Source organism: Leptidea sinapis, chromosome 33, assembly GCF_905404315.1.
Source record: "Leptidea sinapis chromosome 33, ilLepSina1.1, whole genome shotgun sequence".
Lineage (NCBI taxonomy): Eukaryota > Metazoa > Arthropoda > Insecta > Lepidoptera > Pieridae > Leptidea > Leptidea sinapis.
Window position 1 is genome coordinate 1,798,370 of NC_066297.1, and position 284,133 is coordinate 2,082,502.

At 35.0% G+C, this 284,133-nt stretch overlaps 5 protein-coding genes and 1 long non-coding RNA gene across 14 annotated transcripts; 4 read left to right on the plus strand and 2 right to left on the minus strand.

The window, feature by feature from the left end:
- Nucleotides 1-20,647: 20,647 nt before the first annotated feature.
- Nucleotides 20,648-30,041, plus strand: LOC126974794 (uncharacterized). 2 transcript variants are annotated; one of them, XR_007731581.1, is made up of 6 exons: nt 20,648-20,743; nt 21,989-22,092; nt 25,452-25,596; nt 26,397-26,525; nt 28,109-28,170; nt 28,433-30,041. It is a non-coding gene; the product is annotated as an uncharacterized LOC126974794 (long non-coding RNA). The 2 variants fall into 2 exon arrangements; XR_007731582.1 differs by lacking the exons at nt 20,648-20,743; nt 21,989-22,092 and adding an exon at nt 22,432-24,544.
- Nucleotides 30,042-43,075: 13,034 nt separating this feature from the next.
- On the plus strand, nt 43,076-64,420 carry LOC126974775 (zinc finger protein 260-like). 2 transcript variants are annotated; one of them, XR_007731579.1, is made up of 11 exons: nt 43,076-43,303; nt 43,413-43,516; nt 45,460-45,981; nt 47,643-47,727; nt 49,119-49,242; nt 50,522-50,618; nt 52,394-52,630; nt 53,928-54,062; nt 56,056-56,205; nt 58,998-59,078; nt 61,572-64,420. XR_007731579.1 is itself a non-coding variant. In XM_050822446.1 (10 exons), the coding sequence occupies exons 1-10, from the start codon at nt 43,199-43,201 to the stop codon at nt 61,603-61,605; spliced, it is 1,593 nt and encodes a 530-aa protein (XP_050678403.1). In that variant the 5' UTR covers nt 43,076-43,198; the 3' UTR covers nt 61,606-64,420. The 2 variants fall into 2 exon arrangements, 1 of the variants encoding a protein (XP_050678403.1); XM_050822446.1 differs by lacking the exon at nt 58,998-59,078.
- An 8,015-nt stretch (nt 64,421-72,435) lies between these two features.
- Nucleotides 72,436-133,077, plus strand: LOC126974776 (hexokinase HKDC1-like). The gene is made up of 11 exons (XM_050822447.1): nt 72,436-72,596; nt 112,865-113,087; nt 122,721-122,874; nt 124,418-124,529; nt 126,155-126,261; nt 127,225-127,445; nt 128,738-128,946; nt 129,064-129,201; nt 130,189-130,334; nt 131,419-131,552; nt 132,237-133,077. The coding sequence occupies exons 2-11, from the start codon at nt 112,872-112,874 to the stop codon at nt 132,324-132,326; spliced, it is 1,527 nt and encodes a 508-aa protein (XP_050678404.1). The 5' UTR covers nt 72,436-72,596; nt 112,865-112,871; the 3' UTR covers nt 132,327-133,077.
- Nucleotides 133,078-138,823: 5,746 nt separating this feature from the next.
- LOC126974773 (epidermal growth factor receptor kinase substrate 8-like) lies at nt 138,824-192,588 on the minus strand. 5 transcript variants are annotated; one of them, XM_050822444.1, is made up of 17 exons: nt 192,485-192,588; nt 171,037-171,146; nt 169,093-169,252; nt 167,769-167,839; nt 166,410-166,624; nt 161,341-161,440; nt 154,290-154,843; nt 152,983-153,075; nt 152,037-152,165; nt 151,401-151,486; nt 150,481-150,605; nt 149,690-149,833; nt 148,381-148,429; nt 144,003-144,092; nt 142,005-142,120; nt 140,209-140,397; nt 138,824-139,010 (listed from the first exon to the last, which is right to left on the minus strand). In XM_050822444.1, exons 2-17 carry the CDS (start codon nt 171,097-171,099, stop codon nt 138,939-138,941), a joined length of 2,256 nt encoding a protein of 751 aa, XP_050678401.1. In that variant the 5' UTR covers nt 171,100-171,146; nt 192,485-192,588; the 3' UTR covers nt 138,824-138,938. The 5 variants fall into 5 exon arrangements, with proteins under 5 accessions (XP_050678401.1, XP_050678399.1, XP_050678400.1 ...); XM_050822442.1 differs by having other exon boundaries at nt 148,342-148,429; XM_050822443.1 differs by having other exon boundaries at nt 148,381-148,432; nt 192,485-192,587.
- A 56-nt stretch (nt 192,589-192,644) lies between these two features.
- LOC126974792 (Na(+)/H(+) exchange regulatory cofactor NHE-RF2) lies at nt 192,645-194,111 on the plus strand. The gene has a single exon (XM_050822473.1). The coding sequence runs from the start codon at nt 192,700-192,702 to the stop codon at nt 193,234-193,236; it is 537 nt and encodes a 178-aa protein (XP_050678430.1). The 5' UTR covers nt 192,645-192,699; the 3' UTR covers nt 193,237-194,111.
- A 44,449-nt stretch (nt 194,112-238,560) lies between these two features.
- LOC126974779 (facilitated trehalose transporter Tret1-like) lies at nt 238,561-277,502 on the minus strand. Of its 3 annotated transcripts, none has more exons than XM_050822455.1 (4): nt 277,392-277,502; nt 244,600-244,648; nt 242,166-242,301; nt 238,561-240,430 (listed from the first exon to the last, which is right to left on the minus strand). In XM_050822455.1, the coding sequence occupies exons 2-4, from the start codon at nt 244,618-244,620 to the stop codon at nt 239,091-239,093; spliced, it is 1,497 nt and encodes a 498-aa protein (XP_050678412.1). In that variant the 5' UTR covers nt 244,621-244,648; nt 277,392-277,502; the 3' UTR covers nt 238,561-239,090. The 3 variants fall into 3 exon arrangements, with proteins under 3 accessions (XP_050678412.1, XP_050678414.1, XP_050678413.1); XM_050822457.1 differs by having other exon boundaries at nt 277,378-277,498; XM_050822456.1 differs by lacking the exon at nt 277,392-277,502 and adding an exon at nt 262,686-262,793.
- Nucleotides 277,503-284,133: the final 6,631 nt, after the last annotated feature.

Below are 284,133 nucleotides of genomic sequence, written 5' to 3' on the forward strand. Positions count from 1 at the left end.
TGTGATTTGTGTGGACAAATCGAATCGGGCATACTGAAATAAATAAAATTGATATAAGTTATCTTTACTTTATTAATATTAAATCAATGTACATATCAAATTAGATAAAATATGGTTACGTAATATACAATGCGCAAACACTTCATTTCATATCTACGGTTATTATCAAAATGTAAATAATGTAAATTCCACATTCGGCCGAGTCTTCACTAGATGATAGTGCGATTCAGGGTTAAGTTGGAGGAGTTGAATCTCACTTTAAACATAAAAAGTGAAGAGATCACACCTCCACTTAATCCTTCACGCGAATGGCATCTTCACTCTGCTGGTGCACCTTCAGGACCTGCGATGACGTAGGTGACTTATCGTGTGAGCTGGAAAGATAGATCTGGCAGCATTTAGCAAACTGTCAAGATCCGCTGTCCAACTCAGACGAATAGCCGTGGGTTTCAGTACCTGCAAATAGAAAAATAAAATTATTCGGACGCTCGTGCATGAACACCGTGTGATAATCGGAGTGTGTGCGCCCGTTATGAAACCGCGCGGCGCGCTATCACCACTTGAAAAGGCGAGGCACGCTCTCTGATAAGAACACTGCTTTTCCCCGTCACGTCAACTATTCTATGCCTCAATTTAAAACGCTCGTCATCATTAACTATAAACGAGGATAATTATATTATAAATTCGTTACTAGCTCAAAGACACTATCGTTACGCAACTTTGAAATATATTTACGCACGTTACGCATTTACTCGGAGCGGAGAAGCTCAAAACATAAAAGAGATACAAAAAAAACACAGACATTCGCAAGACCTGGTGGTTTGGTTACCCTTAAATCTTCTAACTGCAGGCAGACTTGTCGATTCCAATCACAACGCAACGCAAACTTCGATAGCGAGCCGATCGATTGATGGCCCCATATTTATACACTCGATGATATCTTCAGATATGGTATCAGGAACTGCCACGAGGTACAAACGTCCACCATGATCCTGATAAGATTTGACGGTACGCCGAATCGATTGGTCGATCCACATCGAATCGGGAACACAAACACAACTAAACCAATCACTAATATCGAGATAAGGAACCAATATTTGGAACGTTACGTGTACTTCTTGAGAACCTGGTACTTCTAAGCCGTGCGGGGCCGATGCCTTCAGGTCGCTATCTGCAAGCGCCTCCATCACTGACTAGTTGTTTACAGTGAACATACATTTATTACGTTATATCTCGTTGGCAATAGATAATTATTCTCGCTTATTTCCAGTGAATATATCATGGATGTAATATTTCAAATAATGAAGCCTATCTATCTATCTAGTTCACCTAGTTATACATACTTATATAACGTATAAAACTATCAAACATTCTCATTACTACAAGTTACAGAAAAGTTGGACGTTTATCAGCGGTAAGCCCTTGTCAGTAGGTAGGTAGATATTGTTGTTAATAATAAGTAAATAGGTCAAAAAATTATAGAATTTCCACATATATATCAATGAGTTATGCCAACAATTATATTTATCCTCCATATACTTTATCCTCCTCTAATCATTCTCGTTTACAAATAACTAGTTGCCAAGAGTACGAAGAAAATGGGAGCGTATTGCTAGAAGAAGACAGACAAGTATGCCAGGACTGTTGCAAATGGCGTGGAGACAGGGCAATGTTGAATTAATTTCACTTCATTGATGAATTAATGTCATTAGGTCAGTGGAGGACGAGTGTACCTTTGACATCAGATGGTAAGTGATGGCTCTTGCCGGTCCTTTACACACGCTGAAGGAGTTAATTTCATACCTTACCCCTATGTGGACAAACACCGGACATCCAAATGGATGAACTGTAGGAACGTACGTTGGTAATTTTATGCAGCCATGTTTAATAGTTTTTATTAAGTTGACCTTTGCAATTTATATTCAATAAGATATTTTTACACAGATATATTGCCAGGGTATAAATTTATTTTCAGGTTTTCGCGCTGCAAAGAGCCATTAGTAGGGGTCAATTGCCCAAATCTGTTGATCTACTCAAAGTTCAATTGGCGGTACCAAAGCGTAATGCTAGGTTACATATTATGAACAAACTAAGGTTGAGGCCTAGATTCGCTATATCGAATCTACGCAGATCCGCCCCCTTCTGTAGAATAGTTGTCACCTACAACAATTTGGCTAAACGAGCTGGCATAGATATTTTTCGGTACTCTGCCCCATGTTCCAAAGTTAAAAAATTTACGAAAGTACTGCAATATGGTTAGTCATTGTTCGTAGGTACTGTTTTTTTTCTTTTGTTTTTTTTTTGTTTATAATAAACATAATTATTATTTTTTATCAGCCTTTTTTACTTGTGGCTTTATTTTTGTTATATTTTTCAAAATTAACTATAGCCTTAAGATACACAAAGTAAAAAGTTTTAATTAAACAAAGAATATATATAATTATACCTATTAAGCGTAGTTAGCGTATATACATTATAAACGATTTTTTTAATGTGTCCCATATAATATTAAGATATTTGTTTGCACGTTGGCATCCTAATAAATAAATAAAATAATAATACCTTAATAATACTCTTAAATCCATTCAACACAGAAGTGTAAGTATATTGCGAATAGTAATTCAGCGATTATTTTGTTTCATGAAAGCTATAATGGAAATCCGACGTTAAGAGTAATAAATATATATATATATATATAGGTATATTACATAAAATTTGCCTTCATGGAATTTCATATTTACCTACTTAAATATCGAAGTCCATTGCCCGATCTGCATCTCTCAATCGTGACGTAAACACCTGGTACAAAAATAGGTTTCAATTTTTAGGCGTCCTTGCGACGGACAAATAGCTATATCATATCAGTCTACCTTGAAGTACTAATTTTAAACATTAGGTACTCAAAAATAAAACATATATTCAAACAAAAAAACTATATTTACAATACAATGATTACATTAAATTAACACTATCATTGGTACGCTTACCAAGAATACTAACAGCATATCCGCGTTGGATAGCAATGCTGATCCGTTGACCGAAATCGCTGCACAAATAAAAAAAATACGTACCTCATGTATGAAATTATGTCAGAGTGGAGGATAAAATAAATCCTTTTTTAATGGTTATAACGCGTAAAATTTAAACATTAATTCGGTACGCTTTAACAAGGAACCCAAAAAGAAATTGTCAGTTATTAATTTCTCATATATAGTTAACCTCAGTCACTCCTGAAAGCTTGGATCTGGAAAGGCTCCAAAATATGAGGATAAATTAAATAAGATAATTAAATAATTAACTGAAATTGAAAAAAAAAACTAACCGCACATTTCTGTTTGTAAATAATAATAATATGTTAGTTGATATTCATACAAACTATTTCTTCGTTATATTGCATCTATTATTATTAGTAATCTGCTTAAAATCCTTGTTAAATTTGTAGGTCGAAAAGGTCGGTAAATTAATGTCTTGCAATGAGAGTGGTGTATGCACCAGTAACAGGCATTCATACCAGATTATAAACTTATAAGACCATAATTATTTTTAATGTTTTGTATGTAATGCTGTTGGTGTGTCAATAAATAAATAAATTAATTAACATTAACAACATAACAGCTCGGATGGAAATTTCTTAACAACTTGATGATAGATAATATAAGCACAGATGCTTATGGCCATACACTGATCGCTTTCCATCCAGTATGTTTTTGGTGATTGGTCTACAAGCAATTACAACTGTCACAATTCCCAGATGGAGTTATACTAACAGCAAGAATAGAAATCGGTGACCAAATGTACATCACATAGTCTCACGACGTAACGCTTTTGCTGACGAACTTGCCAAAACAGACTCGCCTCTTAATGTTAGAGCTGAAGTATAGTTCAGCCAAAAATTTGTTCGGTCAGCTCTGTTTTCCTTGAACGTTATGAAGTCGATCGGGCCAGATTGCTGATCTCCCATCGTGCTGAGAACATGCGACCCTGAGTTGATTCATATTCAAATGCGTAGTTCCAGACCTATGGCAGTCAGCCGTTGACCATTCGGTCTCTAAAAAAGATTCAGATCTGGTTAATAATATATGCATGCTAACTGAGGGCTCACTGCTCTTCTTATTCATGGAGAGCATTATTTCCCGCCCGCTCTTAGTGTACCTACCTATGTGCCTTACACAAAGATGGGCGGCGGTCATTGAAAGCAAGGGAATATGGAGGCGTTACATTAGTCTGGATTTAGGCGCTGGGCGCTGCTTAGACGTCGTCGACAAATATTGATGGGATCCGAAGCCTGTGTATACCGGAGTTCTCCAAGGCTCTTTCTTCTCCATCAATGTTATTTTTAATGCCTCCAATTTGCATTTTTATGCAAATAACAGCACCGGAGGTTTCGTAAGTACCATGCAGGGCTCTCTTTGAAATGGGGTAACATGAATTTTATTCTAGTTTCGTGTATTCAGGTTTACCACTATTTGTCGTATCACCGCTCTATGGAAATGTTCGACGCTACCTTTAATGCCTCGTCTAGTATCGGAGTACTTACTGGGTCTCGAAATCCCGAGCGACATCCAATTTCATGGTAATCTACAAGGCAAACCCAATTTTACTTCGAAGAGAAGTTTCTTTGAAGCCCATATTGGCGAGTGGGTCATGATTAGATCGATATATTTTAGCACTCTATTTTAAACATAGGTCCGAATATATATTCTGAAGTATTTTTCACATCTCTCTTGCACCTGTCTAGGACACCCCAGCTCAAACCATTTGACCACGTGCTACGCAGCGTGAGATTGCATGCATTAAAAATAAAAAGTAAACTATTTAAAGCTTCATGCGATGCATTTAAAATACTAGAAATTTATATAAAATATTAGATGGCTTGATATGTATTGTGATGCCATGAGACGCGATTACGTCTATCGTCATCATTTCGTAACTACATAACGAAAAAACATATTAGAAGAAACATTTCTTTTAATTTGCACGGCAGCCATATTGATTTTATAGTAGTTCTACATACACTGTAACAATCTCATAATTCGAGCTATAGTGGGATGTGATATTTTTGTGTTAAACATAAGGTTTTAATTCACGTACAGATTGACTCAATTGATGAAGCAATGACCTTCCTCGCTCAGTGCGAATGTATGTACACACATGGTTATTCATATAGGTACCTAGATGATAGTACGTGGAAGAATTTCGACATGCAAGATAAGGTAGCAAAAGGCGCTATCAAACGGTGTCATTTGATAACAGCTTAGGTGTGTTTTCTGGAATAGTTATAGACAGGTGTATTATGACACTTACTTATTACTTGTAATAAACGCAAAGTTGAATACCTACCTTCTTACTTATTTTAGAAATTAGTTCTACGGTATAATTTTAGAGTCCCTTATCTTGATAAAAATATATTTGTATATTTCATGCTTTCTATCCCGCGTTGGATAGCTAGGCTGATCCGTTGACCGAAATAGCTGCCATTGCTTGGGTTTCCAGTGGCCTTATTTGGGTGCGAAGATCCGCGCCTCCATAGGCTAAGTGTCTCGATATCAAACGGCACAAAGATGTATGACTCACTGAGACTGATATATTTGCGACGCTTGCTGTCTTCAGCATTCGAAGCAGCAGCCTCAGCACCACTGACGTAAGTTGGACATTAGAAGGAGCTAGAGTGTCGACGCAAGTCACATCCCACACCAGCGCCCATCCCCGTGCCCAAGCTACGAGTATCATTCCATCAGGACGCTTGCATCGCGGCGGGCCATTTGGCTCTAAACGCCTGGTATATTAAGAGCGGCAAATGCCAAATCCAACGCGGAAATGCTGCCAGTATTCTTGGTATGCTTCCCCGTAATGATAGTATTAATGTAATGCAATCATAGTATTGTAGATATATTTATAAGATTTGTTTGAATGAATAGTATTTCTATACCGAATGTACAAGAATTACTATCTTTACTAAAATCGAGAGATATTGATTAGTATCGCTGATGCATTCAAAATATACCTTGTTGTCGTCTGCATACCGATGTATGCCTCTGATTTTCAGCACATTATTAATATTGCAATTACTATCGTCTCCTTGAGACATAAGATGTTAAGTCTCATTTGCAAAGTAATTTCACTAGCTACGGCGCCCTTCAGACCGAAACACAGTAATGTTTACACAATATTACTGCTTCACGGCAGAAATATGCGCCGTTGCGTTGTGGTACCCATAATCTAGCCGGCGTCCTGTGCAAAGGAGCTTCCCGCTAGTAAATCACCAAATGCCAATTGAAGTCCGACTACTTTCTTTTTGACTTAAGTCACGCTGATAATATTACATCCAGTTATCTTTCAGCATGCCTTACGTTTGTCGTCTTATACAGTCCTAGAGACGACCGTTTAGAATTAAGACTGTCACTCACAAGAATATTGGCAGAATTTCCACATTGGTTGGCTGATCCGTTGATCGAAAAAGCTGCGAGCGCTTGGGTTGCCATTAGGCCTATTGATATAGAAACATTCAAATTTTTTTTTCTATCTGCTGCCTATATTTTTTAGGATAGGTACCTCAATACCTCTAGGCATACTCTAAAACATTCCCCTTTCAATGGATCCCACTTTTAGTTTTGCAGTGTAAGAACGGTTTCATATTGTATAATTATAAAAAAAAAAATTAAAATGCAAATAAGGGACGAGACGAGCAGGACCTTCAGCCGATGGAAATTGATACGCCGTGCCCATTAGAATGCAGTGCCGATCAGGGTTCTTGAAAAACCCAAAAATAATGAGTGACACCACAATTGCGCTCGTCACCCTGATACATAAGATGTTAAGTCTCATTAGCCCAGTAATTTCACTACCTACGGCGCCCTTCAGACCGAAATACAAACAAACAAACATTAACAAGAACGACAAACATGCATTATTTGCTTTATCGGTGGTCCGTGATACGCTTGCAAATTTTGTAGAAGTAAAGTAAATAGTATTTCTTGGTGTAAGTAAAAATGGCATTCAAAGATATAATAAACATGTGCAAATATTAAACGTTACAGGCCTACATAAGTAAAGGCATAAAAGGCATTTATTTTCTCAAAATTGATTCCTTTAGAATTCTTTTTGATGTCATTTCTAATATATACAACTACCGCTTCGGAAACAAATGGTGCTCTGAGAGAAAAGAAGCGGCGCAAGAAACTCTCCCAGCATTCTTTCCAGTAGAAGTGGGAAGAGCCGAAGCGCGGGGGGCTAAATCTGCGCGAATGATCGTTAGTATGGAAGATGTACTACCTACTTATGTTATTATCATTGCTTTTCAAGTTTCAATCTCAAGTAATAATATATAGCGTACTGAAATATATTCATAGAAGAGATAACACAGGTTTAGAGATAGGCTTCGGATAAAACAGGGTCAACGGACCTTGTTCTAATCACTAGGGCGCAGCTTACTGATACAAATCAAAAGTTCTACTAAATCAGACTTCGCCCCTTTAAAATTGTTATAATGATTTGAAGAAGGGCATGATTTAATAAATCACTTAAAAAGTAGGTATGTAAGTATGAATGTGCTTTTTGATACATAATTAAAATTTTGAAATTCATCAATAACTTTTGTATTAATTTACATTTACTTTTTTGACTAACTCGTGTAAGACATTGACTATTTGACGTTTCAGTGTGTCTGTTGCATCATTTTACATTTTACATATTATATTGTAATTTGAAATGATTTATAAATCGATGTACTTAAATGTAAATCTTGATATAAAAGAGTAAATTGATTTTCTTGCTACTTCTTCTCACTAGTTCAACCCTTTACGAAGTAGCGGTAGATTCAATAAGAAAAATATTTTTTTTGACATTCATAAGTGTCATTTACGTGACCTACGTGAATAAACTGATTTTGATTTGATTTGACATTATGGTTGTCACAGTTTCTAGCAAACTCGCTACTGTGCTTATGTAATACATACCTAATAAAAATAGTTTGAAAACACTAAAAAACATGCTTGGGTTGAAAAGAAAATGGTTGAAATTTAATATCAACATCAATTCCTGCCTTATTGATGATAGATGAAAAATTATATAAATTAACAAAAATCTTATTTTGCATATTGAAAAATAGAATAGTATTGCCAAATTAATGTAATATCATTGGTCCTCGATTAATACACAAAGTTCGAAAATCTGGCCGTTTAAAGGAGGTCAAAATCACGCCCGAATGATTCGGTTACAAAGAAAACATACTTTTTATTAACTTAACCTGTTATATCTTGATAAGATCTTGTCATTAAACGGTGACAGCAATGTATGTATCCGTAAGTTAAACGAAGAGTAGATAGAAAGGGACAAAAACGGCCGTTAATGTCCCTTCTTTTTAACCACGTATGCTGCAGAACTAAGTTTATTAGCCGATCCTTAAATAAGGGGGCCCCATTATAATTTTATATGGTAAGAAACTAGCGACCGGACCTGGCTTCTCTGATACGACTCATGGACCTTCGAGCTTGGAGAATACTCTCACTTGGGACCAGCAACCTAATCATGAAATGTCGTGACCTCTGGAATTGCAAATGTTCTTTTTGGGCGATGTTTTCACGTCACCATTATAATAAAAGAAAGGGTGTGTGTATCGTGCACTTAAAAAATGTTTTAACCGAACAAGTTTTTGTCTTCTAGCGCATTTAACACGGGGAGTTTCCGAAGAGCTGTTCCACCTGATTCTTGTCGCCAAATTTGCATCGATATCTCTCCACCATCTGGATATGTGGTGGTCCTCCACATTGCTGCTTTCAAGGAGCTTTCTTCCACATACTACAAAGCTGTAGAATGAGCTTCCTTGTGCGGTGTTACCGGGACGATGCGACATGGGTACCTTCAAAAAAAAGCGCGAACATCTTCCTTAAAGACCGCCAACGCTCCCGTGATTCCACTGGTGTTGCAAGAGAATGTGGCGGTGATCACTTAACACGTGAGCTTGTTGCCGTTGTCCACTCTTATACAGGATGTAATATTTAAGTGTGAAAAGTTGATTCTTCCGTAACTATTACAGATATAAAAAAAAAACTACATTTAAAAAAACCGACTTTAAACTCTGAAAAGTATCAAATAACAAAAAATTTAATTTAATACACCTCTTATGCAAACCTTTACCTTTAATATTTATGAAAAACTATTATTTATATGTGCTGCCTATTGATAGGTTTTAAGTCAGTGCCAAGCCCTAAACAAAATAAAACTTAATATTATAAACAGCTTACTTGCTGTTATTATTTAGGTTGTCTGGCCACGCGTGTCTGTCCGCTTGGGTTGTTTTGTTCTAGACGAACCTATCCCGCTCAAAATCACGTGTGGCGAGTGTAGGTTACCTTTATTACATTTGGCTTGGCACCGACTTCAAAGCTATCAATATGTAGCACATATAATGTAACACAAATAATAATATTTTATTAATATTAAAGGTAAAGGTTTGCATAAGAGGTGTATTAAATTAATATTTAAGTTATTTGATACTTTTCAGTGTTTGAAGACGGTTTTAGTGTCAGTTAATCTTATATATAAAATTCTCGTGTCACAATGTTCGTTCCCGTACTCCTCCTCCGAAACGGCTTGACCGATTCTCATGAAATTTTGTGAGCATATTGAGTAGGTCTGAGAATCGGCTAACATCTATTTTTCATACCCCTAAATGTTAAGGGTGGTCCACACGTTTTTTGAATTTTTTTGACATTTTTTTTAAATTTGTTGGATTATGAGTCAGCATTAAAAAATACATACAACTTCAAATTTTCACCCATCTACGATCAACAGTTACTTTTGTATCGCGATTTTAATATCGGCAATACAACGTTTGCTGGGTCAGCTAGTAATAATATATAATCAACCTGAATGATAACTCCAAAAAAAAATCCGTAGACAGAAAACAATTATGTCATCCAGGAAGACGAAAATTTTCATATAAATGTTAGTTACCTTACTCCTCCGAAACGGCTTTACTGATTTTTACCAAATCTTATATGCATATTCAGTAGGTCTGAGAATCGGCTACTATCTATTTTTCATCCCCCTAAATGTTATAGGGTAGTCCACCACAAAAAAAAATTTAATTTTTTTATTTTTATTTTATTATGATTCAGCATTGAAAAATACATTTAAATTTAATATTTACGCCCTTCTACGATCTACAACTGTTTTTGTATCACGATTTTTATATTATTCTGTTCCATCCACCAAACCGATATAGGGTTGCAAGATGGCAATCGAATACAATAATTGTAGTACGATATATTTGGTAGGTCTGAGAATCGGTTGCATCAAAATTTTAATCATTGATTTTTTTTAATATGTTATATGGCAATACGACGTTTGCTGGGTGAGCTAGTATATTATAAATATATAAAACTATAAGGAAATATATTAAATAACTGACTTTATATTCAATATTTCACGTGTCTCTCGTCCCATCGTTTCGCTGTTTGAGTCAACAGCTCCTGAAAATTCCGCGTGACACATTCTAGACACGAATTGAAGAACATTTAAAAAAAAGTCAACATATTTTTAGGTTTATAAAATTACTTACTAGTTTTTATATTGGACAGCAAATTCATGAAGAGCCAAAACGCTTAGATACATATCCTTTTATATATCAACTAGCTGAACCAACAGACGTTGTTCTGTTCATAATAAAAAAAAACTCTTGCGGTTGGAATTTTGGAAAATCCCTTCTCAGCTGACCTCTACTCGGTGAAAAGAATATTCCTACCAAATATATAGATAATTAGTATAAAATAAACTGAATCTTGCCTGAAAATCTGTTTGGCAAAGACCTCCTCGAAACTTTTCGTATTTATGTAAATCGTCAAGGGTCACTCAATTCCACATCACTCCTGCCAATAATTGTCTGATGTGTATATTGACTTTGGTCTAATTTTTACATTTTGATTTTCTGGATTACTTACCCCCTTATTCATAATGGTCCGCTAACTTTAAACAGCCGCATAGGAGTGTTTTTTCTCATTCCGATTTAGGTCAATAGAAGAAGACAGAGTGAGAATTAGCAATGCTTTAAGTTAGCAGACTATTATGAATAAGGGGGTAATAGTTTTACAATTTTTATCCATTACCTTTCAAGTGTCCTATCTATAGCCATTTCTGATATTTCTTTAATAATGGAATAAAAACTTCCACGTGGAATATCGTCTAGATATCATCTTGAAACTACCGCGTCACAACATAATATCAGCTGAAAAATGGATTTGTAATATGAAATAAGCAGACTGCTCCAATTTGGTGGGGGGATGGGGAGGCGTTCCGGCCGTGAACTGAAACTTCGGAAACTCCAGTATTGTGTTTACATTGAACTTTGTTATGTGGGTTAAAGTTAAGCTAAAGTTCAGCGTGTGTGCCATTTCGCTGAATTACAAAGTTGACGCAAGTTTCTCGTATCGATTTTCATCTTATGTTTATCAAATGTTTCAAGGTTCTTTGCTTGTGTGGACGTGTGAATTTCTGGGTCATATTTGTGTTGTAATTCAGCTGATTTCGTCTTGTAAGTAGGATTTGTAGTGTATCAAACTTTTCCATCCGTAGCAAATATTATAATTGTGGTATTGAAAATGGATTCATATCGATGAGGCAGCTAGACTTATAGTGTGTCGTTTATTTTGTACAAATATGCGGGCAGAAAAATTGTATGTTAAATTGTTCCTGATGCGATTTAGCGGATAGAAAAAATGTATGAATCTATTTGTAACAAATCTATTTGTTTCCTCTGGTGTTGCAGGAGAATGCTTAAAATCAGGTGAATCCTTACGCTCCACCTCTTCATTAAAAATATTTAAAGGCTGTCAAAAACATTGCAAATTTACTTTTATTTTCCTGCTAGTGGTTGTTTAAAGTACTTTGTATTTCTCGGCATAAAGTCCACTTCTTGAGTGTATTAAGTATAGTTATTTAGCCAGTTACTATCACGAGTGGGAGTATACTATGCACAGGATGCCGGCTAGATTATGGGTACCATAACGGCGCCCATTTCTGCCGTGAAGCAGTAATGTGTAAGCATTACTGTGTTTAGATCTGAAGGGCACCGTCTCAAGGTGACGAGCGCAGTTGTAATTTTTGGATTTTTCAAGAATCTTGAGCGGCACTGCATTGTAATGGGCAGGACGTATCAATTAACATCAGCCGAACGTCCTGCTCGTCTCGCCCCTTATTGTCATTAAAAAAAAAGTTAATATTTGCTTTTTCATAAAAGGCATTTCCTTTAGGATACTACTTCAAGCAACATTGGGATGCTGTTGGATTTGAACTCAAGCTTTAAGATCGGCGTTAATTGACCCTGGGCATATCTACAACACTTCTGCATATTATATGTCCCTGCGGCGGACTTGTCCATAGCCTCAGTCAAAACATTGTAAAGTCAAATCATTGCGTGGAGATGCCACTTCATTGTGTGTGTTCTACCGCATTTATCACCGGGCGGAAGAGCTGTTTAACTTGATTCCTGTCACCGACTTCCACCTTCGCACGACACGCCACGAGTAAGGATACCATCCTCACCATCTGGATGTGTGGCGGTCCTCCACGGTGCGCTTTTCAAGGAGCTTTCTTCCACGTACTACAAACCTGTGGAATGAGCTTCCTTGTGCGGTATTTCCGGGACGATGCGACATGGGTACCTTATATAAAGCACGTTCACCTTCCTTAAAAGCCGGCAACGCTACTGTGATTCCTCTGGTGTTGCAAGAGAATGTGGGCGGCGGTGACCACTTAACACCAGGTGAGCCGTACGATTGCTTGTCCTCCTTTTTCCATAAAAAAAAACATAATATCTTGCCGCCGCAGTACAGGGCGTCTCTCTCGCTATGCTGCGATCTTAGTTGTAATATTATGTTATGTTAGAGTGAAGTTGTAATAGCGTAAGGCTACCTGTTTCATGTGCCAATAGTCATAATGTTATTGATTCCCTAGGGACACTGGTGTGAACTACAACAGACTTGGGGCCATCTTGAAAGCATGTCAAAGGTGTGGAAGCGGAAGCTGCTGAAGATCTAAAGCGGGGGAAATATTAATCCCTTGGAAAACAGTAACGTTCCACATAACTCCTTCCCCTTGTGTGTTATTATTATTAAAGAAATTTAAATTTTATTACAATTTAGATATATCATCATTATCATCAGCCGGAAGACGTCCACTGCTGGACAAAGGCCTCCTCCAAAGATTTCCACGACGATCGGTCCTGCGCTGCCCTCATCCAACGTATTCCGGCGATCTTGACCAGATCATCGGTCCATCTTGGGCCTACCAACACTGCGTTTTCCGTTACGTGGTTGCCATTCGAGGACTTTACTGCCCCATAGGCCATCTGTTCGTCGAACTGTTTGTTCTGTCCACTGCCACTTCAGTTTCGCAATCATTTTATTCTTATTTTGCGCCCGCTCTGGGGCATGGTTATAGGTGATAATTTCTGACATTCAATAAGTTTAAATATTTTATAGATGAAATAAGTTTTATTCTAACAAGATATTGTGTAGATAATGACACGTGAGCTAGAAACGCCCCCTTAGAAACGCTGATATACATATATACCTACTTAACGCATTATATGTAGTCAGTCGCTAACGTAGCAACTAATTTATTCAAAACAAAACAATATAACTGTGTTTACAATAAGTACCTTAAATGGTTCCAACGTAACAATGGTAAAAACTATCTCTACGAGGAAGTAAGATACAGGCAGCATTTCCGCATTGGATAACCAGGCTGATCCGTTGACCGAAATAGCTGTATCATACTATAGCGTACATAAAAGTAGCTAGTAGACATATTATTAAAAATTATTAGTAAAAATATTATGTACGCATTCCGTAATAAAGTCTTCTAAAGCCACCGCAAACAATTTTTCAATGTTAATGAGTTAAAATGAAACAAAAACGTATTTCTAAATTATTTTATCATATTATTTAGTTAGAAAATGATAAGGATTAACAGCTTTTACATTACCGCTTTATAATTGTCAATTTTTAAAGTATTAAAATTGATACAAAATGTTATTCTTAGAGATAGACATATGCCATTGCGGGATTTTCTGTAGACCTATTTAAGATACACAATTCCACCATATTATCTTATTTTGTTTTATCTCAAACGGCTTCAACAACGTTTTCGTTGAAAGCACCTAGACGGGTTATTTATTTCCGGCACATCCAGTGACCCAACAAATATCGTTAATGTATACATATTTGCATTAGAAACTTAACAATTTATACACTAAAACTTCCCTCGAGAACCATGCTATTCATTGGTAAAGCAGTTTTTGAGTTTATTGCGAACAGACAGACAGATGCGGTGTAGGACTTTGTTTTATAATATGTACTGACTACTAATGCCATGACACAAGTGACAAACGTTTTATAATAACAAACAAGTTGGGAATTTTTGTACTTTGTCTAGGATCCAGTTAAGAAAATTTATTGAAGTAGGCGTTACATTATACATTATATAAATGATTTGAGTTTTCTTTAGTGTTAATTCCGCCAATATTTGTCTTTAAACAATTCGACACGTGTTTCGCCTCTACACGAGGCATCCTCAGGACGTGTTGAGTCGCCAAATCTGGCACGAGACTGGCATAGAAAACTCAAATCATTTATATAGGATCCAATTGTAAAATCATATGTACATCGCCAGCAAAAGACTTAGGTACTCAAGTAATATGCATACCTAACAAGCCAATATTTATCCATGGTATAATTTATAATTTCAGTTTCTATAATATTCGCTATTCTGCCTGTCTATGTATATATAACATTTTTATTATATTGAGACTTAAGAGGCAACAGTCATAATTATGTTAATTTGAAAAAAAAAAAACAAATTCAATTCAATTCCCTACGTCACGGCCTCTTCCTTTGTGAACGAGGGATCGTTGCCCCCTTGTAATTGAACAATTTAATTCAGTATCACAAAAACTAAATTACATTACTAAAATTTTATTTAATTAATGAAAATATGACAATAATACATATAAATAGTTTAATAAAACAATATAATTTAAGATTTTCGTATAAACAAATAATTAACATGTAATTAACTCATATAATTATAACCATGTTCAGCTATCAACACATCTAATTAGATACTTAAAATAATTAAACTAGTTGCCAAATTATCTTTACTACAATAAACTTCAATTTTTATTTTTTTTGTCCATTTGTGGGCCCGTAAGTTCAAGATAGGTGAGAAAGTTAACATTGACTGTTACCGTCACAGGTTTCACCTGATTCATGCCGCCGAATTCGACCTTCGCACGACACGCCACAAATTAGGATATAATCCTCACCATCTGGACATGAGGTGGACATTCACAATGTGGTTTTCAAGGAACTTTCTTCCACGTACTACAAAGCTGTGGAATGAGCGACCTTGTGCGGTGTTTCCGGGACGATACGACATGGGTACCATTAAAAAAGCGCGAACACCTTCCTTAAAGGTCGGCAACGCTCCTGTGATTCCTCTGGTGTTGCAAGAGAATGTGATAAGGTGTACCCGTACGCTCCCTTGTCCTCCTTTTACATAAAATATACTGCAGGTTATATGAGTAGTCTTAACTACTAGTCTAAGTACCTACCACGAATTTCTAAAAGTAGTTCATTCTACTTTTTGGTTATAAGTGTAAGAAAGTTCCTTGAAAACCTCACCGAGGAAAAGCGCCACACTATCAGATGTTTGAGAATGGTTCATAACTGCTATCTTTTAAAGAAGAGGAGGCATCAACCGCCCATGGACATTCGCAACATCAGGGGGTAAGAGATGAGTTGCCGGACTTACTTGGTATTTTACCAATGGAAGCCTCGTTTACACCGGATGCCGGCTAGATTATGGGTACCACAACGGCGCCTATTTCTGCCTTGAAGTAGTAATGTGTTAACATTTCTGTGTTTCGGTCTGAAGGGCGCCGTAGCTAGTGAAATTGCTGGGCAAATGAGACCTAACATCTTATATCACAAGGTGACGAGCGCAGCAGATCCGCTCAGAGTATTTGGGGGTTTTCAATCATCTTGAGTGGCACTGCATTGTAATGGGCAAGGCGTATCAATTACCATCAGCAGAAAGTCCTGCTCATCTCATACCTTATTTTCATAAAAAAAATGCTTTTATCTTGAAGGTCACTAAGTGGTATTAGTTCGGAAAAACTGCAACCGATATAAATTATCGGTTCCATAAAGTGGTTGTGCCAGGCAAGAAATTACTTGCCAAACGCGCAGTCGTGAAATGGCAGACGTCAACATGATGCGGGTGGGATTTAGCATTTTAACTATTATCTGGTAGTGGAATTCTGCTAGTGAAAGATGAAACAGGTTTTACAGAAACCTCTATCGAAGTGACATTTCTATAGGAGTGACAGACAGTTTCATTTATCCTCAGCTTTCTTGCAGCTTTTATGAAGAAGGAAACAGCATTTGTATCTTTATACCAAGACTAATAATAAATTTATTTATTTGGAGAAAAACCAGTTACAGATAATGCTAAATAAAAGTAATTTAGTAAAATCTTCACAAACTTAACTGTAACATATGTATTTCTCACTAGAACATATTGTTATTATTTACGAAGAAAGTGTATAAGGCCAGTGTGAATGAAAGTGTTGGAAGGGGTTAGACCAAGGCGGACGTTTCGAGATCAAATCAAGGACGTCTTGAAAAAAGGCCAGGTCAAGAGTACCCTAAACCGAAGAGCATGTATGAAAGGAATAATGAAAGTGGACGAAGCGAAACAATTAGTATGTAAGGATCGTAGCAAGTGGAAAGAAGTGGTCTCTGCCTAGCCCTAAGGGAAAGAGGCGTGATTGTATGTATGTATGTACATTTTACTAAAAAATATAGCTATTAGCATAATCATTTAACAATAAGGAAAAATCTTACAAAAATGCAAACAAGAATATACAATTTTACAAAAAACTATCTAAATATAAAAAAATAATGTTAATTTAAACGAGTGGCAATGAGTTTCTTGCCAAGATTTTCCGAAGCCATTGTAAATATAAAAATAAAAGAAAGCTTTTGAAATACATAAGTGACATTTTCTTGGCCTATCTACATGAAAAAAATGATTTTGATTTGAATTGATTAACAGATTTCAACACTCGTAAATATTAAATATCATTTATATTTCATCAAATTTTGTCTCCTGAAATGTGTAATAATATGTTGGTTTAATAATTTCAATTGTTTACTGTAAGTTTAAGATTTTGAAGTGAAAAATTCTTTAGCAACGTTGTCATTTCTAAGTCGATGAAACGAAAAAGCGACAGTAAAAAGAGACAGACACATAAATTCATAAGATTTAACGTGGGAGAAAATGAGACAAGAAGTATTATACAATTTTTTGGTAACAGACGATCATAAATGAAGAAGGGATTGTCTTACGTATGATGCGAGTATACCTTAATATATACTGACGTCATACGCACGACGTATTACTACATAGACACCAGGAGAACGTTAATATGGTAGCGGTGATAATAATGTTGCATAGCGATTGAAATCATGTGTCATCCTAGCAAAATGTACCAGGACATCATATGCAGTTTAGAGGTTCATGCACAATGCAGGTTTAACTTCTGACATGTGTATTTTATACGCAAGCATTATTTTTATGATTAAATTAGTTAGCTTTATTCGTGTGTTTATTTAATACCGCCATTGAAGCTTCACGATGTTGAATAGACTAAAAGGCTGCCTGTGTCTTTTCTTTTCCTTTCCCTTGGATCATTCATATGTCTAGATACACTGTAACAGCTGTGTAAACGTCGAAAAAATATTGAGGTTGACAGTAATGGATCAATTTGGACATAAAAGTGAAAAAGATCCATCAATGGATTTTTTCAATGGATCTTAGTGGACAAAGGGGTTAACTTCTATTTTGAGCAATGCACGCACACTTAACACAAAGTGTCATACATATCGTGAGTGTAAGACCCAGCTTGTCACGCACACTAAAGTAATAAACCTGGCCTATTTTCATCGGATGTCTAGCAGCAAGAGACTCTATCTAGACGTATAAATTATCTGAGCTCTTTCCCTTTTAAATACAGTTAATTGGTGTCAAGGAACGGATATAACATCGGGTTCTATCGACTGACAGATAGTCACACCTGAATCTATTTTTCTTCTCTTATCAAATATATATTTGATAAAATTCACACGGAACTTACAAGTGTAAGTATGTTCTTATCAAGATTATCGCGTCACGTTCTCCAGAATATTACACGAGTAGTTTTTCATTGTAAATATGAGGCCAGCTTTTTTTTCTATTAGAAAACAAACAGATTCTTTTAAATTACTGGCTTGGAATACTGGTAGATGTAAACAATTCTTTTTTTTTATAAAAATAAGGGACGAGACGAACTGGACGTCCAGCTGATGGTAATTGTAACGTCCTGTCCATTATGCAGTGCCGCTCAGGATTCTTGCAAAATCCAAAAATTCTGTGTTAATGAAATTAAGATGTTAACTCTCATATAAACGGATGTTTATATGTATTTATGTATGTTTAAGTAAGTATATTATATTAAATATATGGTTGTCTTGTACCCATAGTACAGGCTATGCCTAGTTTGGGGCAAGATAATTTGTGTAAAAGTGTGTCAATATTATAAAAAATATGATGGTGTCTGTTCTGTATTAGATTGTGTTGTTACATATAGCAATAATCCAGTAGTAAGTTTATGAGTAAAACAATGTTTGCCGAGAAATTGTATTTTATAATACACTTTTCAAAAATCCTACCTATAATTATAATTAGATGTGGCGGGGTGCGAGTAGGGCGGACGGGGTGAGGAACAAGCGATTTATTAATAAAATTATGACTTCAACGATATATTTTGTCTATGATATCCGATTTTTTGTGAAACTTTTTTGATATTATTTTTTTTACTTTTTTCTTTATATGTAAACCTATTCTTTTTTTTAAATAACAGTATAAAGTAGATTCTACTGGTAGTGACATACTAAGTTAAATAAGAGAATATTTTAATATATTATAACAACTTAGTGATAAGAAATAAATTGGTCTTTGTTTAGCTAGATACAGCAGAACCTTTAATGAAAGCATTACATCTAACATAATATAAAAGAAAATTTTATAATAACGACGAAAGAAAATTAAATTAACCATACTGATAAAGTAGTTTTAAAAATTTTGAAAGTATTTAATAAGGCGTGCTGTGAACTACGTGAACTGATTAAATAAAAAATAATTTTAATTTAAAAGGAATAAATTAATGTTAAAATGCAGTTACGTTTAAATCAGGGTTTGCCGCCTTGGGCTTCCAATAGATTTCGCTGGAGGATAGAAGCTTTACATACGCAGAGGAGGTTTTTATTTTTTTAAACGGTTGTGAAGATATAATGTATAAGATACGAAGTACTTAAGGTACATTCATATATTTTTCTCCTCTCAAAAAATCTCCACCTATTGCTTTCAAGAGATATTAAACACAAGAAAATATTAATAAACAACTATATTAAATTTTATAATTACCTAATACATATTTCGATATGATTATTATCAGATAATAACCAAGGTATTTATATTATTCTTTCTGGATATTTTTATTATAGTATTTATAAAAATATCCAGAAAGAATAATATAAATGAAGCCTAGGCGTCGATTACAAAAATAAAAATGTTTCGATTAAGGATTTGTTATACAAAATCATAAATGGAGTCAGCTAAAAGTATCAATGAATAATAAGTATTTACAAAGCATATCTGAACTGAAAAAAAATTTCGTTACTAACTTAAGGGCATGTAGGATTGGAGAGACCTTAAACTGTAAATGGTATCAATCTAAACATGAGGCTTTGTTACTGAACTATAAAAACTTAAAAGGCATCTCTACTAAAAAAAAATCAATTATATATTCAAGATTCAGGCGCTAAATTATAAATATCGTTGTTATTAACATCATCTGACAATTAAAGTATTAAATTTACATGAAATTCCAACAAATATCTGTGTAGTCACGTCAGCCAGAAATACGTAAGTTACCTTTGCTTTATCTCGTTTTTTACACTTTATTTGTTGAAGGCGCACGATAAAGATAAGTGGCAGTCGTTGAGTTTATCGCAAAAATAATTCTAATTTCAGGAAGTTATTACGATTGCAATATTTTATTGAATTTATAGATAGTAATAGTAAAAGTGTATATAATATAGTATAATTATCATATCATAAAGACTATTTTTAAAGATTGATTTAGATTTAAGTGAGTTTTACTGGAAGTAATGATTTCACTTTTATAAATAACGTTGTTATCTATTATTGAAACAAACATTTTTATGTATTCTTGAACGTACGTCAAGTTTACAATGTTTTGAATATTTGCGGTAAACTTCCTAGCACAATATTCATTAATCAAAAGTTTGGCGCTGAAACTTGAACGCCTGCCCTCACCACCCACCCTCTTACTGATGCAACGCAAATACTATAATATTATTATACACATAGTTATATATCACGTGTTGGGTCTCGCTCAATGCACTTGTAATTTTTCATAGTGGCAACTTTGAATATTGTAGCAACAAGAGTTATGGTTTTTGGCGCTCTATTATCTATGGAAATTTGCTACAAAAAATGTCAATAGCTGGAATCTGTCATAATAAGCACCTACATTGTACTATAATTTTGTCAAATATTGCTTTTTGTTGTGTTTACTGTTCGCCGGTTTAATTTGTTATTAATTTGTTGTTGTCAATTGGTGTGTGTCTAAATTTTTTTATTTATAAGCTCAATCAAGTGAATTAAGACAAATCTAAAAATTGTATTTTATACTGATACAATACTTCATTCATTCATAACCTGTATTGTATAAATTCAGTTTTCGTTTTATCATAGCAAAAAAATATTTGTACCTGCTGTTCTAGTAAAACTAATACAATGGAAAATATGTGTAGTTTATGCAGCAGCGAAGAAAACTTGGACATTGACCTATTAAATGATAATAGTATATATTTAAAAATGAATTATCTTCCCATTCAGGTGTGCCAAACTTGCTTACAAAAGGGTTACTTAGGGATAAAACGGGTTAATGTTAATGAGGGTATATTCAATTTACATCACACTCATTTAATTTATACTTATAAGAATACTTGTTAAATTAAATAAATTTATTAAATTATTACTAAGTACTTACTATTTACTTAAATTACTATACAAAAATATTACAACTAACTCGGAAAAATATTAATTGCTTTGATAGAGCTAAGGTACATAACACCCTACCCTCATTACAAAAAATACCTAAACATTGCTATACCAAATAACATAAACATTTGCAAGCATTCTAATTGTTTAATTGTAATATTATGTTGTATTATAAATATATTTAACTAAATTAAACAACAATAGCCCCTATTTCTGCTGTGAAGCAGTAATCTGTTTCGGTTTGAAGGGTACCATAGCTAGTGAAATTACTGGGCAAATGAGACTAAACATCCGATGTCTGTCACCTTGAGACTCACTCACTCAGAATTTTTGTGTTTACCAAGAATTTTTCTCATGTTATTTGCTAATAAGTATAATATCAAAAATCAAGATGATTCAAATACATTTGTAATATATTACTAAGGCAGGCAACACATTCCTTGACACCTGTTGTTGAGGATGTTCATTGGTGGTCTCACCACTCCCCATCCCATGAGCCTCTTGCCTGTTTGCCCACACTCAGGGTGTAATTATTAAGTGTGAGCAGTCAATAAACCCTTAACTATTACAGATAGCAAAAAACTTGAAACTGATATCAAAATATATATAAAAAAAACCTTATTTCCTTTTCTTATGTAATCTATTGCAAGAGTGTGATATTAAATCGGTTTAAGATTCCCCTTCATGTCATTGATATACCTGCAAACCAATGACCACTTTCTATCGACCATAGGGTGGTGGCAGGTAGAACCTGCCGGTATACTCTTACAAATTTTATTATTGTTTCGAATGTTTTTAGATCAACATGTGGGATGATCTACCAAAAAAAATATGTTATGATTGCTGTATTAAAATAAATAAATATTATCAGTTCTGTGACAAGGCTATACAGGTTGAGAAGAGGTTAGTATTTTTGTTTTAATATGATAATTATTTATAGATAGAATAATAACATATTATTACCATTGGCTTCAATCTTTACAAACCTCATGTGTTTCCTCTACATTTATTACTCTTTTCATAAATGTTCGCCGGTTCCGGGTGCTTCGGACGTTTCCTTTTCTCAATATGTCCCCAAAATGGTCAACGAATGTTCTACAAGGTCTCCAGCTAGTATATTTAATCCTCTTCAATCTGTCAAGTCCATATTATAATGTAGTAGTTTGTACAGTACTGAACTGTACATAAAAAATATTTCGAGCTCGAGCGCTAAAATCGCGTCCATCTGAGGCATACCGCGCGATCAGTTTCCCGGAACGAAAAATCTACTCAACAGCAGAATAAATAAGCGATCGGACTAGATGACGATTTTTTTAAAAGAGTGCAAAAGGGAATAATCTACTGCTAGATTTATTTGCACTGTTTCTTTGCGTTTTTCGTTTCTGCTGTCGCTTTGATTTTTTCGTCACTTTGAGACATAATGATGTAAAGTCACATTTGCCCAGTAATTTCGCTAGCCACGACCCTTCAGACAGAAACACAATAATGTTTACACATTACTGCTTCACGTCAGAAATAGGCGCCGTTGTGGTACCCATAATCTAGCCGGCATCCTGTGTAAGGGAGCTTCCCACTGATGAATAAATGATCTAAGAATTTAAAGATCACATGACCCTAAATCATGGGAAATGCCATAGGTCCTACATGTGCGGGTAAGTCTATATAAGAATCAAGAGCGAACAGCACCGATTGAAAGCTAAAGGCAACAGACATTCAACCCCATTCATTACCTAATATATAAAATTCTCGTATCCCGGTGTTTGTTACCAAACTCCGAAACGGCTGAACCGATCTATTAGGTCTGAGAATCGGCCAACATTTATTTTTCATACCCCTGAATGATAAGGGTGTCCCACCCTAATTATATTATTTTTATTTTATTTGACAATTTTTTTTTATTTCTATTTTATTATGATTCAGCATCACATCATATTAGCATTCAGAACAATGTCTGTCGGGGTTAGCTAGTGCACATAATATAAAGCAAACAGATGGCATAGAAAATTTAATTACTCAGCAACCACAATAAATAAAGACCCCGCATATATCCTTGGAACGGTTTGATGAGAAAAGCTTAAAATATAAAAATTTAATTTGGGATTAATATCTATTCGGGGTCAAATATTTCCCAAGGAGTTGCATTGGAAATTAGGTTTCAATCGAGGGAGGAGCGGGTCGTCACTAGTATTTAATAAATCATTGTATTTGGTGGATGCGGTTACTATTATGACAGTAATCACGACCATCATGTTCATGAAGCATCATCACACAAACAATCGAATCAAGCTCTCAAGGTTGATGCATCGAATATACAATTATTTATATTTTTTACAACTTACTTTTTGAAGTGAAGTTCTTTTTAACCGTTGTGATTTGAAACTCGATGAAACGAAAAAGCGAGACGATAGAGAAACAAACAGGTAAATAGGATTCAGCCGGCGAGAAAATGAGACAAACACATAAATTCGTAAGATTTAACGCAGGACCGCGTGCAACATAGAGCAGCTCGAAATGTGGGGGACCCAGTGCTCTGTGAACGGCTGGATCACTTGGCGTTGCGTAGAGAAGTCGCTTCATTGTGTGTCTTCTACCGCATTTATCACGGGGAGTGTTCCGAAGAGCTGTTTAACCTGATTCCTGCCGCCGAATTCCACCTTCGCACGACACGCCACAAGTTAGAATATCATCCTCACCATCTGGATGTGTGGCGGTCCTCCACAGTGCGGTTTTCAAGGAGCTTTCTTCCACATACTACGAAGCTGTGGAATGAGCTTCCTTGTGCGGTGTTTCAGGGACGATACGACATGAGTACCTTCAAAAAAAGCGCGTACACCTTCCTTAAAGGCCGGCAACGCTCCTGTGATTCCTCTGGTGTTGCAAGAGATTGTGGGCGGCGGTGATCACTTAACAACAGGTGACCCGTACGCTCGTTTGTCCTCCTATTCCATAAAAAAAAGGATAAAACGAGATGGGAACCTGGCGATCACAGTTGAAGAAGAGTACGTATTACTACATAGACACCAGGGGAACACAAATATGGTAGCGGTGATAGTAATGTCTTTCATAGCGGTTGAAATCATGTGTCGTCCTAGCAACATATACCAGGACCTCATATGTAGTTTAGAGGTTCATGCGCAATGGACATCTTAAAATTATTGTTTTTCAAGTGCTGACCCGTTGATGGTGTTTGTGATTCTCTTTGTGGTCTGCTTCGTACCCCCTCCACTCGTATTTACCAAGGCAAAATCCCACAGTTTGCTCAGCGTTGTACGTGTGTTAATAGGTGTTTGTGCGCGCATGCGTAGTACAAAGCTTGAGAAAAGGCATCACAACAACCGTGGAGTATTGTATATGTGTACGTATTATACATTTGTAGAGATTTTTTATAGTAAAATTCATCATTTTTTAAGGTTTCACTTCTACCACGGTTGAACTGCACACGATATGTTTTTTATTTATGAAATATTAAGCTATTGCATAGCTTCTATCGCGGGCCTTGAGCGTGGAGACCGAATCCGTAACGAAAATAACCTAACACTTACTTACTAGATCTATATAGATATTTCGCCATGGTCATTTCAGTTGCCGTGGAACAGCGGTTATCACGTATGCTTTTTGTGCAGAAGGTCCCAGGTTCGAGCCTGGGGTACGTCTTGATTTTTATTTAATTTCTTTATTTTTATTATTATGACAAGCATTTTTATTAAGTTTCACCTGTCCCGTTGTCTGTTTGTAATCAAATATTGCAAGTTAAATTTTACTCACTTCCCGTTTGCTTTTTTTTTAATTAATTTAATAAAAAAAAAATACTGCATAAATAAAATAAATAAGTAAGCTTTACTGCGGCAGTCCCCGAGTGCCACACGTCTTTTTTCATATTTAAATCACTTTTTGACTTTGAATATATTGGATGCAACACTTTGACACAGCTTTTGTAAAATACTTACTGATTTAAAAGCGTGGCCGTTCAGTTTCTTGTATGTTCTTCTCACGAGAAGAACATATTGTAGATTTAGTAATTTAATTTAAACATTTGTTATGTAACTTCAAAAGAGCTTAGTTTTAGCCTATTTAACTTTAAAATGATATGTATTAGGACTCCAGGATTCGGAATAGCTCATTATAGTTCCGCAAATATTTTTTTATTTTTATTCTCTTTGTTCATTCTAGATGTCAGTGAGACACTTTGCACTATGTAGTAGGAACTTGTTACACACAAATACAGATAACCAATAGCAAACATGCATTTTTTTTTATTTTAGTAAAGGACGAGACGAGCAGGACGTTCAGCTAATAGTAATTGATACACCCTGCCAATTACAACGCAGTGCCGCTCGGGATTCATTGAAAAACCCAAAAATTCCGAGCAGCACTACTGTTGCGCTCGTGAGCTTGAGACATAATATGGTAAGTTTCATTTGCCCAGTCATTTCACTAGCTACGGCGCCCTTTAGACCGAAACACAGCAATGCTTACACATTACTGCTTCACGACAGAAAAAGGCGCCGTTATAATCGCACTGCATGTTCTCCAGGAACGCTCAGTCACTGAATAAAATAATGAAGGATTATTCTCAAATGATTTTGAACAGAAATTAAAAGAACAAGTAAACAAGTTGTTTACAAAGAAGCTGGTTATGTCATATTCGACCTTAGTACGTGAGACGTAAGTTCGACTATTCTTCGTAGTACTAATATTATAAAGCTTGGGGGTTTATGTATGTCACACCTCTCTAATAGTCCGGCAACTCTCCTGTAAATTCCTCTGGTATTGCAAGATAATGTTGGCGGTGGTGATCACTTCACCGAACGATACCGATATGAAAGGTCTGTTCGATTTCAGTCGTATTATCAGGCTATGGTAATTGTTTCTATGAAAATAAGGGACGAGAAGAGCAGGGCGTTCAGCAGATGGCAATTGATACGGCCTGCCCATTATAATGCAGTGTTGCCCGAGATTACTGAAAGGAAATTCTGAGCGGCACTACATCCGCGCTCGTCACCTTGAGACATAAGATGTCAATTCACATTTGCCCAGTAATTCCACTAGCTACGGTCCCCTTCAGACCGAAACTGTAATGCTCCCACATTACTGCTTCACGGCAGAAATAGGCGCCGTTGTGGTACCCATAATCTAGCCGGCATCCTGTGCAAAGGAGCTTCCACTGGTAAAGTCTATTGAAATGTTTGTTTTGTTCTTTGTTTTAGAAAGTATCCCTTATTGGGTCTTTTAAGGGCCCATGATAAGAAGGCATATACCTTACCGGAGGGAGAGAACAGAGAGCATGCTGAAGATGGGCCGGAAGTGAGAAAGAAGCCTAGACTCAGTGCTAACAAGTATGTTTATTTCGAAATAACAAAAAATGCATTTAATACTTTTTTTATGGAAGAAGAAGAGGATAAATGAGGGTACGGGTCACCTGTTGCTAAGTGATCAGAAGTGTGACTAATAAGAAGCAAGGGAATGCTATTTTGAAGGTATCCATCAGCCTAGCGAAACTAAGAAAAAAGCGATTCACTCGATTGTAAGAAACGTGCAGTCATTGATAGATTGATAGACAGATGGCGGTTATAATTTTGTAAAAAACGGAGATAGCCGCAATCCACTACGTTTTAAGCAATTACTGTTCGCTTTTAAACTTAGCCGGATTATACTTCGTCGCCAATCGCCATACTGTAATTACTACAACACCACACCGACTTAAGACCTGTCAATAGGTAGCACACTATTAATAAATATTAAAGGTTAAGGTTTGCACAAGAGGTGTATTAAATTAAATTTTTAGTTATTTGATACTTTTCAGTTTTTTTTATTACGTCGTAGCATCTAATATGCTTGTGTGCGTGGCATCTTGACGCTCAATGACCCAACTTTCAAATCTTGTAACATACGCTTGGTGTTATTTTACATTGAATTTAATAAAATACAAAATACTTGCAGATGATATGTGATCCCAGTGTCTTTCTTATTTCTTGCAGAATTATTTTTATAAAGTTTTGCCGCGCAACCACGGCATATAAGTTTAATTTTTATTAGCAAAGTTTACTAGAACATGTGGCACGTTAACGTCACACATTGTTCGAGACTGGCTTGGGCCCACTTGGGCGTGGTATTAGTTGCAATTTGCCATTACGCCTGCGGTGTCTAGTTGGACCGCTGCCGAGACCAATCCTTAATCTAAGTTTTGAATATTAAACTAGCTACTGTACTGTACTGTACTGCTAACATTAAAAAATCAAAATTGGGCACGCGTCAGGTCTTTCAGATCGTCTATGCTAGTAAAAACTACCACCCATTCCAAAATGAATGCCTCAGGCCTGAGAAGAATGGGCGCAACAAACTCAGCGGGCTTTTTTTTTCATCAGAAATATGTTTATATATTAATATATATATATATATATAAAATATGTAATATATTGTTAACTATTGATAGTCATTCTTTTAAATTTCCCTGAGAACCCTGTTGTAGAAGCAAAGTAATCCTTCGCCCAACAAAAGACTTCCTCACTCAACCTAGCCTACTATTTGTTAGACCTACTAGTAGGTAGGTACTTACCTAGTAGTAGGCATAACAACTATGTTTGTTGCTATTATTACCCCCTTATTCATAATAGTCTGCTAACTTAAAGCTGTCTTCTTCTATTGATCTATGTCAGAATGAGAAAAATCACTCCTTAGCGGCTGTTTTAAGTTAGCAGACCATTATGAATATGGGGGATAATATATATAAAAGAGAAATGCTGTAATAGCTATTTCGTACCCGTGCCTATATATTTTACAATTAGTAGGGCTTGCTGATGTCAATAGAATATATTTTTTTCTGACTTGTAGCTAGTAGGTGCTTGGTAAGGTAGCCAAGTCCACAGGTTTCGTAAACCCTTGGAAACAAGTCCTTTAATCTAGCATGTTTTTTTTACAGAACGAACGCTACAACCCAATTGTTTACTTGCATTACCTGTGGAAGATCTTTCGCGTCGAAGGGTACGCTCACACGTCATAAGAATCTGGAGCACAGTGGCCGGAAATCGTTTCTAGCTTTGTAAAAATGAAATCGCCTGGAAATGTAAAGACACGATCTTTCAGTTTTCTGTGGTGCAATTATTATTAAAATCATTGAGGCCATTAGCAGCGCCGGCCCTTAGGCCCAAGTTAGACCGACACTGTGCTTCGACGATCTTTCACACTATATTATAATTTCTTTCTTTTAAATTGTAGTCAATGTTAATCATCAACATCATTTCAGCCGGAAGACGTCGCCATGACGATCGCTTCTGTGGTCGCCATTGAAGGACTTTACTGCCCCAACGGCCAGCTGTCCGTCGAGCTATGTGCCCTGCCCACTGCCACTTCAGTTTCACAACCATACCAATGTTAATACCTACAATTTTTTTTTTGTTGCCATTAAAAATATGTTATGTGAGCTAAAAGGGGTAACCCCAAAAAAGTAAAACCTTTCTGCACCTTTCGCTCTACATTTGTAGCCGCTGGGTTTTTGAAACACTGTGTGGCCAATATGATATTTTTATTAAATATTTGAATAACGACTTCTGAGAAAAGTCATTTAAGCCAAATCTGTTGTAGTTTACGTATAATTATTAGACCACAGATAAAAGATAAAACTAAGGAGATGAATATTTCCAATCTAGCTATACTTATGTGTATGTAGGAACCGACTAGAATCTTTACTGTGTATATCACGTTTTGTAATTTTCTAGATCTGTATTTGCGCCTATTGCAATAATACTTTAGCGTGCTAAAATCAATATAATCTGCCATTTGAACTGTCAAAACAAAATGTTGTAATATAATTTTCAATGTGTCTTTCTGACGTAGACAGAAGATGGACACTAGATTCGCTGTCAGCGTATGTAAATGAGATAGCAATAGTCTGTGACGTGTGTTATGTTTTCAGGTTTTTGTTCTGGATGATTTGTATAACGTAATAGACAACAACGTCCCATGGTTTTATACTTAAACTGAATTCACACCAAATCACTCAATTACGTATTAAAAATTAGAATTTATTTAAATTAAATAGTACTGCACCATCTCAACCATTGTTAAAGGTGGAAGGCAAGAGGGCACACGGTCGATCGCCAACCCGCTGGATAGACGCCATCACAAAGGCTACTGAGTCCACTAATGAAGCTTCCCTTGAGGAGATATAAATCATTAAGAGAAGAGATAGATCGAAAGTAACAACACATTTAGATTCAGATAGATCTAATCTAGCCTTAATTATCTAGGCTAATTAGAAGTTTCTGTTGTAAGTAATTAAAAAGTACTCCACTAGGTGAAGGTTGACTTAAAAAAACTAATTCGCTGAAAATACGACGGAACACATTATGATTTATGTGTATGTGATGAAGCAAATCTAGAGCTAATTATTCATTGCATTCACATTAGCCCAGCGACGGGGGTACCTCTAGATAGAGATAGACACACTGAACAAAACTAAAAAGCATTGCTTCCGTAAAAAAAAACGTCGCGTCAAAAAACACGAATCGTCCTCGTGTGAATGGGCTCTTAGGTTTTATCGATTTCCATCCTTTAAATTCCAGTATAAATAACTTAAAAGTGGACAATAAACACTTTTATACCCTAAAACAAGATATTTACTTTATGTTACCTCGTTTTAAGTTAAAGAAAAAAGTAGGTACGTATGTTATGTTTGAAGTCTTGTGTTAAAAGTTTTTTCTTATTGTAAGTACATATTGCATTATGTGTAGGAGAGAGAAATAAAATAAGACATGTCTATTAAAAAGTATATATGTTATGAAATAATGATTTATAAACATGTGATATGAATTAATAATGGATTTGCAATTTGTAATAAAGATTTAAAATATTGACTTGGATGTTTTTTTTTTAGAAAAGTTTAAATGTTTAATATAAAAATGTAAGAAGGTAGGTGAATATTGGTTTAAGAATTTATTGACTTTTGCAACGAAAAGGGAAGGACGAGAATGGTTTTAGCCGCCATCCATAAATCATGTCACACGAATTTCATGTTTTTTTACCCCTCCCCGTCTATGTCACAGCTTGGCACATTTGTGAGACTACCCAGTGTGATGTCACATATTTTGCAAATTTACATTTATAAATATATGGAATTAAAACACCTGTGTTCCGAAATTATTTTTATTTCGGACATTGGTCCCTTACCTGTGTAGTAAAACAGATGTTTTATTTTTGAGAGTGGTATGTCGAAAGTGATGTGGGGTGAAGCAGTTGTGTTAACTGTTTATTAAAATATCATCATCTCTAAATACAACTCCAACAGATCTTCGCTACAGTTTTAAACCTAATTTGTCTAAAATCAAAGTTTTTGGGTGTCCAGCTTATTTTATATGCTTAAAGATAGGACTGGTAAGGTTGAATGTGAAAACGGAGAATTAATTGTTTATCATTAGGTACTGTGACAATAGTTATGAAATTCAGAGACACAAAATGTTAACACAGCGAGAAATTATATATTATATGAATATAACATAATAGAGCAACATGTTATTGAATGTTCTACTGATGATAATTCAATTAATTGTGATGAGCAAGTCAATAAATTACTAAAATTTTAAAAATATTTCTAGGGTGACGCTAAGGTTAGGGCAAAGAATATATTTTGTGCTTGGCTTGGACGAATGAACTACTGGACACTAAAAACAAATCACTCAATGCAAGAACCAAGAAAAATATAATGGAATCACGATTGACCAATTTTAAATTGTCGCGACGTGACGAGGACTACAAATACAATTGTCAAATAATGACTTGAGGATATCGATAGTTAGCTTATCGATATTTGTAGTAGTGGGTAGCTTTTTTTATTCAAATCTTTTCAAATAACTCTCCACCAGCATCTACAAAGTTTCATACGGATGAACCAATTTTCAAAACATTACGCATCAGACACCCTCGAACGCTGATTGACCATCTTCTGGCTTCGAAAACCGTATCTCTTTGAGCTGATTTTTCTTAGGACAACATAGTTTGGTCCCCTAATTCTCATTTTATGTGAATATTTTTGCTTACGTGGATGATGTAATTATAGTTTGTGTACGGTTTTTTTAGGAGTTTTCATTTAGGTCGATTACTTAAATATCATAATTAACCCGAGTCCCGATAAATGGGTCTACTATTTATCTAAATAGTAGACCCATATAAGCCACTATCATTTATATCTAACAAACGTTCTTTACGATATTGCAGTAAGAACGTGATGTAGCTACAACCAATGTAATGTAAACATGTACAACCAATAATATCAATTAATACAAATATCTAACTTGTACCTTCGAAGCATTATAGATCGTAGAAATAATAATCGTGCATATTAACTGTAATAAGCATTTGTCGAAAGATTCGTTCTGAAAAGAACATTTTATTTTATATAACGTAATATTAGCTCTGAAAAGAACCATTTCATAATGCTGTACATCAACTCATAGAATCATACAGATCACCAGTAGTCATCTCATCGAAGTACAAGCATCGTCACGTTCTCGCGACGACCGCAGATATACTCACGTGATCAGTCATATGCTCCGCGTTACACAACCGCACAGAAAGGCCGAGCGTACTCGCGTCAGTCGAGTCGGGGCGTCTATCACTATTCATGCAATTTTAATCAATGAGCGACAGAGTAGGTGCTAAATGCTCATTGACATCGAATGATCGAGGTTCGACGCGAGTTTACACAAGCCCGCGCTCGCTGGCCGGTTTTATGCGATAGCATTGTCTTAGAGCGAGATAGAACACATAATATCAATTCTTATTGAATGAAACGTTTTACTATTGGTCAAAATGAAAGCTTTAGTATTGGTGTTTATTTTCTGAACTTGTAAATATTTATATATTTATATATCATGTAATTTTCTAATAAATCATCTTCCACATATTCCTCACAGTCAAGCAGTTGCTTTATTTAATCGCCAAACGCTCAGTCCCTAAAGTGAAATAAAGTTTCGAACACCATTTTTTTGGAGTCAGTCCTTTTTTCCGTTCCCATTTCTTAGGATCTAAATTGTTAAAGGCGCGCGGCACCTTTCGTAGGTCTTCTTCGTAAAAAAAATACTTTTTAATATATGAAAGTAATAAGCAACGAAATGTTTACCTGGTGTAATCTAGAAAAATCCTACCGTAGTTTACAGAACAACCTATTACGGAGATGTGAGAAGTTGTATGTTTAGATGTTTGGAGAACTTGCATACCTACAAGCTTCAAATTGCTACTTTCATGTTTTCCTTATTTTGTTTATCTGATAGGAGTTAAGTTATACACGGAGAAGCATAAGAAAAGATAAAACAAACAAACGTAAAGATTACACCTGGGTAACTTATTAGTCAAAGTAAGTAGCTAATTCTTTGTCGTTGTAAGGGAATTTTGCCTTATCAGGGCCATGAAAACGGCGCCTATATATGTAAGAAGTCATATCTCTAAAAGGTGTAACCTAAGCGAGACTTCTTTTACTATTACTCTTTTATTCTTAAAATCAAATTACATGGATTCCTATTCTTCCGATATTAAAACAAAACGATGAGGTATTCGACTACACCAGCCCCTGTAGTCAAATTTCAAACTTTCGACTTGATTTTTTTTTGCATTCCGAAGCAAAATAGTACAGTAATATTTAACGTCAAGAGTAGTTGCGGTCACTGTTTTGTTGGTAGCGGGTGGAACGAATATTGATCATTAAACGTAACCCCTAGAATATTTTAAGGCTGGTCTAAGAGGAAACATTTATTTAAATATTTGGGCAACTAACAAATTAGGGCAATTAACATGTGCCTAGTCTTAAATTTGTAGCATTGTGTTACGAAATTTAAAAGAATTGTTAAAAAACGTTTGTGTGGGAAAGGTTATTATAGCATAAACGATTTTCTTAATGACACCACGGACTGGGAATAAAGCGAACACCCTCAGGCTCTTTAATTATAAATGTTTATTGTACGATATTACATTGTAATCCATATTTTATATTAAAAAAAAACCGCTGAGTTTCTTGCGCCCATTCTTCTCAGGTCTGAGGCAGTCTCTTTTGAATGGGTGGTAGATTTTGACGTTCAATAAGTGATTTTAAATCCTATTTTGAATAAAAATATTTGAATTTGAATAGCAACTTTAGCTATGAATGTTTCTTGCAAATAAAAAAATTTACGTTGAAAAATGGCCTGTATCCATCATGTATGTCCAGAAACTCCATGTGGAATCCCATTTTTATATGAATAGATTAAAAAAGACGTGCAGTTATGGACTGTCATTTTTTCCGCCAGTATTTCACACATTGTTAAAAAAAAATGATTTTATGATATTTTGTGCAGCGTTAGATATTTCATAAGGTAATTTTCGGGAGAACAAGATCATTGAAAAGGCCTTTAGTGCTTCCTTCCAGTGCTTACGCGAAATCCTAGGAATCCAGTGATCGATAAAAAATCAGAAAAAAAACAGAAATCGATAATACTGGTAAATACTTATTTTTGCTTTGTGCATCAAAATTAAAACTTGATCCACGAAAGACAAAATTAAAAAAAAAAATCAGCAGTCACGATGAAGTAAGGAATGTGTAGTTTATTTTCACAAAAATCTATTGTATCCTAATCCTATTGTACCTAGTATTTACCTACAAATGTATTTAGTTCTCAACATAAGTTTATAATTTAAAAAAATAATATAAATAATTGAAAAAAGAAAAAGTTAATGTTCTTGTAAATTGTGAATCTTCCAAATATTGCCATTTAATAAGCCGGTTTTCAGAATCTTGAAATGATCCATGTGCTTGAAATGCATTTATGATATTTTTCAGATAATAGTGTAAAAAACGCGAGTCGTGTTTCCATTAATTGGATGCGCAAAATAATTTCTCATATTCTAAGTTTCCAGAACACAAACCAATCTTCCTGCAGTATTTCTATTCTCCCTGTTGCCACCAAAGGTTACGTGTTTTATTACTCTGGTTTCCTGCACTAGACTAACAGTAATATTTATTAAAGTAGTAAAGTAAGTAATCGGGATTATTTGGGAATTATTAAGTGCCACTAAAAGAAATACCAAGACCTCTTTTGCCAGTCTATTGCCATCTGATTCGGCCGCAAATCCACAATCTTCGAAACCACGGGCGTCAAGTATTAGGAGGTTCTTCTTCTTAACTTCCATTTCTTCGATTATGAGGTTTCCGCAAACTCTTAGCTCCTTGCCTTGCCTTTTTGGCTTTTAATTCCTGGCTGGTAACTCCTTGTTTGCCTTCCTTGGTAGAAGTTTCTAGGTGACAGTAAGTATTTGAAATACTTTTCTTCTGTATTTGTAAGCCCTTATGTAAGAGTAAAAATGCAACATCAGCGCATATGTCTCTTTTGTTCCAGTTTTGGTGAGTATTCAACTCGTGGGATTTTTCCTGTGTCAATACTTGTTTTTAGTCTCTTTAATAAATCTTAATTCTTACCGCCAAATTACTCCAAAAAATGTTGTCTTCATGAGTTATTAAAAATAATTTTTTTATTTTTGTTAATATTTCTTCCAAGCTAGTCAATTTTTTAGACAGATATCGATTTTTGTATTGTAGACGTTTAATTATTTGTTTTTTTTCTCGCAACTTTTGCTTCAATCTTAGTGTTCTTGATGTGTCAATTATATGACTTTGGTCGGGATCGCAAGGAAGTCCCGGTTCCTGAAAAATACTAAATTTAAAGACAACGGTGCTGTTTTAAAAAACTAAAGCTAAACTTTAGCCTTAAACATTATTTACAACCAAGCACTTACATTTACTGGTAGGCTTGTCTTATTGTGTGTTCCTTCTATTGCAGTTGGCGTCTCGTTCAATTCATCATCGGTTATGTCTATATCATATTTAGTTTCATGTGACTGAAAATTATACTTTAAATTGGAATTTAATAATATAATTTAAACATAAGGTTTTGGTCGTACAGACATCTAGGAAATCACTTTACTTTTAGTATAATAATATATATTCTAGCTGATAACGCATATGTACTTACAAATTGAGGCAAATTCAATGTAGGAATAGAGTCTTTATGCAATTTTCTCTGTTTCGATGAATTTGTATTGTAGCGTTCTGGCTGAAAATGAATGCTGCAAATACGGTGGTGTTTCGTTGGAATCCATGTGACCTCCCTACGAACTGCTTCCACCCACTTTCTTTTTCTTGGTGGATCAACTGGAAATCTACAACATTAAAATCTAATTCGTTCGTTCATCTCTATACATCGACTATTTTTATCGATATTTTCACATACGACATAATAATGACAGGGGAATGAAAGTGATACATTATAATCTAACTGTAGCTGTACCTACAACCAATAATATCAATTAACACACATGTCTAATATCTAACTTGTAACGTAGCATTATAGATCGTAGAAATAGTAATCGTGCATATTCAAATTCAAAAACACTTTATTCATGTAGGTCACAAAAATGACACTTATGAATGTCAAAAAAAATATATAAATATTGTTTCTTATTGAATTTACCGCTACTTCGTAAAGGGTTGAGCTAATGAGAAGAAGTAGCAAGAAACTCATTGCCACTCTTTTAAGTCAAGATTTACATTTTAGTTGTTTTACAAATCATTTTAATTACAATATATGCAAAGTGACGCAACAAAAATACTCAAAAGTCAAAAACTGAAAGGCTTACATGAGTAAGTCAAAAAAAGAAAAAAAAGTAAATTAATACTTATAAACACAAGAGTTATTGAGTATAGTAGATGCATCAATCCACACATACCGTAAATAAATAGAGGCATTATGTGAGCATTTCATAAAATAAAATATATAATAACTTTAACTTTAAAGGAAATAATAATAATAAAAAAACACATCAAGCAGACCTCCCGGTAACAAGATCATCCAGCCCCCACGAGTAGCACCCGTTCACGAGCATGACGCATGGACCAGCCATCGCCTCCCTCGACCATATTTTAGGGAAGGGAACGACCCGCCCCACGTCGCCGCCACAAGCAGAGGCATTTAAGCGAGCATGATGATACCTGCCACGAGAAATCTACCGAATAACAAAACAATTCAAGTTCATCTACATATTATGCAATACTCACTAAATGCCTCTACTTACAATTTTGTTTCAAATTACATAACTCATGATAATGATTATTAAAATTGATTAAAAAACAGAAACAATATTAATATTTAAATTATATAACTATAATGACATTTATCAAACTAAGACAGACATGTAACAGCCCAGCAGCTCAGTCCCAAGGGTTCTTTAGATCCAGATATTCAGATATTTTATAGTACCCTTTTGTATACAACTTTTTCTTTAGCACTGATTTATATTCATTTAAAGGTAAGTTCTGAATGTCAATAGGGACCTTATTATAAAAACGTATACACAGACCTCTGAATGAAGTTGTTACTTTTTGGAGTCGACTTACATGAACAGCAAGCCTATCCCTATTTCTAGTATTGGCATTATGAGTGTCACTAATTGTTTTAAACGAATTTATATTTTTTTTACATAAACAAGGTTTTCATATATGGATTGCGATGTCAAAGTCAAAACTTTTATTTCCTTAAAAATTTCCCTTAGTGACACTCTCGGTCCTAATTTATAGATGGCACGAATAGCTCGCTTCTGCAGTGTGAAAATGGTGTTAACATCGGCAGCATGTCCCCAAAGTAAAATACCGTATGTCATCAGACTATGAAAATAGCTGAAGTAGACCAACCTCGCGCTATTTTCATCCGTAAGTTGCCGAATTTTTTTAACTGCGTATGCTGCAGAACTAAGCTTTTTCGCCAAATTCATAATATGAGGACCCCACTGAAGTTTGGTATCTAAGGTAATCCCTAAAAATACGGTTGTATCTACAGGTTGCAACTCATCGTCTTTTACTACAATATTTGTGTCAACCTGTCTAACATTAGGCAGGGAAAATTTAATATATTTTGTTTTTTTTCATTAAGAAGGAGATTATTCGTAGTGAACCATTCCACTACTTTCGAGATAATACATAATACATAATAACTGTAATAAGCGTATGCCGAAAGATTCGTTCTGAAAAGAACATTTTATTTTATATAACGTAATATTAGCTCTGATAAGAACATTTTATTTTATATAAAGTAATATTAGCTCTGATAAGAACCATTTCATAATGCTGTACATCAACTCATAGAATCATACAGATCACCAGTAATAATCTCATCAATGTACGAGCATCGTCACGCTCTCTCGACGATCGCAGATATACTCACGTGATCAGTCATATGCTTCGCGTTACACAACCGCACAGCAAGACCGAGCGAACTCGACTGAGGAGTGAAGCGTCGGGACTCGGGGGTCGATCGCTATTCATGCAATTTTAATCAATGAGCAACAGCGTAGGTGCTGAATGCTCATTGACATCGTATGATCGAGGTTCGATGCGAGTTTACACAAACTGCGATAGCATTAGTTTTAGAGCGAGATAGAACACATAATATTATTCTCAATTCTTATTGAATCAAACGTTTTACTATTGGTTGAAATGTAAGCTTTAGTATTGGTGTGTATTTTCTAAACTTGTAAATATTTTTTAAGTAACAATTGTAATTGGGTAACTAGTTTTAAGGATTTTGTATATATATCATGTAATTTTTTAATAAATCATATCTTCCACATATTCCTCACAGTCAAGCAGTTGTTTTATTTATCGCCAAACGCTCAGTCTCTAAAGTGGTGACCCCGAACAAGAACACCGACGGAAGGGACCCGAACAAGAACGCCGACGGAAGGAAGCCAGAACAGAATACACCGAACCTCTGCCCGGCTACACATCGAAGAACAGCTTCACCAGCTCGCCGAAACGACGATTTCCTGTTCGACGAATCTCTGCTCGAGGAATATCAACCCGACGAAGAAATGGAAGACACAAACCAGGCTCAGCCAACCCCAGCGCCAACCGCGACAGAAATCTCCACCATTTCACTGTCAATGCGCATACCACCATTTTGGCGGGAAAATCCGCGATTGTGGCATCACAGCTTCGAAGCCGCCACCGATGATCTCAAGAGGAGTCAAGCCCAGCTGACACAGATGGTCCGACATCCTATTTATCATACCGAGAGACAAACAATATTCAGCAATCAAGGAACGTCTCATATCGGTGTATGAAGAATCCAACAGCCGCAAGTTCCAGAAGCTACTCGCCGAGATGGAGCTTGGAGACCAGAAGTCTTTACAGCTACTGTGGCGCATGCGTAACCTTGCAAGGGACAAGGTTACCGACTCCACCCTCCGCATGATGTGGAGTAAGCTGCTGCCAGCCCACGTCCGCTCCGTGCTCGCCGTCAGCGAGTCATTCAGCGTGAAGTCCACGCTGGAGGAACTGGCGTTGTTTGCTGATACGATGATGGAGCAAATCCAGGAGGTAGCAGCCGTCTCCAGCCAACCACCAGCCCTCTCCAGCCAGCCACCGAACTCAAGTCAAGGCCATCTCAACACTATCATCGCCACCGATTTCGTTCGTCATCTCGCAATAGAACTTCGTCACAACACCGTTCCCGCACACTCAATAGCTCACCAACAATTTACTGCTATTACCATCGCCGATTTGGTAGTGAAGCACGACGTTGTACTACGCCCTGCAGCTTCAAGAAAGAGCCATCGGGAAACTAGAACGGACGTTAGCTGCGGCGGAACCCGGTCCTTCACACTTCATACCGCCTTTTTGTCACAGACAAGAAAACAAAGATGTCATTCGTAGTAGATACCGGTGCTAATATATCGTCCTACCTAGAAAACTAGGCCTGAAAGCAACGCCTCAACCATTTAAATTGTACGCTGCAAACAACACAACAATTTCAACTTATGGTGAGAAAACATTAGAACTCGATCTCAACCTCCGTCGACCATACAAGTGGAAGTTTATTAGCTGACGTCACGAAACCAATATTAGGTGCCGATTTTCTCAACCACCATCAACTTATCGTAGACTTAAAAAATCGAAGATTAATTGATGCCGTCACATGTCTTAAAATTAACACAACAATAATGTCAACGACCTCACCCACAATACGAAGTATACAGGCCCCGTACCACGCGATACTCGCCGAATTCCCCGGTACCACGAGATTAACATCGATGCAATTATCGCCAAAAATTAGCGTGGAACATTATATTGAAACACAAGGACCTCTATTACATTACCGTGCTCGTCCTATTCCACCTCATCGTTATGAAATAGTGAAGAAAGAATTCGAAAACATGATGCAACAAGGACTCTGCAAACCGAGTAAAAGTCCATGGTCTTCACCACTCCATATAGTACCTAAGAAGAATGGCGATATACGGGTATGCGGCGATTATAGACGATTGAACAGCATAACCAAACCCGATCGTTATCCAGTGCCGAGAGTCAAGGACTTCACCCATCATCTGTCTGGCAAAACAATATTCTCCACAATCGACCTCAACCACGCTTACCAACAATTGAAGACCAGGGAACAGGACATAGAGAAAACAGCTATCATCACACCAATGGGTCTATTCGAATTTCCTAGATTAGACAACGTTTTCCCTTTCATCGACGATTTGCTCAAAGCCTCAGCAAACTAGACTGAGCGTCGCGATCACCTAAGAACAGTTCTTAGAAGATTGGAAGAAAACGGTATCACTATCAACCCCGCGAAGTGTAACTTAGGCCAAACGGAAGTCAAATTTCTTGGATACATCGTATCAAAAAACGGTATACAGCCACCAGAAGAGAAGATTAAAGCCATTACCGAATATTCAAAACCGAAAACTATAGACCGACGAAGCATCACAATCATTCGAAGAGTGCAAGAATAGTATATCCAAAGCTACCTTACTCGCTCACCCATCACATGATGGGGCATCATCGCAATATTCTGCGATGCATCTGACAATGCAGTAGGTGCCGTCCTACAACAATACATCGAAAATAATTGGCAACCACTCGGTTACTTCTCAAAGAAATTCTCAGAGGCGGAGAAGAAATACTCAGCGTATGACAGAGAACTCTCAGCCGTCTATAAGTCAGTGAAACATTTCCGTAAGATGTTTGAAGGACGTGAATTAATTATATTCACAGACCACAAACCCCTCACATTCGCTATGAATAAAACACATACTGCAAACGAAACGCCACGCCGAACGCGCCAATTATTATCCATCAGTGAATTCACAACCGATATTCGACACATCAGTAGAAAAAACAATATTATTGCCAACGCATTAAGTCGAATAGAAACAATAACAGTGTCACCTACGATCGACTACAGCGAATTATCAAACGCACAAGAGCGAGACAACAGCATAACACAACTCATTCAACAACCAAACTTAACCTTCAAGAAAATAAAAGTACCTAACACGAACCTAGAATTATATTGCGAAACATCAACAAGTCATGTACGTCCTTACATACCTACAGAATTCCGCAAACAAATTTTTAATAGTGTACATAATATTACTCACCCAGGAATACGAACATCACTTAATTAATATCTCAAAAATTCTTTTGGCCATCAGTGAATATCGACATCGGGAAGTGGAGTAAAACTTGTATAAATTGTCAGAAAAGTAAAATACAACGCCACACAGTCAGCAAAATTCAATGTTTCAACGCAAGCGATCGTTTTCAGCATATACACATAGATATTGTTGGACCTCTACCTACCTCTGCTCAAGGACATCGTTATCTGATAACAATGATCGACAGACATACTGGTTGGCCTGAGGCAATCCCTTGCGACAATATTACAGCCGAGACAATTGCAGATATAATATACAATCACTGAATCTCAAGATTTAGATGCTCAGCGACACTAACAAGCGATCAAGGTCGAAAATTCGAAAGCTCTCTGTTTACCAACCTCATGAATACTATGGGAGTTAAACGGATACGAAGTACTAGCTATAACCCAAAGAGTAACGGAAAGGTAGAACGCTTTCATCGTTGCTTGAAGACAGCCCTTCGTTCAAGGTTAACGAACACCTGTGCATGGGTCAATGAACTACCAACCGTATTATTAGGCCTGCGCGCAGATCTACGATCTGACACAGGCGTTAGCGCCGCCGAACTAACATACGGCTATAACCTTCGTCTACCAAGTGATTTCTTCGACATAAACACACAAACATCATCTACCTCATTGGATCATACCTACGTTGATAAGTTACGTAGCCATATCGCAGCTAGTAAACCAAACTCACCTACTTCACATCGTAATAACAAACACATATTTGTTCATCAAGACTTACATACATGCAGTCATGTGTTTATTAGAATAGATTCAGTAAAACCACCATTACAAACACCATATGAAGGACCGTACCGTGTTATCAAACGAAGCGGTAAAGTTTATACCATTCAGTTACCAGGTCGACAAACAAACACATCGATCGACCATTTAAAACCTGCATATTTATTAAATGAAACTGAAGAAAACAATACATTATATACATTACCTTAACCTGTACAAGTTACCCAAAACCTTACCGATACCATACCTGAAAAACATACCACCAATATCCGAAATACCACATTACCAGACCCTACGAACAACTTGACGTCCCAGCCTATCAAAGTGTCAAGGACAGGCCGACTCATCAAGTTGCCGGTGCGTTTCACTTGAAGGGGACTCCTGTAGCTGTACCTACAACCAATAATATCAATTAACACAAATGTCTAATATCTAACTTGTAACGTAGCATTATAGATCGTAGAAATAGTAATCGTGTATAATAACTGTAATAAGCGTATGCCGAAAGATTCGTTCTGAAAAGAACATTTTATTTTATATAACGTAATATTAGCACTGATAAGAACATTTTTTTAATATAACGTAATATTAGCTCTGATAAGAACCATTTCATAATGCTGTAGATCAACTCATAGAATCATACAGATCACCAGTAATAATCTCATCAATGTACGAGCATCGTCACGTTCTCTCGACGATTGCAGATATACTCACGTGATCAGTCATATGCTCCGCGTTACACAACAGCACAGCAAGGACGAGCGGACTCGACTGACGAGTGAAGCGTCGGGACTCGGGGGGTCGATCGCTATTCATGCAATTTTAATCAATGAGCAACAGCGTAGGTGCTGAATGCTCATTGACATCGTATGATCGAGGTTCGACGCGAGTTTACACAAACTGCGATAGCATTAGTTTTAGAGCGAGATAAAACACATAATATTATTCTCAATTCTTATTGAATGAAACGTTTTACTATTGGTTGAAATGTAAGCTTTAGTATTGGTGTGTATTTTCTAAACTTGTAAATATTTTTTAAGTAACAATTGCAATTGGGTAACTAGTTTTAAGGTTTTTGTATATATATCATGTAACTTTTTAATAAATCATATCTTCCACATATTCCTCACAGTCAAGCAGTTGTTTTATTTAATCGCCAAACGCTCAGTCTCTAAATAACCAAACTACTAATGTACATTGAGTAAATGAGTACTTTTAAAATGACGTATTATATTTTGTTTACATGCCAAATTTTATTTATTTTACGAAAAACTACAGCTACTAACTACTAGCTACTTTCATAGGTTGAAATTGTACTTACGCGTGAAAAGACACATTATTTGACTAGTGCTTTTACAAAACAAAACAGCGCATTTTCCCATTTTTGTAATGAATTTTTACTTTAAGATCTCCGTCATACTGTTATTGACAATGCCACAAACACAATGCTTACTGACTTCTCACTTCAGCAAAGTTACTGAAGAAACACAGATGCTATTGGTAGCTCTTGGCTGTCATCTGTTACCATAGAGTACATTATAATACAAGGCTAGGTTGCGTTGTGTTCCAGGAAAGATGAATTCATGACATTTTGTCAGTTATGACTTATCAAATTATTATGTCATTTTGAAATATCAATATCAAATCAAACATGAAACAAATTACAAAATTAAGGCAAAATGCAAATTATGGATATTTATTCGAGTGTTTATCATGAAAATTAGTATTTATCGCGTTTTTTAATACAAAGTACAAAATTGAAAATGGATTCTCTTTGTCGTTTATGCTGTTCATCAAAATATGTAAATAATGATATTTTTGACGACGACAATGCTTTATATTTAAAAATGTCTCTTTTACCAGTAAAGGTAAGTTATTTGTAAATAAAATTGTCTATATCTATAATATCATTTAATAAAAAAGTATTATGAAAAGTGATAATATATTCTTTAAATAATTTATGAAATATTGTTATAGGTTTCGAAATATGATCAGTTACCGAAAAGGATTTGTAATAAGTGTAGTTGTAAAGTTAATGATTTATACCAATTTTGTAATGAGGCTATCCAAGCTGAAACCAGGTATGTTTAATTATTTAAGTATTACCTACTGCTTTCTAAAATATTTTAGTGTAGAAAAATTATTTCCAAACTTTTGTACAGCAGCAGCCTATGAAAATGCTACTGAAAGAGATTAGAATAATATAGCTTGAATTGAATTGTCCAACTGAAGTAGGTATATTGATTTTGTTCAAAAGTTCTTATTCAGCCATATTTATTGTAGTTGAAATAATAACATCAATCAATTTATAATTATTAACATTATTTCCTATATTTTTTTCCAATTTAGATTGCAATATCAAAGTGTATGTATAATATTCCTACAATATTGATTAAGGTGAAATGCTGATAAAAAGTTTGTTTTGAATATTATTAGCATATTATTAATATATTATGAAGATTGACATTTTTTTTGTAGTATATACATGTAATATTTTTTATTAACTCTGATTAAATACATACTCTAAGGCTGAGATTTATATGGCATACTTATACTTTACGAAGGTAAAACTCTGCTAAGTGCAAGCTAAGCACAGTTTTGATTTGGTATTTATAGTCATAGTCATAGAGCCCAGCTAATGGAAAGGTTAAGAGCTCATTTTATTATACACAGTACATTGTCAATTATTATTTAACAAACATTTAAAATAGAAAGTATACTAAATTATAAAACTATTCAAAACTTATTTGATTATTAGTTTTATTGAAATAAGTGGAAGTATATGAATGATTTATGTGATATGCTGTCTCATTAACTTATTTGGTATGTTCAAATTCAAATATTTTTATTCAAAATAGGATTTAAAATCACTCATTGAACGTCAAAATCTACCACCCATTCAAAAGAGACTGCCTCAGACCTGAGAAGAATGGGCGCAAGAAACTCAGCGGGTTTTTTTTTAATATAAAATATGGATTACAATGTAATATCATACAATAAACATTTATAATTAAAGAGCCTGAGGGTGTTCACTTTATTCCCAGTCCGTGGTGTCATTAAGAAAATCGTTTATGCTATAATAACCTTTCCCACACAAACATTTTTTAACATTCTTTTAAATTTCGTAACACATTTGTTTTGTACATTTTCTGGGATCATATTGTAGAAGCATATACATCGCCCAACAAAAGACTTACTAACTCGACCCAACCGAGTAGTAGGCATAACAAGTTCATGTTTGTTCATTGTGTTAACATTATGAATGTCACAGTTTCTAGAAAATTCTTCAATGTGCTTATGAATATACAAAACATTATCGAAAATGTATTGAGAAGCAACAGTCAAAATGTTTATTTCTTTAAATTTTTCTCTTAATGATTCTTTAGGACCTAGGTTATAATAGCCCTCTTACAAAGATAGTATTAATATCGGCCGCACTGCCCCATAACCATATACCATAGGACATAATACTATGAAAATAACTAAAGTATACTAATAAATATGAGAAACTAAACACATTTTTATACATGTGACAGCAAAATTGTACAAACACATACATTACAATGACAGGTAAGAAACACCTAACTACAATTTGATGTAACCTTCCCGAATTGGCAGTGCCCCAGGGCACTAGATTTTTCAGATACACCAAAACTGAGAGTGCAGTATGGCACCCTACTGCCTCATAAGTCTCTCTCTGACCCTTGTTTTGTTTATAAGATGGTTTATTTTGCATGGTCTCATAGCTTGTTTCCACAGCTCTCTGATACATTCCCTCAAATCATTCTAATTATTAGCAATCTATTGATATGCATAAAATAATACATATTGACAGAACAGAAGCGCCAAAATCCGATCTGAGGCATACCACTTGATCAGAGATTCTTGGAACGGAAAGGTTAAATAAGCAAGATGATTCCTGTGGGATTGTGGCAGTAACAATATTTAATTGTGATTATAATCAGGATTATTTGTTCTCATGCTCCTTTAAAAGGTAATATTTAAAAATATTTTTTACTTACAGATTACGTAACTTAAAAGCATCAGCAAGCATAGTTGATTTCGTTATTAAAGATGAAATCGATTGCCCAATACCAATTGTTACACATTTAGACCAAACTACACAGACTGACAGTGAAAATAATATATCTATAAAGAAAGAACCAAAATCACCAACACTATCAGGTACTATACAAGTCAAACTTGAAATTAACGATAATGGTGATGATAATTCTTGTTCGGCATCACCAGTTGCGCCAGATGATTGTGATAATCAGAGCCTTAGTGAGAAAAATGATAGGAGTGAAGTAGAAAATTCGGATGTGAAATTAAAGAAGAGAAATGTAAAGAGCCAACTTAAGTTTGAGGAAACCAATTCAATTGATGATGATGCTCATGATAGTGACGACTCAAGTGTTACTTTAGATTTGGTTAAGTCCGAGATTGAATGGGATAAGGAAACAAAGAGCAATGGAAAGCAGAATTTATATTGTTGTATATGTTTTGAGAAGTTCGATAAGACAATACCTCTTTTAAAACATTACAGGTATGGTTTTTATAGTTTAATAGAGTGTTACATATTCTTTCAGTGATTTTTTCAAGATATTTTCTAAAATTATCGTAAACATACTCAAAATAATTCCTCTTTATGCCAAGAAAAATTGTTTTGAATTGAAAAAGGGCGCCGCCTAGATTGGACGTCATAATAACAAACTTCAAAAAGGTGGTGCAATTCTTATTGATTTTTCTAAAAATAAAAACAACCTTTCATAGTTTGTATTGTGGCTGTGTTGCTTCTGTTATAGACATATTATAAATTGTTTCTGCTATAGTGACATCATAAACTTGTGGTTGGCGTTTTCAGTCACTTGACATGCAGATAATAAAACTATGATTTTCATTTTGAAAATATAAATAATTCTCATGTTTTTATAATATATTGATATTTTGATATGAAACAGACATATTATTGTCCACCCTAATTTTAAAATTTTTATTGTTTAGTTTTTGAGCTGATTGGAATGAAACAAATACTTACTGTGACAATATAATAGTGGAACCACATTCAAATTGATTAAGCTGTTTCCAGGATTATCAATCTTTACTGGAAAAGAGGACAAATAAAGGTTACCTGATGGCAAGTGATCACCGCCGCCCACAATGCTTTTCAACACCACATCGTCCACAGCAATCGGTTCTCCCTTCATCCAACATATTCAGGTGATCTTGACCAGATGGTCAACTTGTGTGCCTACCAACACTGCATCTTCCGGTGTGTGATCGCTTTTCGAGAACTTTACCGTCCCACCACCACCATCAAACTATGTGCTCTTCCCACTACCACTTCAGTTTCGCAATCATATGGGCTATGTCGGTGAATTTGGTTCTCCTACAGATCTCCTCATCTCTGTTTCAATCTCTCAAGGAAATCTCTCCACTGCCCTCTAAGCGACCGTGAGCTTTCTCATCATGCCCATATTTAGTGACCACACCTGCGACACACAGGGGCATAGTCTTTTTAATGTACCTATGAGCCTTTTTAATGCCGAATTATAGAAACAGGAGCCTATTTCTACTTTGAACTTCTATCTAAATATTGGAAAATTAATTTTTGAATATGGATGGATTTATTCAATAATTACACATTACACACTACAAACTTGCAAATTTTATATTACTATACTTACCTTACTTATCTCCTTGAGATGATAATGATAACTTTGATTGAACTGCCAATATTGATGAACTGCAACAAGTTTTACCATTGTCTTCCTCCATGCCTTCTCTCTTTGCTTCTACAACTCTCTAAATAATAATAAGCCTTTTATTCAGACTATTAATAAGCTAATATCATACAAACTAAAACTAAGTATTAAATATTACTTGACACCAGCTATCTACTAATTTACTTCTATATTTTTTTTAAACCTGTGTACCATTTGGCATAGGCATCCTTTAACTTCTTCAAAAATACTATGTCCTTTGATGTCCTAGTCTATAACTTTCCACCTGTCTTTTCTTCTCCCTGTCACACCATTTATCAATTCCTCTCTGCTCACTCACTAGTATTCAAATACAATTTTTATTCAAAATCTGATTTTGAAATCACTTAGTAAATGTTAGAATTTACCACCTACCCGGAAAGAATATTAAATTCATGCAATAAAAAAATTCTCTGTACAGTATTTTGTTTGGTTGACATTACAGACGCCATGCGAAGGCAGCTGAAAATCTGGAGACACTTCAACCGCCACCATTCAAAAGAGATCAGAGGTGTGGAAGATGTCGTAAGGTATACTTTGTGGAAGGATGATGGGCATTTATAGTATTTTATTAGATTTCAATGATCATGAACATGCAGGACATTTCACAACAACTGGTCATTAATTTCGTACGAATATGTGGGTAGAGAAATCTATTAATGTGGTTAAGTGGATAGAAAAATGTGCGTCAAAACAATACTGGCCAGTTATAAAGTCTGACCCAACATTAATAAATTAACTCAAACATGTGGCTACATTCTTTTTCTATTTTTATGAAAGGGGGTGACAATGATTGTACTGGTCGACTGACAGTACTCAGCGTAGTGATCACTGCCTCATACACTTTCGCAACATTAGAGGGATTATCTTTGACATGAAGCCTTACTCTTAGTACATTATATACAGGATAATGATGCATGCTTCGTGTCTGGCTCTGTGCAGGCCACCTAAAATTGTATTATATTATAATAAATAGGCTAAGTTGGTATATTATGATTTAAAAGATGGGCTGGGAGTTTCTTTTCAGTTCTCCTCTCCATATCAAAGTCCGTTTACGAACTGATCTAACTTCATGACGCTTTTATGTTATTGTCTCATCCTATGGTATATTTATTCCCCTGGCGCATACCCTATTTAGGGTCGGCCCTCCTGATACTAGATCGCCACTGTTTGCGATATTGGGTCATTGCTGGCGTTAGGCCAAGCATCATATATTTGTCAATGGTTCTAGACCAGCTAGTTGGCGGGTGGACTCTGTCTCTCTTGCTCTGGTCCATATCCATAACGAAATGAGTCATGATACTGTGCAAATTTTTGAAAGCTAGCAGCTTACTTACTGTCTTGAATTGCATGATGATATACTTGTCTCCTGAGTGAATATTATACTATTGGCTACAGTAAAGCCAAACAGACTAAATAAAGAATGTAAACAAAGTTTCAGGGGATCAAACATTTTCATCGATATCTTTGAAATTATATTTAATAAATTATTAAAAGAATTGATATATTTGAAGGGTTGTCTAGAGCTGCCAGATTGGGATTCCATAATTAAAATCAACAACTACTTACAATAATAGCAAAGATCAACAAAAAATTATATGTAACAGATAAGTAATAAAGAAAATCTAAGTAAATCTTGACTTAAAAAAGTGGCAATGAGTTTCTTGCTACTTCTTCTCATTAGCTCAACCCTTTACGAAGTAGCGATAAATTCAATAAGAAACAGTTTTTTTTGACATTCATAAGTGACATTTCCATGACCTACATGAATAAAGTGTTTTTGAATTTGAATTTGAAAACGGTCCGTTTGTGTACATTATTTATCTCCTCTCGATGGCCCTATTATACACAATGTTCTCATATCCTCTCCAAATACAACAATCAGATAAAAATTGTGTATTTTAATAGCTTTTTCTTCCAGCTACTAAATGATGAAATACTATGGAACGCACATTGGCTTAGCCACTTCAAGAGGGACCGACAACCATACAGGTGTTCTCTGTGTGAGAAGTCCTTCAAGAACCATCATACGATACTTAAGCATGGTAGGTCATACACGAAAATATTTTTGTTTTTTAATGGACTAATACTGTTTGTGTGTACGGGACATATACTGTCTCCGCCTCTTTCCCTCACTTCGCCACAAGCTTACTGTTTCGTTTATTAGGTTTCTGTCGCCATTGTTCGTTTTATCTGTATCTGGCCTAAACAGAAGGCTGAAACTTCGCGGTTTATATGTTTATGCTATAAACGAAAGGCCTTACAAATAAACTTGGTTTAAAGTTATATAGTTACTTTTTTTTTATGGAAAACGATGGCAAACGAGCGTACGGGTCACCCGGTGTTAAGTGATCACCGCCGCCCACGTTCTCTTGTAACACAGAAGGAATCACAAGAGTGTTGCCGGCCTTTAAGAAAGGTGAATGCCCTTTTTTGTATCGTCCGTTAAACACCGCACAAGCAAGCTTATTCACAGCTTTGTAGAACTTGGATGAAAGGTCCTTGAAAACCGCATTGTGGAGGCCCGCCACAGGTCCAGATGGTGGGGATGATATCCTGATTTGTGGCGAGTCGTGCGAAGGTGGAATTTGGCGGCATGAATCAGGTGAAACAGCTCATCGGAACACTAACCGTGATAAATGCGGTAGAAGACACACAATGAACCGATGTCTCTACGCAACGCCAAGTGATTCAGCCGTTCACAGAGCACTAGGTCCACGACAATTCGTCCTGCACTGCGTTGCACGCAGTCAAATGGATCGAGCTGATACTGGGGTGCGCCAGACCAGAGATGACAGCAATGCTCCATATGTGGGCGGATCTGCGCTTTGTAGAGCGCTAGAATGTGGTCTGGCTTGAAGTTGACGCCCAGCTGCTTTAAAGCCAATTTCACTTTGCCATCCAGATGACCACGGAACTGGCAATCGCTCGACATTTCAAGACTCAGTATTCCGATACTAGGCGAGGCTTTAACGGAGGTGTTGTCGAAGAGAGGTGATACGACAAATGGTTTTTTTTCGTGTTAAACGCGCAAACTTGAGTCTTCTGGGGGTTACATTGGACAAGGTTCCTTTTGCCCCATTCAGTGAGTTTCTTAAGAGAGGAATCGATAGTAGACACAAGTTTCTCCCGCCACTGTTCGACGATTTCCCGAGAGAGACCTGCATGGCCCGCGTATACGGCATCACCAGTGCTGTCGTCTGCATAGCAATGTATGTTGGTAGTGTCCAACGGCATGTAATAAAGATTTAAAAGGTGTGAGAATTTTTTATTCGTAATTTATATCTCGGTATCTTTTCTAAAAATGAGCTTATACAATTTTAGGAATGACACATAAACTTGAGCCCTCTCAGAAGATGATAGCAGTACCAGAAAAGAGGTTCGTCTGTGATATATGTCCTGAGGGATTCCATTATATGAGGTGTGTATATAGTAAAGGTTTGATTCCGTTGTATGTAATTGTGCCAAATAGACTACTAATAGCATTGACTTACAAGAAACGACTAGACTCCATATCGCCTATTAAAAGGTCGTCAAAAAATCTCCGAGCGGCGTTGACAGATAACATGAAAACATTCATTCAAATTAACTCCATATTTCGTGACAGTAATGTTAAAAGTCTATTGTATACGCTCATTAGAAGGTTTTCAGTGTACGCTTACCATAATCTTTGATTTTGTTTTTCACTCTGAAAACGAACACTCACAGATTTTTTTATGACAATAATGTACGAGACGAGCATCAGCTGATGGTAATTGAAACGCCCTGCACATTACAATGCAGTAACGCTCAGGATTCTTGAGGAAACAATCTGAGCAGCGCTAAAATTGCGTCCGTCGTTTACTGCCCGCGGAATGAAATTGCAGGCCTGTTGTCGATCCTGTCGAAATATCTTTTGTTTTGCTTATTTCAGACCTTTATAATTATCATTACCATCAAAACTAATCTGACAGATATTTTCGCTATTAGTCTAAAATTCTCTAGTTCTAGTTCGCTCCGGACATTAAAACTCATATCACTCAAAGCACTTAAGAGTGCTGCTTGACATAACTTTAAAAAAAAAACAAGTTCGCAACTCAGTTCTTCTACCATAAAAAGATGTGAGATCCGTGTAATACCAAGACAGTCAATTTATTTAGTCCCAGCTAAAGGGTTCTTCTGTCTTAAGTTATTATATAGCAAACTTAGCAACATCTCGTGACCATATCAATATTAAAATAAAAAAATCTGTTTAAATTAATGCCACGCTTCTAGTTTTATCTCCAACGAAGTTGTAGGGTGACGAATTTGGCCTGAACTGCTTCGAGGAAAGGGTGATATGGCGGTGCCGCTTGTTTTTGTTCGACTTGGCGGGGACACGTGTTTAATGCTACGACTAGTAGTAAAAATAAACTCAATCGAAGTGTACTCCAATAGTGAAAATCACTGTCTTGAACACATGTTTTTAGGAAGATGAGGGCAAACGACCATACGGGTAAAGCGATATTAAGTGATTACCGATGCACACAATCTCCTGCAACACCAGAGCACCTTTTTTTGAACTAACCCATGTCGTCTTCTTTGCCGCATTTTTCATATCTGAAGGTCGTGTCCGTACTTCAAGGTTTTGTGATGTTGGTCACTAAAGCTTTCCACTCCTCTCGATCCTCGCCAGTGAGTGTCTTGATCTGGTCCGCCAGCGGCTAGGTGATCGTCCGCGTGGTCTTTTACCATCCACCTTGCCTATGACTATCAGTTTGTTTAAATTACTGGGAAGGCGTCGTGCCCATGTTGTGTCGACCTGGAATCACTGTGCAAGCAATTTCATTCCATAAAGTTGGTTTGTTGTACGTAGGGAATAGTTCCCCACAACCAAAATTAATGCAACGCAGTGCAGCACGAATTGTCGGGGACCCAGTGCTCTGTGAACGGCTGGATCACTTGGCGTTGCGTAGAGACATCGCTTCATTGTGTGTCTTCTACCGCATTTATCACGGGGAGTGTTCCGAAGCGCTGTTTCACCTGATTCCTGCCGCCGAATTCCACCTTCGCACGCCGCAAGTTAGGATATTATCCCCACCATCTAAATGTGTCCGCTACAGTGCTATTTTCAAGGACCTATCTTCCACGTATCACGGTGATCACTTCACACCAGGCGACTTGTCCTCTTTTTCCATTAAAAAAACAGACTTCGAAAGAACATATATTTGTCCATAGGAGTCTTCTGTCACACCGCTACCGCGCACACCCTGATGCAGTATCCCGCGTGATGGTTCTCCGGTGCCCAGTGTGCGGGAGGGAGTTCTCCCAGATGGCGTCTCTGCGCAGACATCAGAAATCCCACACGGGGGAGAAGAACTATCTGTGCAATGTTTGCGGGAAGGCAGTCTCCACCCAGGAGCATCTCAAGTTCCATTTGAGGATACACGAGCAGTACAAGCCGTATGTTTGCAAGTAAGGAGGTGGCTTTTTAAAAATTATAATAGTAATTAGTAATATTAAATTAATTACACCGTTTTAGGAACAAATAGCGCTCGAAGATATAGATAATGCCACAATAAAAACTCCCAGTATTTTTTTATACCATTTACATGATATTTGTACATAAGTTGAGACTTAAGATGTTAAGAAATTAGAAGTTTATGAAAATGATCGTTATTCTAGGGTTTCTGATTAATATATCCCATTATACCAATATTGACCCTATAATCACAGATGGGTAAGACAGACGCCTTTAGATATCACATTTGGAGCTCATATCTGGTATAGATTTTACAAAATATGGTAGCTAGTAGCGATTGTTTACGATATGTATTTTTTTTTATACGAGGGGGCGAACGGTCTAGGGACTCACATGACGGAAAGTGGTGAGGAGACCGCCCATAGTCAGCAACACCACATGTGTTGCTAGACTTAAGGTTGGTGGTAGGCTCTATGCTTGATGGTCCCTAAGTCGTATCGGTTCGGAAAAACTGCACCCGGTAATTGATTTCACAAAGTGGCTATGCGAGTCAAGAATTTCCTTGCAAAACGCATTATTGTGGAATGCCAGACGTTAAGACTCAAACCATATTTTCAGTGTTAAGGGTAGACAATGTTGCTTATAAGCAAATAATATATAGTACACTTGGACAAGTCTGACGCCGTAAAATCAATTAAAGAAATGGGGACTTTTGCGCTTATACAATAATGTGAAATTCAGATCGCGCAGCGCTACTAACCTACATTTTTATTCACCTAGAAGTTGCCTCTCTTTTTATCGCATGACTCTTACCTATTCTGACAAAATTAGGGTTGACTTCTTTACCTAAAAGTGTGCCTACCCAGTGTAAAGTCATCTTATAAAAATAGCTCAGATTTTTCTAAAATATAAATAGGTATTGGGTATGCAATCGCAATTTTAAATCAATATTCTTTCCTCGTCAAACCTACATTAACTGCAGATGTATGTGTTGGAAGACCACGACATAGTTAAACCTACTTAGTATATAGGAAACAAATAGGTACCTATCAAGAATGATAATCATTATAATAATTATAATGATCACTTTAAATTACATAGTAATAGATAGCTTAATAAATTTAAATTTGGATCACAATGACTTTTAATATGCTTCGATTTTTTACGTTTCTCCATTTTTTGGCTGGCCTACTGTGTAGAGGCCGTCGCACGTACTTACGATTTCGATGCATATACGGGGAGTGAGACAGGCCTGCTCGTACCGTGACTTACTAAGAAAATTGTCCACAGAACATGCAATAAGGGCTTCGTGAAGAAGTGCAACCTAAAACTGCATGAGCGCGTGCATTCAGGCGAGAAACCGCACGTGTGCTCGTGTTGTGGGAAGGCGTTTGCGCAGCGCTCCAGCCTGGTTGTACACGAGAGGTTGTTTATTTGTTTTGTTTATATTATTGCACGTTGAAAGTAATAAACAATTTGTTATTTTTAAATAATTTATCTACACCCATACTTTTAGTCCTCTATTAAAGATTCTGAAACAGTTAGCTTATTGCCAACATTAAAACACCCAATGTTCTAATAACCATTACATCATCCAAACGAGTGTTGTAATGTTGTATTGAATTTCATAACAACACTCCTATGTTTTTTTTTTTCGATCCCTTCATGCGCAATGAGTTTCAACAGACAGCCACATTCTTAATGCTCGATGCGTGGTATCTGTATGAATTTCAAAAAAAGAACATTTTCGTTTACGCGCGTTCCACACTGCCAGAACGTCGCGCGCCGTAAAAAAAGGTTATTCGAATCCCCGCCATTTTTCTTCGATATTTTTATTGTTTTGTTTACAAAAAATGAGCGATTCATTTTAAACGCTGCAAAAGAACATTATATTCGAGTGAATTTTAATTATTGCACTATACAAAATGTAAATTACTACTAAAATAAATAATTGTTCCATTAATACTTAGTTTATTTGTATATAATCAATAATGAATGATATTAGGTTACTACTAGGACTGGCTGTCATTCTTATATGAATACTTATTATATTTTCTCATTTTCGCGCCAATATTTGTATAAAGGGAACCAAATTGATGTGATGGCATTACTCAAGTGGGTATAAAGCAAAATGAATATTTTTAACACTTTTTTTGTGCCAGGCTGTTGATAAATACAATCAATGACGTTCTATACATATAGAGAAATGACGCCATACAAAACAAACGCGAAATATGGAACATGACACAAATTGCACCATAACAAGCTCTGACTGATATATCGTTACATTGCCGTATTTACTCCAGTTGTTTAAAATATTCTTGGTCACTAAGCAGCAATGTAAAACGTTTGTTCAGTTTACATTTGATTCTGACAGTGATAGTTGACACACGACTAAGGAGAAATGTGTGCTTACATGCAAATAAATCTTGTCTGAAAGTAAAAGATTTTATCTCGGTGGATTAACGACCTGTATAGCCGAGTGGTTAGAGAACCTACCTACTAATCTAGAGGTCCCGGGTTCGAATCCCGGTAGGTGCAAGCATTTATATGATGAATGTGGATGTTTGTTTGCGAGTCATGACTGTTTAAATGTATTTATGTATGTTTAAGTAAGTATATTGTATTAAATATATCATTGTCTTGTAACCCATAACACAGGCTATATATGCTTAACTTGGGGCAAGATAATTTGTGTAAAAAGTGTGTCAATATTATTATTATAAAATGTACCACCCAGTATCAGTATTTAAAAACATGACGTAGGACTTGGAGCCAATAGCGTACTGGACATTATTTCAAGGATAATTTTAAAAATTATTGTTTGAGTAACTGTCCCAGAAAACGCTGTGTTAAAGCAATAAAAAACAATTCATAAATTAATATTTTTGGGGTATAGAGATGACGACCGATTCTCAGACATACCAAATATATCGTACATAAAATGTATCGCACTATCTTGCAACCCTATTGCGGATATGTGAGTTGAACAGAATAATATAAAAATCGTGATTAAAAAACGGGTTGATCGTAGAAGGGTAAAAATTTGAAGTTGTATACGTATTTTTGATGTAGTGCTGAATCATAATAAGATAAAAAAACATTTCAAATAATAAAAAAAAGGGTGGGGTCACACTTGTCATTTAGGGGTATGAACAATAGATGTTGGACCATTCTCAACCTATCCGCATATACATCGGTTTAGCCGTTTTAGAGTAGTTTGGTAACAAACACCGCGACATGAAGGTTTTATATATTAGGTAAAGGTAATATTATAAGCTACTAATAATATTCAATTAATTATTAAGGTACTCTTGATACCAAAAAAAAAATAGTTCAACAAATTTGTTACCAATTCACACAACTTCAAAGGTCAATTTTTTTAACTGTTTTGTCTAAACTCGTAAACATTATGCAGGTTACACACAGGCGAGCGACCGTACACTTGCCGAGTGTGTGGACGCGGATTCGTCGCTCGCGGTCTTCTGACGTCACACGAGAAGACCTCCTGCGTGGAGCTTGGTCCGCCCCGGCCTGTCTCTGCCAACCCTCCTATCAATCTCTCTATGTAAGTCGCCCTTAAATAATGTTACGTGCAATGTTGCTCTCGGGTGATTGAGTTGATTGACTGCAAAGGAACACATTAAATAGAATGTATACACTTATATAATAAAGTCCTAGTCGTTGTTCAGGCATTATCTATAAATAAATTTAAATGTTTTTATTAAAAAAATGGCTCTGTCTTAAATCCTACTACTGCACAGCTGAATATCTAAGTGATCGGACAGCCTGGGACAAGGTTATGTTTATTTTATAGTAGTAACAATGACAGAACAATATTGTATATTTTAGTAAAAAGAGCGCAAAATAATAATGTTGGGACAGTTTCTTGCGCCGTTTCTTCTCTCCCAGAACACCATTTGTTTCCGAAGCGTGGTAGTGTTTGAAGTGACATCAAAAAGAATTCTAAAATAATCAATTTTGAGAAAATAAATGTCTCATTATGCCTTTTAGAATACCCATTAAATTATGTGAATTTATGGATTATGTCGAATGACTTTATTTAATATAAATTTAAATCAAGGATCACTTGTTATGTATAATAACAGAGCAACAATTTGTTATTTTTAAAGTGATAACCCTCACTTCTGGGATTAATTATGCAAATTGAATTTGTAACCAACCGTTCGTTTGAGCCAACCGTTCGAGTAACGCATGATTCGTAAATCTTGGTATGTCTTGTTCAACTCTCGGGTTGTGGCTCCATCTACAGAATCTACTTTACGAATTGTTTGCACCATATTTTATTTGCTCATTTCGGAACGAACTTGTAACTGTTGGTGTTAACGTCAGTTGTCAAGTTCTCGTTTCCACTCCCCGTTTCTTCATCCCACCTTCCGCACCCTTCCCCGTTCCCTCTACCCTCGCCCTACACACTCTCTGGTCGGTAGATAACGCGCTCACACGCTTGCGGAGCGCTCCGCGACCCGCGTATTCTCGTAATTTTAATGGCGGACGCGCCACCTAACTAACCTCGTCAGTGACTAGGTTACCTTACCACCAAACACGAGCTAAATGAAGAAGAAAGGATTTATATAAAAGCCAATTGTCTTCCCCGGGGACTGAAGAGGCCTACCATCATTTCCCTCTATCCGTCCGTCGCTGTACATCTTCCCTCACTCGCACACCCACAGTAGATAACCTGCTCAATCCTAATAATTGCCACAACCTGAGAGTTGAACAAGACACCAAGATTTACAAATGCGTCACTCGAACGGTTGGCTCCGTTTGGTAAGAGCGCTCAGATGGAACCCGAGAGGTCGCGGATACAAAGTAGTTAGTTAGTTAGTTGTGTTTACTATGATTTTATTCAATGACTTCTACTGCTATTTTCCTTCTATGAACAAAAATTTAACGCTGATCAACTGCGGCGGATCTGATTTCTGGGTCGTCTTGCGTGCTATCGAAGTGTGTTATTAAAATGAGCTGTACGAATTGTGGGGGATACAGTGCACTGTGCGTTCCGTAGAGACGTCGCTTCGTTGTGTGTCTTCTACCGCATCTATCAAGTAGTGATATCTATCAAAATAACATAACAAATATAATGGAGATTATAGTAAAGTAAATAATGTAAAACTATATTATTATAATATAACTAGTTGACCCGACAGACGTTGTTCTGTGTATAATAAATAAAATAATGTTTTTTTATTAATTTGTCAATAATATATCATAACATCAAGAATTATTTCGTAAAATATGCTCCCTGTTGTTGTAATGAAATTGTTTCACAGCAGAACTGTCAAACGTGTGTCAATAAATTCTGTCATAGAAAATATGTTCATACAAAACAAATATCGGACGACGGGGGACACATCAAAGGAAAAACAAAATTGTTGTTTTTATTTGATTCCGGATACTTTCATATTTATTCACCTTTTAAACCTTCCCTGGACTTCCACAAATAATTTAAGACATAAAATTAGCCAAATCGGTCCAGTCGTTCTCGAGTTTTAGCGAGACTAATGAACAGCAATTCATTTTTATATATATAGATAACAAAACATTAATTGACCTCGGAATGTTCAGTTAAAACCTAAACGTTCGGTTAATATAATTTTTGTGTCCAAAAATTCAGAAAATAAAACTACATCGAGTGGTTGTCTGAATTTTTAAATTCATCAATTATTATAAATTATTATTTTTAAACCTTTAACTACAACCCGCCCTGGTCACCCGGCCTCGCTCTATGAGCAAGGTCACTGGCATGTACTAACGTCTTAAGCAACAATTTTTTAAACAACTACTGTTTCTATAAACGTTTCATACAAATGATTTAAGTTTTCTTTAGTGTTAATTCCGCCAATATTTGTTTTTAAAACAATTCGACACGTGTTTCGCCTCTACACGAGGCATCCTCAGGACGTGTTGTCTCGCCAAAATCTGGCACGAGACAGAGGATGACACGTGTAGAGGCGAAACACGTGTCGAATTGTTTTAAAAACAAATATTGGCGGAATTAACACTAAAGAAAACTTAAATCATTTGTATAATTATGGATTTCCGCAAAGTAACGCCTAATTCAATAAATTTTCACAAACGTTTCATTCAGACTAAAACATTATCGACGTCATAAAAATTTAATATTAAATTATTTTTTATTTATAACAGAACTTAATTTGGCCAGACTTATTGGTGTATCTCTACTAGCTACTGCACTGTTTTGATTTTTTTTTGAAGTCGAGAATCTGAGATCCAAGTTTTAATTTATACAGGTTCTCGGTTACATTACTATAGTTTTTTTTATATACTATATGCTTCCTATTGTTATTATTTAAGTTTACTTCGTATACATTCCAGATGATAAAATCGCCTTCCCAGAATGGCCACAGTAGATCAATTTAAACAATTTAAGAGATAAGAAAAGAGACACTTCCAAAGGTCAGTCAATTAATTTGTTAATTAATATAATATAGAGTAATAGAGCTTCTCGCGGTCGCCAAAGAATTGCAGTTGCGTTTGATTTTGAAGTTGAATTGAATTGTATAAGGAAAGAAAGCAAGAAAGAATGTTTATTGACGTCATTATACATTCTGATAATAGTTCTTAAAGTTATATTAATCTAATAATGGGACCCCAACTCAGCATAGTTGTGGTTTCGAAAGAATCCACAACGCTGGTCTTCCGTGGAAACCCAGAGAGCGCTACTAACTCACAGTCCTGTCACACGAAGGTGTACAAACTATTAATTCTCTATGAGCACAAAGCACAATAAATAGTGAAACTCGGATCTAAAATTAAAACTAACAACAAATAAAAACAATTAAACTTGATTTAAACTTGCCATTGCCTCATAAAACAAACAATTTTTTTTTAAACATTTTAAAATTGATTTTTGGACATTCCTTGTATTTTAATTTAAATAGCCCTAAACTAACGCAGTGGCGATACTAACTGCCAACGACCTTGAGCGATATGAGTTCATTAAACGGCCTCCCGCCCGCCATCTATGTTACAAAGTGGTAAAACGAAACAGACGCCTGGACCTAATATAGTTAGGTGAATAGTTATAAAAGCAACTGTTGTGTAATAAGGGTTATTAAAACACGAACGTGGGTTTTTCGTAATAGTAATAATAGTATCACATGAGTGTTATAATACCTAATTATCGACAGTTGCATACAAGTCTTTATCTACAACCATAATATGAATCATCTATAAAAGATTCTGAAACTGTTAGCTTACTGCACTGAAAAGCCAGTCCTACTAAACATAATATCATCCAAAGGAGTGTTATTATGAAAACAGATTATGTAATGTTGTACTGAATTGCATCACAACACTCGTTTGTATGATGTAATGGTTATTAGGACATTGGGTGTTTTAATGTTGGTAATAAGCAAACTGTTTTAGAATCTTTGATAGAGGATTTAAAGCATGGGTGTAGATAAAACTAATAAAACCACACGCATGCTATCAGGTGAAGGTAGGCATTTATGAAAATACGGGATACACATACAAAATTCTTTTGTGGAAAACGTAACATTTTAACAGGCGCAAACAGTTTATATGCTTACAATCCTTGTTATTAATTACTAATCTGAATAAATGTAACTACACAAAAAAAATATAAGCTTTGTAGAATAACTCTTCTGTGTTTCGTACTAAAGAAATGCGTCTTGCCAAATAGCTCTGGAGTATTGAAACCAACAGTAAGCATGCCAATGCATCACCTTGAAATAAGTCTTAAGGGTATGTGTAACACGATTAAGTAGTTTTCATAGATCCAAATGCTTTATTTTCACCATAAAACTTGTCCAAAACACCCTGTTTGCTCACCCTTCGCCTTAAATAGTTAATATATATATATAATAGAGAATAATATAATATTTAATATAATATAGACAATAGAGAAGTAATTATGGAAAACAGATAATAACCTTTCAGGGAGTTCAGATGTATATCAACCTGCCCTCAGAAATAAGAAATGCCAAAACATTGACTTCTTTTAAAGCGAGCCTTCAAAGGCACATACTCAATAATTATGAAATGTTTCAATAACACATGTTTTATGTCTTATCTGTTTGCCTAACAATTGTATTGCATTCTGTACCTACTTTAATTTCTCATGTAAGTGACAATAGGTGTTAATGAGAATAAAGTTATTTAAACCTAATGTAGACTTGCAGGACCTTTATCAGGACGAATGTAGTGGGTTTGCGATAATGTCACACTGCGGATTTGTACTCGCGGCTTGACAGGGCGGGGTGCGCGGGCGCTGATGACGAGCATGGTAGCAGTTCTGTTCATTCTTAACACATTTAGTCACAAATAACCACAAATTCGAATAATTTACCACATGGCAGAACGCGTACAAACTGACTGCGGATTGCAATTCTGTTCATTCTTAACATAATAATTATTTAGTTACCACTCTCAACAAATTAAAATTAATTTAACGTACATAGTAAAAACCCGTGTAATTGTTTTTACGTTAGATTTTTGCTTAAAAGTTAATTTTTTATTATTATTTTAGTTGACCCGACGTTTCAAGACCTTTCCAGATCTCGTGTTTAGGGGGACTTGACGTACCTACTGACTTGTCTCTATGTTTATGATATGTCGAAAATAATCATTCATAATCATCATTTTATATAATCCTTTTATTTGAAATTTTATTATTGTACTAACTGACCCGGCAAACGTTGTTTTGCCATATAAATTATTTTTAGAGTTAGACCGTTTCTTGGACATTGCAACATTACTTATTTTTCTAAAATAAACATGTTCATAGAAATATTTCTTGACAACTCAGAAATAATGTTACCAAGTTTGTTGTTGAAAAGTTTTCACCTCGTACATGCGACCTATGATTGACATTTTTTTTACTGACGAATCTTTCCTCATAACTTTTAATGATTTTTTATGTTTCAGGTTTTGGGACCAAAAGATCAAGTATAACGCATAGTATATAATAATTTTATTAGATTAAATATATTTTATTTTCAAAGATGATAAACGTTTGTTAATTATGGAACAAATAATGGTCGGCGCTAATGATGGCCTATTTTGAATATTTTCTATTTGGCATTATTAAAGATATATTATGTAATTTCAAAAAATCATTAGAATGGCACACAGAACAAAGAGGAGTGGTACAGAAGTTTGACATAGTCAACACCTTTGAAAGTAATAGCTACTTTAGGTTCTCGCCTTTAAGATTCATTTTTCGTTATTCTATATTTCATAATACATTGATAAATTAGTTTACGCACACTACGGTCTAATCGCACATACTTATTCAGGGCTGAGGCACAATACAGTGATAGAACAGAAGTGTAACTTAGTGGTCTCCTTGAAATTTATACCAAAGTCTGGGCGGGTGCGCTAGGGTTGGTTACGTGCACAAAGTAAAATTACGAATTGACGATGCACTCAATAGTTTTGTATTCCCAAGATTGCTTAGCGGCTGTGGAAATTGTATATGTGTGCGTGCGTCGATTTGGGCGCTTTTTTTATGAAAATAAGGTATGAGAAGAACATGACATTCAGCTGATGGTAATTGATACGCCATACCCAAAGCAGTGCCGCTCAGGATTCTTGAAAAACGCAAAAATTCTGAGCGGCACTACAACTGCGCTTGTCACCTTGAGACATAAGATGTTATGTCTCATTTGCCCAGTAATTTCACTAGCTACGGCGCCCTTCAGACCGAAACACAGTAATGTTTACACATTACTGCTTCGCGGCAGATATAGGTGCCGTTGTGGTACCCATAATCTAGCCGGCTTCCTGTGCAAAAGAGCCTCCCACTGGCTTTAGAATGAAGTTGAAGTACTGTTCTATTACTGTTTTGTAGCGTGATTGTGAGCTCATTCCTTAGTCTAAAAAAGTCCTTTAAAAAGTATTTTATTTAAATGTGTAACACTTGCGTTAATCAAAGAAGAAAATGAGGGTAATAATGAAAATAGTTTTAGATTGCGTGACTAAACTGCCAATTTTGTCAGTTTTGGAATTATTTAATATTCTTATATAAATATAATTATTAATAGCAGTAAGAAAGTATTGTTATTTTATTGCAATTATTTTAAATTACAGAGTTCGTATTAGCGAACCATCGTACGGAGTTATAATGTGATATCTTGAATTTTAATTGTTTTATCGATATGCTAAATCATATGTTGCCAAGATTTATGAACGGTTCAATATCGGACAGTTGATTCTAACCACAAACTTAATATACTACAGTAATAGACGAACCCTGTGTGAAAGTGAGATAATTATTATCCTTACATAAAAACCTAGGTGTGAGAAAGAGACGGAATAGGTAAAGACCATGAAACCGTTTTAATTTAGTGTCCATTAGTCTCCTGTCAAATTGGACCGCGTTTTAATTTTAGTATTTATATCGGCATTTTTCTGTGTTTTAACGGATTAAAAAATATAATGGTGTCGTGTTCTGTATTGGATTGTGTTGTTTAATATAGCAACAATCCAACGAAAGAAACATTTCACAGGTAAATACCGATTCCTCAATACTACTTCCGTGATGTTTATTTTCGTAGAACATATGCACTAAAATACTAAATATTACACATTATATACGCAGTAAACACTATTTTCTAAAGATTATATTAATTAAAAAACATGTGTTAGAAAATAAAATATTGTATACGTGAATATGACGCTGTTTATCAATATTTGTCATAGGGATTGACCAAAGGCAAAATACACACTTCACTCTCTCATTAACAAATCTGTAAAACTAGTACACATGAACAATTTAAATTTTGTCTCGTCGTTATGAGGAGAGTGTTTGTCTATTACCCTAGTAGGTATACTAAGTTTATTCCCATCTCAAGCTGGTTCGAATAGCATCGTCCATAAATATAAGTACGTATAAAAATCTGTACTTATATAAAGTTGTGTTCTATTTGTTTGTCAATTTTTTTCAGCTTTTTGTCACTTTTCAGTTTAAGCGGTGAGCACAAAGAAAGTTATCAACACGGACGAGTAAAAAAAAGAAGGACTCCGCACCGTGATATTAGCAAGTGAAGCACCGTTATGCTAGTGTGTGTGCGGTTACGTGGGATACTAGTTAGATAATTTTTTCTCCCTTAAATAATCATATATGGCAACAAATACTTATAAAGTATCGTTTTTACACTATTTCACAGCGCACGACGGCATTTTTGAAATATTTTATTGAGACGCAAACTGATCTGTCACAGACGATGACAATTCTCATAACGGCAGCCTATCGGCCTGTAGTAGTGTAAGTGTGTGCGTGGGGCTATGTATTTACACATTAATCGGCTTGTTTTGGTGCTACACTGTAATGTAAGGTGACACGGAGTCCTTATTTTTTTACTAGTCCGTGGTTAACAAATGAAATTTGAAAACTTTCTGAAAAAATTTTATGAACGATGCGGGTCTCGACAACTGACAACTCAGTTGGCAGAGCACTGGCACAGAACGCCGGAGGTCGTGGGTTCGAGTCCCGTATCGTTCATGATTTTTTTTTTCAACTTTATTTGTGTATTAATCCTAGAAGTGAGGGTTATCACTTTAAAAACATAAAAAGTTAGTTAAGTTAAATGTAACCACCAATTAATTGTAGTTTTAACTGTAAGTGTATTTGTTTCATCATAGAAAAATGGTACCTATGTGGTTGTATATTTTATATGTTGGCATTTATTTAGGAGTTGAACCAATTTTGTATGATGACAAAAGTCAAGTGCCTGTTAATGTAAGTACTTATGTGATTAAAAGTAAATAACGAAATATACTACTCATTGTGTTTTATTTGTAAATACTAATTTTAAGTACAATATTAATTTAATATTTCTCAAAGTTTTTTTTTTTTTAATTTTTATGAAGTAGGAGGATCTGCACTTTTAGGCTGATATTAAATAAATATAATAGCCATAAGCCAACTTTGCTTAAATTTTAATTTTATCTGTGACAGTCATTTTTTCCTTTTTTCTGTTCCGGCTAGCTAACAGCCGTTTTCAATAACCTATCTATTCTTAGTTTAACTTACGGATACATTGCTGTCACCGTTTAATGATAAGGTCTTATCTATCCATAGTTATGTCCAATACAGTTATAGTCCAATGCTATCTGTCAATAGGTTATTGAAATGTAAGTAAGCGTAAAAGGATAGATATTTTGTCTACATCTAGTAAGTTAAACTAAGGATAGATAGGTTAATGAAAACGGCCGTTAATCAATTCAGTAAAATCTGCTAGTATAACCTAAATTAGTTACGAAGATCACGGGAAAAACCTTGTTTAATAATAACGTGACAAGCTATTATCAATATAATTATTGTCAATAAGACTGACCCTTCACCCAAGACTTATCAGTTTAGTCTAGAATATTCCATAAGCATTCTCGAATTCTGGTTCGATCTCGTTTGAAAATGACGACGCCATGATTTGCATAAGGATATTAACGGCCTCGTCATTCTAACATAATATACTAGCTAATGCCCGCGACTTCGTCCGTGCAGATATAGGGTTTTTAAAAATAATAAGCTAGTTTGGAATTGAAGATTCTCTCATGTCCTATTTCAGTTCCGGGTCCCGTTTTCGCTCCCGTTCCCAACATATTATATGAATGTTATTTCGAAGAAAATTGCTGTGGCAAACTAAGCCTAATATTGATAGAGTTATTGCTCATCTACGTGAATTTAAATTTTTTAATCCCGCGGGAACCGGAGAGCGGAGCGATGACTGGTCCATGTATTATACTCGTGAACGTGGCTGGTCGAACCTTCCTCGCGATCTCTGCTCTAATTGGTAATTGTACTAAATCGTCACAGTTTTTGAAGTGAAAACTGCTTTAAAGCGCGACGAGCATTATTATGAGGTAATTGGATGAGACTGAGCTGTGACGCTCGTCTATGTAACGACTTTTCGGGTGAAGTCTGCTCGAGTCAACTAAGAAACCTTCGCTTGTTGAGCATGATTGTATTTCTTTTTATTAGCATCGCCTTAATGAAGTTTTCACTTCTGTATTTGAAGTGAAGCTCTGCGTGAGATTTAGGACCGTTAAGATTATCTATATATACAGGGTGTCCCAAAGTTAGTGGACATGAAGGGAAAGTACCTTAAATATCGAAGATAGGCTATTTTACTGAAAGAAGACTTTATGTTATTTTTAAAAGTTAGGATTCAAAGATTTTCAAAAAATTACTTGCCTCGTCTGGGAATCGAACAGACTTAAATGTAAAAAAAAACACCTCTACTCTTATGATGCCAATCGAAAGATTGGCCAAGAACTAATAACTCTTCTTAAGTAACATAGTATTTTCAAAGAAAGTAGTCAATTAAGTGGGCATTTTTTTTTGTAAATTAATTAATTAAATGCTCAAAATGTGATCCCTCTTGTCTTACGCAAATCGCCAATCTTTTAATGAGTCCGCTGCCTGTTGATTTTCTTATCATTTTATGGTGAATACTCGATATGATATGGCACAATTCTGTTTGTAACTCGCCCACGTTCGCGTATCGCTTTTTGTATAGCATATCTTTCACGTATCCCCAAAAGAAGAAATCTAATGGTGTAAGGTACGGGGATCTGGCCGGCCATCTAATCGGTCCATTCCAAGTAGGAAAACATTCATTTTACGATATTCCTTTTTTTTAAATACTATGTTACTTAAGAAGAGTTATTACTTTTTGGCCATTCTTTCGATTAGCATCATAAAAGTAGGGGTGTTTTTTTTACATTTCAGTCGGTTCGATTCCCAGACGAGGCAAGTATTATTTTAGAAAATCTTTGAATGCAGAAGTACTAACTTTTAAAAATAGCATAAAGTCTTCTTTCAGTAAAATAGCCTATCTTCAATATTTAAGGTACTTTCCCTTCATGTCCCATAAGTTTGGGACACCCTGTATATACGTACTAGCTGACCCAGCAAACTAAGTCCAATATTGGAATATAATGATCAGACACATATTCAAGCAATAGGCGTGGTGAGTGTAGGTGCTTACTTTGACATTTGGTTTGGCACCGACTTCAAAGCTATCAATATGTAGCACATACAAATAATAGTATTTTGTTAATATTAAAGGGTATTAAATTAAATTATAATTACGTAAAAAAAAATTACGTAAATCGGATCATAAGTCTCAGAGTTATCGGTGTACTGTATACATAAAAAAATACTGATCAAATTGATAACCATTAATCCTTTTTGAAGTCGGTTAAAAATTGAATTTGTACAATCCAACAAGATATAACACTTTGAAATATTAGTGTGAAAGAAAGGCTTATTTTTTTTTATGGAATAGGAGGACAAACGAGCGTACGGGTCACCTGGTGTTAAGTGATTACCGCCGCCCACATTCTCGTGCAACACCAGAGGAATCACAAGAGCGTTGCCGGCCTTTAAGGAAGGCGTACGCGCTTTTTTTTTTGGGATTCACTATCTTTTTTTTGTACATGGATGGACGGAAGTACAATGGAGTCTTTGTAACGAAGATAAAAGGTTCCCGTTTATCTTTGTACGATACCCTAAAATATTTCAATTACAAGAATTAAGGTTCATAAAACTCATCACAATTCATTACATCATTATTACTCAGGTCCAGATATGGAAATTATGGAAACTTTCTCACACAGGGATCGAAGTTCGATCAACGAACTCGGCAACCGTTGAGAGATAGGCCCGTCATCGTCTAGTTATGATTATTGTCATTTTTGGAATCGGTCTCAAAAAAACAAAAACGCAATCGCTCTACCGATGCAAAATTTACATTAAAACTCTAAACTGCATATAATGATGTCCTGGTACATTTAATTTCAAACGTTATGAAAGACATTATTATCAACGCTACTATATTTATGTTCTCCTGGTGTCTATGTAGTAATACGTCGAGCGCATGACGTCAGAATATATTATAGTATACTCGCGTCATACATATGACAATCTCTTCTTCAATTATGATCGCCTGTTACCAAAACTGTGTATAATGCTTCCTATCTCATTTTTCTACCACGTTAAATTTTATTAATTTATGTGTCTGTATCTTTTTACTGTCGCTTTTTCGTTTCATCGACTTTCAAATCTCAATGATGCTAAGGAAGTGTTCACTTCAATAATACCTTTATTCTTATATTAAATTACAGAATTAAATTAATTTTAATTATTGTTGGTAACCGTACCTTAACATTAAAATTATAAATGTATTTTACTAAGGGAAAAAGTTTTATGTCAGTTTAAGTCTATTTCTTAATAATTTATGTTTTAATTAGTAGCATGGGCCCCGCTTTGGGTGAAGGCCTCTTCCATTTTCTTCCATACTTTACGGCCTTTATCCAATATTAGCCAATCTTTTCCAGCGCGTTCCATTATATCATCAGCCCACATTTACATTTGCCCTGTACTTTCCCCGGGGCGTAAAAAGAATAGGGGAGTCCCAGGCCCATGGGTGTCGTAAGAGGCGACTAAGGGCTTTTTAGAAGTGGGAGAGTCACGCTGCCGTCTTATGACGTCAGCACAATCGGGCCAGACTCGTCCGGGTTAATTACCACACTCGCACAGAATATCGGCGTGAAGTAGCGGCCTAGTGCCGCTATGTTACGCATAGGTTAGTGTCGAGGACCGGAGTGCACCCTCCCCCCCCCCCCTTCCACAAAATATGAGAGCGGTCCGTAAAAAGATATTACCCCAGGAGGGTACCAGAGCCGGAGAATCCCTCCCCGAGCACTCTCGCTCGGGCCGCCCTTCGTATTCTGGGGTGGGCACAGAACCGCGCATGACCGAGGACAAACGAGGCAGTAACACCACGGCACCCCGCTCCACGCTCAACGTGGACTTTTGCAATATCAGGGGAATTCACTCCAATTTAAACGCCGTCCACCACCACCTTGAGACGGCGCAGCCGGCCTTGTGTTTCCTTACGGAGACGCAGATATCTCGATATAGTGATACGTCATATTTAACGTACCCCGGGTACAAAATGGAGCACAACTTTTTGCCTCATGCCGGGGTATGTGTGTACGTTAGGGAGGATATCTGCTGTCGCCGTCTCGGCAATTTTGAGGGTAGGGACCTGTCTACTCTCTGGCTCCGCGTAGATTTAGATGACTGCGTCCGTATCTATGCGTGTGTCTACAGGTTCCATAGTGGTAACGCAGAAACCGATCATCTCATGGGATGCGTTCAAGCGGCAATTGGCGTCGCGCTTGCACAGATCCCCTCCGCTAAAATCGTAGTCTTGGGTGATTTCAACGGGCACAATGCCGAATGGCTTGGATCACGTACCACAGACTACGCAGGGCGATCTGTGCATAATTTTGCATTGGCGTATGGTCTGTCCCAATTGGTTGAGTCGCCAACGCGGCTCCCGGATGTGGATAGCCACATGCCGTCCTTATTAGATCTTCTGCTGACTACACATCCCGATGGTTACCAGGTCTTTGTCGACGCCCCTCTCGGAACGCATGTAGTCCAGGACTCATGGTAGTCAGTCCTTGTCAGAGTCAGTTCGGATCCAGCAAACTACAGGCATGTTACTATTACCTCCTTGGTCTCCAAAATCATGGAGAGCCTGATAATTAACTGCCAGGTTTTGCTTTACCTAGGGGGTCACCAGCTGATCAACGAACGACTGTACGGCTTTCGCAATGGTCGGTCGGCGGGCGATCTTCTGGTATACCTAACACAAAGGTGGGCGGCGGTTATCGAAAGCATGGGAGAAGGCCTGGCAGTTAGGCTGGACAACTTCCATCATTTGGGCTTCCCGAGAGATTATGATTATAAGTGGACCACCAGCTTCCTCATTGGGCGTAGCATACAGTTCGTTGTCGACCGTTATAGCTCGAACCCGAAGACTGACTGACGCTGGAGATCCCCAAGGCTGTGTGCTATCTCCTACACTGTTTCTTCTGCATATCAATGATATGTTGGACGCCTCCAACATGCATTACTATGCAGATGACAGGAGTGAATACTGAAGATACCGTATACACTGACCATGCAGGTCTCTCTTGGGATATCGCCGACCAGTGCCGGAATAAACATGTATCTTCTATCGAGTCCTCTCTTGTCCAGTTTAACCCACAGAAGACTCAAGTGTGCGGGTATACCACTAAAAAACTCCATTTGTTGTATCACCGCTCTTCGACAACATTTCCCTTAAAGCCTCGCCTAGTTATGGAAATAGCGATTACCAATTCCAAACGTATAAGGACGTCGCTTCATCTTCATCATTGTGTATCTTATCACGGAGAGTGTTCCGATCCTGTGATTCCTCTGGTATGGCAGGAGAATGTGGGCTGCGGTGAACACTTAGCACCAGGTGACCCGTATGCTCGTTTGTCCTCTCTTCCCTAAACAAAAAAGATGCGGACGCGGTCCTCAAAATCTAGAGACAGGTCCCTACACCCAAAATGCAGACCCTTCAACTGAATATTAACCACAGAACAGTTGGTTTTAACTCTACATGACCTACATTTACAAACTCTCCGACATCCTCCGTAGTCCGTACTCTCCAGGCTCCAATCGAATACAATCGTTTCCTCGATTTGGACAATTTCATACATGCCAATACAATATCAATGAAGCAATACAAAATGCCTTTAAAGAGTTCGTTGAGTCCCCCCAAGGTCCTACCACAAAGGTATTTATGACCTTCCGGTGAGATAGCAGTAGTAAGATAGCAAGCGTAGATAATACTACGATTAAAATACAAAATAATATTGTATTTGTCCCCCCATTATGTGAAATATTGTTATCCGGTAAAAAGTTATGGTAGTTTTAGAACACATGACACATCTTTTGCAGACAGAGGATTCAGAAGTGGGATGATAGTATTCAGGGTTCGACTTTATTTATTTCGGTTCTGTTCTATTTGAACAATCTTGAAACTTCTATGATATACTAAGCCGTATTATAAAATTCATCACGGATAATTGGAGAATATTAATCAAACAAAAAAACTCTTTCAAGGATACACAGTATATGCATATAGAACTGTTCACTAAATCCATTCAATTTAACTATTAAGATATACACAGAACTAATGTTACAGAATACTGTGTAGCTACAGATATACTGCTATAAGCATTTCGATGACGCGAACTCACGATGTTTCACCCATCCAAAAAGTGTCTTACTATTTATATTTTTAATTATTAATTTATCGCGTGCGCCAGTCATGAGCAAGTCGGTAACGCGAACCTATAAGATTTTTCCCCTACTAAAAATTGTCCAACGCGGCTAGAGAAGTTTTCACTTCAATAAAAATTACTATTCTATACGGAACCTCATAAACGGCATCATTCCAAAGTTTTGAATAGTGCGTTACCTTATAAATCGGTTTGTAACATCACTTGAATATCACAGATCAAGGATACAAAATATATCTAATTAAAATGCCGGATGCTAAACCTAGTTACCAAACTAGTTCTTACTCATAGGAGGTAAAAATTTTTTGATCATTTCTACCTATGTAGATACGATAGACTATGAAAACGTCTAAAAATAGACTAGAATATGGCGGGTAGAGGCAAGGAGAATCATCTCTTAATGGAGAAAAGTTAAAAAGTGTCCAGCTTTTGTAGTAAATAACAGTTCAAAAAGCTTCCACAATGGCGCTGGTGTACGCACTGGGTATGGGATGAAGTATGGTGAATGTAGCAATTGTAAACAAATTGAAGTATGCCGAGTTAAAAAAATTTATATAATTGTCGAATAAAGTAGTTAAGAGTAGTAGAAAATTTCAACGACTTACTTTGTACAAAATAATTTAGTAAATATAACCTTAAAGAGTTAGTATGAGAAAACCTGAAACCAGAGTGATTAGTATTATTTAAAATTTGGCGCTTCTTTTATGATTTACTCTGATGCGACTGTAGCGCCACCGTAATTTAATGCATTTTGACGGACACTTTTTCATATACACAGATGTTTCTCCTTGCCTCTACCCTCCCCAGTTTAGAACTAATCTATATTTTAAGTATTTCACACACCCTAACACAAAGTGTCATACAAATCGCGAGTGTAAGACGTAGCTTGTCACGCACACTAAACTATTATTCCTGGCCTGTTTTTATCGGTTGTCTAACAAACAGCAAGAGACTATCTAGATTCTACACGTATAAATTATTTAAGTATGCAGGCATAGAATTATCGTTGCTTTAAAACGTCCACACGGACGACTGTTGATATGGTTTTGTGCGAATAAAATAATTTCATTTCATTTCAATACCATTGTTACTCCATGTGGTAAATAAATATTGCTATTCTATACAGAAATCTCCCCTTGCATACCGAGTAAGTCGATCGACTCAAAGACAAAATCCACACGCCTCATTCGATTTCTGGTTTTCGAAAGTGCTATTTCTCTTTGAACATATAAATAGGACGAACGCGATTATTATAAGTATAGTTTGGTACAGATAGATTCGAAAACACTCAAAAAAGAAAAAAAACAGAATACGAAGGTTTACAAAAAAGTACACGGGAACGTAACATGTCTTGCGTTACGCCATATTGAGTGGATAAACAGCATCTTTTCAAAGTTTTTAATCGCACGTTACGTTTCAGATCGGCTAGTAATGTCACATGAATATCACAGATCAAGGATACAAATATCTTATCAAAATACCGGGTACTAAAGCTAGTTACCAAACTAGTTCTTACCCATATGAGGTAAAAATAAAAACAAATCGTTCTAGAACATTCCTTAACACAGTCCATCCACAATCGCTCCCAGAGAGGCGTGGCGACAAGCCTCCACATGCCTCCAAACGTTCGAACAAACACGCCAATAATTTGTTATTATCGTTCACGACTTCACGAGTGTGATGACTCCAGCAGCGGCCAGTCGTTCGACATACTTTCGCAGTATCGGACGAAACTAAGCAAGTTCGTCGCGTATATTTTTGTATTATCAATTCGACCTTGGTGTTATTTTGAATCTGTGTTTTCAAGCGAAATAGCGCGTGAGTATTTTTTCTTTTAAAGCTGTCAAAATATTTGAATATTATGGTATCTGTGTATTCATTTAGCCGGGCTGACAAGAATTCTTGATTTTGTGTTTTTTATTCGTAGATTTTAAATTTCAATGTTCTTATTTTGAATCTGTGCAAATATTTATTATCTTTTCTTACGCTGACTGTAATATTGGTCTAATAAAATGGCTAGTGTGATTATAAAACACTGCCTTTTCGTATTCAAACGTATTCCAAGTTTTGAAAAAATATCATAGTATGTAGAAGGTTTTGTTGCGCAAATTACTTTTAATGGTTTGGAATTTTCGATCCTGTTTGTAAAACATAAAAAGGGGGAATAGTTCATAATTAAATCCTTCTCTTACCGGCTTATTCGATTTTTATTTGGAATTCTATAATCCATAGATAATAGATTATTATTGATATAACCTCAGATTAAATAATTTACAAGATAATTCCAGTGTTATTTTTTTTTCAAATCGATTACAGTTAAAATAAAATGAAAATATATTTACTGATGCCAGGTTTATTTAAACAAATTTTAGCGGCTGTAGCAATCTCATTTTGAAAAATTTTATTGACACGTGCCTAGGCAAATTTTTAGAGAACGTTAGTGCGGGACAATTACGAACAAACTTTTGACTCCTTTATATTAAAACTAGCTGACCCAACGAACGTTGTGGTGCCTTGTAAAATAATGAAAAAAATTGTTGATTGTCAAACCTACCCGATATGCACACAAAATTTCATACAAATCGATCAAGCCGTTTCGGGGGAGTTTGGTAACAAACACCGCGACACGAGAATTTTATATTAGAGATATATGCTTCTCTCCAACATTATTTTACGCCCTTATTAATATTTATCATCGATTTTATCTTTTTTACGAAAACATACATTTTTTTATGTAAGAGGAGGACAAACTCAGCATACTCTCTTGTAACAGCAGGAATCTCAAGATTGTTGCCTTATAGAGCGACGAATAAACTTACATATCAATACTATTATTTTTTATGACAAAAAGGGACGAGACGAGTTGGCTGGTAATTGATACACCCTGCCCATTACAATGCAGTGCCGCTCAGGATTCTTGAAAAACCAAAAAAATTCTGAGCGGCACCACAATTGCGCTCGTCACATTAATACAAAAGATGTTAAATCTCATTCTCCCAGTTATTTCACTAGCTACGGCGCCCTTCAGACCGAAACACAATAATGCTTACACATTATTGCTTCACGGCAGAAATGGGCGCACCCATAATCTAGCCGGCATCCTGTGCAAAGGAGCCTCCCACTGGTATATGAATTCCAAAATCGAAAACACATTTTCACGGGGTGAAATAAGATATTATATACCTACTCGGATACTCATCCCATTTTCATATTAAAAAATCTCAATAAAATACTTAACTATACTATTTTAGATCTTAGTATCTTTTATATTTTAATATCTTAGATTCTGATAGGTTCTATCAAAATTATCAGAATCTAAGAAATATATGTGACTTTAATATTAACTTATTAGAAAAATCCACCACAAGTATTAGATTCAAATCTTTGTTTAAATCATATAATTTTTCAAATATTTTCTTAGAACCTACTAGAGTAACCAGCACCTCTAAAAGCTGTATTGATATTATTTTTACTAATTATAAACCTATTTTGTTAAATTTATTAATCTATTTATATTAAAAAAAAAAGCCCGCTGAGTTTCTTGCGCCCATTCTTCTCAGGTCTGAGGCAGTCTCTTTTGAATGGGTGGAAGTTTTTGACGTTCAATAAGTGATTTTAAATCCTATTTTGAATAAAAATATTTGAATTTGAATACAATTCGTAGGTTCATAAATGAACATGAAAGAAAAGGAATGTTAACTTTTATTATTTATCCCGAGGCTTAGCTGACTTTGCTTAGTTTAATATGGTCACAGGCGATTTAAATTATGTTAATATACCAGCATATTTATTTATTCATTGGTTCCCATACAACATACATGTATTAATAATTACAAAATAACTCTAGTTTAAGTAATCCACGATTAAGATATACGTCAATTAAATGGAAACACTTATGATGGCGTGCTATTTAACTTAAATAAATGTAGAGTTATATAATACAATAAATAATTTTATGTTACTATCACGACTTAGGCAAATACATGTAAACTTGTTAACTAATAAAAAAAATATAAATAAATTTAAAACACACAAACTTAAACTATATCCTTAATATTATAAGTATAACATACAATAAGGCAAAACTGATACAAATTTCAAAAAACATATATATGAAGTAATAATATATAAAAAAAGAGTGTGTGTACTTATGTACACGCGTTAGAAGTTATACCTCTTTGGTGTATGGAAAAATAAATCAAATTTTAAGAAATAGATCAAAGATAGTATAAACACTCACCCCCTTATTCATAATAGTCTGCTAACTTAAAGCATTTCTAATTCTCACTCTGTCTTCTTCTATTGACATAAGTCAGAATGAGAAAAAACACTCCTTAGCGGCTGTTTTAAGTTAGCGGACCATTGGGGGTAAGCATTTAAGGTTAATATAAACAAGTATAGAAAATTTATTATTTTTTTTTATTTATACATAAAATTTGTTAATATTCCAGAAATAAAACAAAACGAAAAAAAAATATTTTTTAGATAATAATGTAATAATTTTTAATTAACGATGTAAATAAATTATACATACGATTAACCTCAAATCTATAAATGCACTGAAAATTTATTCAAATCAGTTTTATCACTAATATTCAATATATATATATATAGATATACTAATAAATTATTAGTAAATACTATCACCGCCGTATATGAAATTGACTTAATAAAAACACCAAAATAATATGTATTTATTCAAACTATTTAATTGTACTGTTAAGAAACACGTGTTCTAAATATAAAAATACTAGAATATACAACTTGAACATAGATATCGATTTTCATGAAACCTAGAACTAACTTCACGATGTAGAATTCAGGTGTTGGTGTACGCGCGCATCGTAAAAATTCACTCTCATAATTTTTCTCCATCGCGCCAAAAGAAGTATAACTTCAATAAGCTAGCTCTCTAACAGGCGGAGAGTGTCTAAAACTAGGCGTCGAAAACTAAAAAAACTATTTTAAGGCGACACTAAATGCCAGCGACCTTGAGCGATATGAGTTCACGGCTGCCGGCCCGCCATCTATGTAACAAAGCCAATATTTTCAAAATTCTTGCGTGGAAAACAGTTTATATGCTTGCAATCCTCGTTATTCACTACTAATCTGAATAAATGAACCTACACAAAAAAGTACAAGCTATAAGAATTACTTTTCTGAGAGAAGTACCAAAAAAATTAGTCACGCCATGCCAAAAACTTGTTTAACTTCAAAGAAAAGTGGTAGTTAAAAAAGGCTCGGCAGTGTTAACTATAACCAATAGCAAGCATTAGCAACCTACAAATAAGACTTAAGGATATGTGTAACAGGATTAAGTAATGTTCATAGCTCGAAATGCTATACTTTCACCACAAAGCTTGTCTAAAAACATCATGTTTGCGTATTTTCTGCTTACTCTTCGCCTTAATCTAGCTTCATAACTATGCAGCGATTTTCTAAGTTTAAAACGGTTACACAAAATTCTCAAAAAACGTTTTTGAACATTTTATTGTTAAAATTACACGCACGTTAATCGTTACTTTTTATTTCAAGTAAAAACGTTATTACAATTATTTTTGATAATCGAGTTGTTAAAAAAAAATTACAAACAAAATTTACAAGTAATACATATACTTATAGTAGGTATCAAACCAATCCCTACTTCCCTACTAATAGGTATTATAAATGTGAATGTTACGCCGGAGCTACTGAACCGATTTTGATGAAATTTGGTACAGCGACAGACTAGACCTTGGGAAAGGACATAGGCTTTTTATCCCAGAAAAATCCATGGTTCCAACGGGATTTGTCAAAAATTGGAATTTACGTCGATGAGCTATAGCTATATCAAAATCAGTTTATTCACGTAGGTCACGGAAACGACACTTATGAATGTCAAAAAAAAAATCTAATTAAATCTCCCGCTACTTCGTAAAGGGTTGAGCTAATGAGAAGAAGTAGCAAGAAACTCATATCTCTTATACCAGTAGTAGGTTTAGTTTGCAATAGCAATGTTCCTCGAAATAAGATTCATATTATATGTTAGGAACGGGAGCGAAAACGGGAACCGGAACTGGAATAGGACATGAGATAATCTTCAATTCCAATTTTTTATTATTTTCAAAATCCCGTTATCTATGCTAACTAGTAATTTACAAGCTTATAACGCAGCTATCACATACTCAAACCGGTTTGTATAAATAATTTTAATAATTGTTATGGTATTATATAAAAATTATATATATATATATAAATATCCGCACATGTGCCTCTCACAGAAATAGTGGTCTCCTTGATGCTAGACCATCATATATATTTAACTGAGGCCGAAAAGTGTTACCCGCACTTGACAACAATAGTTCATATGTAACTGTTCATACTGTCCAAATTTTACTAATTATTTTAATTACAATTTATGTACAGTAATGCAAAGTAATATTCAAAGGTCATGACATGTACACGAGTAAATTTTTTTGACATGTAACGTTATTTCAACAAAAACAGTGATATCAACAGCTATATTATCTAGCTTTTTAAGGTTTTTTTTAAAACGCGTGTAATTGTTACTGTGGTCTTACATTAGATTTTTGCGTAAAAGTTACATTTTTATTATTATATTAGTTAACCGTTTATAGTTAACGTTTCAAGACCTTTCTAGATTTCGTTTTCAGGGGGACTGCAAAGAGGATATAAATACTAGGTAATAGGATGGCAGATGAAATGAGTAAATATAGTATTTTTCATAGGAAATTGTCATTATGAAGTTTAGCGCCATTTATTGCCTCGGAGGTTGTATTTGTTACAGACAGATGGTTTTTGGCAAAATTTACTGACAGTGTCCTCTTCTCTTTTAGTAAGTGTAGTTGTGAGTTTTAATTTAATGATTTTAGACTGTCTTCTCTATTTTAATTTGGGTGCCTTTTAATTTAAATATTTTTTTAGTTTAATTTAAATCAGTAAATCAAAGAAAACACTATGATAAACATTAGGTGAAGAGAAACTAATTCACTTTGTTTCTTGACTATTAAGTAGTAAATAATTAACTTTAAACTACTATACCACTCTAGTTAAATCATTACTATATTTTTTATTTTAGTAGTGCCATTATATACTGAGAAATAAGTTGTAATTAATTTATCTACAAAGCATTAAATCAAGTCTGTAATCTGTATTTATTGACCTCTATTTTCCACAGCTGATATACTTGCCGGGTTCTTCCATTGGCATTAATCGTATAATTATAACAATTATATAAGCTTTTATTGAGATACAATATTATAATTAAATTAAAATTAATTGATGTTGTTATATTGTTAAATCTGCAGCCACATCTCTTTGACAAATACTTTTCCATTCGGCTCTATCTCTGGCTGTTCTAGTCCAGGGTCTTTGCCCGTTACAGTTTTGGGTTTCCCACCATTTGCACTATCATTTTTTTTTGGGATTTCGTCACGTGTCCCACAAAGAGAATATAATCACTACGTTTTGTGTCCCATTCAAATACAAGCTTAATTAAACTGCCCTCTGTAATTTAATTTTTGTATTAAATTTTACAATAAATTACCCAAAAGTGTATCTGAATTATAAATAAATAAATTTAAATCATTTATTAAACGCAGAATCATGTCGAAGGCTTATTACAATATGGAATTGAATAGTATTATAGTTGTTACTTTTTATTATAAATTTTTTGGTTCAACCTTATGTTATTTTAGTAGATTGCATTATTTTTAATACATATATTATGTATAAAGTGTTGTTTTTATGCCGATAAAGTATTCTTGACTTTGACTTTAAAGGGTAGATTATCTTTGTGTACTTACTTCATTTTTCTCCGTCTCGACGACCATGCCCTACAATTTTATGTCACTTTATTTCAAAGTAATTCATTTATCCAAAAAATCATCATCATCCTATCAGCCGGAAAACGTCCACTACAGGATACAGGCCTCCTCCAAAGATTTCCACGACGATTTGTCCAACGTATTCCGGCGATCGTCGGTCCATCTTGTGGGGGGCCTACCAACACTGCGTCTTCCGGTAGGTGGTCACCATTCGAGGACTTTACAGCCCTAACGGCCATCTGTCCATCGAACTTTGTGCCCAGCCCACTGCCACTTCAGTTTCGCAATCATTTGGGCCATGTCTTCCGGCTGATGATGATGATAATGATATAGGAATTATAAAATGAAAAATTTACATAATTATAGTAATCGCAATAGCCAAATGGAAATGTAGAGATCGTATACAATTCAAAAGGGCTTCTTAAAAGCCCAACAGAGCAACATATAACAGAGTGAAGCGGAGTCGATTAAGCGATAAACGGCGAAGATAATAATCAGACTTCAATTAATTACTGTAAGACGATCATTCCAAATTGTTCATGTCTGGCGTTTATCAAAATATTTACTAGATTATTAACGTACTTTGTATTTTGTAGCTGAAAAGATTACACCACTGATATTAAGTACTCGTAAGCATTTAGAAGACAGTAAACATTGCAGTTTTGTAGAAATTGCGAAGGAATCATTTATTCGTCGTTTAACAATCATTAATTTCATTTAATAGCTAGCAATTAATCTGCACTTTTAGTATGGAACTAAATAGTTAGGAACTAATCTTTGAATCTACAAATCTGATTCGAATAGTTCTTTCTGTATATAGGTAACAGCCAGGAATAAGGCAAGACTTTCTAGAATGAGTTTACACTCATCAGCAAGCCTTTGATGCAGATTTTTATAAGTCTTGTTGTTGTGTACGCTAGAGTTATGGTTAGTTGCAAAGGGGATATAAATACTACGTTATAAGAGGCGGGATTGCCTTAGTAAAAAAATGAAATTTAGTTTAGTATGAAAGATGTGATGGTGTGACACAAGATTAACACAGTAGTAATTGCAGTATGGCGATTGGCGAGGAAGTATAATCCGGCTAAATTTGAAAGCAAACAGTTGCCAAAGAGAATTTAAACACTACGTTCTAAGTTGCCTAAAACCTAGTGGATTTCGGCTGTCAATCTATCAATGACAGCACGTTTCATAAAATCGAGTAAATCGCTTTTTTGTAAAGAGTTTTGCTAGACTGGTTAGTAGTACGTAAATACATTTAAGGCTCTACAAAAATATTGATCATCTCTATATAACTATTCGTGGGTGAATCCGCAAGGTACAATGTTATGTTAATTAATGCTAATGCCTTATGCTCGCTGGGTATTCTGGTGCTTATTTAAGTCTGATGACACGATGAAGAATATATTAGCACGGGTTGTTTTGATGAGTATCTTGGATTACTTACCTAAATATCTTTAAGTGTTTGGAGGAAAACTCATACGGGTCTTCTGATTGTGAGAAATCAACACTGCCTACACTCTCTGTAGTCTGTAACACCAGAGGAAATAACGGGATACTTTAAACATCTGGATCCTCCACGGTGCGGTTTTCAAGGAGCTTTCTTCCACGTAATACAAAGCTGTGGAATGTACTTCCTTGTGTGCTGTTTCCGGGACGATACGACATGGGTACCTTCAAAAAAAGCGCGTACACCTACCTTAAATGCCGGCAACGCTTCTGTGATTCCTGTGGTGTCGCAAGAGATTGTGGGCGCCGCTGATCACTTAACACCAGGTGACCCGTACGCTTGTCTGTCCTCCTTTTCCATAAAAAAACAATATACTGTTATACAGATTAAAATGCGTGTTAATAAAACTGATTGTTGTGTGGGAACCCATTCGCGTCAACACTGGCTCCTTCTCATTTCCAAGTTGTATCAGTTAGTGCTGGGGCTGCTGCTTCGACTGCCCAAGACGGCAAGTCAAATAAATTATATTCAAATAGGCTTAGTTTGAATCATCAATATAAATATTTCTTTTAAATTACTGAATTTACCATATGTTTGTAAATAGTTGAGCTCGTGATAAGAACATACAAGAAACTCAACGGCCACTCTCAATCAAATAGAATATTTACAATGGCTGTAATATACATAGCAAATTAGTTTGTCAGATGCTGCTTCCAATATATGAGTCGTGTTATAATAATATAAATTATTTTTTAAATAAAGAATTAACTGTGTACATATAAACTATATTATATTGGATGCATCATCCTTTACAGCTTGAATTCATTGTTTACGTGTAAGGATGCTTCGTGAACATGATGGTTGTCAACTGTCAAAATTTTTGTGCAACAAGCGATGCTAATTTGTCGGTCTCAGTGAGTCATACATGTTTGTACCGTGTGCGTAGAATGTACAAAATACTATCTTCGTGCCTCAATAAGGCTACTGGAAACCCAAGCGCTGGCAGCTATTTCGGTCAACGGACCAGCCTATCTAATGCCGAAATGCTACCAGTATTCTTGGTACACATACCCGTAATGATAGTATTAATTTTACGTAATCATATAAAGTATTGTTTTTAATTGTAATAAATGTGAAAACGATTTGTTGGTTAAATTAACATTATTATTTGACCTGACGGTTCTAGGCTTAGAGAGATTTTGTTGAATATCAAACTGTACAAAGTCGTGATAAATAAATGAGGGATAATCTGAGTGTAAATATATAGAAGTACTCTGTCACGACGCTGCCTATAATATAGTGGCTCTGCGAGATAAGGCGTTCTTTGCTCTTCGTTTTAGGTTTATACTAAATAGAACGGGCCACGTTTCACAGTGCTTCAATCTTATCATATAGTAGAGACTGCCAAAACTCGGTCACGTTTCACAGTGCCTTAAACTTATATAGTAGGGATGTTGCGAAACTATGCCATGTTTCACAGTGCCTTAATCTTATCATAGTAGAGACTAAGCCAAAACTCGGCCACGTTTCACAGTGCCTTAATCTTATATAGTAGGGATGTTGCCAAAACTTGGCCATGTTTACCAGTGCCTTAATCTTATCATAGTAGAGACTTTGCCAAAACTCGGCCACGTTTCACAGTGCCTTAATCTTATATAGTAGGGATGTTGCCAAAACTTGGCCATGTTTACCAGTGCCTTAATCTTATCATAGTAGAGACTTTGCCAAAACTCGGCCACGTTGCACAGTGCCTTAATCTCATTGTATAGTAGGGACATTGGATGCATCATACTTTACAGCTTGAATTTATAATATTTATTAAATAAATTATAATATTGTAGGAACATTGCCAGAACCAGGTATCGCTTCACTATTATCATGTATTCGGTGAATTTAAAAAAAATATTTAAAATTTACAAATATTTTGTAATGTTTAATAAGCCTTATTCAAATAGGTTTTTATTGCATGGACTCAAACAAGTTTTAGTATATTTAATGAGTTATTTAAATATTTATCTAAACACGTTATGTTAAACAGCAGTATTGTTTACTGCAAAATACCAGTAATCGTTTTAAAGCTAGTCTAAAAAAATATTAATATTGATTTTTTTATTGTACAAATCTTAGTTTCATAGTGGCCAGTGAGTATATGATATGTTTTTCTTATTGACTCTTCATCATCCGAACATTGGCTTAATTGTCCTGAGCATCGCTTAAGGTATTCTTGTAACTTTCAATCCTACTTTAGGTTCATAAGGACACATGATAGCATTAGTAAATTAAGGAATATTTCATAGTAAGTCTTTTATTGTGCATGTTCTATCGTATCTATCATAAGGAGTGATCCGAAGAGCTATAAACTCAAATATTGTTATTACAATCTGGGTCTGTGGCGCTCATCAACAATTCAGTGATAATTCAAGGAATTTTCTTGTAACGCCAGCACACAGTGGTCACTATGGAAGCGGCCCTTTTGTTTGAGTTGCATTTGTCGTAGCGAAATCATTTCATGAAGTGCTCGAGAATTTCATGAGGTGGTCGCATTTCATAAAATGGGATTACCAGTGGGAGACTCCTTTGCACCGGATGCCGGCTAGATTATGGGTACCACAACGGCACCTATTTCTGCCGTGAAGCAGTAATATGTAAGCATTACTGTTTTTAGATCTGAAGGGCGCCGGAGCTAGTGAAATTATTGGGGAAATGAGACGTGACAGTTGTAGTGAGAATTGCGTGAGAATTTTTGGGTTTTTCAATAATCTTGAGTGGCACTGCATTGTAATGCGCTGATTGCATCAATTACCATCAGTTGAACGTCCTGCTCGTCTCGTCCCTTTTTTTCATAAAAAAAAGCTTTTGTCATCCACGATTGGCTAAATCGTGAAAACAGTGTCTTCTTCTTAATGTGCCTCTCCACCTACTGGATGTTGGCCGTCAGCTTAGCAAATTTTTCGCGGTCTTGCGCCAAGCAAAATAGTGTTCCTTCGCTGCCGATCTTCGTCCGATCCCGGATGTAACGCAACCAGGACTGTTTTCTTCTTACAGCGAGTCGTTTGCATTCTTCTTTGCCCATAATTATGAGTTGGAACACTTGGTATCTATCGTGTCTCAAGACGTGGCCCAAATATTCAACTTTTCTCTTCTTGACAGTTTGCAGTAACTCCCAGCTTCTGGGGATGCGCTGAAGTACTCCCACGTTCGAGGCTTTCTGTGTCCAGCTAAAGCATGGAGGAGCATTCTGTAGGCTTCGAGACGTTTCTGGGTGTCAGCTTTCAAAGACCAAGCCTCACTACCGTATAGCACTACTGGCCAGACAATAGTGTGTCCATAAAATATTTAATAAAATCCATAATATGTTGGAAACTTGTTTATTGTTATTTAAGGTATTATTAGAACTACTTAATAGGAACGGTATATTTTACAAAAAACGATTGACAAATGCTCATTTTAAAAATAACTCTACAAAAACTAACAATTTGATAACAGCTATTTAGTAAACACTTGATAAGCTATTACTTGATAAGTAATCATTTGAAAAAATACAGTTTTTGTAAATGTTTTTTCTTTGCAAACTTTTCAAATACTAAACCTTAGATTAAGGATTGGTCTCTGCTGCGCTCCACCTGCTTTTTTATTACGGCAACTATTAGATGCTTGTGCGTGGCATCTTGACACTCAATGGCATAATAAAATTTTTATAAGATACGCTTCGTGTTATTTTACATTGAAATTAATAAAATACAAAATACTTACTGATGATATGTAATCCCAGTGTCTTTCTTATTTCTTGTAGTATTATTTTTACAAAGTTTTACTACACAATCCGGCATTTAAGTTTCAATTATTAGCAAAGTTAAACAGAACATGTGGCACGTTAACTGGGTCGAGTTGACTTGAGCGTAGTATTAGTTGCCGCACTTTGCGGATATACATGCGTTATCTGATTGGAGCGCAGCGGAGACCAATCCTTAATCTTAGGATAATTTTGAAAAATGTAGTTTTTTTTTATATGATATCTGTGTAATTTTTTTTAACGTTTTAGTTGCAGGATAGCAGTGTTTGAAGTTAAAACTAAATTTAACAGATAATTTGTAGTATTTTCTTAAACTAGAAAATATTCTCACCTAATCTATTCATACTACTGCGAATGACAGGTCCGCAAATTAGTCATATACAAATCATTTATTTCGCACTTTTCATGTACAAATTAACATTTTATAATATATTTATATAATATAATAAATTATAGCTATATGTTCGTGTGTCAAAAGAGTAACTAATGATTTACGCTTATATAACTTAACATCTTATGTCTCAAGGTGACGGGTGTCGAGCGCAATTATTGTAGTGTCGTTAAGAAGTTTTCGGTTTCTTAAGAATCCTGAGCGGCACTGCATTATTATGGCAGGGCGTGTCAATTACTGCCCTGCTCGTCACGTCCCTTACTGTCATAAAACAAAGACTGTGACAGCAGTGATCAAGTCAAAAAAATTGTGGTGAACTGTTAGCTTCTATTTTCAGCAATGCATACACACTAAAACAAAGTGACGTATCGCGAGTGTAAGACGTAGCTGTCGTGCACTCTAAAGTAATAAACCTGACCTGTTTTCATGCGATGCCTAAAAGCAACAGGCTCTATCTAGACGTGTAAATTATTTTAGGATTTATGGTAATTAATGATTACTGACACATTTAATCACCCAAAAAAAACTGAAAGCAAAATTTTATGAACGTTGCGGGACTCGAACCCGCGACTACTCGCGTTCCGTGCGAGCGCTCTTCCAACTGAGCCAAGTTGGCTCAGTTGGAAACAGCGCTCACACGGAACTTTCAAGGCTTTTCAAGAATCCTGAGTGGCACTGCATCGTAATGGGCAGAGCGTATCAATAACCATTATCTGAACGTCCTGCTCGTGTCATCCCGTATTTTCATAAAAAAAACATTTCTTAATATTCTAATATCATTTGGGAGTTTATTATAAAAATATCCGGACCACCGAGCCTTGCTCGGATTTTTAAAAATGTACAAAACTTGTACAAAAAAATAACTAATAGGACATCTGGATTCGAACCGGGGTCTTTTGCGTTCCAGATCACCCAATGTGCCAACTGTGTTATTGTAGCAGTTTCTCATTAAAACACGGATAAAACTACATTTTTTTTAATTGAAACCTAGCTAGATGGATTTCTCGCCCCCGAAACTACCTGTATACTAAATTTCATTAATTTCGTTGGAGCCATTTCCGATATTCAGATTTTATATATATACAAGAATTGCTCGTTTCAAGATATTATTATATATAAATCAATCCACTTTAAAATACTTAGCAATTCTATGGAGCCTAGTAGATATTTAATCTTTATAGTTTTATTCTAGAAGATATAGATATATAAGATATATAGTGGGAGGCTCCTTTGCACAGGAAGCCAGCTAGATTATGGGTATTACAACGGCGCCTATTTCTGCCGTGAAGCAGTAATGTGTAAACATTACTGTGTTTCGGTCTGGAGGGCGCCGTAGCTAGTGAAATTACTGGGCAAATGAGACATAACATCTTAAGTCTCAGGGTGACGAGCGCAATTGTGGTGTTGCTCAGATTTTTTGGGTTTTTCAAGAATCCTGAGCGGCACTGCATTGTAATGGGTAGGGCGTATCAATTACCATCAGCTGAACGTCCTGCTCGTCTCGTTCCTTATTTTCATAAAGAAAAAAAGAATAAGATATATAGGGACGATACGACATGGGTACCTTCAAAAAAAGCGCGTACACAAACGTACAAACGCTCTTGTGATTCCTCTGGTGTTGCAAGAGAATGTGGGCGGCGGTGATCACTTAACACCAGGTGACCCATACGCTCGATTGTCCTCCTATTCCATAATATATATAAAGATTTATCATCTGATAGAAGCCCCAACACGAAGATTTGATTGTCAATTGCTAAACAGTACCTACATCCTGCACAATTGATGTCGGTCACGAGAACTTCTATAAATGTACTGGAGTCAACAATTTACTGCCGAACACAATCCTAAATTGGCCATATAAGACTGATATTTTAATTTAAATCCATTTTGGCGTGTCTATAACCGATCTTTGACGATTTAAGTAATATATTTTAACCTTGTTATTATTATGAAGGGCGCTCACGATATATATTTTATAAATTTGATGCCGATATTTCGATCAATACTTGGACGTCGTCAGTAGTGTGTGTCGTAAATTAGGGAATAAAAGACCAAATCGAATTAGGCGCCACGTGGACAGATATACGAGTAATTTCACACACGATTCATGCAATTGGATCGAAATTTCGGCACCAAATTAATAAAATATATATCGTGAGTACCCGTCATAATAATTACAATGTTAAAGTTACGCGGTGATAAAATAGCTAAAGTAGATTTAAAAACATATAGTTTAACCTCTATTGCTCTTAATAAATCGTCCACAATGTCACAGTCAGCAACCGACCCTTTAGGAAAGTAAATGCCCTTCTTTCGAAGATACAACCCCTTTCTTAAAGGCAATGCTTCTGCATTTCCTCTGGTGTTGTAAGAGAAGGTGGGCGGCGGTGATCACTTAACACCAGGTGACCAGTACGCTCGTTTGTCCACCATTACACTACGACCCATTCGAAAAATTATGCCTCCTACCTGAGAAGAACGGGGACAAAAACTCAGCGGGCTTCTTTTTTTATATAAAAATATAGTTACAATGTAATATCGTATAATAAAACTTATAATTTAATAGCCTGTTAGTTATCTATAACCTTTACCACACAAACGTATCTCGAAAAAGAAACTCGAAATTACAGCGCATTAAGTTAGTTAAGTTAGGGCTTAAATGTTCCACAACAAATTTAAAAAAATCGTCCAACAAGGCATCCCTATTTGAATTGGCCGAATAATAGACATAACAATGTTATATTTGCAACTGGCATTAATATTATGAGTGCAACAAATACGTGGACACTCGTAAATGTGCTTAAAGACGTTACAATACCTACAATAAATTGTAAAGCAACATTCAATATGTCTCTTTAAACTTTTCTCTATAAGTTATAAATAGCGCGGATAACCCGCGTGTGAATATGAAACCTGTATTACCGGCTACTACGCCCCTTAGTACTACAGTTGTAAAAACAGAATATTGTGCAAAACATCAGCTAAAGTAAAGTAATGGATGACTTTGTCATGTGAATTTGTCTTATCAATTTAATTTTTATCTTTATATAATAATAATATAATAAACAAAAAATTACAATGATATTCTAATACATATTAATAAAGATAAAAAGTAAAATATAAACAAAGCTTATAAACAGATTTATATAGGAAAGTATTTTCGTTGTGTTACATATTTAAATAAAAAACATTTAAAGGATTAAAACGCGTTTAATTGTAACTGTGTTTTAACATCAGATTTTTGCGTAAAAGTTACATTTTTTGTTTTAGTAAACCCGTCGTTTCAAGACCTTTCCAGATCTCGTTTTCAGGGGGACTGCAATAACCACTACATCCGGTTTGACAAACCAAAAGTTTTTGGTAAAAGAGAATAGATATCTCCCAAGAACGGTACGTGAAGCCATTGTATCTGGATTAAACATACTTTTAACATCTTTTCATCTTTTCTCTGGGGGCGATATTGTTATTTCAAATCGATAGTAACAGGTAATTTTGCGTCCCACTGGCATTAACTTCTTCGTTTATAAATAAACATTCGACATTTTTGACATTTAGTTTATTATTGTATGGCTTGATGGAGCATCCTTTTTAGATTTCACCAATGACAAGTGTATATTAATCAACTATTTTATATAAAGCGGGTTTCGTGAATGAACAAGGTCTTGATCAAAAGCTATCCAATTTTTAACTGCTGAGATCATTTACCGCAAAGAACACAGTTGTTGTATCTAAAACAAAAAAGACACACACAATATACAAAGGGTTAGTTGGTTAAAAGATAAACAAACTAAAGTTTTATATTGTTTTGGTTAATGAATGAACATAAAATATAAACAAAAGGGGAATATACAAAGGAGAGTAAGGATTTGAAATCAGTGGGGCGAGGGATATCTACTATGGGGTCATGCTGCTGACATTGATATAGTGTTTGCTCTGCAAAAGAGAACTGTTCGTGCTATATATCAGCTTTATAATAGACAGTCTCTCAAAGAAAAATTTAAATAAATAAATATTATGACTGTTCATTGTCAGTACAATTATGAAAATTTAATATACGTTCACAAAAATCGTCACCTTTTTGCTCTTAATAGTGATTTTCATTATTATAACACTAGAAATAAGGGATTGCTTGTAACTAATTCTAGTAGGCTTCCTAAGATACATAATAGCTTTAAGAGTAAATGTATACACTTCTATAATAAAGTCCCAGCCACTGTTCAGGCATTATCTATAAATAAATTTAAATGTTTTATAATAAACTGGATCCGTCGTAAATCCTATTACTCCACAGCTGAATATCTAAATGATCGGACAGCCTGGGACTAGATTGTGATTATTTTATAGCGATAGAAATGACTGTACAATACTGTATATTTTTATTAAAAAGAGCGCAAAAAAAGAAAGCTGGGAGTTTCTTGCACCACTTCTTCTCTCTCAGAGCGCCATTTGTTTCCGAAGCGGTAGTAGTATCTAATAGTTATTAGAAATGACTTAAAAAAGAATTCTAAAGGAATAATTTTTGAGAAAAATGCCTTTTATCAGGGACATTTAGTTTGCTCGTTTTTATTTGTATCGACATTTTCTAGCAACTCGAAATAAGTGTTTTAGCCAATTAGGGCAGAGTCACTCTATAGAGCTTACTAATTGTTTGAATTTCGGTTACTTTCATTCGCAATTGGTTCTATTAAACCCATTGCTGACGACAATAGCTAAAATAAGATTTCGTCTTGTTGCTCACGCGATAGTTCACAATATAAACTACGATTGTTTAATTAAAAAAGATTAGGCAACGTAGAATAGTTCAAAGAAAGATCTCGAAAATGCAAACAACTTTTAAATAACTAAAATTTTATGATAAAATATAATATATTATAAAACCTCATCATTTTTAGAACGCTTTCTTTCAAAAGGAAGAAGTATAAAATGTAAGTATCTTTAAAAAATATCTATGTGGGCAAATTTGCCTCTAGTTTGACATACACCACCGTATAATTTACTTAAAATTAAGCACTTAATTTTTGTAAAAAAACCCTATAAATAAATAGAGTGTGGATACATATCCGCACGTAATCTTCGTTGATATCACTCAGTAATTAGAATTTGTTAGTTAAGCGCAATCACCAACAGGTCCGTATCTCCGCCTCTCAGCGACTATCAATTTACGATTAAAATACCATCAGCGATCAGCGACCACGTACCAGTTATGACTTAACTTTTGAATAAGTTTACTAAGTAGTTAGTTAATATTTATATAAATGTTAAATTTTTATCATACCATATCACGTTCTCGACTTAACTATGGTCTTCCTGTCCGCTCTATAACTATTTTGGCAGAGCAGGTCCTACCTTCGCACGCCAAACAATGGTTTACTTCGAAAATGCGTCGCAGTAAATTATCTTACGTCAAACACTTCGGCATTCTTCTTCTTTCTTCAGTCTTCATTTATAAATAGCCGATTATAATCGCTCCATAACAATTGTTTCTAATTTCCTCATTAACTGGCATAATTTAATACTTAACTTTAAAAAAAAAAATTTGGCCAGAGCAGCTATTATGATTTAAGCGATCATTATATCGGTCTTAATAAAAGACTACGTTAAATCGGCTAAATTGGACTTCAGGATTTACATTCTGCTTACAACGCTAGGGAAAATCTATTTTAAATTACTTATTCAAAAATTCTTGTTTTGCGTCATATGCATACCTACGTGATCACTTATATATATTTCCAAGCTTAATATTATAATATTTAATTTAAACCTATATTAAAATATAAAATAGTATTTTTAATATCCGTAGATATTATTACTGCGGTGGTGGTATGTGGTCCTAGCTAATCTTACTTGACTAGAAAACTGGTTTGAAAGCTGTTCTATTCTATGGAATATCTACCATTAATATAATCGCTTTCTTGATATATAGTTTTATTAAATACTAGGCTTAGCACGCGATTTCCGTTCCGGTTATGTTTAAAATATGATAATTAAGAGAGAATAGAAAAGAATGGCAATGAGTTACTTGCGACTTCTTCTCTTGAAGCTACCTTACTTACTACCTTCTAACTTAGCGTCGTAGTAAATGTAAAAGAAGAGAAAACTTGACATTCCTTGATCTATAGTGGGAGTCCAGTGGGGGGCTCCTTTGCACAGGAAGTCGGCTAGATTATGGGTACCACAACGGCGAGTATTTCTGCCGTGAAGCAGTAATAAAAAAAAAGTAAATATTCATGAGTGTTTATCTATCATAGTGCCTCATTAAAACACGAAACATTTTTTAAATTCAAACCTAGCTAGATCTATTTATAGCCCCCGAAATCCCCTGTATACTAAATTTTATGAAAATCATTGGAGCCGTTTCTGAGATTCAGATTATATATATATATAGAATTTCTCGTTTAAAGATATAAGATTTGTGACGTCAGTTACACAACTACCAATGTTTCGGAAAAATTTGTATTTTGCGAGCATTACGAAAATCATGAAAGAGCATGACTCGCAAAATACCTTTACTTATATACCGTCTGTGTGGATTGATGTATTATTTAATAACTCTTGTTTTTACGTATTTCTTTATATTTACTTATTCTTACTTACTCGTGTAAGCATTGCATTCATTGCATATTTGACGTTTGAGTGTGTTTGTTGCATTATTTCATATATATTGTAACCCATTTGTAAAAACATGAAGCTGTAAATGTTTATTTAAAAGAGTGGCAATGAGTTTCTTGCTACTTCAAGAATCTCAATCTTTTCCGAAGTTTCAAAGATTTCCATAAGTGTCATTTCCTTTACCTACATTAGTAAAGTGATTTTAATTTGATTTCAGTGACGTCATATAAAAACAAACCCGAAATATGGAACATGCTACTAATTACTCTATAATAAACTTCGAGTGCTATATCTATAATTCTATACATTGCCGCATTTATTCTGGTTGTTTAAAATATTCTTGGTCTGTAAGCAGGATTGTAAAACATTAATTCAGATTTCAGTCCAGGCTACGTACGTTGAATTATTATAACCCCGATTCGGACAGTGACAGTGGACACACGACTAAGGAGAAAAGTGTGCCTACTTTGTCTTTGACAATGACACTTTTGCCGACGCTTTTTCCACTATCAGACTGAGAATGATTTGTTCTTATATGTGTGAATAGAGCGTCATTGGTTCTGCCCTTCGCTTTCGTTTCACGTCTATCTACTATATAAAAACTACTGAATTATCCGGACTTACCTTGTGTACGAGTATACATTTGTCGATAGATTAAGATATTGCTTTGTATTATGTGAGTAAAGCTTTTTTATCCTCCTCTGGATATTCTATCCACCGCAAACCCGCATGATCACCATCTCACAATGCCATCTCAACATTTCTGCTATAGAATATAAATTAACGATTTATCCTGCTCGAGGTCAATATTTCGCGTTTAATTCGCATTAGTACATTCAATATACAATTCTGCCATGCTTAGCATAATAGGTACCTATGCACAATTAACCCTCAATTTTGTCCAAACTTTTTCTTTTCTGCACTATATCAGTTCACAGTTGGTACATTGGCATAGTAATTCATTAATTTAAGAATTTAATCAATTTTATGTATACAGTTTTTCCACAAAAATGATAATCTTATTTTTTTTTATTCAACTGATAATAGGTATACAGCACTAGGATGAAATATATACCTGGATGTGACACGTCAATAATAATACCATGCATGGTGGTAATTCAGTGTCTTATATAACTCATCTTATGAATCATCTGATGATATCTTAATATATATATATATATATATATCTAAGACCCTGATGTTCGTTTCTAGTGAACACCTAAGCTAATGATAGGATTTTAATGGAAATTAAAGTACAGAGTGCAGTTTAATCGAATTATATTTATTTCCAATATTTGTTTTGTATGGACATATTTTCTATGAGAGAATTTATGCTGCTGTGAAACTATTTTATTAAAACAACAGGGAGCAAATTTAAGGAAATAATTCTTGATGTTATGAAATTTTATGTCAATTACAATTCATAAAAATTACAGTACTTTATTTATTATGTACAGAACAACTTCTTCCGTCGGCTAGTGTTATAATATAAATATTAGGCTGCACACGACTGTCAAAATGCATTACGGTGACTATCACAGTTTTAAGGTGCTCATGACGTCATCACAGTTGTCCACTGACGATAGTCAATACGGAAAGTGATGTTTGACAACTAACTGATGTACACTTCCTCAAGTGATTATCACTATTACCTGTCAACTGAGATACGATACGATACGAATAGGCCTGCTGAACGGAATCCATAAAACACATCTTTAGTAAAAATTATGTTGCTTGCGCTGTAAGAGCTGTAGCAAGTTTATACGAGATAAATAATTCAACAACATTAGAAATAATGTGTAAATATGTTAATTATTTTACCATAGTCAGTATATTTTTCAACTAAATCATTAGTAAGTTTATATTATCATTCTCGGATCAAAGGCATTTACCATGTTCTATTGCTTTCTTCTTTCTAATTTGTCTGCGTTATAGAATTGTTTGTCCCTTTCGAATATACACACATGGCAAATACATTTGAAACTTAATCCTTATAAACAGGATTATAGGATAAAAATTATCTGTAGTAGATTATAATTAAATTATGATACATAACTATTTTATTTTAATTTTTTTTAATCAACATAAATACTTAAGTCAAAGTACTAGTCCCGGTTTTCTATGGAGGGATCAAGGGATTGGAAGGCCTTAATCTAAAAAAATTTAAATAATAAAGTTTAAAAAATATAAATATTAAAGGACCACTAACAGTCAACTCTTTTCAGGCATATTAAGTTTCTTATAAAACTACTAGCAGACAGTAAATATGTACGCGTTTTAGGTAAGCATTTTCTTTTCTAAACTAGTATGTCTATTTTTGCCACAGTCTACAGCTTTTGGCTGTATATAAGCTCACCTTTGACACAATGTTTAGAATTACGTTTGTTTACAACTCTATGGCGAGAATGCATGAGTTAGGACATACCTAGGTCGACACACCCACGGTAAAAGGTCAGGTTTGTACCTGCACTGTATTACCATACATATTACATACCCTATGACCTTCTTAGCGAACAGTTGGCGACATTGAAACCATGTTAATACTGACTTTGGAATTTGTTGAGTGTTTCTCAAAAATATTGCACTATTGCTCTCAAATTATGCTAAAATGAAAATATTGAAATACTTATATAGAGTACCTATGCTTTGTTTTGTAAGTATTATCCTGTAAAAAGCTGATCTATTATAGTAAGATCTTGTGAAGTCAAATGAAGTATTTTATAGTAGTATGGATTAACCACCTCCAATCAAAAGATCTTCTACTGTCACTGCTTTAAAAAAAAATCAAATGACATTTGAATTTTCATTCAATTGTCATTCAATCTATTTGTGTCCTAGTATTTTCCTTGAGCAACGCAAGTTAGCATGTGTAACACTTGCGTTAATAAATGAAAATACTATGTCCAACAGTACGGACTTGAAAATGCAAACCAAATCAGAAGATTAGAATACAACAAAACAAATGTATCTCGTTTCCTAGAATCTCTTAAGTTTCTAAAAAGATGCCGAGACAATAAAATCATCCCAGTTTGTGTAAAAATCTCGCCAAGATTTGACAGACCTGGAATTGAAGAAGGAAGCTGAAACTGAAGTGAAGAAAGATGAGAAGACGGTTTGAAATTATCTAATACCTGGGATCCAATAATTTCTAAATTAAAACCCACAATTACACTTACCAAAAATAAGAGTCTGTCTACAGCAAATACCACCTCAGAGGCAATAAATGGCGCTAAACTTCATAATGACAACTATGACAAATACTGCTGGCTAGTGTGCGTGTATTACTCAAAATAGAGGTTAGCAGTCAACCCCAATTTGTTTCGACGTTTTCACAGCTGTCTCAGTCTGTCCAGACGTATAAATGATCTAAGATAGATACTTATACCATAAGATGCAGCGTGTTTCGGAAGGAAGAAAGTTATAGTATATGATATGTTGGTGATTACTTATCCGAAACTTAATCTATATGGCAAAACAACGTTTGCCTGGTAAAGATATAAATATTTTTATTTTTATTTATTGAATAGGAAGCCCACGTTACAATAATAATCTTTATTCTAAAGCACACTCTTATATATACTTTTTGAAAATGTATACCTCAATTACAGGCTAACTCAACATGCATATTAAACTAAAATACAATCAAGTAGCAATTTGCTGTTTACCACTTTTAATTTTTTTTTAATTTGCTTAATTTTAGAAATATTTAATTTATTGTGTACACAAGTGTTTCTTATCTCTATGCACAGTTGCCAATCTACTTCAGATAGTATTTTCCTTAGTTTGTTTCATCTTGGATTTCAAAACTTAGCCGTTGAATATCTGATCTGTGTCCAGCGATTAATTTTAATAACAACTTATGACTTGCAGTTATTAGAATACCTTCACTTCTAGGTATTTCAAATCTTAGCGCGATTCGTACACAAACTGGGATGATGTTATTATTTCGGCATCTTTTTAGAAAGATTAGAGATGCTGGGATACGAGATTCAAGTCAAATAAAATTACTTTATTCATGTAGGTCACGGAAATGACGCTTATGAATATCAAAAAAAAAAAATTTTTTTCTTACCAGTCTTGAGAGAAATCTAATCCCTTTTAACAAAACTGTTAGTTGGTTAAACCGGATGTAGTGGTTATGATGTCTGTTACGTGTACAGCTAACTTAGATTGACGTCTGTGTTTGATATCCACAATGTGTTCTTTAAGTCGGCTTGAAATATTGCGTTTGGTTTGCCCAATGTAAGACAGGCCACAGTCGCAGTTTATAGACACCCGCATCTTGCAGTGGAATATTACACTTTACTGGTCTCAAGAATGCTAGGTATTCTTGTGTAGCTTGAAAATGGTATTAATTGAAGCTAGTTTTAGGATCCTGCTAATTCTGTCTGTAATACGCCTTACATATGGTAGGTAGGCTGGTTGACGTGGCACTGTGCACTGGCGCCCTAACTCTGTTACGGTGCTGACAAGGTGGCTGCAGTTTGTTCCTATGGAGTACTCTCTTTATATGCCAGTGGGAGGCTCCTTTGCACAGGATGCCGGCTAGATTATGGGTACCACAACGGCGCCTTTTTCTGCCGTGAAGCAGTAATGTGTAAGCATTACTGTGTTTCGGTCTGAAGGGCGCCGTAGCTAGAGAAATTACTGGGCAAATGAGACTTAACATCTTGTCTCAAAGTGACGAGCGCAGTTGTAGTGCCGCTCAGAATTTTTGGGGGTTTCAAGAATCCTGCGCGGCACTGCATTGTAATGGGCAGGGCGTATCAATTACCATCAGCTGAACGTCCTGCTCGTCTTGTACCTTATTTTCATAAAAAAAATGCTGTAACTCCTCATTGAGATGGTCAGCATCACATAGGCGGCGGGCTCTCTGAAACAAACTTTACCGACAGAAAGAAGCCGTAATGGGTGGTGATGGGATTGCCTTGCTGTAAATAGTGTGGCTTTTTGTACCGTCTGCTTTGCTTATAACTAAAATATCCAAAAAAATCGGATAATAATCGAATCCGGTTAATAATTTCTTTTTCAAATGTAAATTTCACATTTGAATTTAATCAATATGAATATGATCTAGAAATGCAGATATTTTATACATTTTTCAAAATTAACTTAAAAATATTACAAAAAAAAACACAAAATAACTTGAAAGTAATTCAATTAAAATACAATATGAACTATTAAATATATCAATGTGAGAGTAAAAATAAATAAAAAAAAAAACAAGAAAAAGAAACAAATCGGTCAAAACAATATTAAAACTAAAAGAGGCATAACATATTAGAATAGTATAGGTACATGAAAACATTGTTTAGAATCGATTCACATGACGAACCAATTTATAAGCTAATCAACTGTCCATCACAATTATTAATTCAATACAGTCCACTTTGTTGTTCCAAGTGGGTCCTATATTGCTTTCACTTCAATAAATAGATGATATAGTACATCCTATTGCACGATGGCTGGTCCATGCGTCAACTCGTGAACGGGTGCTGCTTGTGGTGCCTGGTTGTCCTGTTATCTTAATATATATAAATGCAGTATCCTGACGTTTGTTCCCAGTGAACTCCTAAACTAATGAACGGATTTTAATGGGGATTACTTCATGGAGTGCAGTTTAGTTTAGTCGATTTGGGACCCATAATCATTTAATATGTACAGAACAACGTCTGTCGCATCAGCTAGTAGTTAATATATCATTGTATTTGTTCCATGAGATTATTAATAAGAAAAGTAATCATGAGTCAAGACCATCAAATTTACGAAGAAAAGCACAAACAATGAATTTAAGCTCTCTAACTCGATACATCTAATATACGATATTTTTTATGTATAACTACAGATTATATGTACAAGAGATATAAATTATTTTTTTCTTTATGGACAGAAAGTGCATTATTATTTATAAAATTTTTCAAAAACCAGGCCTATCTGTATAGCAATCATGACGGAAGGGGAGAGTAAGTAGCGCGGGGAGTTACTAGCGATTTATTAATAGAATTGTGAATTTATCGAAGTTATTCATTTTATAATTTTGCTCTTCTCAAACTAAGGATCGCCTAAAAATTTTATAAAAACAGTCCAGCTGTCTTGGAGTTCCTATGAAACATAATAATAAGTATATTGAGAGTTAGGTAGTATTATGATCGAAATCAAATTAAAAACTATCAAAATCGATTTAATGGAATGCCACTTTCAACAAGGATCAATAAAATTTTCATTTTGGCAACGTAATATAAACGAATACTCACTGTCCGATTTCACAAAATAAAATAAACAGAAGTTTGCAAAATTGGTATTAACTTGTTTTCTGCTTATTTAACAACGTGATTGTTTACTTAGCTTAAACGAACACTTAAATAGCTGTACAATAATAACACGTAATAACATAGAATCAAAAGCGATGATTTGCTGTTTCCACTGCTACAAATTACTTCGTTTTTATAAATATATAAATGATTTGAGTTTTCTGTTGTGTTAATTCCGCCAATATTTGTCTTTAAACAATTCGACACGTGTTCACGTGAGTCTCGTGCCAGATTTTGGCGAGACAACACGTCCTGAGGATGCCTCGTGTAGAAGCGAAACACGTGTCGAACTGTTTAAAGACAATTATCGGCGGAATTAACACTAAAAAAACTCAAATCATTTGTATAATTATGGATTTCCGCAAAGTAACGCCTAATTCAATAAATTTACTAAGTTTTTAATCATTCTCGATAATGGTCATTGTATATTAGTTATTTATAGATTCGGATTAAGATTTAATTTTTTATTTTCAGAGCATAGGCAACGAGTAGCTACATCAGCTCAAACCAAAACAGTATCAAACATGATTAAAACGCAAAAACCCTTTTAGGTATAACTAAAATCAAATTTCGTAATTTAGGTTCTACTTCTTTTTATTCCTCTTCAGGTTAGGCGTCATCTTTTTGATTGGGTCTTGATCACCGGCCAGATGGAACAGTTGTGTCACGGAGATAATTAAAAAAATTATTAGATGTACTCACTCAGTAACCCACTAATTTGTAAATTACTGCTTTACGATTAGAAATGAGGACCCTGTGGACAACATCATGTGCAAAGAAATCTCCCACTGGAAAAACTGATTGGCGGAGGATTATTGATAAGAAGAATAGACATAATTCCACAAACTATAACTTAAATACTCCGAGGAAAGTCAGAGAAGCTGTTAGTCCAAACATATTTTCGGTGCATTCAGAGATCCTAAATCAATTGTTCGCGTACAGTCCGAATCACGTTTAGCTTGGAAGGGGACTAGTGATGAAGGACACAGGATACTCGGTGACGCAGTTCCTGGACTATTAAGTCTATTTATGACACTTCTAAGGCGCAAAAGGCTAATATACTTATGCAGCATATAAGTGTAATACGATAGTTTAAAATAGAAGGAGTGTCATAAAGCTAAGGACTTAAAAAAATCTAGTCTCATCAATATCTACTACTCATACTTGTCTCACATGCACTGAGTTACCAATTCGGTCTCCATTCTCTTTTATGTGCCTCTTGTACCTAATGGTCTTTCCAAAACCCTAGAGATCCGTACATAAAAAACCTAGAGAACCTGTAATCCACCGTTCATCTCTTTAAATAAGCTCAATGGCGACTTTTAAAATGATGCCACAATGTAAAAACAAATTCCAACCTCACAAACGAAAGTCTAACATCTTTTCATTTTCAGATTCTATTATTGTTTTTTTTTTAATAATTGTCTGTGGTCAGTCGAGAAACTTTCAGTATGGCTAAGTATATCTTCCTAATATATATAAATCCAGTGTCCTGATGTTTGTCTCCAGTAAACTAATGAACGGATTTTAATGGGGATTGCTTCATGGAGTGTAGTTTAGTCCGATTTAAGAGATAGGATAGTTTTTATTTTGATTTGGGATGCATAATTATTTGTTTTGTATGGACATCTTTTCCATGAGAGAATTTATTAACGCACGGTTTGACAGTTCTGCTGTGAAACAATTATATTATAAAAACAGGGAGACGAAATAATTCTTGATGTTATGAAATATTAGTGAGAAATTCATTAAAAACAGTATTTTATTTATTATGTACAGAACAACGTCTGTCGGTACAGCTAGTCTTAATATATATAAATTACGTGACACGTTGTTTGTCCGCGATGGAATCCTAAACTAATGAATGGATTTTAATGGGAATTACTTCATGGAGTGCAGTTTGGTCCAACTTGAGAGATAGGATTGTTTTTATTTTGATACGGGACCCATAATTATTTTTATTTTCAATATTTGTTTTGTATGGACATAGCATGGTTTGACAGTTCTGCTGTGAAACAATTTGACAACAGGGAGCATATTTAACGAATTAATTTTTGTTGTTATGAAATATTATTGATAAATTCATAAAAACAGTATTTAATTTATTATGTACAGAACGTCTGTCGGGTCAGCTAGTTTATTATAATAATTAACTGTAAAATAAATTACTGATATTAAATATGTAACAAAATTATTATCTTATAGATAATTCATATTCAATATTTTTATGTTTTTATCATAGCTTCATTATGGAGGTCATGTTTACTAACTAAATATTATATAATTAAACATGTTGTTTTTATCACCGTTGCGATATAAAGGTAAACTTGTTTGTGTAGGGTAAACAACCCAAATCATGAAATTTACAAAGTTGAAATTACTTGACTTTGTTTTTACATTATAATTTTTAAACTAAAAGTTCTATTTGAATATAACACTTTTAATGGATTAAAACGCATGTAATTGTAACTGTGTTCTTACATTAGATTTTTGCTTAAAGGTACATTTTTATTATTATTTTATTTAAAAGTTCTAATTTATGTAGACTGTATTCCGGTCTTTTATTAAATCTATTGTTTCTAAAGTTTTCTTGAAATGCTTATTTTAGTATATAAAACCATATTTTTTTTTTAAAAAAGGTTTCACTTACCTTGTTTAGTTTTCTATGGCCCATTACAAATTTAATCTTTTTTTAACTTCAAAAGGAAAGCGGTAAATAGAAAATTATAATATGATTCGGAAGTACCTAAAATGCATAAAATACATGACAAAAATCAATGCTTACAAATAGTTTTTCTTTGTAAGCATTGATTTTACAGGATTGATTGAAAATATTCCATCAAAATTTAAAATATTCATGCAAACTCGTAAAGTAGAAATAAATCAAAACACTATCTCAAAAACACGTAATGCTCTTGTTTTTGCTCTCTCTCTTGCTCTTGATCCATAAAATATATCAAGAACGCAATGAATTGACTCGGTAAAGGATAACATGCTCTTGGGCCAATTCTGTCAATACCAAGTTATCACTGGGGTCGTGCCTCCGGATAACACTATCGACTGATAACTCTGGTGTCGCAAGCTTTGTTAATTACTTAACTCAGTTTGTTTATAGATATCCATTTATTGCGTTGTTTAAACAATTAATTATACCCATGCTACCTAGAATAATATGTAACGTAAGTAGGTGATGAAACGAGCTGATGGCGCACCTAACGCTGTATCATCTGCCCTATAGCAATATGTTTTGATTTGTAACGCATGACAAAACAATCTAAGTCGTAGCATCCTGTAATACGACGTAATTCATTTCTCAATGGAATGTTTCATATTGTGCCTGCGATTTCATCGGTACTCATTTCTTTCAAACTAAAACAAAACAGTACAAGTGCACTAATATTTTATAGCAAAAATAGATGTGCTTAGCTTAGCTTTACTGCTAATATATAATTATTTTTGGCTAAGCCCTACTACTATTTAATCAGGTACTTACAAGTCTGCCATTTATAAGTGTTGTGACTTCACAGGCCCTTTAAACAGCAGTATGGCATACAATGCAGCTTTATCAGGTGATTCATCTACTTCCAATTCAATTGCCAAGTATAAAAGCAATCTTAAATATTAATCAAGTAACTTACAAGCCCAAAGGAAAGTATTTAAAACTCACTCTCAAAATCTCTGAATACGTATATTTTAAATTCATGTTCGTCGCTCAATAGCAACATAAAATGCAGATAAGAGTGTATGGTATGAAACAATGTTTTAAATACTTATCACTGTTATTAAGATAGCAGTTGTTAGGGCGTTTGAGAAATACATGAATAATGCAAAATACATGAATACAAGGTTCGCAAGTCTACTTACATTGTCATATTTTACGGTATGCTCTAGCCTGTTTTCGTAAAACTCATACGTTATTTAATTTTTCATAATCATTATTTTTAACTCCATTATTACTATGGGGAATAAAATTTCCAGTGCCTATTTGTGTTTTATATGTATCTATAGAGAAGTGCTGACCTGACAAACGTTGATTGCTACATAAATTAAGTACCCCATGCCCGCTCATTGAATGAATTCTCATATGTAATGAAATGTCACTGACTGAATTATTTGTATTGCGAATATATAGGTATTTCTAGTCAAAAAAATATAGGATCCGAATAAGTAGTCTCCAATATATCATACGTATAATAAATCCTTCTTCGAAATGCGCCGAATCTAATCGTTAAAGTATTTTTTGGATCGGTTCAGTAACTTTTGCAGTATAACCGATGGAAAAAACCGACTGTCCATTTATTACTATACATTAATTGTAACTGTGACACTTGACATCCGATAAACATAATAAAATGTCTTGATTAGGTAATCTTAAGCATGTTGGAAGTTAAGATTGTCTAGATTCTGAAACTGGATTAAACTGAACAGAACTAGATTTGCTTTTGCGTATTAAATCAAGTCTTTATACGTTTGGGTAACTGATCCTCTCGAATTCAAGAGCAAGATTTTGATCTTTTACTGTGTAGTATATTAAGCATAAAATATTGTTGGTTTGTAAGCACAAACCTGAACTATTTGTAGAAGCTGGCCAAGAGCGATTGATTGAGATGATAGAGATTGATTTTGAATGAATGAATGAATGAATGAATGAATGAATGAATGAATGAATGAATGAATGAATGAATGAATGAAAACTTTATTAATAACAAACACAAACCACACAGAATAATACAACTAAAAAAGACTTAGAGGTAAAAAAATAATAATTAAAAACTGATACTTAGCATAAAAATATACAAATGATAAAAAAAAAATGAAACAAATGTATGCATAATATTATAGTGATTATCTTAATTTAAAAGTACTGTGTAGCAGTCATTGTTATCAAAAGGAACTGACTCAGCGTCATGCTGCATTGGAATAATACCAACACAGCGCTGATTTTCAGCAGCCCCCAGGTGACCCATTGAGTAACTATTAATGTTAAAAAATAAATTTAGTTTTATTAAAGGTTCCATCGTTTTCTGTGATTACGGAAAAATAAAGAAAAACAGTGGTATAAATCCATAAATCACACCAGCAGTAATCTCACCAGCTACGGCGCCCTTACCGATCGAAACATAGTAATGCTTACACATTACTGCTTCACGGTAGAAATAGGCGCCGTTGTGGTACCCTTAATCAAGCCGGCATCCTGTGCAAAGGAGCCTCCCGCAAAGTCTATTTCTCGCATGAGAGCCGTGAGTCTTATAGTTCTGGTATTCAAATTCAAATATTTTTATTCAAAGTAGGATTCAAAATCACTAGAACTTCAATAGAACGTCATAAATTACCACCCATATTAAAAAAAGAGGTCGTGCCCTACTTGAAGCCTTTAAGGGTCTCACACCTTATATAAGAATAAAGAATAGTTATCGAATACGTGCTGAAATGATTTTCATTTCAATTATAAAAATACTAACACTACACCTCCGATACAGAAGGTAGTCCACTATTATATATTTGTTTTTTTTTCTTATTCGTTCCTCGCTTCTCTCTATTCTCTCTATTAGTTTAAAAAATTAATATAAATTATCTGATAATTTTCAATATTCATTTCTTAATTAATTGGTCTTCTTGTAACATGGCTTGTATTGGTAACTTTACCCTACAAAATGTGGTTTGTAAGACTTGGCGCCAGTTTATGGTTTCGGTTTCATATTTCAATACCAAGGATATTGTTATGAAAATAATACAAGGGCACTTATTTATTTATTATTTACCAACAACGACTGAACTGAACATTAATAATTAAAAATTTAATTTGAATGCTAATTATTGTGTTTTCTATTAGCTGTGTACAAATTTTGTTAAAATAATAATTTAACTGGCTGATATGATATTATCCTCAGACAATTTATACGTCCAGATAGAGACAACCGATGAAAACAGGCCAGGTTTAATACTTACACTTCCGATATGTATGACAATTTGTGTAACACTCATAAAAGAGGTTAATTCTAAACTCGCATCTTTTTCGACGTTTTCGCAGCTGTAACAGTCTATCTAGACGTTTATAAGAAATTATCCAATAAAAATTATATGAAAAGCAAAAATTAATAAGAAATAAAAAAAAGTGAATCAGATGGCGACTTCAAAATGGCTTTTATATTATGTAGAAACTTATAACCCTTTCATGTTAAGCTCTTAAGTATCTATCATACATTTTATTGTTATATAATAAAAAGGTAAGCCTACCGTGTCTGTATTGTAAATATAAAAAAAAAAAACAATCATATACATGCTGTATTTAAGAAAATTTATTGAATTAGGCGTTACTTTGCGGAAATCCATAATTATACAAATGATTTAAGTTTTCTTTAGTGTTAATTCCGCCAATATTTATTTTTAAAACAATTCGACACGTGTTTCGCCTCTACGTCGAATTGTTTTAAAAACAAATATTGGCGGAATTAACACTAAAGAAAACTTAAATCATTTGTATAATACTGTATTTATGCAATCAAAGGCAATATTCGTCTGTTTTTCGGTTCGTCTGTGCGTTGCACGCTACTCCAAAAAACGGCTGTTATGCTGATATGTCAAACTCCTCGTAATGTCTACATAATGTTTGTTTATTTCAATCGTTTCCAAGGTAGTTTGATGAAATCTACGCAAGCGAGCGCCCGCTGGTAATAAATTCCTAATATCTTACTTAATAAATACCAATTATTTGCAAATCATCTAAGGATTAATAAGTATATTTCTGATAGTAATTACCTCGATGGAGTAAATATCTTGGAAGGAAAATAAAAATAGTTATAGGATTAATTTTACTGTATCTATTAAAAAGATAAATTTAAGGCTGAGATAGGTGACCTTCCCCACTAAATATAAGTTTAAGCTGGGTACATACAGACACGCCAAACTATGCTCATAACAAGGAACAAAAGTAAATTGTAAATAAAAGAATAGTTGGTGAAAAAAACTTCTTAAGTTCAAAGTTTAAATTGATATAAAATTTTATATGAAATATTGCCCTTTTTTGTACAATAATCTATACATATAAATAAAATTAGAGTGTCTCTTTGTAATATTGAAATTACCGTTTTTTACTACATGTATATAAATATATATACGGTACATACACCAAAATAACATTTTTTACAATTTTTGTCTGTCTGTCTGTCTGTTTGTACCGGCTAATCTCTGAAATGGCTGGACCGATTTTGACGGGACTTTTACTGGCAGGTAGCTAATGTAATAAGGGGTAACTTAAAATTCTTTTATTTTAGAAAAATAAAGTAATTTTGCAATGTCCAAGAAACGGTCTAACTCTAAAAATAATTTATATAGCAAAACAACGTTTACCGGGTCAGCTAAGGACATATTCCCATAAAATGACATTATTTTATCATACTTATGTGTTTAATAATATCAAAATATGAAATAATGATCTATTTTTCACATAATAATAATAATTTAAATGCTATAAATTATAATAAGATCACAATTTAAGCGTTCAAAATATTAGATAGAAGAATAAAAGTGGGAAATGGCTCTTCCAGAAAAACGGTATCAAATATGTAAGTATACAAAATGGTGCGTTGCTTTCTTTTATCGCATACAGAGACTGACCGCGGCTGTAGGGCTATGCAGCCAACATTAAAAAAATATAACGAGGAAAATAATATTATTTGCTGCTTAAATTATCCTAATGAAGATTGCTTGTCTGCTGCAAAAATTAACTTAAACATTCCAATAATCAAGAATTAATTCCACAATTATTGTGTGTCAATGTTGGTTTGTAGGCGCGACCTGACGTCAGAGCCCCGCCAACCGATGCTCCGGCCTCCGCGCATATAAATAGCTACACACACAACAACAACTGTCTTAATCTACACAACATGCACACTACTATACATTATACAAAGACCAGGGCTGTCGCTTTATTTTCTGAATGAATAATGTATTTTTGATTTGTAAGAAAAAAGCGGTCTTAAGTATATTAGCTTTTACATTTACATGTAATTAGCTTCTGTAGGGGACTTCGTCAGCTTTACATTAGCTTAGCTTCAGCAACATTTGTTTAATTTACCAGTGGGAGGCTTTTGCACCGGATGCCGGCTAGATTATGGTACCCACAAGGGCGCCTATTTCTGCCGTGAAGCGGTAATGTGAAAGTATTACACATTACAGTCCGTACGGGTGCCGTAGCTAGTGAAATTACTGGGCAAATGAGACTTGACAACTTATGTCTCAAGGTGACGAGCGCAATTGTAGTGCCGCTCAGAATCTTTGGGTTTTTCAATAATCCTGAGCGGTACTGCATTGTAATGGGCAGGGTGTATCAATTACCATCAGTGAACGTCCTGCTCGTCTCGTGTTCTCTAACAACTAATATATGCTATATCCAATGGGCAAATCTTACAAGTAGCGATGCCTTCACGACACGTCAACTCGTCAGCGTAAACAAAAACGATACCCAATCCGGTGGGTCACTTATCTAATGCCCAACGGGCAAAAATCTGTGAAACAAAGAGTTCCGACAATTATGCGAATGCCTCGGGAAGATTTTGAACTTCTTACAAGCAGGTTAGAGAAAGTGGGTAATCCTGTTCGTAAATGGACCCAATTACGGAGTCCGATTATGGACACAGGAGCCCCCATACCATAATATACGAATAGTCTATGGAATGTTTTAACTCAAAAGTATGTACATTAGAAAAAAGTTTTAATTGATCTTTAAAAATTAATATTATGCATTTTATTGATTAATCCGATACTTTAAGAGTTATCGGACGAGATAGATAAATCGGTTCATTAAATGGGCCATAAATCGTAAAACGGTAAGTTTTACAAAAACGTTTACCGGAAATAAAAATGCCCAATTTTATTCTCTACACTAAAGGTCTCAATAACTTTTGCCCTAAAGTGCATAGTGTCCGAGATAACGGCCAATTACTTTTTTCAAGATGGCGCTTGAAGCTCCATATGGATCTGTTAGCATTTTGTGATTTCTTCCTTCCTAAAAACGGCTTTTTTACTGGTCTAACTACCCGTGTGTTTGTGAAATGCGTCACGTTGTATATAATAAGCTTACATATAACTTACGAACGTGCAACGAAAAAAAATGTTGTATTTCGTATTATTAACCTCGCTTTGATGAAGTTTTCACTTCGTCTGGTGTTAAGAACTTACGGTTTTTTTAGGGATAACCAAAGAAACGAGCTAAACAGAAAATACCTCTTCGGAACACTTCCGCGACGACGCACAATCAAGCGCATTCTTTGCGTATCATCAAGCCATCAAGCGGATCGCATAGTACTCGTTGCTCGCGTTCAAATATTATTATTAATATTACACTATATTTTATTAAATTTAAATAAAATATAATATAATTAATAATAAAAACTAATTAAATTATCATTATTTAACAATTGATCATTGTGTGTCTTCTACCGAATTTATCACAGGGAGTGTTACGATGAGGTGTATAACCTGATTCCTGCCGCCGAATTCCACATTCGCATGACACGCCACAAGTTAGGATATCATCCCCACCATCTGGATGTGTGGCGGTCCTCCACAGTGCGGTTTTCAAGAAGCTTTCTTCGACGTACTGCAAAGCTTTGGAATGAACTTCCATATGCGGTGTTTCCGGGACGATACGACATGAGTACCTTCATAAAAAGCGCGTATACCCTCCTTAAAGGCCCGCAACGCTCCTGTGATTCCTCTGGTGTTGAAAGTGATGTGATCACTTAACACCAGGTGATCCGTACGCTCGTTTGTCCTCCTATTCCATAAAAAAATATTATTCAACTATAATTTAAAATTGTAATTACGCTTGGCAGCCCTGGTATAGACACGTGGATGATTATCCTTATAGTGTAAGGTAAATAATACGACAAGATAATTTAAAGTTTAAATTACTTGTGTCTTCTGTGGAATTAGAACCTGATATTGAATCCGGAACTGAATATTGAGCTACTATTCATTTATAACGCCAAGCTGCATTGTACATTTTGGCTTCTTTTTTCGAAGACAAAGTTCGAATTTAAGTTTCTTAATTCGATAGACACATATTATAAAGTCTAATTTTCTTTTATTTTTTCATTCTTTTTTCAGAATTTCATTAAATTACTGGGCAAATGAGACTTAACATCTTATGTCTTAAGGTGACGAGCGCAATTGTAGTGCTGTTCAGAATTATTGGGGTTCTTTAAGAATCCTGTGCGGTACTGCATTGTAATGGGTAGGGCGTATCAATTAGCATCAGCTGAACGTCCTGCTCGTCTCGTCCCTTATTTTCATAAAAACATGTCGATATTATTATTCAAAAACGCCTTCCGAACTCCAAATGTGCGCGCGAATTATCCTTTGACTCGTGTATAAATGCCGCCACTGTGCGGTTGGCGGCGAGCGTTTGGCACAAATTGCTAGCCACGCTCTACACTTTGGTCAAGCGCGTTGGGCAAGGGTGCAGTACCTTATGTGGCTATGATGCAGGACCTTAATAAACGTTGATGAAGCGTGGCCGGCAAAGATAATCAACAAAACATCACGTATCACTTAACCATACCTGGACGACCGAGCCTTGCTCGAATTCTTAAGAATGCACAAAACTGGAACAAAAAAAACTAATAGGACATCTGGATAGGAACCGGTGTCTTCTACTTTCCAGATCACCCAATCCCATCTTTATAGTCTAGTCTAGAGCTATTATAGTCTTGGTTATAGTGGCGAAATTTACCTTTATATTCTAATGTTATTGTAGCTGTTTCTCATTAAAAAACGGATAAATCTAAACTAACTGAAACGATTTCTCTCCCCAGAATCTATTTGTATACTCAATTTCATTAAAATCGTTGGAGCCGTTTCCGAGATTCAGATTATATTATATAGCTGACCCAGCAAACGTTGTATTGCCGATATTAAAATCGCGATACAAAAGTAACTGTTGATTATAGATGGGTGAAAATTTGAAGTTGTATGTATTTTTTAAATTAAAAAAAAAAATTAAAAAAAAATTGCCGTGGACCACCCTTAACATTTAGGGGGATGAAAAATAAATGTTGTCCGATTCTCAGACCTATCCAATATGCACTCAAAATTTCAAGAGAATCGGTCAAGCCGTTTCGAAGGAGTTTAACTACAAACACCGCGACATGAGAATAATTTTATATATTAGACTAGCATTGCTGGTAAAGATATAAGATATGCGACACCAATCACGTAGTTCTGCGCCCTGAATCACTGAACAAGTACAATGCTTTTTTGCTGCATAAATAGGTGTGTTGATACTGCCCAGATGAACATTGCTGCACAAATTGTACTGCTGTTTCTAAAGTATTACCCCCATGCATTTTTTGCATAATAGATAATCAAACTTATAATATTTTATCAGGATGGAATTTTATTTTATCATAGCCTGTGTCGGTATATCTAGACATTTTTATCGTATTACGGCTGACTATAATGCGTCAAGCCTTGTTAGATAAATTTTTGCCAGATATAATTTCGTTTGGTTTTTATCGATTTAAAATAATCTAAAAGCAAAGGAAATGTATAAGGCCGTGACGACAAAAAAATATTTATTTTTTATTTTTATTTTTAGTTGCATTAAAATATTCTTCATTAAAATAATTTAAAGCAGTTGGAAATATATTTCAAATAGAAACTCCATGAATATTAGTACTCTTGTATTTCAGTCTAGTATATTTGTAAGTATGTTTTAAATTATATTTTACAGTCAACCAGTAATATGCATTACTTTCATGATCTCCGACACACTCTTAGAGAATTATCTCCTCCAAATAGTTAAAAAATCGGCCAAGTGCGAGTTGGACTCGCCCATGAAGAGTTCCATAGCAGCAAGTACCTTATGTTGTTGTTATAGAAGTTCTTGTACTTCGTTGTAACGATTTATGATGTATTAAAAAAAAGTTACAGGGCGGGGGACATTTTACCACTTTGGCAGTGTTTCTCGCGCAAACTGTTCAGTTTAGAAAAAAATAATACCTCAAAATGACATCAAAAAGAATCAATTTTGAGAAAATAAATGCCAATAATCTTAGAAATGAAAACCCACAACTACACATACCAAAAAATAAGAGGACACTGTCAGTAAATTTTGCCAAAAACTATCTGTCTATAGCATATACCACCTACGAGGCAATGTCTATGGCCAAAATCGAAAGCCGAAATTTCGGTCCGAAACGAAAAAAAAACGAAAGACGAACTTCGAATTAAATTCTATTACAGTTTTTCGGATCCGAATAGTGCTGGATGGATTTCGATTCGGAACCATAGACATAACCACAAAAGTGAATTTGTAGATACGATCGTAATAATTTCAAACTACGAAATAGCTAATTTCAAGTGAATTTGGGAATAAGGTAACGAAAGACAAAATGTCTAATCGTGAACTTCGTATCGATCTTCGGATCCGAAACACTTTCGTAATAGGAAAATGTACGATCCGTCAACGAAAACTTCGTATTTCTATTTTGGTAATAGGGCTCCAGATCAGTGTTTCATCTGCAGTCCCCCTGAAAACGAGTTCTGGAAAGGTCTTGAAAGGTCAGGTTAACTAAAATAAATATAAAAATGTAACTTTTACGCAAAAATCTAATGTAAAAATAAAGTTACAACTACACGCGTTTTAATCCTTTAAAGTGTTTTATTTAAATGTGTAACACTCGCGTAAATCATAATAATACTATAACTTCCAATATCCTAAGCCTAAATGGAAATTCAGGTCATGGTTTTCATAAAAATGTTATGTCTTTGGAAATGAGCCAACATTTATAAATTCAAAGGAAGTATCTATTCATCTGATTTTCGGATGATATTTTTTTTAATCATACGATTATCGTATGAATAACTATTATTTATTTGTACGACAATTTTCAAAGTAAATAATTGTACCGAAATCTAAAAAAAACGGTGCATTACCTTGTAATAAGATTAGTAGCCTTATAACCGTGGATCAAAGGTCTATTAACTATAATTTATAAAAATTGGTTAGGTTAGGTTATGTTAGAACAGTTAAAACAATGCACGAGCGGCAGCGGCCGGCGAGTGCCAGAAACATATTCTAGGCGTTTCCCTTTCTTTCCTCCCCATAAAAATGTCTCAACTCTTAAAATGTTATAATTTGGAGTTAAGGTTAAAATGCTTTTTTCTCTGGAACGGTGCATTACTTTGTAAATAGAGTGGTAGCATTATAATCGTGGACTAAAGCTCTATCCAACACAATATTTTTTACCTCATAATTGGTGCTACGAGATACTAAGTTTTAACCACTTGTCCGACAAGTTTTTAAATAATAACTAATATAATAGTTAATAAATTCATTTTTTGCTTTAATATAAAATAATTATATTTTATTATTCAAACGAAAATCGTATGACTAGCAACAACCAAATTCAAATCATCTATTATCCAACCAAAGGAAAAATGTAAAACAGAACCTTGATTTATATGAAAATATACACAGGAGATCAGATTTGGTTGTGAGGCGAAACATAGATAATGGTTCGAAACGCAAAAAATATGTAAAATTCAAAGAACTTTGGAATACTGAATATTTTTTTGGGCTTTGGTACTTTTATGTATTTATGTAACTAATTAAAATGTAATTTTAAAATTCTCCTGTTGGAATGTCGCTGGTGGCTTGGGCATGGGGAAGGGCGCTGCATCTGGTGTGGGACGCGACTTGCGTCGACACTCTGGCTCTGTCAAAGTAACGTTAGTTGGTGCTGGGGCTGCTGCTTCGAATACCGAAGACAGCAAACCTCGCAAATATGTCGGTCTCAGTGAGTCTTACATCTTTGTGCCGTTTGGTGTCGAGATATTTCGCGCGTTAGGCTCAGAAGCGCGGAGATTGTATAAAGTGCTATCTTAGCGCCTTAATAGGGCTACTGAAAATCCAAGCGCTGGCAGCTATTTCGGTCAACGGTTAAGCCTAGCTATTCAACGCGGAAATGCGGTCAGTATGCTTAGTTAGACTTGGTTCACTTCCCCGTAACGATAGTTTCAATTAAATGTAATTATAGTTATAAGATTTGTTATTATAATAAATAAAACTGTAATATTAGTTAAAATCAGTTCAGGCGTCTCTCTTCATAGGCTCTAACACCTGCGTAAATAATTTAATTTAAATTATAAACATGGACGTTTCATTTCTGAATTGAAAGAGCGTGTCTCTTTCACTTCGCATAAAATAAGGCGTGTTATATTTTCTTCTTCAAGTGCCATCTCCTATCGGAGGTTGGCAATCAATAAGGGTAACTGGATTTTGTTCACCGCTGCCCTATACAGTGATATTGTACTCATATTGAACTACTCATGTTCATCTGCGGCCAGTATTTCCTTTGCCTTTTATCATTTCTTATATTATGAACTGTAGCAGGTCATATTTAGAATTTCGCATTATATGACCAAGGTATTCAATCTTTCTTTGTTGGATTATATCATATTATATATATCATTTTCGCTGTAGTCGTGTAAATACATTATCTACGACAGACACACGCAGCGACATAAATTTAATATTATCAACGTGTCGCTATCATATATTATATCTATTTTATTATTTATTCATATTATGTGTGTACTGTCTTTACGATATGTCTGACAAAAACGCTGAAACTCAATTGAATGTCCAAGTTGGATTTTTCTAGGATTTCATATAAATTCGTTAGCCAAAGCTTCTTGTCGTACCTGATTTTTGATTAGTCAAACTGGAGCTTCGATAAATCAATAAAACATAATATAACATTAAAGTATAAAATACGAAAGCTATGATGGATTTTGTTCTTGTGGTAAAAGAGAGAACAGTGTAACAGGCTTTAAAGTATAAAATACGAAAGCTATGATGGATTTTGTTCTTGTGGTAAAAGAGAGAACAGTGTAACAGGATGTTCTATTCTAAGTGATCATTATTTTATTTAGATATTATAGATATAATAAAAGAATAGATGAAGCCGGCCTTTTAATAGGAAAAGCGATATGATGAGAAAAAGTAAGCTATTGGAGTAGTGAATAGTTTCAATTTTGACGCTGCATATAGCAAATTATGCGGGCATTTTTAAGTTTTTTCCTCAGTTTCTGTGAATATAATTAATTATAATTATAATTGCTTAATGGCTTTGATAGCAACCCTAATTAATTCCAATAAAATTTCAGACACGTTAATTAACCAATAATTAATATTTAATTTTACATTTGGAATTAGTCTTAGAGAGTTTGCGATTAATTTCCCAACATGGGATTGTTGGTAATCTTACTTACTATCATGCTGAAGAAAGGAATTCAGAGTATGCAAGACAATAATTAAAATAAAAAGAAAATTAAGATTAAATATAAATATAAAAATTCATAAAACTAAAAATATTTTTACAGAAAAAAATATCAACGTTAAACATACTTTAGCTCTAAAACAAAGTAACTAAAAATGGAAATTATAACTTAAATTTCAAAATATTGAAGAGAATACCTTATATATATATACACTTAAGTTAAATATATATATACTAGCCGTTCCTGCCCGCTTCGCTTTCGCTGGGCGAATTTTTAAAGGAAGGAACGTTGGAATTCGAAAAATAAGTAGCCACAAACCATCTAGGATAAATTTCGCATCGAATGGTGGTAGTAGTTAGAATGGTGAAAGACCATATATTATATAAGGTAAAATAATGATATTTTATTTTTGTTTCAGTAACAACATGTCAACGGTAGTAGAAAACGGTGTTCTGGGAGTCGAAAATCGAGTGAATGGTCATGTTTATATGAATGGCAACAAAAGCAATGGCATCAGTAATGGTGTTGCAAATGGCAATGGTGCCAGCAACGGCAATGGAGTTGCAAATGGAATCGGCGCTTGGGAGAAAGAGTTTCTTCCACCGCCGTTGCAATTAGATGATATAGCCAGAGCGATTAAGGTATGTATTATAAATATTAAAGAAGAAGTGAGGGTGACAAATTCAAATTCAAATTCATTAGTTAATTCAAATTTTTTAATTGTTTAGATTTGAAAGAGCGAAATCTTAAGTCGATTTCCTAATATGCAAATATTGGGGTAGAGCAGGTTAGCAACTGTAAAATATGATCCTGTAGATGAAGCCACAACCTGAGAGTTGAACAAGACATACAAGATTTATCAAAGAAACGTCACTCTAACGGTTGGCTCAGTTGTAAGAGCGCTCGCACGGAAATCGAGGGGTCGCGAGTTCGAGTCTCGCATCGTTCATAAATTTTGTTTTCAAATTTGATTTGTATTATTAAAGAAGAATACCTTCTCTCTCGTTGTACGCTCGCTTTGCACCCGTACGTAACCGGAGTTGCTCAAGTCCAAACAGTCCAAAGACTTGTGACTCGAGTGTAGGTTATAGAGCCCCCTTATGATGTACATCAGAACTCATCTCCACTGCTACTGTTAGTGTAGTTTTAGTTCTAGGAAATAACATTTTTTTTTCATAGGGTGGCTAACAGCCATTAATACAAATACATATATCTACATGTTTACATATGGGCCAATTAAGAGCCTCAACAAATAGGTATTAAATACTTTTTTAACGTTTTAACAAAATAGTCACAGCTTAAACTAATTAAAGGCATTAACTATGTACTGGGCTGAATTAACTTAAAGTATACACTTATATTATCATTATATTAGCTCTCTGTGACCTGCAAATAATCTTGTATAATATATAAGAACCATATTAATGTTTCTTAACACTACGTAAGCTGGAACAAAAAAGATCTATTTCAGATGATTTTAGTTTGCGTAGTGTATTTATCTCGACAGTTCGAGGTCCTTGAATATATTGTCCAGACAGTTGGTATGGTATTAATCATAAACTTAGTATACTACCGTTATAGACGAACCCTGTGTGAAAGATAAGTAACTATACTTACTTAAAAACCTAGGTGTGACAAAGAGACGGAATAGCTGAAGTCCATGAAACCGTTTTGAAACAATTTAGTGTCCATTAGCCTCCTGACAAATTGGACCGCGTTTTAATTTTAGTGTTTTTATCGTTATTGTTCTGTGTTTTAACGGATATTAATTAAAAATATAATGGTGTCGTGTTCTGTCAGACTGTGTTGTTACAGCAATAATCCAACTAAAGAAACATTTTGCAGGTAAATACTGATTCATCAATACTACTTTCGTGATATTTATTTTTGTAGAACATATGCACTAAAAATTTTTTGACAAAAAAACAACCGACTTCAATATCACTATTTCAATAATTGCGAATTTTTATACAATTTAATTAATTAATCTAATTCTACTTATGATTATTGTCATTTTTGGAGACGGTGTCCTTCCGCCGCGACTCGCTCTCGCCTCCTCACAACTCAAGCACATCTCACCTATAACTATATGTATGTAGTCAAAAACCTGTCTTGTATGACACCGACTCCAAAAATTACAATAATCGTAACTAGAATTAGATTAATTAATTAGATTGAAGATTTGAGAAGCACCAGTTTTCAAATAAAAAAAGAATTATCAGATTCGGCTCACCCAGTCGAAAGTTTTGAGGTGACAAACATAAAAAAAGAACATACTGACGAATTGAGAACCTACTCCTTTATTAAAGTCGGTTAAAAATACTAAATATTACATTTTTTTAAGCAGTAAACACTCTTAATATTATATATGTGGTACATAATGAAATATTGTATACGTGAATATGACGCCGTTTATCAATATGTTTTATACTTTTATAGGGATTGACCTCAAATAAAATACTACACACATCACTAACTCACTAACATATCTGTAAAACTAGCACACATGAACATTTTTATTTAGTCTCGTCGTAATGATGAGAGTTTTAGTCTATTACGCAAGTATAATAAGTTTATGGTATTTGTCTCTCGCACATTCTTCGCCTACTAGACTTAAGCATAAACTGACAGACTAAATATTGATAGAAATGATAAGACCAGTTCAAGAAAACCAAGGAAATGACTGCTATTGGAAGAGGTCAAGGTACTTTACTCGAAACGTGGCAAATGGAGGTCCATACTGTCTGCCCTTCTGGATATACCTAATTATCCTACTTCTATGTTAGGACGCTTTCGTAAAAAAATTATAAGAAAATAGCGTATATTACAATGGCTGTAATATACATAACAAATTAGTTTGTAAGGTGCTGCATCAATTATATGAGTCGTGTTTAACTAATATAAATTATTTATTTCATGGTCGTGATTACTGTCACTATTAGTAATAACATCCAACAAATACAATGAATTAACCATAACATGTCGCCTTAACATAGGTCGACCTGGCACCACAAGCAGCACCCGTTCACTAATTAACGCATAGACCAGCCATCGTTATTTCGCACTTATTTGACGGAATGAGATGTATCTAATATTTTAGTGGGGATTCCGGTCACGGCTGACGTTGCCAACAGCAATGTTCTCAGTGATGGCAACGGTATTGCGTATACCATTGCCATTGCTGAGAAATCATTGTAAGTTTTTATAAATTATTATAATAATGTGCAATTGAATCGTTATTATTGCAAAACATTTCTGTAATGTATCTGATAAGTTTTTAAATCAGTTTTGTTTATTATATTCAAGTTTTTTCTACGCCGTTTTATGATAGCTTTATCAACATTATATGTATATAGGTAGCAAAAAGTTTACAATTTAATAACAACAATATTATACTATCACTTAAGATAATTATTGTTTGAATCTCCCGGACTGTACAACTATAAACATAATCTTTATTGTTTTATTATAGCGACCTATGCGACTTCATATCTTAAAGTAAACTGCAATTTTAATAAGTTGCTATTTTTCAACCAATTTACACTGATATGCCACGTTTTTTATCGTTTATAAGCCTAAATAATAACGGCTTATTTTGAAGATAGGTGATCATTATCACCCAGTAAATATCTTTATGGGATTCCGTACCTAATGGAACTTAGCTTAGTTAACGCGAACTTAAGGCTTGGGACCGAGCCAATGGCCTTGAGGGATCGAGCGGAACTAAGTTACCTCACTCGTGCAAGAAGGCCATTGTTTTAATGTATATATATATATATATATACATTTTTTTAAATACTTTATATAAGCTGTTAAAAAATGGTTTCAATTTCAAGACGAACAGGACGTTTAGTGCTGCTCAGGGTTCTTGAAACATCCAAAAATTCAGAGCGGCACTACAATTGCTCTCGTCACCTTGAGATATAAGATGTTAAGTCACATTTTCCCAGTTATTTCACTAGCTATTAGTTTGGCGATTTCTTGGGATAGCAGCCTTATTATGCATTGGGTTGTGTTAGCTTAAGTTCAGCTTAATTTCAGCTGTCAAATGTCTATACGGTATGTGTGAATTGATGAATCAACTGTATTATACTTTAAGTACGTACTCAATAACTATAACTAAGTTTACTTATTAATTTACATTTTTTTTTTTACTTACTCGTGTAAGGCATTTAGTAATTGACGTTTGTGTATTTTGTTGCATCACTTTGCATATATTGTAATTGAAATGATTTGTAAAATTAATTTGAAAATAAGAATCTGTATTATCATTCAGTTTTGAAAAGAGCAACCTTAGAGTTTCTTGCTCGTTCTTCTCTAAGGAAACCTGCCTTCCGAACGAGCTGTAAGAAAAAAAAATTCCATTGAAATATGTCTTTTTTAATGTAATGCAATTTACCTACGAAATAAAAATATTTTTGTTTGTTTGCTCTATAGATCGCTGACTAAGACTCCGCTGTTTGATCAGCTTCTAACACGAATTTAGCGATGTATTACCACTTTGCTTGGCAGTATATCTATATATATCATTGTGAAGATATATATCAACATCTAAATCAAACAGCGTGTATACAGGATGTTTGTCAAACTATTATTTTAAAAACAATTGTGAGTTTGCTTGTTGGTTTGTTTCTTCTTCTTCTTCTTGTGCCAAGCGAAATAGTTTTTCTAGGCTGGCGATTTTCGTCTATTGCCGGATTTTACGCAACCAGGACTGTTTTCTTCTTCCAGCGCGTCGTTTGCCCTCTGCTTTGCCAATCAATATAAGTTGGAGCAGTTGGTATCTCTCGTGTCTCAAGATGTGCCCCAAATATTACACTTTTCTCTTCTTGATTGTATGCAGTAACTACCAGGTTTGCAGTAACTGCCGACGCGCTGACGTACTCTCACGTTCGAGACTTTCTGTGTCCAGTTGGTTTGTTTGTAACGCTTTATCCGTTTAACTTACCAACTAGTCATCATAAAACGTACCAAAAAGCTCTTTTGCACCGGATCCGACTAGATTATAGGTACCACATCGGCGCTTACGCCGTGAAGCAGTAATGTTTTAGCATTACTGTGTTTCGATCTGAAGGGCGTCGTACTTGTGAAATTACTCGGCAAATGAGGCTTAACATCTTATGTCTCAAGGTGACGAGCGCAGTTGTAGTGCCGCTCAGAATTTTTGGGTTTTTTGAGAATCCTGAGCGGCACTGCATTGTAATGCGCAAGGCGTATCGATTACCATCAGCTGAACGTCCTGCTTGTCTCGTCCCATATATTCATAACAATATTCAATAAATGTGGTGTTGTTAAGGTTAAATGCATTGATCAATAATTTTCGCCCTGTATAACACTGCAGTACTGTCGGCAATTTAGCAGCAGTGTTCAATTGTGATGAATGGTTCTTTGATTGACACGAGTGACGACAACTGCAGTACTTGATCGCTAATTATTGTAGTTGGGCCTCGCATATTCCTTGTAACAATGAATCTGTACTTTTTTTAAGACAATAAGGGATGAGACGCGCAGGACGTTCAGCTGATGGTAATTGACACGCCCAGCCCATTACAGTGTAGTGCCGCTCAGGAATCGTGAAAAACCCAAAAATTCTGAGCGGACTACAACTGCGCTCGTCTCCTTGAGACATAAGATGTTATGTCTCATTTGCCAAGTAACTTCATTAGAGTATGAAATACGACAAAATGAAAATATTATAGTTATTATTATGAAGGGTACTCACTATATATATTTTATTAATTCGATGCCGATATATCGATCTATACTTGGACGTCGTCAGTAGTGTGTGTCGTGAATTAGGAAATCAAAGACCAAAACGAAATAGAAGCCACTTGGTCAGATTATTATAATAACAAAACTATTTATAACCTTTTTGCTAATGTCTTAGTTGTAATAAAAAAGTAACTATGAATGTTTGTAACATATTCTCAAGCAAAGCCGTGGGACAATTCTTAGTTTGTTATTATGATTTTACTGTACATAATAAAGCTTCACAAACATCAAAGGAAATTACACATAATTCCTTATATTGTTCTCGTGATATAAAGATAAGGCTAACTGTGATAAATTGTGAATGCTATTTTAAATAAACAATGTATATATACATATATACAAACGTAGTGTTTGCTATGTAGGTACTCAGATGCAAATAAAGGTTCTATTTAGTCCCCGATCTAGACCCTAATCATTAAACGTATCATATTCATGGAGATAAGGTATTCCGTATAAATTATAAAATGGACCGAGATTTGAAACCAAACAATTTGTTTTTGTAATTCATAATTATTACGTGCAGGAATAAAAGTCTATTATAAAAAAATTCCAAGTGCTGAGAATTTTGTAACGAGTTAGAAACTGTATTTGTTCATACCTCATTTAAAATCAACTTACAATTTTTCTTCTACTCGCAACAATTCTATGAAACTGACACTGTACAGACGATTAGGTCTAGATAAATCAGGCTAGATGAAGCGCAAACAATACAAATAGATTTATAAAAATGTTATTAAATAATGCTTATTTAACACCTACTTCTAAAAAATACAAGAAAACTTACCGCGGGAACATAAAACAACTTAACATACATGCATAATAAAACTAAAAATTTACATAATTCAATCCGCACATCAATCTTATTTACCCAAACTAAACATGGATCTATCTTATCTAACACAAAAATAGTACAAATTATGCATTGACTTAGTATAAACATCTCATTGTACGCTAGAGAAATTATGGCAAACGTATGTTTATTTTCGAGGACGTACCATTTTTAAACGTCTACCGTCATCTCATAAATAGACTGAGGCTATAGAGCGTACTTATCCTTTTTGCTCAGACTTTACTTGAGTAAAACTTAGCTGAGTGTGATAAAACGCGAACTCTTGCATTAAGTTACCATAATTTCAACTGCCAAATGACTATAAAAACAAAATCAAAGATTATACTTAGCTTATGCTCAGCTAAGTTGTACGTCAGTAAAGTCTCACCTAAGTCTAAGTACGTTCTATAAGATCTCAGCCTGAGTCGTTTAATAGATTTAAATCTTATTTATCAAATCGCATCCTTTTGAAGTGTTTATAAATTATTCGGCAATCATAAATTTATAAAACTCCAGTGACCTTATTGTACCTATTTGTGAAGAAGTATAGCAGCCTTATAGATGCGTAACGAATGGTGAAACGAATTATTATTACTGCTATTTGTCAATCATGATGTTCTTGTGTGTCTTTGGGTTTTTAATGAAATATAAGTATCTATTATCTACTTTATTACTATCATATATAAAGCATACAGGTCGTGCTCGATCGATGTTCCTAAGAACAGAAGAGTTAACATTTTTTCCATACAAACGTTCTCTCTGTATATGTTATGTTATTGTCACTCCCTAAGGTAATTGAATATGTTTATTATTCTATTGTTTCCTTACTTTTTAGCGTTTGATCCATATTTTTTCGAATAAGTTGAATATCATCGTTAAGTGTATCTGTCTGTTTTGCTTTTTTGATTGTTTACAAATTCAACAACAATAACTTGAAAAATTAAAACAGCGCGACTCTAAAGTATTTCTTCCCATCCAGTTTCCAGACTTAATTACGTTTGTGTTTTTAAAAAATATTTGGAAGAGGAAATAGTCGACAGGGAAACCTCGATTTTTTCAGTACTTAAGACTTTTAGTCGGAGCTGCAGTTATCCTTACCTTCTGATTCTTGTGGAAATAATGTCTTAGAATGCTTAAGTCTTGAGACTCAGCTAATGCTCCCTCGTAAGTTCGTGAACACAGGCGTTCTCCAAGGCTCTATTTTGTCTCCTACACTATATCTTCTTGATGTCGTGCCTGTCTCAACATACATTGCTATTCCGATGACAGCACCGATTATGTCGTATATAAGGCCATCTATAAGAGCTCTCCTTAAAATCGTCCAGTGTGCCGGAAGAAACTTGTATCTTCTATTGACACCACTCATAATGATGATCTCGTCTCGAGGGATGGGGTAATATGAATTTTGTTCAATCAAAATCCCAAAACACTCAAATTCTGCACTTTTGTTTTGATCCCCGTATCACTCAAGTTCTGCACGTCTGTCTAATTAAATTCCCAGAAGATTCAAATTCTCCACCTTTGTTCAATTAAATAGAGCCGTAGCTTGTGAAAGTACTGGGCAAATGGGACTTATGTCTCAAGGTTGGACGAGCGCAGTTGCCACACAGAATTTTTGGGGTCTTTCAAGAAACCTGAGCGCCACTGCATTGGTGCTATACGATTACCACTAAGTTAACCCGATCTATGGTGTCACTCAACTAATATCAGAATTCTGGGTTCCTAATTATCTACCTATTGCTAAAACAGAAAAAAGATTTTATAAGCAATTTTGTAATCCACAATACTAACGGTTTTTATATATTCATCATAAAACTGTAGTTAAATACAAAAATCTTAAAAATATCGCGTTTTAATAAGTTATGTGTTAATTAAACAACACATTCATTTTCAACACAACTCAACAATATGTAAATAGGATGTGACCTTGTTTTTTTTTGTAGATTTATAAGTGTCTATCTCCGAAGTAGTTGATAAATTGGTGATTTGATTCGATTCGATGGATACTCAATATGTATTCTTATCTACTCCGATAATAGGTCGGTAGTTGATTGCTGTATTTGGACGTAAAATAAACAGATCAACGTCTATTGGTTCTGACGTCAATTACCGAATTGTTTTGAGGGTCAGCGCTCCATACACAGGGACGTATTCAAGGATTAGTTTAATAAGATACAACACAAGTATTAACACCAAGTACATTGAAATGAATTACTTTTTTTTAGGATTTCTTACCTGATCCTACAGTAATTACGACCATCATTTTCACGAAGCATACGATAAATTATATTTATATAATTGTACAGTGTATTTTTATGAAATATTCGACATTTAAAACGTTTTTAACTATGGAAATTATTCATATATTGGATTCAGAACCTTACAAACTAATTTGCTGTATAAGTATATAAAAGCTATAATAGCTTAATAAATTACTTTAATATAAGTACTTTACTATAATTGTAAAGTACTTATTGATGTTAAGTGTCTTGTATGTTCTCACGATCTCTACTTTTCCCGTATTGAACGTATCGTAAATTCAATAATTTTAATTTAATTTTTATAATGACAATTCAAAAGCACTTAGTTTATGCCTATTCGAATAAAGTTTATTTGACTTTGACTTTGAATGGTAACAGGAACTCTATTTCTAAGACTGCGCTGTCGACCCAGTCGTGTCTATTAGTTCCGTCGTAATATAAAATAAATTCCCACTCTTCAGAAATTACCTTAATATCAATTTTTAATTCAAACTCAACAATTTTCTATTCAATAGGATCAACTTAATCATTTTGAAAAGTCAGGCTCAGATGCAAAAGTTTCTATAACTTCTCAGTGCGACTCAGCGAGCAAAAACTTTTTTTGTAATAGATTACATGTAATAACAAATTGACTCAGTATAATTATTTTTACTTTTTAGTGTCAGTTAATAATAATATATAATCAAACTGAATGAAAACTCCTAAAAAAATCGTACACAAAAAATACATCATCCACGTAAACAAAAATTTTCATAAAATGAACACTACTGGGCCAAACGATGTATAATTTATGAGACCATCTGGCATCTATTCCGCATCAAACTAAAGAATTACGTAAATCGGATCATGAATCTCAGTGTAAATACATAAAAAAAACCGATCGAATTGAGAACCTCCTCCTTTTTGAAGTCGGTTGAAGGAGCAATATAATTAATTAAGAGCAATCTATTTCACTGCTAAGCAGCTTTTTCATTTAGGAATACGTCTTTAAATTTGAAATAAGTCTTATAACTCAATTTCCTTATATCATTATGTTTAAATCTATTACTTGAAAAAATTTATATCCAATCACAGTCTGATTCTCTTGTGAAATTAAATCTTAAATATAATAAAAACAATCCGACCGAAATCAAGATCCGGCCCTGACTCAATTACGTCGGGCGAAATTGATGAAAATACTGACATTCACATTGTTTGAAAGGTTATTTGGATTTGTGTGGGTCAACACAATATTTACATTTTTTTTCATTATTATATGTATATAAATAAAATTACTGGTATCAAACTAAAACCAGGTAACTTAAATATAAAATAAGTCATATTTTCTGCGATATTTTAAATAAGTGTCATTCCGTACGTAAAAAAAATCGTACGAATATTTTGGCAAATATAAATAGAAAGTCATTCAACAGGTGGAGTCAAGATTATCAGGATTGGTGCTTTGTGGAGATATCTTAAGACGAGTAGGAGAAGTGTTCACAAGAGAGATAGAAAATGGTCTTCGGGAGAAGCCATCCAGCTTGCAGATGGAGAACACATATGTCCCGGAACTGCCTGATGGAACTGGTATGATAATAGTAATATAAATACTAAAAATTGTCTTTATTTTGTCTGATCTTTCTAGAAAATGCCTATCAGAAATTGTTACTGTAAATCTTATCCTAAATGAAACTGTTAGTTATTTCGACTCAGCTGCTAGGTAAAGCATTCTTGTGAGGTAGGCCTCCTCTAACTCTCTCCTTTTCTATAATATAAGTTTCGCAACACCAGGGTTCATATATGCGTTGCAGGCCTTTAAAGTGAGAGCCTTTGATGGTCCCTAAGTCTTACCTTTCTGTTTTCTGCTTCCTGATCAAGTTCCACTTTTCTCACACTTCTGGGGAAATATTCCCCTCATATTTTTATTTGTTCGTCTGGACTGTTTTCCATTCCTTGGATATCATTCATTGAACTTTCTAGTTCTCATCACATGTCCTTTTCCATTTCAGTGTTCTTTTCTAATCCTTTGTTACATATCTGATTTTGCCACTCTCCATGCTTGCAATCGTAAGTTAATACCTGATATGATAGCATAAACACAAATAATCCTTATTTTAACAAGATACGTTGGTTCTTTGGGTCTATTGACACAAAGCTTCATTATAGAATTATCAGGGTGCGTTTAAAATTTGACTCTCTGAATTTCTCCAGTAAAAACAATACAAGCATAATATTGATGCCAAACTTGTAGGCAATCACAACATTCTAGATAATAAACAAGCAAATATATAACGGTCTCGTGATATGGTGTTGTTGCTTAAATATGGCCACAGCTTGATAAACTTTTTTGTATACAAACCTCTGCAAGACTCTGACGTCTTAGTTTTCATAGTTACGAGTTATTATGACTGTCTCATTTATAGTAGTATCAGCGCGAATCATTTGACCACGTGTATCGCAGATCTGCTCGAAGTGTCAGTGCTCTGTGTACGGGTAGATCACGTGGCCTTGCGTAAAGACGTCGCTTCGTTGTGTCTTCTTCTGCATTTATCAAGAGAAGAGTTCCGAAGAACGGCTTGACCTCCACACGACAAGCCACAAATAAGGATATCATCCCCACCATCTGGATGTTTGGCGTTCCTTCACAGTGTGGTTTTCAAGGAACTTTCTTCCACGTACAACCAAGCTGTGGAATGAGCTTCCTTGTGTTCTGTTTGTAGGATTATATGACATGGGTACCTTTAATAAGAACCCGTATACCTTTCGAAAAGTCAGGCAACGCTTATTATTATTCCTCTATTATATTATAGCAATAGAATGTGGGCGGCGGTGATCACTTCACATCAGATGGTCTTACATCGTACGTAAAAAAAAGATATCACTTCGACTTCATGTTGTCGAGAAAACTTAACAATTTAAGAATTACTTAAAAGACCCCAGACTAACGTCTATGTAAATTAAAAAAATACTTACAAATATATAAAGATCATCCCAAAAAAGATAAAGAGTTGCAAAATTGCAATCTATATTGATGTCAAGTTTATTGTAGATCTAAACTCTAAAGTCACTATTGCGACGTAAAATTGTAGTTTCAATAAACTTTTTGTGAATAAAGCATTTCTTCTTGCAGAGGAAGGCGTTTTCTTAGCGTTAGACCTTGGCGGCACCAATTTCCGAGTTCTATACTTAGAACTACGAGGAGGTCAGCTTGTGAAGGAGGATGTTAAACATTATCACATCAGGTAATTGGAAATCTTATGGCGTTTTTATCCAGATAGAAAACATATGGGAATTTTCCTAAAGTCTCTATTCAAGATAGAAAAATCATAAATTTTTATTACTTATATTCATTGTGTAATGTATGTGCAATTTGAATTCTTTAATGTTTTTATTTCAATATATACTGTTATTTTAAAATTATTAAAAAAAAACTGATTTATATGCTACCATTACTGAACACTTTGATGAGAACAAAAGACATGAAAACCAATTCACGATTTTATTAATAAATCAAAACTATGAGTGTAGCTAACAAGATTTATATGGTTGATATTTTATTAAGGCGACACTAAATGCCAGCGACCTTGAGCGATATGAGTTCACGGCTTCCGGCCCGCCATCTATGTAACAAAGCCAATATTTTCAAAATTCTTGCGTGGAAAAAAGTTTATATGCTTACGATCCTCGTTATTAATTACTAATCTGAATAAATATACCTACACAAAAAAGATACAAGCTATAAGAATTACTTTTCTGAGAGTTGTACTAAAATAATGCCATGCCAAAAAACTTGTTTAAGTGCTAAGAAAAGTGGTAGTTCAAAAAGGCTCTGGAGTGTTAACTATAACCAACAGCAAGCATTGGCAACCTACAAATAAGACTTAAGGATATGTGTAACATGATTAAGTAGTGTTCAGCTCCAAATGCTATATTTTCACCAAAAAACTTGTCTAAAAAAACCTTGTTTGCGTGTTTTCTGCTTACTCTTTGCCATAATGGCGCGCGCTGTAGCACAATTTGTTTCCAAAGAGCTCAAAAAACTACGTCAATCGAACAAGATACAGGGGTCATTACAATATGTTAACCGATATGACTATTAACTTATTCTTTATTTTACTGGTCAGCTTTATTTTTTTAAGATTTTATTTACTTATTTCCAAACTGGCCTTAGTACCTACTGCTAGAATTTGTTTTATGTATCAGAATATCACGCATTTAAGTTAGATTCTTCGTAAATAAATATTATAATATCCAAGACAACTTTATTTATGTTGGCTTTTAAAGACAGTTTTTACCAGGCTCCTTTTCACAGCTGATGCCGGCTAGATTATGGGTACCACAACGGCGCCTAATACTACCGTGAAGCAGTAATGTGTAAACATTATCGTGTTTCGGTCTGAAAATCACCGTAGCTAGTGAAATGATTGGGCAAATGATACTTAACATTTTATATCTCATGGTGACGAGCACAATTGTAGTGCCGCCTAGAATTTTTGGTGTTTTTCAAGAATCCTGAGCGGCACTGCATTGTAATGGGCAGGGCATATCAATTACCATCAGCTGAACGTCCAGCTCGTATTGTCCCTTATTTTAATAAAAAAACATAAAATTGATCTATATTTATCTATGTAGCATCTTTAAATAAAATTATGCCTAGGTAGGCAAGGAGGTAGTCTTGGAGGTCCAAGACGTCGGGTTTACTTATTCTTAATTTTAGTGTTCAGTAACGTCACTATTTTCTCCAAGCAGTTTCAATTGTTGCATGGTTGCATCTTGCTCTATTTAAAATTACTAGACTGAATATCCAAAAGTTAATGGTGGCATTTGTATTACTCATTATTAAGCACATCGTTATTTTTTTTTGCAGTGATGAGTTAAGGTTGGGGCCAGGTGAAGATTTGTTCAACTTCCTCGCTGACTGTGTTCAGGACTTCTTAAGATCTGATGGAATGGAACGTGATGAGCTATCGTTAGGTTTGTAGTTTGGATTTTACCAAAACTTCTGAATGTTATTACAGGTGATTTTATAATACTATCAGCTCGGAAAGTCTTCATTAAGAATAGCATAATGTGTAAGCATTACCAGTGGGAGGCTCCTTTGATGCACCGGATGCCGGCTAGATTACGGTTACCACAACGGCTCGTATTTCTGCCGTGAAGCAGTAATGTGTAAGCATTACTGTGTTTCGGATTGAAGGGCGCCGTAGCTAGTGAATTTATGAAATGCAAATGAACCTTGACATCTTTTGTCTCAAAGTTTCAATAATCCTGAGCGGCACTACACTGTAATGGACAGGGCGTATCAATTATAATCAGCTGAAAGTCCTGCTAACCTCGTCCCTTATTAAGATTAAAAAAAGCACTATGTGTTATTACTGGGCTACTCCAGATTAACTTCCTTGTTATCTCGTAGTATTGGGTTTCGGTTTTAAGGGCGCCATGGCTAGTTAAACTACCCCATTCAGGCTTAACTTCTTTGTAATCTTGTACTATTTGTGTTTCGGTTTAAAAAGATACCGTAGCTAGTGAAATTACTATGGTACTGAGGCTTAACTTCTTTGTTACCTTGCACCGTTTAGTTTCAAAAGGCAGAGTAAAAACACACTTAATCACGGATTATGTATTGAGACATCGTCTGGAATACGGATCAAATTGTTGATATCGTAATTTTGCAAACGTACTGTCTAGCAAATATCTTATTTGCGTGCTCCCATAATTTAAATACAACTTGCCCCAGCGCTCTTTTTAATATGATAAAATCATATTTTGGATAAAAAAACGTCGAATTTGTAACGTTAATAGTGTTATGTTAATAAATATGCATATACGAGTAACACTTTTTGTATGAATTTGTAATAAAAAGTTTCTCATTTGAATGATGTATGTTTGGTGTTTGTATGTGAAAATGCATTTAAGTGAAAAACATTTAATTTCCAGGGTTTACGTTCTCCTTCCCCATGAAGCAACATTCAATATCCTCAGGAGAGCTGATAACGTGGACTAAGAGTTTCAACTGTGGCGGTATGAAGGGAGTTGACGTTGCAGCTCTTCTACAGCAATGCTTGAGGAAGAGGGGATTGAAGGTCACGGTGCAAGTTTTGCTTAATGACACCACAGGGACTTTGGTTGCTGGCGCGCATTTGGACCCTGAAGTAGCTGTAAGTTTTTTTTATGGGATTAAGAGGCAGAAATACTTATGATTACTATGATACAGCACTGTCAATATGTTCTGACTTGTAACGCAATAGAACATGGCCAGTTACCAGTGGGAGGCAGTTATGTGTAAGCATTACTGTGTTTCGGTCTGAAGGGCGCCGTAGCTAGTGAAATTACTAGGCAAATGAGGCTTAACATCTTATGTCTCAAGGTGACGAGCGCAATTGTAGTGCCGCTCAGAATTTTTGGGTTTTTTGAGAATCCTGAGCGGCACTGCATTGTAATGGGCATGGCTATCAATTACCATCAGCTGAACGTCATGCTCGTCTCGTCCCTTATTATCATAAAAATAAAAAAAATGGCGTGTGTCTTCAGTGACGGCGTATCGCGCATGCAGATTGATAGGTACCTATACTTAGGCATAAGCGGGCGGCTGTCTTTAGTGCACGCTGGAGAGAAATGAAATGAAATGAAATTTTGAAATGAAAAGAGTGTGTAATTGTGCTGGGTTTTTGTTTAATATCGTCGCTATTCAAAATTAAACGCTTAAAGTAGATATCAAGAAAAAAAGTAACTTCTTTAGTAATGTCGTGGTTTGGGAACTCTTCTTGCCGCACTATTCGAAGTATCGCGTTAACATTGGTTCCGCATCCATTATAACAAATAGTATATATTTACCCCCTTATTCATAATGGTCCGCTAACTTTAAACAGCCGCTTAGGAGTGTTTTTTCTCATTCTGACTTAGGTCAATAGAAGAAGACAGAGAGAGAATTAGCAATGCTTTAATTTAGCAGACTATTATGAATAATGGGGTTAAAATATTAGAGAAAAATAAAATAAAAATTTATTTAACTAACAAATGATGTTCTCTAGGATATTTACAGGGCATTTGAGAACATATTCTAACCTTACGTTATCTAACCTTTTCGTGGGAAAATCCTCGTTGCCCTACCGGAATTTTCGGTGGGGGGTGTGTGTCCAAATCAAACCGACTAAATCACACCGTGGATCATACCGCGATTTTGTAGGAGTACGGTAACGGCGTTATTAAGACAACCAGTACCCCTCATAGATTCTAAACTAACCTAACCTAACTTTCGAATTCCTAATTACTTACATAAATAAAACAACAATTGCTTAGCGACCACAGCTAAACCAATCATCACACATCACAAACAGCACTCGTTTCTAAGTTGACACATATTCCAGCCAATAAGTTTCGCTCATATTTCAAGGACGGGGCAACGTTTACGTTAGACGATTGAAGTAATAATAGTTTGCGCCTTCAACAGATTGGCGTAATTATGGGCACTGGCTCTAATGGTTGCTATATGGAGCGTGCAGATCGGGTCCAACACTGGGAAGCCCGCCATGAGAGGGTACATGATGTCTGTGTGGATATAGAATGGGGTGCCTTTGGAGACAACGGTTGCTTGAATTTCCTGCGGACAGAGTTTGATGAAGAAGTCGACAGAAACTCTTTACTGGCTAAATCATTCACGTAAGGAATACTGTCATTTATACATATTTATTATTATACATTCATAGAACAATGTTGAATCGTATATCATAACTTTTTAAGTCAACAACATTCTGAAGTTGTCCTTTTATCCTACAGATTCGAGAAATACATCGGCGGTAAATATTTGGGTGATATGCTGTGCGCTGTTTTGAGCGGATTGGCCAGGGATGGACTGTTTCCAGCTCAGCCCAGTAGAGGAGAACTGGAATCTGCACACGTCAGCATGTTTGAGCAGTATGTACTTCTATTTTTTTTATAGACTCACCTGCATATTTTCCAAGGGGTGGGCAAAGTTGTATCCCACATTTCACTGCCTATATTTGCGGGATGGTAGAAAGTAATTGACGACCAGCTCAGGGCAGAAAAGGTACAACGTGAGTAATTGCGCTGCTACTGAGAATTTCTTCAGAGAATAACCATGACTGTGCTATTACACCATGCATGTCTGGTTTCATTTTATAATTATAAGATCTAATACTTTATTAGAAATTCCAAGGTCTAAAAACGGAACCCAGTCGACAATCATAGTCTTGAGTTTTGCTGAGGAGCAAAATATAAATTGGAGCGTGATTTCACGAAAATATTGAGAGAAAATAAGAAATCAATTTGTGCCAAATAATTTTTTAAAGGATTAAAACTTTAAAAGGTTGAAAAAATTAATTCAACTTTCGGAACACTCCCCGTGATAAATGCGGTAGAAGATACACAATGAAGCGACGTCTCTACGCAACGCCAAGTGATCCAGCCTTTCACAGAGCCCGACAATTCGAGCTGCTCTGCGTTGCACGTGGTCAAATGGATCGAGCTGATACTGGGGTGCGCCAGACCAGAGATGACAGCAATACGCCATATGTGGACGGACCTGCGCTTTGTTTTTAGCTTTTAGTGGCAGTGCGCCGATAGCGCGGAGTCCTTTTTTCGGCTTTGAATTAAAATTGTAAATAATTGAGATAGAGTTCTGGAAGTAGGAACTTTTTTATTGGAAATTTCCTCCTCTTTCAGGATCTGCAATCAAAATTTCTTAAATATTAATAGTTCTTGAGTTTTTAAAGAAAAACTAAATGCTATCTTTTTTCATCTTAATATCGAATAAGCCATCGCTCATATTATACACGTGTTTGAACTTGTTGGCTAGCCTAACTGCCGAAATTTATTAATTAAATATTTCAGTAAACTAATAAATTTTATTGAAGTCATAGACTAATTAAGGTTGTTTGGCAGAGAAAACGTATGCGGAGAATGGTCGCAGACTTCGGAGGCTCTGTGCGAGGCTTGCGGTGGCGTCTCCATGACGAAGGCTGATGCTCTGGTGGCGCAGCATGTTGCCAGGGTCATATCGAACCGGGCGGCACAGCTAGTATCCGTTTGTAAGTGTGCTCAAATACTTATACCATTTCTAGATATTAATTTTCCCCGCAAAAGAGAATCCTGGCACCGTTTCTTTTTCTCAGAGCGTCATTTGTTTTCTATGCGACGACAGTCAGTTAAATCTGATGTCAAAAAATTTCCAAAGTGATCTATTTTGAGACAACACATCACTTTTATGACTTTTCATGAATGAGCTAATGTCATCAGTGATAATATTACCGGAGTCTTAAAGAATCATAATACTACTTTAATGGAGTACCCTATCCCGTATGCACCCCACAATCTGAGCCTTAGTCTGTGTTTTGACCAGAGATATACTATGATGCAGTAAGGGAATTGGTTGATAAGAACATTGGTCATTGGTACTTGCTACATATCTATGGAGGACACACAGCCTTCTTCTTGTGTATAAAATTATTTAATTATCTACCTCTAGAAATAAAAAACTTACCACAGAAACGATTTACTGGACTCCTGTTTAAATGTTTAATCGACAATAATTTATATAGTGTTAAGGATTTTTTTTAATTTAAGTAAACTTTTTGCATGCTAACTTAAATGAGCCGAATTGACGACACTGCAATAAATTTAAAATCTTTAAGGTATACTGTATCCGATGCAATAAATAAATTTCATTTAAATTTCTACTTTCCACTGGCAGTTTCTGTAACTCGAAGTCATTTGCGACAATTTTGCATGCGAGGTTGGTAGAGACTACTCTAGTCTCCAACCTGTTAAGCTTCTAAAGAAAGTCAACTAATTATTATTTTTTATCGAGGAGGAGGACCAGTAAGTGATCACTGCCGCCCATACTCTCTTTCATCACCAGAGGAATAACAGGAGCGTTGTGCAACGCATAGTAACGTTCATTCCAGAAAGTTACCTGAGTGCCACATAGTAAAATTCACGAGACTGATAATTAAGTTTTGTGGCGTATGGAGGTGGAATATGGTTGCAGAGATCAGATCAAACAGTTCTTTGAAACACCCAATGAATCCTGATGAAGATACAGAACGAAGCGAAGTCTTACAATTTGAGCTAGGTAGTACTAATTTATGATTAATTAAGAGTTAACCTTGACAGGTATTGCAACACTTCTCCGACGCATGGATCGTGGTCACACCGCGGTTGCTGTCGATGGCTCGGTCTTCAAGAGACATCCTCGCATCAAGGGTCTGATGAACAAGTACATCTCCTTGCTGGCTCCATATCACAAGGTCAGTTTTCACACAGCCCGATGAGTGTTTTTTCACATAAAAAAAACTGTGTGTATACTGTAAACTGTGTTCACGGTCTGGTATTTGTACATGTATACAATGCACACACTTTAGATGCGTCTCGTAACGGTGTCGCGAGTCCAGATATTTTATCTCATCTAAAAGTATGCGTACCGCGCTAAAAGAAGTTTTCACTTTGAAAAAAGGACTATTGGCTATTGATAAAGTTACTTCTGTAGATTTAGTTTTAATAGCAGTGTCACTCTTGGCTTAATAACGCTAGGGTATATTCGGCTCGAGTTATTACCAGTGGCTTGGCTCATGGCTCCTTTACACAGGATGCCGGCTAGAGTATGGGTACCACAACGGCGCCTATTTCTGCCGTGAAGCTGTAATGTGTGTATCGTGTTTCGGTCTGAAGGGTGCCGTAGCTAGTAAAATTACTGGGCAAATGAGACTTGAAATCTTATGTCTTAGGGTGACGAGCGCAATTGTAGTGCCGCTCAGAGGTTTTGGGTTTTTCAAGAATCTTGAAGGGCACTGCATTGTAATGGGCAGGGCGTCTCAATTACCATCAGTTGAACGTCCTGCTCATCTCGTCCCTTATTGGCATAAAAAAAATACCAGCTGTTCACTTGCGCCAATTTAAAACTTTAAATTAAATAGTTTCTTTTTAAATTGCAGTTCACGCTGCTCGGCGCTGAAGACGGAAGCGGCAAAGGTTCAGCATTAACTGCTGCTATTGCCGCAAGAGTTGCTGCAAGAACGCCTTAGTTGCTGATGAGAAGTGTAACAGACTGATATTTTAGATTTTAAGACTAAACAAAATAGTTTTCCATAATTATGCAAAGGTTTTGAGTTTTTTTTAGTGTTAATTGCGGCAAAATTTTTCTTCAAATAATTCGACGCGTGTTTCTACACGAGATACGAGTCTCGTGCAAGAGGTTGGCGAGTCAACATCTCGAGGATGCCTCGTGTAGTGGCGAAACACGTCTCGAATTGTTTGAAGACAAATATTGGCGGAATTAGCACTAAAATAAACTTAAAACATTTGGATAAAAAAAAAATAATATAATATGTGTTTGCTGCATATAGATAACACTGTTCGTTTTTTTATCTATATAGTGCATACTGTAACTCAATCAATTAAATCAATCGAGTTTCTTTGTTTCTGAGTCCCAGTTATTTTAATTACTCATGTAATGCAGTCTCCTCGACTAATATTCGACAAAATGGGTACAGAATTAATAATTAATTGGTACACATTTTACGGTTTGACAATACAACACATAATATTGGAGTTACGTGTATTTTAAAATCATTTTACTTTTGGCATTTATCTGAAATAATTACTGGTAATATCCCCTATAACGCGATAGAGTGGTACAACGTTATAGGTGTGCCTTCGTATAACGCGTTATTACGACCTCGTTATTCGTAATAATAATAATAATAATTGATCACAATATTCGTGGCAAGTATTTTCAATTTTTTGCCTAGTTTTCTATTTTATTGAAGTTTTAAATACACAAATTTAATTAAATAATTTAATTTTGTAATAACACAATTGACAATAGCTAATTATGAACTGTACAAATCATTATAAATTTCACAGTACAGAAATATGTATATAGGATATCCCTGCATTAAATAGGGGTCTCCCCTAGTTATACGGAAGATTTATTGATATCCATAAGATGAAAACGCGTTATTAGGGTACTGCGTTATGGGTGGAATTACGTATTACGGTAAATGAGTAATTAAACCGTTCAATAATTATAATGAATTAACGGTTTAATTAACATAAATATTAATAAATATAAATATAGTTAAGTAATTATATTTATTATAATAACTCGATTGTAACTTTATTAGAAAAGACAATGGTTTTGTCGTAGAAAGGCAGCCAATATTTTAATTATGTTCTCAATAATATTTAGTTAAAAGACTGCATGGATAGTAGAATTGCGTGTGATATTGTTATTTAAAATTATTGACGTTAGGAAGAAGATATCAATATATTAAAATATTGTAAGTTTTTTTTATTATATATTCTATAATGGTTGTCATAGAGTAAAAACATGAGTGCCTTCATTATAATTAGGCAAATTTAGGCAAATGTCGTATTGATGTAGTTGTATCGATATTTTTTAACTGTTTTAATTTCTAGTGCAATCAATTGGTCACGAATTGTTTATGTAATTAATTACAATTGATACCAAACCTTTAATACTTCAAGTGCGATAATTTCTTATGCAAATATCGTTTTTTATAATCGGTTGGTCAATAACAGCTGTTGGTCGGAAACTATCGATATGCTGCTAAGGCACTAATAATGGCCTTTATGCATAGATATGTATTTATATATGCATTTTTGTTTTGCCATTACTTTTTATAAAAATACCAGCCGTTCCCGCCAATTTAAAAAGGAAACAAATTCATGCAAGTTGGAATTCGAAAAATAAACCATCTTGGATAAATTTCGCATCGAATGGTGATAGTTTCATGTCGATACGACCCACTGGTCGTATCGACATGAAACTATCACCACCACTGTTTAGGCGTGATTGAGTCTCAAACAAAGACTATTTTCATAATAGATATATATAGAATAGTATACCCTAAGAGAAATATTATATCAAACCCATGGATCTATCATTTAAAATGGAGGCTACAAAACAGGTCGAGCCAAATACACTACAGCGGTCGTTTGTCACTTTCTAATAACAATGCATTCACCGCCATGACACTTCAAAGAGTTGCCAATAGAAAAATAACAGGAGATTATAATGTAGTATCATTTATTCAATTAGAGATTTCCAACAAAATTTTCTACAAATGAAATTTTCATACGATCTCAAATTGATTGTAAAACCTTTAAAATAAAAGAGTAATGAATTTTCACATTAATTATCAAAACTTTTATTATTATGATGATGAATTTTTTGACTGGCAAGATAAAAGTACGAGATATAAGGCTTGGCCTTTTGACTTGCATCCCGTGCCATTAAATAAATAAAAAAAAAGGACATAAGGTCTTTGTTTAGCTTTAATACTTTATTTGGAAAATAGTATTTATATTGATCACAGGTTCAATATCAAATTTGAATTCATTCATATTATCTATTTCGTGGTTGCATTTTGAATTAAGGGATTTAATTTGAAACAGAGACTTGCTGGGCAAGATATCGATGATATTTTTTAAGTAGTTTAAGTTTTAGGTTAAGATTTTAATACTATATATTTTATGTGCCATAATATTTCTTGTTGAATCGTTGTAAGGGTAAATTTACAATATCAGGTTATATATATACATAAAATGCGATGTTTTTAAGATATAACTCGCGTTAGGTTAGCCATGAGACATTATAGAAATATTTAGATCTATGTCAAAACAAATACCTTAATTGTTCACGTTTTAATTTTTGAAGGAATTGTAACATTATTCTTGATTACATATTAACTATTTTAAAATTATAATTATATATTATTTGAATAATTAAGGTTTTTTTTATTTCTTATCACTAACCTAATTCTTAGGGGTCTTTCATACCTTACGTTACAACGGACACGGGGGTTGAAGTGTCGTTACACGTAAAAAACTAAAATATTAGCCTGAATTGACGTGCCACATGTTCTGTTAAACTTTGCTCATAATAATTGAAACTAAAATGCCGAGTTGCGTAGTAAAACTTGTAATAATAATACTACAAGAAAAAGAAAGACACTGGGATCACAATATATCATGAGTGAGTATTTTGTATTTGATTAATTTCAATGGTAACACTAAGCCTATGTTACAAAATTTGATAGATGCCATCGAGTGTCAAGATCACGCGCACAAGTATCAAATAGTTGCCGTAATAAAAAAGTTATTGTTCTTAGGCAGTCCTGTAGGTACCTATCTAATTTGAGCGCAGCGGAGACCAATTCAAAATCCAAATTCTTAATGTAAGCTCGAAGGTAAGAAAAACAAAATTTAAAGAAATATTAATAACTCGATCTTTATATAAGTATAGGTAAGGCTCATGTAGGTTTAAGTCGTTGACAAGTAACCTCGCTGTCCGATACATAGAAAACTTTGGAAAATAGCTATATTCATTTTATTACATAATAAAAATAAAAATAAAAAAATGTGACCTCACAACTCTAGGGGAGGGGTTTCACAAATGTGACCACACGGGGAGGGGAATTAAAATCCATAAACTATATTATGTGACGTAGATACTAGGTATGTCTTGCCATAAATACTGAAACAAAGAAATTATAAAATTTTCTATTGCAAATAACTCTTTACTTATACAGCGTATTAGTTTAATACATAAATATAAAACAATTTAAAATATAAAAAGCTTATTCGAGTTTATAGTGGTCTCCATTGGCTGCAATACAGTCCTTTAAACGTTGAGGCCAGTTATCGATAGAAGCAATCTTTCCATTGGAAAATTCTTCACTGCCAATCGTACGGATTGTTATAGGACTTCAAATTACCATGGCGTTTAGAGCAAGCCGTTCTCTGTAAATCTGAACATAAATCTACTAGACGACGGCCAGTCTTCAGCTCTGATGAAGTCCGAAACGTTCGTTTCCAACCAAGACTCTGCAGATCGAGCTTTATGACCCGGTGCCGAGTCTTGCTGGATGGACTATTCTTGGTTATTGGAGATGGTGTTGTTAAGGGGCTTCATTACCTTCTGCGGAGACCAATACTTAATCTAAGGTTTGTAATTATTATTAATAATAAATGAATGAAATGAAGTGAAAAAGTTATTCTTGGTATCATAAACTGTTTTTCAGCACATCTTAAAGTAGAAGCATGAAACATGATTGTAACTAATCATATTTCTTGCTGTGAGTCAACTCCGCTGCTAGATGCAACAACAATAGGGTGCGGCATGGAGAGCCTAGTACCCCTCACGTCCTCAGACGTACCGGTTCACTTGCTTGCGTATCGGTACTCGTTTTAGTATTCTCATGCCACAACATGATTTTGATACTTATTGAAACGCTTTTATTATTTGTACATTTTTTAAGTAGGCTTTCCACTGTTGTTGTAAATGGCTGCGCGTTAACAATTATCTGTGAGAATTCTTGCGTATTTTTAGCGATTAGACATCGAGACTATGTTTTTCTTAGCGGCAGAACAAAGGAGCTAACCCACTGGTTATAGTAAAACTTAGACCGTAGCTTTGTAAATCATTCCAGTTAACTGCTCGTTTCATCGTGAGTTCATCAATCCGCCTCATATTTTAATAAATGCCACTAATCTTCAACTAAAAGGTTCTACTCTGCTTTCTAATTAAAAGTATATCTCACGTATTACCCTTAATTTTTAATATAGTCAAATAAATAAATATTATGACTGTTCATTATTAGCATATTTATGAAAATTTAGTATATTAGGTATGTTCACAAAATCGTTACCTTTTTGCTTAAGATAGTGTTTGGCATAGTTAAGGAGATACAAGGAATTGGTACAAACTACTAACAGTAAAGTCCTGTGGAGAAAAAAATGCGTACGTACGAGTACAAAGTACACATGTCAGAAGTGAAACCTGCATTGTGCATGAACCTCTTAACTGTATATGAAGTCCTGGTACATGTTGCTAGGATGACACATGATTTCATCCTCTATGAAAGACATTAATATCATTGCTACCATATTTATGTCCTCCTGGTGTCTATCTAGTAGACGTCTTGCGAATGACGTCAGAATATATTAAGGTATACTCGCGTCATACATAAGACAATCTCTTCTTCAACTATGATCGCCTGGTACCAAAACACTGTACAATTTTTCCTATCTCATTTTCTCTCACACTAAGTCTTATGAATTTATGTGTCTGTCTCTTATTACAGTCGCTTTTTCGTTTCATTTACTTTCAAAACAAAACGATGCTAAAGAAGTTTTTACTTCAATAGTCCAGTATTTATAATGATTGAATGATTATGTTGAGCATAATTTACTTACTTTCATTTAACATCATATTAACATTACATTACGTAATTTCGTAACACATGTTTTGTACATTTTCTGGGATCATAATATTATAAAAGCATATACATCGTCCAATAAAAGCCTTACTAACTCGACTTAACCGAGTAGTAGGCATAGCAGTTAGTTTATGTTTGTTCGAATTTAGTTAAATAACTGGCTCTTATACAATTTTTGAACGGAAAATTAGGTATTTACAGTGGCGTTTCCGGCCTTTTCAAACAAGTGTTTGCACTTTTGAAGTCATGTCGTATCTTCACCGGAAAGGTATTTCGTCGTCAGTTAGGTCATTCCATAGTATAGTTGTGCAAGGAATGAGAAAGTTTTATAAAGCTTAGTAGAAAAATATTTAGTTAAGATAGCTTAAGCTTTAGCTTAGCTTAATTACGTATTTTTTATTTTAAACATTCTAATTCCAACGCAGTATATTTTTATTTTAGTTTCTAATTTACTATCATTGAGGTTAGTAATTGATTTTCAAGCAAAGTAGGCACTGTAGATCTAACAAGCCGTGGTAGAACTTTGAAATAAGCAAATTATAGAAAGGCAAAAAAGAATAATGGGGCACAACCTTCTCTCTCTGAGCGTCGTTTTCAGAAGCGGTAGAGTTTTAATCGGCAGCAAGAAATCATTAAGAAAATTTGGAATAATATCTTTGTTTATGATATCGAAATAATAAAAAACAAAGGAAATACCTGTACTTATATAACATTATAAATTTAATACTGTTATATAAGTACAGGTATGCAGTACAGGAATTGTAGATCTAACTAGTCGTAGTTGAGTTTTACTCCGACAGTACAAAATTACTTGTATGAAACGCTGCTTGCTTCGTAAATGGAATCTGTAGACTGCCTACCGTAGGTAGTAAATTAACTTTAACACTAGTGCTATATTTATTAAGGTTCATAACGACGTAGGCACTTCCTCATTGCCTTTATGATATGCACGCCCCTGAGTTTACTATATAATTATAGAGGATAATATATGGTCCTTGTTTGTAAATAGGCTAAGTTGATATATGATTTAAAAAATGGGCTTGGAGTTTCTTGTCAGTTCTTCTCCCCATTTCAAATCCCCTTTACAAACTGATGTTGTTTAAAGACATTTACCATGTGTTGTTGCAATATGTTACGTTATTGTCACTCCGTATGGTAAATTAATATATTTCTATTCTATTCCATGTTATTGACTCCTCTCGTACCTACAAAAACACTACAAATGTCTTCAATTAATTGTGATAGTGGTAATTTAAATACCATAATAAAACAACATATAAAGTACAAAATTATAATTAAGTAACATATAATATAATGCCTATATCTAGCAATATGAAGAACTCCTGTGATATTCGTAATCCAAGCGGCCTCTCTCCAGTTCTCCGTTCATGTTCACGACACTTCCACCTTCTCCCTGACCTTCCGCAGAATGCTCGCCAGTTCCGACGCTGAAGTCGTCTTGTACTGCGCGAGCACACGATAGCACCACCCAAAATTGTAATTATTAAATTATTCAAATTCAAATATTTTTTTTAAAATAGGATTCAAAATCACTTATTGAATGTCAAAAACTACCACCAATTCAAAATAGACTGCCTCAGACCTAAGAGGCGCAAGAAACTCAGCGGGCTTTTTTTTAATAAAAATATGGATTACAATATAGTATTTATGTAAACTTTTGTAATTAAAGAGCCTGAGGGTGTTCGCTTAATTCCCAGTCTGGGGTATCATTAAGAAAATAATTTAGTCTGGGGTATCATTAAGAAAATAATTTATGTTATAATAAAGTTTCCCACACACCCGTTTTTGAACAATTCTTTTTAATTTCGTAACACATGTTTTGTACATTTTCTGGGATCATAATATTGTAAAAGTATATACATCGTGCAATAAAAGCCTTACTAACTCGACTTAACCGAGTAGTAGGCATAGCAGTTAGTTTATGTTTGTTCGAATTTAGTTAAATAACTGGCTCTTATACAATTTTTGAACGGAAAATTAGGTATTTACAGAGGCGTTTCCGGCCTTTTCAAACAAGTGTTTGCACTTTTTTTTGAAGTCATGTCGTATCTTCATCGGAAAGATATTTCGTCGTTAGTTAGGTTCCATTCCATAGTATGGTTGTGCAAGGAATGAGAAAGTTTTATAAAGCTTAGTAGAAAAATATTTAGTTAAAATAGCTTAAACTTTAGCTTAGCTTAATTACGTATTTTTTATTTTAAACATTCTAATTCCACCGCAGTATATTTTTATTTTAGTTTCTAATTTACTATAATTGAGGTTAGTAATTGATTTTCAAGCAAAGTAGGCACTGTAGATCTAACAAGCCGTGGTAGAACTTTGAAATAAGCAAAGATTATTATTAAAAAAGTATAAAATTATATTAAAAAAATTATGCAAAGAAAACTATATTATTAGAAAAGTAGCTATCTAGTATCTAGATACTAGATAGCTCACTATAAAATAGTACTAGATAGTACTAGATTTTATGAGTGACCCGTTCAATAGAAGTTTACTTTAGTTAGTTAAACTAAATTAATGTTACCACCGGTGCTACTTTTATTTAGGTTCATAACGGGGTAGGCGATGCCTAACTGTCTATATGATATGCACGCCTCTGGTACTGTATGATCTCAGTGAGTGAGTAATGGACTTTGCTTACCCCAGACACATTTCTCTGGACTAAGATCTGGCTGTACAAACGCTTGCCCTCGTCAGAACCCACAACACGCTCCAGTTGAGCTCGAGAGAGTGCGAAAAGCTGATGTCCTGGAAGTCGCAGCTGCTTCTGTGCTGTTCTGCTGAAACCTTTAGCTTCCAGCCAAGATACTACCTCATCCGGGGTTGATTTCTGTTATAGAATACACATACTTGAGTTATTTTTAAAGTAATATTTCTCACTCTTAAATTTATAACTAAAATTTATGTCCGATGCGGGACTCAAACCCACGACCTCTTGGGTTCCCCAGAGCACTCTTACCAACTGAGCGAACCGTTTGAGTGACGCATGTTTCATAAATCCTGGTATGTCTTGTTCAACTCTCAATAGCAGAGGTCGCGGGTTCCAGTCTCGCATCGTTAATATTTTAATTTTTTTAATTTTAATATCATTAACAGAAAAATAAGTGAAATACAATATCTTAAAGGGAATGCGTGTAAATATGTAATTTAAAGATGAGTTTACACTTATTTATTAATTGACAATCTACATGGCCACGGATGACTGAAGTGAGCCATCGTAAGGAGTAACTGCCTTATTCATAATAAAACGCTTTTCAAAGGTATAAAGCTATATTCGTTAAAACGTGTTTCAAGCCTATCGAACGTTCGATAAAATTCCTTATTCATATTCGTTACATAAATCTCCCATAACTAATACGTCTCTGTAGTACGCAATGTTGCCATTTCGTAAAAAAAAACATGATTTTAACTAATTTATGAGAAACTGTCAATGAAACAGACATCTTTTCAATATTATTGTCAGTTGTCATAAGTCAAAATAATGTCAAAATAATTTCAAACTACAAACATCAAAGTTTTGAAGTCTGTCGGTTGTCAATCTATGACGGATATCCAACAACTTTGAGCGGGAAGCTATACACATTAATCATTTAACGAACAGCTGATCGATGTCGGCAATGTTTTTTTGCGTTCGAGTGCTTAAAATAGGTTTATAGAAGGGTCCTAGCTACTATAAGTCACGTCAGCTTTATCGAAGAGATAATGAGCGTTTTAGCTCTAATATGCGATTATGAATACCATTTTTTAACAAGCGTATATTAGCGATGTTTTAAATCTCCGCTAAGTCATTATGAATTAGACAGTTAATAATTTTAATTAGTATTAGTTTTTTTTTAGTATTCTACTAGATTTATTAACGAATTATTATAGCAATAGTTAGTTTAAATAACTAAATTACCTATTAAGTAATCCAGCAAAAAAGCGTCTCGTAATATTGACGAGTTTAAGCTGATCAACTTAAAACTTACAAGCTTGCTAGTTATATAATAACTATAGCTTTGCAAACATTGTTTTTTATTACCCCATGCGATTGGTTTTTGTCAATTGTCAGTAGTATTTCTATCAAGATCTTTATATTTTTTTATTGAAAATAAGGGACGAGAAGGGCACGACGTTCAGCTCATGGTTATTGATACGCTCTGCCCATTACAATGCAGTGCCATTCAGGATTCTTGAAATACACAAAAATTCTGAGCGGCTATACAAATGCGCTCGTCACGTTTAGACGTAAGATGTAGTCTCATTTGGCCAGTAATTTCACTAGCCACGGCGCCCTTCAGACCGAAACACAATAATGCTTACGCATTACTGCTTCACGGCAGCAACAGGCGCCGTTGTGGTACCATTAATCCAGCTGACAACTGTGCAAAGGAGCCTCCTACTGGTAATTAATGTGTATAATTTACGACAAATCTTGAAATTAACAGAAATAAATACCTGGTGTATGAAAATATCAGGTGTTTTCTTAATCTCAAGTTTTCGTTGTTGAATCTGCGGTAGAACAGCTTTAAGTTCTTCGTGAAGTGAAAGAGAGCTCATGACAGATTTTGTTGCTGCAACATTGAATATTAGATAACTTTATATTATATACTTGGAAAAAAATTTAATTTATAAAGAAAATTTATGATCGATACGGGATTCGGACTCGTGACCTCTCGCGTTCCGGGCGACTGCTCTCCTGAGCCAGCTGTTGGGAGTGACGTATCGTTGTATAAAAGATTTAAGTTTTCTTTAGTGTTAATTCCGCCAATATTTATTTTTAAAACAATTCGACACGTGTTTCGCCTCTACACAAGGCATCCTCAGGACGTGTTGTCTCGCCAAAATCTGGCACGAGACTCAGAGTTGAGTTGAGAAAGAAAAAAAAAGAAAACTTAAATCATTTGTATAATTATGGATTTCCGCAAAGTAACGCCTAATTCAATAAATTTTCTGACGTATCGTTGATAAATCTTGCATATTATGTCTTGTTCAATTCTCAAGTTGTGGCTTCATCTACAGGATCTACATTACAGTTGATAACCTGCTCAACCCCAAAATTTGATTGACTTGAGATGTCGCTCTTGCTTTTAATTGCTTACAATTTGCTATTTTTTAAAAGTGATAACCCTCACTTCTGGGATTAATTACACAGGGTAATCACTTTAAAAAAAATAAGAAATCGTATATACTACGTAGTTATAATAATACTTATATGAAAGATTGAATATATTTTACTGGGGAAATTTAAAACAGAGCTGTTTTTCTTTTATCTCAGTTGGATTGTTTGCCAACAACCTCTTAATGTTCAGTCCTGTTCTTTTTTATCTTATATCTTTAAACGAGCAATTCTTATATAATATAATTTATATATATATATATATATATATATATATACCTGAATCTCGGAAACGGCTCCAACGATTTTCATAAAATTAAGTATGCAGGGGATTTCGGGGGTGATAAATCGATCTAGCTAGGTTTCAATTTAAAAAAAATGGTTTTATCCATGTTTGAATGAGAAACAGCTACAATAACATTAGAATAAAAAGGTAAATTTCGCCACTATATACAAGACTATTATAGCTCAGATGGGACATTGGGTGATCCGGAAAGCAGAAGACCCCGGTTCGAATCCAGAAGTCCTATTAGTTTTTTTTTTGTTCAAGTTTTGTACATTCTTAAAAATTCGAGCAAGGCTCGGTCGTCCGGATATTTAGTATTTATATGAACTCTCAAATTAAATGATAATAACTCAATTAGTCGGTTAATAATAGAAAACATCCAGAATATACTAGCTTTATAGCTATAGATGACAGCCTTATAATTCGTGACCAATTTTGAATGAATGTAACTAGTCGCTTGGTATTCAAAATACTAAGGAGCTTATGACAAGCGGTGCTGACTGTTTACGACTTATCAATCAAAATATGTTACAGTAACAATAGATTCCCTTTCTTGCTGTATCTTAGAAATTTTCGTGTCTTTCGCGCGCTTTGTTTATCTTTAGTCTTTCGCGCGCTTCGTTTATCTTTAACCAAGTATATTGTAGATTGGCATTGTGAATTTTAAGGCAACGCTCCTGTGGTACCCACTTCTGGTGTTGCAAGAGATAATGGATGATGGATATTACTTACTAGGCGCCTAGTAACCACGCTCGTTTGTCCTCCTTATACCAAGAAAAAGAGCTATGTAACATGCAGGCGTATTGGCTATAGGTTGTATATTTAACCTTTAGTATATGTATAAAAACATAGTCTGATGCATACCTTTTTATGGGCGCGAGTGATCTCCCTATGCATTGCTAATCCAATGATTAATATTTTATAAATATTTAAGATTTTCCACGTCTGTATGTTGGTTTTATTAATAGTCACTGAGTTTTTATATTTGGGGTAATTTAGAGCATTATCTACTTATTCTGCCTTCAAATATTATTGTTTAGCAAAACCTTACATTTCATGGTATCCGTTTTGGGGGCTGGTGCTGCGACGGGAGGCACGGGGGGTGGGGGCGGCGGCGGTGGCGGGGGAGGTGCTGGCTTTTCTGAAACATTCACCATTTTTTTTAATTTTCATTAGAATAGCAAGCTTCACATGCATGCAATAGCAAGCTTTTAAGAAACAAAATGTTTATCTTTACTTATCATCTCAGTTTGACATTATATTCAATACTTGTATTATTAATAACCAAAAAGTTTTATTCGGGAATAAATTAAACATATATTGCATGCATTTTAAAAACTAAGAAATTGGTTTTTATTTATAAAAATGTGTAAATTACAAACCCAAGATATTAAAACAACATACAAAGCAAATAAGCCCATATCAAAACAGTAGCACTTACCTAAACGCACTCAACAAACATAGCATGGGTTGTATGGGTAAATGTAAGTAAGCCTTATATTTTACAAAAGTCTAACAAAAACTTTAGTCCGTAACAGCAGGAGAGTATAGCGTTTTCATTAATTAAATTCTTTTTATTTCTCTTTTGAATTTTTTGGAAGGAAATATTGATGACATAAAATAAGTTCTCAAGCAGATATTCTGATATCAAATACAAGATATTTTTATGTAATGAGGACAAGGCTCACCAGATGGGAAGTGAAAAAAAGCTGCCCATTATAATCTAGACCAACGCCTATCAACGCCAAGAGATCTGTTGCCAGCCTTTGAAGTGAAAGATGGTTCTGACCTATGGTTATGATTGATAAAACGGCTATAGTACAGTTCAAGGAGACCTTGTTTTACTGCGACCAATGATGTATTGTTATCATAATCATCATCATCAGCCGGAAGACTTCCAATAATGGAGAAAGGCCTCCCCCAAAGATTTCCACGACGATCGGTCCTGCGCTGCCCTCATCCAACGTATCTCGGCAAACTTAACCAGATCGTCGGTCCATCTTGTGGGGGGCCTTCTATTCCTATAACCACTGGTAATTATAGCCCACTGCTAAGATTGATTCTTATCAAGTTTCATATTATATCTTTTGCAGTGAGCTGCCGTATCTCACTTAGTTGAAAAATTGGTCTTCCCAAAGAGATGCTACGTTTACGCATTCAAGGATCACATTGAGAGAGTGGGTATTACGGAGTATCATCTGCGCTATAACATAATCTACACGATTTGCAAGCTCTCACGCCTAGCATTGAGAAGTGTTTAATTAAACTGCACCCGTTAGGGTCCTGGTTAGATTATGTAAGTTTTTCGTACTTAGCCCTACTGCCTCATGCGAAGATTTTTTGTTGAAGGTTTGGATTAGGATTTTGGCATGGGTTCAACTCGAAGTGTTAAATGTCCGCTAGTCTAATCAGTTCTGGAATGCTGCAGGCTGTTGATTGCACAGTGAGTATGTCCGAGGCAGGAAGTCTCATATAAAACGCATGGTGGTGAAATGCCTTCTACCAACGTAATACGTAATGGGATATGTCGAATTTTAACGTAATGTTGTGATGAATTGATAAACTAAACTGCAATAATAAACTAAACAAAATAGCTAACTGGTGGTCTAAAAAGACTAATCATGTGAATTGTAAGTATAGTTTAACTTTATGAATAAGTTGTGTTAGTAAAATATATTATGTGAAATATAGTGGTATTCAAGGTATAATATTTAAAGGATACAGCCTTTATAATGAGTAACACGGAGATCCATGAAGTTACTGCACTAAAAGTCACCAGAAAAACATCGCATTGGTAGAATATGAGTTTAATAATAACGAAAAACTCAATACAAAACTGAACTTTATATAAAGGAGAAGTACGTTATCTTTAATTTGTGAAACATTTCAATAAATTAAAGTAATAATTATTCATTTGGTACATTTTTCTTAATTTGATTTGCGGATCCAGCAATGCCTCTTAAAGATCGGGCTACATAATGCCCGAATTCAAAAATTCTCTGACTTCATTCATGGACGTAAAAATTTAAGCTTATGCTTCTTATTTCAGAAAATTCAGAAATAAAATTGATGTGAATAATACTTTTAAACAAAAAACGTTTTACACAAATACACAAGAAATACTCTTAAAATTAAATACTATAGAAAACAGAGAATAAATAGACTTTATAAAAATAGACTCTGAAAAATATCTTTATAAAATTATTGTTATCATATATGATTCTATACAAAACCAGCTGTATAACACTTCATAAAGTTGCATTTACATCAACCTGAACATTTTTAGTGTAATTCACTGTGTGCCTTAAACTAACGTTTTTTCATGCTGCACTTTGCGGCAAATACGTACCAATAAATGTATTTTATCATCTTAATTACCTACACTTACATTTTATTACATTCTACGGGACTCTTATACATACAAAGAACTTTATAAAACTTAAAAATCACGATACAATTTGTAGGGTATGAACTTTTTGCCTTTATTTCAAAAATGGTAGATGTACTATAAAGATTATTCAGTAATATTCAGTCGTATGCGGATGAAATTAAAAAATCCTTATCTTTATTAGTATATTCTATTCATTTTATAGTATTTTAAATACTATCAAATGTTGAATAATTGCTGGAAACTAAAAAAAATTTTCTGATTTTTTTTTTCTGTTAATGATTACAGTAAAATCTAGTAGATAATATAATTAATAGATCATAATGTAAATAGTTTTTAACAAAAAAATTTATCTTGAACTAGCAATATACAAGGCGATATGTATGTATGTCAGTAGCATGTCAGACCCGTGTCCGTGTATAATGAAAATGCTATTTGATGATACAAATATATTATTATATAATATGTGAAAACATTAGAACCATTCTGTAAGACAGAAAACTGAGACAAAAATTACTTACTGAACTTACCATAAGACTATCGAAATAGATGGACCATTAGTTATTTTTAATGTGTACTTTTGCACCAGAAAATTAAAAAAACACTTGTATACTCAGCACCACCGTTAAGCAGTGATTTGGGGTATTTAAAAACAAGGGGTAAATTTAGATAAAAGTTTAAGATATTTAGAATTTGATCTATTATTGTAATTCCCAGTATAAAGCTTTAGAACAATCGACGTTATCATTACATTTTATCCCAAGTTTATTCCAATTTTAATTTTGGTACACATTAAAATAACAATAAACATAAAAAACAACACAACATCAAGCGCACAATTTAGCCAAGCACACATTTAAAATTACACACAAGACCAAGTAAAGTCTAATAATATATTTTAATCTCGTCAAACTACTTGATGAAGTAATTAAACTCGACTTTGAGCACCATGGAAATTAGGAGTTAACTAGGTAGTTTTTCTTTTAGGTTGTATTTCATTAACATAAGCCACAAAATTAATGACTATTTAATCAATATGATGCATAATATTATGATAAAATTCTTTTCCAGCTTTTTTTTCCTTTTTTTTTCATTTAAAAAAATGTGATCATACTTATGTAACTAAGGTGCCTCTATCACAACACACAACACAAAACAAATAAGCGACGCGTCGCAAACCGCATCTATCGCGATATTCCCGATACTTCTGTTGCCATAATATATAAAAATATATGTATATCTACTAAAATATGACATTACGCGTTTATGAATAATAAGATAAAGTTTAATATTGACTGATATTTTATGAATAATATATTAACACGTTTGATAATCCACACTTTAATGATTCGTCTTACGTTTTGTATAAAATCAGTTCAATCTAAAGGACGATTTAGTACAACTTTGTACTTCTTCCTTTTGTGGTACATATATACATCGCTTAATAAATATTTATTATAAGTTATGACTAAGCCTTGTTTATTAATGCTGATTATGAAGTACGAAACAATTATTCTACGCCCCACTAAAAGAAGTAATTGTTTGGATATCTTTAATATATAGTATTAAAAACTGATTTTGTAAGATAGTCTATTTTAAAACTTTCAAATACTTCTGCTTGCCATGTCCTGGACTAATATTTTCAGGGGCAAACATAGATCTGGCATGGGGCATTTCTGTTCCGAATCAGATTTTTAACACCATAGATTTTAAAATCCAATTACTTTTTGATAATAAAATTTGAATCGAATGTTTTTGTTATTAATAAAGTTTCCAATCATTCATTAGTGATGATTAGAATTTACTTCATTATTATCTGATTTTGCCCCTAACATCACATTACATCTTTGTAATATAATGTGTCTATAATTATAGTTGCGGGTAAATATGAGTAAGCCGCTGATTAGTAATTGCATTATGAATCTGTTATTTGGCGGCTAGAAGTATCGGAATTCGCCCTTTTTGCCGATGCGCTCGTTGCGAACCCAGTCCGCGCTCGCACCCGCCCCACCGCCTGTCCCTGGCCCCGCTCCGCTCCTACCCGCTGGTGTAGTTGGACTGCTGCCACCAGATCCTCTGCCTCCGCTGTCCTGCTAACAATATATTTCGTCTAATTGTATTATAAAGGCATTATCTCATATTAGAAAGGAAATATAGTCAAACAAAGAAAATTAATTTGTTATCAGTGCTTTTATAAGTGTAATGTATTTTTTAATAATTTCTTAACTTAAAAAATTAAATTTCTCTAGTTAAGCAAATAAAAAATAAGTCATTTTGAAAATTTCATACAGTCGTTATAGGATTAATTAATAATAAAACATGTCTCAGTTTAACTCAATAAAAGAAACAAAAGTATATATTATTTCACTTCACACTATAGTAGGGATATTTATGGACTAAATTCAAAGTGTTGTATAAAAATATATAGCTGTTACAAAAATATAAATCTACCTAAACTAATAAATGGATGCGGGTTTTTTTGTTCGGTTACACTGCGAAAACTACTGAATTGATCGGGATAGTACTTATACGATATATTATATGTTGGTGATTACTTATCCGAGCCTATATTTTTATATAATTTAGTCAAATACATTTTATTACATACGACAATTCATACAATGAGCGGGCGTGGAGTACTTAATTTATATGGCAACACAACGTTTGCCCGTTCAGCACTAACCGTTTGTTTTAAATAAATAGAGATGTAATAAAAAATAGTGTGTGTACTTATGTTCACGCGTTAGAAGTTATACTCTTTGGCGTATGGAAAAATAAATCAAATTTTAACAAATAGATCAAAGATAGTATAAACACTCAGCACTTAAGGTTAATATAAACAAGTATAGAAGATTAATTAATTTTTTTTCTTTATACATAAAATTTGTTAATATATCAGAAATAAAACAAAACGAAAAAAATTTTTTTTTAGATAATAATGTAATCATTTTTTATTAACGATGTAAATAAATTATACATACCGACAATTAACCTCAAATCTATAAATGCACTCAAAACAGTTTATTCAAATCAGTTTTATCACTAATATTCAATATATTTAGACATACTAATAAATTATTAGTAAATACTATCACCGTCGTATATGAAATTGATTTAATAAAAACACCAAAATAATATTTATTTATTCACACTGTTTAATTGTACTGTTACGAAACACGTGTTCTAAATAGAATATACAACTTGACCATAGGTATCGATTTTCATGCCACCTAGAACTAATTTCACGATGTAGAATTCAGGTGTCGGTGTGCGCGTGCATCGTAAAAATTAACTCTCATCATTTATCTCCATCGCGCCAAAAGAAGTATAACTTCAAAAATAAGTGGTACCTGGTAATGCGTGTAGATAGGGTTCGGGTAGAGATGTGGTGAGGAAGGTGGCGTGATGGCTGGAGCCACGATGGTGTGCGGAACGTGGGCAGTCACTCCGCGACGGTTACGGGCCTTCCACCACTTGCGAGAGTCATCCAGCACCTGGTTATCAAATAGTGGATTGTTTACCAAGGAACCAAAAACCTATTTAATAAGCGAGTTTTTTTACTAAGAGTGCAGCGTAGGATTGTAAGCACGTCATTTGAACTGAAATAGTCTTAAAACCGAGGTGGATAATTAATTCTCTATCATCCTCTATGAGAAAATAACTAAGTGTAACATATGAATAAGAGTATGCGTTTGCTTATTTTCATACAAATAATTATTTATAATTTAAAAAATTATGCGTACATTTAGGAACCGCACAAAAATGAATAGAGTAAGTTCTTGTGATTATCGCATTCAGATAGGCAGAGGACATGGTTTTAAATTTTACCGCATTAGTAAAAGTTCCAATATTGTTTTAAATATAGTGAACAGTTGTGAAAATATAATGAATAGACATTGGCTGTAAAAATTAAAGTGTTCAAATAAATGTATTTGGCATAAGGCAATAAGCAAATAAATAATTTTATTATTACGATAGTCTATAGTTACATAACTCTCTCTCACTCTCTTATCACCCTCTATAAGAAAATGTATGCTACAAACGCATATCCCATTAATTTTAACTTATTCATACAAAGATTGGAGTACACGGGAGCAGAATAGTTTTGAGTTGATATATGTTGTAATAATTTGAGACAAACCTCAAGATATTCTCCGCGGACAACAGTGAGCTCTTTGTCATTGTTCGCAGTACGAGGATATGTAACCCGGACTACTCTTCCACCACGAGCAGTAACACCACGCGCCCACGCTTCTCCTAAATCATCTGTGCAAAAGATTTATGCTTTAAAGAGTCAGGAGTTTAGCCTACTTATACTAATAATACTAATTTTAAAACTAAACTAAAGTAATTATTGCATTTATTTTGCACTTTAAATATGTTTAATAAAGGTAGATTATTAGCATTCCTTTGAGAGAATAGGGTTGTATTGAAAAATACAGCTTTAACCCTAGGATTCGCTCGCGTTGAAATATCTTTGAAACAAGTGTATTGCTTATTTTCTGGTTGGGATCCTATAAACATTTCAGAATTTAAAAAAATAAACTGATTTATTAAAAAAAAAAACATAAGGGGATGCGTATCCTTTAAAGTTGAAACATATTTATTCACTATTGTTTAGACGTAATACAAAAATGATAATTTATATAAAAAGTGAAAAATATTCAATTCAAGTCCATGGTGTTTGTAAATGACAAATAAATTGCAAAATTGAATAGATTTTTGTATTGAAAGTTTAAGTAACCTCTTTATTCAATTTACTTATTAAAATGCTTAATGGTAATCAAGTGTTATTTCCTGAGTAAACATGTCAGACCATTATGCAGAGCAATTTTTATCACTCAGTTTGAATCTAATGGCAAAATGTATACCATGTATTTTTCTGTAGTTCATTGGCAGGACAATATGTGTACAAAGTGATCATCCATAATGATCAGTTGAATAGTTAAGGGGCGAAACCGACCAGTTTAGTTGTTGAGGGGTAGAACCGTATAGCGATTTCGTATGTATAATATTAGTTACGAAGTTCGGATGTCGAGTGACTTTTTAATATATTCTCACCTTCATCTCTTTCACTACGATACTGTGTTTCTCGTTCTGGTGACGATGCTGCCGAGCCTGAGTCTTCTCTTGTAAGTCTTGTTGTCCTGAAAAAAAAATAAACGGGAGTTATTTTTCAGTTTCTGGGTCAATTCAGAATATAATATATTATTGTAGAGAATATTTTATTACGTTACCCTTACGATTGTCTACCATATTATAATATAAGCTTATACAAAATGAATTCTAAAACCTATAATGTAACAGACGACAGAGAGCGTGATTTTAGTTACCCCATATACATTGGCATTGGGGTATTCTTGTATACAACAATACCCCAATGCCAATCGTGAATGACATTAATGTTTACAATTATTATGAGAATTAGATCATGCAATCAATGCATCAATCATCTTAATAAAAAATTGAATGTAATACAACTTATAATAAGAGTAAGTACATGAGTTCTCAAATCTAGAAAAAACTAGATTATAAGTAACTAACTGTCTTTTTCTTCTTTTCATATTGTGTCGAAAGAAAATTCAATGAAAACTGAAACTGTAAATTCTGTTCAAGGACTGACTGTACGGTAAGTCCTGCATGCAAACATGATCACGAATACTACACTACAAAGCAATAAGCATAAATTTCGCTTACCTAGGATATGGCGCATAGTCCCTTTCTCCATAGACATCAGGCTCATCGCGTTCGTAGCCAAAGTGGGCGTCCCCCCCGCTAACGCCGGGTTCCTCACCCCCTCTACCCTCACTACGACGCGGCGAGGGTCTATACATTGAACAACAACATAGACATACACAAAAGCATTGCAACACAAATTCACGCTGATACAACACCAGCGCGTTAAAACAGGGACGCATCCTAGGCATGTTTAGACTTTATCGATTATTGGAGTGTACACAAATTACCTTACGAGACAGATCCATAGAGCGTACTTAGACTTTGGTCAGACTTTACTTACGTAAAACACAGCTGAGTGTAAGCTTAGAATAAATCTTTGATTTCGTTTTTACAGCCATTTGTCAGCTGCAATAATGCTGAGCTTAAGCTAAGACAGCCCAATGCGAAATTCAAGTGCGCGTTTTAGCACTCGTTTTTATCGTGTTGTTGAGTTTTATAAGGTGTTTCATCTCGAGTCTTGTAAATAAAATGTACCTACATTTATTTCGAGGTTTAGGTTAATTTTACCATTCTACCATCTAAGTTAGACAGATCAAATTAATTTCATTTTTAGATTGGTGGAGGAAAATGATGTATTTAAAAAGTGTTTTAGAGATGAAACCGGGAGACGGGAGTTCTTAAACTTCTTTAAGCACTCCCGTGAAAAAATGCAGTAGAAGAAATAAAAATAAATGCTGTGAGAACTACAAGAATGAAGCCGATCGATATGACTAGAATTAATACTATTAAATAAAATAACAGCTATTTTTTAAGCTGAATAATAGAGTGAAACCTTACATATAAATTGTACATAAATAACAGAATCAAAGCTTTAACAATAACTGTACAGGAAAAGAATATACGAACTCATTTATTCACAATTATTACGTATGACTGCCCTAGATTGGGCTAAGCGTTAAATTACCTTCGCAACGGCTGGTCATCTACTTGGTAATCGGGTGTCCAGCCATCCATGAAAACAGGCTGATAAGGCGGAATAGTTGTTTTCCATTGTTCTCTGTAACGTACGACATATTTAATAGAAATATTATGTTATTCATCATAGGGAGTACAATAACTTAACATATTGCAACAATGCTTGGTACACATCAGTTTGTAAAGGGGATTTGACATGGGGAAAAGAACTGATAATAAACTCCCAACCCAACTTTTCATCATAAAATAATTTGCCTACTTAATATAATATTATACGATTTTAGGTGTCCTGCGCAGAACCATGCATCATTATCCTCTATATAATCTACTGGACTATAGTAAGCCTTCTTTGTCAGACGCTTTAACAACCTTCGCAATTAATTAATAACCTTCGTGACAATAGCAAAGAATCACTCAAATTATGATTTTATTAATCATTAAAAAGATTCTATGAATGTATTAATTATGAGATCAAATTGACTTACAATATAGAGTATAGACAAACGATAGATATAGATACAGCAAGAAAGAAAAGGTAAGTGAATCTATTTTTATACAGTAATTAAACAGTACTTTTACTTCATGCTAGAACACCCGAATAAACGCACGCAAAAAAAAACGGATTACACATGATTTTAACGTATACGATAATTTAGTATTCAACACGTTGTAGCTAGGTAGAGACTTGGCTAAAGATGCCACCTCCCAGGATCCATAAAGACAAAAAAAAACTAAAAAAGAAACTGTATGTGTAATTAATATAAATAAAATGTTGTGCTAATTTTTAGTTAATAACTGGTGATGATGATAACTACGCAGTAAAATATAACGCTGTAGTTACTTTTAATTTTTAACAGTGTTATATTAATTAACGTTTAAAGTTAACAGTTTTAACGACAAACCTAACTCTGCTATCACAACTGCCCTCGCAAGGCGACTGTCAAGATCGAGCGAAGTGTCATGTTAATTTAGCCGAAATTTTAGAGTTGTATTTAGCCTTTTGAATAGTAAACACATTGAAAATCAAAATAGTTCTGTCAGTTACCTAAACTGAAACGCATTAGTTTGCTGAAACTTTGATAGAGTCTGGATAACTATTGAAAATGACAAATTCCAAAATGGCTGCCACGAAAATAAAAAAATGTTACTTTCACCAATTGTTGGAAGACCTAAGAAGTTAGACTGCAGATCTGGTAAGGATGATATCTAAGTTTATCTTGCTGACAGTAATAATAGTAATAGGATCCCCGCTGGGGTAATTATCTTCGAGTGAAGACCCTTAAAAATGATATTTACCTTGGAATCAGCCAGGCGTCTCCAAGTGAATGCCAGAGCTCCGTTTCCTTACTGGTGACACAATTAGCCAACAAATTCAATGCATCCCTCGTCAGCAACGGCTGCACTACTCGTGACGGCAACCGACCGTCACCGACATCCTGTGCAGCATCCACAATCAATGCCAACGGAGTGAATAAGAAATGGACCAGCTCTGGCGCATTTGGGTCGTGAATATGAGTTCGCAGACGTGCCAACAGATTGAAAGACAGCTTGAACTTCTGCAGAACATCTACGAAGTCTCTTTCCGGTGGGGGGCGTGTTCTCAAAGCTAGCATCCCTTCTCCCGTTCCAGCGCTTCTCTTCCCACCTCTGGATCTTCTTCTCCTCTCAAGTTCTCGTGACGCTGCAGCGGCATGTTGTAGTCGGGCGATGAACTTCTCTATGTCATCGAAGCAGCGGTTGAGGATGGCTATGTCCTGTTCATACAGTCGATCGGATCCTGTAGATGATGCATCATCTCTTTCTCCGCCGGAGCCGCCGCGTTCAGCTCGCCCCAACTGTGCTGACATTTGCTGCAAAAGGAAAGAAAAATAATGATACCATACCAATCTCTTTTGCACGTTTTTGTTTTAGGTTTTTGTCAACAGTTGAATTTGCGAATAAATGTTTAGCTTAAATTATAAATTTTTAGGTGAAGGCAGTCAAATTCCTTCATCCAGCCGGTATTTATCAATAATTTCGAGCATAACATTAGGGGTTAAAGTATGAAATTGCCGATTTGTACTGAAAAATGGAAAATCATTTTTTTTTTATTTAACATATTTGTTTAATCAAAATAATTAACATTATTATTATTATCTATACATTGCTGATATCTAAAAGGAAGGTCAAACTCTTATTCAAAAATCACTCGAATTTTCGAAGTATCCATCTTTCTTGTCTAAGCTGAATAAAAAACAACAACTGAAAGTCGATAATCGAATGTTGCACATTTTTAAGAGAAGAACTACATAGGTACCATGTGAAGAAAGTTTCCCTAAAAAATCTCAAACCATGAAGGTTCTATGTCAATTCTTGTACCTATTACAATAAAACGGCAATTTCATCTTTAACCCCTTATGGTATTAAGAAATATTGCGTCTTAAATTAAGAAATTTTATATGAAATAATAATTAACAAACACTGGAGTAATCAATCATAAAACGATTAGATGGTCCACATGTAGGGTGTCGAGTAGGGTTAAGGTTGAATCAACTCCTGTTTACAAATCAGGTGGCCAAGTGGTCTGAAGGGCCAGATTTTAGCTCTAGTTCCCGACATGGAGCGAAATAACTTAGTTTTTCTTTTACTACCAAGTAATTTAAGTCATTTTGTTTATGCATAGAAAGTAATGCAAATGGCCGCCTGAGAAATAGGAAGTCGACGAGAAGGGTTGAGTTACTTTTTTTTACATTTTATTATCCGAAAGTTTTGTATTATTTATTCAATTTTAAATTGTCATTTCATAATTTTTGTATATTTACATTTTGTGTAAATGATTCAAATTGGCGGTACAGAGTCTGGCATGGTCATTAGCGCCTAAACTATGTTATGACTTTTGACACTTAACAGCGACATAGCACAGATAATAATATGTATTTAGTTTTTCAAGGTTTGCGCATAATTCATTCACTCTAACATCGGTCAAAAAATCAAAATTTTAGTCTATGGTTACGATATTGTTACGATAAACGATATGGAATACGAACATTTGTTAAGAGTAGGGTAGGTGCGATATATTCGGAGTTTTATCGTATCGTTCGGAATATATCGTTGTCGATTTTGCGAGTAGACCTCCTGGATTACGTTCAAACTTCGTAGATTTATCGAGGACCAATACATTTATTTGATAAAATTATTAGATTTTTCAATTTGAAATTTTTCGAATACCAAACAAAATTTTTCTTCTACTATTTACTTATGTGACAATAAAAGATTCACTTGTATCGTGAATATTGTATTAATTGTTTTTCGTTGATGGATTTCATCGTTGGTTGCCGCAACTCGCTTTTTCTTAAGACAAGATTATCTTAAGCAATTGTACTGACAATACTTTCAGATAAAACTGAATTATTCTAGTTGAAACCGTTATGCTAAAATCCACTTGTTCGTAGATAAATATTGTATCAAACACGGGCCTCTATTTATTACGATAACGGCATAACAGATAAATTTAGTATTGTTTGGAGATTAGATCTGGAGATTATCTAAACGATGGGCAGTCTGGAGCTCAATTATGGTTGTCTTTAGGGGGGTTCACAAAAATTACATGAGGCATTTAGGGGGCTGAGGGGGTTGAACTGAATCTCCACCAATCTGACGTGGAATGTGACGAATCACGGCAAATTTCAGCAATAAACAGTGTTACTTTATCCAACTCTCTACTATGTGTTTATATAAATAAAAGAACCCACGTAATAATTTAGTGTAGGTATTAAAACCGGTTTCCGGATTGTCTTGCTTTCTATCATAGGCAGGCACCATTCCCCAAGTGGTATCCACAAAGATCTGTCTCTTGCTTACCTCAACCAAGTCGTACAAAAGTAACATAAAACTAAAAGATAAAACAAGGCTAGCAACACTAAGAAAACGAACCAAAAATATTATAGATATAAAAAAATATCAAATCAAACAACTGAAATGGAAATGGGCTGGACACATGAGAAGAAGAATGACAGAGAAATAGAATAAAGAAGTGACAGATTGGTGTTCAAGAGGGAGAGAGAAATAAAGAAAGACAGCATCGAACATAGGACGCTGATATTCAAATGATTGGAAATAATTAAACAAAAATATGAAAGACCGTAATAAACATTGCCCGTTTGAATATATTAAAAGGGTGCTTTTCCTGACACGCGGATATCAATCCGCGTGTAGGGCTAGTCTGCATGCGTTTAGGGCGGTTTTCATGGCACGCGGAATTTCATCCGCGTTCGGACCACCCGCATGCTCCTATTTTATACATGTGTTTCTCGCGTACTGCACACGCGGGGAACGCTGATTGGTTGCGGGTGGGACATTATCTGCGTGTGGCCAGGAGCGTTCGGAGTAAACGCAATCGTAGTAGCTCCGCATGCGGATGGAAATTGAATGAAAAACCACCCTTATGGTACCATAACGGTGCCTATTTCTGCCGTGAAGCAGTATTGTGTAAGCATTATTGTTTCGGTCAGAAGGGCACCGTAACTAGTGAAATTTTTCTTCCCTTTTTAGTTCGCAGAACCTGTGTTAGGGAAGACCGCTCTTTCCATCGGATAAGAATGCTTACATATTTAACAAAAACATAAATACTTAAATAAACTAATCTTAAGCATAAAATGAGCTAATTAAAAATGGTTTCAATATTTACTTTACATTTGAAGGTAGTTTAATATTTTTTTTTGCACTAAACTTGTAAACAATATACCTACATAAAACCACTTGTTGTCTCAAGAATGTACGACCACCGTGACTATAAACTAAGGTATTTTAATGGATTGGAATTTTTGAATTTTTCAAGAATCCTGATCCAGGGGATATTAAATACCATCCGCTGAACGTCCTCCTCGTCTCGTCCCTAATTGACATAAAAAAAGAGATAAAACTCACTTTGAATACAGCGTTCCATTGCTTTTGATCGTAGGTAAGATATACTGGAGCCATGCTTCATGAAAGGCACCTGCACAGACTGGATAATGTTCGACCTAATCTATGTTATCAGTGATAAAGGGACGTTATCAGGTTGTAGTTGGATTGAATTATCTAGGAAACTATTTCTATTTCAGGGTCGAGTTGCGAATATTTTATTTCGTTATTATGAAAGATAATAAACAGTAGCTTTTAAGAGAGGCAGGCATTTTGAAAAGTAATAGAATTGAGCGTTATGTTGCGGAAATCCATCGCTAAGCATTAATTAATGGTCCTGATGATCATTCCATTCCCTTTATGACAGTAAGGGACGAGACGAGCAGAACGTTCAGCTGATGGTATTTGTTACTCCTTGCCCATTGCAGTGCGACTCAAGATTCTTGAAACACCTAAAAATTCTGAACAGCACTACAATTGCGCTAGCCACCTTAAGACATAAGATGTTAAGTCACATTTGCCCAGTAATTTCACTAGCTACGGCGCCCTTCAGACTGAAACACAATAATGTTTACACATTCCTATTTAGTATTGAAATACTGCAACGGTTCCAATTCAAAATGCTTCGAATGATCACTAAAGCTCCATGGTACATTAAAAACGAACGTCTACATCGAGATTTAAATATAAAAACTATAAAGAAGGAAGTAGAAGAGTCACTACGAACTTATCAGAAGCGCATGTAAAACCACCCAAACCAACTTGCAAGGAACTTAATGAAAAAGAAACCCCCGGTACAACATTTATGAGATTGAAAAGACGAGCTCCACAAGGTCTGATGGACAAGTAGATTATGAATAATATTTGGGCAAATCACTGGATTCTGCTCTCAATACGACCCTCAATACAAATACCTAAAGTCCAGCTAAATTGCAGGAGAATAAGAGTTAAAAATAATAATCCTGTTTCTCGGCAGAAATAGGCGTCATTGTGGTACCCATAATCCAGGCGGCATCTCCTCAAAGGAGCATCCCACTGGTGACTATGTGCTTATAAAATAAATAACATGTAAAATAACAAACCCTATTACACGATCATTAATGTTGTAACCAAATTAACTAAACCAAACTTAAAAAACGCCTAAATTTGTATATTACTGAAGGTCAGATTCGTCACAGAAATTGTGATTAGCATTATCGGAGCGATCGAAGATTGTAAACTGGTTTTTTTATGACGTAGTCTATGCTTGTAACACTTAATTAGAAAATAACACTTAATTAGATGATTCATTAGCAAATAGTTGGGATTCAATAGTGTTAAAATTTTATACTTTACTTAATGTTTAATTTAAGATAGATACATCACGAGTACATACGTAGAAATACATAAGAATATCGTCAAAAGTAATTTCTACTGAAATAACAAAATACAGATTAATCTTAGATCTATTTGAACTTACATATATTGTAATTGAAATTATTTGTAAAACGATGAAGTTGTAAATGTTGATTTAAAAAAGTGGCAATGAGTATCTTGCCACTTCTTTTCATTAGCTAAACCCTTTACGAATTGGCGCTCAATTTAAAAATAAATAAAGTGATTTTGATTTGATTTCATTAATTTTGATGTTTTATTTTTTATAATTTGAAACACAAATTGGATATTATAGATTTTTAACAACACAATATGGCATGCACTGACACGGTTGTATTGTGTGTTTGACGGAATATTCGCTCTTTTGCAAGCATTACTTAAACCATTTCAAATATTATGCAAATTCAAAATCTGATTCAAATATTTTTATTTAAAATAGGATAGGATAAATATATATAGGATATTCGATAATTTTACTCCTTGAATTTATCCCTTGGATAATTATTTTCGTTTCCGTCTTTACAACCTAATTGCGAATAACGCTATCTCGGTATTGTTTTTCTATGCAAAGAGGATGTAAATACTACGTAATAAGAGGTGGGACCGCCTAAGTAAAAATTGAAATTTAGTTTAGTATGAAACGTGCAGTGATTTGACATATGTATGAAATAGTAGTAATTACAGTATGGCGATTGGAGACGAAGTATAATCCGGCTAAGTTTAAAAGCGAACAGTTGCTTAAAACGTACTGGATTTCGGCTATCTCCATTTTTGCAAGATTAGAGCCGTCATTTGTCAATCTATCAATGACTGCACGTTTCATACAATCTGATGCAACCGTTTTTTCTCAGAGAGTTTCGGTACACTGATCCTATGGTTTAAACGCACTGACCTGTATAAATACCACTGGACAGGCTGTTCCATATGTTAGACGACAAATTTTTTGTGCCTATTTGAAGTGCCACTCGCGAGCGTCCAGAGAACTAATTTTGAAGTATAATACAAATGGCTGCGACAGAAGCGTACAGTTCTCTGAAGTATTTTTGCATTTTGAATTAATTTCGTTCGTTATCCGTGTTATTTATACTTCAGGAATCAACGTAATAAAGTAGGTACACAATTTTTTGTTTTTGTTAATAGTTTCCCACCATCTATCTATGTTTGCTGAGGTTGCCATCACTTGTTTTAGTACCATAGACTATGGCTAAGCCAACAGCGCCAAAATGGCGAATATCAAAAAGGCACAAAAGCGCTTTGACAGCCGCCAGTCCAGTGGTATATAGTAGAGGTCAGTGTTTAAACGTGAATGATAAACGAAGAGTGAATGAATGTTTATACCGACAAAAATCCATGTTCTCTTGTTTCTTCTAACGTGACATGAAATGCCATAACAATTCAATTTTGTAGGAAAATGAGTGAAATGTCAAACGTTGACAGATTGTTTATTTTTTTCTAGGTGAAAAGTGACATTTCTATTCTGACAACTGCTGTTCTAACCCTTTTCAAAGGTTAAACTGAGAATATATTAAAAGAGGTATGAAACGTCTTTTTATGCGGCCCAAATCGACTGTGTAAATATTTACTCGCGAATAGATTATATTATTCTTACGTCTATGCTTGCTAAAATGCAATATTAGCTTTAATTTTAGAATAGTAGTAGTTACTCGCGAGTAAAAACTTACTCCAGTTTGGAATCCGCCCTAAATGTGCACACAAGTATATAGCGCGGTCAGCTCATTATAGAGTTGCTCTCGCGGTTGTCACAACTCTCAATCATTCTCTAAGAAATATTAAAGTTTAATTTATGATCAAGTTTGTTAACCCTTGTCTACTGGCTGGCGGTCTTCCACTACACTTTTCGTATCCAGTGATTTTTATCAGCCTAGTTTTCGTTCCACCTCATTCCCAAACCATCTCATTGAAATCTCGACCGTCTTTTCCGCCACGGGAGCTACTATACGAGTACTATATATATATTACTTTCGGGTACTTTTCCAAATTGGTTATTCACTTTTTTTATTGCAATTTTAAGGCATTAAATAATAAATGTTATTTCCTGAAATCATTTAATAATAAATAAAATTCAACTAACCTGTCGCCGCGGTCTTTCTGTCTCACTCTCCCGCTCTCTTTCTCTTTCTCTTTCAATGACGAAGTCTCGGCCACCCTCGGACCCGCCATTGCCTATGCCCCTAGAAAATCCAGATGTATTGTTAGATATCAGTCATTGATAAATATTATTATTATATATATATTTATTATATTATATTTTATTGTATTTTATTTATAACATCACAAAAAACATAAAGTTAGGATATAATAATAATAATATTGTAGAACTTACTTCTAATATCGAATTTACAAAATTTATAACAAGACGTGGTAATTGTGCGAATGTGTGTGTTTGTGTACTACTTTTAAATTTTACCTTCATTTAGTATTTTATTTAGAGTCCCTATAAAGAAACGCTTACTGTTAGTAAAAAGTTCAGTACCTAGTGTTAAAGTGCTTAATATTATATTTGCATAGAGTGTGACTGATCTGTCACACAACTGGCAACGCTATTACTTGAAGCTCTTAGGCCTATGGACTTGCATCCCGTGCCACTAAATACATTAAAAAAATAATAATGGGTGTTGCTGGTGGTGGAAATATTTCATTTTTTATTCACACATCTGTGTCCGATTAAAAACGTTTGTGATTTTTTTCTTCACCAGACGAAAATATGTACAGTAAAAACGATTAAACAGGGACCCAACCAACAACGCGTCTTAAGACTGGGGACCGAGCCAACGGCTTTGAGGGATCGAGCGGAGCTAGGTTACCTCTCCCGTTACCGGTTACCAGATCGCCATAGTTTTAATTCATAATTAGAATCATTTTTAATTTAGTACAAACATAATACAATTTTCTTTGCAAAAATAACAAAACTATGTCATGTTAAATATTATTGATAAATAATTAATAATTTTTCATGCAATTTTTATCTAGATCGAATGATTATTTAGTAAATGTTAGGGGTGGTTATGTTGGTGATTTTTTTCGCAATTTCTATTAAAGATAGAAATATAGAGAAAGAATGAATTTACTTCTCACACTCGTATTCTGTAGACATATCATTATTTTTTGTAAAAAATTAAATCTTTATTTATGCCTTTAAAAAATGGTTCAAATTATACGCTATTTTGGCGATTTCTTGGTATAGCAGGCATTATGCGTGATAGGGAAATAAAACGTACTACATTATAATATTATGGTCTAATATCGTCTATAATTAAAAACATTTATAAATTAAATACATAGTGTAATTTTAATTACTTTATTTAAAGTTATCACTTATTTTGGTTGGACAGAAAGATTTTAGATACATTAGCAATTATACGATTTTCAACATAATTAAACTTTTGTAGTGCGTTTTTTCTTTGATTTAAAGAATTTGCAAGGCGTCTTAAATCACAGCTGATAATGTCTTTGCGATTGACAAAATCTCACTTAGGGTTCCATTTTGTGTGTTATTCACATTTTCAATAAGATCTTCAAATCATTGAATTAGGGTGCCACATTGTCATCAATGGAAGAATATCCAGGAAAGCCCTGCAGTATCAGGGGTTCTTGTTCTTCTGTTGTTGGCGTATTAAACGGGATGACGAATCGTACTAAGTGTTAAGAAATGTATGTATGTAATGACGACCCATATAGCTCAGTGGTTAGTGAACCTGTCTTCTAGAGGTCCCGGGTTCGAGTTACGGTAGGTGCAAACATTTAAATATGATGGATATGTATGTTTTATTCCGACTCATGGATGTTTATATGTATTTATGTATGCTTAAGTCAGTATATTATATTAAATATATCGTTGTCTTACACCCATAGTACAGGCTATGCCTAGTTTGGGGCAACACGTTTTGTGTAAAAGTGTGTCGATATTATAATTATATAATAATAATAAAAATGTACGTAAAAGCGGGTATTATGCAAGAAATAGAATATACGTGGATGTATTTTTAAATTTAATTGAAAATAAGAACTTGTAATGCCATTCTGTTTTGAAAAGAGCATCCTTAGAGCTTGCTCGTTCTTCTCTAAGGAAATTTGCATTCCGAACGAGATGTGTGAACAAATGACATATTTCAAGTGTAATGCAATTTACCTACGAAATAAAATTTTTTTGATTTGATTTGTATGAAGCTGGGTCCACTGTATTTACTCATAGCAATCTACTAGGGTATAGAAAAAAAAACATTCAAGCTCCGTAGAATTTTTAATGTTGAACCCTTCGATTAAGGATTGGTCTCCGCTGCAATCCAACTAGATACCGCAGGCGTACTCGTAAAGTGCGGCAATTAATACCACGCCCAAGTGGGCGTACTCGAGCCATTCTCGAACAATGTATGACCTTGATGTTTCACATTTTTTATTAAACTTTGCTAATAATTGAAGCTAAAATGCCTGGTTGCGTGGTAATACTTTGTAAAAATAATACTAATAGAAATAGGAAAGCCACTGGGATCACATATCATCAGTAAATATTATGTTTTTTATTAATTTCAATGTAAAATAACACGAAGCGTATGTTACAAAATTTGAAAGATGCCATTGAGTGTCAAGATGCCACGCACACAAGCATCTAATAGTTGCCGTAATAAAAAAGCTATTGTTCTTAGGTAGTGCGATACCCAGTTGGAACGCAGCGGAGACCAATCCTTAATCTAAGGTTGAACCATTACCTAACGCATACATTGACAAAGCATTATCAGGCTGTCAAGTCACCTGTACGCCTATATATTTTAAATCTATGTATTTACCATGAGCTGGCTGGAGAGTAAGGCAATCCGAATCGAAGCTTGAAATAGAACATTTATTCACGCACTCAACAGCAGACTGTGTGAGCTATTCGACAACTTATCTTAAGATAGCGGTGCTTTTGGTATCTTTATCACAGACGTATTGAATCATCTCGGCGAGATAAATTTTGATATTTTTGTGTTATATTATTGTTAGGACATTGTGTTTCTCTGGCCTATTTATGTAATTCCGATGAATGATAAGAATGAATGATAAACTGATCTCATAAGAGTACAAGAATTTTTTTACGATGTGCTCTCTGTTTTTTAAAAGGAAAAAAAGAGTAAATTCCTTTCTCGAAATCTAAGCGATCGGACAGACTGGGACTAGATTATGATTATTTTATAGCAATGTGTTGTGAAATAGCGTCATCTATTACCGAAAAAGTTTTCGATTATAAAGTTGATGGAGGAGTTCTTGACAGTCACGATAAAGATACTGAAGCTGGTGAAGCTAAGAATGACGGTGCTCCTGATGATGCATATACATCACTCTGTAGGGGTAGCGAATAATCAATTGTGATTACTTGCACCCGTGATGATGTTGAAATGGGCATTGCAACAATCTGACAACATGTTAAAGAAATTTGGCCTAAATAAAATTTGAAAAACAAAATTTTATGAACTATGCGGGGCTCGAATCCACGACCTCTGGCGTTCCGTGCCAGTGCTCTAACCGAGCTAACCGTTCGAGTGACGCATAACAAATTGGGCTTAGTAGTAGAACAGTGTGGCTAACACATATTATTTAAGTATATGTATTCAAAAATTTTATTTCATATTTATACACCCATTAAAACATAACACAATCAGGCATTACACTAAAACACAGAAAATTCACTCATACAATTACACTCACACAAAATAATTATAATATTTATGACAGAGTCGCGGTATACGTGTAGTATGCGTACCGCGACCAAATGATTTGAAATTCTGCGGGTAGGTAGAATATTTTTAGTGACATGTTCATAACTATTGAATGTCATTCGATTTTTTCCATTAAAAGTATAAGCTCACGCATCTCATTACTATAATTTCTTATTCATAAATAATCTTGTTAATAATTAATTTCTAAAGTATTGTATTATCAGTGTTTGTGCAAGTTCTTTATATTTTATATTCTCCTTCTATGAATGGCGTATTATAATTAGTGAAAAAGTGTAGGTGTTTTTCTGACTAAGGTACGGTACCCAAATTATTTGAGTAACTGTTATATTCACACCCCATAAGTTAAAACAGTAATATATTTCAGCTGTTAATAAACAACGGAGCCGAGCCAGAAGTCGACTTCCATAAATACTTGTGTATATATTCCAATTGAAGTAAAACCTGACTGTACTTTTCTGAAAAGTATTTTTCCTGCAACAAAATTCATTATTTCTGCTGCATCCAAACCTCTACTGGTTTATATATACAGCAGTGGCAGGCTTTGGCTTTCTAGCAAGGTAGCCATTGTAGATCTCACTCAGATCATAGTCGTAGTTGAGTTTTGGAATAATAATAATAATATTGACACACTTTTCACACAAATTATCTTGCCAAGTTAAGCATATATAGCCTGTTAGTTATGGGTTACAAGACAATGGTATATTTAATACAATATACTTACTTAAACATACATAAATTCATGTAAACATACATGACTCGGAAACAAACCATATTCATCATATAAATGCTTGCACCTACCGGGATTCGAACCCGGGACCTCTAGCTTAGTGGGTAGGATCGCTAATCACTCGGCTATACAGGAATATGTAATGTGAAGATTGCTTGCCGTAGGTATTTCGTATCTAGCGTAAGGAAACATTTTATGAGTAGGTGATCAAAAGAACTTTGGTTTTAAAATAACGGCACCGAATTATACTCAATAAAATTTAACACTATATTCATTTAGGTTTACAACGAGGTAGGCATTGTCTAATTGCCTATTGTTGCCCGTTTCTAATTCGCAACTAAAAGTTTTATCTCAATGAAATGTCTAAGTAGGGATAATAGAGAGAGTTGTCATACTGAAACATGCAGGGCAAGCCTGTCAGCCATTAAGTTGGCATAGCGACCTAAACTTCTGCACGGACGCACGCCAAGAAAGGGAAGATATTAGTAGGAAGTGTTCTGAAGTAAGAAACTGTATTAAACTGTTATTAAACTGAAAAATGTGTCTGGGAGAGAGGCAGATTAAATAAATTAATATTTTGTTGAGAAGTTGCGTCGTATCTACCTTGAGGTATTTCTTGCTTTCTGTTTTATTGGTAGAATTCTACATTTATCGTGAAAAAAGCATCAAAGTCAAATAAAACAGTCAGACAATACTCACTTTAAAGCATTTAGTTCTTCAACCAATGTCTGTGCACTGACGTCGTGACACTGGAAGATGTGAAGTTCCCTCCTTGAGCCTCCCGGAGAGGCTCCACCAGTCTCCGGGGCCCCTACGACGAAGGCCAGCACGTTGTTGTATAGCTCAGCTGGCTCTGGTGAGGTGAATGCCGTTGGAGAATGAACCCATGATGCGGGAAACCTCTCCATTATTGACTGTGGAAATAAATTACTGATTACAAAATATATAATGTATATAATAATAACAACCTATTCTATAACTATATATATATATCGCAGTCAAGAACATTTAGCTTAGTTTAGAAGGCAATTTTCCTTAGCTCAGGTATAATCAGTTTGCGGTGCGAGTGCGGGCGAGAGCAGCCCCCGGGCGTGGGTCGAGCAAGACTGAACATAGATAATACACTATATACTAGAGATAGATGTGCAACTCATGATTTTATTTTGTAAAATCAGTGTACCCAGGCCAAGAGATGGCGCTGCGTTATTTTTACGCTCTAAGCATACCGTCACTAGATGGCGCTAATTATGTTTATAGTTTTTACTTTTTACTATTGTTGTAGACCGTATTGAATGCATATTGCATATTGATGTAGACCGTATTGAATGCATAATGATGTTTGTTTTATGTGGGTGGTAATTATTTTTTGTTTATTAAGTACAGCAGTCACCTTTAACTAAGGAGAACCATTCAATGATTACATCACTATAGTCAAGTCTTTAATAAGTAAGTTAAGTGAGTTTTTTTCTATCACTAGCTCCATCTATCTATCTATTATGTATGTTAAATTATCGCCATCGTGGTGAAGTTGCAGCGTACCTAATAGAATAGGTGGCAGCACTTTCAATGCAAATTTTTTCATGTGCCAATGTAGGGAAGTTGCACCCCCCTAGACAGACAGGGAAAAACTATCGAGTGAAGTGGTTGTGTCGCCCACGGATGTCAGGAACACCGCGTTTTTATTACGTAATTTGTTTGTAGTATACCGAGTGTTTGTAAGACGGTGTTTTACTTGATGTCGTGTTAAATGCCCACAAAAATGCACAACCACGAAGATCCTTGTGAAGAGATTAGAAGAAGCACGTGACTGGCCATGCCCCGTCATATACTATGTATATGTATAATACTAGCTTTTACTCAAAACTCTGCAACGTTTTATTTACATAGATAGTAATTAAAATAATTTTTAAATCGCTGTAGCTTAAATTATAGTATTAAACGTTAGTTTAAAAGAGTGGCAATGACTTCCTTGCCACTTCTTTTAATTAAAGCTCAAGTTTCGGCCTTTATTCGAATCTATTATGAATAAATAATTTGATTGTATGTCTCAAAACTTACCCCAGTTTCATAGTCCATCACTAGCACCCATCCATCTTCCAAACTAAGCTGCATTTTCTGACTCCATATTCCTGGAAATAATAATACATTACTTGGTATTATTTTACTAATATTTTAATAATTTATAAGTCGGATTATTCGCATATGCTCGTCGTAAGAAATATATATAAATAATTTTTCACTGTGAGATTCTCACCATTCCTACACAAGTCCCTCAAAATTCTGGGCTTTGCAAGACTACAATGTGATTTTAGTTTTTATTTAGTTTATTGGCCAATAAATAACAAATACGTAACATTTTTATCAAATAAATACCACGAAAACCACTTTTATTTGTTTATCTGGGTACTTCATATTTTTATTTTTTATTTTCAAATTTTATTTCTAAACCTATATTTTTTTTAGAAAGTATCTTTTAAAGCGTGTTTTGATTTAGTACAGTATTATCGTGGTATTTATGTACATTAATTATATTTAACCGATTAAATATATTCATTATCTTGAAGCCAAAATTTTGGAAGGTTTCACTTCTACCACGTATTCAAATTCAAATTCAAATATTTTTATTCAAAATTGGATGTGACATCACTTATTGAAAGTCAAAAAAAATCTACCACCCATTCCAAAATGAATGCCTCAGGCCTGAGAAGAATGGGCGCAACAAACTCAGCGGGCTTTTTTTTTCATCAAAAATATGTTTTACAATTAAAGTAATATTTACAAAGTAACATTGTACAATTAAACTTATTATTTAATAGCCTGAGGGCGGTCGCTCCATTCCCAATCTGTGGTATCATTAAGAAAGTCATTTATGTTATAGTAACCTTTACCACACAAACGTTTTTTAACAATTCTTTGAATAACGTAATACTTTTGTTTTGAACATTTTCTGGGATCCTGTTGTAAAAGCATATACATCGCCCCACACAAGACTTGCAAAATCGACTTAGCTGAGTAGTAGGCATTATGTAGCTGAAAACTCATGAACTGCACATTTTTTTTTAATTTATTAAGAATAAGGGACGAGACGATCAGGTCGTTCAGCAGGTGGTAAATGACTTGCCTTGCCTATTGCGACACAATGCAGTGCCACTCGGGCTTCTTGAAAAACACAATAATTCTGAGTGGCACTACAATTGCGCTCGTCAACTTGAGACATAAGATGTTAAGTCTCATTTGCCCAGTAATTTTACTAGCTACGGCGCCTTTCAGACCGAAACACAGCAATGTTTATACATAACTGCTTCACGGCAGAAATAGGCACCGTTGTGGTAACCAAATCTAGTCAGCATCTTGTGCATAGGAGCCTTCCACTGGCCCTTACCATTAGTTTTCTCCAGCTGCAACAACCTCCTCATTCCATCAGCCGGGTACACGATACCAGTCTCCCTGGTCACGGTGAAGGTCGCCAGATGTTCCAGCACATACACAGACCTTCCTCGTAGACCTGCCAGCTGCTCAAATTCGTCCAGAGCTCGCGCCGCCTGGAATACAGTTAAAACAACATGAGAAACTTATATTGGTTTTTATTTTAATACGATAATTGTTAATCCTATTGTAAATAAATATTACATTACCTTCATTATTCAATGAAAATATTCTAAAAAATGGCTTAAAAATGCCGGCAGAAGTGAAAACGTGAACATTAACGTTGTTTATTTTTTAATATATGGGAATGGTTAGGGAATAATTTCGCTTGCTTTATGTATCAGTATGAAAGGACTAGCATTTATGTGGTTAAGTACAATATTCATGTATTGCGCTATCGTACACAAAAATGACAATTTATATTACATAAAAAATTTAACACATCAGAACTATTAGATTTATTTTTCATTCAAAACTTTATCTCTCAAAAAATCAACTTTCAGCCATAATTTCAACGACTGTCTTACGAATTTTCGATCAGGTCACGTGTCCTGACGCGAGTTTAATATTTTATACCGATCCCAAGAAAAGTGCTCAATGCCGCCAAAGAATTTTTCACTTCAAAAATAAACTTCTGATATGATTGGGAGGTTCCGTAGAATCTGGTCGCAAATACGACAGTATCTCAACACAAATGTTTTTAACCTGTGTGTGTTGCTAACCTGTGTGTGTTTCCATTGATGACATAATATGAAAAGCAGATGTGGTAATTATGGGCCTTATAAGATAGCTCATGGTCGCTCAGAGAGTAATGGAGATGGCTTTGCTTGGAGTTTCCTTGCGAGATCGAATCAGAAATGAGGAGATCTGTAAGAGAACTAAAGTCATCGAAATATTCCGGATGATTTCGAAACTGAAGTGGCAGTGGGTAGGGCTCGAAGGACAGATAGCCGTTCGGGCAGTAAAGTCTTCGAATGACGACGATCACGTATTAGAAGACGGAGTGTTGGTAGGTCCCCCACAAGATGGACCGACGATCTGGTCAAGATCGCCGAAATAGGTTCGATGAGGGCAATGCAGGAATGATCGTCGCGGACATCTTTGGGGAAGCCTTTGTCCAGCAGTAGACGTCTTTTGGTTGAAGTAATAATTATGATGATTATTATTCAAACCACACAAAACCACAGGCAACGTGCGGATGCACTAAAATACTTAAACGTGCTTCACTTATTCGGTACTTAAAATCATAATTAAATCGAAAAGTACGTAACAGTACAAGTAATTAAACAATTAAAACCAAATAAAGACTCAGGATAAATCTACGCGGGGCTAATGACAACCGAATTGTTCTCTAAACAGTAAATGTGTAAATAAATATTTTTTTCAATTTAGTTCTACTTTCAAACAAAATTTTACATCGTCAAGAAATTTGGCAGACCACAGATTAAAATATTTTAGTGTTACTTATATTTGTTCATAATCACCGCATTAAAAACTATTGTATGGACAGCTACACTCAGGACTTAGCTGAACAAGGGTTATTAAAAACTCCAAAAACGTTAGCACTCCTTATGAAATAATAGAAAAAATTTTGGCCAGCCATAGCCATTAAATTTAAAACTTTCCAAAGCCTTGATCGGGTCATATTGCCCCTCTTACAACAAGCTTGCGGTACTGCGTATCCTGTTCCTTGACTTGTTGCTAAAAATGATTCTTCAAGCGACCCGGTACTTGCACCTCTCTTTCTCGCAGGGGCGTGCATTAGTTTTCTAGCAAGGTAGGCACTGTTCGTTGGTATACAAGAGCATTCACCAACTCCCTCCCATCGTTATCCTAGGACCTAGAGGGTAGCCCTTTCTCCTTTGTCTGGGCGCAAAGAAGAAATCCGGGACTCCATTACCTGAGAGTCTGCGCCACGAGAGCGGCTCCCAGCGCTCGCACCACCACTCCTCATGGCCATCATTCTTTAACAGCTACCAAACATCTTCTACTCTGCTTCTCTCGGTCAGTCTGAAAAAATAAAATTACCCTCAATAATTAAGGCCGCTATCCCAAGAAATCGCCAAAATAGCGTACAATTGAAACCATTTCTTAACGGTTTGCATAAAGATTTTATTTTTACAAAAAATACATTGCGAAAAAAAAAACACCATAATACCCCTTACTTTTACAGTTGGAGCCTATTTAATCATTCAATCTAGATAGAAATTCTATGAAAAATTTCTTACTGTTTACCAATACTATTTAAGATAAGAGAGGCTTGGAAACTGCATGTAATTATTTCTTAACAGATAAATATTTTTCTTGAACAATCTTTGATTAATAATACTTACTAGATAGACAATAGCTAAGAAAGCGCGACCAAAATATGTTCGAACCTTGTTGCATACAAGTATAGCTATCAGCTAACATAATATTGGTAATTTAAAAAGATCTACTGTATTCTAGACTATACATATTAACAAGGCTGACTAAATAAAACCTCTTTACACCCCACGTACTCTTTTTGTACATGATAAGGCGTATATAGTACCTCAATATAGTTTATTCATAGGCATTAAATTGTAACACGTATAAGCCCATATCTAGTTTAATCTACTCTATGACCCAATAGCTTTACAGAGTATATAATATAGTATCGTACGTCAATATAGTTGTTTCATAGGCATTGAATAATAACACAAATAAGCCCATATCTATTTAAATCTACTCTATGACCCAATAACTTTACAGAGTTATAATATTATAGTATAGTACGTCAATAATATAGTTGTTTCATAGGCATTGAATAATAACACGAATAAGCCCATATCTATTTAAATCTACTCTATGACCCAATAACTTTACAGAGTATTACAATATTATAGTAATGTACGTGAATATAGTTGTTTCATAGGCATTAAATAATAACACAAATAAGCCCATATTTATTTAAACCAAATCTATGGCCCAAGAGCTTTACAGAGTATAAAATTTAGTATCGTACGTCAATATAGTTGATTCATAGGCATTGAATAATAACACGAATAAGCCCATATCTTTTTAATTCTACTCTATGACCCGATAGCTTTACAAAGTATAAAATATTATAGTATCGTTCGTCAATATAGTTGATTCATAGGCATTGAATTATAACACGAATAAGCCCATATCTATTTAAATCTACTCTATGACCCAATAACTTTGAGTTATAATATTATAGTATAGTACGTCAATAATATAGTTGTTTCATAGGCATTGAATAATAACACGAATAAGCCCATATCTATTTAAATCTACTCTATGACCCAATAACTTTACAGAGTATTATAATATTATAGTATCGTTCATCAATATAGTTGATTCATAGTCATTGAATAATAACACAAATAAGCCCATATCTTTTTAAATCTACTCTATGACCCAATAGCTTTACAGAGTATATAATATAGTATCGTACGTCAATATAGTTGTTTCATAGGCATTGAAGAATAACACGAATAAGCCCATATCTATTTAATTCTACTCTATGACCCAATAGCTTTACAGAGCTACATACCTATTGCACTCACGCAATGAGTGTGTGTTGCCACCCGTCCCTTTCTAACCTTTATCTATTTCGTTGAAAGATCGCATGCGTAATACGGAGAAATTGTATGTGAAAGTGCGGACGTGTAATACTTATCAATAAGAAAGGCTTCACTATATTATAATTAACATTAATTTATTTGTTGTGGAGATTGTTAAGAAGTTAATTAATTAAGCTGTTTTGGTTTGAGTTTAGCTTTCAGTTTTAGTTCTCATACACACTAATAGTTATTGATATATCTTTCTTTTAAATAATCTTTTTAGAGATCTTCTTTATATCAATATTCATTCATAATTTACTTATTTCTGCCTCACGTCAGCCTTATATATCGACAAGTTTTATTGGTGCGGTCAATGTGTAACTATGGAGTACAAATTGAGAATGCGTTTATGTCTTTTGTATGAATATTTGTGAAATCACTTATTTGCATTTGGGAAGTTCGAAAGCGGACCCATAAGTGCCAAAAAGTAAATTGCATTTTATTGGCTTCGGAAAAGGTATGAACTAGTAAAAATATTGATGATTAAATAACAAAAAATTTTTATTTTCATATTTATCTCTATGTAGAGATTTTGGCTTGTGTATTAAAATATTTTAGTTTTATTTTTTCTTCTTTTGCGTTTATTATAATAAGAAAATAAATATAGAAAATAGAGTTATAAATCTTAATATATATAAATCTCGTGTCACAATGTTTGTCCTCAATGGACTCCTAAACTAATGAACGGATTTCAATGGGGATTACTTCATGGAGTGCAGTTTAGTCAAACTTAAGAGATAGGATAGTTTTTATTTCGATTTGGGACCCATAATTATTTTTATTTCCAATATTTGTTTTGTTTGGACATATTTTCTGTGAGAGTATTTTTGACGCGCGGTTTGACAGTTCTGCTGTGAAACAATTTCATTATAACAACAAGGAGCATATATATATATATGTTACAATGAAAAATTATTGACAAATTCATCAAAAACGGTATTTTATTTATTATGTACAGAACAACGTCTGTCTGGTCAGCTAGTATATTAATAGTTTCGGATATAATTTTTACAATATACATAATTATAATTCAAATATAAATATTTTTATTCAAAATAGGATTTTAAAATCACGTTCAATTAGAACGTCATAAACTATATATACAAATTAAAGTAACAAAAATTTATGAATGATGCGGGACTCGATCCCGTGACTCTCGGTTTCCGTCCAAGCGCTCTTGCCAACTGAGCCAACCGTTCGAGTGACGTATGGATCGCAAATCTTTGTATGTATTGTTCTAGTCTCAAGTTGTGGCGAAAATAGGGCTTCAGACCTGAAGGAACGGGTGCAAGAAACTCACCAGGCTACTTTTTTGAAATAAAATTTCGTAACAAAAAATGTCTGAGCCTGAGTCCCCTAGTCACGAGTCATATATCGCCCACATTTAAGGGAAGTTAACAACCCGTCCCACGACTTCATCACAACTATTACCTAAATATTCAACGCAATCTTCCCATTAAATTACATTGATCTAGATCAGAGTTCCAATACAAAGGTCATGCTAAAAGTTAAATCTAAAAAAAAACTCTTTTGAAAGCTGCCGAAATATTATATTGAATTCATATGTTTTTACAAAATGGCGGCTATTTTAAAAGTGCGTGTCGTGCGTTCATCAACGGAGAAAAATTTCGCTCCAAGATTTATTACGGCTTTCGTCTGTCTTAATCACCGGCTTAATTATAATTAACTTCCAGAATGAAGCTCTATCTCGAGTCATGTATAACTGGTTTGATGAGTTCAAATCAGAATGGTCATTTTAATTTATTTTATTAGCTTTTCTAGTGTTGCTTCTTGATAGATACATATAGATAATATTCATAAAAAAGGCATAAAAGGCATATATTTTCTCAAAATAGATTCCTTTAGAATTCTTTTTGATGTCATTTCTGATAACTACTAGATACCACTACCGCTTCGGAAACAAATGGCGCTCTGAGAGAGAAGAAGCGGCGCAAGAAACTCTCCCAGCATTTTTTTTTGCGCTCTTATCAATAAAAAAATACAATATTGTACAGTCATTTCTATCGCTATAAAATAATCACAATCTAGTCCCAGGCTGTCCGATCATTTAGATATTCAGCAGTGGAGTAATAGGATTTACGACAGAGCCATTTTTTTATAAAGCATTTAATTTATTTATCGATAATGCCTGAACAGTGGCTGGGACTTTATTATAGAAGTGTATACATTTACCCTTAAAGCTATTATGTATCTTATGAAGCCTACTAGAATTAGTTACAAGCAATCCCTTATTTCTATTGTTATAATAATGAAAATCACTATTAAGAGCATACATATATAGATAGTTTTAAAAACCTACTATGAGGACATCTAGTCTTATTCTTAATGCTGACACGAAAAATATTTGAAATATTCACGCTGTAATTTCTCCTATTAACCTTTTATATTTATTTATATACGATAATTTATATTTATACAGTTTATTCTTTATTAGTTTTTATGAAATATTACAAACTAATTTGTGATGTATATTATAGGTATTATCCAAATGTTTTAAGTTTTCTTAATATTTGTCTTTAAACAATTCGACGCGTGTTTCGCCTATACACGAGGCATCCTCAGGATATGTTGACTCGCCAAACTCTAAAGCCAGCATATTGGCGGAATTAGCACTAAAGAAAACTTAAAACATTTGGATAATTATTGATTTCCGCAAAGTAACGCCTACTTCTATAAATTTTATTACAGCTATTGTTAAATACTCAATTGGATTGAAAAGAGTGGCCGTTGAGTTTCTTGTATGTTCTTCTCACGAGCTCTACTTTCCGAACATATAGTAGATTTAGTAATTTAATGGAAATATTTATAGTGACGTTGCAAAAGTGTTTAGGTTAAGCCTAATTGAATAAAGTTTATCTGACTTTAACTTTGAACCGACTACAAAGAGCTGTCATTAGGTTCTAACACAAAGAGAAGCTTCGTTTTGCCATCATTATGTACTATTATTATATATTCTTTGGTTTTCCTAAAGCTTAAATTAAAGATGGCTGCATCGCTGAAACAGTTATTTGTCGTATAACCAGAAAGTATAAACACATACGCTTAAACGTTTCGCGGACGAAAGGTCTCAAGTATCGGGAATTTCATGGCTCTTCTTCTTCTCTATTGAAATTTGGATATTTTTTAATTACAATAGCTTTTTGTACCATTCCTGAAAACGTGCTCTGCACTTAACGTCGCGTTGGGTTAAATAAAATAGTAATAAAAATGTAACTTTTACGCAAAACCTAATTTAAAGATAGAATAAGTTACAATTGCACGCCTTTTAAGACTTTAAAAAGTGGTTTTTTTTAAATCCTATAATTTTAACTTCCTATAATTCCTATAATTTCATAATGGTCCGCTAACTTTAAACAGCCGCTAAGGTGTGTTTTTTCTAAGGGTAAGTGTATATACTATAGCATTATCAAATAAATTGATTGTTTGTCAAGTAGATTGTAACAAGGCAGTGCAATAGGTTATTGAAATCAACTTGATATACTGTGATAGCTGTAAACACGTCGAAAAAAATTGGCGAACTTTTAGCCGCTACTTTCAGCAACGTACGCGCACTAAAACAAAGTAACTTACATTTCGCGAGTGCTAAGATATAGCTGTCATGCACACTCAATTAAAAAAACCTGGGTAGTTGTCATGCATTTTACCAGTGAGAGGCTGCTTTGCACAGGATGTCGGCTAGATTATGGGTACCACAACGGCACCTATTTCTGCCGTGAAGCAATAACGTGTAAGCATTATTGCGTTTCGGTCTGAATAGCGCCGTAGCTAGTGAAATTACTGAGCAAATGAGACCTAACATCTTATGTCTCAAGGTGACGAGCGTAATTATAGTGCCGCTCAGAATTTTTATGTTTTTCAATAATCCTGAGCGGCACTACTTTGTAATGGGCAGGGCTTATCAATTACCACCAGCTGAACGTCCTGCTCGTGTCGTCCCGTAAAAAAAATGTAATGTTCTATAAATATCAATGAAAAAAATGTGATATATCAGTGAGAAGTCCACAACCTTTGGTTCTAACCAAAGGTTAACTGGTTCATGATATTATGGCGTAGAAGTTTGCATTGAATAAGGAATTTCTAATTATATCTGATAATTAGAGGTGACACCATTACTGTACTTAAACAACATTATTTTTGTATACTAATTAAAACACGAATATTGTAGAGCAAACATTACAAATACCTTTTAAATAAAACACTTTTAAAAAGATTTAAACGCGTGTTATTGTAACTTTGCTTTTACATTAGATTTTAGGGTAAAAGAAACGAAAAGAAAGAAATTATTAAACAAAAACTAAGGAAATATTTCCTAGGTAATCTTTGATCGCATTTGTAATTAATAAGATGGTCATGGGATGCCTGGGAAATGTTTGAAATATCTCTTTTTTTGGTTGTTTCGTGTTGAAATAAATATTGGTAAGGTACATATTATTATCTGTAGTTGATTTCTTGTAGGTATTAGTATGTAATTAATGTAATTGTAGCCAATTGTTTCTTTCTATATATTTTAATAATTGTATGTAGGTATAGAATTGAATGTTAAGATTATATTTATTTTGTAAAAAACTGAAATAAGGCGTAAACTAAGATAATGCATTAAGGACAAACCTCTGTGGTTTTTACAATTATCTTATTTGTTCACATTTTGCAAAATATGCATTTCGATAAATAAAAAAAAAAAAAACATTTTTATTATAATTTTAGAAACCCACAACTTTACATACCAAATATACAGTATACTCTGCCTATTTCTGTCGTGAAGCAGTAATGTATAAACATTATAGTGTTTCGGTCTGAAGGGCGCCGTAGCTAGTGACATTATTGGGCAAATAAGACTGAACATCTTACGTCTTAAGGTGACGAGTGCAATTGTAGTGCCGGTCAGAATTGTTAGGTTTTAAAGAATCCTGAGCGGAACTGTATTATAATGGGCAGGGCCTATCAATTACCATCAGCTGAACGTCCTGCTCGTCTCCTCCATTAAACTAATTGAAATTAAGTTGAACTTAATTTGAATTTTTACTAAGGCAGTCCTGCCTCTTATGTCGTAGTATATAAATCCTCTTTGTTTTGAGTGAGTTATAAAGCTGTATGTACACCAAGTACGTGATTTGGAAGCCATAAAAAAACAAGTACTCGTACGCTTAGCGACGGCCATTTTTTGTGATTCAAGGTTTAAATGGCTTGTTGAAAATATATTAACATGGATGAAGTGATAATCATTGTTGATTTAGGATTAGCGAAGCCATTTCGTACCTCTATGCGTGACCTTGGAACTAGCTTTAATATAGACGTGGATCTTTCTCTGCGTATCTTGGGTAACCTTGAATACAATATATTGAGTTTCTTATTTTTTTTTACAAACCTGTTATACAATAGAAAAATATTTACCAAAGGGCGTGACAATAATTATAACATACTTCTGAACCGACAGACTTCTACAGTTCTGTATATAGAAAAGAAAATGATCTAAGTTTTCGGGAATAATGTAGTCTAAAGCCATGGGAAATGTATCTAGTCAAAGTTACAGAAACGTAATTCCGAATGATTTTATAATATAATGTCGCGTACGAGTAAAAAAGACTCCGTGTCACCTTATATAACAGTGAAGCACCAAAACAAGCCGGTAAACGAGTAAATACATAGCCCCACGCACACACTTGCACTAATACAAGCTGACTGGCCGCCATTATGAGTTTTGCCATCGTCTGTGACAGATGTTTAGACAGATTAGTTTGCGTCGCAATATTATATTTTAAAAATGCCGTCGTACGTAGTGAAAAGTATAAAACTATTTGTGGCCATATATTATGATTATTTAAGGGAGAAAAATTGTGTAACTAGTATCCCCCGTAGCCGCACACTCACTAGCATAAAGGTGCTTCACTTGCAAATATCACGGCGCGGGGTCCTTCTTTTTTTACTCGTCCTTGTATTATGTAAGTAGTTACAAAAATAAACCATTTGACAGTATCTCAACAAAAAAAGTTACAACTTACAAGTGGTCATACATTGTTATAAAAAGTAGTTTAAAAAAAACTAAAAAACACGCTGTTATACAAATGATTTAAGTTTTCTTTAGTGTTAATTCGACACGTGTTTCGACTCTACTCGCCATATCATCGCTTCGTGCCAGATTTTGGCGACTCAACACGTCCTGAGGATGCATCGTGTAGAGGCGAAACACGTGTCGAATTGTTTAAACACAAATATCGGCGGAATTAACACCAAAGGAAACTCAAATCATTTGTATGGAATAGTTTTATCAAATTAATGTATTGTCATCGGTCCTCGGTATACCTACAAAGTTTGAAGGAATCAAGCCGTTTAAAGTGGGTCTAAATCGCGCCCAAATGAGTCGGTTACAAACAAACATACAATACAGGTGAAGCTAATAAAAAGCATGTAATGATAAGGAATTATATCGTATTTGTGTAAATAGCTTTTACATTACTGCTTTATAATTGACAATTCTTAAAGTATTAAAATGGATATAGTATCTTATTAGAAGATACTATATATATATGTATATATAGAAGATATATGTTTATATAGAAGATCTAAAGATACACAATTTCATAAATACAGTTATTTTGTTACATCTCAAAGGGTTTCGTTGGAAGCTCCCAGATGTCTTATTTTATTCCGACACCTCCATCAAATAACATTAATGAATACATATACCCCCTTATTCATAATAGTCTGCTAACTTAAAACAGCCACTAAGGAGTGTTTTTTCTCATTCTGACTTAGGTCAATAGAAGAAGACAGAGTGAGAATTAATAATGCTTTAAGTTAGCATTAGCGAACTACGCAACTTCAATGCAGTGATAAATACTGATATTGTTTCGTCTTGTTTGTCAAAGTACTATCTTAGAATACGACGTGAACACGTCAAAAAAATTTGCGGAAACCCGTAAGCCTCTATTTTCAGCAACGCACGCGTACTAAAACAAAGTCACTGACTTATCGCAAGTTTAAGACGCAGCTGTCATGCAGGCTAAAGTAATAAACCTGACCTGTTATCATGCATTGCCTAACAGCCTTGACGACCTGTATAGCCGAGTGGTTAGCGATCCTACCTACTAAGCTAGAGGTCCCGGGTTCGAATCCCGGTAGGTGTAAGCATTTAAATATGATGAATATGGATGTTTGTTTCCGAGTCTTGGATGTTTTAATGTATTTATGTATGTTTAAGTTAGTATTTCCCAGACGAGACAAGTAATTTTTAGAAAATCTTTGAATACAGAATTACTAACTTTTAAAAATAACATAAAGTCTTCTTTCAGTAAAATAGCCTATCTTCGATATTTAATGTACTTTCCCTTCATGTCCCATAACTTTGGGACATCCTGTATATATACTTAACTTGGGGCAAGATAATTTGTGTAAAAAGAGTTTTTTAATATTAATTATTATTATTAACAGCAGGAGGGTCACTGTAGACACATAGATTATCTCAGATTTTACTAATTTAAAAGTCACCATACTGACCCATCTGACGTTGTCATTATCAATGACAATTTTTTGTTCAACATTCAAGGTCGAAACCGGCGGGCTCGAATACAGTCGAGGTTATAAAATTTTATGGCTTGCCATAGCCATAAATTTTCATAAGTTACACCTTTTTACGAACGAACAGGTGTTCAGACAGTTTATAATATTAAAATTAATACTTTAAAAAGATTAAAACACGTAAGTACATAAATTATAGCTGGTTTATAGTGTTATTTGTTAAAAAGTATTAAAATATAGGTAATGTTTATTTCTTAGATCATTTATACGTCTAGATAGACTGATAAAACGTCGAAAAAAAATAATGAGTTTAAAGTTAACCTCTATTTTGAGCAATTCACGCACACCAACGCTAAGAGTCACGCACACTAAACTAATATTCCTGGCCTGTTTTTATCGGTTGTCTAACAGCAAGAAACTCTTTCTAGGCATATAAATTATCTAAGGTAAATTTTTCCGGAGGTTTCGTTGTCTTTTCAATAAATTGTTTTCAGGGGTGCTTTAGGTTGATAAGAGTTGAGAGAGATATACAACATTTATATTATCTAAATTCAAAATATTAAAAAAAAACATAATAACCATTCTGGGCATATTGATCAGATTAAAAATATAAAATAAAATTAAGCAACGAAAGTATCAAAAGTGGCAGTGAGTTCCTTGCCACTTCTTCTCATTAAAACTAATAATTTTCGAAGTGGTGGTAAATGGTAAAATACGTATCTTTGACGTTAGTTAGATTAATTTTTTGACCTTAGTGATTAAATGAGTTTTGTTTATGTGTTTGTAAAAGAAAAGAAAAATAACAGGTATGTGGTAAGTTAATATTAAATAAATATACTAGTGGACCCAACAGACGTTGTCCTGTACACACGTCTTAAATTTGCAAAATCTGTCCAGCCGTTAGGAGGAGTTCACTAACATACACATGAGCAGGAGAGTTATATTATATGGACGGAATCGAGAATCTAAACCAATCTCAAATTCACTGAAACAAACAAAAAAATCATCAAAATCGGTCCAGCCGTTTAGGAGGTAGTTTAATTGTGAATCTAAACCATTCTCGAATCCACCTGAAGACACACACCAATCTCAAATTCACTGGAACACACAAAAATATCATCAAAATCGGTCCAGCCGTCTAGGAGGAGTTCAGTGACATACACACGCACACAAGAATTATATATATAAAGATAATTTAATAAAAATACAATTTAACAAAAAACCAATCGAATCAGAACTATTGCAAAATAATAATATAATGTGCATTAAAAAGTAGAAAAATAATTGCTTTTTCTTCAACAAATCAATAATCAGATATATTTTCAGAGTTCTGCTAAGTAAAATGAAATGGAAAATATTAGACTTACCTAAAAGTCAATCAAATAATTAAGATAATATAATATAGTTACAGTTATTGTTAGTAAAAATCCGCAAAGAATCATCAAAATCGGTTCACCTAGTCGAAAGTTCTGAGGTAACAAACTTAAAAAAAATACAGTCGAATTGAGAAACTCCTCCTTTTGTGAAGTCGGTTAAAATTTTTTTTTATGACCCATTACAATGCAGTGCTGCTCAGTAATATTGAAAGCCCAAAAATTCTGAGCGGCACTATAATTGCGCTCGTCACCTTGAGACATAAGATATAGTCTCAATAATTGCCCAGTAATTTCACTAGTTACAGCGCCCTTCAGACCTGTAAACACAGTAATGTTTACACTTGACTGCTTCACGGCAGAAATAGGCGCTGTTGTGGTATCCATAATCTAGCCGGCATCCTGTGCAATGGAGCCTCCCACAGGTAGGTTTTCAAATCACAGCAAAATGAGTATGTATTTTGATTAAAAAGTTCATAATATACATATAATACATAAATAAAATAAAAAACAAAAATAGCCTTTATTTCTCCGAAAATTTACAAAAATGTTAATAATAAATAAAATGCATAAAAATCTATATTATATATCTAATTTCGGAGTGCGTATTGGCAAGGGCCTCCTCTAATTCTCATGTACTCGACCAAGAGCCAACCTAGTCCAGTGTGTACCAAGAGTATAGCGGAGGTCGTCTACCCAGCGTCTTGTGGGTCGTCCTCGGTTTAGCTTACCATCCCGTGGGTACCAAAGGTAAACTTGCTTGGACCATTTTTCAACATTAGAGCGTAGCATGTGGCCTGACATTAGTTATTTATGCAACTGTTGTGTAATAAGGGGTATTAAAACACGAATGTGGATTAATCTAACGAGGCGAAGCCGAGTGTGATAATAGTATCACATGAGTGTTTTAATACCTAATTATCAACAGTTGCATACAAGACTATCTACATCCATAATATGAATCCTTTAACAGATTCTGAAACTGTTAGCTACTGCTCACATTAAAACAGCCAGTCCTAGTAGTAACCTAACATTTTGATTATATACAAATAAACTAAGTATTAATGAAAGAATTGTTTATTTTAGTAGTAATTTACATTTTGTATAGGGCAATAATTAAAATACACTTGAATATTTCATTCTTTTGCAGCGTTTAAAATGAATCACTCATTTTTTGTAAACAAAACTATAAAAATATCGAAGAAAAATGGCGTGGATTCGAATAACCTACTTTTTTTTTTACGGCGCGCGACGTTCTGGTAGTGTGGAACGTGCGTAAACGAAAATGTTCTTTTTTTAAATTCATACAGATACCACGCATCGAGCATTAAGAATGTGGCTGTCTGTTAAAAAACTTTGAGCATGAAGGGATTGAAAAAAAAATAGGAGTGTTGTTATGAAATTCAGTACAACATTACAACACTCGTTTGGATTATGTAATGGTTATTAGAACATTGGGTGTTTTAATGTTGGCAATAAGCTAACTGTTTCAGAATCTTTAATAGAGGAACTAAAGCATGGGTAAATATTTAATTAAAACATAAATATATAAATAATATATACAATACTATTAATGTATGTATTATGAAATATTATCAGCATTTTTGAAACGCGTCGATAATACCCTCATCACATCGGAATGTCGTGAGGTTGCATTACTCATACTTTGCGAATATAAATTTAATCTCTATGTACTTAAGACAACAAATCGCGTGTAGTTTCATTCACAACACACAAACAAGCTTCAATTATAATCTTTATCCTTTTAGTATAGAGTTCAATTTCAAGTGGTACCAATTGTCTGACATACTGTTAATCTTATCAAATAGTTTGTTGTAGAACTGTATGTATATAAATGGACAATATAGTGGTCACAGACTTATAAAATACTAGGCTAACAGAGTGTGCGAGAGAGAAGACGCGAATCTATTTTTGTTTTTGTTTTTATTGACACACTCTTACACAAATTATCTTACCCAAAACTAGGCACAGCCTGTACTATGGGTACAAGACAACGATATATTTAATACAATATACTTACTTAAACATACATAAAAACAAATAAACATCCATGACTCGGAAACAAACATTCATATTCATCATATTATAAATGATTGCACCTACCGGGATTCGAACTCGGGTCGTCTAGCTCAGCAGACAGGGTCACTAACCACTGGGTTATAGGGGTCGTTATATACACTATTACATATATTACATCTATTGTTACTGGTATCAAATTTGATTGACAAGTCATAAACTGTCAGCCACGGATGGCAGTAGCTCCTAATATCAACCAATGTCCCATCTGAGCTATTATAATCTTGTATATAGGCGAAATTTACCTTCGTATTCTAATGTTATTGTTTCTCATTAAAACACGGATAAAACTACATTTTTTAAAATTGAAACCTAGAGTTAGATCGATTTCTCGCCCCCGAAACTACCTGTATACTAAATTTCATTAAAATCGTTGGAGCCATTTCTGAGATACAGATTATATATAATATACAAGAATTACTCGTTTAAAGATATAAGATATAGGTAACTTTTATAAATGATAGAATGTCATGTTTAAATGGTATGCGCGTTGTTAAGTAAGCATAACGCCTCCCCACTTAAATACCTCGAATATTTCCATCAAGGTCTTACGCATGTTATGGGCGCATTATAAGCCTCTAAGCGTGACAGCCTTAAATTATGTTCTGATCCTTATTGTCACCAATAAGAATTATGTATTGGATTCAAATCAAATCAAAATCACTTTATTCATGTAGCTCAAGGAAATGACACATATGAATGTAATTTTATCTCTTATTGTATTTACCGCCACTTCGTAAAGGGTTGAGCTAATGAGCTTAGAGCTCTTATAACGATATCACTGCAAAAAATGGTAATATAGATATTTTTCATATGACTAATATCAATAAATTTAAAACCGACTGCATTAAAATATTAAGATCTTAGTTATGTATGTTAAATATAAGAAGTAAATTATTGAATTGTTGTATATATTGTAGAATTTATTCATTTAATATCATCATTTTTGTTTAATTCTTCAATTCTTTAATTTTGTTATGTTTAATTGTTCAACTTTATTATTCTTTTCGCACTATTGTAAATGTTGTTTACACCTGTAAAGACATGTCATATTGTACTATCCCTTGTGTACTTGATAAAATTTTAATTTTATAATGATGTGTTGTTGGTGTAACTATCTAAATAAATAAATAAAAATGAGAAGAATTGGCAAGAAACTCATTGCCACTCTTTCAAATGAACATTTTTATCGTTTTACAAATCGTTTTAATTACAATTTATATAAAGTGATCAACAAATTATAAGTAACTACTTAAAATTACATTAAAATGTATTCTCTGTGTTTTGTGACTGAAATGTTTTAGTAAATATGAACAAGAAAGTAGGCGATAGTATAAAATTGACTATCGTGTTTATAAGAAGTGAGGGACAAATTTAGATTTTTTTATTTGTCTGCTTTTAGTTGGTGAAGTGTTTTTTATTTTATTTTAATTACACATTTAAACCAGTGGGACGCTCCTTTGCACAGGATACCGGCTAGATTATAGGTTCCACAACGGCGATTATTTCTGCCGTGAAGCAGTAATGTGTAAGCATTATTGTGTTTCGTTCTGAAAGGCGCCGTAGCTTGTGACATTACTGGGCAAATGAGACTTAACATCTCATATCTCAAGGTGATGAGCGCAATTATTGTAGTGCCGTTCAGAGTTTTTGGGTTTCTCAAGAATCCTGAGCGATACTGCATTGAATGTCCCGTCTCGTCCCTTATTATAAAAGAGAACATAAAAAAGTATTACTAAGACTGACTTAAGCAGACATAAATTATCTTTTTTAATTCCAACGAAACATACCGATCTACGTTCACACAATAAATTATTAAATAATGATACTAAGTATTATTTAATACGAGTCCAGTGAAACAGGTTTAAAATCATTTATAATAATACCATACTATGATACTTTATAATAAAATAACTTAACTGTGGTCGAGTTGGTTACGCAATGGAATGATAAAATAGATTAATGTTAGCATTATGAAATCACTATCTGTAATATTTGTGAAACTATTTGTAATACTAATTTAGTTTGAATAGCACAAACGTATATATAACTTATTTTGTCGACTCTCTGGCTTCTTCTCATGTCCAAGTTACGTCAGTTGGTGCTGGGGCTGTTGCTATGACCGCCGAAGACAGCAAGCGTCGCAAATATGTCGGTCTCAATGAGTTATACATCTTTGTGCCGTTTGGTGTTAAGACACCTGGCCCGTGGGTCCCAGAGGCGTGGAGAATGTACAAAGTAGTACTATCTTTGCATCATAATAGGGCAACTGGCAACCCAAGCGCTGGCAGCTATTTCGGTCAACGGATCAGCCTAGCTATACAACGCGGAAATTCTGCTAGTGATCTTGGTACGCTTCCCCGCAATGATAGTTTTAATTTTATGTAATCATTTCACACTAAATTTTTGTTCCATTTTATTTTACAAATAAATTAACTGTTTGCATCACTTCAAACAGATATGAATTGCAACACACCAAAATGATTGGTTTCCTATCTTTGAATATGCATTGGGTGCACAATCGACTATTTCGTGGAACGAATACTAAAATCGTTCAACGAATTTCATTTTTATTTTATTTTCCACAATACTGGGATGGTTTGACAAAATAGAAAATTATAAAAGGTGTATGTATATATGTAAAAACTCCTCTGATAATGCTACAAATAACACTGAGTCTAGTAGTCTAGTCAAGAAGTGCCTTTTTTATCAACTTTTTTCAGCAGTCTCCGAAAATTATGATTGAGGTGTAATTGGATTCGGAATGGCATCTAGATGGTTTTCGAAAAACAATGAAGTTCCGCAAGCAAAAATTACAAAAGTTATTAACAATTAACTAAAAAAGGGGGTTTTGTTTTTGCAAATATCTCATAAATTAATAAAGATTTTTCAAATTTGAAAAAAGATTCAAAAAGAGGGGGAAATTTCTTAAAAATTCGTTTATAATTAAATATTAGTTTATAAATTATAGTAATTTCAAGTTTGTAAATTATAATAATTTTAAGAATGAAAACCAAGGTAAGAATGACGAAATTACGGACAACGAATTTTTAACTATTAAAAAGAAAAACAAAATCATGTCTGTTTTTGTGACAAAAAGTATAATAAGAAAAAAAATAAAAGGTAAAAATTTATTTGTTTATAATAAATTGTTTATATGTAATAAACAATGGAAAATTAAATAAAACAATTTTTTTACATCAAAAAGAAAAATAAATAATGATTTAAAAAAAATGGTTCCTTAATGTCAATTAGAAGTGGGAGAAAATAATTATATATACATTATAAAACAAAATCCTCCGCCGCGTCAATCTGTCTGTTCGCGATAAACTTAAAAACTACTGCACCGATTTTCATGCTGCATGAAAGCACCGGTAGTATATAATTTGTTATGTTTTTGTATATATGAAGATTGGAGAAAATTGGAGAGAATGTTGGAGGTGTCGGAAAAAAATAAGCCGAAGGGAACTTTCAAAGAAAACTCAGTCAAAGCCCTTTGAGATATAAAACAAAATAATGTATGGTGGAATTGTGTATCTTATATAGGTCTACAGAAAAGTCTGCAATGACATATGACTATCTATAAAGGATAACATATTATATGCATCACGGACGAGTAAAAAAAGAAGGACTCAGCGCCGTGATATTTGCAAGTGAAGCACCGTTATGCTAGTGTGTGTGCGGATACGGGGGATACTAGTTACACAATTTTTTCTCCCTTAAATAATCATATACAGCCACAAATACTTATATTGTATCATTTTTACACTTTTTCACAACGCACGACGGCATTGTTAAAATATTTATTGACACGCAAACTGATCTGTCACAGACGATGACAATTCTCATAATGGCAGCCTATCGGCCTGTAGTAGTGTAAGTGTGTGCGTGGGGCTATGTATTTACACGTTAATCGGCATGTTTTGGTGCTACACTGTTGTGTAAGGTGACACGGAGTCCTTATTTTTTTACTAGTTCGTGTATATCCATTTTTTTTTTCTATTATCACAGAACAGCGTCCGTCGGTCCGCTAGTGTCTTATATTTTGCATATTTATAATCCTTATTTGTAACAAAAAATTAGACAAATACGATTCAAACTACTCTGATGTTTACAAGTTACTACTTTAGCATAGTCCAGCTTTATCGTTAGCTCGATACGTAATCAAAATAGGTAATTATTTGATAAGCGATTGAAATCAGTTTATCGAAGATAAAATTGTTTTAGAATTGCTGTAAATGATAAAATTATTATTCGTAGAACAAATGACATTATTATTGAATAAACAAAGAACATTTCTTAATAATTAATTGAATAATCTACACGTTCCTAACCGACAGTTTTAATTTGTATCCTTTTTCGGGGAGAATAATTTAATAAGGCGCTAAATCAAATATTTTAGTTTTAATTGATACTCATCATTTTTAAATATTATATTAAAGTCTTACCCCCTTATTCATAATAGTCTTCTAACTTAAAGCATTGCTAATTTTCACTCTGTCTTCTTCTATTGACCTAAGTCAGAATGAGAAAAAACACTCCTCAGCGGTTGTTTAAAGTTAGTGGACCATTATGAATAAGGGGGTAAACCTTTTCACTGAAAATTAATTCAGTCAAACATTAACTGTACGTATTCTTGTGGTGGTTTGATGCTTTTGTCAACTCTACTATTGTTTCTAAATTAGTATAATTTCTAAATACTTCAAATGTTTCGAATGATATTGTAAATTGATGCTTCGACTGTAATTTATTGTAACTTTTGAGTATTAGTTGCATAACTTTTCATAGATTGTACCTAAAATATTTGTAAAATGATGAAGCTGTAAATATTTGTTCAATCGGGTAGATTTTAATTGTGTTTCATGCAACTTCTTCTAAGCTCAAAACATTCGCAGTTGTAGAAAATGATAACATGTTGATGTTCATTTCATTTTTGTGACATGAATTAATAGCTTTGAATTGATTTGATTAAAAGTATTTTGTACAGGTGCTTTGTCATGCTAATATGGCCTCTGATGTAGCAATGGCCCTGCATAGTTCTATCTATACTGTGTTGGCTTAACAATATACACGTACCTATATAATATTTCGGTATGTATATACCTACACAAGGTCAGCAATAACTCGCTCCTCAGTTCTCTCTCTATGATTACTAGCATTTCATTGATCAACTTTATAGCTTTGAAGGAAATCAACGTGTTTTGTACACTGCACTGTACAGTTATTAAATAGTATCATAAATACTGAAACGTTTTCTTAAACACATATTTGTTGTCACTGATCTAAGCCACGTTTTTATCGCAATGGCAAGTTTGTTTACCAATATTACCTCATTTGCAATTTAAACACGGTTTATGGTTTCAAAATTGCTGTCCTTGAAGTAAGCCTTTGGATGCATTTAGTAGCCCACGTAAAAATTGAAATAGAACCCTGTGGGTTGTGAGTAGACAATTTTGCTAGGCCAGACACCATTGATACATTACTCGACATATAACGCCCTTTAACTGACTTCATTTTGCAGATGAAATAGTTATATTCTATCGAGGATAATCCACGAAACTTAGGAGAAATTATAATAGATTTAAACAAAATAAAAAATAGAAAACTAAAAGTTAAGATGAATATAGCTTATTTGTATATGTGAAAGAATACACCACTTTGGCAAAGCAAAGACTCATAATCAAGAATGTAACCAAAAGTTTCCCTGGATGTTAGAAGAATTGTCGTTAGAGGCCACTTATTAAGAGCCAAGTATCCTTAGACGACACCATAAAGGGACAAACTCGACCCGGTTAGTACCATGTTCGCACTCTCGATAAACTAGTCTTTAGTCGCCTTATTCCAGTGGTCGAAAAACAATTCGGATTCTGTGCACACCGTGAATAGAGCAAACCCACCAAATACATCCATTACGATAAGATCTAGAAAGGAAGTAATACTGCTCAGCTGTATTCCTCGATATAAAAAAGGCCTTTGACCGCGTATGGCAAGAGCCGTCTATATAAACTAAAGCTACATGCACTGAATACTGCTTAATTAATGATGTTTGTATGTTTTACTTGCTTGACAGAGTTTTTAAGTTTCATGAGAGGATTATCCCGCATCCATTGCCTGATACAAGCACGAATGCGCCAGGGTTCATTGATAGGTCCCGTCCTATATACAATCTATTACGCTGATCCGACGTTGTAGGACGTTACAACATGGCTACCTTCAAAAAACGCGCGTACGCCTTTCTGTAATTTCGGCAACGCTCCTGTGATTTCCATGGTGTGGCAGCACAGTGATAATTCCTTGTTTAATAATACTCGGAAATCAATAAATTATCTTAGTATAAGTATTACGATATGATCAAGATCATTACTATTCAATTTTAGCAATGCTGGAAAGTGAGCGGGTTTTAATTAGAGTTAAGACATTAAAAGCAACATATTTGAATAAATTTTGAAGCAATCGTGGAATGCTTTGAAGATTCATCTCGTAATATATTAATGCAAGGTTGTTGCTTTGCTTCTATGTTCATTGTATATATTAAATTTATAAGTTAATACTTAACGACATATAGATAATAAAATAAATATAGTAATAAGTTTAACTATATAATAAACATAATCATTACTAATACCATGAGACATATTGAAATAAATATAAAATAGTATATAAAAAAAACTTAACGAATTATATGCAGAGATTGGATCTACTATGCACAGGACTTATCTATATACAGATTCTATATGTCAGAAATTTTTCCCAGACAATTCGAGCAGCTTTGCATTGCGCGTGGTCATAATATGGTTCCAGCTGATACTTTTTTCGGAAGCCGAGAGATGGTTTGCTGATCTTTAAGATGCGAGTATGCTTTAACCTTTAAAGATTCCTAAGTCGGGAGCAATGCAGGCGGTAATTGATTGCACAAACTGGCTGTGTCAGGCAATTAGATTCCGGCAAAACGCGCGACTGTCAATGCAATTAACATGATACGGGTGAAATAAAGCATTTTGACGTATCCGGTTGTGAAATGTCAACCTGAACAACTTGTCAAAGAGTAAACCCATTCAGATATGGCTTTATCGTCGATAGTTCTAGCCGTCTTTCTTTATATTATTTAATTGATGCCATAACCAATGAAAAGCTAGGTATATTACTTTAGTGACAAGCTACGTCTTACACTGCCGATTTGTATGTCAGTTTGTATTAGTGTGCGTGCATTGCTCAAAATAGGAGTCAACTGTCAATCTCAATATTTTTCGACATTTTCACAGCTGTCACAGTCTATCTAGAAGTTTGAATGATCTAAGTTTACTGATATACAACATTTATAAAACAAAGTAATTAGTTTTTCTCGTACATTGCAGTTAGCATACCTACTCTTCAAATAAGTTTAAATTTTAAATTAAACTCATCATTCTGTCCAAAGCTTAAACAAGTTTTAACAAGTAAAAATTACATACTTTTATACTGAGCAGCCATTGAATTAACATATCCATTTTATAAACCAATAAGATACTAAATACTTTAAATGTAATTAATAAAAAATGGTTGCCCAGATAAAACTTGGAATTTTAACCACGTTTACGGTTTATATGGTATTATTTTTATTTATGTAGCAAATATTTAAAGTCAAAAGACTTCAAATATTATTTGAAATCAATTCAAATGTAAAATAACTTAGGTATAGCATGCTACAAAGTGCTTAGCGCCATCTCTTGGTTCTGTGAAGTAAACTATAACTAAACCAAAGAATGCTCAAAGTATTTATATTTATATATATATATATAAAATTATTAGTGGTTTATATATATCAAAATTCTTCACAATAATATCCCATGAAATAGTCATATTATCATACAAAAAGGTTGATTTTTGTAAAGAAAACCTAAATAATTAATTAAAATGATTATAAATAAAGACTTCTTTCATTCTTAAAATAAAATGTATTACCTGTTTCCAGCGGAGTATAATTATTTATAAAGAATTAATAAACTTAGTGAATGTCAAACCAATCAATTATAAAAACAATACATAAGCCAATGTGAACTTCCGATTGCGTTTACAATGATCTAATTAATTTCCTTCACGTCCTCATGTCTATAAACCAACCGATGACTTAGACGAGTTATCACTTCACATACCGTTATTTTGTCGCATTATAACCCTATTTTTCCAAAGAATTAGCTAATGCAATTGGTATTCATCGAATAATATTATCGTTTTTAACAATTGGATTACCTACTACCAAGATAAATTGCTGCAAAATATGTGTTCTATTTCATGAGATTAGTTTATTACTTCTCAATTTCTTAAGCTTGTACTATTTTGAAATAAATCTTGAATACTGAGTATCAAATAGCAATATATAAGTGTATTTGTGGTCGACTAGTGAATACTATTAATGATCAAAGATATTAGTGTGATTAGGGTTAACTTTGACAATAATTAGGCTGTAATAGTACAAAAGATGATCGCCGGAGCAACGACCGAGGTGGCCCGCCATCTGTCGGACAACTTAACCCGCCACAACACAGAAAGAAACTTACACGTTGGACACAACAAACTTCTTTCAATCTAAATTCCTATATTAATGCCAGTTGTAGTACCCGTATGTGTGATTCAGGGAGTGGCGAAGGGAAAGCGGTATACTCCACAAACGACCTTATTCACAACCGACGCAAGCGCCGATTTACCAAAACAAACAAACCCAAAAACTATAACCTATTTCCGCCAAAATACTCACCAGTTTTGAATCTAATAACTTGCTTTCGACACACACAAACACGCGATATACTTCGCACTTGTACGGCGATTCGGCGAGTACTGGAAGCCTCTATCGCTCCCTTCCCCCGCGCCCGCGCCTCAGTCAAGCCTCCACAATCTACAGGTGGCAAGAGGTGAGCGGGTAGTAGTGCCAGTTAGTTGCCCATAGCGCTTTGCATCGACCGCGCGTTAACAATGGCTGCCAATGGGTCTGCGGCTACCGAGTCGCGACTCTGCCACGTGAGAAAAGTACCCGACTTCGACGGTTATGGATTCAATCTCCACGCGGAGAAGGGAAAACCCGGACAATACATTGGCAAGGTCGACGATGGATCACCCGCGGAAACAGCAGGCTTACGCCGTGGTGACCGCATCCTTGAAGTCAACGGTCACAGTATAGCTGGCGAGACACATAAACAAGTAGTGGCGCGGATTAAGGAGCGCCCAGACGACGCTGAGCTGTTAGTCGTCGCTCCAGCTCCCGGAGAACCAGTTCCCGTTGATTTGGATGTGCCCGAACGTTCAGCGAACAACACCTCTGCCGAATCAACGCCGAGTCAAACGTCTTCCGGCTCAGACAGAACTGACGGCGCATCTCCGGAACCGCCGCGTCTAAATCTTCAGATGACTGCCGCAGAGATGCGCGCGTTTTTAGCTGCTAAGAAGAAAGTTGATCCGAAAAAGGTGCCAATGGATCTAAAGTCCAAGTTTGATATAGTTAAAAAACTGTGAGGTGTTTGTTGTTTCTCGTTAAGCACCCTATTGTAATGTTTAGTTCGTAATGGAAACACTGCTGATCGGCGCAGTGACAGGTGCAATGCGGGGTTGCCAAACCGCGGTGTGACGTCACCGCTAGTGCCGCGACATGTTTGTAGTGAGAACGTAATATCGGACTGAAAGAATGAGATAACACGGAACTATCAACTAACATGTGAAGCCGTCTTTAATCTATCTTAGTGCGTAACTCTAATCTATATACACCTGTAAATTAATACTTCGAAGTTTTCCCTAGCAACGTACCTGTATTCAATTTCGCTGTTAAATTATTAAGGTATTTATGATGCAACGCTGATTAGTTCCATGTTTTAGTCCATTGTTTTAGCCCGATTAATGTACAATTTGTATTATAATAATTATATACGCGTACCTAAATATTCTAGCAAATTATTGTGCCTATAAATTTTGCCATCAACAGTTGTACATACTATATGTAAAGTGCGTCATTGTAAAGCACTAATGATGTATTTATATTATTCTATAGAAAAGTTAAGACGGAATGCAGCATATTAAAAAGCGTAACTAATTTACGTCAAAATGGCGGACCGTTATTGTGTTCAGATATAAAGTTAAATAAATTGCGTAGCAAACTATATTTACTGTAGTTCTTTTTATTAATTATTAACATAATATGATGTATGTTGGTCATATTATTATATTTTAATTTAATTTATAGTATGACCTGAGAAATTTTGCACAAAAAGTACGTCTGACTGTGAAAGACTTAATTTAAACAGTTTGATTTTATTGAATGATTATACAGTTATTTAAATAGGTAAATGTGGATTAAGTGCAATTATTGTTGAGTATAATAAATATGTTGATAATAATATCGTTGTTTTCTTATTGATCCAAATCACTCGAAAACTCTCTCTATTTTCAATAATATACAATTATGATTTTCTCTATATTAATAGAACTAGTAGGTCTATAAAATTAAAAATTGTAGTCTATGATACAATCTTAGATCATTTATACGTCTAGATACTTTGAGTTGTGAAAAAAAAAAATTGAGTTTCGAACTAGCCTCTATTTTGAGCAATTTGCGCATACTAACACAAATTTTCATACAAATCGCGAGTATAAGACGTAGCTTGTAGACGCTAAACTAATATTCCTGGTCTGTTTTTATTTGGGTTGTCTAACAGCAAGAGACTATCTAGTGCTACTCTAGGTAAACGTATAAATTATTTAAGGTTACGTCGGATGGTTGCTAGATTTTTTTTTAAATATCATGTAAAAAATCACAACTTGTCCTCGGTATATTTAGTTTAAACCTAAACGTTCGGTTATTATTACTTTAAATAAAATAATGTTTGTATAAAAAATGCAAAAAAATATAATAATAATAAAATTATTTTAACCTTTGAATACGACTCGTACGACCCGGTCACCTGCCCTCGCTCTATGATCAAGGTCACTGGCGTGTATAAACGCCTTAACTAATATTATAAATATGATTATCAGTTTACTTGTTAGGCTTTACGCCGTAACTAATTAATTGCCTTAGATAATTTATACGTCTAGATAGTCTCTTGCTGTTAGACAAACCGATAAAAACAGGCCAGTAATATTAGTTTAGTGTGCGTGACAACTACGTCTTACACTCGCAATTTGTATGACACTGTGTTATCATCCGTGAATTGCTCAAAATAGAGGTTAGTTCTAGCCTATTTTTTTCAACGTTTTCACCGCTGTGATAGTCTATCTGGACGATAAATGATGTGAGTTATTAAAATTAAAATTTCACACACATTGTCATATATGGCCATAGGGTGCATGATCTCTTCTATACCTTACATACGTGTATTTGTTTGTACATGTAAGTACACAAAAGGCAAGTCGAAATTAACTCCCAACTTTTAAGAGCCGATATAGCATCTCTTAATCCCTGGTGTTCTAGATGTCTATGGGTGTTTGCTTTACCACATCCCATCACGTGAACCTCTTGGCCCTTTGCTCTCTCTTATATAAAAAAAAACTCTATCTGTCTGTTATTCTATAACAGGTTACCTAGCTATCAAATCAAATCAAAATTACTTTATTGATGTAGGTCAAGGTTTTACACTTATGAATATGTTTACCTTTAATGAGAAGAAGTGTCAAGAAACTCATTGCAGCTCTTTCAATTCAACATTTACAGCTTCATGGTTTTGCAAATCATTTCAATTACAACCAATTTATTCCCATTTTATGTAACCGGATTATAATGGCTAGGGCGTATAAATTACCATCAGCTGAACATCCTGCTCGTCTCGTCCCTTATTGTAAAAAAAAAGAAAAAAAAAAACTACTGTCCCGTCTAAATGCATTCCGGTAATCCTGACCAGATCGGCATCTTGTGGGGGACCTACCAACACTTCGTCATCCGGTACTTGGTCGCCATTCGAGGACTGTTCTGCCCCACCTGCCACTTCAGTTTCGCAATCATGTTTAAACGACTTTATAATGCCCTTAATGATTTGTACCTGAATGGAGGTAAATAGTTTTGAGTGATTCATTCAACAGTTATTATTCATTTCTCGGTATTGAACCATTTATAATTATAATGAACATACAAGGTCCTTGATACGTCCTGAAGATATCACCACCTCACACGCCACCACCCCATCACAACCTCCAGCATAATATAATAATATCAATAAGACATCGACGACCAAAAGTTTCTCCGGTTTCACTCTTTCACATTACAAGTCTTTGCATATAACATTCTCCAACAGTATACATATCTTGCATTTACAATAATATTTATTTATAACTAAAAAAAATTTATGCTAGAAAAATGAACCTAAAATTAAAAATCTTACAAAATATAATATAATAACTAAAATATATAATTAAAAGTTCCCCCTTTGAATAGCTAGCCTAATTCTTTGTCCGAGGTAGCTGCCAGCTCTTCGTTCTCATGTGATGTAGACTATACTTTTTGCTATTTCCTTAAAAAGCCTTATAGCGCTAGGACCCCACGGCCCCCACATTTTATCTGTATAAGCTAATGTCAGCGTCGCGTCGCTCGGACATTTTTTGACGATTGGGAGTCTAGTTCGCCAATGGACAAAATTCGAAATGTGTCCATATATTATTATTGGGGTTGATCAAGTTAACAATTACTGTAAAGTAGAACGTGTCCTTGTTTAGTGCGTTTGCTTTTTGTCTTTGTAAAGAAATGTTGTCAGATACCTACTAGTCTTTATATATGTAAAATATAAATGCAGTGTCTTGATGTTTGTTTCCAGTGAACTCTTAAACTAATGAACGGATTTTAACGGAGTTTACTTCATAGAGTACAGTTTAGACCAATTTGAGAGATTTTTATTTCGATTTCGGAGCCATAATTATTATAATTTTCAAAATTTGTTTTGTATATTTATATGTTATATTTTCTATGAGAGAATTTATTGACTCACGGTTTGACAGTTCTGCTGTGAAACAATTTCATTATAACAACAGGAAGCATATTTTACGAAATAGTTCTTGGTGTTATGAAATATTTTTGACAATTTCATAAAAAAACAGTATTTTATTTAATACGTACAGAACAAAGTCTGTCGGGTCAGCTAGTATTTTTTTATAAATATAAATCGAACTGTAGAATGCACTGCAATAACATTCAAGTGGGATTCCTAATTAATGATAATATGTAATGTAATGTTTAATAAAAAATGTGACGTCATAGTGACGTAAATCCACAGACACTTCAACACTCATTAATCGAAAGTACCGTTAGTATTCTGACGACTACTCGGAGATTTTAATAGGTTGTGGTTCCACCAGTATTGGAGTATCAACCATGTAGATGTGTGGATTCCTTCACAGTGTGGTTCTCTATAGATGTAGGGGTAACATTATTATAGAGTGGTTCTACAATGGCAGCACTGAATATGCACGGGTAGAGCTACTTAACCGTTATCATAAAAGAGAAATTAACATAAATAAATACGGTAACTGATGGTCTTTGCCCCAGCTGCCTCTATTCGGCCAGCAGATTCGCTCTATTGAGTCTTTCCTTGTATGACAATAAGGGACGACATGAGTAGGACGTTCAGCTGATGGTAATTGATACTCCCTGCCCATTACAATACAGAGCCAACCCAAAAACTCTGAACGGCACTACAATTGCGCTCGTCACCTTGAAACAATATGTTAAGTCTCATTTGCCCAGGTATTTCACTAGCTACGACGCCCTTCAGACTGAAGCACAACAAGGCTTACACATTACTGCTTCACAGCAGAAAGGAGCCTCCCACTGGTAAGTCTCTTATTATTACTATATAATTATTATTATTATGCCAACAATGCTGCCTGACTATCAGAGTGAATGTATATGTTATGATTGAAGTAGCCTTTTTGGATATTGGTTTCCGCGCATTCCAGGATGGCGTACACCTCTGCTTGAAATATGGAGGTAAAGCTTCCCAGGTTTGTGCTGGATTTAAACCTGGGGCGTTCTCCATAGACCCCACAGCCGACTTCATTTTCCATTTTGGACCCATCGGTGAACCACATGAGGCTCCCGTCCTTCCACGTGACTTTGTTGTTCATCCAGTCGTCCCTGGAAGGTAGTTCCACGATATAGTGTTTAACAGAGATTAATTGTGGAATCATCTGATCAGGTAACATGCCTAATATGTGGTCTCGCAGAACTGAGTCCTCTAAGGTCCTAAGCGTTTGCGACATCCAGTTACATGAACCCCCCTGGGCGATTGCCCTCAGCATGCTTGCCTTCGCCTCTTGCTGTATGAACAGTGGAAGAGGCGGTAGGTTTAGCATTGCTTCAATGGCCGCACCAGGAGAAGACGTCATGGCTCCGGTTACCAACATACAGGCAAGTCTCTGCAGGCTATTTAGTCTGTCTGCAGTTGTTTTCTGGTTGGCTTTGTTCCACCACACAATGGAGGCGTATGTGATTGTTGGTCTCACAATTGCTTTGAATAGCCATAGGAGGATCTTGGGGCGCATTCCCCAATGTCTGCAGGAGATAATGAAATAGTGGGTTGGGATAAGCTGCAAACCACTTCTTGTAATTTGTTGAGTAGCGTTTAGCCTCATCCATCTGATGGATGGTGGATAATAGATAGTGTTGCTGGTGGATTTCTTTATTGTCAGTATGCCAGGGCAACGCTACTACAACCCCTAGAATATATAATAATAGAACTTGACCTAGCAATGCACCCTGGGCTACCCCAACGTCTTCCACTGTAATGTTATGTGCTGAGTTCATCAACTACGAGTAAGTAGAACTATATAATTCCATGTTAAATACTGGTGGATTTCTTAATTGTCAGTATGCCAGGGCGCTGCTAATACAACCGCTAGAATATATAATTATAGAAGTGGACCTAACAATGCACCCTGGGCTACCCGTACTCTAACTGTAACGTTGTGGTGCTGAATTAAGAAACCATAAGTAAGTAGTAGTATATAATTTCTTGTTAAACATTCACGAAAGCTGCTAAGGAGCTGTGTCCAGAAAGCTGGAAAAAAGGAGTGCCTACTCTCCTTTTTTGCAAGCATTCTCTCATTGTGTTATACACCCTTGTTTTGTCGTCGAGTGATGCTTACGGAAACCAAATTCTTGATAGGAATTGACAAGATAACTGAATTTAAAATTGAACATACAAAGTGAAACTAAAAATTTCTATAATTTAAAACAGAAAAGTAAAACAGCTCTTCTGCAATACCGCATAAAGTTATTTTTACAATAAAGAATAGTAAGACTATTTAGAATAATAATAAATTCATAAATATTAATTAAAATTAATGTTGTATTGTGCTGGTGTACATTTGTAATTATAATTTTGTATATTATTGTTAGTTCTAAAGTACAACGATAATCACGAGGGTTATGGTATTATGTACATTGTAGACCCGAAAATGTTGGGGACGATATCCTAATCTTGATGTGTGTAGCCTTAACACACGGTCGAAATTTGTTCGGCCGGACCATCGGATGGTCCTGTAGGCGCCCCACACAAATTGGTCTGACGTCGTACTCGGTATGGTCCAGACGGTAATACAAATAATATTGCTTATAATACTGCTTCGACTGCCGAAGACAGAAAGCGTCGCAAATATGTTGGTCTCAGTGAGTCATACATCTTTGTGCCGTTTGGTGTCGAGACACTTGGCCCGTGGGGCCCAGAGGCGCGGAGAATGTTCAAAATACTATCTTCGCGCCTCAATAAGGCTTCTGGAAACCCAAGCGCTGGCAGCTATTTCGGTCAACGGATCAGCCTTGCTATCCAACGCGGTAATGCTGCCAGTATTCTTGGTACGCTTCCACGTAATGATAGTATTAATTTTATGTAGTCGTAGTATTGTAGTCATACTTGCTACAGGCAAAAGCTTTTGCGATTTCAATTATATTCATTGATTTGCAAATTTTTGCATGGATTTTGGTATTCTTTTTCCAAACATACACTAGATTTACATTTAAACAATATGTTATGTTGTTGTTGTTTAAACAGTATGAAGTGATAACCCTCACTTCTAGGATTAGTACACAAATAAAATTTGATAAACAAAACTTTATGAACGATGCGGGATTCGAACCCACGACCTCCGGCAGTGGAACAAAAAGCAAAACAGAATTTTATAACGAGGCGGTACTCGAATGGTTAACTCAATTGGTTAGAGCAACGGCACGGGACGCCGGAGATCGTGGGTTCGAATCCCGCATCGTTCATAAAGTTTTGTTTATCAAATTTTATTTGTGTATTTACATTTAAGTTAAAATATAATATGAAATTATTACTTATATCAGCTTATCTAACCCACGCTTATAATGATCTTATAAAGGACCATGTTGGTATACAACGTGCGCAATATTATTTATTTGCTTATAAATTATTGCTGATAAAGGAATTATCGAGATCTAACATAACCCACCGCTAACAATGATAGTGCATAAATGCTATCGCCCATTATTTCGATAATATAAAAACATTATATAAATAGTTGCATGAGCACTTATTGGTTACAGTAAAAAGACTTAAGTTTCAAGTGTTTGCTTTTGCAAGTGAAGATAAACACAATGTGAACGGCTGGATCACTTGGCGTTACGTAGAGACGTCGCTTCATTGTGTGTCTTCTACCGCATTTATCACGGGGAGTGTTCCGAAGAGCTGCTTAACCTGATTCCTGCCGCCGAATTCCACCTTCGCACGACACGCCACAAGTTAGGATATCATCCCCACCATCTGGATGTGTGGCGGTCCTCCACAGTGCGGTTTTCAAGGAGCTTTCTTCCTCGTACTACAAAGCTGTGGTATGAGCTTCCATGTGCGATGTTTCCGGGACGATACGACATGGGTACCTTCAAAAAAGCGCGTACACCTTCCTTCACGGCCGGCAACGCTCTTGTGATTCCTCTGGTGTTGCAAGAAAATATGGTTGGCGGTGATCACTTAACACCAGGTGACCCGTACGCTAGTTTATCCTCCTATTCCATAAAAAAAATATTTAGTTCAAAACTGAATGTGACTTGACCATTTTATTTGAGGCCTTTTCATAATAAATAATTCTAGCGATATAAAACTTAATGCGAAAAATCCTAACTAAAAATTCAAAAATAAGATTTTTGTTCTCACCTATTTTGTCTGCAAGATTTAACTAGTCATAACGAAATTTTGGAAACTTAATGTATAGGAAATATTTAAAATCGAACTATTTTTTTTAATTATTTATTTACTTTATTTGGACACCAGTTTCCATCCCTACTGTGTTAGGACAAACAAACGGTAACACAATAACATTTTACTATAACTAATTTAAAAATATAAACCCTAATTGTGAAACCAACATGTTTGGAAATCGCTGTGCAGCTTATGTTTGCTGTTGTAAATTTCATTTAATGTATAATTACATACGTGCATCAGTTATTATTTCGCTCATTTCTATACGCTTTATTTTTTTATAATTATTTTACCTAGTATATTCACATTTATTTAATTTAATTACTAATCATGATATAATTTTTCCGATTTGTGGTGTCTGAGTAATCTATTCAAAACAGCTGCACATGAGTGCACTGTTCAAATGCACAGAGAGCTATCTAGTATTTATAATAATAACAACAAGTCAAAACAGAAAGACAAAGATTGTGATAAAATTGATCTTATTTGAAACGAATGTGTATATAGGTTAAAAACAAAGAAGAAAATGAAGGCGCACGTTAGGTAACTTCTTAAAACATAACTTCTACTAATTACTAATAATTGAACATACTTATTTTTAAGGAGATATTGATTATATGCAATGTATAATTTGGGGCTTTAATAAGCTGGCTGATTATATCAGGTTTCATAGCCAGCTAGGATTAATGATGTTGAATCATTAATCCAAATGCAATTTCAGCTGTGAGTAAGTCTGATTTACTCTCGCAAATCTCTTCAACAGTAAGTAGCCTATGGGAATGCCCTTTTAATTAATACAGTACCTGGACGACCGAGCTTTGCTCGGCTTTTTAAGAAAGTACAAAATTTTAACAAAAAACAAACTAATAGAATATCTTGATTCTCGAACCGGGGTCTTCTACTTTCCGGTTCGCCCAGCTATTATAGTCTGGTATATAGTGGCGAAATTTACCATTGTATTCTAATATTATTGTAGCAGTTTCTCATTAAAACACGGATAAAACTTTTTTTTTTAAATTGAAACCTTGCTAGATCGATTTCTTGCCCCCGAAACTTCCGGTATACTAAATTTCATTAAAATCGTTGGAGCCGTTTCCGAGATTCAAATTATATATATATATATATATATAAATACAATATTTAGAGAACTGGACAGAGTTCAAAATTAATATCTTAGCACACGAAAAAGTAGTATTTTCTTTGAGGTAAATTTTTGAACTTTCTTATGCGTTTTGCGTCTTTGAATTGCAGAGGTCTTGTGATCATATCAACTAGGCTGCTCCAACGTGACGAACGACTGACGTTCGTACTCATACACACGCCATGGCTACAAAATGACGGTGCAAAATCAGATACACGCATATTGTAAGCCATACTTAAGTAAGTATGGTACGCTACTTAAATAATTTACGTTAGGATACTTTTACCAAGACAAAATAGAAAAGTACTCGTAATGTTCGGAAAAAATGAATAGTTAAATATAGATGCTATTCGTATAGTAAGCGAATAACCGGATAATATGAATATCCGGATATCTGAATTACATGCCCTACGCGTGACGTAGCAATACGATAGATTTGAACATAACTGCCACGACATAAGGTGTTAATTTGAATGAATATTTTAATGTTTCACTGTAAATAAGTTAATTTATACGTATATACAATGCCGCTCGGACATGCTCTGACAATAATTGTCAGGTTGTCCATATTCGCTAGTATTTCTAATTCTATGTAAGCAAAGACTAGGGATATAAACTTACTATACGTTAATGCATGTTGCCTTGTTATGAAAAAAACAATGATTCCTGGCATTTATTTTTATGAAAATAAGGGACAAGACGAGGTGGACGATCAGCTGATGGTAATTGATACGTCCTGCCCATTACAATGCAGTGCCGCTCAACTTGAGCGAAGAATCTTGAGAATTAGAGAGAATTCTGAATTGCACTACGATTGCGGTCGTCACCTTAAGACATAAGATGTTAAGTCTCATTTGCCCAGTAATGTTTACACATTACTGCTTCACGGAGCCTCCCACTGGTTCCATTCCTGGGAAAGTTAAAGAACAAGACACTTAAAATTATCAAATAGGCGACGAGTAGGTTTTTATCTTTACGATTACAATATAGTTAGTAATCTGAGATAGTAAGCAATTTGTTTTAATGAACTACGTTTATGTTCTCTTTTTTTTTATGGAATAGGAGGACAAATGAGGGAACGGGTCACCTGGTGTTAAGTGATCACCGCCGCACCAGAGGAATCACAAGAGCGTTGCCAGCAGTCTCTCAGCAGCCATTTACTTGAAACAACTACAAATCGTCTATTAAAAGGTCGTCAAAAAATGTCTAAGCAGCGTTGTATTCATCACGTTATACAGATAGCATTAAAACATTCATTCAAATTAACTCCTTATTTCGTGGCAGTTATGTTCCAGTCAGTATAAGCTCGTTAGAATTTGATTATGGTGCGAAAGAGACGGACGCGAACACGAGGCATGACTATTTTGTTTCAGCAATTGAAAGGTAATTATTTAGCATAATTACTAAAAACGTCAAGTTCAACAATTTTATTAATGTAAAGGGGCACTTTTTTATGAAAATAAGGGACTAGACGTGCATGACGTTCAGCTGATGGTAATTGATACGCCCTGCCATTAACCATGCAGTGCCACATAGGATTCTTGAAAAATCCCAAAAAATCTGAGTGGCACTACAACTGCGCTCGTCACTTTGAGACATAGGATGTTAAGTCTCATTTGCCCATTAATTTCTCTAGCTACAACGCCCTTCAAACCGAAACACAGTAATGCTTACTTACAATGCTTTTACATTACTGCTTCACGGCAGAAATAGGCGCCGTTGTGGTACCCATAATCTAGCAGGCATCCTGAGCAAAGGAGCCTTCCAATGGAACTTACCAGATATATGATTTGCCCTGTGCTGCCCCGGGGCGTAAAAAGAATAGGGTAGTCCCAGGTCCAAGGGTGTCGTAAGAGGCGACTACGGGCTTTTTGAAAGTGGGAGAGTCACGCTGCTGTCTTATGACGTCAGCAAAATCGGGCCAGACTCGTCCGGGTTACTTACCACACTCGCACCGAATACCGGCGTGAAGTAGCGGCCTAGTGCCGCTATGTTTCGCATAGGTTAGTGTCGAGGACCGGAGGCTGAAATCGTAGTCTTGGGTGATTTCAACGGGCACAATGCCGAATGGCTTGGATCACGTACCACAGACTACGCAGGGCGATCTGTGCATAATTTTGCATTGGCGTATGGTCTGTCCCAATTGGTTGAGTCGCCGACGCGGCTCCCGGATGTGGATAGCCACATGCCGTCCTTATTAGATCTTCTGCTGACTACACATCCCGATGGTTACCAGGTCTCTGTTGACGCCCCTCTCGGAACGTCCGACCATTGCCTGGTCAGGAGTGTAGTGCCTATCCGACGCCAACGTCGCAGACCAGCAGTGACCCGCCACTACAAGTCAGCAGATTGGGATAGGATGCGTTCCTTTTTTGCATCCTACCCTTGGGGCAGGGTTTGTTTCCCTTCGGATGATCCCAGTGCCTGCGCCGTTGCAGTAGCCGATGTGATACTGCAGGGCATGGATATTTTTATACCAAGCTCTGTAGTACCGATCGGTGGCAGATCACAGCCCTGGTTCGATGCGTCAGTTAAAGCAGCATCTGACTGCAAAAAACAGGCGTATCGAACTTGGGTTGCGGCGCTGGGCTCAAAGGATCCGAACTGCAAAGTTCTGAAGAGGAAATATAACCGTGCCTCCAGATTTTTTAAGCGGCAAATCGCCCGTGCGAAATCGAAGCACGTCGTCAAAATTGGCGAGCAGCTTTCCAGTTACCCGACCGGAACACGCAAGTTCTGGTCGTTGTCGAAAGCTGCTCTTGGTAACTTCAACCAGCCGTCCATGCCGCCGTTGCACATGAGGAATCACGCCCTGGCCCATACGGCAAAAGAGAAAGCCGATCTCCTGTGCACTATTTTTGCCTCCAACTCGACTCTTGACGACAACGGAAAAACACCGCCGACCATCCCGCGGTGTCAGAGCTCCATGCCTGAAGTACAGTTCCGACAGAAAACTGTTAGGCGAGCTCTGTTTTCGTTGGACGTCAGGAAGTCGAGCGGGCCGGATGGCATTTCTCCAATAGTGCTTAGAACGTGTGCCCCTGAGTTGACGCCGGTGCTAACGCGTTTATTCCGGCACTCTTATTCAAAAGGCGTAGTCCCTGATTCATGGAAGTCAGCCCTTGTCCATCCGATCCCAAAAAAAGGAGACAGTTCGGATCCGGCAAACTACAGGCCTATTGCTATTACCTCCCTACTCTCCAAAATCATGGAGAGCATAATTAACCGCCAGCTCTTGGTATACCTTGAGGGTCACCAGTTGATCAACGACCGGCAGTACGGCTTTCGCCATGGTCGGTCGACTGGCGATCTTCTGGTATACCTAACACATAGATGGGCGGCGGCTATTGAAAGCAAGGGGGAAGGCCTGGCAGTTGGTCTGGATATAGCGAAGGCCTTTGATCGTGTATGGCACAAGGCGCTCCTCGCAAAACTTCCATCATTTGGGCTTCCCGAGAGCTTATGCAAGTGGACCTCCAGCTTCCTCACTGGGCGCAGCATACAGGTCGTTATCGACGGTTACTGCTCGAATCCCAAGCCCGTGAACGCTGGAGTGCCCCAAGGCTGTGTGTTATCTCCCACGCTGTTTCTTCTGCATATCAATGATATGTTGGACACCGCCAGCATGCATTGCTATGCAGACGACAGCACTGGTGATGCCGTATACACGGGCCATGCAGGTCTCTCTCGGGAAAACGTCGACCAGTGCCGGGAGAAACTTGTGTCTTCTATCGAGTCCTCTCTCGAGAAGGTCGCGGAATGGGGTAAGTTGAACCTTGTCCAATTTAACCCCCAGAAGACTCAAGTTTGCGCGTTTACCACTAAAAAAATCCCATTTGCCGTATCACCGCTCTTCGAGAACACTTCCCTTAAAGCCTCGCCTAGTATCGGAATACTGGGTCTCGAAATCTCGAGCAATTGCCAATTCCGTGGCCATCTGGAGGGCAAAGCCAAACTGGCTTCGAAGAACTTCTGGCGTCATAAATAGAGCACGGCAATACTTCAAGCCGGCCCACATTCTAGCGCTCTACAAAGCGCAGGTCCGGCCTCACATGGAGTATTGCTGTCATCTCTGGTCTGGCGCACACCAGTATCAGCTCGATCCATTTGACCGCGTGCAACGCAGAGCAGCTCGAATTGTCGGGGACCCAGTACTCTGTGAACGGCTGGATCACTTGGCGTTGCGTAGAGACGTCGCTTCATTGTGTGTCTTCTGCCGCATTTATCACGGGGAGTGTTCCGAAGAGCTGTTCAACCTGATCCCTGCCGCCGAATTTCACCTTCGCACGACACGCCACAAGTTACGATATCATCCCCACCATCTGGATGTGTGGCGGTCCTCCACAGTGCGGTTTTCAAGGAGCTTTCTTCCTCGTTCCAGGAAGCTGTGGAATGAGCTTCCTTGTGCGGTGTTTCCGGGACGATACGACATGGGTACCTTCAAGAAAAGCGCGTACACATTCCTTAAAGGCCGGCAACGCTCTTGTGATTCCTCTGGTGTTGCAGGAGAGTGTGGGCGGCGGTGATCACTTAACACCAGGTGACCCGTACGCTCGTTTGTCCTCCTATACTATAAAAAAAAAACTCTATCATTTTTAAGTTTGGGTACGCTATTATTTGGAAAGTTTTTCACTGCACACTTTGTCTTTGCGTGGCGTTGTGTTCAAATCGCGGTCGAAACACAACAATTTTTGAGCGTAATTGTGAGTCTAGTTACTAATTGTACGTTAATGTCAGAAGCTGACATTTTCTATAAGAATGGAAAAAACGGGCAAGAAGCTCACGTGATGGAAGGTGAAAAACCACCACCCCAGGACATCTGCAATACCAGAGGTACGATGCCAGCCTTTAATTTATTCCTTTTTGTTGGGATGTAAAATAATGTTTTATTTTTTTCACGACTTTAGGCGCTAACTCTCGCTGTACGGACAAGGGGCAAATTTATTTTCAAATCAAAATAATCATTCGCTTAAAATAAGTCGCTGAATTGTGTCTTCTACTGCATTTATCACGGAGAGTGTTAAGAAGAGATCTTTCACCTGCTTCCTGCCGCCGAAGTCCATCATCGCACGACACGCCACAAATTAGGATATCAACTCCACCATCTAGATGTTTGGCGTTCGTCTACAGTGCGGTTTTCCAGGAACTTTCTTCCACATACAACGAAACTATGTAATGAACTTTTTGTGCGGTGTTTCTAATACCACATGGGTAATTTCAAAAAAGCGCGTACACTTTTCTAAAGGGCAGCAACGCTTCTTCTACTGGTGTTGCATGAGAATGGAGGTGGCGGTGATCACTTAACATCGGGTGAACCTGAAAACACTTATATATAAATAATCACTTCCATTCCTCTAATAACCCCAAAAGGGTCAAATTAGATTAGCCAGAAATAGGTCCCGCGAATTTGCCAAAACCACGTCGTTGACGCGGCGCAAGAAAGTGTTAGTAAAAAAGGATATAACCAGAATTGTAGCTGGAAGTCATATCAGCCAGTCATATTAAACTGCCAATAATTAGAAGCAATTATGGAAAAGAGACAGATATTGAGGGAGCTCAGATATATAAAAGCCAACCCTCGGAAATAAGGAATGCCAAAATAGTAACTTCTTTTAAGGGCGCTATCCCAAGAAATCCTCAAAAAAGCGCTTAATTGAAACCATTTTTAATGATTTATAAACGGACGAGTAAAAAAAGAAGGACTCTGCGCCGTGATATTAACAAGTGAATCACCTTTATGCTAGTGTGTGTGCGGTTACGGAAGATACCAGTTACGCTTTTTTTCTCCCTTAAATAATCATGTATGGCCACAAATTCTTTTATAGTATTGATTTTACACTTTCTCACAACGCACGATGGCATTTTTTAAATATTTTATTGCGACGCAAACTGATCTGTCACAGACGATGGCAAATCTCATAATGGCGGCTGTTCGGCTTGTATTAGTGTAAGTGTGTGCGTGGGGCTATGTATTTACTCGTTAACCGGCTTTTTAATGCTTCACTGTTATGTAAGGTGACGCGGAGTCCTTCTTTTTTTACTCGTCCGTGGGTTTATACAAAGTTTTTATTTTTACAAAAAATATGTCTATAGAATATGAGAGGCAAATTAATTTTTTCTTTAGATTTCTATCTTTAATAGAACTACTATAATTAGAATAATTAGCTACGCTAATCATTCAATCTACATGAAAATTGTATGAAAATTTATTGATTGTACACCAATAAATACTTATTAATATAACGTAGTTTTGTTACTTTAGTAACCGTTTCCGGGACCATACGACGTGGGTTCCTTCAAACAAAGCGCGTACACCTTCTTTAAAGGCCGGCAACTCTCCTGTGATTCCTCTAGTGTTGCAAGAGAATGTGGGCGGCGGTGATGACTTAAAACCAGGTGACCCGTACGCTCGTTTGTCCTCCTCTTTCCATAAAAAAAATAAAATTGTATTATGTTTGTAATAAAGTAGAAATGCTTCTAATACAGAATTAAAACTATGGCGATACTTGTGCGAGAGAGGTAACCTAGCTTCGCTTGATTCCTCATGGCTGTTGGCTCGGTCCCCAGCTTTAAGGCGAGTCTTCAAAGGCATAATCCTACTCAATAATTATTCCATGATTAAAAATGGGTCAGAGAGCAGAGCAAAGAGAGTGATGTAACCAAACGTGTTGCGAAATTGAAATGGGGGTGAGCTGGCCATGTCGCCCGCAAGCATGGCTCGTGGTGCAAGGAAGTGATTGAATGGGGACCGTGGGGCGAAAAACGCCCGAGAGGAAGACCGCAGATGCGTTGGTACGAAGATGTCAAAAGACTAGCGGGAGCAAAGTGGTTGGAAACCGCTCAAGACCGGAAAAGGTGGCATAAGCTGAAGGAGGCTACCTTAGAGGTTGAGAACGGCTAAAGAAGAAGAGAAGATATAAAATCATTTTTCATAAGTACTTTAATTGTTAAAATGTTAATTTTTCATGTGACAGTAGGTCTTAATCAGAATAAAGTTTATTTAAACCTAAGTAAGCTGGACATAAATTATTATTGACTTAACTATGAGATTGCATCGCATGACCAGTTTGCAAGACCTCTCCTTTTATCAGAGCGTGAAAGAGGTCAGGTAAGATAAGAATATAACATTTTGCTGGTTTTTCTTTATATTTTTAGCAAAGGAAGACATTATTATCATGGCGAACGTCCTTTATAAGACTCTGAGAATATTAATATTGTACCAGACGCCATAAACTAAAAAGCGGAAACCAAAATGTGCAATGAAATGCGGTATATCCATGGCGATACCAGATTGGTATCTTAAAATAACCGGCCAAGTGCAATTCGGATTCGAGCACGAAAGGTTCCGTACCATTACCTATAAAAACATCATTCGTCATCATACTTTTTTGGCGTAATAAAACAAAAATCCTTAAAAATAATATTGGGTAAATAACGTGAAATTAAATATCATTATATAATTATTTTTATACAATTAGAGATAAATTATTTTTTTATTTTAAAACTTGTATATAAATTATATATATTTTTTAATTTATTTAATTATCGTCCATTGGTTGTGGTTGAGTTACAAGAGGCTTGGTAGCTGAAGTAAGTTAAATGGTCTAGTTGACCAGCTAACGTCAGGGTGTCGAATTTTACGTGATAGTGTGCGCGCGCAACGTAAAAATTCACTTCAAGTGAATTTTTCCCTAATGCGCCAAAAGTTGCATAACGTCAAAAATTGTTTCTTGAACAATTCTATTTGACGGCAATATACTTTTATTGAGGTAGGCGTTACTTTGCGGAAATCCATAATCATCCAAATGTTTTAAGTTTGTTAATTCCGCCAATATTTGTATTCAATCAATTCGACACGTGTTTCGCCTCTACACGAGGCATCCTCAGGACATCGCAAAACTCTGGCACGAGACTCAGTCTCCCGACTCGAGTCTTAGCACTTAAGAAAACTTAAAACATTTGGATGCCAATATACTTGTTTAAAATAAGAATAATATTCATACTAAGGAATTTAGTCATTACGGGATAATTATTATCAAATGACGCATAACATACAGATGATTCATAGTCAGCCAAGATATTTACTTCTGAACAAGGTAAAAGATAAATATAACGTGAATGTTAAAGTTCATTATATTTATTTGATGGTAGCAAGTATTCAATCAACTATTTCCATAGGCTCGGAATACTATATCTATACTAAGATCAATTAAACATGTAGATAACGTCGAAATAAATTTTGGTTGACTGTTAACCTCTATTTTGAATAATTCACGCACACTAACACATATTAACATACAAATCGCGAGTGTAAGACGTAGCTTGTCACGCACACTAAAGTAATAAACCTGGCCTGTTTTCATTGGTTATTTAGCAGCAACAGGGTCTATAGCCTATCTAGACGTATAAATTATCTAAAGTTGTATAATATGTGCTATCATCACTCATAGCTTCAGTCAGGAAACCGGGTGGTACTTGAAAGCTGTATTTGAGATATTTGATAATATCAAGAACTACCTACAAAACAGTTCTGTTTATGAAATGCTATTATTTACAATCAAATCTTGGTGATTTTCTTGAAACGAGATCGAATCAGTAATGAGGAGATCCGAGGGCACAAAGTTCGACGGACAGATGGCCGTTGGGGCAGTAAAGTCCTCGAATGGCGACCACGTACCGGAAGACGTAGTGTTGGTGGACACCCACAAGATGGACCGACGATCTGGTCAAGATCGCCGGAGTAGGTTGGATGAGGGCAGCGTAGGACCGATCGTTATGGTTATCAGTCAACCACAATTTTTTTCGTCTTCACAGCTGCCATAGTCTATCTACGCGTATGGATGATCTGAGTATACAATTATTATCATTTTAATAACTAGCTAACAAGAAAAAGAATTCAAAAATTGCTGCCATACAACTGAAAATGTTAGTTGTAAAGGAGTATGGCAGAAATGGACTACCCACAGTCCATTCAAATTTAACATAATATATAACGTACATAGGCAAGTTGATATAAATTATAATTATTATAAGTTTATTCAGTGCTTATATAAAAATATTGAGAATCTAGGTAATGGGAGTCAAAAGAAATAAAAGATTAAATTTGGTCACAAAGTGTTGTGCAAAAACGTAACGCAGTGCCATAGAGATATTATTGTAATGACAATTGAAAGCCCATGTCAGTTGTCATTTTATTATGTCTTATTTTATTCAATAAGAACCTCATCTGAAGCGCTAAAGTCCACTTTGAATTTGTTGTAAAAACTCCAACAAAAATTAATAATAATTAACTCATTTATTTTATGAAAAACGTAAAATAAGTGCACTAGGTACCTACCCGTTACGAATCTTTCAACAAGGCAATTTACAATTGTAGGTATACATACTAACGTATTTTACTAAAAAACTGAATAGCTAGGTTTATACAATAATTAAATTATATACATTATGATACAGTAAGCAATTATAATCTATCGGTAACAATAACCTCTACCCACACGTCTTAGTATAATCAATAAAAAAGTGTGTGTGTTATGTAAACACGCAAGAAGTTATACTTCTTGGGCCTAATGAAGCAAAAATCATTAAAATGATTTATTCCTCGTACTATTCCAGTTATAAGAAAGAACAATTTTGTAACAATCTTGCAAATATGGCTTTGACAATAAATTATTAAATAATGAATACGTCTGTATGGGCTTGAACCCTTTGCCTGACCTAATAATGGACAAGAAACCAAAAAAAAAAAAATAAATAACGAATGACGCAAACGTCAGAAAATTTTAGCAACCAACTTCAGCCTGTTACTTTAGTGATACAGTGATTTCACTCTCATTTTTCATAACGCGCCTAAAGAAGTATAACTTCAATAATAATTACTTAATTTTAGTTTGTTTATTTTTTTCTTTTTTATCCTTTCTTTTGACATACTTACCATTTGCATTTTTGTTACTTTTATCCCATTCTACAACTATAACTAAGTTTACACTATCTCTATCAGTGGGTCCCAAAATACATGCAAGCTCGCCATTCTCCTTTGTTTCCAACTAGCGGTAGCTTGTCCAATATAGTTTAATCCTTTAAAAAAGAAGATTCGTTATCTTAGTTTTTATTAACTGTTGTAATAGCAACAAGTTCTATACAATATGCTAGCTGACCCAGCAAATGAAAAATAAATTTAGGGGTTTAAATTTAACCCTTAACATTTAGGGGGATGAAAAATAGATAGTAGTCGATTCTCAGACCTACTGAATATGCATATAAAATTGGTAAAAATCAGTAAAGCCGTTTTGGAGGAGTAAGTTAACTAACATTGTGACACGAGAATTTTATATATAAGATAAACACACACGTGATGTTTCATCACGATTACGTCATAGCTTCAGACCAGAAACCGGATGATACTAGAAATAGAAATATAATTAATTACCATTACCATAGAAAGCTAAAACTCAGGTTAAGAAGTCTTCAGATTTTTTAATCAGGTTTTAAAGGTAGAACTTCGATTTGTTAGAAATCTCAAAACTGTTTGATAGTGGAATCAGTACGAATTTTCGGTCTTACAATCGAAATAATAATATAAAACTTTGTTTGGTGTTTTCATGAATTGTTGACCCACTAATATCAGAGTAGGTACTAGGCCTGGTATCCACCAAAGCTGATAGGAGAGGAGAGGTGAAGTTATCTTTGGGGGAGGACTTTGTCTAGCAGTAGACGTCTTCCGGTTGAAATGGATTTTCTTGAATGATTGCCGTCGTACGAAGAGAAGCTATTAAGAATAATATAAGAACATTGTGAATCGGTTTCATATAAATATCGCTGTTTTCCAAAGCATACAATATTGGCAAGGCCATAGTGATAGCACGGTGTAGCATTGTCAGTAACTTCCCACGCGTGTGTACTTAAATATTTTAAGTATTTGCTTTGAAGCCATTATGAATTAACTGCTTGTCATATTTAACTGTTTGAATTACTATATATAGATAATCTGCTTGTATTTTATTATCTGTATATTTACACAAGTTGGTGCCAAATCAATTTCAAGGCCTCATAAAGAAGAGTATCGCAAAAAAAAACTATTAAAGAATCTTGGCCAATGAAATTAAACACTTACCCTCATAATAGTCTTCTAACATAAAGCATTGCTAATTCTCACTCTGTCTTCTTCTATTGACCTAAGTCAGAATGAGAAAAAACACTCCTAAGCGGCTGTTTAAAGTTAGCGGACCATTATGAATAAGGGGGTTACTGTGTTATTACAAAAAAGTTAAACATTTGTTGAACACTTGTTTTAAAAAAGTTCTATTACAAATCTGTGTCTTTGTTTTGTTGAGCGTTGAACAATCTTTAGACATTACTTGTATTTTAAGAATCGAAGCTTGTCTAAGGTGTGTCGAACAATCTTTAGATCATATACCTGACATTATACAATTGCTGTCTAAAATTGCGTTCCGTTCCTATAATTATTGCTCCTGTACACTCCACTCCAGCTTGTTTTGTTTAGTAACGTTTTAGTTAAATACAAGCTAAACACTGTTTTGTAGAAGAAAAATATAAGCTCTATTTTAGACGTCGTTATTGTTAACTCACTGTCTAACAACACACGTGTCTAAGCCGTGTTTAATTTTTTATCTGAATTTTTATTTTATTTTTATTTTTTTATTTGAATATCTAAATGATCGGACAGCCTCGGACAAGATTGTGATTATTTTATAGCGATAGAAATGACTGTACAATATTGTATATTTTTATTGAAAAGAGCGCAAAAAAAGAATGCTGGGAGAGTTTCTTGCGCCGCTTCTTCTCTCTCAGAGCGCCATTTGTTTCCGAAGCGGTAGTAGTATTTAGTAGTTATTAGAAAGGACATCAAAAAGAATTCTAAAGAAATCAGTTTTGAGAAAATAAATGTCTTTTTTGCCTTTAGAGAAGAACGAGCAAGAAACTCAAAAGTTGCTCTTTTCAAAACAGAATGCTATTACAGGTTCTTATTTTAAATTCAATTACAATATATGCAAAGAGATTCAACAAAAATACTCAAATGTCAATTACTAAATTGCTTACACGAGTAAGTCAAAAAAATGTAAATTAATAAGTAAAAACATAGTTAATTTATATTTATTGAGTACATAAAAAGTACAATACAAGAGATGCATCAAGCCACACAATCGTAAATAAATTACGTGAGCATTTTATTATTTATAATACATTTAATAAAAAAAAACAAAGAAAATAAAGGATTTAAAAAGATGCGACCAGCCATCGCCTCCCTCGACCATATTTTAGCGAAGGGAACAACCCGCCCCACGTCCACGCCCAAAAAACATTCGATATCTACTATTTATGGTTCTTACTACGATGCACACTTAACCAATATTTAAGAATGGGATTATGCAAGTATTCAGACGAAGTGGCAATAATTTTGATGTTAGCGGAGCGTAAACGCGACCTAAAGGAGGCTATTCTTAATTTATTTATTTATTTATATAATCTACTTATTTATTTATATATTATACAATCTCTTTAAGCTCTTAAATTGATTTAAGTTATACGTACACAGTGCGGTTTTCAAGGAGCTTTCTTCCTCATACTACTAAGCTGTGGAATGAGCTTCCTTGTGCGGTGTTTCCGGGACGATACGACATGGGTACCTTCAAAAAAAGCACGTACACCTTCCTTAAAGGCCGGCAACGCTCTTGTGATTCCTCTGGTGTTGCAAGAGAATGTGGGCGGCGGTGATCACTTAACACCAGGTGACCCGTACGCTCGTTTGTCCTCCTATTCCGTAAAAAAAAGAAACATACTTAACAAAATGATATGACAGCCAAAAGGGGGTTAACATTTTAAAGGCCTGAATTTTAAGCAATAAACACAGTAAAACACCATGATTGTATTAGGACACATGCTAGTCAATATATATATATACATACACAAATATATGTGTATGTATCTATGTGTGTGTATTCGTTTATCTGATACATAATTGCGAATAAATAATTAACGCCGCCATCTGCAAATGTACTGTTTTTTTTTTCAATTGGAATGCATAGACTTAGTAACAAAATAAATTTTATACGAACATCGCACAATGGACGTCAGATAAAAACGGGTATTATCATTGGGTCATGGTCGAATGCGTTTGAGGACGACGACAAGGCCAAATCGTTAGCCACATGAAGATAATTGTGTTATCAACTGTGTAATAACTATGTGATGCACTGGATAGTTTAGATAGCACACACTGTTATATGCATTGAATAAAAGTATAATAATAGTGAACAGTCGCGGGATCCTCGAATAGATCAAGATCAGATTCTACCAATGGTAGGCTCTGTTGCACAGGATTCCGGCTAGAATATGGGTACTACAACGGCGCCTATTTCTGCCGTGAAGCAGCAATATGTAAGCACTACTATGTTTCGGTCTGAAGGGCGCCGTAGCTAGTGAATTTACTGGGCAAATGAGACTTTACATCTAATGTCTCTAGGTGACGAGCGCAGTTGTAGTGCCGCTCAGAATTTTTGGGATTTTTCAAGAATCCTGAGCGGCAAAGCATTGTAATGGGCATGGCGTATCAATTACCATCAGCTGAATGTCCTGCTCGCCTTGTCCCTTATTTTTTTTAATATATACTTCTTTAGGCGTGTTATGAAAAAATGATAAGAGCGAAATTTTAAGATGCGCGCGCATCACTGCAACCCAAAAGTAATAGGGTGAAGTTAGTTTCTAAAATTTTTTACACGTTTGCGACATTCGTTATTTTTTTTATGGATTTTCGTCCATTATTAGGATAGGCAAATGGTTCAAGCCTGTACAGCCGTATTCGTTATTTAATAATTAATTGTCAAAGCCATCTTTGCAAAAGGTTTTTTATAATATTGTTCTTTTTACAAACGTAGAATAGAACGAGGAATAAATAATTTACTTTGTTATGCCAAAGAAGTATAACTTCTTGCGTGCATGCATAAGTAGACACACACATTTTTTACAACAATATAGCCGTCGTCTGTCAATCTAAGGCATAGACTACTCCGTTAACAGCTGACAAGCCTCTCATTAATTATTTTTGAAATAGACGTATTAATTTCTGATAAATGATAATTTTGCGACAAAAATTTCCTAACCCTGACTTTAATTACGTGCATTTTCGGATTACGTTTGGGTACTTAACAATAATGTCTGTCTTCCTGGGCAATAATAATTATTACAAACCAATTCCGTTCGATTCACAAATACAGAATAAACAAAGGATACTTTAGAGTTTCTACAGTCTTAGATCCGGGATATGGAAGCGACGCTGTTTCGCAATCAAATACGATGTTTACACGATTCGTGCCTGATAGGAATTTGTAATGAACAGCAGTAAAAGTTCCGTGAAACTAGAAACTATAATGAAACATTGCTCTTGCAGAGTTCTAAATTATGTTAATCGAATTCAAAAATGAAATGTTATCATATAGTTATTAAACTTTATGTTTGTTACGACCTATTTAGATTCCCTTTTTTTTGGAAAACAAAAAAGCGTGTAGGTTTTAAGTGATCACCACTGCCGACATACTCTTGCAACACCAAAGGAATCACAGGAGCATTGCCGGTCTTTAAGGAAGATGTACGCGCTCTTTTTGAAGGTACCCATGTCGTATCGTCCTCGAAACACCGCACCAGGAAGCTCATTCCACAGCAGAAGAAAGTATTCTGAAAACCCATTGTGGTGGAATGCCACACACCCAGATGCTGGGGATATCCTAATTTGTGGCGTGTCGTGCGAAGGTGGAATCAGGTGAAACAGCTCTTCGAAACACTCCCCGTGATAAATGCGGTAGAAGACACACACTGGAGCGACGTCTCCAGCCGTTCACAAAGCACTTTAGATTCTTTAAAAGGTTTCCATTAGAGAGCGAATTTCAAGAGACTTGCAACGCATATTCGGTCTGAAAATTGAGAGGGAAGAACCATTTTGCATGTCTGTCAAACGCTGAGGGCTGATTTCACCATTGATAAAGAGCGTGATTAGAACAGTTTGAACTAAGTTTACGTCTGTGAAGAAGTTCAGGTGCATAATTAATTTTTCACCAACGCAAAGTTAGCCTAAACCGCCTAAACGCATTTAACCTTCCGAAATCGGCACCATAACCGAGAGTGCCGTAAAATAGTTTATCTACACCCATGCTTTAAATCCTCTATTAAAGATTCTGAAACAGTTAGCTTATTGCCAACATTAAAACACCCAATGTTCTAATAACCATTACATCATCCAAACGAGTGTTGTAATGTTGTACTGAATTTCAAAACAACACTCTTATGTTTTTTTTATCCCTTCATGCGCAAAGAGTTTGCTTTAAAACTTTTTTTTGCTTTTTTATTTCAGACGTTTGACATATTGGATGGCGTTCAAGAGTGAGTTTGTTTGTTGTTGCTTTTACGCTTAAGCCACTAAACCCGATGAAATTCAGTACAGAGATAAACTAGAGCTTGGGAAAGGACAAAGGATACGTTTTATAGCGAATAAAAGGCTTGGCGGGATTGAAATAAGGTATGGAAGTTTGCATGAAAGTTATGTCTCAAAGTGACGAGCGCAATTGTAGTGCCGCTCAGAAATTTTGGGTTTTTCAACCATCAGCTGAACGTCCTGCTCGTCTCATCCCTTATTTTCATAAAAAACAATCATATACGACACTATGAAACTTTATATTTAGGCACTTGATATTATATTCTAGCTTTTTTGAAATTTACACCTGTGTGGGGATGAAAAATGATGGGTGATGCAAGTTCTATTATTGGTAGTTAATAAAAATGTATTAACCACAGTTGTTTGTATGTATTATTTGGAATGTAAGGCATAAAAGGCATTTATTTTCTCAAAATTGAAATTTCTAATATATTCTACCGCTTCGGAAACAAATGGCGCTCTGAGAGAGGAGAAGCTGCGCAAGAAACTCTCGCAGCATTATTTTTTTGCGCTCTTTTAAATCAAATATTCAATATTGTACTGTCATTGTTATTGCTATAAAATAATCATAATCTAGTCTCAGGTTGTCCGATCACTTAGATATTCACCTGTGGAGTAGTAGGATTTACAACAGAGCCATTTTTTAATAAAACATTTAAATTTATTAATAGAAAATGCCTGAACAGCAGCTGGGACCTTATTATAAAAGTGTATACATATACCCTTAAAGTTATTATGTATCTTATGAAGCCTACTAGAATTAGTTACAAGCAATCCCTTATTTCTATTGTTATAATAATGAAAATCACCATTAAGAGCAAATAGGTGACGATTTTTGTGAACATATATTAAATTATCATAAATGTACTGACAATGAACAATTGAACAACATATTTAAGTATTAAAAAATAAAAAATGCTTCCCACAGCAACAATTCCACGCGGAAGAAGTCGCAAATAAAATCTAGTTACTTTATAAAGTAGTAAGTAGTTTGTCTATACAATAGTATGTTGTAAGTCTGTGGATATAACATTATAAAGCTTTCCGTGATGTGAAGTTTGCTTATGATAAGATAAAAGAGTTGAATCACTAGATAGCCGATGTATGTTTGGATGGATGGATAAATTTCAGTGGATTATAAGAGTCAAAGTCAAATAAACTTCAATTAGGCTTATACTAAGCGCTAAATTACTGACTTTACCATATGTTCGTAAAAGGTGAGAAGCTCATGGGAAGAACATACAATAAACTCAACGGCCACTCTTTTCCATCAAATAGCGTATTTTACAATGGCTGTTATTTATACAGCTCTAGTACCGATGGGTACTATTATGGGTACCACAACGGCGCCTATTTCTGCTGTGAAGCAGTAATGTGTAAACATTACTGTGTTTCGGTCTGAAGGGTGTCGTAGCTAGTGAAATTACTCGGCAAATGAGACAACATCTTACGTCTCAAGGTGACGAGCGCAATTGTAGAGCTGCTCACAATTTTTGAGTTTTTCAAGAATCCTGAGCGGCACTGTAATGTAATGGGCAGGGTGTTTCGATTAACATCAGCTGAACTTTCTGCTCGTCGCATCCCTTATTTTTATAAAAAAAAACAAAATAATGATGATAATAATGCAAAATGACAATTATGGTTTGTTCCCAGGTATAACTTTATTACAAGTAGGTAGGTATAGATACATTTAGATTTTGTTAAATGAAAATTATCTACTAACGATTAATCCTTATATTTGTTTACATTACATTTTATTCATTACAATGACAGCAATAAAAATTACACAAATTAAATTTGAAAACAAAATTTAAGAACGATGAGGCACTCGAACCCGCGACCTCTCACGTTCCGTGCGAGCGCTCTTCCACTGAGCCAACCGTCCGAGTGACGTCACGTTCATAAATCTCGTTCAACAATACGATACAAATATGTCTTGTTCAACAATTTGCTGATTTGGGAAGTGGAAAGAAGACGCGTTTAGGCCGTTTAGGCTTATAAGTACGTTTAGATTGCGTTGGTGAAAAATTTATTATTCACCTGACAGTTCACAGACGTAAACTTAGTTCAAACTGTTCTAATCGCGTTCTTTATCAATGGTGAAATCAGCCCTTAGCGTTTGATCGAAATGGATTCTCATCTGTCATTTGTCAGCCGGAATATACGCGACATTAGCGCCACCATGCGGAGCATCTCGTACTCTACCTGTCACATTAAAATATGTAGTATTGTTCATTTATTTATTTATTCTCATGTAATCTACAGCGTCACAATTTATATACATTATAATTACATTATTAAGTATAAAAATAAGGCCAAAACTGATAACAGTATATAGGTATTAAACAAAAGAAGTATCATTTTATGATTTAAACAAGCCAGAATAAGATAACAAAATATTTACAATTACTATAATAAGCTACTTAGAAAATAAGCTTTACAAAATAATAAAATAAAATATTTATATTATACTAACATAGAACTTCTGTAATTTATAATAGGACTCCATTGGAAAAAAACATCCTCTCATATTGTCTTCCAACACCAGAAGAATCTCAGGAGCGTTGCCAGCCTTTGAAAAGCGTGCACTTTTTTTTAAAGGTATCTATGTCGTATCGCACTTTGGTTGTACGTGGAAGCAAGTTCCTTGAAAATCGTTCTGTAGAGGAAACCTTTTAAAGAATTTAAAGTGCTCTGTGAACGGCTGGATCTCTTGGCGTTGCGTAGAGACGTCGCTTCATTGTGTGTCTTCTACAGCATTTATCACGGGGAGTGTTCCGAAGAGACCTGAATCCTGCCTCCAAATTCCACCTTCGCACGACACGCTACAAATTAGGCTATCATCCCCAACATCTGGATGTGCGTTACTCCACAGTGCGGTTTTCTAAAATCTAGCCGGCATCCTGTGCAAAGGAGCCTCCCACTGAAGCATCTGTCGAGTTAATTAGTATATTTTTATAATAACGAGTACTTTTCTTATGTTTGTGGTACTCACAGTATAGTTAATGTTTATAGGTAAGCTCCCAAAAAGATTTCTTAGCTCATTACTTTAAAATATTCGTAGAACATATTTTATTCTTCAAGGAATCTATAAAACAAAAAGGCTTTATGCTCAGGAACGCAGACAATTTATTATAATATTCAAACAAAGCAATTGAGAAGAATACAAAAAGAATCACTTAAACAATAGAATACACATTCAATGTTATCTTGTGAAGATCTTGGCGATGTAACAATGTACTTTATTATATTATTACTTATTTGAATACGGGCTAGTAGGCGTTGTCAGGGATCTTGAGCTGTGAGTAAAATTAAGGAGCGAGATCACAAAATTTGTGGATTATTTGATATATCGAAAGTAATTATAAATTGTCTTATCTTACAGTAATCTATCATCTAAAACTTGATCGGATTGGATTAAGTTTTCTCTTCTTTTGATTGTCTAACACATTTCACATAGACGTACATACATATTGTATATCTATATGTTGATAATTTAAACACACATTATTGACACTATTATTGTATTTGAAACTTATTTCAAATCATAGTAACATCTTAAGTCATTTTTCTTATATGCAAATATTGAGGTTATCAACGGTAAAGTAGATCCTGTAGATGAAGTCACAACATGAGGCTTGAACAAGTTATATACAAGATTTAACAACGATACGTCACTCGACGGGTTGGCTCAGTGGAAGAGAACTCGCACGGAACGCGAGAGGTAGCGGGTTCGAGTCCCACAAATTTTATAAATTTATAGTTTATAAATTTAATTTGTTTTAAACCTAGCCTCGAGATTGTAAAATATATCTTTATAAATTTGGGTAAAAATGGATATAGAGTACTTTTTGAGTCGAAATTTCTAATATTTCCCAAAGATGTGGTCGTTACACTGAAACTCTGAAAGCACTCCTGCTAGCTGTCCTCTGTTCCAACGCATTGGTCGTATTTTTAAGGTTTATTGTAAAACCATAGCCTCATTCAAACTTAAATAAATAATTCGTGATTGAAACGTCGTAAACCTTCATTACTAACCACGACTACATTATATGCACCAAAGTACTTATTGGATTTTCTTTTTAAGACTACATTGGATACATTAAGTGATATTTTTTGACGGAGGAGTATAACCAGCCACTATGCTTGGTGTTCGTGGATTATGAAGAAGCCTTTGATTCGATCGAGACCTGGGCGATGCTTCAGTCTCTCCTGAGGTGCCAAGTTGATTATCGATATATCGAAGCGTTTAAGTGTTTTATGGTAACGCTACCATGTCAGTCCGTTTCTAGGATCAGTTCTCGAAGCCTATCCGACTGCAACGGGGATTCAGACAAGGCGATATTATAGCGACCAAGCTGTTCACCGCTGCGTTGGAAGATGTCTTTAAGATTCTGGACTGGAACGTAGTCTGCATCAGTATCAACGGCAAATACATCACTCAACTTCGTTTCAATTAGACTATAATATAGGAGAATCAAAGTCACCAACATAGCATAGATAATTTCGAAACTGAAGTGGCAGTGAGCAGGGCACATAGCTCGACGGACAGATGGCCGTTGGGGCAGTAAAGTCCTCGAATGGCAACAACGTAACGAAATACGCATAATACACCAGGCTCCTTTGCACAGGAAGCTGGCTAGATTATGGGTACCACAACGGCGCCTATTTCTGACGTGAAGCAGTGAACATTACTGTGTTTCGGTCTGCGGCCAGAATAGGTTGGATGAGGGCAGCGTAGGACCGATCGTCCACCGTGGAAATGTTTGGGGGAGGCCTATATCCAGCAGTGGTCTTCTTCCAGCTGAAATGATGAGTGATCTTTATTGCATCATACTAGAGTATATATTAGGTACGTCATCCTGCAGTACAGGATATATTGTGAGTAGGTTATAGAGTGATTCTATGATGTACAACATATATATATGATCAAATAAAATTTGACACAAAAAAAATTGTGAGCGATGCGGGACTCGAACCCACGACCTTTGGTATTCCGTGCCGGTGCTCTAACCAACTGAGCTAACCGTTCGAGTGACGTACCGTTATAAAATATTGTATGCTTTGTTCAACTCTCAGGTTGTGGCTTTAACAACGAACGACAAAGTATTGGCTCGCAATAAAAACTTTGTGTCTCGCAAGCTGCTAGAAGCTAATTTTAATAGAGACAATGGTTGGGCTCTGCCACCAACTTGTACTTGTTGGAAACCTGTGTTACAAAACGCGTCTCGCAATAAGACCCATAGTGCGCATGATTACGTAGTGGACATTGTGAGTACATTCTGTGCACCCGTAGTTCATTCCGGACACCAATAGTGATACAGTGTCAGTGATACCGTGTTCGTCATCACCGGTGCACCCCGCGCCCCCCGCGCCCCCTTCCCTGTCCAGCCGCGCACTACGAGCCCAAGTCCGCAGTAAGAGGTGGGACGTTATCGTGAACCCACCACACTGACCCACTGATGAAGGACCTCCGAGAATATTAATAAATAATTAAAATAATATGCAATGCTAGTTAAAACTAATTTTATGGTTAACCTGAATATATGTTTGAAACTGAATATCAGTTGATCCTCAACACCTAGAAACTCAAAATCTTAAGGGTAAAAATACAGGGTCCTGATGTTTGTTCCCAGTGAACTCCTAAACTAATGAACGGATTTTAATGGAGATTACTTCATCGAGTGCAGTTAATTCCAACTTGAGAGATAGGATCGTTTTTATTTCGATTTGGGACCCATAATTATTTTTAATCCAATATTTGTATGTATGGACATATTTCCTGTGAGAGAATTTATTAACGCACGGTTTGACAGTTCTGCTGTGAAACAATTTCATTATAACAACAGGGAGCATATTCTACGAAATAATTCTTGATGTTATGAAATATTCCTTGCAAATTCATAAAATAAGTATTTTATTTATTATGTACAGAACAACGTCTGTCGGGTCAGCTGTAGTGTATAAATGTCTTCATACTTTTAAGAAAGAAACGTGGCCTCTGGTTGACTGGTGACACATAACTCTAAATGTTCTCACATTGTTTTAAGACAATATTTAACAGCAAACTTACTCGATAAGATAGATACAATGTGGTTACATTAAGTATGTAATTCTGCTGTTTGTAAATGCAGTCCTATAAAATGTAGGTAATTATGTATTATTTATAGTTAGGTTACGTTGTACGTAATAAATAAGTCTGGGTTTTCCTCATGATTAACCTTGTACAGACGTACCTTTATGAGCGTAAACTGAATGAATGAGATAATTCTATAAACATCAACAATAACTGTCAGGTCACATCATATTTAGCTTTTATTTAACTCAACAATTATCTCTTTTGTCAGAGTTGTTTTTTACATAATAGAGAGAGCGATTTTTATTAATCTCTATATAATTATAATTTACCTAATATATAATTTACCTAATGTGCAATAGATATACAGTGATTCCAATAGTTGTGGCATGCTAGGAATATGCACGAGCAAAACCGGTGACATTTTAACTGAATTTATGGCTTTATCTGACTCACGACAATTTAATGATATTAAAAATATTATTGGACGCATACTTGACTTATGCATATCCAATCAAGAGTGTTGTGTCCAACCGTGTGGCTACCTATTACCACTAGATAAATATAAAATTGAATGTTCGTTATGAAATTATGAAACGTCTTACTTTGCTTAAATTTGACTATAAGGCTGCTAATTATGACACTATAAATACAGCACTGAATAAAATTGATTGGTCTATCGAGCTATGCAACATTGATACGGATATGGCTGTGCGTAGGTTTTATAATTTGATTTATGATATAATTAGATCGCATATCCCTACAGTCCGTTATAAGTCTACACAGTTTCCTTACTGGTTTTCCCCAGGCTTAGTACATATTTATAAGAACAAAGAAATAGCCTGGAAAAAATGGAAAACATACAATAACATTTGCGATTACGAAATATTTTCTCTATATCGAACCTGGTTCAAAGTGGAGTGCAACAAATGTTATCTTAATCATATTAAATTAATCGAGGAAAATATCACTAAAAATATAAAAAAATTTTGGACTTAAATATCTAAGCGTAAAAATACGAGTGCTATACCTGCCAACATGTATTATAAGAATAGTACCTCTGACGTCCCAATTGATACATGTAATTTGTTTGCCACATTCTTCCACTCAGTCTACGAACCTTCAACCTTAGACACTAACAACTGGCTGCCGAACACTAACCTTGCTGATAATTCCACTCTCATAACGGAGATACAAATCTCGATGACATCAATCACTAAAACACTAAGCAACCTAGATGAGTCTAAGGGGCCAGGACCGGATGGTTTGCCTGTTATATTTTTAAAGTCTACAGCTAGATCTCTGACAAAACCGCTTCATATATTATTCAACAATTGTTTAAAAAATGGCTTGTTTCCAGATATCTGGAAGCAAGCATATATAACACCAGTTCATAAAAGTGGCGATAAGCAAAATATCGAAAATTACCGACCTATTTCGATACTCTCTTTAATATCAAAAGTTTTTGAAGCCCTGGTTCACAGCATTATTTATCCTAGTCTACACAATGTGATAATCCCTGAACAGCATGGTTTTGTGAAACGTAGATCCACAACTACTAACCTATTGATTTTTACGAACTATTTGTTTGAGCATTTGGACCATGGCGTGCAAATCGATGCTGTATATACTGATTTTCAAAAATGCTTTGTGGACCACGAACTGCTTCTCAATAAAATAGCTTTTAATGGTATCAGAGGAAATCTACTCAGATGGTTCTCCTCTTACGTAACTCGTAGAGGGCAGGTAGTTGTAATTAATAAACAAAACTTCTGGGGTCCCACAGGGATCCATTTTAGGTCCTTTATTGTTCGTTATATATATTAATGACATAAAAAATTGTTTCCAGAACTCACAGTTCTTAATGTACGCCGATGACCTAAAAATTTATAGAAGTATTAGCAATGAGTCTGATGTCGACCTACTTCAGCAGGACCTAAATAGATTTATCCTTTTCTGCCATCGTAATAAATTGAAAATTAATTTTGACAAATGCTATTCCATCTCATTTTCAAAAAATAAAAACGTTATAACAAATAATTACAAACTATCTGACTCTATAGTAAAGCGCGTTTCATTAATTAAGGACTTGGGAGTTCTATTAGACTCGAAACTGCATCTAGATCAACACATAAGTACCACAAAGCGTTCAGATTATTCGGCTTCGTCATGAGGTCATGCAGTGACTTTAAGCGTCCCTCAACATTTTTAATATTGTACACAACACTTATACGCTCCCAAGTAGTAGAGTATGCCACACCAGTCTGGAACCCCTTATTTAATAAATATGCTGACACTTTGGAGAGAATACAAAGTAAATTCCTTAGTAGAATTGATATCCAATATGGGCGTACGAAACGGACTGTACGTTCGTTGCTTGCTTGAAATTTATAAACTTCTTAGCTTACGCAATCGGCGTCCTCTTTTGGGTGCAATGACATTGTACAATATTTGTCACAATATATATGATTGCATAGAACTAAACAATAAACTTAATTACGCAGTTCCTCGCATAGCATATAGGCGGGCGGTGCGCACGCAGCGGCTATTTCACACGCCGCGCTACCGCACGCACGCGGGCGGTCGCGCCCCACTACACAGATTAGTCGACACACATGACAGACTTTTTAATGACCTTGACATTTTCTTTTCAACAAAACCAAAATTTAAAAAGCAAGTTAATGATATTTTAAGTGAACTGGATTAATATATATATATATAGTTTTTTTATATATATAAAATCGCATTAGGTAACTCTTTTGTTTAAATATAAAGTAAATTTTGTAAATAACTTAGTTTTAAGACATCTAATTTTATATTTCTTTCCTCTTTATGTTTGTACATATTTCTTTAATTAATGTTAAACTTTGTTATTCATCATGTAAGATACCAGTAACTATAAAATTAACCTGTGGATAACGGTGTGGGTTCTCACTAAAATTAATTTAATATGTACTTTAATTTGAAATTGTAAAATGTATTGTGTGAACTGTTTGTTGTCCCTAAGAAATAAAATAAATAAAAATAAATAAATAAACAGAGACTCAGAAATCTTCCTGACAAACTGTTTTACAGACAAATTCTAATTCTAATATCGCGGGGATGGGCTCTGGTGTGCAATGCGACTTGCGTCGACACTCTGGCTCCTTCTCATGTTCAAGTTACGTCAGTTGGTGCTGGGGCTGCTGCTTCGACTGCCGAAGACAGCAAGCGTCGCAAATATGTCGGTCTTAGTGAGTCATACATCTTTGTGCCGTTTGGTGTCGAGGCACTTGGCCCTTGGGGCCCAGAAGCGCGGAGAATGTACAAAGTACTATCTTTGCGCCTTAATAAGGTTACTGAAGGAAACACAAGCGCTGGCAGTTATTTTAGTCAATAGATCAGATTATTGGATAGACCAACGCGGAAATGCTGCCAGTATTCTTGGTACGCTTCCCCGTAATGATAGTTTTAATTTTACGCGTGTCACCATAGTATTGTAAATATAGTTATAAGATTTGTCTTTGAATAAAGAAAATAATTTATAAATCCAATTCCAAATCTTAATATGGCGAGCTGAGCTTCATATTTCAATCTTATCCATGATTGTATTATTTAGCAGAGAGGAGCTCACGGCACGCGTGTCACCAATAAAATCGCAGGTTAGTAAAATTTTACAATTTTTGTAATATTTGTTTGAAACCTATGTTCCATAAAGGCAGAATTGTCCTTGGTGTGATTTTTTTTTATGAAGAATGAAGATGCTATATTAGACTTGTTTATTGGGCGTTTGATTTATTTTATTATAATATGACGATGCATGCTATCAAATTAACATATTTATAAATATTTGTATATTCTACATCACAAGGAATAGAAACAAATGCCTTAATTACCAGTAAACTAGAACAAATTTAATTGCAAAGAACCTAATATAATAATTAGTCTGTGCAATAATAAAATACTTTGTATATTGCCTTGCTGATAAGATAACACATAAATGTAGATCTTAGTGTTGATGGTTTCAGTACTACATTCAATAATGCTTTTCTGCAAGAGACTGCCAGCTTGGCTTTATTTATTTATTTGTTAGGCACTTCAACAGAATACATATTAATACATTTGTAAATAAATGTTAAAATATAAACTTAATGTTATTTACAATTCTAATATGATATACCTATAAGAGAAATGTGCAGCACTGACTAAGTAAGTGTTTTAAAACTAAGTACAAATTAAAGTAAATATCAAAATTAATTTAAGTTACTAGGGTTATAGTTAGTTTATAGTTTGATTTAAAAGTATTTTATTTTTAAGTGAGCCAAGAGAGTCATTGAATATATCTACATTTGGGTGTTTTGGTCAATTGGCTTCGATGGAACTCGACGTCATAAATAGAGCACGGCAATTATTCAACCCAGCTAAGATGCTCTACACAGTCCAGATTCGGCCACATTTTATGGTGTATCACTATCATCTCGATCTGGTGCACCAGACCAGAGACTGGGGTGCACCCAAGTAACAGCTCCAACCATTTGACCACGAGCAACGCAGAGCTGCTTGAACTGTCGAGGACCCAGTGCTCTGTGAATGGCTAGTTCAATTGGCGCTTCCTTAACAAGTAAACGTAAACAAGTTTATTCTGAAGAGCTCTTTGACTTCATGCCTACCACCGAATTCTACGTCAGACGTAGGTTTTCAACCAGTGTGTGTTGTCAGTGATGACTTACCTTTACTTTTGGGAGCGCTCATGGTCGCTGAAAGGGCATTGGAGAGGGCTATGCTCGGAGTTTCCCTGCGAGATGGAATCAGGAATGAGGAGATCCGTAGGAGAACCAAGGTAACTCACATAGTCCAAACGATTGCGAGACTGAAGTGGCAGTCGGCAGGGCACATAGTTCGACGAACAGATGGCCGTTGGGGCAGTAAAGTCCTCTAATGGCGACCACGTACCGGAAGACGCAGTGCTGGTTGGCCCCCCACAAGATGGTCCAACGATCTGGTCAAGTTCGCTGGAATACGTTGGATTAGGGCAGCGCAGGACCGATCGTCGTGGAAATCTTTGTTGGAGACCTTTGTCCAGCAGTGGACGTCTTCCGGCTGATGATGATGATGATGACGACATACCACTAATATGGATATACCCACCAACTGGATGTCAGGCATTCCTCTACAGTGTGGTTTTTAAGGAACTTTCTTTCACGTAAAACCAAACTATGGAATAACCTTCCTTGTGCAATAGTTTCAGCACAATACGACATGGATACCTCCAAGTAAAACGCGTAGCCTTTTCTGTAAGGCCGGCAAGGTTCTTGTGATTCCACTGGTGTTGCAAGAGAATGAGGTTGGTGGTGATTACTTACCATAATGACTCTCACTAAACAACCTTTTCCGAAGTGGTGGTAGATGTAAGAAGAAAAGAAAATTTTTCACTTAATAAGTATCAATTTCTTGACCTGAATGAATAAAGTGATTTTGATTTAATTTGATTTGAAGGTAGTTTGGGTTAAAACTTAGTATCCCTTAGCACGAATTTAGATGTAAAAAATATTGTAGTTGATAGAGCTTTAGTCCACGATTACAATGATATCACTCTTATTACAAGGTAATGCACCGTTTTCGAGAAAATAACGAAAAAAATTCTAACCTAAAACAGATAAATCACGTAAATAAACACTACTGACATCGCGGTGGGAGGCTATAAACTGTCATAAAATGATTTTGGTTTCTTCCTAAAATATTTGGACAGGCAAAGGGTTTAAGCCCATACAACCATAAATTGTATGAAAAACAGTGAAATGAAATGTAAAAAATAGTCTATGACAGATTAGACGGCTTCATCAATAATTATTTTTAGATAAAAGGAAAACATTTATAAAAGGGTTTATTGTTCATGTTCATCAATCCCCAAACATCTATCGCCGCTGCCGCGGCACGCTACGCTCGGCTCGTGCGTTGTTTTAACTGTTCTAACATAAATTAACCTAACCAATTTTAATCAATTGTAGTTGATAGAGCTTTGGTCCACGATTATAGTGCTACCATTCTTATTACAACGTAATACACAGTTTTCAAGAAAAACCAAAATAAAGGTCTACCCTCCCCCCTCCATAATTTGTTAATGGGGGGAAACGCCTACTGTTTGGTTCTGGCACTCGCCGGCCGCTGCCGCGGCACGCTACGCTCGGCTCGTGCGTTGTTTTAACTGTTCTAACATAACCTAACCTAACAAATTTTAATAAATTGCAGTTGATAGAGCTTTGGGGATTTATAACTTTTACTAATTTATGGCTGTATGAGCTTGAACCCTTTGCCTGTACTTATATTTTAAGAAACCAAAATCATTTTATGACAGTTTTTAGCCTCCCGCCGCGATGGTAGCGCTCATCTAGTGGTTATTTACATGATTTATCTGTTTTAGGTTAGAATATTTTTCGTTATTTTTTTGGAAACGGTGCATTACCTTGTAATAAGAGTGGTATCATTATAATCGTGGACTAAAGCTTTATCAACTACAATATTTTTTACAACCAAACTCGTGCTATGGGATATTTATTTACGTGATTTACCTATTTAACCTAATGGAATGTAATGGCTGGTGTTTACTACTATTGATATATATCAATATATATAACATATATATGTTTATTAGGTATTTATTTTTCATCCTTTGTTATTTAATAGTATATTATCTTTTTTTATTTATTTATACTTTAATTAAAACGTTTTACACCAATTGCATTAATTACAGATTATTCATTCTGACATTATTCCCGCAAACAAGTCACACTCAGGGTTTGTGTTCAGAAGAGCGTTGAGCGTGGTGAGGTTGTGGGTTATAGTTGACTGTGCATTCGCTACTGTGTGCCTCTGCGGAACCACAAACAGTTCATGAGCATCGATCTTACCATGAAAAACTTTACAGGCAGTAGTGAGTTTTAGGTAGGTACTGCCGCCGAGCTTCCAAAGAATGATAGTTCAGAGAACACAAAATAAATTTGGTAGGATATAGGTAAGGATGATACCCGTATATCGCTCATAAAGGTATCTCAGAAATACCCTCTGAACTTTATCAAGGAGAGCCACATAGGCGTCTTCGTGGAGGTTCTAGATGCCGGCGCTAGATTCTAATTTTGATCTAGCTAGCGCATAGTAGATTGCATGCATTGTAGCCGGATGACATCTGTGTGGCGAAATCTTGTGTATAAAAATAAAATATTGATATAAACATTTTTTTAGTACAGTCGTTGTGAGTGATGCATTTGCACCACGCATAAACCTACACAGGTTTCTGCGGCGCAACTTACTCTTAAGCTATCATTGTACTCTTTTTAAATATGAATTATATAAAAAAATCGTACGTTAATTTAGTCCAGTCAAACTAACTACCACTCAACGAACGGATCCTTACAATAAGCTATTTAACTTAACCACAAGTGGCAATAGTGTTAAGCGAAAACAACAATATAATATGCAGTTAACATGTTAATAGCAAGGTGTATCATAAAGCCTCCATAAAGTATACAATGGTGTCACGAGATAAATCTTACTTATCTACCTCATCAGATATATCGCCAGTAGGGCTACCAACCGTACTCAAAAAATTATATGCCACTGACCTGTATAAACACACTATACAAGCGCATTTATACGATCTGACAGCCTGAATATGCGTGGCCAATTTTTTTTTATGTGTCAAAGAAAGAAATAGAAAAGAAATATATTTATTTGCAACAAACATAATATTTACGTATTTTTTTTAAGTATAAAGAACAGTCGCGTCTTATAAACTGCAGGTATATTTTTAAAAACATAAAAAATAATTGTGATTTAAAAAAATCCGGTAAACACACTGTTTTTGTGTTAAACCACTTCGAAAGTCATAATAAATCATCGCTTTAGAATTTTCTCGAGTCAATTCCATTTTCTCAACGACTAAAAAAGTTTGACAAGACCTTGTAACAATACCGAGAATATTTTTTTAAATAAATAAATGGAATTCGATTTTTAAAACCATGGAGTTTTCAATTAAAAAGATTTTAATATGACAGGAACAGTGGAAATATTCCATTCCCGATACTTTTAGTGCAGCCTATGTATATACATTTATTTATTTGTGTCTCTATCGTCTCGCTTTTTCGTTTCATCGAAAGTTTTAAATCACAATGATTCTAAAAAGGTTGCACTTAGATAATACAGAACAAACACAACAATACAATAATACAAAACAATACGTCAGTGTTTGTTACAAATTAGTTAATACTTTGGAATTTTTAACACCGTTTCCATCGAAAGATGTGTTCATCCACGGACGAGTAAAAAAATATAGATTCCGCGCCGTGATATAAGCAAGTGAAGCACCGTTATGCTAGTGTGTGTGCGGTCACGGGGGATACTAGTTACACAATTTTTTCTCCCTTAAATAATCATATATAGCCACAAATGCTTATATAGTATCGTTTTTACACGTTTTCACAACGCACGACGGCATTTTTAAATAATTTAATTGAGACGCAAACTGATCTGTCACAGACGATGACAATTGTCATAATGCCAGCCTATCGGCCTGTAGTAGTGTAACTGTGTGCGTGGGGCTATGTATTTACACGTTAATCTTCTTGTTTTGGTGCTACACTGTTATTTAAAGTGACACGGAGTCCTTATTTTTTACTAGTCCGTGTGTTCATCTTTAACTGTTACATATATTAAAATTGTGCCGAGTTAAGTTTATATAAGTGTGTATTATATTATGTAATATGATCCAAATAAATAAATAATGCTGATTACTAAGATTTAGGATTGGACTCCGCTGCACTCCAACTAGATATCGCACTACCTAATAACAATAGCTTTATTATTACGGCAATTATTAGATGCTTGTGTGCGTGGCATCTTGACACTCAATGGCATCCCAGTGTGTTTCTTATTTCTAGTAGTATTATTTTTACAAAGTTTTACTACGCATTCCGGCATTTTAGTTTCAATTATTATATTAGCAAAGCTTAACAGAACACGTCATTGTTCGAGACTGGCTCGAGTACGCCCACTTGGGCGTAGTATTAGTTGCCGCACTTTGCGATTACGCCTGCGGTATCTAGTTGGAGAGCAGCGGAGGCCAATCCTTAAAAGATTAACCATAGAAGGTTAGAGTATTTGTCATAGTTCAGCATAATGCTAATTACTATCGCAACCAGTTCGGACAAACAAAATACGCCACACACGAATGCCATAAGCAGCGCAAGCCTTGTAAAATAAAATAATAGTATAAAATTTTATTATATTTCATCATACCGTCGTTAGCAGTATATAAGGTAGAACTATAGTACAAACATTATGTTATTCTTTTAAATTTTAGTTTAGTGACCCTGCCTACTGAGCTAGAGGTCCCGGGTTCGAATCCCAGTAGGTGCAATCATTTATATGATTCATATGATTGTTTGTTTCCGAGTCACGGATGTTTATTTATTTATGTATGTTTCAGTAAGTTTATTATATTAAATATATCGTTGTCTTGTACCCATAGTACAGGCTATGCCTAGTTCGGGGCAAGATAAATTGTGTAAAAGTGTCTTAATATTATTATTATTATTTTAAAGATTTTAAGAACGAGCAAACTTGATTGTACTGGTGTCTTTAATAACAGTTTCTCTTTTTTCTTGTGCTCAGAAATATTTTTTTCATTAAGTTTAAAACTTTTTTTTTATTTTGAGAGGGGGCAAATGGGAAAGAGGCTCACGGGATGGGGATGTAACCTCCCATGGTAATCCGCAAAACCAGAGGTCAAGAGATGCCTTGCCAGAATTTAGGTTAATATATTTATTCTCATAAAGAATTATTACAATTATTCACTGACATGAGAACTTAAACTTAAAATCTAATTATGTTATGTTTAATATTCACATAGGCTGAGAAACGTACAAAACAAGATGGTAACACGTAAACAGTAAATGCTGATCAAAGTATTATTAATTTATCTACATTTTTCATATTTCTGTCATCGCATAGGACGTAGATGTCATTTGTGCCGAAGATATAGAGTACTTCAGTAAAATGGATAGTTTTTTCTATTAGTCAATTATAATTTAAGTTGGGAGTATGCTCTGATTTTGAAGGTCCCTAACGGCCGTCCCCAATATACTATCTATAGATAGAGATAAATTACTACCTTCTACTGCCAGTAATTAGCTGTCAATAATCTGAAGCTGTCCCAATATACCCGATAAGTCATTCTTTGCAATTGCAATTTCCATACAAACTTCTATCGCTCGTAAGCTATACGTCCTCCCATTGACAGGCAGCGTGTACGGATAAGGTGAGTTACCATTGATAAGTTTATTGGGACAGAAAAGTCAACGATAGTTAAGATTTTTATCTCAAGTATGGCACAATCGGAGATAGACTGGATATTGGGAACGGCAGTAAGTCGTATCGCTTCGGGAAAACAGCAGCCGGTAATTGGTTCCACAAAGTGGCAGTACGAGGCCGAGGCAAGAAATTTCTTGTAAACCGCGCGGTCGGGGAATTCCAGACGTCAACGGGATGCGGGTGGTATTTAGCATTTTGACGTAATATCCGGTGGTGGAATTCGGAGTTTTAAAACTATGTAAAATACATTATCTGCAAATCACGGACTACTAAAAAAAGAAGGATTCCGCGCCGTGATATTAGCAAATGAAGCACCTTTATGCTAGTGTGTGTGCAGTTACGGGGTATACCAGTTACACAATTTTTTCTCCCTTAAATAATCATATATCCATAAATACTTTTATAGTATTGTTTTTACACTTTTTCACAACGCACGACGGCATTTTTATAATATTTTATTGCGACGCAAACTGATCTGTCGGACGATGGCAAATCTCATAATGGCGGCCGATCGGCTTGTATTAGTGTAAGCGTGTGCGTGGGGCTATGTATTTACACGTTTACCGGCTTGTTTTGGTGCTTCACTGTTATGTAAGGTGACACGGAGTCCTTCTTTTTTTTTCGTCCGTGCTGCAAATATGTTTTGAAATTTAAAATAAAATAAAAATGAAATATATAAACATTGCAAAATCTTGCCCATTTATGATAAAGTTAAGCAAATACTATTGTGGCTATACTTTTTTAATTAAAATTGGTTTTAACGAGATAAAGTAAGTTGTTTTTTTTTAATACGTCATAAATCGTATTATCAATAACTTAATTTAAAAAAATGCTGCTTCGGAGCCTTCATGGACGACACCGACTCGCAGCTAGCCGCTTTTTAGTTACCTAGTTTTGAAGTATTTTGTTATTTACCAAGATTATGTTGTTTGTACCAAGCATTAATTGTCGTGTTTAAAAAAAAGGATTGTGTGGTTCTATGAAACCACGGTAAAAGTGAAACTTTTTTCACATTATAGACATTTAACTAAAAATTTTTGGAATAATATTCCATTAAGGGTATAACAATCGCTTTATCAATCTTAATTTTATGCTTGAAAAATTGGAATAATAATGGGAATAATAAAAGTAGACAAAGTCTCCAACTAATATTTTTATTGAACTCTGTGTCTTAGCCCTAGTTAAAAATATTTAATAATAACTCACTTTAATGAATAACAACATTTACATTAAACACTGACAAAAACAAACAAAATAGCGTGGAGCACTGGCACAAATCGTTAATAGTCTATACACTACACGGTCAGCTGCTGCGAGCTATAGGCGCCGCCCGACCGTCACGCGACATGCAACACACAGACGAAAAATTTTGAGACGATGTAATAAAAGTTCACTTTAAAAGTAAATAATCATTTATAATTATATAACAATAGACTTGAAATATACTAACGTACAGACAAAAAAACCTGCGAGAGAGAAGAACAGCAAAATAGAATAGATAGTGTTCCGAAGAGCTGTTTCACCTGATTCCTGCCGCTGAATTCCACCTTCGCTGAATGTGTGGCGGTCCTCCACATTGCGGTTTTCAAGGAGCTTTCTTTCACGTACTACAAAGCTGTGGAATGAGCTTCCTTGTGCCGTGTTTCCGATACGACATGGTTACAAAAATAGTGCGTTGGCAACGCTCCTGTGATTCCTTGCAAGATAATGTGGGCGGCGGTGAGCACTTAACACCAGGTGACCGTTACGCATGTTTGTCCTCCTTTTCCGTAAAAAACTTATGAATGTATTTTTTCTTCTTTTTACCATTTACCCCAACCCTAGAAAAGATTGAGCATTAACGAAGAATTGGCAAGAAACTATTTGCCTCTCCTTTAAATGGACATTTACATATTCATCATTTTATAAATTAATTTAATTACAATATTAATATTATATTGTAAGCTGCAATGTAGCAGAAATAGACAACCTGGTTACTCTTTTTTTTATGAAAATAAGGGGCGAGACGAGCAGGACGTTCAGCTGGTGGTAATTGATACGACTGCCCATTACAATGCAGTTGCGCTCAGGTTTCTTGAAAACCCCCAAAAATTCTGAGCGGCACTACAATTATTGCGCTTGTCTTTACCTTGAGACGTAAGATATTAAGTCTCATTTGCCCAGTAATTTCACTAGCTACGGGGCCCTTCAGACCGAAATACCATAATGTTTACAGATTGCTCTTTCACGGCAGAAATAGGCGCTGTTGTGGTACCCATAATCTAGCCAGCATCCTGTGCAAAGGAGCCTGGATTATTATTTATTATCCCACTGGCAAATAATAATGACTGGTCAATAAAAAGACAAAAATGGATGCCTCGGAACTATCCGCGTTGTAGAAAATAATCAACTTGCAGAGAGCAATGAAGCACTGTTATAAATACTTACCTATATCAACGTGCCTATTGCACATTTTGGCTTCAGTTTTTGACTCTTTGTTCGCATTATTTAATAATAGTTAATAGTTTCACCCCTCCACATCAATGTTGATATTACAATAATGACGCTTATTATAACGTTTGCTCTTTATAATACATAGGCGTTAATATTTTTTGACGTAATATTATGATCAGGAAGTAAACTCTAGTTTACATTCATACCTATTTATCCTTAGTTTAACTTACTAGAAGTAGACTAATCTATCCTTTTACGCTTACTTACATTTCAATAACTTATCGACATAAAGCATTGGACTATAACTATATTGGACATAACTATGAATAGATAAGATCTTGTCATTAAACGGTGATAGCAACGTATCCGTAACTAGAGATACGTTATTGAAAACGGCCGTTAGAGCGCTTTCGCACTACGTCCGATCCGAAGCCGATCCGTACCCGTGAAAAACGGTCCAGTAGAACTTTTTGAAGATTAAAGTTTTGAAAGTTTCGAAAACAAAAGTGTAGCAAACTAAAAAATAAAGTGTGTAATAAATATATTATGGTAAGTAAATATATTTCTACCCCCTTATTCATAATGGTCCGCTAACTTTAAACAGCCGCCTAGGAGTGTTTTTTCTCATTCTGACTTAGGTCAATAGAAGAAGCTGTCTTGTTTTATTGACTCTGTAGTGAGAATTAGCAATGCTTTATGTTATTGCTTTAGGCTATTCTTTACACTACAAGCTTTTTTATTGTGCATCCTAATTCGCGTCTCTATGCGTAATTATAGTAAAGTAAATTTATATAATATTCCTCTTAATTAAAAATTTATCAGTTATCACCCATCATTCTCAAAGGTGAAGGGTTCCTCAAGAAATTTGCAATTATCCGTATTCTTTGCTAACTTCATCTACTGTTCGCCAGCCATTTGTCACCACAATGTTGTCATCAGATCTAACACTATACGATAAGTATTTTACTAAAACGCTTGATCTCTGGACCCTTTAATTACTGGATCTCTGTGTGGGACGTTCGATATTTTTCAAAAGTGCATTTTTAGGGTCTATACTGTTGAAACTAGGTAAGTTGATGTATTCTGTAAAGCGCATTAACATTTTCACACATCAATAGAAAAAAAAATATTTGGGGGAAGACGCAGTGGACGAACCACTGCGTCTTCCGGTACGTTGTCGCCATTTGAAGACTTTACAGCTCCAACGGCCATCTGTCCGTCGAACTATGTGCCCTGCCCACTGCCACTTCAGTTTCGCAATCATTTGGGCTATTTCGGTGACTTTGGTTTTCCTATAGATCCCCTCATTTCTCATTGGATCTCGCAGAGAAAATCCGAGCATAGCCTTCTCCACTGCCCTCTGAGCGACTATGAGCTTTCACATCAGGCCCATAGTTAGCTACTACGTCTGTCGACAATGACATTAAAATTTTAACTCGGCATAAATCAATGCATTTACAGTTGCTACATTCATACCATACCCTGTGCCTAAACTAGCGACATTGTGGAAGCTTTTTGAACTGTTACTTACATCATAAGATGGACACTTTTTCAAATTTTCTCCCACATGAGATGATTCTCCTTACCTCTACCTCTCATTATTACTGTAGGAAAATGAAATTAAGGTGGGTCACCATTCTAATTTGTTGATAGTAATTACATCTTTCAAAAAAGACGTCAAGAACATCTGGTGTTGCAAGAGCATAGGTGACAGTAATCTTCCGAATCTCATGTTGTTTGTTGTGTAACATTTTCTAATTCACAAACATCGATTCATGAATAAGTTGTCTCTGGCATGTTTTACTAGCCGCATAAAGAAGTTTAAAATAACTTAAAGGGATCTTACAAGATAATTTGTGGGCTATTTGAGGTTATTTTAAAGTGGAGATACTTCTACAGATTTTCTTCAAAAGTTTTAGAATGTTCTGGTGTAACTGGGTATTGTCCCACATACTTCTATAGCCTATCTGAGTATGGTTGCATAAAAGCCATACCAATTTTTTCTTAATTAGTATAACATTTGAATCAATTAACTGAAAATCATTCCACGTAAAGTCTTACACTCTGTCTTCTTCTATTGACCTAAGTCAGAATGAGAAATAACACTCTTTAGCAGCTGTTTTAAGTTAGCGGACCATTATGAATACGTGGGTTAGATTACGGACTCAGTATAGGTATTTCATGGGCTAATGAATAAAAATCAAAGTAATATAAAAATATTCTTATTATTTAATAGTGAAATACAATACTATACTTAAACACTACATTATAAATGTTTATTTATCACAATATTTTATAAATTAGATTTTTTGTCATTTAGTAGAGTTCTACGATCTACTAGTAGGTACCTACATTTTGTACAGTAAAATTTGTTGAGTCTCAAAAAATAGCTAATTATAAATCGTTATAGTAACTATTCTAAACCTGGGTCTATAATTTAATGAATTCGGCAAAAAACCTAAAAACTTTGACTCGGAGTGACCGGTTAATTATTTATATTCTATTATCTGGTACTCTGTAGTAGAATGTCCCTTACAATAGAAACTGCCAATGTGTGTTAAATCATTTTATTTAAAATATACCAATGCAGGCTGAGGTATGTTTTAAATGTGTTTTTGTATGCCTTTTATTTAAATTTTAACTGTGATTCCTATGGAAGTAAGGGCGGCGGTGATCACTTTCCATCAGACAGTAGGTACGTTCGTTTGCCACTGATATCATAAAAATGTATATAAATCATGTCTTATTCATATTCTTATCAATCAAACTAAGCTCTACTTCTGGATCAACATTCTTAACACCTTTGAAACTATTTTCAATATCTTGCAACGTTCTATCTTTAGTCTCGGGTAACATTGCGTACATCACTAATAGGCATACAGTCAAAGTTGCTGAATAGACAAGGAATGCTCCTTGTACACCAATCAAAGAATATAGATGGGGCGCTGTCTTCATTGATATAACAAATGATGGAGTCAGAAATGAAGTAGATAATGTTGAACCCAAACTTCTATATGCCAATGGAAACACTTCACCACAAATAACCCAATTTAGAGGAACTAAACCTAAGCAAAAAGATAAAGTATACAATATCATTAAAAGCATTGGTAAAGTATCCAATAACCAGCCTTCTGTTATAATACTTGCGTTCCTTAAATACATAAACACAGAAACTGCTGTTAAAGACAGTACAGTCATAAAACCACTGGTAAATAATATAGTTCTACGTTTGAAACTTTTTAGTAAAAATATAGCTAGGAATGCACAAATTGTTCTTAAAAAGTCTATCACAGTAAACTGCCAGGCCACATCGTTAAGACTATCCTTATTTAATACTGCTTGAAGAATAAGATTGCCATAAGCTGGAATCATATGAGCGCCACCGAATTCAAAGACAATGAGCATACATATAGCTACAATTGATGGCTTATAAAACTCTCTCTTCTTAAATATATTGAGCACAGATTTGAGTGTTTTTATCACAGTTCTAACATAGCCTTTCCAGGTGGATTTCTGCACACTATCTGATTCAGTCTTCATTTGTTTGATTTGGATCTCCCTTTCTTGGGCTTGAATCATTTTATTGAGCTCTTCATTCTGTGTCACACCTTCACCACGTACCCACCTAAATGCTTTCTTCGCTTCTTCAAATCTTCCTTTTGATACTAGCCAAGATGGAGACTCCGGTGATAGGCTGATAATAATCATGGATATGATTGGAAACATTGAACATACGACCGCTGTCATCTTCCAAGTCAATTGAGCTCCCCATAGGTGTGAAAGCAAGATCCCCATACCTAATGATATTGCAAATGTACCAAGAAAAGCTCCTCTGTATTTTGGTTCAGTATATTCGGCGACAAGAATCGCTGCTAAAGGCGTTCTCAGTCCTAGGGCAAGACCGTGAAGTAATCTGGCGAATAAGAACATCGGCACGGTGTTTCCAACTATGAAAATAATCCAGCCAAGAAGGGCTGGTATTGTTGATATAAAATGAGATTTCTGCCGGCCAAATCTTGTCATTAATATTGGTGAAATAAAGTTACCGACGATTCCCATCACTCCTACTACCGAAGCTGAAAAAGAAAACACATATTTAAGTAAATTTTGTGATCATATAATTACTCGTGCATAGTAAGCGCTAATAATAAATAATATAATAAAGCGCTAGGCCCTCTGACCAACCATTGAAGGCCCATGGCCATGAAGAGGGCCACTCTTAGAGTTTTCCTGGGAGATTGAATCAGATTTGATGAGTATTGACGAAGGAGAGCAAAAGTCACCGATATAGCCTGAATGATTGCGAAACATAAGTGGCTGTGGGCAGGGCATATAGCTCGACGTACAGGTGGCTGTTGAAGCAATGCAACCACGTAAACCAACCACTCGAAGACGCATGGCTGGTAATCTCCAAGGTCCACCTTGATCTGGTTAAGATCGCTGGAATAGGTTAGATGATGGCAGCGCAGGACCCACCGTCGTGGAGATCTTTGGGGAAGGCCTTTGTACAAAAATGGACGTCCTTCGGCAGAAGTTATACCTGCTGGTTTAAACAAAAGCATGAGATATTAAAACACGTATTCACAACGTACTAGGACAATCTTTAAAAAGAGCAATCTTAATCTAGGCAAATGTGTAATAAATAACAAAATACGGACTGAATCGCTACCATGTTAGTGAGAATGTAAGTTTGTTTACATGCGGTATTTGTGCATTGTAATTTGAAATCAAAATGCCAATCAATATCCACCTCTCCGCTTAAAAAAAACACTCGCATTCAATTTTTGACATTTGGCACGTAAAATTTTCTAATATAATATATTTTTTGCTATTTAAAACTAGATTCTCTGCACTAAGCCAGTGCACAATGTCAGATAGACCATTGTTTATTTTGTCATACATAATTTGGTTTCTTTTCACTATGAAAATGAGTGAAGTCTCATCAGTATACAATACTAACTTGTGTTTTTTCCTGCAAGGATCTACCAAAGATCATTTATGGAAATAAGTTAGAGGCACGGTCCAATAATAAATCCTTGTGGTACCCCATACTATGTACTGAGAGGACTCCCAGGAATTCATTATATTTTTGAAAATAAAAATTAAATTAACATACTTATCGTATTAGAGGCTTAGGTTCGAAGTTGCTGTTTTGGCGTACAGCCGTACTGGCTCTATTTTTTTTATTACAGTAAAACATCTTTGGTACGAGATTTCAGAGTAAAACTTTATTCACATGGAGGACTTATAAATGCACAGCTTTGGAATATTTGACCTTCAATTGATTTTTCATTCGACTCTAAAAGAAAAGTTGGATACATTGAAAATTAGGTTATTTTTTTTAAATTCCTGCGTGGAACTAACGCAGTAAAAACAGCTGGCAATTAGTGTGGTGTTAAAGGATATGACTAAGAAAAGAACATTCCGTTTTTGGTTAAATCACTTCCGTAGAGAAAACTTTTTTTTTTCCAAAATAAGGGACGAGACGAGCAGGACCTTCAGCTGATGGTAATTGATACGCCCTACCCATTACAATGCAGTGCCACTCAAGATTCTTGAAAAACCCAAAAATTCTGAGCGGCACTACAATTGCGCTCGTCACCTAGACATAAGATTACAAGTCTCATTTGCTAAGTAATTTCACTAGCTACGGCGCCCTTCAGACCGAAACACAGTAATGTTTACACGTTACTGCTTCACTACCATATACCATAATCTAGCCGGCATCCTGTGCAAAGGAGCCTCCCACTGTTAAAAAACTTACCGTAGTGTCCTAATTACACATTTGCGTTACATATTTATTATGCCCACCTATCCATGACGTATCGTGGTCAGTAAGCGTGACGGGGCCACCATCGGTCTTGAGCTGGGCGAAGAGCACTGCGGGGAACCCATGAGCACAGCCATGACCCATAATGTTCAATGCTGCTCCGGATACCACAAACGCCTGAAAATTTAATGAAGTATTTTATAGTCAAGAGGCACAACAATTGTAATGCATCAGAGGCAGTCGATACACATCAGTAGTGGAATCGCACTCAGACTTTCCCTCGATCGATGCTTAATAATTCATACTAAACCTACGAGGAAAAGAAAAATAAATTATTTGTTTTGACAAAAAAAATGGATATATAAAATTCAAATGACGACTTGAACTGAACGCAGAGAGCTATTGGAAATAAATTTGACAGACCTTAAAAAAAAACATTAAGGCGGTCATATATTTGTGTCCCTGTCCACAAATTTGGACATCATCATTAACATCTGGATGTGTGGCGTTCATCTTAAAAGCGGTTTTCCAGGAACTTTCTTTCACGTTTTTTTATACCAATAAGGGACGAGACGACAGGACGTTCAGCTATTGGTAAACGATATGCATTGTACATTACAAAGTGCCGCTCTTGAAAAACTCAAAAATTCTGAGCGGCACTACAAATACGCTCGTTACTTTAACACATACGATGTTAATCATTTGCCCATTACTTTCAGTAGCTACGGCACCCTTCAAACCGAAACACAGTAATGCTTACACATTACTGCTTCACGACAGAAATAGGCGCCGTTGTGGTACCCATAATCTAGCCGGCATCCTGTGCAAAGGCGCTTCCCACTGGTAATCCCCTCGCCCTCAGTCGCCTCTTACGACACCTTTGACCCATGGACTTCCTTACCCTATTTATGCCCCGGGGAAGCACAGAGCGTACAACAAAAGTGAAATAACTGCGCGGTGTTGCCATGACGCGTATCGTCCTGGCACCTTAACAGGAAAGCGGGTACACCTTCCATAAGAGTTGACAACACTCCTGTGATTCCTCTGTTAATTGAACAGATTGAAGTCAGCAGCGATCACTTAAAATCAGGTGACAGGTTCCATAAAAAAATAAACTTGATACAAAAGCTTGATTTGTAAAGTTTGAAGGAACCGGAAACATCAAATTATATTCATTAAAATGTTTAAATTGTTAAATCATTTTATAATAAAATAAACTTACTATGGTGCCCGCGACGTCGTCCACGTAGATAAAGGGTTTTTAAAAATAATAAGCAAGTTTGGAACTGAAGATTATCTCATGTCCTATTCTAGTTCCGGTACCCGTTCCCAATATATTATATGAATCTTATTTCGAGGAAGATTGCTATGGCAAACTAAACTAAGTAAATTTCAGTTTTTCACAAATCCCGCGGGAAACATGAATTTTTCCGGGATATAATGTCTATGCTCTTTCCCAAGCTCTAGGCTATCGCTGTACCAAATTTCATGAAAATAGGTTCAGTAGCTCCGACGTAAAAGCGTAACAAACAAACTTACATTCACATTTATAATATTACTAGCTGACCCGACAGACATTGTTCTGTTTATAATAAATAAAATAATGTTTTTATATGAATTTGTCAATAATATATCATAACATCAAAAATTACTTCGTAAAATATGCACTCTGCTGTCGTAATGAAATTGTTTTACAGCAGAACTGTCAAACCGTGCGTCAATAAATTCTCTTATAGAAATTATGTATGGACACATCAAAGGAAAAACCAATTTGTTGTTTTTATTTAATTTGGCAGCATTTTCCTATTTATTCAGCTTGTAAACCTTCCCTGGACTTCCACAATTAATTTAAGACCAAAGTTAGCCAAATTGGTCCAGCCATTCTCGAGTTTTAGCGAGACTAACGAACAGCAATTTATTTATATATATATAGACTAGTGGACCCAACAGACGTTGTCTTGTACACACGTCTTAAATTTGAAAAATCTCTCCAGCCGTTAGGAGGAGTTCACTAACATACACATGAGCAGGAGAATTATATTATATGGACGTAATTGAGACTCTAAACCAATCTCAAATTCACTGAAACAAACAAAAAGTCATCAAAATCGGTCCAGCCGTTTAGGAAGTAGTTTAATTGGGAATCTAAACCATTCTTGAATCCACCCGAAGACACACATCAATCTCAAATTCACTGGAACACACAAAAATCTCATCAAAATCGGTCCAGCCGTTCAGGAGGTAGTTCAATTGTGAATCTAAACCATTCTCGAATCCACCAGAAGACACACAGAAAGTTTCAATAAAATCGGTCCAGCCGTCTAGGAGGAGTTCAGTGACATACACACGCACACAAGAATTATATTTATAAAGATTAGTAGGGATTTTCAAATGATGATGGATATAAATACTGATAGACGAACAGACGAGTCATGCTAGTAGAAATACGGAAGCTTAAAATATAAAAATTCTCACCTGCTTGATAAACGGCTTCATTGTTCGTGACTACATGAAGACCAGGAATCTGTAATAATCAATTCATTTTCGTTAATGAAAATTGAAAATTGTTACTGTAAAATACAATATGGTGAGCATTTTTTTTTATGGAATAGGAGGACAAACGAGCGTACGGGTCACCTGTTGTTAAGTGATCACCGCCGCCCACATTCTCTTGCAACACCAGAGGAATCACAGGAGCGTTGCCGGCCTTTAAGGAAGGTGTACGCGCTTTTTTTGAAGGTACCCACGTCGTATCGTCCCGGAAACACCGCACAAGGAAGTTCATTCGTTTTGTACTGATTGTCTTGTTTTAAATAATTCTGTTGTATTATTTATCTTCCAGTGAGAGCTCCACTGTTTTTCTATTTTGTATTTAATATTTAATTTATTAAGTTTCATTACACCAAACACAGCGGAGGTACAAAGCAACGTACTTATAAATGACAGAGATTGGAAATTGTGGACACTACGTTCTTCTTGGGTATCACGTTTATCTACCGTGAAAAGCTACAGAGGGGTCCACATATTGCCCAACTGGCAGATAGACTCAGCTCTGTGGCATATGCCGATAGAAAGATTGGAGAATGAAACGAATGTTGCGACCGCTAGATTAGTGTACTTCAGTTATTTTCACAGTATCATGACGTACGGTATTTTACTGTGGGGTCATGCTGCTGACATTGATATAGTGTTTGCTCTGCAAAAGAAGCCTTTTCGTGCTATATATCAGCCTAGTTATAGACAGTCGCTCTTAAAGAAAAATTTAAAGAAATGAATATGATAACTGTTCATTGTACATTTGATATATGTTCACAAAAATCGTCACCTTTTTGCTCTTAATAATGACTTTCATTATTACAACTCTTGAAATAAGAGATGACTTGTAACTAATTCTAGTAGGCTTCATAAGATACACAATAGCTTTGAAGATAAAATGTTTACAATTTTATAATAAAGTCCCAGCCACTGTTCAGGCATTATCCATAAATCAATTTAAATGTTTTATTAAAAAATGTCTCTGTCGTAAATCCTACTACTCCACAGCTGAATATCTAAGTGATCCAACAGCCTGGGACTAGATTATGAATATTTAATAGCAATAGCAATGACAGTACAATATTGTATATTTCATTAAAAAGAGCGCAAAAAAGAATGCTGGGAGAGTTTCTTGCGCCGCTTCTCTCTCAGAGCGCCATTTGTTTCTGAAGCGCTAGTACTATATAGTATAATTAAAATTACATCATAATCCTTACTATTTCATATCTAATTTCTTTTCTTATAAAGTGAACTATAGTTTCTCTAACTTATTGACTAGACTAAATAGGTCTTAAGCTTAAATTGTCATGAGGGTCAAAGATTTCAATGACTCAGCCTCGAACAGCCAGCTCTTGTAATTGCATAATAAAACTTAATAAGTGGCGTCTGTCTGTTGATAGTTTTAACCACAATATAACTTTGTTTAACTTGAAGTTATTTACTATTAATTCGTTAGGATGCTTTTCATATACAGATAGTAATTTTGCTTTTTTATGGAGAAGGAGGACAAACGAGCGTACGAAACACCTGATGTTAAGTGATCACCGCCTACATTTTCTTACAACACCAGAGAAATCACAGGAGCGTTGCCGGCCTTTAAGGAAGGTGTACGCGCTTTTTTTGAAGGTACCCGTGTCGAATCGTCCCGGAAACACCGTACAAGGAAGCTCATTCTACAGCTTTGTAGTACGTGGCAGAAAGCTACTTTAAAACCGCACCGTGGAGGACCGCCACACATACTGATGGTGGGGATGATATCCTAAGTTGTGGCGTGTTGTGCGAAGGTGGAATTCGCTGATAGACAATTCGACTTATAAGGGGGCAAAAACATTTGTAAGAATTAAAGATGAGAATCTAGAATTGGCTAGAAGATCTTTCTTGAGGATAAAGTTTATTGAGGAGTTGTCGAACAGACTTGGTTTTGCAGCATATGTGAAAAAAATTAGTCATCTAACTGTAAAATACCTGATCTATCTAATATTTAGTAATTTAAACGTTTAGATATGATATTTATCTAGTGTGTGTTGCGAATTTCATAATATACAAGAACATCCAACCAAGAAATTGTCTTAAATTTCGCATCGCCAATGGAAAATTTCTAGTGGAAGGCTCTTTTGCACAGGATGCCTGCTAGATTATGGATACCACAACGGCGCCTATTTCTGCCGTGAAGAAGTAATGTATAAACATTACTGTGTTTCGGCATGAAGGGCGCCATAGCTAGTGAAATCACTGGGAAAATGAGACTTAGCACATCTTATGGCTCAAAGTGACGATCACAATTGTAGTGCCGCTCAGAATTTTTGGGTTTTCAAGAATCCTGAGCAGCACTGCATTGTAACGGGCAGGGCGTATCAATTACCATCAGCTGAACATTTTGTTCGTTTCGTCCCTTATTTTTATTTAAAAAAAATTCGTGTTCGGAGATACTTAAAATGTTACAGAATTAGTTCCAATGTATAAATCAAGAAACCCGTGTCCGATGCTTCATCGATTTTATCTTCGTTAAGGAATATGGGACTTCAAATAATAGTTTAAGAAAACTTAAAATATACACTAAAAAGCACAAAATTCTCTATGGTATTCTAAAATTTCCTAATATAAGATAAATCGGTTAAAGATGATGGTAGAAATTTAAAATGTATAGTTTAAATTTAAAATTTCTACCCAGCAAACGTTGTATTGCCGATATTAAAATCGCGATACAAAAGTAACTGTTCATCGAAGATGGGTGAAAATTTGAAGTTGTGTGTATTTAATGCTGACTCATAATCAAAAAAATTTAAAAAATGTCAAAAAAATTAAAATAAAAATTTCGTGTGGACCACCCTTAACATTTAGGGGGATGAAAAATAGATGTTGTCCGATTCTCAGACCTAGCCAATATGCACTCAAAATTCCATGAGAATCGGTCAAGCCGTTTCGGAGGAGTTCAAAGTTTAACACCATGACACGAGAATTTTATTTATTAGATAATTTCCTGCCTATATAGATGAAAATTATATAAATGAACAAAACCTTATTTTGCAAATTAAAAATGGAATAATTTTAGCATATTAACATATTGTCATCGGTCCTCGATAAATCTACGAGGTTTGAACGAAATCTGGCCGTTTAAAGTGGGTCAAAATCGCGCCCAAATGAGTCGGTTACAAACAAACATACATACAGATGAAGCTAATAAAAAGCGTGTAAAAACACTCAAATTTCATTGATTTCATCTTTGTTGATGGATCAGACTATATGTACCTATTTCATGATCTCAGTCGCTCACTAAGAATGCATTGTAATTTATGTTCACAGAAAGTTGAAGCAACGCTTTGTGGAGAGAATTTTAATAGAATAGCAGAATATAGCTCTGCCGAGAATTACTGTTACCATTATTTACAGTCCATTATTTACAGTATGCATGATAATCTATTTTATATTTAGCATTAAGTATTTTCTAATAAAGTTGTCCTTTCGGGCTTAATATGGTATTTTTTTATTGGAATAGGGATCAAAAGCGCGTGCATCTCACTTGATCAGTGGGATTTACCAGTTGGAGGCTCCTTTGAACAGGATGCCGCCTAGATCATGGGTACCACAACGGCGCCTATTTCTACCGTGAAGGAGTAATGTGTAAGCATTACTGTGTTTCGGTCTGAAGGGCGCCGTAGCTAATAAAATTACTGGGCAAATGAGACCTAACATCTTATGTCTCAAAGTGACGAGCGCAGTTGTAGTGCCGCTCAGAAGTTTTGGTGTTTTTCAAGAATCCTGAGCGGCATTGCATTGTAATGGACAGGGCGTATCAATTACCATCAGCTGGACGTCCTGCTCGTCTCGTCCCTTATTTTCATAAAAAAAAGATCACACCTGTGATCACATAAGAACTAAAAAAATAATAAATAAATAGAAATTTAATAATGTATAATATATGTAAAGATACAACAAGTCACAAGTGTAGATATTTTTACAAAACACAAACAAATTAATTTGTATTAATACAATCAAAAAGTATGTACGTTTCCCTTTATAGTTAATTGATGTAAGAATTATGTTTCTGTACGAGAAGAAGAAGAACTAAGAATTGATATGGATGAAGAGCGGTGTCTTACAATACAAGCATTAATTATTGTTTAGAATTGAAAGAGCGACATCTCAAGTCAATTTCCTAATATGCAAATATTGGGGTTGAGCAGGTTATCAACTGTAAAGTATATGGAGTGGATGGAGTTATAACTAGAGAGTTGAACAAGACATTCCTAAATGTACGATCCATGCGTCACTCGAACGGTTGGCTCAGTTGGTAAGAGCGCTCGCACGGAACGCGAGAGGTTGAGGAACCTCTCGCGTTCCGTGCGAGCGCTCGAGCCCGAACCCTCGTTCGGGTCCCGCATCGTCCATAAATTTTGGTTACATATTTAATTTGTATAATTAATCCCAGAAGTGAGAAATATCAATTTAAAATAAAAAAATAATAATATTATGTTCACTTGCTTTTTTTTCATAAAAACGAGAACAATATGAAAATTATAATTACTTATTTAAGTTTATGTTGTTTTATATATAAATGTTGTATTGTATAAAATGAATGAATGAAGATGAAGGGTAGGGCGTGAGATAATAATAATATTATTTATTTTAGAAAAATAAAGTAATGTTGCAATGTCCAAGAAACGGTCTAACTCTAAAAATTATTTATATGTCAAAACAACGTTTGCCGGGTCAGCTAGTATATATATATAAAACCCCTGCTAATATTATAAATGTAAGTTTGTTCGTTACGCTGGCACTCCAAAACCACTGAACAGATTTTCATGAAATTTATAACAGAGATAAACAAGAACTTGGGAAAAGACATAGGCTACTCTTTAATCGCGATTAAAAAGCTTCGCGGGGTTGAAATTGTCGGTGGATGTTTGTATGACAGTTTGTCACTATCGATGATAACACCATGAAAATTTGTATTTTGTGGAACTTCATCTATATATATAAAAATGAATTGCTGTTCGTTAGTCTCGCTAAAACTTGAGAACGGCTGGACCGACTTGGAAAATTTAGGTCCTGAATTATTTGTGGAAGTCCAGAGAAGGTTTAAAAGGTGAATAAATAGGAAAATGCTCGGAATTAAATAAAAACAACAAATTTGTTTTTCCTTTGATATGTCCATACACAATTTCTATGAGATAATTTATTGACGCACGGTCTGACAGTTCTACTGTGAAACAATTTCATTACGACAGCAGGGTGCATATTTTACGAAGTAATTTTGGATGTTATGATATATTATTGACAAATTCATATAAAAACATTATTTTATTTATTATATACAGAACAACGTCTGTCGGGTCAGCTAGTAAGAAATAAATTAATATTAGTTCTAGAGTTCTTAAGATATAGACCGATGTGGAAATGAAAAAGGGGGATAAAAGTTATATTTAATCGTTGGTAGCTTATAAAAATGTATTAACCACAGCAGTTTGCTGTGTACCATTTGCAAAGTGAGTATATTAAAAAATAAAAAACGCTGCTCAAATTAACTATTCCACGCGCACGAAGTCGCGGGAAAAAGCTAGTACAAAATATAATCGATTGAACTAAGCCTAATAAAGTCAAGTCCCTACAAAGACCTTCACAGCGATTCCCACCTTTGAGCTCTGACATAAATTATATAAGGCTGTATCTAATGAGGACATCGTTCTATTGTGTTGCTCACGCGAACTGCGTTTTGCATTATTTACAACCGTTATTAGATAATTGGGTCCGCACGAACATTATTGGGTAGGCTTTCCGTCTTGGTCAGGAAACTATGTCACTATGGTATAAGAGGATCTGCGCTCGATCTCATAATTAAATAATTTAAATAATTCAGAGGGTCGATGTGAATGGCATGAATGGCTCTCGATATGGGAGTAGCACAAGGGTCAATTCTTGGACCCTTCCTCTTCCTTATTTATATAAATGATCTACCTAACCTTGTAGAAAAAAAACACAAGGTGGTATTGTTTGCGGATGACACTTCACTCATATTCAATGTGAAAAGAAGCCAAGTTTTATATGAAGAAGTAAACAATGCTCTATCTGACATCGTTTACTGGTTTAGCGCCAATAACTTATTGTTAAATATTCATAAAACTATATATATTCAATTTACCGCGCCAAATGTCAAAAATTTAGATGCGAATATTTTATTAAACGGAGAGGTGGTAAAACCAGTGGAATCTGCTGTATTTCTTGGCATTACTATTGATTCCAAATTGCAAATATTGAAGGACTGGCGAATAGGCTTAGTTCTGCAGCATAATATGCGGTTATAAAAATTATACAGTTAACTGACATAGATACGGCACGACTAGTATACTTTAATTATTTTCATAGTATTATGTCCCATGGTATATTGTTATGGGGCAGTGCGGCCGATATTTATACCATCTTTCTGCTGCAGAAGAGGGCTATTCACGTTATTTATAACCTAGATCCCAAATAATTATTTAGAGAAAAATTTAAAGAAATAAACATTTTGACTGTTGCATCTCGATATATTCTTGATAATGTTCTATTATGTTCAAGAATTTGCTAGAAACGAGGAATAAACATAAACTGGTTATGCCTACTACTCGGATGAGTCGAATTAGTTAGCCTTTTATTGGGCAATCATATACAATATGATCCCAGAAAATGTACAAAACAAATGTGTTACGAAATTTACAAGAATTGTTAAAAAACGTTTGTGTGGTAAAGGTTATTATAACATAAATGATTTTCTTAATGAAACCCCAGACTGGGAATTGAGCAGACATCCTCAGGCTCTTTAATTATAAATGTTTATTGTACGATATAACATTGTAAAGCACATTTTTATAAAAAAAAGCCCGCTGAGGTTCGCCTGTTCTTCTCAGGTCTGAGGCACCCTATTTCGAATGGGTGGTAGTTTTTGACGTTCAATAAGTGATTTACAATCCTATTTTGAATAAAAATATTGGAATTTGAATTTAAAAGACGACTTAGGACTTGCAGCCTATAAGAGACGTACTGGTCATTTCTTAACTGATAAATTAAAAAAGTATACGGTGGTGAAATCGAAACAACTACTGAAGCGGTACGCAAAGGGAGGTCACAGAAATTTTTTGTTTTTATTTTTACAATTGAGCAACATTTTAACAAACAAAATGACTATATCCATAAAAAAGGTCCTTAGGGAAGCTTCCCAATTAGTCGACAGAGTCCAACGTGGGCACTATCTGACTTCAGTGACAGTTTGGTGGGGTATTAACTATGAAGGAAACCTTTGATACCTTTTATGAAAAAGGTATCAAAACATCGGCACAAGTGTATCAAGATACCAATCTTGAGAAGGTAATGAAGCCCCTTAACAACACCATGTTCAATAACCAAGAATGGTCCCACCAACAAGAATCAGCGCCGGGTCATAAAGCTCGGTCATTTATTTCTAAATGTTATTTGCCATAGAATTTTTTTGTTTTCTTTGTTTCAGTATTTATGGCAAGACTAGGCCTCGCGTCTACTGTAGTGTATGTAGATGTCTTTAAAGATCTTCACATTTCGTTATTAGCAAAACTGCCTATTTTGATAGCGCGGTTAAAGCTGTACACTCCCGAGCCAATTGGATTGTGATTTATATTTAGAAACCTATTAACACGACAAAGAAGTTAATTTATTTCCGATGATTTGTTCTGCAAGGGTAAATATGGTAAATGTGTTTTTTTGTTTGATCGCACGATTATTCGCTAAAAATTAAAAGAAACTTGGTAGGTATATAAAATGTGACGTAATTGGTGAAGTGAGAACAAAAATCAGTCAAGAGCGTGTCGGATACGAAGTGTTGTTATAAGCTCCGTATTACTTTTTTTAAGGAAAAAGAAGGACAAACGAGCGTACGGGTCACCTGGTGTTAAGTTTTCCGCCTTTGTACGTGCTTTTTTTGAAGATACCCATATCGTATTGTATCGGAAACACCGCCCAAGGAAGCTCATTCCAGAGCTTTGTAGTACGTGGAAGAAAGCTCTTTGAAAACCGCACTGTGGAGGACCGCCACATATCCAGATGGTGAGGATGATAGCATAGATGAAACAGCTCTTCGGAACACTCCCCGTGAGAGATGCGGTAGAAGACACACAATGATTACTATGTCCCTTTTAAATATTTTGTAAAAGAAACAGATCAGGGCGCAGTAAAATTAAGAAAAAATCTAAATTCAAAATTCGCCATCGTGTTTTATATTATTATTGTTATATATACAATATTACTTTGCTAAGGCTATAATTAAAAAATTAAATTTTTTAACCAAAATTTATGAACGATACGGGCCTCGAAACCGCGACCTCTCGGGTTCCGTCCGAGCGCTCTTTCCAACTGTGCCAACCTTTCGAATACGCATGGATCGTTTATTGTGGTATATCTTGTTCAACTCTCAGGTTGTGGCTGCATCTACAGCATCTAGTTGATAACCTGCTCAACCCCGGACTCCGAGAAGTCGCGGATTCGAATTTATTTTAATTAATCGCAGAAATGAGGGATATCATTTTAAAATAAGAAATTGCCTTGGCTATTATTTTCAGATATAATAATTCTAAAACAGAATACCTTCCTTCGCGCTAACGCGGACCAGACAAGTACGTTATGAACAACTGCAGCTCCGGCTAAAACTCGTGAGTAAAAACTTAAGAATCAGAGTTTTGATCTCGGCTATTTCCAAGGAGAAAAGAGTCGCGAACGTTTGTCTGGAAAAATGGCCTCAAATATTTCCTCTTAATATGATATATAATAAAATAATATAATTAGCTAACTAATAAAATATACGGACGAAGTGTAAGTGAAGACATTGGGTACGGAAACCTGAGTCGCTCAATGCATTTAAAAACTAAATAAAAACTTTATCTTGGAATAAGTCTATCGGTGAAAATGTATAGAATAACTATTATAATATAATAAACATTATTTTTAGTGCAAATAACAAGGAACTCGCTTTAGTATTTCACTAAAATATTTAACAAAAATACATGGCTGTAAATAAACTACGTAATGTCAAATTATTGAGTTACAAAAACAAATGAAAAAAATATGGACTCTGAACCTATTTTTTAAAACGAACTTAAAAAAAAATTGACATTTAATAATATATTCAACATATAATATTATGATTTACGACATTCATTACTTAAAATCATTAATCTCTCTCCCTGGTAATAATAACATGCAAGAATTGTCAAGAATAGTTTTAGTGTCTGTATGTTTTTTATTATTTTATGTATAAATAATTGATATCATCAATGTGACTATATATTATAATCAATATTAAATGATTTTTTTATAAAATCAATGACACAGTATCTACCTAATTTCAATGCAGTTTTACTACTTTATAGCTTTTACTACATGAACTCATGAATGAATCGTAATTTAGGCATAAATCACGTACGTAAAAAATCATATCTGATGAATTAACTGTAATTTTCTATACAAATACGAACCAATTAGCCAATTAGATTTATTTCTTTTTCGCTTGCGATACTTGCATTTACTATCCTTCTTTGACGTGTAATCGTAATGTAGTGTACTATTGCAATGTTTAATTATTCATGTGTGCGTTAGTGTATCATTGTCAAACACCGAATGTTGTCTACTTAACCTATCTCTACTTTTAAATATCATTGCTAGGAACGGCGCGGCGGTATAATTTTTGTGTCATGTGGGATATAGTATGAAAGGGCTTCATTAATTTTAATTATTTTCATTATGAGTTTTCGATTTATGACGAATTATTGATTTTATATTTCGAATATGAATATAAAACCTTTGAAGATTTTCATTACGTAACACAAACTTGACTAAAATTAAACAAAAACAAACATATACCTAAGTCTAGAAAAAGAATTGAATATAAATGGCTGAATTGTAACGCAGGATTTTTATCACATTTGAACTAAAAGAAAAGGTTCCGATGCCTGTCTTCCAGTTACATCACTAGATTGTTTCATTTAAGGCGAAATGGCAACAGGGGTCCCAAGATGTGTTGCCAGCCTTTTGGAGTATCGTAGTATAGTAGTTCAACGGTATTTATACTTCGTTTTCACAACCTTCTTTTAAATTTGGTTGATTGTAGTTTTTTGACTATCTTGTCACCTATGAGTCAATGAAGTCACCAATGGGAGGCTCCCTTTCACAGGAAGCTGGCTAGATTATGGGAACCACAGCGGCACCTATTTATGCCGTGAAGCAGAATGTGTAAACATTACCGTGTTTCGGACTGAAGGGCGCCGCAGATAGTGAAATTACTGGACAAATGAGACTTAACATCTTATGTCTCAAGGTGACTAGCGTAATTGTAGTGCCGCTCAGAATTTTTGGGTTTTTCAAGAATCCTCAGCGGTACTGCATTGTAATGGGTAGGGCGTATCAATTACCATCCGCTGCACGTCCTGCTCGTCTCGTCCATTATTTTCATAAAAAAAAAGAAATACTTAGGTATCATTGAAAAGATGTGGTTATTTGTGGCCACTTTTATCAGTTACACAACACCAAAGCGACCGTATTTGTTGAGAAAACAAAAAAGCTTCAATATTAGGTACGAATACCAAATAAATTTAAAAATCTCTAACTACATAGAGATTTTATTATTAGATTAAAACTGATACACTTTTGATATAACACCCATTTTGTAGCGTCCAAATCCTATTTTTGGGATACTAGCCATAGATCGAACAAAGGGAAGAATGCGGATCATTACGGGACGTCTAGCAGACTTGGAACATGTCAACAAATATTCAAATTTCTAATTCATAAAAAGCAAAAGCTTAAACAATAAATATGTAATAAAATCGTAATAAACAACAAACATCCAGACATTATGTCTAGTATACCAAAAAATTCAAATTATTAAAATATAAAAAAAATATAAAAAATAACCAAATTTATACAATCTCATTAATTAATCTAATTCTAGTTACGATTATTGTAATTTTTGGAATCGGTGTCCTACGGCCGCGACCCGCTCTCGCCTCTCGCCTCCTCACGACTCAAGCACATCTCACCTATAACTATGTATGTAGTTACAATCTTGGATGACACCGACTCCAAAAATTACAATAATCGTAACTAGAATTAAATGAATTAATTAGATTGTATAAAAACGCAATTATTTTTGTACATTTTAGTACATATTATAACTATCTATTGTTTTGAAATTGTGTTTTTGAAGTTGGTTGTTTTATTTGTTATTTTTTTTTAGTGAATTAGAAGTACACTCACCAACAATTTGTCTAAATATGTGTAGATATACTAAATTTTTCAATGCAGCAATGAAAAATCTAAAAATAAATGTAAATTTATCATCCACATACGTATAGCAAATTTAAGACTTTTATGGTTTTCTCATGGATGCCATTGTCAGATCTGGACCAAATGGGAACACACGGGAAGCACCAGCTTTTAAATAAAAAAGAATTATCTAAATTGGTTCACCCAGTCAAAAGTTTTGAGGTAACAAACATAAAAAAAATCAGTCGATTTGAGAACCTCCTCCTTTTTTGAATTCGGTTAAAAAGATGTGGTTATTTGTGGCTACTTTTATCAGTTACACTACACCAAAGAGACCGTATTGCAATGAATGTTGTTGAGAGAACAAAAAACCTTTAATATTAGGTACGGATACCCAATAAATTTAAAAATCTCTTACTACGTATAGATTTAATAATTAGATTAAAACTTTTGATATAACACCCATTTTGTAGCGTCCAAATCCTATTTTTGGGATACTAGCCATAAATCGAAAACAGGGAAGAAAGCGGATCATTACGGGACCTCTAGCAGACTTGGAACATGTGAACAAATATTCGAATTTCTAATTCATAAAAAACTAAAAGCTTAAATAATAATTATGTAATAAATTCGTAATAAAGAAAAAACACCCAGACATTATATCTGGTATCCCAAATCATGGGTTTTGGGATACCGACGTGTCAAAAGATGTTTTATTCTCAGAACTCCATCAGTTTTAATCAAATTATTAAAATAAAGTACTTTATATCTATAAATATGAGAAAAATTTGCGTTGATCTTTTTGTTATTTATCTAGCGTGCATGACGGCTTGAGAGAACGTTATAACGATTTCCGTGACGAAAAACTGGTCGATCTTACTGCCAAAAGTGTGCTGAAAGATCGTCCATGGAGTCATGATGTACATGGAACCACCAAGCAATGTAAACACTTAACCAAAAATCTTGTATTTTTACTACAATATGTTTACATGAAAGTATCACCCCTCTGAGATAGCGGAAAGACTTCAATATTATTATTCGTCAAGGCCAGTCAATTTAGACTTCAATATTTATCAATTACCTTAAAAAAAGGCGGAAACATTATAATTAAACATTGGACACGAACCTTATATTTCAAATTCAATTAAAGTACAACATAGTTTAGTGTGACAAATTTATAATAGTATGTTCGTGAGATTGGTTATAATAATATACTCTAGATACCCAAATAAAACTCCTGAAAATATTAAAATTTCATATATCACGGAAATAACTGTAACTGTCTTTTGATGAATTTTATCAAACGGGTATGTTTAGCTTCATCATCATTATCATCAGCTGGAAGACGTCCACTGCTGGACAAACGCCTCCCCTAAAGATTTCCACGACGATCCTGCGATGCCCTCATCCAAAGTATTACGGCAATCTTGACCAGATCGTCGGTCCATTATCTTGCGGTCTTCCAACACCGCGTCTTATTATACTTCTTCTTTTTAGCTTCAATTAAGTTTAAATATTGTAAATTTGAAAGGGCAGTTTAGAAACACACACTCATAATTTTGGATGGACGGAAGGACAGCCGAATAAGTAATAGGATATTGCTGCTTTTGGTTACTAGTGGCTACCACCGTAAATAAAGACTGCCGCCGATATTTTTGCAACATCGAATTAATCATCTGAGCGTGGCTGGACTCATCAACGCTTTTCCGAGAAAAACCTGTATGACCGGTTTAAGCTATCATCGACATAACAATTGAGTTTTGGAGGTCATTGGTGTGTAGAAGGAATAGTGTTAGAAATAATACATAGCTTTGGGGGACCCCAACGTTCTTGGGCTTCGGGTTCGAGCAATTATCGCCGAAAATGACTTGTATTCTGCACCCTGTGAGGAGAATGATGCAGTCATTCAAGCAAAGGAGAACCTTGCCGTAACCATGCCGTCAACATTTTAGGGATGGCTTTAATGTGCCTGAAACTACGGTTTTTGAGCATAGTAGAAATGCATCCTGCCTGCTTGAGATCTAAACGTCAAAGTTAAACATTCGCTCTACAGTTTTCTACATGAATTCTACTCCAAGAACAGAACTCTCTGTTGTCTTTCCATTCAGTTAAAAGTCAAGATTGATTGAAATAGAGGACCCGGAAGATCTGCTTATCTTTTGCCGTATATATATATGCAAGACAGGGTGTTATTCTCAGAGATGACTGGATGAATTGAGTTGGTTAACCTTTATGTATGTAACCCTAAAAATTACAGTGTTATATATTGTACGATGGTATGGAACCTTCGTGTCCAACTGCTTTTTAACATGATTTTATGAAAGAAGAGAACAAATGGGCATACATGCAGACTACTAGATGTTATTTGATCACCACGGTCCACACTCTCTTGTGGCACTAGATAATTCACAATAACGTTGCCGAGCTTCTAAAGCGTAAAATCTTATATGAAGTCGATTTCCACATAGGACTCGGCGAGTGAGAAACCGGGGGCAAATTTGTTATAATATTTATGTTCATATGTATCATATATATCATGTTAACGAATTTGCTAGAAACTGCGACAATCACAATATTAACAGGAAAAACAAACATAAACTTCTTATATCTACAACACGGTTAGGTCGAGTTACTAAGTCTTTTATGTGGCGATATATTAGATTTTAAAACAAAATCCCAGGAAATGTTCAAAGCAAATGTATTACGAATTTTAAAAAAAATGTAAAAAACGTTTGTGTGGCAAAGGTTGCTATAATATAAATGGTCTTCTTAATGATACACACATATATACACATTGGGAATGGAGTGACCGTCCTTAGGATATTAATTAATAAGTTTAATTGTACGATATTATTTTGAAACCATAATTTTTATGAAAAAAAAAGCAGCTCGCTTAATTTATTGCGCCCTTTCGTGCAGGTCTGAGGCACACTTTTTCGAATGGGTGGTAATTTGACTTTCAGTAAGTGATATCACATCCTATTTTGAATAAAATATTTGAATGAGAATATCTTTTGCCGTATGGACAGGGTATTATTCACAGGGACGGCTGATTGAAGTGAGTCGGTTACCCTTTAGGTATGTAATCCCAACAACAACACAAGTGTAGGTTCCTACTATTTCGCCCCCGACGCTGTTTTTTTATGAAAATAAGGGACGACACGGCAGGACGTTCAGATTGATTGAATTGCTACGCCCTGCCCATTAAAATTGCGGTGCCGCTGGGGATTATTGAAAAACCCAAAAATTCTGAGCGTCACTACAGCTACGCTTGTCACCTTGAGACATAAGATGTTAAGTCTCATTTGCCCAGTAATTTCACTTGCTACGGCGCCCTTCAGACCGAAACACAATAACGCTTACACATTTCTGCTTCAAGGCGCCGTTGTAATAATAATCTAGTTGGCATCCTGTGCAAAGGAGCCTCCCACTGGTATTAGTTATTACTAATTATTGTTTTATAGTGGTCATGATGAAAATACGCACTCAGAATAGTAATTATGATTTTTTATCTGTGACGAGTTTGCCTTAGCAATCACAATTAAACTCAAACAATTAAAACACAAGAATATTAATTATCATAATTATTATTGTTGTGCATACGTTAAACTGGATTCTGACCAGCTTTGCTGTTTGCTAAGTCAATACGATTTCATTAGAAATGTCGTACTCAAATAAGAATCTAGTTTACAATTCTTGCTAATTCGTGGTTCCACGTGACAATTAAAATTTATAACTTGTTAAACAATTCACACTTTTTGCGCTGATAAAGAATAGGATTATAACGTTCTGAATTGAGACGGACAGATGGCCGGTGGGACAGAAAGTCCTCGAATGGCGACCACGTACAGGAAGACGTAGTGTTGGTAGGCCCCCCACAAGATTGACCGACGATCTGGTCAAGATCGCCGGAATACGTTGGATGAAGGCAGCGCAGGATTGATCGTCGTGGAGATCTTTGAGGGGCCTTTGTCCAGCAGTGGACGTCTTCCGTCTGATGATGATTTCCGGTTGATTCTGAGTTGGGACCACTTTGTGACGTATAGAAAATATATTCCGCAATTTTGTTTCTGTTTATTTTTTTAATTTTTAAGTTTTTTGTATTTACATGTTGGTAAATATGTTACAAATAAACATTTTTGAAGTGAATACTTAAATGACTTTCTTAATGATGCAACAGATTGGGTATGGAGCCGCCGCGGCCGCCCTCAGGCTATTAAATTATAAGTTTTATTGTCCAATATTACTTTGTAAACATATTTTGGATGAAAAAAAGCCCGCTGAGAGCTTAGTTGCGCCCATTCTCCTCAGATCTTTAAGAACTTTAAGTTATTATGTAAATCTTTTATTTAGCAATTTTTATTACAATCTTTAATTGTAACCGAAGAAATGCTGATTATTTTGGTTAAATTATGAAATAATTAATCCAAAACATGTATTTCTCAAGAATATTAATAAAATATGTTACATACATAGATATCACATTTTTAAAACATTTAATGGAATAAAAAAAAAGTTCTCGCAACAATCAATTAAATTAAAAAAGGGGGTAAGTATTGGATATAAAAGGGGGTAATATATTTTAACAGCCAATTTAATAAAGGAAAAAAGTTTGAAGTGATTGAAGTAAAACTTTATAATAACTAGCTCAACCGACAGACGTTGTCCTGTAGATAATAAAAAAGATACTGTTTTATACGAATTTGCCAATAATATTTCAAAACATCAAGAATTATTTCGTAAAAAATGCTTCCTGTTGTTATAATGAAATTGTTTCACAGCGGAACTGTCAAACCGTGCGTCACTAAATTCTCTCATAGAAAATATGTCCATACAAAACAAATATTGAAAATAAAAATAATTATGGGTCCCAAATCGAAATAAAAACTATCCTATCTCTCAAGTTGGACCAAACTGCACTCCATGAATCCATAATCCCCATTAAAATTCGTTCATTAGTTTAGGAATCCATCGTGGACAAACAACGTGTCATGTAATTTATATATATTAAGATTAACTTTAGGGATAATTAACAGACACATTAAAATATTACATTAAATAATGCCTTGTTACCAAATAAGCACACACGTTTTACTGAGGATCTTTGTTAGATTTTTTTGCTATCTCAGAAACGCTATAACGATATATATAACTTCATCTTTGGAGCAAAGTTGGCAATTTCTCTACGTAAAATAAAAGAATGCCTTTATAATTAATAATATTATTTAATCAAGTGAGATTTTATATATTTTACAAAGAATGATATAATGTTATATTTTGAAAATAGTATTAATCAAAAAATAGATACTTAAACTTTTTACAGGTGAGGTCTATATCATGTTCTTGATTTTCTCTTTTATGCTTATTTATTGATGAAAGAGTAAAATGTTTCTGGGATGCCGCCATTTTATTTGACTGATTATTATTTTCATTTCATATTCTATTTATAATTCATTATCACCATTCGCACATTTTAAAATGTTTACTCATTAAATAAAATATATTAATATGTTATTGAATATTAACGAATATGGCTGTATCCTATCCTAATAATGGACGAGGAAACCAAAAACAAATTTACGAATGTCGCAAATGTCAGAATAACTCTGATAACTTTTATATGTATTACTTATTACAAAAGTAGTAATTAATAAGCAAATTACACACTTGGAGATTATCAAAAAATATTACTGAGCATATTGAAATGTTATTTTTAAAACCATAAAGTTATAACGGCTTAAAAATTTTTTTCAACTGACTTTTTTACTGAGCGTTACTTCCGCCAGAAAAATTTTCTAAGTCGACTTGGGGGTACCAAGTCGCGCCTAAAGAAGTTTTACTTCAAAAAATGTAGTAAACTTTCTTATACTAGCAAAAATATTCAGTATTATAAGTTCATTATAGCTTTAATTGAACAGAAGAAGAAGAAGAACATTGAATTTCAAAAATAATTTTGTGGGAAAGTTTGGCATAAATTTTGATACTCAGAATTCTTTCTTTTTATGTACTAAAAATAGCGTAATTATTTATTTTTATAATCTATACTAATATTATTAAGAGGAAAGATTTGATTGTTTGTTTGCATTGAATAGGCTCCGCAACTACTGAACCGATTTGAATAATTCTTTCACTGTTGGGAAGCTACATTATCCCCGAGTGTTATAGGCTATATTACATTTTCAAAAAACTAGGGACCCATACTAAAAGTCCAGTAATGTAACCCAAGGTGTAAAAATACGTACGCAGACGACGTCGCGGGGTATCAGCTATTCTTAATAAACTAGAAACATTACAACTAATATCTTTTTCTTCTTTTTTTAAATAAAAACCATTCTTCTACGATTGGAAATAAAGTAATTATTTCCTTACAATCAGTTTCTTGGCCGTACTGAAAAATCAACATTTCCGGGTTAAGCTTTTTTCCACTGAGGGTACGATTTATACTTGGTATTTGTTGTTTAGTATAGGATTTATTTTCTTTTAGGCAGTCTAATATTGATCGTAAAAAAGTATTTTAATGCAGCTCAGATTTTACGACGACATTCAGTAATTAAAGGTGAAAATTATTAAAAAAATCTAATGTGAAACCTCATTTTATTTTACATTAATTATGTTTTGTAATAAGCATACTAAGTATTGAAATAGTTAAAAAAGGCAACTTTATTCCTTAGAAGTGTTTTTGTCCATTGATAATTTTCATAATATAATAATGACAAAATATGGTGCAATTATTTAAAGGACATATTGAATAATTAATTACTTACATTTTTATGATATAATTTCTTGACAGATGATTGAAGTATTTTGCAATATCAGAGTCCTATAGATAGGGCCGCTAAACAGATACTAACCATTTCCCAAAACACCATTAAAGTTTTTATAAAATACATCTTAATGTCCTTGACTTTGACTCGAAACCAATAATGCCATTTTAATAAAAGGCTGCCTACAAACTATCTCTATAACAAGTCTAGCCATATTGTTACGACTTGTAAACTTCAATTTTTTTTAATTCAAATGTGGAAGTCATTTATTATGAAGTTCGATCACTTCCCACAATTTCAAATATTTCATTTAAATATTAATTTTATTTAAGTTGAAGAAAACAGAATAGCAGTGATTGCCTTCCACAAAGTTGACATAGAGGTGTCGGTCATATTAAGACACTTCAAAATATAGTTATCAATCGCATGTTCGTATATCCTACTATCGATAAAAATACCAAAGCATACTCTGTCGAAGACCATAAAAGATCGGGGCGACCACCATAAACCACTGCTTTTCAAACGTTCCCTCCTTTTTATGCACAACCATGATTTGCGCTATCTAGCAACCATTAAAAAACTATCTAAATGGCCGCGTGTGCAACCGCATCGTCGCTCGTGCAAAATAAAGAAAATTAAGGTTTAAGAGCGATCTAGTGTAAATAACTGTGTACTAAATTAGTTCAGCGCTGTGTGTGCCAGAAGATTTATGTTTGCTGAAACACTCTGGCTTAGTGACATTTCATTTGGCATATCTTCCAGTTTTGTAGCCTCTTTATTTATTAATATTTGAAACTAACAAGGTTTTTATAATCTTTGTTTTGTTGATGATCTAGGTATCCTAAAACTCATATAACATATGCAACAAACCTACAAGTATTCATATATCTTCAATGCTGTTAAAGTCAGAATTCACCAGAAAAGGGATAAAAAGAATTTAACGCAAGAAATGAAGATTCCCTCTAGACAAAATCATCAAGAAAAACCTGAAGCTTGGTACTTATTGTCGATATAGGTACAGAACATCTATATGAATCCCTATAGTTAAATACAGTGGCTCGAAAAAATTGGGTCTTTGATTTACAACATTAAATTGATTGCACTGCTTCTCAATGTTCATGTTCTCTTTTTTTTATTAAACTCAGCCTGTTTTGTTTATTTATTTTCTATATTTCATTTCAAATTTGTGAAGTTACTTGTTTAAGGTTCATTTTTTATATTATATATTACGACCTATGTTTTACAGTGTAATTTGATGTCAATAAAGTTTATTATTATTAAATGCTTGCATTTTGATACGCAGGTGAAAATTATTTAGTAGTTCTTGTAGCTTCACAATGAAGAGCACGACAATAAGTTAAAGCACGAACTATTCAATCTTGTATGAAAGTCAACGTTCAGGTCTTAAAAGAGCTGAAGATTGTCCCTCGTTTAGCCCGGTTCTAAACCCTTTGGACTACAAAGTCAGTATCAAAGAAAAGAAGTCTTCCTTTTTATGCTGATATTTAAATGAATAAATACATACAAGTTTTATGAAGATTACAATACTTCGTAAAAAAATATATACGACATATTATTTATACTTGAAAACCTTTATTTATCTTACATTGAAATTATTACAATTAAAGTTTGAAGTTATATTAAAACTTTGTTCAAGATGATGTCTCGATGATCCTCCTCCTCCCTGCGTCATAATCCTCAGTACTGAGGGTCGTGACCACCCCTCTGTATCACTTTCTCACGTATGATCGCTCTCCATCTATTCCTGTCTCTAGCGGTGTGAAAGGCATTGTGAACCGTAGAGTCGAGGGCGAAGCAGATCTGGTCGGACCATCGTGTTGGGCTGCGTCCTCGAGGCATCCATCTATTTTGCCGACCACAATGAGCCACTCAAGGTTTCCATCGTCCTTCCTTGCGATGTGACCGAAGTATTCTAAAACTCTGCGCAGATATTCGGAAGACAATCGCGAGGAAATCCTGAGTTAACGCAGAATGGAGAGATTAGATCGAAATGCTGTCCAAGGGATACGGAGCATCTTTCTCCAGCACCACATCTCAAAGGCGTCAATGCGTTTGTGGTCTGCAGCTTTCAGTGTCCAAGTCTCAGCGCCGTACGAAAATATCGAGAAGACTAGGGTCCGTACTAGTTTGGTCTTAGTTTTTACGGGTATGTTGCGATCTCTCCAGATTCTTCCAAGCTGAGACATAGCGCTCTTGCAATTCTCCATGCCAATTCTCCGGCTTAATTCACTCTCGCACGAACCATCGTTACTTATGTTGGAACCCAGGTAGATAAAGTTGTCCGCCATTTCTAGGCCCAACGTCATGGCCATGACTTTGGTCTTGGACCTGTTTATGGGAAGTCCCATCTCTCCACTAATCCGCTCTATACGTTCAAGAAGTGCAGCCATTTCTGTCTCATTTGCTGCAAGAAGAGCATTGTGATGCCTTCCTCCCAGTTCTCGCAGGTACGTCTCATAATGTGCTCTCCATAGGCGTTGAAGAGAATGGGCGACAAAATGCATCCCTGGCGCACTCCTTGATGAAACTTAAAGGGTTTCGAGGTTATTTTATCGACTCTTACAACTCCCTGGCTTGAGCCATACAGGGTGCGAAGCAAAGCGATGAGATGATTTGGTACACCAAGCTCTTGCAGAACCCTCCATAAGCAACTCCAATTGAAACAGTCGAAAGCCTTACTGTAGTCGACGAAGCACATTAGCACTGGCGTATCAAACTCGTATGCCTTCTCAATGAGCTGCCTGACATTGAGAATCTGCTCCCGAGTGCCCTTGCCCTTCACAAAACCAGCTTGCTCCTTTGGAATTTGCCAATCCAGATAGTAGTGGATGCGATTATTGAGAATATGAAGCAAAATTTTGCTGACAATCTTGATGATAGTAAAAGAATATAAAGATAAAATAACAGAAATCGACATGTCAAGTCAATCTCCTAAAATGGTATTATAAGTGTTGACTAGGTAAAGGGTATACTTACGTAGAATATGGAGCCGTGACCTAAGAGTCTCATAGGCATGTAAAGATTTGTACGTTGCGTTTACATAATAGGGGAGGACAGTTAGCTTATAGCCGCTTTCCATATTCTTTCTACAATCTAAGATTATCTAGAATGTAGATAAACTGTGTTCGAAAAATATAGGATAGATTGCCAGCATTGAGATAAATGCCTTTTTGAAAAAAAATTAAGAAAAAAACAACCGACTTAAAAAACCTAATCCAAAACAATAGACATGATATGCACTAAAAGTAAAAAATAATTGCGTATTTTTATAAAATCTAATGAATGTATCTATTTCTAGTTACAATTATTGTTATTTTTGGAATATATAAAATTACCTTGCCTCAAACTAGGCATAGCCTGTACGATGGGTACAAGACAACTATATATTAATTACAATATACTTACTTAAACATACATAAATACTTACTTATAAATATCCATGACTTGGAGACATACATTCATATTCATCATATAAATTGTTTTGCATCTACTGGGATTCGAACTCGGAACCTCTAGCTAAGTAGGCAGGGGCACTAACCACTGGGCTATAGGGGTCGTCAATAATGAATATAATATATAAAAAATCCAATGTTCATAAAATTTATTTTGTATCGTGTGTGTCGAGCCTTACATTTACACCAATGAAGCGTGTCCGTAGGAAGTAGTATGATTACTTCACGTCGCTGCACGTTTTATATTTTATAGGAAATAAGTTAACGTTGCATAAATATATAATTTAACTATTACTAAAATTTTTTGGAATTACTAGTAACATGAAAGAATCATGAGGAAAATCGAAATAAATAAACATTTGACTGTTGCCTCCCAATATAATCTTGATAATATTAAGTATGTACATAGGCACATAAGTGAATTTGCTAGAAACTGTCTTAAATATTAACACTAGGAACACACATGTATTATAATGCCTATTCAAATTCAAATTCAAATATTTTTATTCAAAATAGGATGTGAAATCACTTATTGAAAGTCAAAAAAACTACCACCCATTCCAAAATGAATGCCTCAGGCCTGAGAAGAATGGGCGCAACAAACTCAGCGGGCTTTTTTTTTTCATCAAAAATATGTTTTACAATTAAAGCAATTCTTTTAAATAACGTAACACTTTTGCTTTGAACATTTTCTGGGATCCTGTTGTACAAGCATATACATCGCCCCACAAAAGACTTGCTAACTCGACTTAGTCGAGTAGTTGGCATTATAAGCTTATGTCTGTTCCTGGTGTTAACAATAATGTTATGTCAGAAACTGTTCTGACAAATTCACTTATGTGCCTATGAATATAAATTACATTATCAAGAATATATTGAGAAGTAACAGTCAAGATGTTAATTTCTTTGAATTTTGCTCTCAATAATTCCATAGGGACTAGGTTATAAATTGTCTAATCTTTTTAACCGCGTATGCTGCAGAACTAAGTCTGTTCGCCAATCCTTAAATATGGGGGCCCCATTGTACTTTGTAATCCAGAGTAATGCCAAGAAATTTAGCAGATTCCACCGATTTTATCACATCTCCGTTTAACAAAACACTTGCATCATCATTTGTTACATTTGGTACAGTAAATTTTATACATTTCGTTTTCTTGCTATTTAACAACAGATATAAAACCAGTACACGATGTCAGATAGAATATCGTTCACTTCGTAATACATAGCTTGGTTTCTTTTCACTTTGAAAATAAGTGAAGTGTCGTCCGCAAACAATACTACCTTATGTTTTTCTCTATAAGATTAGGAAGATCATTTATATAGATAAGGAAGAGGAACGGTCCGAGAATAGACCCTTGTGGTACCCATACTGAGAGGAGACCCAGGAGATCTCTTGCCATTCACGTCGATCTTCTGAATTCTATTGTTTAGATATGAAATCAGAAGATCGAGCGCAGTTACCTTTATGCCATAGTGACATAGCTTCCTGACTAGCGTTGAATGTTGAACACAATCAAAAGCCTTAGATAAATCACAGAAGATGCCAAGTGCATTCTGCGATTCCTCCCAGGCATCAAAAATATTCTTGATAAGCTCAACACCTGTATCCGTTGTTGAAAGTCCCCTAGTAAAGCCAAATTGTTTCAAATGAAGTAACTTATGAGAGTTAAAGTAAGTAAGCATTTGGCTTAAATTATTTTTTCAAAAATTTTACTAAGGGTCGGCAAAACCGACACAGGACGATAGTTATTCGGGTCAGAAGAGCATCCCGATTTAAATATTGGTGTAATTTTACTATGTTTCAGAAGGTCAGGAAACACGCCATGATTAATACAATTATATTACATGATTAATAATTATATTATATTATTATTACTCGGCTAAGTCGAGTATGTGAGTCTTTTGTGGGTCGATATGCTTTTACAACAAATGTTATACGAAATTAAAAAAAAATTGTTAAAAATCGTTTGTGTGGTAAAGACTAAAAAGTATATGACTTTCTTAATTATTTGCGCCCGTTCTTCTCAGGTCTGAGGCATACATTTTGTAAAGGGTGGTAGTTTTTGAATTGAAATAAATGAATTTGAACACGGTCACTGTTTCTGTAAGACAGATTTGAGATATTTCCAATCTTAAGTTGTACAGTGAGAGAGATGATCCGAAAAAATCAGCCCGGATCTAATTCGAACAAAACTGGGAAGGCACCCGGGGGACAGAATGTCTGAAATTATGTAAAGGTTTTGATGAGACAAACCATTAAAATGTAGGTATTCTGTTTAAAATTAAACAGAGACCAATTAAGAGAAGAGTCGCGAAAATAATGAAACATCATGTAACATCCTCAACGAGTGCACTGCTTTCCACTTTTTATTAATAATGAGTGAATTGTCAAGAGATAAATGCTTTGATGCATAATATGAGAAACATAGATATGAAACAAACGGTATAATAATATTCATACTAAAAACACTGCAACTGATAATGTATTGACTGTTGCTTTTTCATATTATATTATAAATAATAAGTAAATGTAGGGACATGAACACAGCATAATCATAATTTAAACACCAGGAACAAACATCAATTTGCTATGCGTACCATAACGACAGTCATTTATGCCAAGTTAGTCTTTGCCGTGCGATGTATATGAAATATACAAACTTCATAAGTTGCAAAAGTCATAACAGTTATTGTAAAAGGGATTATAAAGTATTTGAAAAAAAAAACTACCTTAGCTAAGCTTTACAATCTATGGTATAAAATCAGATAAAGATGAGCAAAGAAGGTAGATTAATAGATAAAAGGTATGCAAAAGTTATGACAAATGGGATCAACAAACCTATTCCACCATTTATGGTAAAAAGACATAGGTCCTTAGTAGAAAACGACCTCCAAAGATGCAAATCTAATTTTGCAGAAAAATGCTCGTAGATTAATTTTTTATAAATTACAATAGCTTGGACACGCAGGTTGTGGTGTTAGGTACTATATTACCCTCGGTTAAGATGAAATTAGCATTTTATTAATAAAGTAAATAGAGTGAAAAGTTATTATATATTATTTTCCTTATGCATTGATTGTCAATCTGATTAAAGTAGAAAGTGTTTACGTAAACTGTACACTCTGATTTTCTCTTCCAGGAAGAAAAATTCAATAAAGTATTTAAGTATTACCGATGTCCGAAAACGAATGAGACTGAAGATTTCTTTGGAATTGTTGCAAAAAGATTCTGGATATATTATGCTCGATTTAGAAGCATGCATGAAACTTGGGTTCGCGATTATAACTGACTAAAAACAAAGTCTGTAACCTGGAAGGTAGGTACCTACGCCTCAGACTCCTTACAAATTTAAAACGAGTTAGTTGGCTGAAACGATTATGGGCTCTCTTTCTGGTGTGGTCATGATTTAAAATCTCGACCATGGAGATACTGTTACTGGGTCTTTATATCCATAATCTTAGTAGTGACCAATCAAGTTCGCTGTAAAAGAGAGTAGGTACAAATATCTGCCAATCATAGCTTATAACGTGTCCTTCATCCATCATGTAGCCGATGTTCCAGTACAAATATTGGACCGGGAAGTTTAAGATTGTTGCAATTACAATCATAATATTGGCAAAAGTCGTAACACAAATGTAAAGCTTCCTGTGTACTTAATTACAGGTCTGTAATTTATACTTTCCCCTTTCTCCATTATTATATCAACAAACCCATGGTCATAGGCTGTAAATGCACTTGCAGCAGATAGTTGTAGTCCAACCACGGAACAGAAAATAAGAGTCTAACAGACAATCCGAGGCAAGAGTGAACAGAAAACACCAACCAGGCTTGTTAATGGAATTATAAAAAGAAACAAATGAACTACGTACTTGAGCAATTAATTTATCATAATTATGTTGTTGACGACTTTGTACCAATAATTATTTGCATGAATATTATTATTTTTTTTGCGTGCTTCTATAAGTTCTGTAGATTAATTATTTATTTGTCACGCGTAATTTAAGGAGCATGACGAAATAATTATCAAATCATTAATAATAGAAAAGTGGAGGTTCCGCCTAATATTCTAAATTAGCATAAATTATTTCAACAAATTGTTACTTTTGAGTGATTTAGGGCATTTCGATTGATTTGTTCTAAAATTTATGGACGATGCGGGAATTAAACCCGCGCCTCTCGGGGTGCCACAGCGTTAACTAACATACCAACTTACTCGTAACAGCCCGATAGTTGAACAAACATACAAATTTATGGAGCATTCAGATAGACTTAGTTGGTAATAGCGCTGGGGCGTATCCAGAGAGATGAACAAAAATACAAAGATTATGCTTTATTCAAACGATGGTGTTGATAGTAGGTAAGAGCGCTAAGGTCCCTCAATTTTGATACAAATTATTTGTTGAAGTATTTGTCTAATGCTATTTAAATCATTAATTATTTATCTAATGTAAGAATGTGGTAACATTCAGATAAAAACAGAAGTTATCGGAGAATATCATTGTTGTACAAATATCAACCAGAATCCTAATCGTCCATTACGCTTATTAGAAGCTCGGACGCGAACACGAGTCAAGAACATTTTGTTTTAGCAATTGTAATATTTTAGCAAAATAATTAAAAACGTCAAATTAGTTACACAATTTTGTTAATTTAAAGGGGCACTTACTTGAAATTCAACACTCCATCCTTTTTAAGTTTGGATATTGGACAGTTTTTCACTGAACACTTTGTCATTGCGTGGCGTTGTATTCAAAGCGCGGTCAAAACACAGCTGAACGAAAACTCTGCCTAATGGACGCGTAGGTAGAGTTTTTACTTTAGACAATTTTTGATCGTGTTTTCATGGATATGGATCGCATTCAGATCAGACGTAGTGCGAAAACGCTCTAACGGTTGATGGAAAGAAATCGGATGACGGAAGCCGGATCTAGTGCGTAAACTACCTCTAGTTCAGATCGGTCTATTAGGCAGACAGACATTTTGCTGCTTTATTCCCTCCAAGTGAACGACGTCGCGGGCTAAATGATGCGACGACTGCGTAATAAAGTAATAATGAAATTCGCAGTAGAAATTAGGTCAAGCTGTACCCATTTGAAATCTTAAACAAACACTTCACAGTCATATTTTGCACGGAGTTCAACACTCTAGACTCTATGGCCCGTTGTTATAGCCTCAATTGTATGTATTTAGTATGTTACATCGCGACTGGCGCAATGTGTTCACAACCATGACATAATAGGTCTATACATTTTTAATGGTGAAAGTTGTCAGTTACCAATAAAAACATCAATAGACTTTCTCTTTAAGGCCGTGACAATATGTTAAACCGAAATAGGTTTTAAGTAAGTCTTTATTTTTTACAAACTAGCTGATGACCGATGGGCTTCGCTTCAGCTAAGCAAATGCAAATTTCATATCCGAATTTAAAATCTTTTTTTTTGTTAATTAAAACAATTGTTGAAGTTCAATCCTAACAGTAAATATTTTCTTACTTTATATATACTATTCTATCTTTCCAGTTGGACAGAAAGGTGTGCAAAGGTTGATTAAAATCGATTTTAAATCGTGTTTAAAAATTTAGGAGTTCATCGTAGACAAACAACGTGACACGAATTGTTTTATTATATTAAGATTAGATATACATATATACATAGATCAGCTTGCGGGCTCTTTTAGCTACTGTTTAAAGTTAAGGTTTTTGTCAATGACTACTCCAAGATATTTTATATTAGTAGTTTTACTGATATTATTGCAAGAGCAAGGGCCAGATAGCAAGGGTATGCGTGAACTTTATTATCAAAACAGTGGGAAGGGGTTGAAGCTTTTGTTTATTCAAAAGTAGCCAAGTTGCAATCTTCCTCACTCCTTGTGTCGTTGTGTGTAATGCAGTAAGTAGCCCACTTTTCCCGTAAAATTAAAAAGCTATAATGATACAGCAATATCATCATCATGTACTTTATATATAGACAAATCAGAATTACATACCTACTTCATTTCTGATGTTATTTATATACAAAAGAAATTAATAACGTGGGACCTAATATAGTTCCTTGTGCGACGCCAAAATCTATTGTCGTTGGATTGCTTTTCTGATTATCAACTTATAATACACTGAGTACGGTACTGAACTGCTGAACTTAAGTACGATACACTAAATAATTTTAACCAGTCCAGGCAATTACGTCGAATACCTAGGAGCTCAAGTTTCGTAAAAGAATAGGAACACAGACCATTTCAAAAGCCTTGGCCAGATCTGAAAACACATCGACAAATTCTTGCTGCTTATCCAGTTGCAAAGTACCAACAGAATAATAAAAGAGAAATGGAAAATATCTATAAAAAGATATCTCTAATAAGACACACCACACTTATAATTAGTCTTAAAACATACAAGATATATTGAATGTAACCAATTAGGTAGTATGAGCATTTCATGAAAAAAAAAATCATTGATAATCGAACCAGCAAATTAAACCTTGCCTCGGCAAATTATAAAAATTTCAACTTAATTGAAGCAAAGTATTTCAGTAGAATTTTTGGTGATACTTGATAGGTAATCACACCATTCAAAACAACATTTTAATAATGACCGAAATGTAACAAGCATATACATCACCCAATAAATGACTTACTACCTTAACTTAACCGAGTAGTAGGCATAAGAAGTTTATGTTTGTTCCTCGTGTGATAATCATAATGTTATTATGATTATCACAATTTCTAGCCAACTCGCTAATGTGCTTATTATTATTTTTGTGAAGCACAGCCTTTACAGATAAGCAATGAATGAATAATATTTAAGTTTAGGCCATGTTCATTAAGTCAGGTAAACAGATTGTAATAATTGCTCATTAGGAACTGTCATTACGTTATCAGTAGCTGTCTATGCTAATCTATTTTGGTCCAAATTAATATTATTATTTAAATATTTTTTAACAAAATTGATTACTTTATATTATGTACTAACTGGTTCATTACTATATTTGATCATATTTATTTAGGACCACAAAAGAAAAGTACCTTTATACATCATTATTGTAAAAATCATTAATCTTTGATGCTGAATGATTTTTACAATATAGAATGTGTGGATGGAAAAGTGACGCCATTATGATAAAAAAGGAGGGTACGGGTCACCTGATGTTAAGTGATCACCGCTGCCCACAATTTTTCACATTGGAGAAACTATGCGTCGCGTCCAAAATATTTTTTATCTATTTATTTTGATTGTAATGAAGCATACTGTAAGGCAAACATTAAAAAGATGTTCTTGATTGAAGTGAGTCATAGACCACCACAATAGGAACGTAATAATAAGATACAACTTCGATGACATGGCATTCTGGGTCTTTTTAAATAATAAAGAGAGACAAAAGTATATCATCAGATGTAATTATCATCATAGTTTCTGTACTTCTCTTCTTAAGGCTTTAATTGCTCACTGGTGCGTTAGGAACGCAGATCTTCACCGGGACTTAAAGTTCCCCACCATCCAACAGCACATTAAGTGCTTATCTGAAACTTTCTTCAAGTCCTCAGACAAACACCCCAACCCCCTGATTAAGGGGGCAGCGTATTATACCGCTCCCCCTCCTTTACCAAGACCTCAACTTGGTAACAGTAAGGAGGAGCGGGCGAGACGGCCTGGAAACGCCCTCACCGATCCAGCTAACAAACTCTAGTCAGACCAGGATAGTATCTTAGCATTAGCATCCGGGAATTACCAGACACATCTAGACTCACGTCCCGCTTGTGATCATATTTCTGATGTCTATTTTATATTCTGTGCTATATCCCAGCGGATACCCAAGGAAGTGCCGCTGGCGCCTCACTGGGAAAGAAGGTCGCCTCAGGTGGAGGCTTAGCGGGCACTTGCCCAAAGCCAACATAGGTGATTTTTAGTGGGTAGGCATTTATGACTTAGGTTTCATGTGGACTCTCATAACCAACGCAGGTGGCTTTATTGAATAAAAATATTCGAATTTATTTATTTTTGTCAAAGAATCAGTTTATTATGCCAAGGGAAACTCTCAATCACTGAAATAAAGATACGCTTTCTTAATTTGTGTGTATTTATGTTTATTCATTCAGAACTCCATTGAAACGAACCCATTTTTTTTTCATTTGCACCCATACGAGTACTTTAGATAGCTCCCTCATTATGTTTTTTAAATATTTGACATTCTTATCCTAGTATTTGCATACTAAACTATTAGTGAAGCAGAAAATTATAAATGGCCTATGGAATTTCTCAATTATCATTACTTCAAGTGAATCTATTGAAACAAATATAGAGGGATTATATCTTTATAATCCATAGAGTCCGGATGGAATGCATCACAAATCCATTAAAAAAATTTGGAAAACGGTTGACCCTTAAGGCCATCCCTGCAACTTCCCGCTAATTGCTAAACTTAAACGCTTCAAATTGTACTTATTACGAATTTCAGCTCTTAGAGCTCAAAAGTCTAATGAAAGTTAAATAAAACCCTATTTTATAAATTATAATTTTCAAACGGCAATAACTTTTGAATGAATGAAACGATTTTCACGCGGTTGGTGGCATTCGACGATATGATCGAACTCGAAGTTCGAAATAATTCCGAAAACACACTTTATTCGGTTGTCTTTCGTCAACGCAACCGATTTTGACCGGCTTGGTGGCGATCGACGTGGTTTTTTAATGTTAAGAGCTGATTAGTTTTTTGGAATTTTATCAATTCCAATAGCAAAGCCGTTTGTTTAAAAGTTATTCCAAAAAAAAACACATGACTTTATTCATTTTATTTAATAAACTTTTAAATAATAGAGGAAAGGTACCAAATATGGAATACGTCCCTAATATTGAATACAGTAATATTTCTAAAACTAAGCGTCAAGAATAGACCTATATACCCTCGTTCGACGGCCAGCACGCGTGCGGCGTTCAGCGAACTAGATGCAAATGATAGTACGTTACACTGTTAAGTTAACAGTGTTAACGCAAATTTGATTGGATATATTTTAGCTAAGTTATTCGTAATTTTTTATCGTATTATTCTTAAATGAATATCGCAGAATCAGTTGTTGAGTATATAAGCAAGGTATGTAGTATTTAATTGGTATTGTTATTTCACGAATATTTAAAAATTAAAAAAGTTACATTCAGTTTCCTCCTACTATCATATTGTTCGTAATATGTTATACTATTCCATATTAGGACATCAACATTAATGATTGATTAGTATTTCTCTCTTTTGCAGATATTATAGTTGTAATCAACATTGCCCCACCAGATACAAAACCCAAAAGCATGGGACAATACCAATCTGATAAAAGCTTTTGAAGCCGTGAAAACCCAAACAATGGGTTATAAGAAAATTGCACAAATATAATAATAGTTTATCTCGGACTACCCTCTTTCTGTTTTGTCATACCAACGAACCAAATAAGGAATGGACGTAAAAGAATTTTAGTATCTGACATTGAACATAATTGTTAGTATAATCAACGAGTAGCTGTAACAAAAACAAACGAAAGACCGAGAAAATCATTGTTGGAGTCTGGATTATGTTCTGATGAAGATCCACCAGATCTTTATCTAGTGATCATAGTGACGATAAACCCTCTGTTCTTCAAGCTAACGATCCCATTGCTGATGCAGAGTGCATGTATGCTCTGGTTTTTTCAGCGAATACAAAAATGAAAGAGATTGGATTCAGTGCATTGCCTGTAGACAATTATGCCACGTTCAGGGTTCCGGAGCAGAATATGCAGATTTTATTTGTGATTTTTGCTTGCAGGGTTAATTTTATTATTTTATTCTAATAAAAAGACTTGACCCTATTATGGAATACCATATTCCATTATAGGGTCACATTTTTGAGTGGCATATTTTTGGTTGATTTAGTTTAGTTAATGATATTACGGAAAGTGTTTATTATTTTTTGATTTAAATATAAATTTTTATGACTGACTATTACTGCATATAATTAGTAGTAGTATCTAGTAGTATAAGAAATGACATCAAAAAGAATTCTAAAGGAATCAATTTTGAGAACATAAATGCCTTTTTATGCCTTTTTAATTATAAGCCATGACTAACTGATAAAAATAACACTCGTATACTGATTTTTTAAAGAATTTGTTTAAGTATTCCATATTCGGCCCTTTTCCCCCAATTTATCTTATTTTTTATAATTATATTATTAATGTTATTTTTTTAAGTTTTCTTCAAATCTACCGGTCCGAGTGGGTCCGAATTGTATACAAAATCTAAGTTTGCCAAGCCTGTTTGAATGGCGCTAACCGCGATGAAATCGGTCGAGCTGTTCAAAAGTTATAGGAGGTTTACATACATCCATACATACACACACACACACACATACATAAATACTAGCACCTTAAAATGTCGAGTTCTGATGAAAACTCGGTTTTCTAAAAACAGGAACCAATAACTTATATATAACAGTAATCGAATTTTTGAAAATTTTCCATTTTCTTAGCGGCAACTTAAAAAATAGTTTGGTATACACCACATGCGTAACTTAAAAAGAGTAAAATAAAAATACTTTTAACTTATAAACCAATGACGATAAACACCGAAATTGAATCTAGGCTTAAAACATCTACTTACGTAGTTTTCGATATAAATAAACAATAAGCAATCGATCACGTTATTTCAAATGCATGCACTTTAAAATTTCATAGAGCTTAGAGTTGACCTAAAAGTATCTCAATAATTTACATTTTATTGGCTCGTATTTATTATACGCTTTTTATTAGCTTCACCTGTATGCATGTTTGCTTGTAACCGACAGATTTGGGCGCGATTTTGACCCACTTTAAAAGAGATTTATCGAGGACCGAGGACAAAACATTGATTAAATTAAATAAATATTCCATTATTCATTGCAAAATAAGATTTTGTTTATTTATATAATAATTTTCATCAATAAGGCAGGAATTGATGTTAATTTTAAATTTCAAAATATATTTTCAAATATTTTAGTTCGGTTTTCTATAAAAAGCTATGTATATATATGTATATTTTTTGAACTACTATTTTATTATAAATTAGAACAACAATAAACTATTTTTAAGGAATTTAATAGATTGTATGTACTCATTTCATCTAACTTTAAATTAAAATTTTAACACGGCCAATATGAAAGTCAGATAAATATAAATATACATAGCCATAGATTAATATCTAATAAAGAAAAATAACATAACATACCATGCATATCATGCCTTGAAAATAATTGTTAAAATACACTATGAGACTGCACACTTTACATTTTTGATCAAATACTTTATCTGTGGTAACAAAAGAGCGGGAAAACGTTAGCGCTTCACTGGTCGTCGCAACATGCACTGCGGAACGCATAGATATTGAATTGCGTGCGGGCAGTACTTACATTGCGTTTGCAACACCATAGGTACTGCGTCATAAAAGTAATTGCATTAGAATCTACTCAGGTCTAACCATTTGACATGGTATAATATCATTCTTTTTTTCGTATTAAAACCTAAGATCAATGACTATAAATTGATGATTGTACTTATCTATAAAAATAGATAAAGATTCAGTACCTAAATTCTTTAGGTTCCATACCAACGTACCGGATCAACCATCGGGACCCTATTACTAAGACTCCATTGTCCATATTCTGTCCGTGCTACTTGTCTGTCAGCGGACTGTACATAATTTTTTTTTTGCTGTATTTTTTAAAAGTAGATTTTTTATATTAGATTTTGGGTACGAAACTTCGACGTCTTCAACGTAATTTTCTCTGGAAAGCGACTAGAAATCTGAAAAGACCAAATTCGTTAAGCGATAATAAATAAACATATTACCTATGGCAGCTGGGCCAAAAGATTTGTTAAATCAATCTTCTACTTCTTCTCTTAAAGGTACTCGAAAAGCTCTTTGTAAAATGGGTGAAAATTGTCAGAAATCAACTAAATCAATTTCGATTAAGACAAGGTAGTGGAACTACAGAATGTAATTATTTAATTAAATTTTGTATGTTCGTTAGTCTCGCTAAAACTCGAGAACGGCTGGACCGATTTGACAAGTTTAGGTCTTGAATTATTTGTGGAAGTCCAGAGAAGGTTTAAATGGTGAATAAATAAAAAAAATGCTCGGAATTAAATAAAAACAACAAATTTGTTTTTCCTTTGATGTGTTCATACATAATTCCTATGATAGAATTTATTGACGCACGGTTTGACAGTTCTGCTGTGAAACAATTTCATTACGACAGCAGAGTCCATATTTTACGAAGTAATTCTTGATGTTATGATATATTATTGACAAATTCATAAAAAAAAAACATTATTTATTACTAGCTGACGCAGCAAACGTTGTATTTCCATATGAAGTAACAAGAAAAAAAATTAATAAAATTTTTTGATGTATAAAAAATAGATGACGACCGATTGTCAGAGCTACCAAATATATCGTACATAAATTATATTTGATTGCCATCTTGCAACCCTATTCCTTTGGATGGAACAGAATAATATAAAAATCGCGATACAAAAATAGGTGTTGATCGTAGATGGGTGAAATTTTGTAGTCAAAAATATATATATTTAGGTTATGTAATTATCTTATAATTATCTAGGCTTATCATTTACATTTCATGAAAAATAGATGTCATATGTAAATAGCTGTTATATTTCTGAATGTTGGCCAAAAAGTGCTTAGTAATATTTCCAATCCCAGAAACGTAAAGAGCGTAAATGATCTGGTGGTGGGTTGTTGGTTGCCTTCAGCACAACATAATCTAGTAGATTCATCACTGTCTGAGCGACGGGGGTTGGCACCAACCCCTACCACCTAACCTGTCCGGGACGGGATATGACTCGAATCTGATGCTCGCTTCGCTCGCTTTTACATTCTAAATTCTTCTAGTCGCGTCACTGGATTGGACGTTATTTCACGGAACCAACCCTGGTATTTGCTCAAATCACTAGATTTGTTTAGAGAAATAATAAAATCGTGTTGTTCTTTTAACATACTCCGTGATTTGATCAAATCACCTAGGGAATTGGCCAAATCTCTGTTATTATAATTTCCCTGCGACATATATATGTTTTACAACAAGATCTCAGAAAATGTTCCAAACAAATATATTACGAAATTCAAAAGAATTTGTTAAAAAATGTTTGTGTGGTACCTAAAGGTTACTATATCAAACGACTTTCATTAATTTTAATGATACCACAGATTGGGAATGGAGTGACCGTCAGGCTATTAAATAATACATTTGATTGTACGATTTTCAATTGTAACCATATTTTTTATAAAATAAAAGAAGCCAGCTGAGTTCCTTGCGCCCGTTATTTTGGTTCAGATCTGAGGCATACTTTTTCTAATGGGTTTTTGACTTTCAATAAGTGTTAATATATCCTATTTGGAATAAAAATATTTGAATTTGAATGTTATTCCAACAAAACAGCGGTATCGACTATATATTATTTAGTTTCTCGTTCGTAGGGTGTGCACTGTTTATGAGTTGCCATTATAGATAAAGTGAATTTAATAATACACTTCTCACTCATCCAACATATTCCGGCGATCTTGACCAGATTGTCGGTCCATCTTGTGGGGGGCCTAACACTACGTCTTCCGGTACGTGGTCGACATTCGAGCCATACTGCCCCAACAGCCATTTGTCCGTCGAGCTATGTGCCCATTGTATACATGGTCAAAATGGAGGACACAAAAGTGATCGGGTCCCTACTGTAAAGTTATCAACGCCACCCCCGTTTTCCTTCAACATCAGTGGGATCACAGGAGCGTTGTCAGCGTTTTATGAAGGCCTAAGCGCTTTTTTTGAGGTATCCACGTCGTATCGTTCTGAAAACACCAAGCAAAGAGACCCGGGCAGCGGGGACCCTTTCCCCGCGAGCACAGGCCACCCGGGCGCTCGCATCTCCTCTTCGCCGCGCCATTGATCGCTCGACTTGGCAAAAAATTCTATAGACAAATAAGACATCTCTCCTCTCCGCTTGATCCATTTCCACCGAAGCTAAACGGAGAGGAGATGTGGAAATAACGAAATCTGATTGCTTATCAAAACACATTTCCTCTCCGTTTTGGTGGATACCGGGGCTTAGAATAAACTTGCGTATTACGACAAACTGACAGCCCGATAATGCGGGTCCAATTTTGATATCGCAATATGTGTATTAACCAGTGGTTTCATATTCAAAATAGTAAGGTACTAATATTCTTTTCCATCTTGCTGTATCTCCATTAGATATGTTTTTTTCTCTCGCACGCTTTGTGCCTATTTTAATGTAAGCCTATGGTGCGGATGATATAGCTGTATTATATATAATTCCTTGTTTTTATGACATTAAGGGACAAGACAGGACGTTTTTTGGGATCATTAATTTATACGGTATAAATCCAAAATCAATTAAAAACTCAGCGCACTCACGGAAATAATAATCATTTATTTCGGACTCATCCATACATGAGATTACATCTAAATTTTTTAGTAAAGTTTGCCAGCTTACAAAATAGTGTTGAGTTAGTAATAATTCACCTCCAGTTTGCTCACGTTGTCATATGGCAACGGCATGCGGCCACCGTGTTGTATGCTGTTATGAAGTTAGCGCACAAAACTTTAATATACATATTGAGAAAAACTAAAATTAATAGTCACAAAAACTGTTGTGTATAAGGAGTATTAAAACAAAACGAGGCCAAGCCGAGTGTGATAATAGTATCACATGAGTGTTTTAATACCTAATTATCAACAGTTGCATATAAGACATCTACACCCATAATATGAATTCTCTAAAAGATTCTGAATCAATTAGCTTACTGCCAACATTAAAACAGCCAGTCCTAGTAGTAACCTAATATCATCCATTACTGATTATATACAAAAAAAGTAGGTATTAATGAAATAATTATTTATTTTTGTAGTAATCTACATTGCAGAGTTTAAAATATCTGGCGGTGTGCTGTCAAAACTTGAATCGCTCAGTTTTTGTAAACAAAACAATAAAAATATCGAAGAAAAATGGCGGAGATTCGAATAACATAACGCGCGAAATGTTCTTTTTGGAAATTCATACAGATACCACGCATCGAGCAATAAGAATGTGGCTATCTGTTGAAACTCTTAGCGCATGAAGGGATTTAAAAAAAAAAACAAAGGAGTGTTGTTATGAAATTCAGTACAACATTACAACACTCGTTTGGATGATGTAATGGCTATTAGTACAATGGGTGTTTTAATGTTGGCAATAAGCTAACTGTTTCAGAATCTTTAATAGAGGATTTAAAGCATGGGTGTAGATAAAATAAAATAACAGACTCGTCTGGGTAGACTTCCCGATGATGACGTTAACGTATTAAACGACTGCGTGCAGCCGTATCCAGCGAGACAGCATTCAGCAGACAGAGAGTCCCACCAGTATGACAGCGGGCGCAGTTTTCTGTTAGGACTGTATCATATGCGGCGCATGGTAGAGGCGCATGGCCTCAAAGTCATCATTGTCGGCCGCCGCGAACATCATAGAGGCGCTGCAGCTGCTCATTACGAAAGGTCGTGACTCCTCCGCTACATCAGTTTCTCCCGTACGATTTCCCTCCATCTGCTGCGATCCTTAGCTTCATGAAGGGCATTGTGGAAGTTGAAGTTTATAGAAGATTGTATTTGGTGCGACCATCTCTTGGGACTGCGTCCTCTGGGACGTTTGCCATCCACCTTGCCTGTCACCATCAGCTGTTCAAGATTGTGACCCTCTTTACGAGCAATATGTCCGAATAATTCCAGCACCCTACGAAGGCATATAGTGGAAAGTCTAGTTTTTACATTAAGCTCTCTCAGAATAGACACGTTGGTGCAAAAGGCGGTCAGGAAAGGACTGACAGTAGGAACGCTTTAAAAAGCGTAACTTTGAAAATCTGCGGGCACCGTGAAAACCTGCAGGCCAAAAGATGCATTGTACAGCTCAAGCTCAGCGTCTTGCTAAGCAATTTGACGTAGCCGCAACATTTTTTTTTGTCGCGCTAATGAACTGGAGCAGTGTTGATGTATATCGCCTGTATATTCTTAAATAAATATATGAAGGGGCATGTTCTGCGCGTAAATATTAAAAAAACTGAAATAGTGCGAATCGGACACCCACTTGCCCAAGGGTTCCGTACAATGTATAGTTTTCTGGTTTTTGCCTATTAATTAGTTGCCTAATAATTGTAGTTTAAGCAGTAATATTTAATTCCTAAATTTCATAGTTCTAGGTTAACAGAAAATACTGTTTAAATGTGATTCCCTTGGTCGTATATTATTTTACTTTAATTTAGAAATTTGATCGTTTCACACCCTCAAGAGACAAAAGATAAACTGTTTTGACAGACAGAAAGACAGAGGGACGGACAAACAACAAAGAGATTCTATAAGGTTTCTGTTTCTTTCATTTTAAGGTGCGGAACCCTTGAAATCAAGTTAACAATCGACGTATATTTTTTTTATATTAGCGGAGGTAAACGGTTCCTTTGATGAAAAATAAAAAAACAACTGCCTATGGACTAAATAGTCTTCCTTCGTTGTATACCCTAGATTCGAGACCACTCTTCAAACTGCTACAGTCAGTTTTTAGGTACCCAATAATTTTATTACATAATTATTAAAACCAGGATGGAGTACTCACCCTAAATATGGATAGTCTCTCACCAATCATAATATCATGAAATAAGGCGAAATTGTGGCATAGAGTACTATTATTATTTGGGTGGGCGAAAGAGCGACTCGAATCAACGACTATCAAGTCATCTCCGATCGGCCTAAATCTTCAGAGTTGCAGAGATGAGAGGTCGCTCTGTATATTATAGCTCACGTTTCATGGGAATATGCAGAGGAGATGTTCAGATTCTTATTCACCCGCAGTTGAAGCTGCCGGTGAATAAAAATGCCGGTGTCGAATCTAGGGTATACAACGAAGGAAGACTATTTAGTCGTTACACCACAAATCTATGGCTTCTTTGGGTTGAACTGGACTAAAGTTTGCAGGCTCCAGTCTGAGAATTTGCTGCATGGGGAAGAAATAGTGTAGGGCATGCAGCCTTGTGTGATACCAGCGTTTATGATTGCTTGATGCTCCGATCAACCAAAATGCTAATGCATAATGATATAGTGAATCGGCATGGTGCTCCGTTTCGCACAGTGGTGTGACGACCACAAAGTAGAGTCAACGGAAATCAGGGAAGTAGCTGTCGGAGTCTGATGTCAATAATAGATTCAACAGTGAAAGTGATTGTTCTTTCACGTCTGGGATTATTAAATAATTAATATATTGAAGTCGCCAAGATTCACCATGTCTGCAGTGTAATCCAATGCGTGGTCTGTAGCTATTTACGAGTTCTCAACTAATTACCTAATCTATAAGGGTTTAAGTATATTCACTTTCACAAAAATCGTCTTACAGTACCAAACGATTAGTGCACCATTTGTGCCTACTTACATGCACAGAAGCCCACAAACCAAAGGAAAGGTTGCGGCTGAGCCGACTGTTCACATAAGTGCAATTTAAATTGGAAAGTAGTACCTCCTCGGGCGTGCCAGCCCAATTCGGTAGCATCCCTTAGGGACCCAACGTGGCACTACCGTTAAGTCCACGTTAATATAACTGAATCTTAATTTCACTTGGCGACCTGCAACCCATTTTCACAGCTATTTGTCGCATTGAACTTTAGTTACAAAATTAATTAACTTTGATCATTTTAAGCATTTGTTTTGTTATAATATATTGTAATAAATAATGCTATCCTTTACTACTAATTTACATAAACCATGTACATAAACACTTCACTAAACTGTTATAATCAATTCCATAGTGATTTCTCACAAAGATCAACAACTCTATTATAATAATATTACTAGTAAATACGCCTTCTCCATATTATAATGTCGCTTAAAACATATTGGGGGCACCCAACATACCAAATCGATCAGAAAAGAATAGA

Coding starts and splice junctions, on each gene's coding strand:
- LOC126974775 (XM_050822446.1), top strand. CDS start 43,199: ATGGATTCTCTTTGTCGTTTATGCTGTTCATCAAAATATGTAAATAAT. Junction 49,243..50,521: donor TCATACGATACTTAAGCATG/GTAGGTCATACA, acceptor ATACAATTTTAG/GAATGACACATAAACTTGAG. Junction 56,206..61,571: donor CCTCCTATCAATCTCTCTAT/GTAAGTCGCCCT, acceptor TTTATGTTTCAG/GTTTTGGGACCAAAAGATCA.
- LOC126974773 (XM_050822441.1), bottom strand. CDS start 171,099: ATGATGGCCATGAGGAGTGGTGGTGCGAGCGCTGGGAGCCGCTCTCGT. Junction 154,844..161,340: donor CAGAAAGACCGCGGCGACAG/GTTAGTTGAATT, acceptor TTCCTTTTGCAG/CAAATGTCAGCACAGTTGGG. Junction 142,121..144,002: donor CAAAACGGATACCATGAAAT/GTAAGGTTTTGC, acceptor TCAATGTTGCAG/CAACAAAATCTGTCATGAGC.
- LOC126974792 (XM_050822473.1), top strand. CDS start 192,700: ATGGCTGCCAATGGGTCTGCGGCTACCGAGTCGCGACTCTGCCACGTG.
- LOC126974776 (XM_050822447.1), top strand. CDS start 112,872: ATGTCAACGGTAGTAGAAAACGGTGTTCTGGGAGTCGAAAATCGAGTG. Junction 126,262..127,224: donor ACGTGATGAGCTATCGTTAG/GTTTGTAGTTTG, acceptor TTTAATTTCCAG/GGTTTACGTTCTCCTTCCCC. Junction 127,446..128,737: donor ATTTGGACCCTGAAGTAGCT/GTAAGTTTTTTT, acceptor CGCCTTCAACAG/ATTGGCGTAATTATGGGCAC.
- LOC126974779 (XM_050822455.1), bottom strand. CDS start 244,620: ATGAAGCCGTTTATCAAGCAG. Junction 242,302..244,599: donor TGAAGCCGTTTATCAAGCAG/GTGAGAATTTTT, acceptor TTAAATTTTCAG/GCGTTTGTGGTATCCGGAGC. Junction 240,431..242,165: donor CCACGATACGTCATGGATAG/GTGGGCATAATA, acceptor TTTCTTTTTCAG/CTTCGGTAGTAGGAGTGATG.